Source organism: Tenrec ecaudatus, chromosome 9 (assembly GCF_050624435.1).
Source record: "Tenrec ecaudatus isolate mTenEca1 chromosome 9, mTenEca1.hap1, whole genome shotgun sequence".
In the NCBI taxonomy this organism is placed as follows: domain Eukaryota; kingdom Metazoa; phylum Chordata; class Mammalia; order Afrosoricida; family Tenrecidae; genus Tenrec; species Tenrec ecaudatus.
The window spans coordinates 158,801,106-159,087,407 of NC_134538.1; the positions used below are offsets into that span (position 1 = coordinate 158,801,106).

General features: G+C 48.7%; 8 protein-coding genes and 1 pseudogene across 8 annotated transcripts; 2 read left to right on the forward strand and 7 right to left on the reverse strand.

Moving 5' to 3' along the window:
• Nucleotides 1–8,504: 8,504 nt before the first annotated feature.
• Nucleotides 8,505–79,198, forward strand: MGAM (maltase-glucoamylase). Its single transcript, XM_075557417.1, has 47 exons — nt 8,505–8,622; nt 10,938–11,038; nt 17,079–17,199; nt 18,581–18,690; nt 19,856–20,007; nt 20,915–21,086; nt 23,399–23,498; nt 25,909–26,021; nt 26,328–26,453; nt 28,052–28,183; nt 28,330–28,446; nt 29,718–29,831; nt 32,097–32,181; nt 35,484–35,601; nt 36,873–37,044; nt 39,176–39,292; nt 41,042–41,196; nt 42,898–42,982; nt 43,613–43,669; nt 44,205–44,329; nt 52,021–52,109; nt 53,365–53,414; nt 54,195–54,362; nt 55,990–56,145; nt 56,799–56,999; nt 58,902–59,056; nt 60,290–60,458; nt 60,667–60,763; nt 61,570–61,682; nt 63,056–63,181; nt 65,465–65,593; nt 65,889–65,999; nt 66,177–66,239; nt 68,190–68,324; nt 69,119–69,206; nt 69,760–69,898; nt 70,917–71,050; nt 71,173–71,207; nt 71,301–71,417; nt 71,776–71,924; nt 73,034–73,118; nt 73,985–74,041; nt 76,058–76,182; nt 76,437–76,525; nt 76,946–76,995; nt 77,555–77,728; nt 79,121–79,198. The coding sequence occupies exons 1-47, from the start codon at nt 8,505–8,507 to the stop codon at nt 79,196–79,198; spliced, it is 5,472 nt and encodes a 1,823-aa protein (XP_075413532.1).
• Nucleotides 79,199–97,086: 17,888 nt separating this feature from the next.
• MGAM2 (maltase-glucoamylase 2 (putative)) lies at nt 97,087–193,715 on the forward strand. Its single transcript, XM_075557418.1, has 49 exons — nt 97,087–97,192; nt 98,260–98,264; nt 100,877–100,951; nt 119,962–120,085; nt 120,182–120,291; nt 120,576–120,730; nt 121,936–122,107; nt 126,297–126,393; nt 127,736–127,848; nt 129,435–129,560; nt 132,033–132,164; nt 132,261–132,359; nt 137,048–137,161; nt 138,023–138,107; nt 139,618–139,735; nt 145,047–145,218; nt 145,738–145,854; nt 146,590–146,744; nt 146,854–146,938; nt 147,683–147,739; nt 148,430–148,554; nt 149,604–149,692; nt 151,295–151,344; nt 152,077–152,250; nt 153,620–153,775; nt 154,741–154,995; nt 155,890–156,044; nt 157,970–158,138; nt 159,139–159,235; nt 159,731–159,843; nt 160,433–160,558; nt 163,105–163,233; nt 164,548–164,655; nt 166,803–166,865; nt 167,841–167,975; nt 170,547–170,631; nt 172,268–172,406; nt 173,270–173,403; nt 173,600–173,634; nt 173,727–173,843; nt 174,741–174,889; nt 174,991–175,075; nt 175,924–175,980; nt 176,127–176,251; nt 179,812–179,900; nt 181,868–181,917; nt 183,690–183,857; nt 185,090–185,446; nt 193,653–193,715. Exons 1-49 carry the CDS (start codon nt 97,087–97,089, stop codon nt 193,713–193,715), a joined length of 5,814 nt encoding a protein of 1,937 aa, XP_075413533.1.
• A 206-nt stretch (nt 193,716–193,921) lies between these two features.
• On the reverse strand, nt 193,922–201,961 carry LOC142456225 (putative DBH-like monooxygenase protein 2). Its single transcript, XM_075557419.1, has 13 exons — nt 201,668–201,961; nt 200,683–200,829; nt 199,997–200,158; nt 199,704–199,787; nt 198,777–198,944; nt 198,538–198,640; nt 197,987–198,153; nt 197,676–197,767; nt 197,351–197,447; nt 197,113–197,172; nt 195,168–195,298; nt 194,379–194,493; nt 193,922–194,164 (listed from the first exon to the last, which is right to left on the reverse strand). Exons 1-13 carry the CDS (start codon nt 201,959–201,961, stop codon nt 193,922–193,924), a joined length of 1,863 nt encoding a protein of 620 aa, XP_075413534.1.
• Nucleotides 201,962–205,314: 3,353 nt separating this feature from the next.
• On the reverse strand, nt 205,315–213,086 carry PRSS58 (serine protease 58). Its single transcript, XM_075557420.1, has 5 exons — nt 213,044–213,086; nt 208,495–208,636; nt 207,919–208,175; nt 205,567–205,706; nt 205,315–205,464 (listed from the first exon to the last, which is right to left on the reverse strand). The coding sequence occupies exons 1-5, from the start codon at nt 213,084–213,086 to the stop codon at nt 205,315–205,317; spliced, it is 732 nt and encodes a 243-aa protein (XP_075413535.1).
• Nucleotides 213,087–218,677: 5,591 nt separating this feature from the next.
• LOC142456227 (putative inactive serine protease 58) lies at nt 218,678–222,509 on the reverse strand. Its single transcript, XM_075557421.1, has 4 exons — nt 222,349–222,509; nt 220,615–220,865; nt 219,932–220,071; nt 218,678–218,827 (listed from the first exon to the last, which is right to left on the reverse strand). Exons 1-4 carry the CDS (start codon nt 222,507–222,509, stop codon nt 218,678–218,680), a joined length of 702 nt encoding a protein of 233 aa, XP_075413536.1.
• Nucleotides 222,510–228,389: 5,880 nt separating this feature from the next.
• On the reverse strand, nt 228,390–232,683 carry LOC142456608 (trypsin-like). The gene is made up of 5 exons (XM_075557760.1): nt 232,644–232,683; nt 230,754–230,913; nt 230,142–230,395; nt 228,963–229,099; nt 228,390–228,539 (listed from the first exon to the last, which is right to left on the reverse strand). The coding sequence occupies exons 1-5, from the start codon at nt 232,681–232,683 to the stop codon at nt 228,390–228,392; spliced, it is 741 nt and encodes a 246-aa protein (XP_075413875.1).
• Nucleotides 232,684–254,115: 21,432 nt separating this feature from the next.
• LOC142456610 (trypsin-like) lies at nt 254,116–259,534 on the reverse strand. Its single transcript, XM_075557761.1, has 5 exons — nt 259,495–259,534; nt 257,677–257,836; nt 256,728–256,981; nt 254,738–254,874; nt 254,116–254,265 (listed from the first exon to the last, which is right to left on the reverse strand). Exons 1-5 carry the CDS (start codon nt 259,532–259,534, stop codon nt 254,116–254,118), a joined length of 741 nt encoding a protein of 246 aa, XP_075413876.1.
• On the reverse strand, nt 255,211–255,883 carry LOC142456609 (deoxyuridine 5'-triphosphate nucleotidohydrolase, mitochondrial pseudogene; annotated as a pseudogene).
• A 2,838-nt stretch (nt 259,535–262,372) lies between the features above and the next one.
• On the reverse strand, nt 262,373–267,249 carry LOC142456611 (trypsin-like). Its single transcript, XM_075557762.1, has 5 exons — nt 267,210–267,249; nt 265,465–265,624; nt 264,854–265,107; nt 262,946–263,082; nt 262,373–262,522 (listed from the first exon to the last, which is right to left on the reverse strand). Exons 1-5 carry the CDS (start codon nt 267,247–267,249, stop codon nt 262,373–262,375), a joined length of 741 nt encoding a protein of 246 aa, XP_075413877.1.
• Between the last annotated feature and the right edge of the window lie 19,053 nt (nt 267,250–286,302).

Here is a 286,302-nt window from a genome sequence, read left to right on the forward strand (position 1 = left end):
CAGTATCTTCCACCAAGTCAGGTGTCCTACAGCATATTCTTCGAGTCTTCCCTTGTCCTGGAAGATCCTTATCTCCCATCTATCTTAATGGATAATTTGGCAGGGTAAAGGATTCTGGGGGAGGCATTTTTTTCTTTCAGCTTTTGTAAGATGTTGTTCTACCCTCTCCTCCTCTTCATGGTATCTGTTGATATATCTGAGCATACTCTTACCTGCACTCCTTTGTATATGACTGTCTTCCTTTCTCTTGCTGCTCTTACATTTTTCTCTTTTTCCTCGAAGTTGTATATTTTTACTATTATATATCTTGGTGAGTTCTTCTTGGGGTCTAGTCTAGTTAGTATCCTTTCTGCTTCCTGTATGAGCTCCTGGTTCTCACTCATTAATGTGGGAAGGTTTGCTTCCAGAAATTCCTGTGATATCTTGGCTGTTGACTTGTGTGGTGTGTCCTGCTCTGGTAGACCAACTATTCGAATATTTTCCCTCTTCATAGCATCTGTCATAGATCTCAGGTTATCTTCTGCTTCTTTAATTTTCCTGTCTGTCTTTCCTGCTTGCTTAGGTCTGTTTGAGTGTCTTCGCGATCACTGATATGGTTCTCTGCCCCCTCAAGCCTAATTGTAAATTTTGTATCCTTGTGCATGGCTTCTGCTACCTTTTCCATTAGCACCTGTATTTCCCTTTGGTGTGTGACTTCATCCCTGTATTATAGATTTGATCTCCTCGATTGTGGACTTCATCTCCTCTATCATTGCATCCTTATTCTGCATTGCTTCCCTCAGATCCTTTATTCCTCCGAGCAGACTTCTGAAGATTTCCTTCGGTGACAGATCTATGTCTGATTTGTCTATGAGAGTCATTAATTTTGCTACTGTGTTTTGTCTGTTTTTGTTTTGTTGGGAGTGAAGGGGTCTTCTAATTTTTCCTCGATCCTTTCGTAAGGCCCCTATTTCTGGAAGACCCGGATGCCCTAGGTCCTTCTCTGTGTTACTGTAAAAGATGCCTTCAGGGGGCTCTCTCTGACCTACTATAGAGGTGGGTCAGACTGCCGTGTAGGCAGAGTTCCTCGATGATTCAGTGGCCAACTGTGGTGAGACGTTTCAGTGACTGGAGTGGGGGGATGGAGTTTCAATGAATACCCCTAGGCTGCTTTGACCAGTCTGTCAGGGCACACTTCACAGTCTTTTTTCTTGTTTAATTAAAACAAACAAAATTTTTTTAAAATAGAAAGAAAAAAGGGAAACCAAAAAAGAAGAGACAAAAGAAATAATAACAATAATAATGAAAAAGGAAAAAGATAAAAAAGAGAGAAAAGAAAAAAAAACTAAAAAATACCCACCCCACCCTTTCCCTCCAATTTCTAGAGCTGCCTAATAGAAGGCGAATGTGGGGAAAGCTTCTTTGCTGCCACGGAAGTGGTGCTGATCTAGGGCTCCAGAGCCAGGCTATGAGAGGGGAATGAATGCTCTTCAGATGGAGCATGCACGCCCTAGTTCCTGCAGGCCTGTAGAGTTAAGTCTGTAGGCAGAGGCTACACCCGAGCAGCGAGCCTCCTGCACTAGCCTGAAAGCGCTGGGGCTCTAAGGGATGCTGTAGGAGATCCCGGGCAGAGGCGCCCGCCTCCTATCCGGGAAGGAATGGGCTGGGGCAGGTAGGCTTAGCGCTCAGATCCGCTGGTCCTGGGTTCCCCGCAGGGTACTGTTGTGGCATGTGTCAGCCTCAATTGGCCCAGAGGAAATGCAGGGACATGGGTAGAAGTGGGAAGTGCCCAGAGCTGGTGGCTGAGAGTGCACTGCAGTGCGGCCTCCCAGGCAGGGAGCAGGAGTGGGAGCGAAGCTGGCGGGAGCCGGCCGGAAAACGTGGGCCGGAAAACGTGGGTGCCGTGGCGAGGTCCCAGACAGCAAAGGGGGTGGATTGTCCCCAGTGCAGGTCACCCAGCCAGGCACTGGTAGATGGCAGGTCAATTACGGGTGCCCTGGGTGAATGGAGTGAGGGACACGAGCCCAAGGGCGGAAGGCTGCCATGTGGGGGATAGGGGAACTGTGGGAAAGGGAAACTTCTCTCCTACTGGGGTTCCACGAGTGGGCAGCTGCTGTAGGGGGTGTTGCTATGGCTGCGCATGTCTCAGCAGAGCAGCCAAGCAACTCCAGGTGCGGAGGCCAGCCTGGGGGTGGAGTGGGTCTAGCCCTGATCGGGGCAGCGGTGGTGGCACGTGCTGGGGTGGCTCAGCCTGATGAGCCGAGATGCCCCACGAATTGGATCCTGGATCACTGAGGCCCCGGCTCAGGACAGATGCGTGGGGTGGGGGTGGGGTGCTGTCCCAGGGGGATCTCTCACTCACCAGAGTCCTTCCACTCGGCTACCTGGACACTAAACCTGCCTTGTTCGAAAGAGCCCTCATAATGCACAGAACGCCTGGTCGCCATCTTGACCGTTTCCCCGCCACTCTCAGTTCTAAGGAGCGTTATGGCTGCACTTTTCCCAAGATGGATTTATTTATTCTTCTGGGAGCCTGTTTTTCACCAACACCCAAATTCAGTGGCACCAATTCTCCTTTGCTTTTCTCTAGTCGCTGTCCTCCCTTCACATGCAGGTGAGGCGGTGGGAAAGGCCATGGCCTGGGTCAGGTACACCTTCTTCCTGAAGGAGATATCTTTGCTTTCTGCCGCTTTACAGGGATCTTTTGCAGAATATTTGCACGATGCAGTACATCATTTGCGTTTGCAGCTACGGAAACAGAGGGTCTTGTTTTGGTTGGGACGGCCTGAGGTACAAGCACAGGCCTTCTAAGAATGTCTGCATAGGCCTGCCCTCAGTCTTTGGATGGGGAGAGAGGAAACTCCTAATCGGGACCTAGCACAGAAGAGGCATCTTTTGGAGAAGGGAGGGGCTGAGGAGCAATGAATGTGTGTTACAGATCTTCTGATTCCACCGCTTTAATTTATCAGACAGGAGACTGGGGTCCAGAAAATTCAAGTTCCTGTCCCCCAGAGGAGCTGGCTAGTTACTCTCAGAAGGGAGAATAATAAAATCAAGAGCTCTTGATTCCCAAGACCAGAGCAGCCCCTGCGCCACCAGAAGAGGACACTGGTTTCATTTTCTCTTTAGACTAAAAGTGGTACAGATTCTATGCCTCTAGGAGAAACCCTCCCCTCCTTCTGGGGTACGTATTCCTTGTGAAAATTGCACTTTTTCTAGGAGGTTCTCCCTTTCTGAGTGGCATGTTTGTGTATCATAATTTGGCCATTTATAGCTCCTCACACTGCTGAAGAAGTGGTCTGCTTGTACCCCTAGACGTACATTCTTCCAAATAATGTGGAAGAATGGGTAAGGTCATGAAGACATCCCAAAGGCAGATGTTGGGGCCATGAGTTGTCCCTTATGCATGGTATGTCTTGGAAAAGTAAACACTGCCTAAAAGAAATGGTTGGAATATGGTAGAAGTATCCACAGGATATGTTTCAGTTAATGTTTGAGAGATGATGTAAGAATGTTCGCCTAAACAGAATAAGGTTTTTCATTCATGGCAGCGGTAGGGTCACAAGGCAAAAGGGCGATTGAAGGGAAGCCCTGGGAATCAGGTAAATGGAATGATGAGTGTTCATGTCACATGTGAGGGATGAGAGGGAAGACACAATTCAGTCCAGTACCCAAATGATCCCAGGCAAAGGACACAGAGCAAGATGTCCAGAAAGGACTGTAGGCTAGAAACCGGCCCTCACTTCTCTCTGTGTGGGGGATGGATACTTTGGTAGATGGATAAGAAAACTCCTTCAACATGGTTGAAGACTGGGGTCCTTCCCAGAGGTTCCAATAGAGCTTGGGGACAGGGACAGACCCTATGGTCCCTGCTCAAGCAGTTGTCTGTCCTTCTTCCCTTCAGTCCTTATCTCTTGCCCATCAATCACAGGCCCCGCCCTTTGATATGTGACATTTTACTTCCTTTTCAAAAACTCTTTATTGTGAATCCGGAGGAGGTTTGCAGAGCAGACTATTTTACCTGCCGTACTTCCCATCCACTCTGTTTCTGCCCATCCATCGCAGCCCTCAATGGACTGTCCTTATCCCGCTGGCATTTAATGTCTTTGTTTGAACATTTCCTATGTCCCTGCACTCCAGCTCCATGCATGGACAGACTCCCCATCTGAGTGTCAGGGCCAGCATGTGCCCATCCCTGCGTCTGAGCAGTGAATTCATCTCTTGGTGGGGTTCCCCTTAAGCAGACACTGGAGCAGGGCGTGTGTGCCTTCTCCTTCCCCGCAGGCGAGAAGGCACCCCAGAGCCTCATGAATGGTGGCTTTGGGAAGCATAAAGGATGATGATATGGATTTTGGAATCTGTGATCTCTAAGAGCCACATTTTAGCTTAACATATTAGCTATGTACCTTGGCCTCCGGCCAAGATGAGCTTCATATGTTTGGCTTCAGTGTTCTCTGATTCGGGACCACACAGGCTTCCTGATGTGCTGGAGAGATACCGTGATTAACTTGGCAGAGACGCAGGACTGAGAGGCACGAGACTCCTTTAGGTTCACAGAGGAGGTTGTCCAGTTGGGAATTCCATGGTGGGAGGACTTGAAAGTCAGAGGAAACTAAACAGAGGCTATTCCTCTCGAATGCAGCTTGCCACACATAGTTGGTAGGCTCCCAACCCTTTATACCCTGGAATATGACCCTTCACGTACAATGTGATGGAGGAGACACTGGTAGAAAGAAGCCACCAGGGGTTCAAGACAGGAATAGGTTGACGCCCATAGCTCGAGACTGAGGCTGTGGTGGGTTCTTCCAGAATGTACCATTCATGTGGTACCCACCAAATTCACCCAGATGGGTACACTAGACAGGGAGGACAGCCTTCCCCTAGTTGCACAATTTGAGCAAGGCACATACCCTACAGCATTTTATGCTGTTGTTCCACCCGATCAGTTGGTTCTGTCTGACAGTGACCCTATGCTGACAGGAGACAGCACTTGGCCCCACACGGTCCTCACAGTGGTTGTTCTGCGTGTGCTCATTGTTGCAGGCCCCGTGCCGATCCACCTTGTGGACGGTCTTCCTCCTCGTGGCTGTCCTACGTTTTCTGATTCAATAGGCGTGGAAGGGGAACGTCTTATTTGAATTTCATTACAAAAGATTCTAATGATGACGTTCAGTCCTGCTGAGGAGGGCTAGGTCTTGCTGCCGCTGCTGGGTTGTCCTCCACGGGAGGACTGGTCCGTCATCCCATGTGGAGTGTAAGATGCGGGGGCAGCTTACCCAGCAGCAGAAAGCATCAAGTGAGAGTTTTATTCAAGCATCCAACCACTTCACAAAGGGATGAAGCAGGTCCCTTCTCCAGGTGAGGACACCTTAGGGATAGATACGCTATGTTTTGCCTTTTAGAGGGAAGAGGCTCTCTCCCTCTTGAGTTGAGAGAAGACTCTGTCTAGGGGAACATTTCTTGTTTTTAAAGACACATCCAAAGGGGTGGGGCCTGCAGCTCTGTCAATGGTCAAGCCACTTTCTAATTAGTTGTCAAGTTCATCCCTGGGTCTCCTGTAGGTTTCTTTCTAATGTATCTCAGGATTACAGTTCTGTGTCAGGATGACTCCAGTTCCACCTTAAGATGAACGTTTCCCAGGCCAGAACTCTGGACCGGATGTCTCAGGGTAAGAGCTCACCTCCCAGCCTGACCCCAGGGTGAGGCATTGACCAGGGTTGGTACGTTAGGATCTGTGTTCCTTCCTGGAGCAGACAAAATGCTCACTCCCTTCGGCCATTCATGTTCATTCTTAGCAAACAGAAGGCTTATTCCCTTAGCAAACAGAAGTCCCTAGCCTGTCCCTGTCACTAATTCCTAGCGTATGCTTGGTACCTAGAGGACGCAAATGGTTGTGCTTAATTGCTAACCTAAAAGTTTGCAATTTGATCCCACCCAGTGGGACCACAGAAGAAAGCTTTGGTAGGCTGCTTCTGTTAAGGTGTTGGCCAATGAAACTCCATGGGGGGATTCTAATCTGTAACCATGAGTCCGAAGCCACTTGATGGCAACTGCCAAGAATCGGTAAAGCCTAAACATAATGCCTTTGGGTCCGTTCCATCTCATAACAACCGGGGTGCTGTCTGCACACTGCAATCGCAATCCCTCACAGTCTATTTGGGGACCCCCAAGATCACCATTGGCTAAGACGACCCTTAAGATTTTATCAGCTTTCGAATTCTGTTACGTTTTCTCATTCTGGTTATGGGCTGTAAGTCGTATGGTTCCTAGAAAGGACCTGGGCTCCTTAGAGAAATGGCTGATTCCAGACCCGGGAAAGAAACGTATGAGATGAGCCTGGGCCATCATGTTAGCAAGGGCACCATCAAAGAGGATTATGGTAGAGCCAACTGGACTCTGGAACCAACTTGAAGAGGCTCTGCAGGCCAACAATGGGGCCACAGGGAAATTAATAGCCAAATGAATAACTACAATGGATGAATGCAGTGAGATTGTGTTTGAATCCATGAGTTCATGCAGATTTTGAACAAAAAAAACCTCAGGGATCCTCTTTAGCAAATTCTAGGGGAGCCAGCCTTTCACGTGTAAATCAGTAGACAGAGGAAGGGGCGCCCGGGTGGGCAATGGTTAAGTGCTCAGCTGCTGATGTCAGTGTTTGTGATCTGAACCCACCAGTTGCTCTGTTGGAGAAAAGTCCCAATGATCAAGTCCTATAAAAATCACCTCCCCTAGGAATCCCTACCAGGCAGCTCCACTATCACATGGGTCGCGATAAATTACAAATGAACTCAATGACATCCTAACCACAGCAGCCAATCAAAAAAAAGAGTCAAGTATGGATCCTACCTTTCCCAGATGAGCCTAATAATGGATGAAGGGAGATTTCTCTCCATAGGATTTTCCCAGCTAATGAATGAGTAAAGAATGATGAAACCAGACTATCACTATCTCAAACCTTGGTTTAATAATGGGTGTGGCCATTTGCTCCCCAATGGCTATTGACATCCCACGAAGGGAGCAATGGCTACACCCATTATTACATCAAGTTTTGAGGCAGTGATATTCTGATTTTATCATTCTTTACTCGCGTTGCACCGTCCATGCAGCATTCTTGTCAGAAAAATCAAACCTGAGACCCATCAAGCCTCTGGATCTCACACTTAATGTACAGGAAGTAATACAAGAGTGGGAAGACAAGTGCAGTTACAATCAACAAAATCCATACAGTGGGGAAATCTGCAGAACGGCGTCTACTGGCTTCACAAGTCATCGGCAGCACAGTGCAAGGGTAAATCTTACTTCAATGTTTCCTGGACTGGAACAAAGAGTGAAAGGTTATGAAACAGTACAGGGACTGGTAGCATGCACTAGATATTGGATGTCACGAGGCACTTATTGCTAATGTATTAGGTGTGTTGGTAGTCTTTGGAGTACTTTATTGGGGTTAGGTGCAGTGTATAAATCAAATTAATGACTCGTTCAGCATCTTACACACAGATTGCTTCATGCCGTTGGTTGTCATATTCACAAAGTGTCAGAACTGTTATTTCCATCTTGGGTTCTCTGTTCCATTTGCTCAGTGTTCTTGCTCCTTCCCACCTTCTTAGCTTTGCTTTTGAGTAAATGTTGCCCTTTAGGGTGCACGTGGTCGAATACGCTGAGAAACACGTTCCTCTCAGATGGCATTGTCCACCTGATGGGCCAGTCTATCCAGTGGCCCAAAGGTGACTTTAGTAGCTTTGGTTTTGTGTTAGGAGGATATCTAGGGGCCATAGTCTCAGGGGTCCCAACAGTTTCTATCAGACCAGTTAAATCTTTTTTTTAATAATTAATTTGAATTCTATTCTACACTTTTCTCTGATTCTATCTGGCACCGTCTATTGTGATTCCAGTGAGGCCGGCTAGTGGTGGTAGCTGGGCACCACCTAGTTCTTCTGGTTTCCTTTGGACTGATGATCATGCAATTACGGGTGTGTGTGCGAACTTACTTTGCTCTTGAAAAGTCTACTGAAGTATTTTCAGAGTGAGAGATATAAGATTTACTTCAAAATAATCTAGGGGGTTGTTGGTTGTGGTTAGGTGCTATTGACTTGGTTCTAACTGATAGCAACCATATGGGGGTCAAACTCAAAACTCAGATTCACTGCCTCTGGGCTGATCAGGACTCATTGCAACCTTAGGGCAGGGTAGAATTACTCTGTGGGTTTCTGAGACTGCAACTGCTCATGGGAGTAGAAAGCCTCAGCTCTCTCCTATAGAGTGACTGGTGCTTTCGAACTGCTGATCTTGAGGTTAACAGTCCCACTCATACCCCACACCAGGGGACAGGGCAGCTAAAACAAGAGTGGCCATGAGTTAAGGATGTTTTGGCCTAGGCGAGGGCTACACAGAGGAGTGTGTGGTTAGACTCTTCTTTCTACTTGCATACACATGTGAGATTTCCCATGACGTATTCTACTGGCCTTAGCTGAGTATTAAATAAAGCCCCAACTCTAAAACTGACCTTCTCTTTCTCTTTTTAATAGATGGCAAGAAAGAAGTTTACCAAGCTGGAGATTCTTCTCAGTGTTCTTTTGTTGGTCATGTTCATCATCTGCATTCCTCTGATTGTTCTTTTAGCCCAAAAGTCTTCAGAGTCGAAAGGTAAGAAAGAGCTTATCCGAAACAAGCCCTCAGTCATGGTAACGAAGTCATCCTTCTACAGTCATTGCCTGTGGGCGAGCTTGCACCTGGGTATGGGGTTGTGTATTGTATATGTATGAGTGCCCAGAGAACTCGCTGCCATCCAGTTGATTCCAGCTCACAGGGCTCCTCTAGGACAGAGCAGGACTGCTTTGCAGGGTTCGGAGGGTGAGAATCTTTATGGAAGTCGACTGCCTTATCTTTCTCCTGTGGGGAGGCCAGTGTGTTCACACTATTGAACTTTGTGGAAGCAGCTCAATGCGTAACCCATTGTGCTGCCTGGGGGCCTTTGTGTGTGGGTGGAACCTCTTTAAATGGCGGGGACTCTACCACCCTTCACTGCATGCAGTTCCGAGACTTTCATGTCCAAATTCTACTGCCACAGGGCAGGACTCCACATGCGCGCGTGAAATCTATTGGCTAAATTTTGCTGAATAGTCCTAATTCTATTAAGAGTGATACAGTGCCTTTCTATGAAAGCAGGCCTATGAGACCCAAAGAGGAAAGCCGAGCCGCACAGACCCAAACCCACTGCCAGGGTGCTGACTCTGACTCTTGGTGGCCCTGAGTGGGCAGAGTGCTGCCCTTTGATTTTCCGAGACTGGAACTCTTTATGAGAGGCTGCTGTCTCCTCTTTCATCTTCAGATCAGCCCAAGGGTTCGAACTGCTGGCCTTGCAGTCAGCGATCTAGCACGTAACACCCTATGCGCTACCAGTCAAATTAGAACACAATTCATTAGTCTTCTAGGCCGCAGCGTGGTCCTTTAAAACAACACAGAACCTGACAAAACTCGACTGCATTTGACCAAAAGTTTACGAAACCTCTTCTAGTCAAGAAGGCCTTTGGACTGTTCAGAGTCGGAGCTGGGTCCTTCCCCGGCTCAGCGGCCCGCTTCCTGGGACCTGAAGGCTGAGAGGTGGATAGAAGCAAAGACATCCAGTCCTGCCCCCCTCGGCCGCTCTCAGCCACAGCAACACCAGCTTTTCATGAGAAATGAGACTCAATTACCTGGAGGGCTGTTCAGCTCCTGACATTCTTCCACTTTAAAGATGAAACTGATGGCCCTCGGCAGGAAGTGGAGCAAGGGGGCGGGTGCTCAGTTAACCCGCCCCCCTTGACTTGGGAACCATCCTTGTGCAAATGGAGACCATCAGGAGCCCATGCTTTGTCTCATCACCATTGTCTAGTCCTTCTAGCGGGCCTTCAGATGATCCCACTCCTTACTTGACATTGTCATGAATGTGCCTTTCAGAGGACGTGGACATCGGAAATCTGAGAGCAGAGCTCTCGCATCCTCCTGGCCCATTTCTAGATGGGACGCTTTGGAGCTTTAAGGGACTTTAGTGTTATTTTGCTGAAAGCAAATCTAATGTGAATCCCAAACATTCATGTGTAATCTTTTATTGTTCAGTCCTGGCAAAGGACACTTTCTGGATTTGGGTGATAGCTTTTACGGAAAGACGGGCCTGCCGCAGGTGGCGGTGGAGGGAGCGCTGTGACTGAGGCAGAGGAGGTGAGCGACGAGAGTCAGGCGGTTAAGTGCAGGGGTGCTGGGTGCCAAACGTGTACTGTGGCAGCTTGCCAGGACTGGAAGCATAGGACTCGAGCAACATTTGATGTGTGGGTTTTTTTTTTTGTAAAGGACAGAGAGAAAGCATGTTACACTTTTGGGGCATACAGACACTTGGCTTTTCCCACTGAGAGACAAAAGCAACCTCTAAACCCCCAAAAACCAAACACAGTGCCACAGAGTTGAGCCGGCCCACAGTGGCCCTGTAGGACAGGGTAGAGCTGTCCCTGTGGGCTTCCGAGACTGTAACTCCTTATGGGGGTAGAAAGTGCCACCTGTATCCAGTAAGCAGCTACAGATGCAACCCAAATAAATGATGTAGTTATGCCCCAATATCTAAAACAAACACACGTACACACACACACATTTGCCTTGGCCATTGGGCCGTAGTCTGTGGGCCCTGGACCCGAGGAGGGACACTTGACTCACACCTACTGGTAGAGTCCAACATTCTTCTCTTGTGGGCACTGTCTCCTAGGAGTCAAAGGGGGTAGAACAGGCTGGTCCAGGCATGCACAGAGGCAAATCCAGCTGCAAGAACAAACCGAGATCTCCTGAACGGAACAAGTCCACTTGATGACACCGGTGTGCAGCTGCCTCCACAGTGGAACTGATGTCCTTGGGCGAGTCTAGAGCTCTGGGTTATGACATGCCTGCCGGGTCTGCACTGTCTGATGGCCATTTTATGTTTGCTTCTGTGACAGCCCCAGATCCTGGATCCAGCGTCCCCCCTGACTCTGCAGCGTGCCCCGTGATAAAAGAATCAGAACGGATCAACTGTATCCCTGACCAGACACCAACGAAGGTTTGCCATGCGCATCTGCTGTGTGTTTAGCAGTCGGTGCTCTCGGGCAGCGTTTCTCTACTCGTAATGCCTGCAGAGTTGGCACTGCAGCCAGCGGTGGCTCTGGCGAGGGCCTCCATCATGTGTGTAGGGCTGTGGCTTAGGGATCATAAGACCCGGACATTCCCCTGGGTTCCGGGGTGAAGCCACCTAGTTGAGTATGAATTTCAAGTAAGCAGTGAGTATGATTTTAGCGCAAGGATGACTCGTGAAACCGTTGAGACTTACTGTGTTGGAGGAAGTCAGTCAGAGGCTCCCTAGAAGCGAGGATGGTGAGACTGTTTTATGTACTTTGGACCCGTTACCAAGAGGAACCAGTCCCGGGAGAAGGATCTCCTACGTAGCAGAGGAGCAGCAGAAAGAGGAAGGCCCTCAATGGGATGAACTCCAGTAACTGCAACAATGGTCTCAAGCACAGCGGTGGTTGTGGGGCCAGTGTAGGGCCGGGCGGGGTTGACAGCTGTGGTCCCTGGATGGCGATGAGTCAGAACCGTCTCGATGGCACCGAACCAAAACAACAATGATGCCCACGAGTGTCCGATCTGACCTGGCCACCCTTCCCAGTTAGAGTTCTCACTGTCTCTACCACCGCTGCCCTTTCTTGCCCCCTCTCTTTGTTTTTCTCGCAACTTTCTAAGGTCCCAAAGGTTATCGAGACTCTACAATAAAAAGGATGGAAAACATGATTTGAAATAAGGACAGAGTCTCCGGTGCTGGGCAATGGAAGGGAGAAGGAGACTAGCTGCAGATTAGAGATAGCACCGATGGGCAGCACTTCTGCTTGCTGGGACTTCTGTTTCCTGACCACCATAACAGTCCAGTGGGGACAGCTGAATACAGGGTGCATGGTCCACACGGCAGGCATGGCTCACTTTCAGATAAACATCTGAATGGAAAGCAAAACATGACTTTCTGAGGGCAGTCCCCTGGCTCTGATCAGCGGGCTCAGGGTGAGGCTGGTACCTGCTGTTCCATGTCTTTCTCTCCCTCTTTTTAGACAAATTTATTGGGGGCTCTTATAGCTCTTATCACAATTCATTCATCCATCCATTGTGTCAAGCACATTTGTACATATGTTGTCATCAGTTTCCAAACATTTTCCTTCTACTTGAGCCCTTGGTATCAGCTCATTCCTCCTCCCCTCCTCTCCTTCCCTCATGAACCCTTGATAATTTATACATTTTTCCCATGTCTTACATTGACCCCTGTCTCCCTTCACCTACTTTTCTGTTGTTTGTCCCCCTGGGAGGGATTATATGTAGATTATTGTGATCAGTTCCCTCTTTCTCCCCCCACTTCCAGCTCTTATTGGTACCAATGTACATGCTCTGGTCTAGCCAGATTTGTAAGGTAGAATTGGGGCCATGATAGTGGTGGTGGGCGGGGGGCGGGGGGAGAGGGAGGTGTTAAAGAACTAGAGCAGTGGTTCTCAACCTGTTGGTCACGACCCCTTTGAGGGTCGAATAACTCTTTCACAGGGCTTGCTCGATTAATAACAGTAGCAAAACTGTAGGGATGAAGTAGCAACAAAATTAGTTTTATGGGTTGGGGTCACCACAATATGAGAAACGGTATTAAAGGGTTGATCTATATTAAAAGGTCGCAGCATTAGGAAAGTTGAGAACCTCTGAACTAGAGGAAAGTTGTATGTTTCATCAGTGCTGTACTGCATTCTGACTGGCTTATCTATTCCTTGTGACTCTTTTGTGAGGGGATGTTCAATTGTCTACAGATGGGCTTTGTGTCTCCACTCCACCTTCCCCCTCATTCACATTGATATAATTTTTTGTTCTGGGTCTTTGATGACTGATACCTGATCCCATCGACTACTCATGATCACACAGGCTATTGTGCCTCTTCCATGTGGGCTTTGTTGCTTCTCAGCTAGATGGCTGATTGTTTATCTTCAAGCCTTTAAGACCCCAGATACTATATCTTTGGATAGCCAGGCACCACCAGCTTGCTTCACTACATTTGCTTATGCACCCATTTTATCTTCAGTGATCGTGTCAGGAAGGTGAGCATCACAGAATTCTGGGTTATTAGAACAAAGTGTTCTTGCGTTGAGGAAGTACTTGAGTAGAGACCCAATGTCCATCTGCTACCTTAATACTTAACATATAAATATATGTACATAGGTCTATTTCTCTATCATTATATAAAAACATATTTACATATATACATGCCTATATTTAGACCTCTATAAATGTTCTCTGCCTCCTAGTTCTTTCCTCTATCCATTTGCTTTCCACTTGTCCCACTATCATGTTCAACCTTCATTCGGGGTTCAGTAATTCTTCTTGGCTACATTGAACTTGATCAAGCCCCACCAGGCATCCTATGCCCTCCTCACCATTGACTTTAGATCACTTGTTGCTCCCGTGCCTCTGGGTTTTTTGGCATCCTCCTTCCATTTCCCCCCACCTCCCTCTCTCCAGTGTCTCTCAGGAACCATTGATTATGTTGTTTTCTCCTACAAATTGTTTATCCTGCCTATCTTGTCTAGATAGACCATCTCTCTCTCTTAATCTCAGTAATCTGGAACTCCCACAGATGTTCCTGAGAGTTGGAGTGCTGATATATCTCAGTGTTCTCAGTAACAATATTTTTCCTGGTTCCTGTTAGATACTAAATCTTGCTCAGTGAATTATCCTTCCTGGGGGTGGAGTAGGGTGATGGGAAGGTAACCATATAGAAGGAAGAACATCAGATGCACTATCTTGGATGTTTCTCATAGGCAAAGGTACAAATGAGTAAATGAACATAAAAATGAATGAGACATGAAATGCCCACCAACTCCCAGTTTCCTTTCTGCCTGAGGCCTAAAGGCGAATTCAGAGAATTTGAATAATGTGGACTGCCTCAAAGGAAAAGAAAGGAAACCAGGTTATTTATTGAACTACCATATTGATAACACTGGGTTTTGACTCAATGGGAGTGAGTTTGGTGTTTATTAAGAGTATTCCTAATGAAAACACGGAGGCAGCAATGATAGCTGAAGCTCACCATGAATCAATAAGTGCTGGGGAGAGTAGGCAGGCTGGGGATGACTTAGTCTTCTTGGTGGATGACTGAGTAGCTCGTTGCCTGCCACAAACTCCTGCAAACCTAGAGCACTAGATATCCTATCTAGTTGTGCCTAGACTGGACCACAGCTTCCCGATCCTAATTATGTAGTGGTCCCCTGCCATCCAGTGTGATCGTTAACTTTATATGTCAACTTGGCAAGATCATGCATGAGTCTCAGAGGTTGTCTGGCAGTGTGTAATGATGTAGCCATCCCCTATGATATCTGATATAATCAACTCCAAGATGAGATCTGCTATAAGAAGTCAGTCAGTTAAAAAAGCATGCCTAGATGTTGTGGAAAAGCTCTCTGCTGGCATTTTTCTCAGTCTGGATCTTATTACCCGACTTCTGACTCAAACCAGCAGCCTACTGTATTGACTGCCAACCGTGGGATTCACCAGCCTCCATAGCTGTGAGCCCACCATAGGACTTGCATAGGGATTACCAGACCCTGCAGCTATGTGAGGCAGGAGACATCTCCAGGACAATCTCTGGACATGGGGTTCGCCAGCCTTTACGGCCACATGAGCCATTTCTTTGAGATAAAATTATATATCCTCCCAGTGCTATTAAGTCATAGCGGGGGCCCAGAATCCTAGGTGCTGATCCTGGTTTGGCTTCTGAAGGACTCTGACTTGGAGAGGCCATCGGGAAACATTTCTTTGCAGATTCTCAACTTCCTTATCTATGAATGAGGCAGTGGACCCAGATGCATTTGCCAATTGAGATGCGGCCGCTGAACACGTTTCAGGCACAAGCAGTTAGAAATGCCTTGAAATTGTGCAGATTAGTGCTCTCCAAGGTCCCACCACATATTCTCTGAATCCTGACTGCCATCCGATTTTGAGGACAAGAGGCCAGGGTCATAGTCTGCAGAGGTGACCCACACCCACTGCTGGTCAGCCAATTCTGGCTCCTAACCACCCTGTAGAGCAGAGTGGAACTGCTGCATAGGGTTTCTCTATGGAAGCAGACTGTTACGCCGCATCAGTCTCCTGCAGCGCGGTGGCAGGGCTAACTACCAGTCATTGGTTAGCAACAGGGCACTTAACCATGGTGCCACCAGGACTCCCATAGAAACCTGGTGTGCAGCCATGACATGCTGGTCCAGAAGTGGTTGCTGACAGCGTCCACCTTGAGATAGAAGGAAGCAGCCAATGTCACTTCCGGACACCAACTCAAGATGCGCACCCCACGAAATAGTCTACGACCCATGTCACTGAGATGCGAGTGACCTCACTCATCACTTCCTTCCTCCGTTCATTCGACTTGATGCACAATGGAAATAGCTAGGGGGCGTTTCCGTGACTAGAAGTGATTTGAAATTCCTGCCTCATCAAGTGCTTTCCATCCTGAAGCTGTTGGAAAATGGGACAGGTTTCCCCCAGTCCAGTCCTTTCCCTGGAATCAAGGCTTCCTGGCCCTGCTGTTTTAGCCATGGCTGCAGGTTCCTCTGACAGTTTAGAAGATGAAAGCCACACCCCTGGCCTCAAATGGACACAGAGAAGCTGGATACTGGCTTACCCACTTCCCTTGCTTATCTTGCCGGGCCTTATCTGCACCAAGCAAGTCTCTCAGTGTCATTTTTTTTCAATGGCGTCTGTTCGCTTTCGGTCTCTGTGTCATATTTTGGCGATTCTTGCAATACTTGTGTTTTTCATCGTGCTCCATAGTGTACAGATGAATTCACCACTCGCTGGGAAGCAAAGCAAACAAAACACCAGTGTGGCTCATGTTACTGCAATCTCTGCTTTCTTGCTGCCGTCCCAAACTGGAACCCGAGATGCCTCCGCGATCTGCCTATGCTTTAAAGGTGTATTCGTGTCTGTATCTGCCATCTAGTTGCCTGAACAAACGCATCCCACACTGTCGGATCCCCTGCAGCTCTGGGCTGGAGCTGCTCAGAGAGGAAACAGGTGTTCAGTGGTGGTGATCTGTGGGGTCTCCAGGAAGTGCCTTCTGGAACTGCATCTCGAGGCTGCTCACCCTAGTGTCTCTTCATCTGGAAGCCCTGTGGAATTGTGCTTGCTTCACGTCAAAGCACACACACGGGCCTGCACTGACACACACGTGGGGCACCGTTTAGTTGGTTTGTCTCCTGCACAAGGTTAATGTTTTCTTGAAGACTCCCCCCCTTTTATTACATTGATTATAAAGTTGAAGAGACTTTAAGTGGCCCTTTAACTCATTCCCTTGTCTTTGATTGATACATTGTTAAAAATGCTAGTCTGGAATTTTTTAAAGTGAAAACTCCAACATCCTTTGTTTGATTCAAATATGGAATCCCTGGATGGGTCTGCAAGCATATAAGCCCCATTCTCCTCCCCTTTTTTAGTTTGTTCAATTTTCACTTTAACTAGTAAAATTTTATTTAAGAACCATTTAGATGGGTTGGTTTAATGGCAATTAATGCACATGATTTTTTCCCCCGACTTTAATCCTAAACAAGGATTAAAATCCAGTTGGGTGTCAAGGAAAGATTGCTTTTTGCTGTAGTGAGAATGGAGATTGCATTTTCTATGTATGTCTTTATGATGCATAAACAAATTTAGTTTGGTTTTAAAGCTTTCCAATAAAGTTGATTGCCATTTTGATTTTAAGCCAATGTCCACATAAGTGAAGCCGCGCCCTGCAGGTTGGAGTGTAGACTAGAACTGTGAGCTAGGTGTTCGTGCATCAGCTTGAGGGTGGTGGCAGGGGGGGGCTGTGGACAACCTGCTCCGAAGGGAGGTGGTGGGAAGGACACTGGCTCAAGGAATTGGGATGAAGGGTCTGCCACTGAGTGGAGTGAAGTTCAGTTTCTCTAACCCTCCACATCCTAAGCTGGCCCATGAGCTCTAGGGAATGAAACGAGAGCTCAGATGAGACATGTTGGGCTTCCGTGGTCTGCAATAGATGGGGTTCTTTTGACAATTTCTCTCCTCGGTCTCAGACGCTGTGTGACCAGCGAGGCTGCTGCTGGGAGACTCAGGGAAGCTTCAGCGCGCCCAGGTGCTACTACTCCAAGAGTTACGGCTATCAAGCGGAGGGGAGCGTGACCAACACGCCGGCAGGTAAGGCTGCAGGAAGGTTCAGGATGCAGGAGCCAGTGGGCTTGCGCCTCCAGCGAGAGAGGAGTGCTGCTCAGCCCGGCCGCTCTGTGGTGGGTGCAGGTGAGAGGCGGGCATGGTCGGAAGCCGGGTCCAGCAAGAGTGGACTCTGGCTCTGCCACAGCTTGTCTCTGCTCCAGGCTTTGCCTACCAGCTTCAGGACCTCGGGCCATTCATTGACCCGAACTCCTTTGTTCCACCTTGATCAGGATGGTTCTGAAGGCAGGCAACCCCGCCCACTCCTGTTTCTGACTCTGTTGCTGTTGTGTTGAGCGGGCTGTGAGGCCCTCTGGCAGAGCAGAACCACGCCCTGGGGGCTTCTCAGCCAGAGCGCCATGGGAGCAGGTCAGCGGGCCTCTTCCATGGGACCCCTGGGTGGGTTCTGCCACCTCTGCGTCAGTAGTCCCTCATCCACTGTTGACACCACCTGTAGCTGTTGGGTGGGTGCCATAGAGGAGGCTCCGACTCATAGGGACTTTACGTCAACAGAATGGAATCGTGTCAGGTCCTGCACCACCCTCACAAGTGGTGTCCTCGCGGAGCCTTCTGCTGTACCCCCTGGGACAAGCCGTCTTGTTGAAGGCCTATCTGTATTGCTGCTCCTACGTCACCAAGCATGATGTCCTTCTCCAGGGACTGCTCTCTCTCGATTGTATGTCCAAAGCAGGGATCTCAATCGAAAGCAATTTTCACCATCAGGATGCACTTCAACTCTATCAACATATTATGGCATCGACCTACCCGTGAACAGGGTACCCCTGTCTTCCCCCTCACCCTGAAATGCAGGGAATGATAATGGACATCCTGAGGAATGCCAGGAGGTTACCATGTAGGGCGTTCTTAGCATGAGAGAAGAGGTGTCTCCCATGCTCCCAGTGGCTCTTGGCTCAATGAACTCTACCGCCTTGAGGTCTCCAAGTGCACCTGATTTAGGGTGAACTAGTGACTTGGTATCAAGGTCTAGGAACCCCTGTCCCATCCCAGGAAGACAGCTGAGAAGGAAAAGTATGAATTGAGACCCCGAGGGTGTGGCTCACAGGGGTCTGGCTCACACAGAAGGCTGAGGGGGTGAGGGGGGTTCCGGGCTGGTCCTTGTGGGAATTTTTCAATCCGATTTCGTACAAGAGACACTTGGGTTTTCAGATAAGCTGAGGCCACCCTCTAGCCGGTGGTCTGGTTCCAGGTGGGCTGTGTGGCCAGCAGAGTGTGCATCTATCCCTTCCCTTTCTGGAAAAAAAAGCAAGGCTTTTCCCAGCCCCCTTCACCAGAACGCGTCGTTTTCCCATGGCGATTGTCTGCAAACCTGCAGAGCCCGTTATGGAAATTCCCCTCTCTCGTGGGTTAGGGTTCACAGCTCAGCTGAGGAAGTTGCCCTCACCATCCGCATTCGGAAGCAGTGTCCAGAACGTCCTCCTCACAGCGGAATACCAGACCTCCAACCGATTCCACTTTAAGGTGGGTTTCCCATTTTTTAAGAATCTCTCTGGGGCATTCGTGTGCTGTGCCTGGAGGCTGCAGTTCCCTCAGAACAGAGATGTTTGCAAAGGGAGATGGCTATTTCTTTATTTTGGGACTGCTAACTTCAAGGTTGGACCCCTGGTGGGGTAGTGGGTCTGCTTTGGGCTGCTAGCCTCAAGGTTGGCAGTTTGAAATTACCAGTTGCTACATGAGAGAAAGAGGCTTTCTACTCCTGTCAATCAAGTTACAATCTCGAAAACCCACAGGGATAGCTATTTCTCCTATAGGTTTTCCATGCGTTTTCATCAACTTGATGATAGCGCATGAGTATGACTACAAGGCCAGAGCTTCGAATCCCCCAGCCCCTCTGCAGGAGAAAGAGGTAGGTCTTTGCTCCTGTACAGATTAACAGCCTCAGAAATCCTATATAGGGTCGCTCTGGGTTCAAACCCACTCATAGCAGTGGGTTTGGATTTTGTACCTTTTATTCATATTCAGTGCCCCTGCCCATTCTTCAGTGAGATAAGTACCAAAGCATCTATTATATAGAGTTAATTTGTGAGCTTTGATGTGGATGTGTTTGCCATTGATACCATGTGAAATGTTGAGGTGGGAAGTAACAACTTAGCATCAACCCCAAACCCAGCTCAGTGCCATCGAGTCAATTCTGACTCATAACGACCCTGTAGGGCAGGGTAGAGCTGCCCCTGCGAGTTTCCAAGATTATACCTCTGTATGGGAGTAGGAAATTCCAGCTTTCTCCCACAGAGGGGTTCAAACTGCTGGCCTTGTGGGTTGTAGTCCCAACGAGTAACGACTACACGACTTCAGCTCCTTACTTACCACCGCTTTGAGAATTCTAGGGGTGGCCTGCCTTTTCAGAGTTGCAGCGTGTATTCCTGTGTAAAGACTGGTTTTGCCCAACCAGTGGCTTGTGTGGTGTACAAAGTCACAGTGTTGGGTCATTGTGAGTCACTTGGATTGGCTGGTGTGAATGGTATCGTGTTGTTGGATGAGGGCTAGCTGTTTGAATGGGGTGGTACGTAGTGCCACAGCAGCATTGGTTTGTATGCGAGTTCCTAGACCACAGGTGCTGGGCGACAATGGTGTGGGTGGGAGCCGTGTCCCCTTTGGCTCTAGCCTCCATCTTCTTTCTGGGCAGTTAACTGACAGGGACAAGAGTAGGTACCAAGTGCCCCATGAGCACGTGAAACCCTTCGAAGGGAATGCTGCTTCATCCTTGACCTACCGAGCAGAGGTCTCCACACAGCCCTTCAGCATCAAGGTGATCCGGCTGAGCAACAACCGAATTCTGTAAGTTTGGGGTTGTGCCTGGGACCCAGATGGGAGGGGCAAAGGGCTCTCTCAATAGCAATCCTGAGAATGAGTCTGGGACCTGGCTGGGAACAGGTGGGATGGGTACATGCGTTTATCAACAGCAATCTTGAGATGAGCCTGTGGCCCAGGCGAGAAGATTTGAGGGCACTTGAAACAGCAATCTTAAGGATGAGCCTGAGGCCCGAGTGGGACCAAGGTGGGAGGGGTACAGGGGCCTTTCAGCATCAATCCTTTTCTCACCTCTCTTGCTTCCAACTTCCTTCCTGTTACTTCTTTCCATTTGCTCATGTTTTTACGTGTTCACTTTTCCATTCCCCTCACCACCTCTCCACGGGAAATAGTTATTGAACAAATGGCCCTGAAGCACTGACTTGGTCACATGGCATCATGTCTGGTGACCACTCTAATGCCTTTGTCACCTATCTCCTTGGGAGAAAGTTGAAGCCATCGGCTCCCACAGGATTTACCAGCCCAGAAACCCATCTAGGGTTGGTGTGCGCTAGAATGGACCAACTGGGTTGGATTTTTGGGAGTCTTGGGGAGTCACTGGGGTTTCTGGGTGCTCAGCTGCTTACCAAAAGGCTGGGGTTTCCGGTCTACCCAGGAGTACCCCCTTGGGAAGGCTCAGTGATCTACTTCTCTTGACAGATCTAGGGAGTGCAATCTTACATTGTCACATAGGAGGCTGCCAGGAGCTAGGGCCTCTCAGAGGCACCTGGTTTGGGTTTTGATGCTGAGCCATCCGTGTAAAGAACACTGCTCAGAGCAGTTGTGTTTTCTTCACCCAATGTGCCCACCTGTGTCCCTATTGCCCATCCATGTCCCTAATGTCCACCCATGTCCTTAATGCCCACCCATGATCCTATTGCCAACCGGTGTCCAGGTTTGACTCCAGCATCGGGCCCCTCATCTTCGATGACCAGTTCCTGCAGCTCTCCATCCGCTTGCCCAGTGCCAACGTGTACGGGCTGGGGGAGCAGGTGCACCAGCAGTACCGCCACAACATGAACTGGAAGACCTGGCCCATCTTTACCAGGGACACAGCTCCCAATGGGGTGAGCTCTTGGGGGGCACCCACCACCATGGTCTTGTCTTGGGGGGTTGTCTCCCATGGTTCAGAGGGAAGCTGCAGGTTCAGGCTGCTGGACTTGAGTTCTAGCTCTGCGACTTAGGAGTCTATGAGGCTCAATTAGAAACCGGGCCCCAGGGCAATGTGGACGGATCCCTGATAGTGTAGTGGATGACGAGACAGACTGCGAACCACAGGGTCACCAATTCGGACCCACTAGTTGTTTCACAGGAGAAAGATGAGGCTGTCTTCCTGTGAAGGTCTACAGCCTCAGGAACTCACAAGGGGTGCTCGGCTCTGCTCTGTAGGCTCGCTCTGTGTCAGAATCAACTCAATGCTCATTAGTGAGACCTGTGCCGTGAAGGAGAAAGTCGGTGCTGTCTGCTCCTGGGGTGATCCAGTCTCAGAAGTCCTCTGTGGGGGTTGCTGTGTCCAAATGGACACAATGGCAGCGGGCGTGGCTGATGCTCTGGTTACTCTTCAGTTGCAGGACTGTGGTGAGGTGCAGACCAATTGCCAACGTGTCCAGGAAGCAGGAGAGTGTTGATCTCCACACTCTGCTCTGCCCACTCCTGTCCTTTCCCGGTTTCAGGCGGGTGCTTCGAAACCACCAATGCACCAGGGTGGGGGGCATCGTGGGTTAGGTGTGGGGTGATCCCCGTGAAGGGGTGCGTCACACCCAGCAGCTGCTGCTCCGCAGAGCAAAGACGAGGGAGGCTGTGTGCGCCCGCGAAGATTTACAGTCTGGGAGACCCCCGTGCAGAGTTGCTGTCAACTCGACGGCACTGCGTTTGGTCAACCAAGTAGGATAGAGTCTCGGGCTGTGCTCGCCCTGTCTTGTGTGAATAATGTTTTGGCTGGTGCAAGAAAAGAGAGATATTTTTTCTGTTTCTTTTTGTTTGCTGTCGGCGTTGAGTGCTCAAAGCAGAGGGATTTTGTAGGCTTCAACAATCTCCAAACTCGCTGTAGTTGAGTTGATTCTGACCCATAGCGACCATACAGGATAGAGCAGAATGGCCCTGCGGGTTTCCAAGCCTGTCAATCAGGTGTTTCCCAAACTGCTCCCTCAAGGCCACTGGCAAGATCCAAACTCCCTGCCATGGGGCTGATTCTGACCCATGGTGACCCTAGAGGACAGAGCAGAACGGCCCCTGCGGGTTTCCAGTCTGCATGCAAGCTTCATGCAGGGGCATCCCTGGACAGGCAGACGTAGCCGCCGGATCTGCTGAGGGAAGGACAAGACTCCCCGAGCAAGTTGTGGGATCGTATGTCTCCACTCCCTGAAAGGGGCCAGAGGGGAAGACGGACAAGCATGGTGAACTCCAGGTGAAAGACTACAGCACTGAGGCCCAGGGAAGTCCTGTAGATCGTCGGATTAGGACGTCTGTAACGTAACAGAGCTGGGAGAGCGGCCCTGGTCATCGGGCTTAGAACCCAGACCCCCTTTCATACCAGCCGGCCAGGAAGAAACCACAGGAGGTGTTGTTCAGAACGACTCAGCTGGGAAAGGCGGAGGGAGCCCAGACCCTGGGCTTGGGCACCTCCGAGTCAGAGGTTCAGGCTGTCAGCCCCCACCTCCGTCCACCGAGTTAGGATCAGCAACTGAGATCGAGCTGCATGCATTTCATGTGCACGCCAGCTTCCGAGACGCACTGCCCTAGAGAAGTGGGTTTCAAGTGTGCCCCCACTGGGGATGCAGTCACTTAGATACTCGCTGCCTGCTCCATCCCACTCCTGGAAATCCTGTTTCAATTGGACTCCAAGGCCAGAGATTTGAAAGCACAGCAGCTCTGCAGGGAAAGATGGAGCTTCCTACTTCCAAAGCAGTCACAGTCTCAGAACCCCCGGGCTGCTCTGCCTGGTCCTGAGGGAGGGTCGCTGGGAATTGGAATTGACTTGATGGCAGTGAGTTTGCATTTTTTTTTGTTTTTTGGTGGTGGGGGGGGGGGTTATAGAGGATTAATTCAGGTTAAGACAAGACTCTTAGAGAGGGGCATTTTGGGAGCACAAATTCAGAATTCTCACCCTCCTGCCTCTGACAGTATCACTACCTCTTGTATTTCTGCTAGCTGTGTGGCCACAGCTGGCTCATTCCATAAGAAAGCCCTAGTTCCCTTGTTAACATCAACCCCAAAGATAGTCATGTTACTTTAGGTTCAAGTGTATCCATTCTGATTATGAGTCCCCTGTTCATTGAGTCACGAATGCTAATTAATTGCCCAATTAGGACATTTCCAGCAATGCAGGGTTGAGACAGTTATGTTGTAACTCTTTGGTGTTTTCATCATCTTTCTGCAGGACGGAACGAACCTGTATGGGGCCCAGACTTTCTTCCTGTGCCTGGAAGATGCTAGTGGCCTGTCGTTCGGGGTGTTTCTGATGAACAGCAATGCCATGGGTAAAGGACCAGAGACCTTTGTGTAGCAAAGCACAGGCCTGGCCTTAGGGCCACCTGGGACAGTGCGGTGGTGATGGGAGTGGGAGCTGCCACAGCCGAGGGCTGGCGCTGCTTCCGATCCGTTCTGTCTCTACTCTGTTACCTGATGACCTGTGGAAGCCCTGAGTCGGGATTCGTTCCTGGTTTATTATCTTCCGAAATCCAGCAGCTGCTGCTGGGCAGGTGTCGATTGTAGAGTGGGGGCAGCCAGTGTGCTGCTCTGGTCTCCTCTGGGACGGTTTCCACCCACTCGTTCTTCTCCCTTCTCAGTCTGCTATCCAGTGAGCAAATGCATGCATGCAAGCACACCCCCACGTGAGCGTGCACACGCATGCACCCAAACGCAGCAGCACACATGCACACACATGCACATAAATGCACCTGCACACACGTACACACATGCACTCACATGAGTTCACATAAATGCATGCAAAACACATACCTAATACATACATGTGCACACACATGCACACACCCCAACTGTTGCTGAGTTGCCTCTGGCCCATGGTCTCCCTGGAGCTGTCTCTGTAGGGTTCTCCATGGTGAACTTCTCAGATGTATATTGTCATCTTTTAGAGGGCCCTCTGGGTGAACTTGCACCTCCAACCTTCTGCTTAGCAGCCTAGCACTTCAATGTCCCCCAGGGGCACCTTCCTTGTACAGGGAAGGACATACATCCAGGCGGGAAAAAGCCAATTGCTCTGGCCTAACAGTGAGAGTAGCCAGGGTTAAGCCGAAGCCACAACTGGGAGAGAACCTTTATTAGGACTCGATGCTCCAAAGGCAATGGGGCCAAATGTAAAGGCAATGGGTCACCCAGGACACGGTCAGTCTGCTTCTGACCAAAGAGCACAGCATCATGGTGTTCGAACAGCAGTCGGTTTCTCATTTCTGATCAGTCCTTCTACACATGTTCTCGGCTTGGCATCAGCACCTACAGATCTCAGTGGCAAGGAGAGAGAGAGGTGGAGGTGATGGTGGTGATGGCGGTAGTGAAGCGAGGCAGCAGTAAAGGTAGAGAAAGGCAGAGAGGTCGAGAGAAAGAGGGATCAGAATTTCTCAGGGTTCACTGTGGGCCTATGCTTTTGGGTACCTTTTCCTCTCCACTGGGATCTATTGGACCACAACAGGTGAGTGCTGTCAGAGAACAAACTCCCTCTTCCTCGCAGTTGGAGGAGATTAGGAGCCCAGCGGGCACAAGGGTTACACATCAGGTCCACGGTTCGAAGCCACCAGCAGCTCCACAGGAGAGAGACTGGGCTTTCCACTCCCATCAACAGTGACAGTCCAGAAACCCACAGGAGCAGCTGGCAGGGAGTGCTCAGAAAGAACAGCGCACAGTGGGACGCAGACAGTGTGCTTCAGATCGACAGTGAGATGAAGGCAGACACACCCTAGTGTACACACGAGCCGGTCCCTAGTGCTACCTTTTCATCCCATGTTGTGCAAGCATGAGTCTGTGGTGGAAATTTAGATGAACAATACAGGCTCTTTCAGCACCCTTGTTGGGATGATCTTAAAGAACCAGCTTTCCCGCAGTTATTTCCAAGTTACTACTCTCTCACTGCCGTTGAGTCTATTCCAGCTCATAGCAACCAAACCAGGGTTTCTGAGGTGGTGCATCTGCACAGGAGCAGAGAGCCTCATCTTTCTCCCACAGAGCGGCTGCTAGGCTTGAACTGTTAACTTTGGGCTTACTCATCAAGGCCACCAGGTTCTGTTGCTAACTCCCAGGAGGCAGAGTAGACTGAGGCATGCAAGGATTGCCTGGTGCAGATGGGTGATGGGGACACACAAGAACACATGCTCAGGCTGGATAGGAATGCCCCAGAATCTGGTTCCTCTTGAGAGTTGTTCTTGTGACCAAGGAGTATGGTTCAGTAGGCCTTGTAGATTCTTCTACAAGGAAACCCATACAATTGGGACACCTCTCCCCCCACTCCCCCCGAGTGTGGAGGCATATTGAGATATTCAATGCATGCTATCATCCCCGATGTTGTTGAATATGACTCTTGAGTGGCATGGGATTCATGTGTCTTGTGGGGCTATGTGCCTGCAGATACACAGGGTGTGGGTAGAGTGGGGCCAGCATGTTCTGGGCTGTGGACATGGTTGGTGGTTGATTTGTTAACAGAGTCTGCATCTGGGCACACAGAGCTAACACGCTCTAGTTGTACATTACTGAAGTATATCATGGACTCCTGGGTGCCACGTTGGTGGCCCATGGCTATCAGAGTCCGCCACATGAAACCCCAAACACCAGGACCGCTTTATTAGTGTCCACGCGGTGATGGCCTTCCAGCCTCGATGCTTGTACTGGTTTCTCCATCATGTAGTCTAACGCTGGCTGTCTTCCTTTGAATCCTCCAAGATGTCATCCTCCAGCCTGCCCCTGCAGTCACCTACCGCACCATCGGGGGGATTCTCGACTTCTACGTGTTCTTGGGCAACACTCCCGAGCAAGTTGTTCAAGAGTATCTAGAGGTAAACACATGGGCTCATGCTCACCACCCAGGAAACCCCAATCGCTCAGAGTTCATCTCACGTAGGTTGGTGACTCCCGCAACTTGTGGTCGGGGTCTTGTGCCACTCGACGTGGGGAAGCTGCTTCATGGCACTTGCATGTTACATGTGTGAGAGGATCCAGAGGGGCTAGCACCGGGCCCTGTGCCCACCTGTGGTTTCCAAGGGGAAGAAAGGCTCTGTGGTGCAAACCCACAACCAATGCTCAGGGAAAGTTGTATTTAAAACCCAGTATCTGCTAACTCTCATTTCATGTTTTTTTTTCAGCTGATTGGTCGGCCGGTCCTGCCCTCGTACTGGGCTCTTGGGTTTCAGCTCAGTCGGTATGACTATGGGACCCTGGACAACATGAAGAAAGTAGTGGAGCGGAACCGGGCAGCCGGGCTCCCTTATGTGAGTTGTAGTCACCTGCCATCAAGTAGGCGCTGAGCACATGTGACCCCTGGGTGGCAGAGCACGTGTTCCCGCCCCTCTGTGGTGACCCCTGGCACTGTCAGCAGTAGAAGACTAGACCCCTCTTCCTAGTCTACCTTAGTCTGGAAGCTCCGCTGAGACCTGCCCATCCAGCATCATGGTAACGCCGAGCCTCCACCCACAGGATGGCAAACTGACAAGGCGTGGAATGCAAGTCAGACTTTGAGAAAAGAGCAAGAGCAAACATACGAACAGCTCCTGTGCTTTTGTCCCTGCGGGGTTGTTGTGGTTGTTGTTGTTGTGTGTATGTGAGAGAGATTTTATATTTCAGAAAACTAGACATTTTGGTTGGACCAGCCATTTCTCCCAGGAGCAGTGGTTCGTCTTATTGAGAAACAGCCTCTGCTGCGGTTGTTAGGTGCCACTGAGTTGGTTCAGACTCCTAGTGTCCTTATACACAACACAACGAGCCACCGCCTGGTCCCTTGGCTTCCTCCCAATGGTTCGAGCCATCTCTTCAGAGGCCTTCCTCTTTTTGGCCGCCCCACCACTCCTTGACGAAGCATCACGTCCATCATCACATGAGTATTAGGAGTGTCATCACACTCACCCACGGTCATCGAGTTGGTTCTGACTCACAGTGACCCTCTAGGGAGGCAGTGACCCGCCTCTGTGGCTGTCTGAGATGGTCGCTCTCTATGGGTACAAGTCTCGTCTCCCACAGGGGGACTGGTCATTTCACATGACGGCCCTTGGGGATGGCAGCCCAACCCAAACCCACGCGGCCACCAGGGCTCCTCCCTCATCAGAGGCTGTGCAGACGGCAGAGTGACTGCTCGGTTTGAACCACCAACCCTGTGGTTCAGGGCCCAGCGTTTACCCAACAGGGTCACCTGGTCTCCCTGAAACCCCATGGGGCGGCTGTGTGGTGCGACATAGACCTACTTCCTGCTCCTTCAGGGTGGTTTTGATGAGCCATAGTGGGCGATGGACGCAAGAGATGTTGATGTAAAACAGCCCGGGAGCTGGACAGCTTCTTCTCAAGTGTTCTGGGGGACAAGTGACAGGGGTGCCTTGTGAAGGGGGCCATTTAGAGGGGCCCTGTAGCCTGCGAGCTCAGCTGAACATGGGGTTCTAATTCTGCCAAGTCAGTGTGTGTGTGTGTGTGTGTGTGTGTGTGTGTGTAGGGGGATGGGACCATGAGGTTGTATGAGAGATGCAAATGGAAAAGGCCCCAGAGTTTCTGGAAGTGTTCCCCTCCCTCTCCCCTACCCTGCCCTCTTGGAGAGGGATGGTTTAATTCTGGGGTTTGCTCTTCCCTTCAGTGAAACCAGGCAGAATGACACCAAGAATTCCACTGTGGGGTGGAAGGCAAGGAGTCAGAGTAGAACTGGGCTCCAGGGTTCTGTGTGGGTGACTGCTCAGTAGACCTTCAGACCTTTTCCCCCGTGGGACCTCCATGTGGACTTGAACCTCCACAATTTCACTGAGTAGCTGAGCACATGGCCCACTGGGAACACTAAAGATGACAGATGGACAGACCTGTCTGACCTTGTGGCTACTGTCTGTTCCTGCAGGACGTGCAGCATGCTGATATTGATTACATGGACCGGAGGAGGGACTTCACCTATGACCCAGTCAACTACAAAGGCTTCCCTGAGTTTGCTAAGGAGCTACACAGGAATGATCAGAAGTTGGTCATCATTGTGGTAGGTGACCCCTCTCCTCCCCACCTCCCAGAATCAGACACTTCTTTGTTATTACACCCACCTTCTCTCCCCCACATCCCAATCCCCAACCTTCCTTCTGGGCCTCTAGCTTAAAGCTAGCTGCTGCTTTGTGTTTCCCCACTCAGGACCCAGCCATCGCCAACAACTCTTCCACCAGCAACCCCTACGAAACCTATGCCAGAGGCTCGGCTATGAAGATCTGGGTGAATACTTCGGATGGAGTGACTCCGCTCATTGGGGAGGTAATTTAATGCGCCAGTGGAGGGACTGTGGGAGAGAGAGAGAGAGAGAGAGAGAGAGAGAGAGAGAGAGAGAGAGAGAGAGAGAGAGAAAGAGACTCTGCTTCACTTGTCCAGATGTCTTGTATACGTTGTTGCTATTACAAGCCATTGAGCTGGTGTCAACTTCTGGTGACCTCATGCAGAACAGAACTGTGTGTGGTCCTCATGTCCTTGCGCCCATGGTTCCAGCCCCTGTGTCGATCCCGCTCAGTGAGGGTCCCTGTGTTTCACTGGCTCTCTGCTTGTCTGTGGTGGGAGACACTCACCCTTCCGTGCTCAATTCTCTGCCGACCACACACCTTTCATGTGCAAATCCCTTTGCACAGCAGCCACTTCCACACCACCCAGTTACTCCTGACTGTGTCCATCTTCTGACCACACCCCCCCCCACGGACACTACTCTTGAATGGCCCCCGTCCAGTGACTTACTAATGGGAAAATCCAATGGCAAGGTTTTAATCTTTGTGCTGCCACACTGGATGTGTTTGACCACTTCTCCCATCTTTGTTTGTCACTGTTTTCCATGAAAGTATGATCTGCTGGTCCCCATCTACTGCTTCAGACAGCCCCCTCTAAGTGCCTGGGGCTGGTGAGGAGTTGGAAAGGAAAGACGTAGAGAGAGTCCCAGAGGTGTAGGGCTCACCTGGTGATAGGCAAGCCCGACTTGTAACGACCAGCTGGAAGTGATGCGGTGCTCCCCACCTTGAAGGAGACTGGTCAGTAGGGCATTATGCATTGGCTGTTAGCCACAAAGTCAGATGTCCAAACCCACTGTCTGCTCTGTAGGAGAAGATGAAGCTTTCTGCGCCTGTAAAGATCTTAGGAACCCTAAGGAGCTGCTCTTCTCTGCCCTTTAGGGTCACCGTGACCCTTGGCTATTCCTAGAATCAAGGCTAGAGAAAGCAGGAGGGAAAGATGAACCAGAGTTGAGGTCTGCCAGGTTAGACACTCCCTCTATCTACGGACGTTCTCATTCAGGACTAAGATTTAAATCAATCAAACAAACAAACAAGCAAATACAATACATTTTTCCCCAAGCTACCACCTGTCTTTCCTGAAGCTTACTCTCAGCTTTCAGAAAGCCCAGCATTCCTCTTGGAAGAAGAGTTCTATTCTTGGGCACCTCTGCTAATGTGGTTGTGGTAGGGACTATAATTTGCTACGTTGTCGATTTTACCCTACCTTCAGTTCATGTACTCTTATCGGCTGGTGCTTTCTCTTCCCTCCTTCAGGTCTGGCCAGGGAGAACTGTATTTCCTGATTACACCAATCCCCAATGTGCTGTCTGGTGGACGAAGGAATTTGAGCTTTTCCACAATCAAGTGGAGTTTGATGGAATATGGATTGTGAGTTTTTATTAATATTTATTTTGTTATTGTTGATAACATACACAGAAAAACATGTACCGGTTCAACACTTCTACAGGTACAAGGTGACAGGGTGGTATGTGACCTGGACTACAGCCTTTGAATTTCCATCCGTTCTCATCTGCTTCCTCTGCATAGTTCCTCCCTGGTTAATGCAAACTTAATGGTCTCTGAATTCCCTGTCAAACCTTCTGTGTTGGATTGTCAATAGAAGATGGTGAATTCTCAATTGGCTTCTTCATCTACTTTGTGCATATCCATCCTTTGGAGTCGTGGAACATAGGTTGAGACCAGAAAGTCAAGGGGGAGGGAATACAATAAGGCTTAGGTTTCTCTCTCTTATTTTTCAAACAGTCTTAACAAAACATGTAGCTCTGGATCAACGTCCGACTATGAGCTCGTATTAGAGTGGAGGGGACCTCAGAGAGGTGTGAGGATGGCTTCCTTCCTTTCTCTGAGTCCAGCCTTTCTGCTACAAATGATGAGCCGACATCCCGATGGGTTGTCACAAACGAGGCCACATACCCGCCCCACTCTCAAATCCATGCGCTGTCCAGTTGGTAGGTCAGGAACCTGGCATTGGAACAAGTTGGACCACAGGTCAGACTGGTGTGTCTATGTGCATGAAAGGCCTGAAACTGAAAGATGGAGAAATACCTCCCGTGACATCAAACAAAAACACGGGCAGCAGCCGGTGTCCACCAGAATATATGGTGCTGTGTGGCGAAATTTTCCTACTTACATGAGAACGGTAGTGAATTCCAACAACACAGAATGCTACCAAGATTGAAGCAAAGTTCCTCTAAAATGTCATCAACCAAAGTCATTCATCATATATCAGAGCGTTGTATGTGTCTTCCAGACTCACGGTTGTTACTGCTATGTTGCACATGCTCTCCCATGTGGGTGTAGGTATTTGAGTATATTTATGTATGAGTATATGTATGTATACATATTTGAATAGCAAGGGAAACCTAAGATTCTGTAGTGAATGTGTAGAAAATAAGTATATACCATATATGCTCGTGTACAAGCCGAGTTTTCCACCACACTTTTTATACTGAAAAAGCCCCTCTTGTCTCACACTCGGGTGAGGGTCCCACTTATCTGTTCTCCAGGGCTGTCTGGGTGTTGTTTGATCTCTCCCGCTCATCTGCGGGCACCTGCTGCTTCTGTGCATGGTCCGCTGACTGCTGATATCACCGCTTTTATTTTCTCCTGCACTCCCAGAGCCTCTGTGTTGTCCGTGCTGTACTGGACAAGAACCTGCCCGCTTCTGGGTGCTGGTCCCTGGGGCGCACCGCATCCTTGTCAGAGGAATATCAGATGCAGCTGCTCTCCTCCCGCTCTTCTCCTGGGTTCTGACCAATGACGTAGCCTTCACAGTCTTACCTGTGCCTGGTCACGCCCCTTGCTCCGCCCAAGCATTGCTGAATACAAGTACCGGCATATCTCTGGTCTTGGAGATATAGTACATTTATTTACAGTATTTAACATGCTATATTTTATTTTTTATTTTCTTATTAATCCCTATCGGGACACAGTGTTGAATATGCTTGCGTAGAGCAGCCTGTGCTAGGGCTCATTATATGCACACTGTGTTGTGTATGCACCGTGTTACTGCGTGTGTTGCATTAGCACTTCCCGTACAGATGCGGTGATGCTGTGTGTGCAGTAACACAGTGCGCACACAACGCAGCGTGTACATTATGAGCCCTAACACAGGCTGCACTCTGCAAACCGACATGTCGTCCCATTCTGGAATATCATCAGCCTGCGTGAGGCCTCAAACTGTACAAGCTGCCTTGTGTCCATGTGGTCAGGCAGTGTATGGAGTAATGAAGCGCATGCAGTAACACAGGGTGTATAGTTATTGTTGACACCATGTTGTTTTTGTTGACCTCTTTTCCACTTACAGAGCTAGTTTGCTGTTTTTCTTTGAAATAAATGTTCAAAAACATTTAACCCACTGATGCCTTAATTGATGTAATTTTATTGGTATCTATTTTTATTTTGAAATTTACCAGTAGCTGCCACATTTCCCGCCCTAGGCTTATACTCCAGTCAGCAAGTTTCCCCAGTTTTTTGTGGTGAAATTAGGTGCCTATTTGGGTCGGCTGATACTCGAGTGCAGAAGGTAATCTGGAATGCCATCTCTGGTTGCTGAGAAGCCAACACTTAGCAGCAGGCGACGCAGTGGGCGTGCCAGTGTTTCTCAGGCGTTTCTCGTCTCCTGTTTTGTAGGACATGAATGAAGTGGCCAGCTTCGTTGATGGTTCCATTTCAGGATGTTCCAGGAACAATCTGAATAACCCCCCGTTCACTCCCCGTGAGTCTTGGGGTGACAGTCCCGGGGGAAGTGGCGATGTGTGTTGTACATTTTCGGTTCGTGAAGATGGACTCGGGTAGGCTGAAGCGAGGTTGTAGGGAAGTGTGCAGAGGGGGAGGAAACCCGCAACACCCCTGGGATAGAAAGCCAAAAGGGACCGTCATACCCCCACCCTCACCCTGCAGCTCCACGGAAGGAACACACAGGCTTCGCTGCAGACACCTGAGATGGGTGGTCAGCTGATCATGCTTGTGCCAGCACTGAGCATGTCGGCTGAGCATTTTCCAGGAGAGAGATCAGCATCCAGGTCTGGGCTGCAGGGGAGGGCCAAGCCCACACCGTCCCTCCTCCACGGGAGAAAATGAATGACGCGGGAGCACAGGCCCAGGAGTTCAGTGGCAGGGCAGCCAGCACTGGGATCATGAGCTTTGGTTGAACTTTGATCAACTGATCAAAGCTACCTCCCAGGGCGTGGATCTGGACTTGGGCCCTCTTTATCGTAGGGCGAGAGCTACAGGCCCACAGCCAAATGGTTTATTGGCTGAGAGAGGAATGGAGCTTCTAGGTGACAGCATGTTAGGGAAGACTCCCATTCTGGGCTGCAAACGGCTTCTAACAGAGAGGCTGGATGCCTGGCCCACCCAGAGGTGCCCTAGACGAAAGGACTCCTCGCACAACCTGGAGCAGTGTGGGAGCGAGGGGGTGGGGCTATGGGAGCAGCAATGACATACATGGGGACCAGGACCAGCTATGGCAGTGTCCCGGCTGGCCAAACAGGCCAAGCACTACAACAGCATGGCGACACGGCCTCAGCCATAAAGGTGGTGACAGCTCCATGAGCCTCTCTCTAGCAAAGACCGGAGTCTCCTTGCTGTGGCTACAAGAATGCAGTTGGTGCCAGGCGCTCTTCCCGCAGGGTCATCGGCAGCACTGAGCCCCAAACAATGGCTGATGGAAAGGGGAAGCAGTAGAAGTAGGTGCAGGCTGAGCGGGAGACGATTGAGAAATAGCCAGGGACTGTCTGTAAGGGTGTCCTGGCTCTGCTGGACAAATTCCTCCTCTAAACGGCGCTGGTGTTCAGTACGAGAGCAAGGTGTTTGACCTGAAGATGACAGGTGAGGGCTACCTCCAGTAGGAGAGGTCGCTTCGGGGAAGAAGAGAAACAATGTGAGCAGAGGTATTTTCAGGGAAGGCGGCTTCTGGGGCTGCCTTTGAAATCAGCAAAGAGCCCATGCAGCCTGCACATCCCCGCTGGCTGGGCCTGGCCCTCCGCTTCTCTGTTCCCCTATGAGATGAGATCCAGCACGCACCTGAGCAGGCTGCCTCCTAGCCAAACACGCCTCTGATGACACCGTGGCCGAACTGCACATGCGCAACATGGATTCCTAGACGGACTCCCCACTCATTAGGCAGTGGCTGTGAGACAACCCCACTCCCTGGACCGGGAGCAGCAGGACAAGGATGTGGGCGATGGCAATTGAAGATCCCTCAGGTCCCTGGCTCTTTCTTCACCCACCACCCCGTCGTCACCCAGTCACGAGCACTCAGTATCTAGTGCCAACCCATCTGTATCAGCTGCATAGCCACTCGGGTCTGCTGTCCAGGTTCTTGGGGAGCAGTGTCAGACAACCCTTCACAGGCATTGCTGGATGGATGGTGGAAGCTTTGAGGCCTCAGGAGCTCAGTTGTTTTTGTGGGGGCAGGGGAGGCTTGGTTGTGCAGACAAGCTCATTCTGAAAGAGGCCTTTCCCTATGCCACAGATCAGAAAATCCTGGCAAAGGGAATGTGGAAGTTTAGAAAGGCAAATTGCCAACACAGGCCATAAGTGATGCATAATTGACTCATTCCAACAAGCTGATAGTGTTGTGTGAAGCACTACATCCTGCCCCTTCTTTCTTCAGCTAATGGAAAACTGTTAAGGCAGCGGTTCTCAACCTGTGGGTCACGGCCCCTTTGGGGGTCAAATGACCTTTTCACAGGGCTTGCCCAATTCATAACAGTAGCAAAATTACAGTGATGAAGTAGCAACAAAATAATGTTATGGCTGGGAGGTCAGTACAACCTGAGGAACTGTATTCAGGGTCTTGGCATTAAGAAGGTTGAGAACCGCTGGGTTAAGGGAAGCTGATAACAAATTGAGAACTGGCTCCTTCCCAGCAGCTTTGTAATAAGCTGTTTGAGTGAAGTTTCAGTAGAGCCTTGGTTTGCCTCTTTAAATTATATGTGCAAACCCTTTGTAACGCAATGCCTCTGACGTGTTGATAGTTGTAAGGTTTTTTTTTTCTTTTTCGGTGAGGGTTGTGCTTGTTTAAAAATCATGGATTTATTTTCTGTAACTCTGCAGCTATTGTCCCTGCACATCCTGACAGTGCCACACGCGCTAACCCATGCCGGTCAACACGCGTGACTAGGAAAGTCCATAGAATTTAGACTTCTAGGTTAAATGTTTTGGAATCCAGTGGGTACATAAAATGCTGCTTTGGGGATAGAAGACGAAGGAGGAGGAGGAGGAGGAGGAGGAGAAGGAAAAGGGAGTATTGATCTCACAAATCAGCTATTAACAGCTCAAAGAAGCCCAGTTCTAGTCTCACATGGACACAGCTGCCAGGAGTCGGGACCGACTCCGTGGCCAATGGGTTTGTATACTTGGCTGGTCTGTTTGGATGAGAGGACCGGCAATCATGGGCAGGTGACCAGAATCCAGGGTTGAGGGGTATGAGTGGCAACTAAACAGTTCAGATTTCACACTTTTGGTCATAGAAGCTACCTGCATTTTAAGGTACTGAGCTCAAATTATTTTGGAGAAATTAGAAGATAGGCCAGAAGTAAACAAGCCACTGGGAAACTCTGGTGAGAATTAGATTAAAAAAAAAGGTCCCAATGGAGTTTTGAGCAGGACAGAGTGGGGCTTTGGGAGTGGACAAGAACAGATGAAGCAAAGGGGAATTCTGATGTTATTCTTTCTGAGACATGGTCAGGGATGTGGTGGGAACAGGCATACATTTATGTTTTCTTCCAGTCCTTGATGACGTAACCTAGCTCAGTCAGCTTCTGCCTTGAGTCTAAGTAGATTCTTTTGGCTCCCCATTCCCAATTCTAGTCCCAGGCAGGAGAGGGCATGGGGCCAGCACAATCCATTTGTAATAGGAGAATAGGAGAAATGAAATATAGTGAGAATGTAGCAAGATGAATGCAGGCTGGCCATGACCCATGCTGGCCCATGTATAGCTCCATGCGAGTTCTGCGATGGCCAAGGGGAGGGTGTCCTCGCTTCTTGCTGACACCCCCTCTCTTGCTCTAGGTATCCTGGATGGGTACCTGTACCGCATGACCCTCTGCATGGACGCTGTGCAAGAGTGGGGCAAGCAATATGACGTCCACAGCCTGTACGGCTACTCGATGGCGATCGCTACCAATGAGTGAGTCCAACTTGCTGCAGACTGAGTGCACGGTCCAGTGACCCAGCCTCCTAGGTGTCAGGTGACCCATGCACATACATATTTTTTAATCTGTAAGAAAAATGTGACCGCTCTTAATGAATGAATAGAGAAACCACCTGGAACTTGGAAAGATGGAATCCAATTAGAACTGCTGAATGTACACAAGGAAGGAAAGAAAGGGTGGATGGGTGGATGGATGGATGGGTGGGTGGGTGGGTGGGTGGATGGATGGATGGGTGGGTGGGTGGGTGGGTGGATGGATGGATGGGTGGGTGGGTAGATAGATGGTGGGTGGGTGGATGGATGTTACAAAGGCTGGGAGAAATAAGAGTGAAGTAACATGTCCAAGCTAAAAGAGCTAATAAATAACAAAATCAAATTCCAAGTTCACTTTTCATGAATTCCTAGTCCAGGGCTTTCTCCTTTGACACCTTTATAGACAGGAGTACACAGGAGGTACGACTCAGCCCCCATGTGGTTGGTGGTGGTAGCTGCTTGCTCAGCATCCTTCTACTGAGCTCGTCTGCCTTTCTGTACATTCATATTCTGTACCGAGGAGAAGACACTGAACATCCTGTACTCAGAACACACACACACACACACACACACACGCACGGTCATGGGAGTAAAGTTGTCGGAGACATCCTATACCCAACTTATTCAAATATATGTGTATCTATAGACTCTCAATTAAAAGAATATAAACGGAACATTTATTTGAGTGAAAAATGCACACACACAATTTTTAAATGTGTTTCCTGATGACGAAATGATTACCAAAGGATTTCCAACTCGAAAGGAGTTTGGCTTCCTATAGGCTGTTCATAGACCCACTTTTGTGAAGTCACAGAATACATGTAAATGTATTTCTTCAATGAACTTTAGATACCTCTACTTTCTAGGCGTTTCAAGGCAGCTTGTGAAATTCTTGGATTTTATGGGGTCAATGGTATCCATAAATGACCTCAAAACAAAACACAAACATACTGCCATCGAGTCAGAGGGTCAATCTTTGTGGTATCAGACAGTCTCATCTTTCACCCACCAAGGGGCTAGTGGGTCCAAGTGCCGCCCTTGCAGTTAACCCAGGGCTGCTTCTCATTTCGCCTCGTAGCCACGCCCACTCTATGGAGAGCGAGCTTAAGAGAAGAGCGGCTGCCGACTTTTCCCGTCCTTAGTAGCGAGGCTGAACTTCCTGGGGCCAGACGAGCTGGGTCACACATGGACTCACCAATTCTTTCTGCTTCTAGAGCTGTCAAGAGCCTCTTCCCCAATAAGAGGAGCTTTATCATTACCCGCTCCACTTTTGCTGGCTCTGGGAAGTTTGCTGCCCATTGGCTGGGGGACAACGCAGCCACCTGGGAGGACCTTCGGTGGTCCATCCCCGGCATGCTTGAGTTCAACCTCTTCGGTATCCCCATGGTAAGTGTCCAGCCCCAGTCCTCCTGTGAATCTCTATATCCTTTGGAACCTCCACTCTAGAATGTTCCAAACTGTGACTCTCAGCTCCCTTGTGAATCTCCACTCCCTTGCTCACCGAGACCCAGAGTGTTGAGTACTTCATCCCCCCGAAGTTCTGGGGAGCAAGGGTTTCATCTTCATCCACGGGCTCTGCTATGGCCACATGGTTTCCTTACAAAGACGAGGCTGCCTCGAAGAATTATCTCTGGGACAGTTATCTTTGAGAAAAAGAAATCCCAAATTTTAAGAGTGTTCTTGACACGTAATTCACACATCACACAATTCAATAGTTTAAACATGTTAAAAAGAGTTGTGTAATCAGCACCGAAATAAATTTTAGAACATTTTCTTCTTTCTTGTATTGTTATCATCCACCTCCACCTACCACCTCCTCTGCCATAAATCTAAGAAATGATGAATCCAGGTACACTCCTTAGCCTGTATTTCATATAAAGATAAACATGCCAAACCAAACCAAACCAAACAAAAAAACCGTACAAACAACAACAGAATAAAATAGAGGAAAATCCACAATCGCAAAGAAAGCAGAAAATAATATAAGCTAGAACAATTTAAGCTGGGTCTAAAGGGAGAACAAATGAGAAGGTGTTAAATTTGAACCTACCTGCATCTCCTGTCCACTTTCCAATACACCCTATGCGCTCACATGGAGGGGTCCTTACTGAAACAGAGCATCTATGCAGACAAGTGCATGCCTTGCTGCATGAGTAGCTGACAGACTTCACGAGATGAACTTGTCACCTGTGAATCCAACGCCCAGATGAGTTGGAAGAGCATCACCCAGGTGCTTTGAGGGTCGTTGAGTTAAATCCAGCACATACAAAGGGGCTTCACAAATTTGGTGGAAGAATGGAATCGGAAGATAATATAACTTTTTGAAGGCCCCATCTGAATTCCTTGGTCCTGTCCTGTGTGCTGGGCCCTGAGCCAGACCTGATGCTGAAGGCAGGGGCACGCACATTCTCTTTCCTTAAGAGCTTGCAGTTTATGGGGACGAGATAGACATGGAATAGCTACATCAAATGATCAAAGAACACCGCAAGCTAAGGTGCAGGTGCTAACTAGGATGCATGCTTTAATGCTGAGGGGGTTCTGAGAGAGGGACTCACTAACGAGGAAATGACACAGGGCAGAGGATCAGGACAGAGCCAAGAGGACTTAGTGGGAAAGATGATGCTCGAGTTTGCTTTGAGAAGTGGGTATGTTTCATCAACTGGTTGGGGAGAAGGTAGTTTTAAGACTGAGAGCTCCCCAGAAGTAAAAGCAGTAGGGCTATGTTAATTGTATTTTTAGAGAAAGGTGTGTAGATATCCCTGGGAGGTTGGGTGGAAAGGATGTTAGAAAGTTGGGTTGGGGCCATGCTATGAAGAGCCAGTAGGATAAACAGCAGGGAGAATCTGAGAGGTTTCCAGTAGGTAACTCATGGATAAGAGTCTGGCTTCCTCTAGAGCAGTGGTTCTCAATCTTCCTACTGCTGCAGCCCTTTAATACAGCTCCCTATGTTGTGGTGACCCCCAACCATAACATTATTTTCATTGTTGCTTCATCACCGATATTTTGCTACTGTTATGAATCAGGAGACCCCTGTGAAAGGGTTATTTGACCCCCAAAGGGGTCGCAACCCACATGTTGAGAACCGCTGATCTAGAGGGGACCTGGGGTCACAGCGGGTCAAGTGTCAGCAGGCGGTTCAAACCCACCAGTCACTCCCAGGGACAGAGATGAGAGATCTTACTACCGTCAAGATTTAGTCTTAGAAAGGCCAGGTAGCAGTTCTGCTCTGTCCTGCAGAGTCCCTGTGAGTCAGACTCAACTTGACGGTAGTGTTTGTTTTTTAACTGAACACACATGAGGAAGCCTAAGAGTACTCTGAGCCGTGGGCCAGCAAGGGTGGACATGGTACTAGCCTGCCCAGTAAGAGCCCCAGGGGCCAGAGTGGGCAGGCCCCGGTGTGTATACTACAGGTGGGTACGGACATCTGCTGTTATGTGGCGGGACCTCTGCTGGGAGGTCCCTGGTGGTGGGACACGGAGGTGGTGGAATAGGGTGGCCCACAGTGTGTGTCCTCCAGGTGGGCGCGGACATCTGCGGCTTTTCTCTAAACGTGACTGAGGAGCTGTGCAGAAGGTGGATGCAGCTGGGGGCTTTCTATCCATTCGCCCGGAATCACAATGGCCAAGGCTACAAGGTGAGGCTCTGAGGAGATGTGGCCCACAGAGACGTGGTGTACTTTAGCACGGCGTCTGTCTGTGTCCCCACCAGGGACCCAGTGGAGTGATCACCGACAGTGTGCCAACCTCATGCTCATCTGCTGACTCGCTGGTAGCTGCCCAGGTCTGGCAGGTGGTGTGTCCTTAAATGCCCTACTGCCCACCAGGGACAAGGTGCCCTTGAGTCAGCTCTGCCCCAGGCACCTCCACATGTGTCAGAGAGGAAGTGTGTCCCACAGGGATTCCAAGGGTTGACTGCTTTGGAAATTGATAACCAGGCCTTTTTTCTGAGATGCCTCTGGACAGACTCCCACCTCTGGTTTGTAGCTGCGTGAGTACATTGAGGGCATGCTCTCTCTCTGCTGTTGGTGTCTCCCAGGGGCTCCCACCAACCTCTGTGCACTTCATCTGCGGCACCCAGCCTGTCAAGGAAATCGGACATGTCCAGATGACTCTGGTTTCCCGAGAACAATCCGAGAGCTAACGGGATGGAGCGCGTGCTGTGCGTTCTGACCTCCCTGTCACACTCACAACCCCGTGCGGAGCGGGAGTTCCCGGATCCTCAGGGAGGAGACTGGCTCTTTCTAGAAGTGCTTTATGGCACACTGGGTGAAGGAGGGGTCCCAGCGGAGACTGGTTTTCTATCCAACCACACTTTGCTCCGTGTCGTTGATTGTCCTTCCCTCAATGCCACTTCGCTCGTCCCACCTCCTCACCGAGGCTCCTGGTTCTGGTCCTCCTTCTTCCCCAACCTTCTGAACTCTGTCTCTGGGCAAACGCAGTGCACTGGACCTCAAGTGGTTGCTGACGCTGAGGTGTGCGTGCCCCCATGGTGTAATTGTTCTCCTTACAGTTCAGTCCAGCCCAGGCCGTGTTTCCTTAGGTTGTGTCGGGGTGTGGGTCCCCCAACAGTCAAATGTGTCCTTAGGAGTGACTTTGTGATTATGAAAAAGAATACAGATAGATAGGGGAACAGGGGGACACAGGGGTTATTTGTCCCTATGTCAGGACCAAGAGAGTGAGTGTATTTTTTAATGGGTATGTATAATGGGGCTTATAGATCTTTCAAAAGGCATACATATCATACAGTGAACATATTGCATAACCAATGGGTAATATCATAAGCAGGTAGCATAACGAATAGGCAATGACATGACTCAGCGTTTTGATCTAGTGCTATTTGACCTTGGATGCCCCTGAGTCCTCTTCAAGGGAGCAACCTATGATCGATCTGTAGCAGAAAGAGATGGCAGATGAGGATTTGTTACGTTTTACAGTGGGTTGGGCGATAAAACCACACTGCTCTTATCTACAGATAACTTTCAGGCGTAGTCAACAGCCAGATGCAGGAATGATTCATCTTTTATGGTCGGTCCTCTATGACAATTCCTTTATGGGGGGTTGTTGGAGGGATTGTGCTCTACCATGCAGCTATGTGTTAAGAGTTATTTATATCTCATAAGCTGGAGAGTCGGCTTTCCAGACCTGCATAGAGGATTTAGCTGCACGACGTTGTCAATTCACCACAGTGCTGCGCATAAGGTTGCTATGGGTCGGAACTGACTTGATGGCACCTAGCAATGAGAGCAGTAACTTCACTGGGCTGGAAATGGAGCCATGGGTTCCCTTCCAGACCCTCAGGGTAACGGCCGGGAATGGGGTCTGGAGTCCTGCCAGTCTTCCTTGATGCCAGAGCCGGGCACAAATGTCACCCTGTGTGTTTGCAGGACCAGGACCCGGCCTCCTTTGGTGCTGACTCCCTGCTGCTGAACTCCTCCCGGCATTACCTGAACATCCGCTACACCCTGCTGCCCTACCTGTACACGCTTTTCTACCGTGCCCACACCCGAGGAGACACGGTGGCCCGGCCCCTGCTGCATGAGTGAGTCCCCCGTCAGGTGACATCTGAGCAAAGACTAAACCCACTTGAGCAGGGCCTTGAATTTTGCAAACGGAAACGATCCTAACCAGCTACTCTCAGGTGACCCTGAGGCAGGTGACCCCCGTATGTCAGAGGAGAACTGGAGCTTCCAGAACTGGGTTTTAAAAGTAAGTTGCGGGGCCTTTCTTCCGAGGCCCCTCTGGTGGTCCACCAAGCTGCTGAGCTTGTTAATTGCCCCACCTGGGGGGCTCCTACCCTGAATCACCCAGTTGGCATTTGCAGGGGGACTGCTGTCTGGAAGCTGAACAGTGGGTACAGGCGGGTTGCATGGCCTGAGCCCTGGTGGGAGGTGCCCTGGCCTCAAGTGCCTGGCCTCAAAGACTCAAGGGCCGGTCATGTTTGGCCATCACCTCCTGGTGCACCTGTGGCAGCTTACTTACCTTCTCTGGTCCCCCACATCCTCCACCACAGTTTACAGGATGAGGAAGGTCTCATCCTTCTCGATGTGCTGGGAGTTCAGGCCGATTTCCAGGTTCTGGGAAAGCGCCCTGGTGGCTCAGTGGGTTGTGCATTTAGCTGCAGTCATGAGGTCAGCGGTTCCAACCCCCCGGTCTATCCATGGGAGGAAGATGAGGTTGTCTGATAGCCTAAGTTTCTACCACAGAGGCAGTTTGGCCATGCCCTATTATTGGAACTGACCTGAAGGCAGTGGCTCATCGAATTGATTTATTTAATATAGTTTTATTGGCATGTAATTCCCATATCACACAATCTAATTGTCCAATCATTAAGAGGGGCTGTACAATCATCACCACAATCAGTGTTAGAACATTTTTTTGTTTGTTAGACTCACTGTTACTAGCTCCCCATTTTCCCCGACCTCCCCTGTCCACCCCCTACCCAAGAAATCCTTCATCCAGCTACTGTCTCCTTTGCTTGTTTGTTCTTCGCTGGAATGGACTTGGTGACAGGGAGTGTATTTATAAGTCAGGACCAATTCAACAGCCATCCTCTTTTTTTGTTTTTTTTAATCCCACTGAGTCAGAGCCAACTCAACGACAGTGGGTTTGAGGACCGGCCGTCAGCACACAAAAATATGGACGGGGTTTCAAAAAGCTCATGGGAAACCTCCGAAATTCCACTTCTCCCTGCAGGATTAGTTCCCCCTTCTAGACTAAGATTTCCAGAGCCTTGGACTCCCTTTTGCCCGCAGCGGGCCACTCTCGCTCGTGTCTGAAAGAGACAGCGTCTCTGGCTGTCCTGCTCGGAATGCGGTCCACTCCCCTCCGGCGTCAGCTCGCCGGCCCTCTGTGCATCTTCCCGCTGTTGTCTAGTTTCTTGTTTGTCTAAGACTGTGCAGGTTGCTGTTAGAGGGCAGGTGTCCTAGATGACCCGAGCGGGCGACTTGAATTATCTGCTGTTCAGGATCGTCAGAGCAGTGGCCTTCTTGCTCCTAAGGCAGCTGAGGTTCTAAGTTGGATGCCGTTGCCCCTTCTCTTAAAGGGAGATAGGCCAGATGCACCCAGAGCTGGGACCTCCCAGAGCAGGGTGGGATGTCCTTCCCAGGAGGACAGGGGAGGGGCTGGCACAGTGTGGAGAAGGGTCAGGTGTAGGGTCAGGGAGGGCACAAGTGGTGGACAGGCCTGGGGCTAGCGGCTGGGGCCTGGCCCACACCTGAGCGGCTGTCTCTGTGGTCAACAGGTTCTACAGCGACAGCAACACCTGGGATGTGTACCGGCAGTTTCTGTGGGGGCCCGGCCTCCTCATCACCCCGGTTCTGGAGCAGGCAAGTCTCCCCGGGAGTTAGTCCTGTTCTATGTGTTTCCCCCTGGCCCTTGAGATCATTCTCCCTCACCGACTCCCTCTCCCAACACTGGCCACTCCCCCAGGGTGGGGCCTGCGGGCTGAGACCCTCCTGCCTGCCTGCTGGCACACACGTCCTTCTCCAGGACCCTGCTTCACAGGACCAGCCAGCTAGGGTACCTGCAGGCAGTGGTCTGCTTCTGCCCATCCCTTTTCTCTGGCTTGGGGACACAGAGACCATTCAAGAAGTGGTAACTGCCCTCTCGTTGAGACCCAGGTGGATCCCACTGTGCCCATTCCACCCCATGCCAACCAGGGGCCATCTGATCTAGCGCCCGATGGACCCACCGAGACCTAGGAAAAAGGGGCAGTGATCTGTCAACATGGGGTGCACCACAACCTCCCTTTATGGGTCACCTGCTGGAAGAGTCCATGTGGCCACCCTCGCCAACTCACCTTGATTGTGTGTCTGATTCCTAAAGAAAGGCACAGAGTTGGAAGTCAGAGAAAAAAAAGAGTCCCGCCCTTGGGGCACCTGGGAGGATGCCCGGGGAGGGCCGGGGTCTCCCTTTGTCCTGCGCAGAGCCTCACAGACAGCTCCTCTTCTCTCCAGGGTGCCCTACAAACGCAGGCATACTTGCCCGACGCCGTCTGGTACGACTACGAGACCGTGAGTAGCTGTACCCTCGTAGAGCATCTTGTTTCTGGGCCTCCTCTCCTGCCCTTGAGCAGCTCCAACTCACAGCGACCCTATAGCACAGGGCAGAACTGCCCCTGTGGGTTTCTGAGACCTGGCTCTTTATGGGAATAGAAAGCCTCGCCCTTTTCCATGAGGAGCAGTTGGTGGTTTTGAACCGTTGACTGTGTGGTCGGTTCCATGCACTGGAAAATCAACATCCCGCAGGGTTTCCCGGCCTGGAACCCACCATCTCCCTAAGACATGGAGCCTGCTCTGTGCTCACACTGAGGCACAGCTGGGGTCCGTGGAGTGGGGCGGCGCGGGGTGATGACAGGCAGGTACAAGGGGGACAGGGCCCTTCCCTTGTCCAGGATTCTCTGTTCACGTGTGACCGAGGCAGACTCTGCTGTGCCAGCCTCACCCTTTGTGCTGTGTGGCACCTGTCAGGCTGTGGGCACGTGGGGTCATGGGCCACTGTGAGGCATGTGTGCTGACCCCCCATGTCTGTGCTCTGCCTGGCACTCAGGGGGCACGGGAGACGCGGAGGAAGCAGCAGGTCGTCATGGAGCTGCCTGGAGACAAACTCGGGCTTCACCTGCGTGGAGGCTTCATCTTCCCCACACAGCAAGCCAGCACCACCACTTCAGCCAGGTACTGCCCTCCAGCCCCGGTGCTGGGGCCAGCGGGCCCTAGGGGTGGGGGGGATCTGCTACTGTGTGTGGGGGGGGGAGGAGTGGGGGGTGTCACATTGTCCCTCGGGTTTCCTGAAGCCCCTTTGAGGACGCAGCTGACTTTCAGGTACAGACTCAATGGCAGTAGTTTGGTTTGGGGTTGTGGTGGTCCTGAAGTTCACCCCCAAACGCTCTGCCTGCCAGGGTGGTCGGCTGTCCTGGTCTGCCACCACAGTCCCCGCTTAGGGCTCAGACTCCCATGTGCTGGGAAATCACTCAGCCCCTCAAACCAGGCCACTGGCCTCGCACCCTGCTCAGACTGGTCCACCCAGCCATAATACTGATAATTCACCCATCCGCATTTCTAGACAGTGGGATCCATGCCCACCCCTGTGATTGAGCAGCTCACCCCTTTACTCCTGGGTGAATTTCTGGAGTCCCAACCAGGTTCAAATCTTCACCACCATCCCCCTTTCTCCTTTGATTCTGGCATTCTAGCTCCTTGCTCCCCTCCTCCCCTCCCACCCACATCTGGGAGCTTCTGAAAGGATTTACTGCATTTCTCCCTGACACCTGGAAGCTTTGGAGACTGGAGGAGAGGTCCTGGGGGAGAGGTCCTGGGGGAGAGGTCCTGGGGGAGAGGTCCTGGGGGAGAGGGCCTGGGGTGGGTGGGTGCGTGCTGCTCATATTTTCCTTAGACCCTTCTTTACCACCTGAATTCTCCCATCGTAGGAGCCCTGGCGGCATAGTGGTTAGGTCAGCACTGCAAGGTCAGCAGTTCAAAACCACCAGCTGCCCGGTGGGGGAAAGAGGAGGCTTTCTACTCCTGTGAAGAGTTACAGACTCTGAAAATCACCGGGCCAGTTCTACCCTGTCCTCAAGGGTCGCTCTGAGTTGGACTCTACCCGAGGGCAGCGAGAGTGGTTTTGGCAGATGGTTCGTGGTGCTGGTGGGCCCCAAACCCACTGGCATGGAGTCGTGTCTGATGCACAGTGATCTCCGAAGGGCTTCCGAGGCTGTAGGTCTTTATGGGAGTGACGTGCATCTCCCTCCTAAGGAATGGCTGGTGGGTTTGAACTGCTGACTATGACCATGTGCTTAGCCGTCACCTTATGTGTCTAGTCCAATGCCAGCCGGCATCTTTGTCTGTGGTGGACCTGCTGCAGGCTCTGTGGCACATCTCTTCCTACAATGAGCATCTCACCCCGTGATTCACTGCTTGAAGTCCCACCAGCTTCCAAACTCACTGCCATTGAGTCCATTCTAACACACAGTGCCCCTACTGGACCAGGGAGAATGGTGCCCACGGGGTCCTGAGACTGTCACTCTTTATGGGCATAGAGAGCCTCATCTTTCCACCATCAAGCAGCTGGTGGTTTCGAACCACTCATCTTGCAGTCAGCAGCCCAATGTGGGACCACCATGCCACTAGGGCTCCTCTTTAAGCCCAAAGTCTTGACTCAATCGTGTGTGCAGATCCAACTGCACCCTCTCTGCCCGGTCCTCTGCCACACCTCCATGGCCAGCCACACCCCAAACAGTCTTCATTGGACAACCTGGCCATCTGCACCCGCGGCCCCTCCCAACACTCTTCAACGGGCGCCCCCTCCCTCTGCTGCCCTCCCCCTTTAGTTTATTGTCCTTCTTTATTTCTGTGCCTTGACAGTGTCTATAGCAAAGACACACCATGAAATCAATCTCCGCTGCGGCGTCCAGGGTGCTGATGGGCCACGGTCCCCATTGATGACGTTATTCAAGTCCTGCGACTGTTCCTTCCCTCCTTTCCGCGTCACCTCCGGAAACCCAAACCCACTGCCCTCAGTTTGTCATCTCACCCTTAGTGCTCCCATTGTCTGAGTTTGATTGTATAGACCTTCTCCCAGGGGATGAGGCTCAAGGCAGCCGCACTTTCCTCCATAAGTGATGCAATTATTCGCGTTAAAGAAGACCCGGAGGATATATCTGATTTTAACTGTGAGGTTTAAAGATGATCCCCTGCTGCACTTCGCGCTGGTCTGGATTCCACTGAAGTCGTGGTCCACGACTCTCTCTCTCTCTCTCTCTCTCTCTCTCTCTCTCTCTCTCTCTCTCTCTCTCTCTCTCTCTCTCTCTCTCTCTCTCTCTCTCTCTCTCTCTCTCTCTCTCTCTCTCTCGGTCAGCATGGGTGTGTAGCCTCTGTAATCAGAGCTTCCAGTCCTGGTGGCTGGCACCTTCCACTTCTGGTCTCACGCCTTGGGAGGCAGTTGTTCACAGAGGCAGCGAGCCACACATCTCATAGTCTCCTGATTCTTGCCTCCTCCCTCCTCTTCCTCCTCCTGCTGAGGCCTGGCCTTTCCTCAATGGGTTTCAGATCAAGCCCAGATTTCACCATTAAGAACCTTCCCCAAAGCCTCCAGCAGAGGGCGTGTTGCCACTGCTAACCTTCTGGTAATTTTGTATCCAGCTGGTCTCCCCACATTCTCAGGCTGCCAGCAGCAGGTACTTAGGACTGCTTGCTCATTCATTCATTAATTCATTCATCCATTTAAACCATTTTATTGGGGGCTCTTACCGCTCTTACAATTCGTACATGCATCCATTGTGTTAAGCACATTTGTACATGTTTCCATCGTCGTTTTCTTTCTACTTGAGCCCTTGGTATCAGCTCCTCATTCCCCTCCTTTCCCACCCTCCCTCCCTCATGAACCCTTGATAATTTACATATTTTTTCATGTTTTATACCAACCACTGTCTCCCTTCACCCACTTTTCTGTTGTCCATCCCCTTGGGATGGGGTATATGTAGATCATTGTGATCCTCCCCCCATTTTCCCTCCACCTTCCCCTTCTCCTGGTATCACTACTCTCATTATTGGTCCTGAGGACTTTATCTGTCCTGGATTCTCTGTGTTTCCAGCTCTTATCTGTACCTGTGTACATGCTCTGGTCTAGCCGGATTTGTAAGGTAGAATTAGGGTCATGATAGTGGAGGGGGGGTGCAGGCGGGGTGGGAGGAAGCATTAAAGAAATAGAGCAGCAGTTCTCAACCTGTGGGTCATGACCCCTTTGGAGGTTGAATACCCTTTCGCAGGGGTCGCCTGATTCATAACAGGAGCAAAATTATAGTTATGAAGTGGCAATGAAAATAATTTTACGGTTGGGGGCGTCTCCACAGTATGAGGAACTGTATTCAAGGGTTGTGGCATGAGGAAGGTTGAGAACCACTGCATTGGAGGAAAGTTGTATGTTTCATCGGTGCTATACTGCATCCTGACTGGCTCATCTCTTCCTTGTGACCCTTCTGTAAGGGGATGTCCAATTGTCTACAGATGGGCTTTGGGTCTCCACTACCCCCTCCCCCTCATTCACATTGATGTAATTTTTTTGTTCTGTGTCTTTGATGCCTGATACCTGATCCCATTGACACCTCATGATCACACAGGCTGGTGTGCTTCTTCTATGTGAGCTTTGTTGCTTCTCAGCTAGATGGCTGCTTGTTCATCTTCAAGCCTTTAAGACCCCAGGCACTACTATATCTTTTGATAGACAGGCATCATCATCTTTCTTCACCACATTTGCTTATGTACCCATTTTGTTTTTGGTGATCATGTTGGGAAGGTGAGCTTCGCGAATGTCAGATTATTAGAACAAAGTGTTCTTGTGTTGAGGGAGTACTTGAATTGAGGTCCAATGTTCATCTGCTACCTAAGCACTAAACCTATAAATATAATCTATAAATTATATAGATCTATTTAGATCTATTTCCCCATCTTCATATATAAATATATTTACATATGTACATGCCTATATTTAAACCTCTATAAATGCCCTTTGCCTCCTAGTTCTTTCCTCTATTTCCTTTTACTTTTCTCTTTTCCCACTATCATGTTCAGCCTTCATTTGGGTTTCAGTAATTCCTCTTGGTGAATTGCCTTTGATCAAGCCTCACCAGGCATCCTACACCCTCCTTGCCATCGATTTTGGATCAGTTGTTATTCCCTTGTCCCTGGGTTGGCTGACATCCCCCTTCCTTTCCCCTGCCTGCCCCTTTCCTGTGTTCTTCCGGAACTGTCGGTCCTGTTGTTTCTCCTCCAGACTGTTTATCTAGACACGCAGAGACATTAATAAGCACAAAAACAAGACAGCACAAAACAAGACAATAAAAGAAAACAAAAAACAAAACGACAATGACACACAAAACAGAAAAGCCTATAAATAGTTCCAGGTCTGTTTGTTGACTCTTAGGAGTGCTTTCCGGTCAGATCTGATGGGGTTCCATGCCCTGCCTCAAAGTCTGTTTTTGGTATCCCTCTAGGGGACTTCCTTCCTTTACTCCCTTGCCGCTCTGTTGCACACCCTTAGGGTTTTACCCTGGTGCGGTGAGGTCATTTATTAATGTACATCGTGTCTCAGTAGTAGGTATACCACACAGTGTTGTAGTGTGTCACTTGCTGAGTGTTATGGTTCTCGTGCCAGCCCTCACAGACCAAAAAGATTGGACTGATGGAGATACTGATAATAATGGTCAATCCATCTTGTCCATGACTGCCCTCCTTTTCCCTGCCCCTGCACTTTACCAAGCATGGAGTCCTTCTCCAGAGGCTGGATTCCATGTCTAAAGAATGCGAGATGGATCTTGCCATCCTTTCTTTAAATATAGACGTTTTATCCTACCACATCCTGTCCTCTCCTCTCCTCTCCTCTCCTCTTCTCTCTCCTCTCCTCTCCCCTCCCCTCCCCTCCCCTCCTCTCCCCTCCTCTCCTCTCCTCCCTCTCCTCTCCTCTCCTCTTCTCCCTTCCTCTCCTCTCCTCTCCTCACCTCTCCTCTCCTCTCCTCCCTCTCCTCTCCTCTCCTCTCCTCTCCCCTCCCCTCCTCTCCTCCCTCTCCTCTCCTCTTCTCTCCTCCCTCTCCTCTCCTCTCCTCTCCTCCCTCTCCTCTCCTCCCTCTCCTCTCCTCTCCTCTTCTCTCCTCTCCTCTTCCTCTCCTCCCTCTCCTCTCCTCTTCTCCCCTCCTCTCCCCTCCTCTCCTCACCTCTCCTCTCCTCCCTCTCCTCTCCTCTTCTCTCCTCCCCCTCCTCTCCTCTCCTCTCCTCTTCTCTCCTCTCCTCTTCCTCTCCTCCCTCTCCTCTCCTCTCCTCTCCTCCCTCTTCTCTCCTCCCTCTCCTCTCCTCCCTCTCCTCTCCTCTCCTCTCCTCTCTTCTCCTCTTCTCTCCTCTTCCTCTCCTCCCTCTCCTCTCCTCTCCTCTTCCTCTCCTCCCTCTCCTCTCCTCTTCTCCCCTCCTCTCCTCTCCTCTCCTCACCTCTCCTCTCCTCCCTCTCCTCTCCTCTCCTCTCCCCTCCCCTCCTCTCCTCCCTCTCCTCTCCTCTTCTCTCCTCCCCCTCCTCTCCTCTCCTCTCCTCTTCTCTCCTCTCCTCTTCCTCTCCTCCCTCTCCTCTCCTCTCCTCTCCTCTCCTCCCTCTCCTCTCCTCTTCTCTCCTCCCCCTCCTCTCCTCTCCTCTCCTCTTCCTCTCCTCCCTCTCCTCTCCTCTCCTCTTCCTCTCCTCCCTCTCCTCTCCTCTTCTCCCCTCCTCTCCTCTCCTCTCCTCTCCTCACCTCTCCTCTCCTCTCCTCCCTCTCCTCTCCTCTCCTCTCCCCTCCCCTCCTCTCCTCCCTCTCCTCTCCTCTCCTCTCCCCTCCCCTCCTCTCCTCCCTCTCCTCTCCTCTTCTCTCCTCCCCCTCCTCTCCTCTCCTCTCCTCTTCTCTCCTCTCCTCTTCCTCTCCTCCCTCTCCTCTCCTCTCCTCTCCTCCCTCTCCTCTCCTCTCCTCCCTCTCCTCTCCTCCCTCTCCTCTCCTCTCCTCTCCTCTCCTCCCTCTCCTCTCCTCTCCTCCCTCTCCTCTCCTCCCTCTCCTTTCCTCTCCTCTCCTCTCCTCTTCCTCTCCTCCCTCTCCTCTCCTCTCCTCTCCTCTTCCTCTCCTCCCTCTCCTCTCCTCTTCTCTCCTCCCTCTCCTCTCCTCTCCTCTCCTCTCCTCTCTTCCCTCTCCTCTCCTCTCCTCCCTCTCCTCTCCTCTCCTCCCTCTCCTCTCCTCTCCTCTCCCCTCCCCTCCCCTCCCCTCCCCTCCTCTCCTCTCCTCTCCTCTCCTCTCCTCTCCTCTCCTCTCCTCTCCTCTCCCCTCCTAGCATCACACCATCGCCCTCTCTGTTCTCTGGCTAAGGGACTTAAACATAAGGACACTGGTGTGGACAGCGCAGGGCTGGCCAGGGTTTCCTCCTCTTGCACGCTCAGTGGCTATGAGTCAGAGCTGACTCCCCGGCTCACAACGACAACTGTGAGGCTGACCATTATGCCAGATGGTGAGTTTAATCTCCAGACGTGAAGGATGGCTGAGGACTGGACCTCAGGTTCCACCACAGAGGCTGCTTTTGTGGAACTGAGTCTCCAGGCCTTTCTTTCAAGGCACCTTAGGGTGGACTCGGCCCTCTGACTGGCCACTGTTGGCTAGTGCTGCCCTGCCAGGGGCTCCCTCATGGTGGGAGCCCATCTTCTGGCTTGTGCCCATGCCACTTCTGCTATTGCGGTCTCTTGGTTTGCCCTTTATTTTCTGACATGACGAGCCACGTGTAGAGAGGGATTCTGTGTTGGGGCGTGTCTAGGATCAAGTGGTGTTTTGGTGGGTGAGTCCTCTGGTTGACCTAGCTGCTGGACCCTTCACCTTGGGGGTCACTGGCCACCCTCTGCTCCATGATTTGGCTGAGTTGTCAAATCGCCCTTATAATTGTCTTGTCCGTCAGGGTTGTGGAGGCTGGGGGTGGAAGTGTGGGGTGACTGGTTCACCTTTAAGGCTCCAGGAGTCCCTAGCAGACAGATGGGCATTAGGGCTGGTGGTAAAGGAAGTGGGTGATTTTGTTGAAGGCTGAGTCTGGCTTGTTGGGCACTGGCTTGCTGAGTCTGGCTGGGGGGGGGGGGGTGAGTGCTGACCCTGAGAGTCTATGGCAGGGGCAGGTAATGTGCTGAAGGTAATGTGCTGAAGTGGGGACAGGGCATTGTCATGAGTGTCAGTTGGGGTCCCCCAGGCGTTAGACATCAATAGCAGTGAAGTGGGGGAGGGCAGTTTCTTACCCCCGACTCATGCCTTTCACCATGTCTGCACCTGGCCATCTCTCAGAGGGAGCTTGTAGTGTTTCCTGTTCGTGGTTCCAGAGCAAGTCATCCGGAAGTTCTCATTTCCCTGGCAAACAAATGAGTAACTCATCAGAGACAAAGAGTTACCACATAGGGTCATCCCCAATTGTAGTGCCTGACTGTTTTCTGCATCAAGTTGGTTCCCAGGCAAGGAAGACACCACACACTTCCCCCTTCTCTCTCTCTCTCTCTCTCTCTCTCTCTCTCTCTCTCTCTCTCTCTCTCTCTCTCTCACACACACACACACACACACACACACACACACACACACACACACCTACTTCACCCACAGGTAGCGACTCTGCTCAGGGCCAGAGACACCAGCCGGGCCTCCTGTCCCCACTCTTTCTGGGTACCCACAGCCTCATCGCCCCGCCTTTGGTAGCCCCTGCTGTGGCATGATCAAGACCAGAGAAGGGCTCTCTGGCCATCCCGCCTCAGGGAACTTAGCCCTTCTTTGGGGACTCAGTGCACGCACTCCCAGCAGTGAGCCGCACGCTCCCGGCTCACATGGCGAACCTCTTCCTTACAGTCGGCGGAACCCGCTTGGCCTGATCATCGCCCTTAATGACAAACAAGAAGCCAAAGGGGAGCTTTTCTGGGATGACGGGGAGACCACAGGTGAGCACCTCTACGATCGCCTGACCGCCGTGGTCCCTGGTCCCTTCACACCTGCAGTGGTGGTTCTTGTTTCTGGTAGGGGGACCTCTGAACCCAAACCCAAACCCACTGCCATCAAGTCGACTCATAGCGACCCTGTAGGACAGAGTCGAACTGCTTTTGTGGGTTCCCCAGATTGTCACTCTTAGGGGAGTAGAATGCCCCATCTTTCTCACATATGGAGGAAAAAGATACCCTTAGAATTCCACCACCCACCAGCATTATACATAAGGTGCCATTGTCTTGTCAATGGGCACCGGAAGCAACGTTGGCAGAGCCATCCCTGCAATTGAACGCACGCCTCTCTCTAAACGCACTCAGAAGGAGTGAAAGATCTCTCCTGCCAGCGTGGTGGGGAGCGCCCCGCTGCTGTTGCCAACTGAGGCCGTGCTCCCACACGCCGACTTCACGTACAACGGAAGGAAACGTGGCCCCTTCCCCATGGCCTTCGTCCTCACTGCTGTGCTGGAGGTCCTGCTTGCTTTCACTGCCCCTCCCCTTGGCTAGGTCCTCTCACCCACAGCGTGGGTCCACGCACCTCAGTCCTCAAAGTCATGCCCTGCTTTTCAGCGTGTGCAAGTGGTCTTGTGCAGCAGCTTGGCCCAAGGCGCTGCACTGTTTGCTCTCTTGGCGGCTGCTTCCATGAGCATGGGGTGTGGCTGCTAGCACCTGAGCACCTGTCTTCTCTCATCTCCGACTTACTGGTCCAGTGGGGCGGGGTCTGGTCCTCTGTACATCGAGTCGTAACCTGCCCGTCTGCAGGTTGCAATCCTGGGCCTTCCCCAGCAAGTGCTCCTTTCCAGCCCACAGGGACCGGGTGTTCTTTCCTGCTGTCCTTCGTAGGGTCGCCACGAGTCGGAAAGACCCAACCCACCGACAGCAACCATAGTCCTGTAACTGAAGGATGCATCTGGCTGTGCTTTCTCATGCCTGACCCCCCACCGCCACCCCCCGCCACATTCCCATTAAACTAGCAAGTCCTGTGCTTTGGAACTTTGCTTGAGGCACGTTCCTGGGAAGCTTTTGGAAGGGACCCTTTCCAAGGCTATTGTAGAAAGCACAGGAACAACTGGTGACTTGACCTTGGAGACTGACCATCATGACCTCATTCCCAAGATGTGGCTCTTGTTGGGATGGGGAAGGAAAACGAAAATGCTCCCCCGCCCCCTCTCACCCCACATAGGGGGCATCTAACTGGTCTTCCTCTCACTTTCAGATACAGTGACCAGTAACAAGTACCTCTTCTGTGAGTTCTCCGTTGCCCAGGTGAGGAGCCACATTCTCTGACTCTACAATGTGGGCTTTCATCTGACTAGGTGTTTAAGTGGGCTGGCCAGTTAGAGGGTGGCTTCCCATGCATTCGCCTGTTTATTTACTGAAAACAGTGCTACTGGGACCTGACCCAAATAGTATCCCATTCAGTGGTTCAGTCATGCCAAGAATCACTGTACAGTTCTGACCACAATGGATGTCAGAACAGTTTCATCTGCAGCTTTTGGATACAGGTGGCACGTATCAATCCACGACTTAAGTTCTGATCATTGAACCACCTACTTGGCAAAATGAGGGCATGATGTGGATAAATCAAAGTTAGTGCTGCTAAGTGCACTTTATAAACATCTCTCTCTGAGAGCATGGGTGTAAGCATGTGCTCCTGATTTAAGACATATCTATTGTGTAGGGAGTTATAAAGTGTGAGTATGCTTGCATCCCTTGAGCATAGGAATATTTTAGCAGAGATAGTTAAGAAAGAGGCATTTGGAGTAGCTAGGATATATAGTTAGGGTGAATAATTCTCAAGTCTATCTAGCTTGAGAATATGTAGGTGGGTATTTTGTCTGAGATAGAGACTGAGGAGACTTGATGATCTGTAGTTGATTATTTGGTCAGCGATAGGTATTGGGGAGACTTGGTCTGTGGTTGAATGTTTGGTCTGGGGTAGTATTTGGTCCACCTGAAGATCTGTAGTCGGGTATGTGGTCTGTGATAGGTACTTGGGCCACTGGGGAAATTGACCTGTAGCCCTTTTGTGTATTTGTCTTGCAGAACCAGTTGGCTGTGAAGATTGTGCAGTCAAACTACAAAGACCCCAATAATTTAGCATTTAAGGAGATTAAAATCCTTGGGACCAGGGAACCTACCAACATTGTGGTGAAACAGAACAACATCCCAACTCAGACTTCTCCTAAAGTCACCTATGACCCTGTTCTCCAGGTAAAATTCCCAGTTTGGGGAGCTCTGTCTGGAATTCTTGGTAGCTCCAAGGGTTCCTTCTCCCAAGTTACAGGGGCCCTGAAAGGACCAGAACCCCACTGTGATGGGAAGTCTGAGGGGTGGGAAAGAAGCTTGGAGGAGGGACCACAGCTAGGATGAATTAGGAGGGGTGGAAGAAGCCCTGTGGCTTCGTGGTTACATGCTGGGCTGCGAGACCCACAAGGTCACCCATTTGAACCACCGGTTTCTCTGAGTGAGAAAGACTGGCTTCCTGCTCATGTAAAGTTACAGCCTTGAAAACCCACAGGGGCAGTTCCACCCTGTTCTCTAGGGTCCCTGTGAGTGCACATCAACTTGATGGCAGTGAGTGAGTGAGTGAGTGAGTGAGTATGTGGGAAACCCACAGGAGCAGTTCTACTTCCACCCTGTCCTGTGGGGTTGCTGTGAGTTGGCATTGACTCGATGGCAGTGAGTTTTGAGGGCGAGGCCTGGAGTAAGGTCAAGCGGCCCTTACACTTTCCCTCCATCGCTGCCCCTCAGACCTCTTTCCCTGACAAGAAATCGCTGTGATGGAGACAAGGGAGCACAGTGACCATGCAGGGAACAGCAGTGTGGACAAAGAGCTTCTCCAGGATGCTGGCTGGTGCTAGAAAATTCAAAATGGGAGGTGGAAGGAAGCTCAGTGAATGAAGAGCTTAACGTGAAGTTGTAGTTATTCACTCCTGTGAGATAGACTTTCGTGTCAATGTGTACATTGTAAAGACATGTTTTAATAGAATTTTATAGCCACAGCTCATGGTTACTGCTTTGGTTGAGTCAGTGTCATTGAGCCCATTCTGACTTGTGGAGACCCTGTAAGCCAGAGTAGATCTGCCCCTGGGGATCCCTAACCTGGCAGATTTACTGAAGCAGGCAACCTTGCCCTCCATCGGAGCAGCTGATGGGTTCGAACTGCTGACCTTTGGGTTGGTTAGAGGAGCCCAGGTACCAGAGGCTGCTCTGGGGGAAGCCAGGGTCACTGAAAGGGTGGACGCTCTGGTCCATCAAGGAGAAAAGCCTGGTGTTCTACTTTCCCAAAGATAAGTCATTGAGGACCCTTGGGAATCAACCAGGCAGCAACTAGGTCTTCCCAGTAGGTGCCTGAAGGAGACAGCCACACTTGAGTGAGTTCTCAAAGGGTCCGGTGAGAATTTCCTTGGGAAATCATGAAAGACTAGTGCCACATTTTAAACTCTTTACCCCTCCTTCCTCCCAACGCAAAGAATACTCTAAAGGAACATTGGTTTTGAGTCCCTCGAGGCTGTCAGAATGCCCCTTCGATGCCCTGTAAGTTAAAGAGCACAGGACTCTTTGGGGAAGAGTTAGAGAGATGGACCCACCAAGATGGGGGCTCTATCAGGAAGCAACAGCGTCATGTCTAGACTCTTTTTGTCCAAGAGAGGCCTCTATGAAGTTGTTGTAGTGATACTTTTCACCCAAATGATTGCCTTGTCTTCGTGGATTTCTTCTTTGGCACTTGGATTGTTGAGAGTCAGGCCGGTATCTATTTCCTGTCTTACAAACATCAACAGCTCTTGTCAGACCTTGGCTGGAGGGTCACTGTCCTTGTCCCTCCCCATCCTGACAGGTTGCCACCATCACGGAGCTTGCCCTTGTTCTGGGAGAAGCGTACACCGTGGAGTGGGACGTGAAGCATATAAATGACTTAGAGAAAATCAACTGCTACCCGGATGAGCACGGCGTTTCTGCAGAAAACTGTGTAGCCCGTGGCTGTGTCTGGCAGGTAAGCCCGAGAAAGTCGCCCCAAGGAGGCCACCTTAGAAATAGGATGTGGAGGGGGGCATTGGGCTCCTCAGGTGGCCCTCTTGGACATCAATTCATCTGCAGGGTTCAGGAGCCTCACAAAGGCAGCCCCAACTGCTGTGGACCTGTAGCGGGCTAGTACCCTCCAGGGACACTGGGCTTTATCTGGACATGCAGAATGGGTGGGGACACAGGAGTGGGTGGTTTTGCAAAGAGTTGTCCAAGCAAACCAGGAATGCCAAGTGTCGTATGTTGAGAGAAGGATGGGGCTTCCTGCTCCCATAAAGATGTGCAGACTCCACAGCCTATCTCAGGTCCGACCTGGGTTTGGTTGGGGTTTATGTCATCATCCTGCTGGAGAAAGAAGAGGCCATCTGCTTCATTAAAGAGTTGCAGTCTTGGAAACCCTGAGGGACAGTCCCACTCTGTCCTCCAGGGTCACTATGAGTTTGAATTCACTCCTCGTCAGGGGGAAGGCGAGGGGTTTGGGTTTGCCTTGAGTTAGGCCACGGCTAGTTGGTATATAAACCCATGAGGGTGGGTAGGTGGGTTGACATTCTGCCTCCCATTGAATTGCCTTCCTCCCGGTGATCCTTGCACCATGCTCAGCTGTGACTTGGCCTTCTGACCTAGGAGTCTACCACGACTGGAGTCCCCTTCTGCTATTTTGTCAACGAGCTGTACTCTGTCAGTAACATTCAGTACGGTGCTTTCGGGGCCACTGCCGACATCTCCTTGAAGGACGCTACCCATGCCAATGCCTTTCCTTCCACCCCCGTGGCCTCCCTCCGCCTGGCCGTCACCTACCACAAGAATGACATGCTGCAGTTCAAGGTAAGCTCAGTGGGTGTGGTTGTTGTCATGGTTAGCTACTGTCAAGCCGGTTCTGACCCCTCGTCACCCGTGCACGGCAGAATGAAAGACCACTTGATCCTGCCCCACCCTCCCAGCTTTCCCATTTGCCTGCCCTCTGCTGCTGACACTGCGTCTATCCATCTCAAAGGCTTCTTCTTTTTCACCTCTCCTTTCCCAAGCGAGGTGTCCCTTTCCAGGGACTGATCTCCACAGACAACACGTCCACAGTACATGCGACAAAGCCATCCTTGCTTCTAAAGGGTGTCTGGCTGTACTTTTTCCAAGACAGATCCAGCTGTTCTTCGGGCGGCTTCTGGAACCTTCCATGTTTTTCCAGTAGCACCATCATTTGAATGCACCACCTCATCTTTGGTCCTTCATAGTCAGTGTCCAGCTTTCACACACGTATGAGGCCACTGAAAATGCCACGGACTGCACCTTAGTGCAGCGGTGCTCAACCTTCCCAATGCCACGACCCTTTCATACAGTTCCTCATGTGGTGGTGACCCTCAACCATCAAATTATTTTTGTTGTTACTTCATCACTGTCATTTTGCTACTGTGATGAATCATCATGTAAATATCTGCTATGCAGGATATGTTTTCTTTGTTAAAAATTGAACATAATTAAACATAACTGAAGCATAGTGATTCATCACAAAACAATATGCAAGTATATATTGTAAACTACTTATGTGTTTGCCGATGGTCTTAGGCAACCCTGTGAAAAGTCGTTGAATCCCCAAAGGGATCACGACCCGCAGCGTGAGAACCGCTGCCTTAGTGCGTATACCAAACCCCAGTAAGTGTCCACCAGGCACTAACAGTGGGTCCACCAACTACCAGCTGCAGGTGTACTGAGTACCCATGAAGGGGGTAGCAAGTAATGGCAGTGGGTCCACCAAGTACTGTCCAGGACACTTTCAACTCCATTTGCACTTTGTCGGGAGCCAAGCTTGCTGCTGCTGCTGTGGGTTGCCAAGTGGACTCTAACCTAGGGGCCCCCTGGGGTCCTCCAAGCTTTACAGAAGCAGTGGCAGGTCTCGCTCCCCTCAAGCAGCTGATAGGTTCGAAGGACCCAACTTCGGGTTTGCAGCTGACTGCATCGCCACTGGCCCCAGGAGGGCTCGGTCCGAGGAGTGTGGCGGTGATGTAAAGGAGGCTTGTCCCGGCTGCTGCCACCCACGGGAGCCGAGTGCTCTCCGACCTCGTCTGCTGCAGGCCTGGTTCTCTTGCTCTCTGTGCTCAACAGAGCAGGCGCCTGGCACCCTCCATGGCTTGAAGCGAACCAACCTGGTTGGGTGTCCAGTCTTCACCCTCTGGGGTGCACCTGCGTCCCTCTGCCGACGGTTCCGTAGCTCTTTCCACAATATCTGCCTCTTGGTCTTGTGCTTTCTCCCCCTGGCGTGAGTTCAGCCCTTTTTCCTTGAACACTTAAGGATTCATCCAGCTTCTTCTCCATGACAGTGCCCAAGCCCCCAGCTCCCTGCCTGCCTTCCACGTGCTCGGTGTCAGCACCCACTGGCCAGGCAACCCTGGAGAGCTGCCTGTGTGGGTTTCCAAGATTGTAAACCAGTACAGGAGAAGCAGGTGGCCTTTTTCTCCAGAGCATTGACTGGTGGTTTTGAACCACCAACCTTGCAGTTAGCAACCCAACATGAAGCCCACCATGGCAACAGGGCTCTGTCCACCAGCAAACTCCGATGAGATGCATCTGACTTTGCCTTTTGCAGACCAACACGTGGACACAATTAAGCCCGCGGGTGCTGAATGCCAATGGGTGTCCAGTGTGCTTACCTCTGATGACCTCAAAACCACCACGTTCTGCTCAGGGTGCGGGATGCAAGAGGCTGGTTCTAACCTCTCTTGTCCCCGGCCCTAGATTTATGACCCCAACAACCGACGTTATGAAGTCCCAGTGCCTCTCAACATACCTGCCTCGCCGTCCAGCACCCCCGGGGACCAGCTGTATGACGTCCGCATTAAGGAGAACCCCTTTGGGATTGAAATCACCCGGAAGAGCACCGGCAACATCATGTGAGTGACTCCTGTCCATTTGGGAATAGATGGCCCCCCGGAGGTGCCCGGCTCGAGCCAGGCCCCTACCCATTTCCACATACATCCACCGCTCCTGCTTTCTTCCGGGAAATCTTGAGCACCGTGGGAAGCAGGGCGGAGGCCGTGGCATGGGCCCTACCCTTCATCAGGCACATCCTCCAGGCACCACAGTTGCAGACAGAAGAGGATGAAGCCTCTATTCTCCTGACAAGAGATGACAATAAATAACACAAGCCAGGAAGTGTCGAGAGTGATGTCTGCCAAGTAGGGCAAAGAGCAGGGCACTGGGGGCTTTGGAGGGAGGCGACGGCTTTTGATACGGAGCGCCATGATGCAGTGGGTTAGGCAGTGGGCTGCAGACAGAAAGGTCAGCAGTTCAAACACGCCAGCCACCTGGGAGAGAAAGAGGCCGTGCTCTTTGTCCATACAGAGGTACGGTCCAGGAAGCCCTGCGGGGCAGTGCGACTCCCGCAGGATGATGCTAAGTCAGATTGACTGGAGGGCAGTGGCTTGGGGACTGCTTCTGATGCTGTGGCCAGTCATGCTCTCTCCAAGGAGCGGACTTTGGAAATAGGACCTAGGTGATGGAAGGAGGTCCCTATGTGGATATGGGGGCTGGGGGTGGGGGAGAGTATTCAGATGGTGGAGCAGGCGAGAGTCCATGACACTGGGGAACAGGAGGTGGGTGGAGCAGGGCCGCCAGTGACGGGGCGGTGCTGGGAGATGAAGCTGGGTGTTAGGCCTGCTCCAGGCCAGAGGTGGCCTCGAAAGCTCCATGGGATGTGGGATGGAGACGTTCCTGGAGAGCTGCAAACAGAGGAAGGAGAGGACATCGGTGTCCTTGCTGCCGAGCCCTTTCTGCAGAGCCGACCCGCGCTCCATGGCATCCTCGTAGCTGTGAGCTCACAGGGCCGAGACATCTCTGCGTGGGTGTGAACTCTCAGCCTGTTGGCTAGGTGTCCATATAGTGCTGGCCCTGGATGCTGTGGGGATGGAGAGAGGAGGTGAGGGCTGGCATGGAGGGATTCTATGATGGAGAAAACTGGAAGGAGGTGGTGATAGGAACAGAGTCAAAGGAGAGTTGGCCTGGCATCCTTAGCAAGGGGTATCGACGGCGGTTTTCATCAGAGGGAGCATGTTCTGGGGAGGGTGAATCAAGAGCCTTGCCATCCCTGAGTGATGTCCTCCCCCAATCTACCCTCTGTGTTGCAGCTGGGACTCGCAGCTCCTTGGCTTCACCTTCAATGACATGTTCATCCGCATCTCCACTCGCCTGCCCTCCCCGTACCTCTATGGCTTCGGGGAGAATGAGCACCAGTTCTTTTTGAGAGAACTCAACTGGCACACGTGGGGCATGTTCTCCCGAGACCAGCCCCCGGGGGTAAGGGCTCCCTGCTCGGTGCACTTCCTGGGCTCACTGTGAATGGCCACCACATTCTGTCTTTAGAAAAGCGGCTCGATTCCCACGTGCCACTCTTTCTCCTGGATTTCATGGGTGCCCTGGAGAGGGCGGGTCTCATCTCAACGGTGACTTTCTGTTGAGTTCGTCCATTAACCTCCCACCGCTTCTCCTCCCGTGGCTCCCCCAGTACAAGAAGAACTCTTACGGCGTACACCCCTACTACATGGCATTGGAGGCGGATGACAGTGCCCACGGCGTGCTCCTGCTCAACAGCAATGCCATGGGTGAGACTGGGCACCCGTCTGGCTCTTCTGTCCGTGGGTAACATTGGAGGTGGTGGCCGAGTTGTCTAGGCAGTCATGTAAATTTAAAGTTATTATCGGATGGATTGTGAAGTCGTTTTGTGTGTGCGTGTGCTGCTGTTGGTTTTGCTTTTATTTTCTCGGTCCTTTCTGGTTAGTTGAGTCGTAAAAAGAATGAACCCCATTCTCGTTTGACAAACATCACTTATGGAGGAATGAGGCTGCCCAGCAAGGCTCACACATTTTCCCTGGACGTCGGCCCGTTTGCATAGTCTGCGGTAGTGCGGCAATGGCCCCGGGCACTCGCCATGGGGCTCAGTGTGGGGAAAATGTGTCTGGAATAGAGAAAAGGCTCTAAATCCAGGAGTGGGAGAGACGGTGCCTGGAAGAGCGGGTGACATCAAAGGCGGTGTACAGCTGAGTTTTGAGAATTGTGTTCATGTCACTGAGGGTGCTGGGGGAAGGGTGCTTGGGAGCTCTCGGGACTTACGGGGTATCTTCTCGTGAGTCTTAAATGAAACATCATAATAACACCTAAAGGTAGAGTGGAGCAATGAGCCATGTAATGACGCAATCCAGCGCACCGAAGGAGAAAGAAAGAAAGGCAGCGTGTGAGAGCCTGCAGACGCTCACTTACCATCAGCAACTCTGTGAGGGGCTAGTGCACACTGCCTCCTCCAGTTCCCTACTGTGGGGGCCCCCGGGAGACAAGCGGGAGAAGGTGTAAAGCCCAGGGACAGGGCCTCATCCTGGAGGCCTCCTGCATGGTTGGTGTTCTCTGTTTGCAGATGTGACGTTCCAGCCCTTGCCAGCCTTGACATACCGTACCATCGGAGGGATTCTGGACTTTTATGTGGTCCTGGGACCCACTCCAGAGCTTGTCACTCAGCAGTACACAGAGGTGGGTGAGGATGTGATTGGTACCAAGTATTTATCCAGCACACCTTAGGCACATTTATCTTATAGCTCTTACATGGTCACTAGAAGTGTTGGTTTTTCTTGGGGACCGAGAGATGAGAGAACAATGGGCAGTGAATACGTCCTAACACCATTAGGCTGGTAGCCTCTCTAAGCATTGCAGAACCATGGACGTAGTAGTGGTGGTGATGGTGTTGATGATGGTGTCAGTGGTGACTGTGATAGTAATGGTGCTGGGTTGGTGGTGGTGGTGGTGGAGGTGGAGCTAGAAGCAGTAGGAGTGACGGTAATGGTGGTGGTAGTGAAGTGGTGGTCATGGTGATGGTGGCGGTACTGATGGTGCTGTAATGGTGATGGTGTTAGTAATAGTGATCGTGTCAGTGGTTGTGGAGGTGGAGGTGCAAGTGGTGGTGATTGTAGAGGAGGTGGTGGAGGAAGTGGTAGTGGTTTTGGTGATGGTGGTGATAGTGGTAATGGTGGTGGTGGGTGGTAATAAGGAGATGGTGGTGGTGGTGGGTGGTGATATGGAGATGGTGGTGGTGGTGGTGGTGGTGGTGATATGGTGGTGGTGGTGGTGGTGGGTGGTAATAAGGAGATGGTGGTGGTGGTGGGTGGTGATATGGTGGTGGTGGTGGTGGGTGGTAGTTGTGGTAGAGTTGGTGGTGGAGATGGTGGTGGGAACAGTAGTGACAGTGGTGGTGGTGACGATGGCACTAATGGTAGTGGTGGTGATGGTGGTTGCGATGGTGGTGGACGTGTACATGGGGAAGATTGTGGCGGAGATGGAGATGAAAGTGATGCTGGTGATAGGGGTGGCAGTAGAGTGCTGGTGGTGAAGATGATGGTGTAATCCCCACGAGGTGAGAAAGGGGAGGTGGTGACTGTTATGGGAGTACCGGGCTCTTAAACAATACCTACTGCATGCCAGGTACTGTACACCCTTTAGCTCATGCAGCCCTCACAAAACGCTACGAGGAAGGTCACGATTAATTGCCCCAATTTACAGGTAAAGAAACTGAGGCACAAAGAACTTGCTTATATTTTGTTCACAGTCACACAGCTAGCTTGGACAGGAGACTATATGTTCACTAACCCAGCCTTTCCCTCCAGTGCCTCTGCTGTTGATCAGGTAGCTCAGCTGTCACTAAGATGGGAATCGGGTCCAGGCTTTTGAGAGAGAGACTGAGAGAGAGCATCTCTGGGGCTTCCCAGTGCCTGGGCACCCCCTCGGTTTCTCTTTCACCTTGAATTTGTGGTTGTCTCACTCAGGGCACTGGGGCCCCTTCTGCATACCTCAGGGACGTGTTCGATCTGCCCGCTCCTTCCTGAGCACTGACCTTTCTGTCTGCTCTCTAGCTGATCGGCCGGCCTGTGATGGTGCCTTACTGGTCCTTGGGGTTTCAGCTGTGTCGCTATGGATACACAAATGACTCAGAGATTGCCAGCCTCTACGACGCAATGGTGGCCGCCCAGATCCCCTACGTAAGTCCCCGTCCATGGGTGCCTGCCTGGGATCTCATCTCGTGACTAATCATCCCTGTGTCTGGCTTCATTCATTTGGCTGGGTGGGTGCGTTTCTCGGTCTGGCTTGGTGGGGTTCTACACAGTTACAAGGTTGCAGGGGGGAACCCACTGGCTGCTCAGTGGGGGGAAGACGTGGTGATGTGTGCTTGTCAGGATCACGGCCTAGGAAGCATTCGGGGGCGGTTCCACTCTGTCCCATGGCATGACTGGGGCTGCCTGTTTTGGGATAAAGCTACCAAGTGTTTTCTCGTGTGAAATCCTGCCGAGCCCTGTGACACAGTGGGGTCGTTGTGCCCCCACTGGATAGGGAGAGAAGCCCAGAGTCACCGGGACTTGTTGGAGGAGGACTGCTATGGGCTCCATCTCTCTAGAGCTCTTGCTGCCAGTTCCTTCTTTTTCTCCACTTCTCTTTCTCTTATGTGACTTCAGAGCAGTCAGACGCATGCTCCGTCCACGTGGAAAAATGAACCCCCAAGGAGTAGTTTTTGTTTAATCAAAAAACAACCACATGTAGCCACACCAACCTAAGTGTCAGCATAAGCCAAACCCCAACACTTCTCAAACCCAGCTCACCCTGTCTCTGCAGCCATTCTGGGACTGGCTTCCAAAGGGACACACCCAGAAGCATCCCCTCTCTTCCTTGGAGAACAAGGGGGCTCCCAAGAGCGGGAAACTGATCCCGCAAGCCAGGCTCATATTAAAGTTCACTCCATTTACTTTCCTATTGTGCACCAGCACTGAGATGGATGGCAGGTTACACCTGCAGAGTCTCATGCCCACAGTTCAGAGTGGTGTCATAGATTACACATTGGACCGATAACCGCAAGGTCAGTAGTTCGAAACTGCCAGCTGTTCTGTGGGACAAAGATGAGGCTTTCTACCCCTGCAAAGAGTTAGGTCTTGGAATCTGAAGGGCAGCTCTTCCCTGTCTCACAGGGTCGCCATGAGTTGGAATCAACTTAATGGCTGCGAGTTTATTTGCTTTTTTTTACTAACCAAAAGGTTGTTGGTTTGAATCAACACAGCGGAAGAGAGTGGCGCTCTGTCTCTGAAAGTCACAGTCAGGCTGTCCAGCCCATGGAGCCCCGCTCTCCTCTGATTCACGAGGGAGCTAAGATTCCGAACTCACTCACAGGCAGCAAGGGGGTTGGTGTCTGACAGCATCCAACACTGGATTTCCTCAAAAACCTACGGGTTCTACCGCCGGTCAAGTGTCCACGGTTTCACTGCCCTGGTTGTCTTTGTCCCAGGTGGTTGACACACACTGTCTCTCCGAACGCGGGCCACTAGGGCCAAGACCAACCTCTGGGGAGGGTGGGGGAAGGGTAACAGCAACCAGCCTATGTATGTCCTGTACATTCAAAAACCTGTGTTCACCGAGCGCCTCCATTTGTCCTCACAACACCCCTACTAAGGGACATTTTCCTCCCTCCCTGCTTTCTCTCTTTCTTTTACCAAAAATCATTTTATTGGGGGCTTGTACACTCTTATCACATTCCATCCATCCATCCATCCATCCATCCATCCATGGTGTCAAGCACATTTGTAGATTTGCTGCCATCATCATTCTCAAATGTTTTCTTTCTACTTGAGCCCTTGCTATCAGCTTCTCATTTCCCCCCACCCTCCCTTCTTCATGAACCCATGATAATTTATAAATAACCATTATTTTTTCATGTCTCACACTGTCTGATGTCTCCCTTCACCCACTTTTCTGTTGCCCATCCCCCAGGGAGGGGGTTATATGTAGATCATTGTGATTGGTTCTCCCTTTCTCCCCCACTTTCCCCCTATCTTCCTGATATCGCTACTCTCATTATTGGACCTGAGGGGTTGATCTGTCCTGTATTCCCTGTGTTTCCAGCTCTTACCTGTACCAGTGTGCATGCTCTGGTCTAGCTGGATTTGTAAGGTAGAATTGGGATCATGATAAAGGGGTGGAGAGGGGGGAGAAAGCATTAAAGAACTAGAGGAAAGTTGTATGTTTCATCGGTGTTATACTGCACCCTGGCTGGCTCATCTCCTCGTTGCTTTCTGCTCATCTAGTTTTTACTATTTTATGACCACAAGTTCCCAAGGGAGGCGAATTTCCCGGGACCTGAGAGCTAGCAAATGGCAGAGCGGGGACTTGCAGGAGTTAGGATGAAAACCGGATTCTCCTCTGGTGGCAGTAGGTGGCCGCTCCGGGAAGCCGTGACTCCTGGGACCGCAGCCACCCACCCGCGCCCTGTGTTCTCCCAGGACGTGCAGTACTCTGACATCGACTACATGGAGCGCCAGCTGGACTTCACCCTCAGCCCCAAGTTTGCTGGCTTTCCTGCTCTGATCACACGCATGAAGAAGGAGGGGATGCATGTCATCCTTATTCTGGTGAGTCCTCTGCAAGTGTGTGGGTCCCCCATGAAGGGGACGGGTGGGCCATCTCTTCCTGGTCACCCTCCTTGTGTGTGTGATGTCTGTTTGGGGAGACAGCTTCCTCGTGTGCTTGGTCCTGGTGCAAGTGGGGAGGCAGCAGTTAAATGAGAGAACCGTGTCACTCGACACCTGCCAACATCCCACTGCGCAGCTGGGAGCCCGGGTCTTCTCTCTGGCGGCACTCGCCTGGTACCTGGGACCTCATGCTGCTCGGGGTGGGCTTCCCCACCTGACCTCTGGCTCATCTCAGGACCCAGCCATTTCTGGCAACGAGACCCAGGACTACCCTGCATTCACACGGGGCGTGGCAGAAGACGTCTTCATCAAGGAGCCCAACGGTGGCGACATTGTCTGGGGAAAGGTACGACTCCTGGGCATCCACTGCCCCAGCGTGATAACAGTGGGGTTCACCCACAGGGTTACCTCCGGGCTTTCGAGGTTCTTGGGAAATACTACGTAATTGATAGCTGCTGTCCTTGCATAGACATCACCCAATGCACAGAGCATGAGCACTGCCCTTTCCTGTTTCTCCTTACAGGTCTGGCCCGATCTCCCAGGGGTTGTGATTAACAGCTCTCTAGACTGGGACACCCAAGTGGAGGTAAGAGTCTTGGGGGTGTCGGGTGCTGCTGAAGCTGCTGGAAAGGTTGGGGTATCAACACAGAGAGCCCATCTCATGTGTCCTTTCATATGAAATCCAGTTGCAGGCAACCAGCATCTGGCTCCTGATTGGGAGGCAGGTCCCGTTGCCTCATTCCTTTCAACCATAGGGTCTATCATCCAGCCCTTTATGCGTTCTCATTTTCACCACACTCTACTAAGCAAGCTGTCCTTCTTGGACTCGTTCCTCTTGATAACACCTCCAAAGGACACAAGACAGAGTCTCGCCGTCCTCATTGCTGATTCTACCAATGGTACTCTTGCCCTCCCTCCGTGGTTTACTTCCACACCCCCAGATGTGGCTCAATCATTTCTAGGGGATCAATATCCTCCTCTTCTGGATCATCAGGCCATATGTTCCCATCCCATGTTTCAGGGCCCCAGCTTTTTCCCATCAATGCCCTCACTTTAGTATCAGACACTGCCTAGAGCTGCAATTCAGCTGATGATGTCATTCAGCCACTTGCATTTTGAGACTCTGGACCTGGTTCTCAGCAATGCCAGCTCTATTACTAGACAGAAGGCTCTTCTTTGTAGCACAGGTGGAAGCTTTTACGTCCATTATTTGGCACTTGAGGTGTGCTTCTGAGGCTCTGAAACCATCCCCCTCCTTAATCACAGTTTCCATTGCAAGAAGGACCAGCCAACCAGCCTCCCTATACTTGTCATCCCGACAAAACTGCTTTGAAATATCAAACATACGATCACCCAGAGCCTCTATTTCATCTCTCGGTGGTGCTACTGTGGATATTAACGTTGCAACTTCACCTCATGGATTAGCAAGAGGCAGACTTCTCCATGCCTCCAGGCCTTGAACTAGCATTATCAGCGCTGTTAAGGCTAATCAAGCTCGAGAGCCAATTTAAGAAGCCCGTCTTTATGATTTTATTTCTCTAGAACCACTCCTGGTACCAATTATTTTGGACAGGGTTCTCTAGTGAAACAAAACCAGGGCACTAATGATTTTACACATATTTATATACATAGATAAAATATAAAAAATAAACAATTAGTCTATAGAGCAGTACAAATGGCTCAGTGCAACTCACTTCCATGAGACAGCTAATAAACTGGGAGTCCTTCAAGTCTTGAGGGCCGCCGGGTACAAGTCAGCTGAGTCCTCTGTAGGGCAATTCAGGCAACCCAACCACAGGCAGCATGCAGCAAGGCAGGTCACCAACAGTCAGCCAGATGACAGGGTCCAACAGTGCCCAGCTCAAATGATGTATATACCAGTAGCATGGCGAACCAGGTCTTGAAAGAACCTCAAACCATAGTGACACAGTCCACAGGTTAGGTGTCCCACAGGTAGTGTAGCTTGAAAATCGAGGCAGAGAACAAGCTAAGGCAGCCACACACTGATTCAATCATCAAAGAGCAAGAGACAAGAAAGGCAAGGCTAGCCAAGCCATTTATCTCTCAGCTCTTCAATTAATCCCACATATGTTCATTGGCCATGTTGGCACAATAAACCTATCACAGCCCTGGAGGTTATCTGGGTTGTTCCATCCCATGCCTACCTTTCAAGCCTGGTACCCTGGCCCCTGGCATGGCCCCTGTGTGGTGCTTAAGAAAGTAAGGGCAGACCAAGAGTTGGGGGGCAGGCGTCTGGTCTGTGGGACAGAGGTGGGAGTGGGGGTTGTTGCCAGTCATGTGGACAAGAGGACAGCATTCTGGGTGCTCCTGAAGCTGTGCAGGTGTGTGATGGATGCCACCTTCTTGTCCACACATGCAGGACATTTCCTTGAAGCCAGCAGATAAGCTTTAGCTGTGCCTGGATGCCCTGGCACGATGGCACACAGGCTTCCTGCAGCCTGAGGTCTCTGGAAATGCCTGCACGGTGTCTCATGTGTTCATGTGGGACAAATGAATTCTCTGTCTGTCCTCACAGCTGTACCGAGCTTATGTGGCCTTTCCAGACTTTTTCCGAAATTCAACTATCACATGGTGGAAGAGGGAATTGAGAGAACTGTACACCAACCCCCGGGATCCGGACAAAAGCTTGAAATATGACGGCATGTGGATTGTAGGTGGTGGTGGTGGGTGCAGTTTATGTATGTGTGCAGTGTCTGTGTGTGTCCATGTGATGGTCACTGCCTATCTTTGTGCACCTGTGTGGTGCACCTGTGTGGTGTGCCTGCGTGTGGCCCATGTGGTGTCTGTGTATGTGTCTCTGAGTGGTATATGTGGTGTGTATGTGTGTGTGGTTCATGTGGTGTGTGTTATGGATGTTCTTGTGTGGATGGGCATTATCTAGTGTTGCACATCTCTGTGTGTGCATGCACATTCAGTGTGTGTGTGATATGTATCTGAGGCATGTAGGAGGTGTGCATCTGCTCTGTGTAGATGGGCTTGTGGATGTCTGTTATCTATCGTAGTGTATGTCTATCTGAGGTGTATGTGTGCATGTGATGTGTAGGCAGTGTATGTGTGGTGTGTATCTGGGATGTGCATGAAGTGTGTGAAGTGTGTGCAGTGTTTGTGTGAGGTATGCATGAGGTGTGTGTGGTGTGTACATGTGTGACCATTCTAAAGTGTGTGTCTCCTGACCTTTGGTCAGGGGGATAACTTTTATCCTCAGAAGTCTTTGGGCACAGCAGCCGTACTTCCTGCAGTGGGGAGTGGAGCAGCCTGGCACTCCCTGCCTATAGCCATGCCCTCTGCCCCCCACCCCCTCAGTCTGAGGTGACCTTTGCTCTCTGGGGTTAATGAGTCTCTGAACAACTGATTGCTAGGGGCCATGGTGCTCACTTCTCCTTGCCTGGATCTGGCTGCAGGTGGGCACTGACTATCAAGGTCTCTCTGTGTTCACATTTCTAGGACATGAATGAGCCCGCGAGCTTTGTGAATGGTGCTGTCCCCCCAGGCTGCAAGGATTCCATCCTCAATCACCCACCCTACATGCCAGGTGAGGACCACACACAGCCCCTGCATGGGGCATCCAGAGCTCCTGTGTTAGCCCAGGGGCTGGTTGGTTGTGCCCCGACTTCTCAGGCTCAAACCCAAGTGCCTGGGGGACCTTAGACAAAGGCCGGCTCCTCCCTGACCCACTTAGTGTGCGGGACTCTTTGGGGTCACTAGGCGAATTTCTGGAATCCGCTGAAAATCACTTTGCTGCAGTACCGTTCCCAGTGCCTCCCAAGCTGGGTTCTAAGGAGTGTGTGGGTGGACCATGGCATCTCTCAGGAGTGCCCGGGCCACAGTGGGTGGGGAATCAAGGCTTTCTCTTACCGTGAGCCCGAGGGACTTTGCCCTAATACTGTCATATCAGGGAAATTATTCTGTGAATTATCTGGCCTTCAGCAAAACACCCCATGTGGTCCAGGTCTCACAGTAGCCAATGGGCATCATTTCATGTATGAGTCATGATCAACAAGAGGGACACCAGGTGGGATGCTCCCTCCCACCCCATCCCCCTTTCCGGAGAAGCCTGTTCTAATGGGGCTTGCTCTTTCCCTCAGTTCTGGAGTCCAGGGACAGGGGCCTGAGCAGCAAGACCCTGTGCATGGAGGGCGAGCAGGTGCTGGCTGACGGCTCCGTGGTGCGGCACTATGACGTCCACAGCCTGTACGGCTGGGCCCAGACCAGGCCCACCTACGAGTGAGTCTCAGCTCCCCACAAGCAACCCACCTGGAGTGGAGAGCCCCAGGACTGGAGTGCTGAGCCACAATCTTCTCGTCCCCATCATCCATGGGTCCTTGTGAAGGGTCATTGTCACCACTGCTGTCGGAGGCCCCTTGTGTAGCCCTTGGGCAGTCCGTCTCACCCAAGGGGCTCAGATGCCCACAGCACTTCTCATTCATTAAGCAAACACACGGAGGGTGTGGAGCCAGCCTCTGCGTCTGCCGTCAGAGCACAGCTTCCATGCCGAAGCCTCCAGCCGGTGGCTGAGCAGACAGAGCAGACACGGAGTCCCGTCTCCTGGGGGATCAAGTGCCAGGGCGTGACTGTCACTCCCAGGGCTGGACCCCACCCTCCTGGACTTTAGAACTGGACCCTCCCTATCGGGATCCTATTTTGCTTGTCATTCTTGTTTGATAGTCGACCGGGTTTCCCTTGAATGAACACTCCCCACTGCGTGATGTGTGTGTGGGGTGGGGGGGGGGAGATTACAATTATCCAAAGGAAAATCTCCCTCCAACACATAGAAGAAAGTATGGCCAAGCAGTAGTGACAGTCAAATTGCTCCTGACTATTTCAGGGGGGGCAGGGAGCTGGCTCTTGGTGTATGTTGCCCACAAGTCCGCTCTGACTCATGTTGTTGACCATACGCTTTGCAGAACTGCCCCAGAGTTTGTGGTGGTTTTGCTTGTTTTTCCTTCCATGGACTTGCTGAATGGCTTCCAACTGCCATTCATCCGCATAGCAGGGAATCGCAGATCACTGGTGCCCCGCCCCCCAGGCTCTTCCACGGTGACGTTCTCTGTGAAGCACCGTGGAAAGCCCAGGGTGTGCTACCATCCCACCGCCTCCCCGACGTCCCCCCAAGTTCCATTCAGCTCCCGACAGGCAGACAGGAAGCTCCTTGTTCTCATTCCCGAGTCTGGAGTTCTGTGAGCAGCTCGGTGGTGCTTCCTCCCTGTCACTGTCCCTACTCATGTCTTGTCCCTCCACCCAGAGGTGTGCAGGAGGTGACAGGAGAGCGAGGTATCGTCGTCACACGCTCCACCTTCCCCTCCTCGGGCCGCTGGGGAGGACACTGGCTGGGAGACAACACAGCCGCGTGGAACCAGCTGAGGAAATCCATCATTGGTGAGGGATGCTGCCCAGTGGGTACCAGGATGAATGAGGCGGGACCTCGGGGGAAGGTGGGTGGTGGGTGAGGGAGGAGAAGGTGGGCCAAGGGTCTTGACAGATGCTGGTTCTCATTGCAGGCATGATGGAGTTCAGCCTCTTTGGCATCTCCTATGTAAGTTTCCCTTGCGTCACTCCTGATCCCCAAGCAGGCGGCAACATCTTCTGGTGGTCACTGCAAGCACCTTTGTGTGGTTCCTTCTTGTAGACGGGAGCAGACATCTGCGGCTTCTTCAACGATGCAGAATATGAGATGTGTGTCCGCTGGATGCAGCTCGGGGCCTTCTACCCCTACGCCAGGAACCACAACACCATCGGGACCAGAGTGAGACAGTCACCCGCAACTCAGACCTTCTGTTACTTACAATATCCTCCAGGGCTGAGCTGCAGGGTTTCCAGGGGGACATCCTCAACATCACCACACCCCTACATCTCCATGAACCACACCCCTAGAGTCCCCTGAAGGAGTCTTCCTCTTTAGGCAGAGTTAGACCAAGCATTCTAAAAACATCTTCCTGGGGAGAGCAAGCCCTTTGGGGACTTTAGGAATGCTCTCTGAGAATCATTACAACCATTTCTGGTTTAGCTCTGCCCGGTCTTTAGTGGGACAAGGTCTTAGTGCCCTTCCTCAGGCCCTTGAAGTTTGCCAGGCAAATCATGAATTACTCTTCTTTCCCCTTTAGAGACAAGACCCCGTGTCCTGGAATTCCACCTTTGAAGACATATCCAGGAACGTCCTTCAGATCAGATACACCCTGCTGCCCTACCTCTACACGCTGATGCACAAGGCCCACGCCGAGGGCAGCACCGTGGTCCGGCCCCTCTTGCACGAGTACGTGTCCCACCGAGTCCCCAACTCCTTATGAATCATTCACTCCAGGTGGTCCTGCTGACCGATGGCTTCTCTGTTCTAAATGGTCCTGCTGATCAGTGGCTATGGTGACAGTTCTTCATCACATTAGTATTTCGGACTGCCTCCTGGTGTCAGCCCTCTACGGCATCCATAAAACCAAACTCATGGCCATCGATTGATGGTCCTAGCGACTCTGTAGGGCAGGGTAGAACTGCTTCTGTGGGTTTCCGAGACTAACTCCATAGGACTGTAACTGTCAGCCTCTGGGCCATAGACCTTCTGTCCTGACTCCTTGGACACACTGGTGACAGGATAATTCATCTCGATTTGCTTATGCAAACCTCTGTGTGTCTGTGGTCAATGTCTGGTCACCTCAGCTTGGACCCACATGGGCCCAGCTGGGGCAAGGAGTGGAAGGAGGAAGGCCATTCTTGCGCGCCGCGTATCCCTTGGGTAAGCAACAGACGCTTTGTAGGCGGGAACCGTTTCCGGAGGTTGGAGAATCTGACCTCGTGTCCATACACCAGAGCTTCTGCAGCGAAGCACCGCACCTCAGATGGCTTGTCGGAACAGGAATAGACAGCACCCCCATCCTGGAGGGCGAGGGGGAGATGAGGCTGATGGCCGTGCGGGTTTCTGCCGGGGCTGTGCCTCTCTCAATTCTGGTGCTGGCCGGCCGGCACTCCGTAGTCTCCCCTGCTTTGTGGACCACTCTTCTTTCCGTCTCTATCTTCACACGGCTCCACTTCCCCGTGTCCCTCTGTGTGTCTTTCTCCTCCTCATTCATAATGAGAGCACTCAAATGGGTTCAGGGCCCACCCAGACCTGGAAGATCTCATGTGAACTTACTCACCTCTGCAAAGACCTACCTTCAACAAGCTTTCCCATGGGGCATAAAATTCAGCCCAAAACAGGAACGTAGAAAGGGGGCCGTGTGCTCCTGACTAGGCTATACTGAGGGGAAGCAGGCAGGGCAAGACACAAAGCAGGCTGGCTTTCTGACCTGACCCCAAGCTGAGTCACTCTCCATGGCTTGGCCCTGTCTTGTTACGAGGTCCGACTTGTCTTACTTTGTTTCTCTTTTCCAGGTTTGTGTCCGATAAGAATACCCGGGATATAGACACCCAGTTCCTGCTGGGCCCTGCCTTCCTGGTCAGCCCTGTTCTGGAGCCTGTGAGTGGATCCTCAGAGGCCCTGCTAGGCAGCAGGGGGAAGGGTTGGGCCAGGAGAAGGGGCTGCTCTCAGCCAGGAGATGAATTTCCTGATTCACCCTCTGCTTCTTCCTCTCCTCTGGGCTGAAAGTTACTGCCCCTGCCTCCTGGGGGTTCAGCTCTCTCCCCTCATTAAACTTCGCAGTCACTCTGGTCATAGGGCAGTCCAGAAGGAACCAGCTCTGGGGGTGCACTCCGAGATATGGCCACGTCTCCATCCACTGCAGTGAGGATGGAGCATCCAGCAGAGGTGGTAGCCTGTCCATCACAACCCTCTATGGGTGATAAAAACAAGTCATTGTTTACAGCCTCAGTTTCACCACAAATCCTTCCACTTGAAAGGAGGTCTCTGCCCGCCCCCCCACCCCAAAGTGTGGGGTGGGTGGGTGAAGAGAGGCCTCTGCTTATTCTTTTGTTGGGGATGACGTCTCTGATTACAATGTCCGCTGACTGTCTCTGACCCAAATCTTGTCACCTGCTTTATATTTGCTGCCGTGCGGATCCTGAAGCACCTGCAGCCTGCTCTCCTGCTGTGGGCCCAGCCATCTCAGCCCAGCCCTTTGGGAGAGCACAGGGGGGTCACAAGCCCATGGGGGCTCTTCAGCCAAAGTTCTGGCCTGCAGAGGATCTTAAGGAAGGAAGCCATCAGCTTTGGGCAGGCAACTCTACCCTGTTTGAGGAGGGGTTGAGGAAGGAAAGCTTCTAGAGAGGGGAGGAAAGTGGGCCCAAGGTCACATTTACTCTGCTCCCATGCAGAGTGGCTCCTGGGACCTAGAAGACAGAATGGCTGTTTTCAGCTTCACTGTGTGTGCTTGTGTTTAATTTTAGAATGCCAGGAGCGTCTCTGCCTACTTCCCCAGAGCCCGCTGGTACGACTACTACACGGTACGCTGTCAGCTGGTGGACCCAGCCCGGGCGTGGGTGGAGGACACAGACACACGTCAGGTCCAACGCTCCTCTCTCGGGCTTGCTGCGACATCGCCCAATCGGCGGTCTTCTGGGCCCGACTCCTCAGGGCCTTCTTCCCTCCCTGTCTTCATCTTCATCGTTTCTCACGGTGGTGGTTGAGTGCTGTTGAGTTGGCTTCTACTCACAGGACCCGAGGCAGCGCTGCCGGGCAGAGCATTGTCCAGTCCTGTAACAGCCTCACACAAAGGCGCACACGCTCGGTTGCGAAGCGAAAGGCCGGCGGTTCAAGTCTACTCGGAGGCACCTTAAAGCAAGGCCTGGCTGCCTCCATCTGAGAGCTCAGCTCGTGAAGGCCTTAGGGGACCCAGTAGTGCTCTGGCACCCACGGGGCCCAGGGCTTGGGATGGATTGTCTGGCCACCAGTCCTTGATTTTCTGAGTTGTGTGTTTGTCGCAGGAAGCAGGACCTGCCCTGGGGAATGAACGTGCTTCCCCGGCACTCTTTCTTCTACCACCTTCTGTCCTGTGCTCTAAGCTCTCTACTGGGTGAATCTGCGGAAATCAAACAAACAGGACCAGGAAGCAGGGAACAGGAGTCGTCATCTTCCAATGGTGCCACTTTGTCACCTGGGGATGTTAGGTCTCTCGTGGGAGAAATACCTCGACCCTTGACTTCATGTGACAAAGAATTCACACTGAAGCCTGGTTTGTGATCCAAGTGAGTTTCATAAAGGCTAGAAGCAGCTTCACGCATTACAGTAAACGGAACACAAGCTAGAGAGAGAGTTCGCAGCATAGCCGCACTCGGGGCTCAGCTGCTGGGAGAGAGCGTAGTCGCAGAGGTTCTGGCTTTTTCAGGCCCCCGTTGGGAGGCATGGTTGATACCGGTCAACTCCACTGGCTGAATGAAGCCCACCTGGCCCAGATGGGGCCCTTCCCAGGTTTGCCGTCTTCCTGTCTCAAAGAGCTGAATGTGGGCAGCCCTCCAGCCTAAGCAGCTTCTGGCTTCCTGTAATGGGCGAGGGAGGCTTTGGCATGAGGAGGGACGGCCCCGCATTCTGCTTCTAACAATCTAACAGAGACATTTGGATCTGCCTGGAGAGACAGTGGTCACAAGAGGGCTTGAAGAGGAGCAAGAGGCATCTAGCAGGGAGGACGCTGCCACTATGGGATGTTGTTAAACATCCCACAACACACAGGATATTGGTTCACCACAAGTCATGGTCCACCCTGAAGTGTCCGAGGTGCTCAGGTGCATGAGAGCTCTCTCTTCATGAGGAACCATGGATAGGCTGTGCTGGGGTGTGGAAGCACCCCCGCCCAGCTGTAGAGGCAAGACAGTGATGTAGACCTGAAAGTTGATAGAGGAAGCTGAAGATAAGGATTTGTAGAGTAATTGAGTCCAGCATCTGCATTTTCTGTGAAGTTGTACAGTCGCTGGCTAGGTGAGCCAATGAAGGTGATGGGGCCAAGGTGGGCTCTTGGTGCAACGGAGAGTGGAGAAGACTCATGTTGGAGGTGGTGGTATTAATAAAGGTGAAGGGCATTGTCCAGTCTTCTCTGGTAGTGCGTGGGGACACAGCCATGATGTGGACCGTGGGTGGGTAGGACCCACTCACTGGCCTCGTGTACCAACTGCTATCACAAGGCCCAGAGGCAATGGGTCCTAGAAGGATGTTGTGGTGGCAGGGGATGTCACCTGGCCTTTGGGTGAACATGGAGGAGTATCATAATGGCATTGTGCTAGATAGGCTTGGGCGGGCAGCAAGACAAGAATAGGAACATGGGGTGCGGGGATGTGTCATTTGGTGTGGGCATGGTTATATGTGTGCATGTTTGTGTGCATGTGTATATGTCTGTGCACATGTGGTGTGTCCTTGTGTGCGAGAATATGCATGTAAGATGTGTGCTGTATCTTTGCCCATATATCTTTGCACACACCTGCATCTGTGTTCTCTCCCCTCCATCACCTGCCACCTTCTTCTGGCCCCAGGGTGTGGACATTAACGCGAGGGGAGTGTTGAAGGTACTGCCGGCCCCCCTGGACCACATTAATCTCCATGTGCGTGGGGGCTACATCCTGCCCTGGCAAGAGCCCGCCCAGAACACCTTCTTGAGGTAGGACAGGGATGGGCTGCCGCTTCCTCAATACCAGTTCACTCAGAGCCCCCATGAGGCAGAGACCCTCTGACCCACGGCAACCTCATTATACATGGGCAGGTGGTGGGGTGGTGGTGGTGTTATATTTCAGTTTGACTCCCAGGACCCGGTCTGTCTTCACACATGAAGAACTGCCTTTAGCTCCCTTGCTCCCTGACATGGTTTGTGCTTGTGGCCCTGCTTTGTCTCATGTTGCTCCCACCTCACTGCAGCCGCCAGAAGTTCATGGGCATCAAGGTGGCCTTGGATGAGAATGGTGCCGCGGAGGGCTGCCTCTTCTGGGACGATGGCATCGGCATTGGTGAGTAGGTTTCCTGGGCTCACACCAAGATCTGAGTGTGCTTCCTATACCCTTCCCATTAGCTGCGTCAGTGTGTGCCCTCTATTGTGGAAGGTCTCTCGGCTTCCTGACACTGATGGTTGGTTCTGGATGGCTCACCACTGGCCGCTGGTCTGGTGTGCTCCCGTGGACCACTACAGTCAGGTGATCTGTGGTCAATGCACATTCGTTTAAACCATTTTGTGTAAACTAAGTCCTGAGGAGGAGGTTTCAGAGCCTGTTCAGGTCACCTAGAGGAAATTTAAATTACCAAAGGGAACTCTGCAAAGAAGACCAGCAAAATGCAAACAACACCACCCCCCCCCTACTCTTTTGACCACCACGAGACCAATGGAATTCCGTAGCAGAGCCCCAGATCACACCTACATACTTTGTTTTCAGATACCTATGAGAAAGGACTCTATTACTTGGCCAACTTCTCAGCCAGCCAGGTGAGTGTGCAGCAAACACAGGGGGTCCACTGGCTAAGCCCCAGGCTGGCTATCATTAGGGCATGAAGTACCACCCAGGATCCCTTACTCACTCACCTTGGAAATTCCCAACCCTCCTCCCTTCAGGCTTTCTGGTGGACATTCAGTAGGCTCCCGGGAAGTTTTCTGTGATTAACCCATTCCTGTCTTATCGGTAGCTTTTCCAGTGCACCACTGCACCAAAGAACAGACTGTCTGCCAGCCCTGATTCCTGCATTGTGCAGGCATGACCTCATGTGGTATGATTTTCCTACATGGAGAACATACACTTCCGGAGACTCTTTGTCTCCTACAGAGTCCGGGGGCAATGCTGGAGACCCTGTGATGCTTAGGTGCTGGGTGGTGGACAACGGGGGAGAGAGCCAAGATTATGCCGCCCCCACCCAGAGGCATAGGACTATGACTCCAAAGTTATTTCACTGCATGATTACCTGTTGGTCTAAAAATACATTGGAAAAAGTTTGGCCTAATGTTGCTTTCTGTCGTCCTCCTCTGGTTTCTTTTGTCCTTGTTTTGACAGAACACCATCCAGAGTCGCATCGTCCACAATAACTATGCCACATCAGCAAATGCTTTGAAACTGGGATATGCTGAGGTCTGGGGGCTGGGCAGTCTTCCCACCATCACCAGCGTCCACGTCTCTCTGGGTGACAAAGACGTCACACCGAAGTTCACCTACAACTCAACAGCACAGGTTGGTGACCCGTGAGAATGCTGGGTGGTATTTCCCAGCCCAGAGATGCCTGGGTTGTGCTCATCTACTTCCCTCCCACATGGTAGTCCTTCCTGAAAGTCCCTTTGTGAAGCTCGTTGTCTCATGGGTCCATGGTCTCTCATAACTGGGCGATAGAGAAAGGATGGGATTTGCTCATTTTACTGGGAATCAAAATTAATGCTCATGGAAACAGCAGCCAAGAAATCAAATGATACATTACATTTGGACAAACCTACTGCCAAAGTCTTCAAAGCCACAATGTTTTGAATTGCCCCCATGGAAGCGAAAGATGGGCAATGGACAAGGAAGACCTGAGAAGGCCATTCACCTGTGAGTTATGGTGTTGGCAAAGAATATTGAGTAGACCGTGCACTGGCAGAAGAATGAACTCACCTGTCCTGGGAGGAGTACAGCCAGAATGCTCCCTAGAAGTGAGGGTGGTGAGACTTCATCCCACACCCTTCGGACATGTTGTCAGGAGAGACTAGTCCCTGGAGAAGGACACCATGCTTGGTAAAGAAAAAGAGCCTCAACGAGATGGATGGACACAATGGCTGCAACAACGGGCTCAAGCCCCTCAACAGGACAGTTCCGGGCAGTGTTTTCTTCTGTGAGACATGGAATTAGGATGAGTCCGAAACAACCCCGATACCTTAGCAACAACAACACCCAATTGGAATCGCGGGTCCGGACCGATGCTTTCCGATTTGTTGTCTTGTGAAGCGGTGCCAGGTTCTACTTTGACTTGTAATCTCTGACTTGCAAAGAGAATTCGCAAATTGTTTGTACTGCCATATTTCCCCAAATCTAAAACATTATCAGTTCAAAGATGCTCCAGGGCATCACAGGCCACAAAGACACAAAAGAAGTCTGACAAAACTAGCATCAAAGGCTTCCTGTGACTTATGCCTTCTAATGCAAACTGATAGCTTTATTTAGTTATTTATTAAATCAAATTTAGGAGACTATATATGTATTAATAAATCATTTTATTGGGGGCTTTTACAGCTCTTATAACAACACATACATCAATGGTATCCAGCACATGAAACTGACAGCTTTCTACAAATTCGTTAGTTGTAGCTTTTATTATTTCAATGTTGGGCATATAAAAAATGACACAAAGTGTTATAAAAATGACACAAATTGTTATTTGCAGTTGTTTCTAATCATCTATTGCTAATTGCCTGCATTTGCTAGTACTTCGAGGCTTGTTATCTTTTCACCATTCCTGAGCAATCCACCTGGCCACGAGAAGGGGATTGTGGAGCAAAGGGTTCTTTCTATAGAGCCTTGGCTTGTGCCTGACTTTTGAGTGCAAGAAAGCATCACACACCGAATGTCCCCATACTTTTCCTTGTGTCCCCACAGGTGCTAACCGTGAACATGACCAGCAATGATGTCAACCTCCATCAGTTCGTGTCGTTGACCTGGACAGTCACTCTGTGAACATACAGAGCAGGCGGCTGACTCGGCAATCGACAACTCTGAAGTCACCTAGGCTCCATGTTCATAAAATGATCGATCATCTTGCCAATTAGTTCATGTCCCTTTTGGGTAGATGATGTCGTTGATTTTAATATGTGTTCTATCTGGGAATCCCAAGGATTTACCCCTAGTCCTGCAGAGAGGGCAGTTGGGGTGCTGGTTGGGGGGTGGGGTGGGGTAGAAAATATCTAGGCTCTGTGTGATTCATATGGTATTTTGGCTGACTGTCCACCGTCTGCAGAAGAGACCCCGAGTCCATGATGAAGAGTGCGTATGTGTGTACATTTGGGGGATAGGTCTCAGCTTCTGGCTGAACGCACGTGGGATGCCCTTGCACAATGTGATTGATACCATTGGCTTTATGGAATTGTACAAGTAGAAAGTGTGAAGCTGGCAAATATTGAGATACCTGTATTTTTGCAACGCACAAAGGGGGAAAAAAAGCCACCTTGCCAGTTCCTTTCCAGGTTGTGGAGCTCGCCAGCACCTCAAGAAAGCACCCAGGGAGGAAACCTGGCTCACTGGTGGCAGGGAGAGGGGAACACGATTTTGGAAGCACAATGTAAAGTTAAGAAAAAGCCAACTCCAAGTAAGCTAAGCAGGAGAGGTCAGAGGGGAACTGAGGGCGAGGAACGTGGTTGTGACTTAGAGGGGGCAGGCATCATGTGGGAATCTCAGTGTTAGTGGTCTTGTGGAGAGGGGGACGGGAGAGCTTCGGTCCTTGAGAGGGAGATGAGATGGGGGTTCATGCCCGCTTATGATGCGGGCAGATGGTGGGGAAGTGGGTAAACAGGCAGAGCTGGAGGGAGGAGCTAGAATGTCAATGGTTATTTATTTTGACAAGGGTGTGCTTTGAAATGTCGAAGTCCTGTTTCTCTGCCCCATGACTCATGTATACCAAACCGCAGTTCAGCCAAATCCATGACGTTTATGCATCAGAGACAAACACAATGAGTGCATTTTCTAGAGGTGCTGAGAGGTGTGCTACTTTCACCATTGGAGAGCTCATTCACTTCGAGGGGAAGGCTTCTTCGTGTGAGCTGTGTTTCTGGGTCTCCGTAGCATCAGAATTCTGGAAGTCGGATACACCACTGGAATGGGGGCACCTGTGATTACCCACTCTTTGTCCTAATCCTCTGGCTTAGGTTTTCTCCCAGCTGTGAGCTTGTGGGCAACGGTACTTGGTAAAAGGGAGATGATGTCAAAGAGGCCAGGAAGGAAAACAATGTTTGGAAACAGCAATTGTACAATACTGCTTGATGTGAATGAACTATGTAATAACAAATATGAACTCCTAATTAATAACACATTTTTAAAAAGTCATCATAGCTGCTTCTATATTCCTTAAGTATCAACCTGGGGGGAAAGTAGAAGGTGTGACACAAAAAATGGTTACATTTTTGGACAAGGAGATTATATGCAAACGCTGAGTGAGGATATTTATTTTTAGCATTACATGGTGTGTTAGGCTGGGTTGACTAGAGAAACAAATTCAGTGACACTCATATATGTGTAAGAAAGAGCTTTATATCAAGAAGTTATTGAATATCAAGAAAACATCCCAGCCCATTTCAAAGCAAGTTCATAAGTCCAATACCAGTCCACAAATCCCTCTTCAGACTCACGGAGCTACACACAATGATGGAGAATGCAGGAAGATCACAGGCCAGTGGTTGCAGACTCTTGTGGATACAATGACGGTGGTATCACAAGACTCTGGCAGATCTCTGCTGCATGACTTGCCAACAGGCAGGTGAAGCAGAGAGAGAGGGGGTGGGGGTGGGGCTGGTCTCCAGCAAGCCATTTATCTCCAAATGAGGTCATCAAGCTATGACCCAATTGACAGGCTAAACTCCATCCCTACACTTCATTTATCAAGTTGACATGAAATTATGAGGGAAGGAATGTGCTTGAGATTGACATGTTTCCTTCATCCTGCCTTTTATTTATTTATTTTTGATATCAGGACGCAGCCAGCTCCACATGGATATATAGACCTGGGGTCTAGAGTTAAAGACCCTAAAGTCTCTGAGGAAGAGGTCGCTGGAGGACATGGGTGTGGGGCTCCCCTAGTTTCCCTCTTCAGAGGAGACCTGCCTATCTCTGGTATAGAATCCCCACTTTGCCTGGTGCCTTATGTCCATGGGTCAGGGCATTTTATACTGTCCAGATGCAATCATTTGGAACCAAAGAGTTGGCTAAGTTTCTGTGTTGGTCTGGGTTCTCTAGAAAAGCAAAACCAGTGATACATAAGAAATAACTTACATGTTTATGTAAAGGAAATGGCTCCTAGTGGGTCACTCCAGTCCAGTTGAAGTCCATGGGTCAGCTGCTAAGCTTGAGGTTTGTCCTGATCTATACAGCTTCCAGGGTTGATGAACAAGGAAACAGGACGACAAATCAGACGCAAGCAGTCCACAGACTGGTAGAGGCCAGTTAGGCTCATAGCTGTAGAGCAGAATGAATCCAAGGCTCACAGACAATATGGCAGATGGCTGCAAGCTCCTAGGGCTGACAGACAATATGGCAGGTGGTTGGCTCAAGTCCAAAGAACTGGAGGTCAAAGAAACAGATGCAGGATCCAGGCCAGCAAGACCAGCCAAGGATTCCTACCAAGTCTGCTTAAACAGGAACAGACCACACCCTGGAGGGAACTTCCTTTCAATTGTACGTCCCCGACTCTCCCCACCATGATTAGGCTGCTCGTGCTGATTGCACCGTAGAGCTGACTACACCATGTTAGATCACATCATGGGAGAGGCCTCAGCTGCCAAGCTACTGAGACCCATGGCCCAACCAAGTTGACACAAAACCTATCAAGAGTTTCTAAATTTCTTTGGGATTATTTTTCCCCATCTGCAAAATGGCAGGTGCTTGGCAAGACCTAGGATTCTTGAAGTGTGAAGTGTCCCAAGCCTTGAGGTTATTTCTCACCCACTGAAGTGGGAAAGGGCCTGGTGGGGGGGGGCTCCAAGCGCTCATCCCAGCTTCCTTCATTCACCCATTCGCATCTGGAGACTACAGTTGGGAAATGGAATATCTACATACATATTTTGTTTGGAAAATACAGTTATTTTTCATATGTTATATATATGGACATAAAATTGGTTTGTCGTTTTTACCCTGAAGGAGCGGTATAGTTTAACTTTTGATTTAAATTGCAGTGTGATAAGTATCAATAGATATGTCCTCCTAAATGAAAGCTCCTGGGATCCTCCATGATATTTGGGGGGAGGGGCAGATCAATATGCCAACCTGATAGTCCTCTAACATGTTGGTTCCAGGGCCTTTACGCTTTCAAGATCTGTCTTAAAAGAAATACAACCAGGAGGCTACTTAGAGAAGAGGATGGCAAGATGTCGGCTTGCTTACTTTGACACATCACGAGGAAAGACTGGTTGTGTGGAAGGAACAAAAAAATGAGAGGGTCAGGAAAAATGAGGGAAAGCCTCCAAGGGACAGACTGAGGATGGTGCAGGACCCGACGATGGTTCTGTTCCACGCAGCGTCACCACGAGTCAGCTCGATGACAACTAGCAGCACCTGCACAGATAAGGTTCAGTGGTGCTTAGCCGATCACACCGGAGTCCCACCAATACTCCTTGTTGTGGCAGCAAGGTGTCCTGGTGATGCTTGCTGTAGGTTAGGCTTTGGTCCACATGGTAAGTGGTTCAAACCCATTCCACAGGAGAGTTATTAGTTTGTCTGCTCATATAGAGATATATATAGTCTCAAAAATTCTATATAGGGTCGCTATACATTCAGAATCAGTTCAGTGGCAATGGGTCTGGTTTTTTGGTTTTCAGTACAGCTGCCATTGAGAGCCTTGTAGCTGGCTTGGAGGGCAGTGCTCAAAGTGAAGGGTTATGCATATCTTGGAATGCTGACCCGGTGAGTCCACTTTCTTTATTCGCTTTATGAGCTCTGCTAATAGCTAGGTTCACCGTGCCTTCTTGTTCGCTAGCAATTGGTAGTCATTGGGGCATGAGTTGCCTCTGGCCTTCAAGATGCCTCCTTCAGTGACTCGTGGGCCAACACCAGTGTGTGATAAACTGTCTTCCACTCGACAGTTAGAAGACAATACGGCCATAAATCAGCCAATTCCTGTGAGCTCGGAAGCAGGTTATCTCTGGGGTTGACATGTGAATGTTGCCACCAACGAGCGTGGGAGCTGAGGAGTTAAGAGTCGAGGATCACACAAGGAATAGAAAGATCTTGTATAACAATAAATCTCCATTCCTGATCCTTGGCCAGGACGTTTCCCCAAATGAAATGAGATCCAGGTCCATTTCCCCTCCAATAAAGGCCTTCTTGTAACAGGGAAAACAATACAGTGGATATGTCATTCCGGGAGTTCATACGGGAGAAACCAAGCTTCCGTGTGTGCGTGTGTGAGTGTGTGCATGTCCCCCGCCCCCACTCTGCTTGCCCCCCACAGAGGCCTTGGGGGAAGCACAGAGAGCGTCTGCAGACCCTGGACTCTCACGGTTCTCAGGTGCCGTCAGAAGAACCTAGTTTATCCTCAGGCACTGCTGGTGGGAGTGTAAGATGGTGCGGTTGCTTTGAAAGCAATTGGTCAGTGACTTAAAATGTTAGAGAGCATTACAGAACGAAACCTAGCGATTCCACGCCAAAGTAGATGTGAAGGGGGCTTCAGAAAGTTTGTGGGGAAATGGAATCAAAACCTGATGGAACTTTCCCATCAACTCTTTGAAGCCCCTCCGTAGGCAAGATGGTTGGAAAAATACATCCACATCGAGACTCTCATGTGCAGGTCCGTGGTAGCGCTCATCATAGCCCCAGGTGGAAACAACTCAACTGTCTATGACGAGATGGAAAACAACATGCGCTGGAGTCAAAAGGGGTGAGGTCCTAATACCTGCCACCACATGGCTGGACCTCGGACACGTGATGAGTGGAAGAAGCCAGACCCTGAAGCCCTGTCTTTTATGACATCATTCAGTTGGTCCCAGAGGGATTGATACCGCCCCCGGGGGTGCTGGGATGATCCCGCGGAGCTGCAGAAGCAGATACATGCACTGTGCCCTGGGTTAAGGGCTATGGGAAACGGTTTTCATTTCTAGGGGTGTGATGAGTAATTTTTTATTTTCTGAAAGGAGGGTAGTAGGATAAGTAAGTTTGGGAATCTAAGATTTATATGAAACCACGAACAAGGGAAGACCGCAGAAGGACTGATGCATTTGAATGGCAGTGTTGGCAAAGAATGCTGAAAGGACCATGAACTTCCAGAAGAACAAACAAATCTGTCTTGGGAAAAGTACAGCCAGAATGGTCCTCAGCTTCATTTCATGTACTCTGGAGACATTTTCAGGAGAGGCCAGTCCCTGGAAGAGGACATTATGGTTGGTAAAGTAGAGGGCTCGTGAAAAAGTGGAAGGCTCTCAAAGAGACACACTGGCACAGCGGTTGCAACAATGGCTTCAAGCATAGCAACTGTGAGGCTGGCATATGCCTGGGCAGTGTAGCCTTCCTTTGCACATGGGGTCACTATGAAAGCACCTAACAACAACAACAACAATGTAAACAACAAGAAAGAGGAGGCAGAAAGCAGATCCAGGCACTGAGAGAAGGGCAAAGAGACTAACAAATACAAGGGTTTTTTGGTACGTGGGTGATGAAATGTCCTGAAATTAAACGTTGGTTGCACATTTTGGGAATATACTAAAGCCACTTACTTGTATATTCTCAATAGGTTAATTTCAAGATCTATGAAATATATCTTAAAAAGTATGGAAAGAATACGCAGAGTCATTGTACCAAAGAGAACCAGTCAACATCCAATCATTTCAAACGGTAGCGTATGATGAAGGACCGATGATACTGAAGGACGAAGTCCAAGCTACCCTGGAGGCTTTGTGAAAAAGGAGGTCCCAGGAATGAGTTGATGGAACACTAAGTGAAATGTTTCAACAAGCTGATGAAACCCTGGAAGTACCCACTTGTCTGTGACAAGAAATTTGGAAGCATGCTAGCTAACTAACGAACTAGAAGAGAGCTATATGTGCACCCATTCCAAAGAAAAGCAACACAGGAGCATGCACAAATTATAGAACAATACCATTGGTCTCTCATGTAAGTGAAACTTGACTGAAGACTACCCAACAATGGTTGTAGTACACTGACAGGCCAGATCCACTGACGTGCAACCAAGGCTATCCCTGCTGATGTCAGGTGGATCATGGCTCCAAGCAGACAATACCAGAAACATGTTTAATTGTGTGTTATTGACTATGTAAACGCATTCGACTGTGTGGGTTATAACAAACCATAGATAGCCTTGAGAATGGGGATTCCAGAACACGTCATGGTGCTCCTGTGGAACCAATATGGGGATCAAGATGGAATTGTGTGAACAGAACAAGAGAATACTGCATGGTTCAAAATCAGGAAAGTTGTGTGTCAGGGTTGTATCTGTTCACCTGCTTATTCAATCTGTATTCTCAGCACATAGTCCTAGAAAGTGCATTACTTAAAGAAGAATGGGGATCAGAACTGGGGGAAGGCTTCGTAACAGCCTGTGATAGGCCAATGACACAATCTTGCTGGCTGAAAATGAGGAGGACTTGAAGCACCCGCTGAAGATCAAGGATTGATCAGCCTTCAGTATGGATTGCAACACAATGTAAAGAAAACAAAAATCCTCACAACTGGACCAATAGGTAACATCACGATAAATGGAGAAAAGGTGTAGCTGTCAAGGATTTCATCTTGCTTGGATCCACAATCCACACTCATGGAATCAGCCATCAATAGATCTAATGATTCATTACATCGGGTAAATCTACTTGCCCAAGGTCTCCTGAACACGCGGAAGAACAGGTTGTTATTTATTAAGGTACCTGAACCAAACGATGGCATTTTCAATAGCCTCGTATGCACGTGAAAGGTGGACACCGAATAAGGAAGACCAAAGGAGAATCAATGGACGCGTATGATGGCGCAGGTGAAGAAATGGAATGTACCATGGACGTCAGAAGAAACAGCTCAGTGTGCCTCAGAAGAAACACACCCAGAAAGCTTCCCAGAAATGAGAAGAGTGAGGCTTCCTCTCTTGTACTTTCGGCGTTTTGTCAGGACGGACCAGTCCCGGGAGACAACATCGTCGTTGGTAAAATGGAAGGGCTGTGAAAAAAAGAGGAGGGCCAGTGGCTGGAACAATGGGCTCAAACCGAAGAACACTTGTGAGGGTGGCCCGGATGGGGGGTGTTTCTTTCTGTCGTACATTTGGTCTCTGCGAGTCAAAGCTGACCTGAAGGCACCTAACAACAACAACAACAACAAACAGAAGCCACTCTCCGGGGGCATACGGACGTGCTTCCGTTTCCTCTGTTCGGTTGAACGGCCCTTAGCAAATATGCTTTTTTTTTTTTTTTTAACAAAGGAAGGTTTGTGGCCGCCCTGAAATTGTTCAGGTTAAAATGTGCCATCCGTCCAACAGCTTGTGCTGACCTCGTGTGTCTCTGTCACATTTTAGTCGTTCTCACAAGGTTCCAAACATTTCATCATGTTGTTGCACTCTTACCGGACTACGTGTTGCGTAAACATAAGTTGTGTGCACTGGGAAGCAAGCAAACAAAAAATCGGCTTGCTTGAGATTATCTAGAACCAACCCACACTATCTCCAAGGTGTTCCTGTACATGGGATGGAGTATTATTCAGCCATGAAAAGGGAATGGCGTCCTGAAATGGGCTATCCCTTGGATGAACCCTGAAAATATTATGTGGTTGAAAGGGCTTGACACCAAGGGACACATTCCTTAAGGAGAAAAGAAACATCTTAAAGATCTTAGTAATGTCCAGAAACTATGGGGTGGGACGTCCTGTCTGCTGATGGGGAACACTCACATTATTCTGTAGGACACTCCAGCACCTGTAGGGGGTAGCCTTCACCCCAATAAAGGGGCCTTTCTCCTGCTTCCTCTGGACCCAGATACTTCCCCATCCTCCTGAGGCCCACATGACCCCAGGTCCCTTTCTCTACCTCCTCCGGATTTAGACCACATGTAGGCAAAGTTGGTGTAGTGGTTAACCACTGGGCTGCTGACCGCAAAGTCAGCAGTTCAAAGCCACCAGTTGCTCTGCAAGAGAAAAATGGAATTCCCCACTCCTGTAAAAAGTTACAGTCTCGGAAACTCACTGGGCCTGCCTACCCTGCCCTATAGGTTCACTATGAGTTGGCATCATGACAGTGTTTTCTTGGGTGGGGGGAAGGGGGGATAGGTGCATCTGGTGGGTGGAGTCCCAGCACCTGCCTCTACCTTTGCCAATGAGAGGTCATGAATAAGAATTTGAGCCTCTTCCTGGGAAAGCAAACACATCAGGGTGGGAAGTTGTTCCTTAAGTCTAAGGGGCACTTTGGTGAGGTGCTGTGCCACCAGAAAGCAAGACCGCTGCCCTCGTGTTGCCTCTCTTGTTAGGACCATGCCAGTGACCAACAGCAGGGGAGGCCCGTGTGTTTAGGATGACAGGCAGGGAAGGCTTACCTGAACGATGCAGAGCGGAGTCATCCCCACGGAACTCTCGGGAACGAAAGGTAGCCAGGCAGAGCAGGATGAACCAAGAGTTATTCCTTCTTTCATTTATACACTCAGCAAACACCCTATGGGTTAGGACATCTAGCTAGGAGACCGACAGACACGCTGAGGGTGAGGCCACAGGTAGGTGGTAGGAACCCAGCTGCCGCTCCACAGGAGGAAGAGAAGGCTGTCTGCCCCCATTCAAATGACCCTCTCAGAAGCCAGCCCAGATTAGACTTCACTGTAGTGGGAAGGTGCCCTAGTGACACAGAGATTAAGCGCTACCTAATGACACAGAGACTGGTGGTTTCGATGCACCGGCTGCCCCTCGGAAGAAAGGTGTGCACCTCTGCTCCCCTGAGGAGCACAGCCTCATGAGTGCTCAGGGCAGCTCTATGGCTGTTCAGGGCTGCTGGGAGGGGCGGGTGGTTTGACGGCTAGGGGTTGGGTTTGGTTTGAGAGATGCACCTTGGGCAAAGGGCAAAGGACAGGGGAGACCCGGGAGCAAGACGAACCAGACCCCAGCTTCCCAGCTCGTTCAGCTCAATGGGCGGACAGGGAAAGCTAATCCAGTGGGGTGAGCAGGGTAACTGGATAAGATCAGGAACTGAGCCAACAGATAATGATTAGAGAGCCCCTCCTTCGCCTTTGACTAACAAATAGAGCTTCCTTCAGGGCCCCTTTATGGTCTGCTGGGAACCTCATTCCTGCCCTCCAATGGCCACCAACTTCACAGGGCAATAAATCACACTCCCCTTGCCGGGGAGGGCTGCCTGAGCCACTAGCCACCTTGCTCAGTGTTCTGTGCGGTCACAGAGGGACAGACTCAGGCACGAGGAGGATATTGCTATGAGGTGGTGAGTGCTTCTCCGGCCAGGTTCTGCTCGGTCCCAGCCAGGTCCCCCGTCCCCTGCTCTGCCAGGGGTCTGGACAGCTCATCCTTCTTTGCATTGCTGCTTCTTCCCTCCCCAGAGACGCCAGGAGGGGTCCAGAGAGGGCATGGTCTCTGCAGAGAGGGGAGGGGTGTGTATGACTGATGTGAACAGTCTCTAAAACAGGGAGCAGATAGATCCATGGATCCTTCTAGAGACCAGGCGAAGGTGCTGTGGATTTCTAAGAAGCTGAAGGCATCCCAACTTGAGCCAGAGGGGCTTTCTCAGTGGGGAGGACCTCTGCCCTCCCTGCCCTGTCTGGCAGAGAGGAGCCCCTACAATTGGGAAATGCTCAGGTTGTTCCTAGTGTCCCTGAGTTCCCTGTGCTGAGCGTGCTGCCCCTCCGGGAGACCAGAAGGTATGTGACAGGTGCCCACTTCTGGTCCGCAGAGGCTGGGCGACTGGGGGTTGGGGACTGGCTGTGAGAGAAACAGTGGTGATGGACAATGTGCTTGCCATGCTCCTGGGAGCCCTGGGCATGCAATGATGAAGCACTGGGCTGCTCCCACCAAGAGGCCAGTGGTTCAAACCTGCCAGCTGCTCCATGGGAGAAGGTGTTGACTGTCAGCAGCCATAAAAGTGACAGCTTTGGAAATTCTGTAGGGCGCTTCAATTCTGTACAGCAGGCTCTCTCTGAGTCGGCTGGGGGCTTGCTTTGTGCTGCAGGGTCTCTCTGAGTCAGCCAGGGGCTGCTGTGGTGTAAGGTGCTTTGTGAGGGAGAGACAAAGAGGGATACTGCAGGTGTCTCCAGATCCCTCAGTCTGGTCCTGCCACCCGAACTCCCACCCTCAGGGATGTGGCGGTTCAGGGAGAGAGCCCCAGAGTGCCAGCTCTCGACCCAGGGTTCTGTTCCGCTCTACCGCTGAACCGGGCTGAGCATTCCGTAAGACGTGTCTATAAAACAGGGCTCTTCTTGGGGATGTGGTTTCCCTCCCAGGTTAAAAAAAAATAATGTCCTTGGTGAGGGAGTGACGATGGGTGCTCGGCGGTGCACGGAGACTGGAAACACCGGAAGAGCCACTTTGAAAGGATGCATTCTCTGGATGGTGGGCTGGGTTGTGGCTAGGCGCCATCAAGTCGGCTCCGACCCATAGCGATCCTGTTCACCACAGAAGGAAACACTGTCGGTCCCCGCGCCAGCCTCACGATTGCTCCTATGCCTGAGCCCATTGGTGAAGCCCCAGTATCACAGTGAGTGAGAGCTCATTAGACAAACAAGCCATTGTAACCAGTTTTAGCTGGAAAGCAAAAAGCAGTTCAAGGGTATTAGTGATTCATAGGAGGGCTAGCACCCGGACCGGTTACTTACGAGATAATACATATCTTATGGGGATTAGAGTGCAGCTTTTGGATAATGTCCACTGGAGGGGAACCACTTATCAGGTTGAGGTGAACAGGAAAGGCCAGGCAATATGCCCTGATTCCTACCCTGAACCCCACTTTCACTGGGGGACAAGTTCTTCATGTCACCTGGCAGGTCACTGTAAGCTCTCTCTCCTCACCTCATTTCAATGCCTCGATGTTTCTGAATCAGCTGTCATGTGACTCCGGGCAGGGAGCTTGGGAGGGGGCTGGTGGGAATGGTCAACTGCTGGGCTCCTAACTGCAGGGTTTGGGGTTGGGACCCTTCCGGCGGCATTTTTGGAGAAAGATCTGCAGCAGCAGCAGCCCCTGGAAACCCCACAGAACACAATCCTAGTGAGTCACGCACGGGGGTGCTAAGATATTGGAAGTGGCTTATGGCGATGGGTTGGTTTCATTTGCTCCATTTATTGTACATTGACCTTTGGGCAATCTTCAAGCAAATATTAATGGCACACAATGCCGAAATGTTTGCAGTCGTAGAACTCGCCTTGACTGGGATGAAGGGAGCAGTCCACAGGGAAGCAGAAAGTGAAAATAGGTAGGTAGGTAGGTAGGTAGGTAGGTAGGTAGGTAGGTAGGTAAGTAGGTGGGTAAGTAGGTAGGTAGGTAGGTAGGTAGGTAGGTAGAGAGAGAGAGAGAGAGAGAGAGAGAGAGAGAGAGAGAGAGAGAGAGAGAGAGAGAGAGAGAGAGAGAGAGATGCTTTGCTCCTATGGATTAATCGAGGTTTCTATTGAGAGCAAATGGTTATCAAGGGCTCCTTCCTCCCAAGCAGGGAGCCCAGTCTTTCTTCGTTGTCTTTTCTAAGTCTGGAAGTTACACTGAAGCCTGTTCACTCTGGGTGACCTGCTGGCATTTGAAACACCATGACACAGCTACCACAGCTACCAGGCACACTGTACAAGCCAGCACATTAGGACAAACTGACAGACACATGGTGGTGGTTCGAGGTGATAGTGATGGGTTGGAATGGACTCCATGGCCCCTAACGACATTGAGCGGATGGCAGTGAGTTTGGTTTGGTTGGGTTAGTGGATCTGCAGGCTGCACACGGCTGCAGTGCAGGGGAGAGGGGAGGTTGAGTAGGTGGACCTAGGTAGTGCCTTGAGGAGCTCAGATGACCCACTAAGGGGTCTATGATTTACCTGGAGAGCCATGAAGACTTGAATGCAGCAAAAGGAGAATGCCCCACTTGTGCTGCAGGAAGGTCAGGCCAATAGGCCATGGCCGTGTGGTGACTGGGTTTCAGGAGCAGGAGCCAGAGATCAGGAGCCAGGTAGGAGTCTGTCCTCAAGACTGGAGGGCATGACGACTGAACCAAAGCATTTCCCACAGGGTGGGGAAGAAGGAGCAGATCTGAGGGATCGTGTGAGAAGTCACCAAGAGAGGGGTGGGGGTAGGGGGCTGACAAAGGGCGTGGGGAAGTGGAGTGAAAAGGCCACGGCACTTTCCCATGAGCTTTTACATTTGTTTTCCAAACTCCTTGGCCACTGTACACCCATGTCCAAAGCAACCTTCTTCATGCTGGTCAAGGGTGGCAATAGCATGATAGCATTCATGCCCATCCACAGATGATTGGATAAACAAAATGCAGTCCATACAGACGGACAGTTGGGGTTCCCACGGCGCAGAGTTTGATTCATGGCAGTCCCACAAGTGTCAGAGAGGAGTCATGCTCTGTGGGGGAGGGGGTTCTCACAGATGTGCAGGCGTAGCTTGCCAGGAGCATCTCCGGAAACACCTCAGGGTGGACTCAAACTGTCGAAGGCATTCAGCTTTTCTGGCAGACGCTTCAGCTACCTACCGTGCCACCCAGGCGCTCCAGCGACGTGTGGCAGGGGCTTTTTCAGCCGTGGAAGAGAAAAAACGATGCCCTGAGAATAGCAAGGAAGGGTGTTCTGATGCAGAGATGTCACACGAGCTGTGACCTGAGTGGACGTTGAAAGCATCCTCTGAGGGAAGTAGGTTTGACACGAAGGACACATATTGTATGGACAAGGCAAATCCAGAGAGGCAGAAGTCATGTGACGGGGAATCAGGGACTGTTGGAGGGAGCCATTGTTTAATGTGCAACGTGTTTGAGGCGGGGAGTGAATGTTTGGAAACAGATGGGGCGATGGTGGTACACCACTTTGAGTGTAACTGTTGCCTCCGAATTGTTGGATTTGTTGAGTCTCTGGGCTATCTGAATGAGACATCGTATAGTTGGATCTATGAATCTCAATCTCAAAGCTGGATATGCAGACTGGGTTGTCTTCAGATGTTACATAAAATTTTCTGAGTTGCTGGGATTCCTGAAAATGTGTGGGCACACTTTTTGTTTTTAAACTTTCTATGGTGAATGGGCCAGAGGCTTTACAGGGTAAATAATCAATTTTACACTCTTTCATTCATGTGCATTCTGTTTTACCTCATGCATTTCAAGCCTCTTAAGGGAGGGTCACCCATCTCACCTCCTCCCTGTGTTTTCTGGTCTCCATCCCTCTTCTGTTCCTAGCCCTTCTGAACTTTGCCCTTGGGTAAAGTGATCCCAAATGGTAGATTATTCTAAGGCGTGCAAGATCAATAGTGGTATTATTTCCCTAATAGGCATACCTGTTGTTTGGATGCAAATTGAACCACAGGGATGAGTTCATTTGCATAGCAGAAGGGTGACTTCACCCCTAGTTTTAGACTGTGCACTCATCTCTATCTGGGAGTCAAGCCTAGACTCCTTCATGGTTTTCATGTGCCATCTTCCTCCCACCCTATGATGGCGCTTCTAATGGGATCCCTTTCAGAACAGCGAAGTGGGAGCAAGGCACCATCTAGTTCTTCCGGTCTCTGGACTTGCAGACTGACACACACGTGGTCCATTAGTCCACTGGGCTCATTGTTTCCAAGTGTCTTGAACTTTCATCACTCTTCTTTCTTCTTGGCAGAAAGAGGCCAACACCTTAGATGGTATTGCATGACCTTAGATGGTCACTCATGATTTGTAAGTCCCCAGTCACTACTCACCAAAATAAGATGTAGAACATGTCTTTGTGGATTACATCATGCCACTTGAATTAGTGCGCCATGAGAATCTGGCCCTGAGCCCCCAGGCCCAAAGACTCATTCTTCCAATGAGCCTGGTTATGTCCAGTGTCCATAACTTGATCCCCTGTATGCTCCACCACCTCCCTGGATATGGTTACAGCACAAGTAAACACCCATGTACAATCGTCTCTGCGAGGATGAAAGCACGGGGCTTGCCAACACTTAATCCTAAGTAGGGAACGGTAAGGGAAATGGAAAAGGAACCAGGAAAACCAAGTTGGAGTGGCACCAAGGAATCCAGAGGTGGGGTGTTTCAGGAGGAGGGAGTGGTTGGTGGAGCTACATGATTAAATCAGTGCTCAGTGTCTTTGGCAGCTAAGTCGGGTTGACCTTGGTAAGTTTCCGTGGAATGGAAAAACCAAAGCCTTGCCAGTCATAGGTAAGGAAGTTAACCCAGCGTGGGTTACTCTCTTGGAAGGTTAGCTATGGAAGGAAAAAAGAAAGTTGTAATGGTTCCTAGAGAGGAATACGGAATCATCGATAGAGTTTATGGTGAGGGAGGTGCATTTGTGAGGGAAAAGGACAACTTCGGAGAAAAAACAGATTCATTACTTTCCAGTCAATCCCAATTCATTGTGACCCCAAAGGACCGGGTAGAACTGCCCCTGTGGGTTTCCAAGACTGTGATCCATTATGGGAGCAGAAAGCCTTGTTTTTCTCCTGTGGAGAGGCTGGTGGTTTGGAACTGTTGACCATGTTTGTGGCTAACAACCCAGTGTGTAACCCACTATACTACCAGGGAGGTCGTTAATCCAACGAAGAGGTGAGAATTGGTGGAATGTGACTTTTGAGAAATTCAAAGCCTACCAGGGGTAGAAAATAGATGTCAGGGTTAGATTTGGAAAAGAAGGTGGTGGAAGCAGTCTCTTCTCTTGAGCCTATAGGCAAGACCCAAGGAGAAATGATGCCTTCGAATGATAGAATTGGCAAGAATACTAAATATACATGGACTGCCAGAGGGATACACACATCTGTCTGAGAGGAGGTACAATTAGGATGTTCTTTCGAAGTGAAGATGGCAAGATTTTGTCTTGTCTACTTCAGACATGTCATCAGGAAAGACCAGTCACTAGGAAAGGACATCATGTTTGGCAAAGAACCGTGTCCGTGAAAATGAAGGAGCCCATCAACCAGAACAATGGTCACGGTTGCTACAGCCATGAGCTGAAACATAGCAGCAAATGTGAGAAGAACACAGAGCCAGACGACATTCATTCAGCATGGGTCAGAGCCACCTGGGCACCAACCACCACCACCACCACCACCAGATGGCAGTTGTGTAGAATTTCTATAGCCATGCATAGACAGTTCTGTAGGAAGTCTTGGGCTCCGAATCGGGGTAAGGAAAACGTGATTGTCTCTGTGAGATGATACTGGCTGCTGGTGAGAGAGGAGTCCATGGGAGAATCTCCATCTTGAAAAGAAGAGCCAGTGTTTGAGACATCTGGCATGACCAGTGACAGGGTTTGGCAAGATTGTCAGTCAGCATTCAGATTCAGAGTCCCAGTGACACCTGTGTCAGGCAAGGTGCAGAGATAAAGATACCTGGCCAATTTCTGGATTGATCTAGGGAGGTGGTTTAATTATAAGGGTTCAATGGGCAGAGACGGGTGCAAGGTAGGTGACAGCAATGACTGGGGAGTTGGTTAAGCAGTTCTTGTAGCCATTGAGGAGTTGGTAACCTGGGTATTAAAATGAGGAGGAACTAAGAGATCTCTTTTAAATTAAAATATATGGAAATATAATAATACATCACATATCTTAAGAGAATTAGAGCAAAACATTTGACTAACCAAAGCTAAAGGAGAGTCCCTTGATATAGCTAGGTTGAAAATAAAGGATAGTTATTAGACCCCCAACTTCAACCCTAAGACCCCATTTCACTTCCTAAATTACTTTTAGCAAATTATCTGTAGATTTTTACTCCTCACTCCCATGACAATATTTAAGGTACTTCTTTTTTTTTTTTCACATGTTAACTACTTCAACCAAAAGCAGAAGCTATGCACTTCAATGAAAACGCTTGTAGACAATGGTCCCAGCCTTGGGCAGGGAAGCAGCAAGTGACAAGGAATTGCCATTGAATTTTAGGGGGACCATGGGATTGCAAGGCCCAGACAAGAGGTCTGATTAACCTTTTACTTGGAGCAGAAAAGTGAGAGTACATCCAGAAATAAATCTGACCGTATTTTATAGACAAGAGGATATACCAAACCCACTTGATTCTGATGACACTATATAGGGTTTCCAACTATCTCAACCTTTTTGGAAGCTGACAGCCTCCTCTTTGCCCCATGGATTGGTTGGTGAATTTGAACCACTGACCTTGGGGTTAACAGCCTGATGCTTACCGGACAGAGTCATGAGAGCCCCTTGAAAAAAATATATGAGGATTTTGAAAAGTTTGTGGAAGAATGGAATGAAAAGAGAACGAACATTTCCTCTCTCTCATAGACATCCAAATAGAGATGATGCCCGCTTGTTAGTAAGAAAGTGGAAACAAGAATTAGGAATAAGGAAGCTTTATTTATTCTTAATTCAGGACACCCTTCAATTCGCCAAATGTTTTAAAACCTGCCTCTGTACATTGTCTTCAGGGTCACTATGGGTGACTACATTTATACAATTTGTTGCCTGGGACTGTTAGGAAAAATATCACATTTAACCAATAATAGAAATTGACATTTATTTCATGTATGATTTCCAATTGGGGTAACATTTCAATAAACAACAACAACCAATAACATTGTCATCGAGTGAATTCCAATTGGCAGCAGCCCTATGAGGCCTGAGAAGAGCTGCTCTGTAAGGTTCTCAAGGCAGCAGATTAACACTTCTTTATGCCGTGGAGAAGTTGGTGGGACTGAACCACGAGCCATTTGATTAGAAGTCAAATGGACAAAAATGTCACAAGGAAGAAGTATTCTTTACGGATTTTTATACTCCGCTTGATTGCTAGTAAAACAATTGTGGTTATTAAGGTTGTGCACAACCTTGGATCACACAGCAATCAAAAGAATTATGATTCACCTGTGATGATAGTGTAGGAGTTTCTTTTGAAACCAGACATCAATAGTTCTTTTGAAAGCAACGCTCTCTTTTCTAACTTATCTAGTCCACTGCTTAATAAAAGGTGACTTAGAACACTAGTCTTCTCAAGGCTTATGCGCCAAAGATCAGCTCAGCATGATGATAGCATGGGTGGGTCACTTCCACCTCCATGGATACCAGAGACTTAGATTTTACAAGAACAAAAACTCTGTTTCTGAGAACATATGAGTAAGAGTATGAAGGGGACTCTGCTGGTGTACCACCCGATCCTTAAACGTATCAGTGACCCTGAAGCAGTCAACCCCCTCCGCATTATGCAAGGGAAACTAGAAAAAGAGACCTGGATTCTGGTTTCTCTACTTTCTTCTTTCCAGAATCTCCCTTTCTTCCTCGTTTGCAGGGGGGTGTGGCGATCAGTGTGGAAAGCAGGCATCTAAAGGGCATTGTGAACCATCTAAAGCCTTTATCTTCCGCATTCACTCTGGTCCACCCAACCCTCCCCCCAGCTCCTCATGTCTGGTATAGTTTTCCACAAGCACCCCTTTATGTGACAAAGGCAAAAGCTCTTGAGGTGTTGGAGGAGCAGAGTTCGTTGAGACACTGTGATAAGTGGCAATAAATGCTATCTGAATTAGATAAAGAGAAATGCTGAGGCAACAAGAGAGACTTGGGGTGAGGGGAGAGGAGGGAGGGTGAGACATAGAGTAAACCACTGGGAGGTTTAGATATGTTGAGTGCACAAACCTAATTCACAAGTAAGACAGAGTGGGATGCTGACAAACAAGTTGTTTTGTAGATCCACTCATTGTAATCTCCATGCCGAGCGACTCTTGGAAGAGAGGGGGCTTTGTCATTTATTTTAATCCAGGCATCTGTGTCCTTCTAGATGGCCAGGAAGCTCAGCGTGTTGGAAGTCCTCCTGATCATCTTCTTCATAATTGTATTATCTGTAGATATCCTTCTACTGATGCTTGTATTGGAGAAAGACCAAGGTAAGATAAATACTAATGGCTGCCCCAGGGAAGAGTTGGCAATGGAAGCCCTCTCATTGGACTTTTCACCCGTCAGCACTGCAGTAGTCACAATCCATACCTGCGACTAATTTTAAGTCTCTAACTGAAATGGGAGTTGCTAACAAGCAAGACCTTGATTGTTAGTGATATGCAAGATTTCCAGAGTCCAACTTCACACCATTCTAACAGGATGCAGAATTAAACTCACCAGGATGCCTGTCCTTCAACCCAGAGTCTTGAGGGGACTGGCGCCTCCAAGGATGGAGACCATGAAGACAACAGTGTCCAGTTCTATTAGTTTCTGGAAGGAGACATTAGGTTCCAAGGACGTTGAGAGCTAATTTGTTTGGCTGTGATGTGAGTTACGCTCAGCCTCCAGTTTTGAGCTGGGTTGAAATCGCGATGATTTCCTTCACAGAAGCTTTGGAACTGCTAGCTTGCTCTGGAAGAAACAGACAGCTGCATGCCCTCTCCTATGTGCACACACTCTACCCTAAACAATCCAAGAACACGTCTGAAATAAAAAATCTCTGTTTATTTCAGACAGGGGCTGGGATTCTGGCCTTTGCTCTATAAGATAAAGTCTGACGCAAAAATCAAACTTAAGCCTTGGGTGCTAAGGAAGCATACTAGGGCCAACACCTTAACAAATTCCGTTTTTGCTTCACCACCCTCTACAGTAAGCATGGAGACACCTGCTGTGGACAACTGTGGCATTGGAAGATGCTTGGAAAACCATTGGTCCAAACCATTCTTTTACCTTGTAGAGGCTTGTAGGGGTACTGGGTGCATGATATCAATGCTACTGTATACGAAGAAGTTGTTCCTGTCATTTGACCTAGAATGACATCTTCTTACCTGCACGGATCCTAAACCAGGCTCTGATTCATCTAGAGCGGTTCTACTTTTAATCATTTTACAAGTTGGACCCTATCAAGTGCTTTGAAGACATGTTTGCATGGGTTGAAAGGAACGGTTAAGACAACAAATTTCTAGTACACACATACACACACACACACACAATTGTAAAGACACACAGATAGCAGAGACCGTTTTGAAAGGGGTTCTCTGAATGGGGATAAAACATGAAAGGGAACCCATTTGCCTGCTTCTAATGTTGCTCAGGGCTTTTAGTACCATATCTAAGAAGGTATCACCGAACGCAAGGTCACAAAGATTCTTCTGTTTTACAGTTTGAACTCTTACATCAGGAGACTTCCAAACATTTGTGGAAAATGGAATTAAAAATGAATGGAAAATGTCCATACACCGTTTGCTGCCCCGTGATATTCAGGGCTCTGCTCCGTATTGAGTGTGTTACTATGTATGCTGCCCTTCCTTTGCGTGTGGACATTCGATTGTCCCACGTGCATCTTCTTTATTCCATCCCTTCGCTCTCAACAACTTGAAAGGGAGGCTGTGTAGATATTATGGGCCCCATTTCAAGTCTAGACATTCACTCAACATTGTCTTTTCATATTTTTTGCATTTATCATCTTTTTAACCTCGCCCCATATAAAAGTAGAGTTTCTCAGCGTAAAAACCTGTGTCTCAAAAGGCACAACCAAGGGAGTGAAAAGATGTCTCAGGAGAATGTATTTGCCAATCATGTATTCGATAAGGGTGTGGCAACAGGATATATAGAGAAATCTGATAATTCAACCATCAAAGGACAAACAACCCGATTACAAGGTGGACATAGGGCTCAAAGAGATATTACTCCAAACATATGCAAACGGTCAGTAAGCACATGAAGAGTCTACATCATCGCCCACTGGAAAACAGCAATGAGACAGACAATATCAGTTATTAAGGATGTGGATAAGCTAGCCTCTTGCATCACTGTAGAATGGCGAAAACACTTTGACAGAAGTATGGTGGGTCCTCTACGAGCCAAAGATAACATCAACTAGATAGAATCAACTATGACTTGGAAGGTACGAATTGAAAACGTCCATTCGCACAAAGCTATTGCACCATGATGGGGAAAAATGGGAATTAGCCCCCGGCATCCACCTGCTGATGAATGGAGAAGCCCAGTGTTGCCTATTCATACAGTACACTGACACTCAGCCATAAGTAGGAAAGGCATCCTAATGTATGTGTGCTGCAGCACGGGTGCACCTTAAACACAATGCGCTAAATGAAAGACATCAACCACCGAAGACCATGAATTATGTGCTTCCATTTAGCCGAGATGTGTAAAAAATGCTGTTTCATAGAGACAGAATGGAGATTCATGGATTTCATGGGCCAAGAGCAGGCAAGGGGAGCAGGGATGTCCCACTCTGGGCTGTCATTGTTGTTGTTAGGCGCTTTCAGGCTGACCCTGACTTGGAGCGACCTGATATACACCAGACGGAGACACCAGCAGGAGGGGAGGACAAACCTCTCTGGAGGGGCGATCGAGTCAGGATGCCTGGTGCTGCTGAAGGGCTCCCTCCTGTTTAAGGCCAACTTGGTCTGGTGTGTCTTAAGACTCTGTTTTGCTTGCTCTTATTTTTCCCTAGCACCAGTTAAGCTTTGTATAAACTTACGCAGCTAAGGAGCAGTTTCCCTATGCTCAAAAATTTGTGTGGAAAATGGACTTAAAAAACAATGGAAGGCCAGCAGAATTAACTCCTTGTGCAAGAGCTCCTCAGGAAACTATTTTGCTCTAACCAGTTATCTTAACAATCTGCCCGGGGTGAGGGTGAGCGTGCGGTGGGGAATCTATTTTGTAATCCCTAGGCTCAAACTCACGTCCCCTAACCAGTTGGAGGAACTTCGCATTTCAAAAGAATTCAAGTTAAAGTTTTTCTGACCTAAAACCAGTACATTCACCATCACCGCCAACAGTGAAGGGCTGTGCCCACACTCCTTAGGTCACATCAGCCCTGTAAGACGCTTTAGCTAGGCACAGCCTCCTTTTATCAAGTAAATATGCTATGACCAAGTTGTAACCCACCTGGGAAAAACTCAGGTTTGCCTTCCCGAGCCGCTGACTCAGGAATACCCCGCTTGGTGATATTCTAGATTTTCAGCTACCAAGGGGGTAATTTCCTTCAGCTTTCTGGGTCTCCTTCAAGAAGAATTCCACCACCCTTCCTCCATGTTGATGTGTGGGATCTCACTCCCTCTGCGAAATGGAATTTATTCTCTTCCTGACTTGCGCTGCCTCTTTACTTTCAATAAATCTCTTCATTTTCTTGTAAACGGAGTCTCGGTTGTACATGATACCACCAGTGGGTGGGGAGTTTCTTTGATGGGGGTGAGGTCTGGGTGGATTTTGGGGAGATTTGATAGCCATGATGGTTGTCCAACTTGTAAATGTCACTAAAAACGAACAAAACCTACAAAAGGACCACATTGGATTCTATACGTTGAGACTTGTCCACGGGGAAAAACAGACTTGGTCAAAGGGTCAAATATACTTTTACCATGAGGAATTTTCAGAGCCAATCGTTGTCTCTCCATAAAGCAAGTGAACAATGAGCAGGTGGGTCTAACCCTTGGAGAAGGGTCACACCGGGCACGTGACTGCGTGCTCCCACTGCAGTCGTTGCTTGATTTCTGATGTCCTTTTACCTTGGGGAACAGCCTGATAGTTTGCTGATGGCAGTGCCAACTTTCCTGTTGGTTACGTTGCCCACGTTCACATCGGTCTTTTCTTCCTCCACAGAGTCCTTTGTGGCAGAGTGCCCGGCAATCCCTGAGTCGGAGAGGATAGACTGTGCTCCTGGCCAGGCAGTGACACAGGTCAGAGAACTAGTCTTCCTGCCCTTGGCCTGTTCACCGAGATCCGTCTGCGGGGAGGGGAGAGAAGGAGGGTGGTGATGGAGCGTTTGGGGTCTTTTCTTTCAGCCTTGTTGAAAGAAGCAGTGACATGAATGGCAGTGGGAGAGAGAGGGGAAGATGGAGCTCTCAGATGACCTGTGGGCTCTTGGGGAGGGCGAGGCGCTCCAGGTGTGGTGCAGTTGTCATAGGTGCGGTTCTGAGCAGAGTCATAAAGGGTTAAATGTGTGTGGGCTAGATGGTGTACTCCTTGAGGATAGGGAATGAGTGGCTGAGCCACTTGTAGAACTGAAGCGGCTTGTTCTATTATTTATATTGACATTTATATTATATTGCTGCTGTGTTTGTGACTTGATTCTGATTCTTAGGAACCTCACAGGACAGTGTAGAGCCATGTCCTGGTTCCCTGGAGGGCTGGAATCATTGCTGCTAGATGTCTTTGGATCTGTTTTGACTCACAGCCACCCTGGGTACAGCAGAACGAAACACCACCTGCCACTGCACCATCCACACACCTGTTCCTATGTTTGAGTCCATCAGTGAAGCCACTGTGTCCACCTACCTTCTCTAGGCCCTTCCTCTTTTCCACTGCTTCTCTGCTTCACTAGACCCAATGTCATTCTGCAGGGACTGGCCTCTCCTGATGGCACTGCCAAAGTAAGCGAGATGAAGTCTCTCCATCGTTGTTTCCAAGGAGCATTCTGACTGTACTTCTTCCAGGACATGTTTGTTCTTTTGGCGGTCCCTGGTCAAAATTCTTCCTCAGCACGTGCGATCTTTAGGATACCAAATCATTATGTATCTTCTACTGTGGAACTGTTGACAAACTCACGCCATTGAGTCAATTCTGACTCATAGTGACCCCTCTGTGGAGTTGCTGTGGGTTTGAACTGCCCACCTTTCAGTTAGCACCCAGTCCATTAACATTGTGCCTCTTACACACGCTTATCTTTTGTCTGTGCTTTTGTACATTCACATAAGCTCAGGTACCACTGACATCAGTGGAAATCTGTCTAAACAGAGACTTTTCTATTTTACCCATGTGCATGAGTCACTGTGCTAAATCATTGCTTACCAGTTCATGTACTTGAAGGTCTAGATAAAATTTTTGGGAGACACTACGTTCAATGAGAACCACCGTGTATGAAGTGACAGGTCCCTGTGGGCAAGGAGTCAGAACTGAAAAAGAGGAGTTATATGCAATGGTCATTCGAGGTGATGGCATGTCAAGTTTAGCTCTTTGCGTCCCCAAAAGATGTAGCAAGGAAATGTCAGATGTGGAAAGTCGAGAGACTAAAGAAGGACGATGGTGAGAGTTGTTCTCACACAAATGCAGATTCTGAACACCTGTCAGTTGATAGAGATGCATGAGAAGCCATGACAGTCTCATCCACCACCCATGATATGAATGGAATAAGTTCAGAATTTTCAAGAATAACGGCAGTATTTGTATTTGTCACTTGATAAATTGGATAATTACGTGATGTGATTTTTAAGCCATCATTTTTAATTTTCTAAAATGTTTATTTTAAGATCGTTTTATTGGGGGCTCTTACAATTCATACATCAAGTGTATCAAGCATATTTGCATATATGTTGCCATCATTATTTTCTACACATTTACTTTCTATTTGAGCCCTTGGTATCAGCTCCTCTTTTTACCCTCCCTTCCCACCCTGAACCCTCCGGACCCCTTGAAAATGATAACTTATTATTATTATTATATCTTACACTGTTTGCTGTCTCCTGTTACCCTTACCCCAAGGTTTCTTCCCCCCTCCACTCCCCACCTTCCCTCTGGTATCTCCCCACATTCCTGCTATCGCCATTCCCATTTCTGTTCCTGAGGGATTTATCTGACCTGTATCCCATGTGTTGTGAACTCTTATCTGTACCTGTGCACATGCTGGGGTCATGATAGCAGGGATGAGGAAACTTCAAGGAACCAGAGGAACATTGTGTGTTTCCTGGTTGCTGTACTTCACCCTGGTTGACACATCCCTTCTTTGTGACCCTTTTGTGAAGGGATGTCCCATTGACTACAGATGGGTTTTGGGTCTCTGCTCAGGTCCCTCTCGCTCTCAGCAATATGCTTTTTGTTTCTTTGTTTACTTGGGGTCTTCTGATGCCTTTTACTTGATCCTGGCGACACCTGATGTTCTCACAGGCTGATGTGCTTCTTCCATGTGGGCCTGTTTCTTCTCTGCTAGATGGCCACAGATTTAACTTCAACCATTTAAGACCCCAGATGCTATATCTTTTGATAGCAGGGCACCCTCAACTTTCTTCACCACATTTGCTTGTGCACCCATTTTGTCTTCAGCGATTGTGCCAGGAGGGTGAGCATCACAGAATGCCAGGTTGTTAGAACAAAGTGTTCTTGCATTGAGGGAGGTCTTGAGCAGATGCCCAAAGTCCATCCACTCTCTCAATGTGTTTCCATATAAATATATGTACATAGGTCAATACCTCTATTTTTCTGAATTAAAAGGTTTATTTATATGAGCACACACCTATGTTTATAACTCTATCGATAGCTTTCTTTTCTAGAACTTTCCTCTGTTTCCTTTTACCTCCTCCTGTTCCACCATCATGCTTGCCCTTATTCTGCCTCTTAGTAATTCCTCTCAGCTACATTGATGTTGCTCCAACACCCTCAGGATTTCTACGTCCTCCTCGTTGATTTTAATTCTCTAGTTGTTCCCATGTCTGTGGCGTTTGCTCACTGTTCCCTTCCTCTGCATCCTCCTTCTCCTAAATCCCTCTGGAATCATTGGTACCATTGCTTTCTCCTCCAGCTTGCTTCCCATGCCTATCTTATGTAGGTAGGCAAATCAACAATAACATAAACATTACAAGAAGAAAACAAAAATTGAATAAAAAGAGGGATATATATATCCCTCTTGTATATATATATATATATATATATATTGTATATACAACAAAAAACTCCAAAGCATATATAATTCCAGGTCTGTCTGTTGATCGTTATGACTGTCTCCCCACTGATCCTGGGGGGTTCCAGGAACTGCCCCTCCTAGCCTGAAGTCTATTTTGGGGGCTCCTCAGGGACATTGCGGCTTGGCTTGGCTTCCATTGCTGATCTGTTATGTTCCTTTCTTGGTTCCTCCTCTGTCGGGGGTTCAGACTGGACTCACGCCCCACTGTGTATCCTCTGTATTGTCCTCTGTCATGGTATGCTCCAGCAGGGAATATCATGTTTGAGCTGTTGTTGACCCTACAGTCTTCTAAGTCCCTTGGTAGCTTCCTTTAAGGACATCATCCTTAGGGCTTGGTGTGCCTGTGTGGGGTTGAGAGCCTCACTCTCTCTTTTACCTTCTTGGTTTGCTTTGGTGTGGGGGTAAACTAAGAACTGTATGGTTTGAAGCAAGATGTTCTAAAGATACTCTTCTGTGATTATTTTGCTGCTGAATTATGCATCTGGTTATATCTGTTAAAATCTGTCAGGTTACTTTGGGCCGCTACTCACGTACTCCCTCAATGCAAGAGCACTTTGTTCTAATAACTTGGCATTCCATGAAGCTCACCTTCCAGTCATAATCACCGAAGACAAAATGGGTGCATAAGAAAATGTGGTGAAGAAAGTTGATGGTGCCCGGCTATCAAAAGATATAGAGTCTGGGGTCTTAACGGCTTTAAGTTAAACAAGTGGCCATCTAGCTGAGAAGCAACAAAGCCCACATGGAAGAAGTACACCAGTCTAAGTGATCATGGGGTTTTGATAGGATCAGCTATTAAAGACCCAAAACAAAAAAAAAAATCACAGCATTGTGAATGCAGGGAAGTACGGAGTGGAAACTCAAAGCCCATCTGTAGGCAATTGGATATCCCCTTACAGAAGGATCGCCAGGAGGAGACAAGCTAGTCAGGGTGCAGTATAGCACCGATGAAACATACAACTTTCCTTCTAGTTCTTTAATGCTTCCTGCCCCTGCCCCCACTATCATGACTCCAATTCTACCTTAGCAATCGGCTAGATCAGTACATATGCACAGGTACATATAAGAGCTGGAAACACAGGGAACCCAGGACAGATACACCCCTCAGGACTAATACAGAGAGTATCTATACCAGGAGGGTATGGGGAAGATGGCGGGGAGAAAGGGGAAACTGATCACAATGATCTATATATAATCACCCCCCCAGAGGGAGGACAACAGAAAAGCGGATGAAGGGAGACATCGGTCAGTGTTAAGATATGAAAAAAAATTATAAATTAGCAAAAGTTCGTGATGGAGGGAGGGGACAAATGAGAAGTTGATACCAAAGGCTCAAGTAGAAAGAAAATGTTTTGAAAATGATGATGGCAACAAATGTACAAATGTTCTTGACACATGGATGACTGGATGCATTGTGATAAGAGTTGTATGAACTCTCAATAAAATGATTTTAAAAAAAGAAAGAGAAAACAAGAAGAAATTATGTAAGGTTAAACTTATTGAGAACACAGTGCATGTGAAACTTCTATCTAGGATTACCTTTCCCTCTGTAGGTAGGAACTGGCCCTTATCCACATTCTTGACTTGCCCATAGTGTGCCCAAACCAAACCAAATCAATTGTCTTGGAGTCCATCCCCCAAACACAGCAAAAAGCCAACTCACTGTCACCGAGTCAACTCTGATGCATCGTGACCCTATAGGACAGTTCAAGGGTCCCTGTAGGCTTCCAAAATTGTAACCTTTTACAGGAGTAGAAAACCTGATCTTTCTCTGTGGAGAAACTGGTGGCTTTGAAGTGCTCCTAGCAGCCACAGCATAACTACCACGTCACCAGGAGTCAATCCCAACTCACAATTGAAGTAGAATTATTCTCCTGTGTTTTGGAGAGGAACCGTGTTGCAGGGGCTTTTCAATGGCTGTGAGTTTTCTTCTCAAATGTGTGCCTCTGTAGGATCCTCAATGTTCATGCAGGGAATGGCAATTCCCCCCTCACTCTCATTTCCATGATGGAATGTGGAAGCATCGCACAGCACAATTTACCATGAAGACAGGATAACTGTACTCTCTGAAGCTGTCTGTGGCCATAGACCCAAATCGCACTCACTATCACAACTTTCCCAGAAGAAACCTTTCTTAGGAGGCATTGACTGACACCTCTGTTTCTCTAAGAGCCTAAGATGCATATTGTGTGAGTCAGACACTCAACTACACAACCAGATGACACTCTTCCCTCCTGGAATTTCTCTCACGTTGTTATCAGCCTACATTCAAAGGAAGAGCTTTTCAAAACAACACTAGACACCCTGTTGTATTAATTGCAAAGGCACCGTGGAGGCGATTATTTAAAAAAAATCTTCATTTGGGAGGTGTGAAGGTATGTATTCTTCAGGAAGAGTAAGTAATTATATTTTATGAACACTGTGGACCAAGTATTGTGTAGAATTCCAAAGACTTTAATTACGCCACTTATTCTTGTATTGTACTCTTTGGTTTGCTTGGCAATGCTTTCTTATATATATATTTAAGAACGTGTGTCCTTTGGTGATACAGATAATAGCTATTCATGATGGAAACATCGTGTATCTGGCTGGTGGAATATTTTGTAAGACATTCTGAACTGTCCTTTATCTTTGTTTGTGGATTCTATAATCTTGTTGTAGTTTTAAAACCTTATACAGTGAAGACTAACTGCCTCTTTCTTTAATGTGTCTGGCTTCTCTTTGAATCTTAGAAAGACTCTTAGATACATTCTAAAGCTTGTACTGCTAGCCTGGCTTCATTTCATCCCTTTTAAATGCTTGATCTACACTGATGCATTTTGAGGCAAATAACAGCAAGGAGCCATGGTGGCGCGGTGGGTTACTTGTTGGGCTGATAACCATAAAGTCAGCAGTTTGAAACCACTAGCTGTTCTGTGGGAGAAGGACGAGGCCTTCTACTCCCATAAAGCGGACAGTGTAAGACACCAAATAACAACAATAATAAATAATTGTTCCAGGATTCACAAGGGTGGGAGTGTGGGGAAGGAAGGGGGGAAAGGAGGAGCTGCTACCAAGGGCTCAAGTAGAAAGAAAATGTTTTGGAAATTGGTGGCAACATATGTACAAGTGTGCTTAATACAATTGAATGATGACTTGTCAGCAGATTTATAAGGGCTCTCCAATAAAACGATTAATAAAAAATAAAAATTAAATTAGAGAGTAAAAAGTAATACCAATTTCTATTTAAATATGGGAATTCTATGAAAACCATGGAGCTCTTTTGAATGTTATTCTCCAATGTATTTTATACCCATTATATGCATGTGCACCTATTTACATGAGTGCACGATTTGTGAAAAATAATGTGTTTCTATATGATGATTGTTGCAGGATAAAATATATTAAAACTTTTTTTGTTGCTTAGAACAGAGCTTGACCCTTAGCAATCTTTGACAACTATGTGATCTCTTAAAAATCCCTTTGGATCTTCTGGGTTGAAGGTGGTATGAGACCATTTTGCCGATGAGGAGAACTGGGCTTCACAGAAGACAGGGCACAGAGCTCCTGGGAAAGGGCTTTTGCAGGTTGGATTGTGTGCCAGCTTTCTCTGAGATGGATATCAGTGTGAAGGAAGCAGGGTGTGTGTGTGTGTGTGTATGGGAGGTGCAGGGTGACCACTCTCTGGATCTGCAGATGTGTCGGGGGTCACAATAAAGGAAACAGTGTTGGGCTGAAGGAGAAGTTAAACTGTGAAGCAGTCACAAGAAAGTCTTGAGCTAATCTTATGGGGAGCATAGTGGTGTAGAGGTATTGTTTTAAGTAAGGCAAGTCAACCACAAAGGATAACTATTGTATAATCTCATTCATACGAAATATCTAGAATAGGTAAATGTAAGATTGTTGGCTTTGGGGGACCAAAGACAAGGGAAAAGTGAAAGTCATAATTTAAGAAGCAGTATGTTTCTGTTTTTGATGATGGAAGATTTGGCAAGGGATATTGGTAATGGCTGCATAGTATGATTAACATAATTGATGTCTAAATTGTATATATAAACATTAACTTGGGAAATGTTGTGTTATATATATTTTTTGCAACAACTTTTGAAAACGTGTTTTTGTGGAATAAATTATGCCCCTTTAAAAAAAAGAGCTACAGCCTTAGAAACCCATGGAGCAGTTCTCCTCTGCCCTATAGGATCGCTATGAGTCAGAATTGACTCGATGGCAGAGAATTTTGAATTAGTGACAAATTAATCTAGCATTTTTTTCAGATAGAACATTATTTATCTCAATCCTACTCGTGAAAATAGACCAACAAAAGTAACACATAAAGACATAAATGTATCATTCTTCTATTACCTTGAAATACCAACTATACTTAGGTAGGGTTTTGAACGTCCTGTTTCATTTTGTTTTCTCAGAACTCGATTATTTGTAATTAATCTAAAGTTGACTTATGAGTAAGGTGTGAGGTTGGAGCCCAGACACATATTTCCATCACGAGCTTCCATCATGACTATTGAAATAGCATCTCTCCCCTTCTGTACCTTGTCTATAAATAAGATATCTTTGTATGCGTAGAAATGTTACTCTACTCTATTTTATACCACTATCTACTATCCCTTCTTTTTGCAATATCACACTGCTTTAATTATGATAGCTTTATAATTGGTCTTGTATATGTATAGTCTTATATGTTTCCCAAATCATTCTTAATCTTCTCCATTTTGACCAATCTTATAATCATGGGCCTTCAGATTTGGTTATATGTTTTAGAATCAGTTTGTTAATTGTACAAAACTTTGTGGATACTTATAGTTTTTGGGGTTTTTTTCTGGGTGGGGAGTTGGCTGGCATCTTTTCAAGATGGAATCTTCTGAGCCATAACCATTCTGAGTTTCTCCACTGGTTGAATTTTTTTTTTATTTAGAAATTTTTGTTTTAGGTATTTTGCATATTTTTCACTAGATTTATTCTTATCTATTTGATGTCTTGGTACCATTTAAATAGTAATCTTTACATTTTTCTGTTTATTTATTGGTGGTCGCTAGATTTAAAATTGATGTTTGGATATTGACTTTCTTACCAGTAATCTTCTATAAATATGTTACCAGCAAATGATGACATTTTAATTTTTTTCCCCACTTTTGTCCTTGTCCTTTTTCCGCCATTGTCTTGTAACAGTGGCTTTAGATTTCCCGTTCTTTCAAAAATTTCAATGTCAATTTGAGATATTTGACCTAAAAAGCAATATGCAGCTATGACAGGCTTCCCTCAACTTCACTGCCTTGGTCAATGCCCACTTACAGCGATCCTATAGGACAGGGCAGAACTGCCCCCTGTGAGTTTCTGAGCCCGTAACTCTTCACGAGAGTAGAAAGCCCCATCTTTCTTTCATGGTGCAATTGGTGATTTTGAACTGCTGACCTGTGGTTAGCAGTCTAACACAGCCACGCTGCCATCATGGCACCCTGTGAAAGGCTTAGGGGGATGGAAATTTCTGGAGAATTGATCTTAACTGAACATAAGAAATAATTCTGCTGAGAAATATTAACTGTAACAGTGTTAGTTCCTGTTTGGCAGCTGCGGAGAGCCGGGGGCGGGGGGAGGGGGGAGGTGACTACTCACCCACAGAATGATTCTACTGGAGAAACTGAGCATTGATCAGGAATTGGACTCTTTGAGTCTAATTTTACATCCATCTTAAACTCTTGGATTCTACTTGTCAATAATTTCTAGAAACATCTATTTGGAAGATAGTGGAAAAGTGCTGGGAGAAGTTTGCGTTGAGCAAAGAATGGAGTCAGGGGCTGGTTGTGAGCCCATGTCATCTTCGGGGCTTCGGTGTGTGGGCTGCGGGACATCCTGGTGACGGTGAACAGATGAACCTCCCTGGAAGGAAGTGATGTGGCTTTGAAGGAGCAGGAAGGGCTATGCCTCCAAGGCTTGACCTTTGGCATCTGGGATGCTGGGAATGGCTTAAAACTGAAGGGGGAGGGGGGCAGGGGAGAAGGCAGGTAGCATGCAAAAATGGACAGACTGGGTTTACTTGGCCAGACTGAGTTTCTTGTCTGAGTGCTTGTTTCATAGAGGGCTGCAGACTTTGGAACAATTTATGGCCCCGATACTGGCCTTGGGGACTTGGCAGACCATAGTTTCAGAGTGATCAGAGATACTGCGTGCCTGCCTCAGACTTAGGACACCTGGAATCCAGACACTGTTTATCCACCTTGGAAGCTGCTCTCGCCAGCTGGAGAACACGTGGCAGGAATGCGTTTGCAGCACGACTGCTCTGCGCGCAACAGGCCTGGAACGTTGGTTTACGATGCATCCACGGAGTGGCTTCTGGGAGCAATTGCAGCAGATGGTGGCATCTGGGGTGTCTTGTTGTTCTGTGGCCCTCATGACGGGCTCAAGCATAACAATTGTGAGGATGGCGCAGGAGCAGGCAGTGTTTCATTCTGCTGTAGAGCATCCTTGTGTGTTGGAACCAACTGGAAGGCAGTGTTTCATTCTGTTGTAGAGCGTCCTTGTGTGTTGGAACCAACTGGAAAGCAGTGTTTCATTCTGCTGTAGAGCGTCCTTGTGTGTTGGAACCAACTGGAAGGCAGTGTTTCATTCTGCTGTAGAGAGGGTCCTTGTGTGTTGGAACCAACTGGAAGGCAGTGTTTCATTCTGCTGTAGAGAGGGCCCTTGTGTGTTGGAACCAACTGGAAGGCAGTGTTTCATTCTGCTGTAGAGAGGGTCCTTGTGTGTTGGAACCAACTGGAAGGCAGTGTTTCATTCTGCTGTAGAGAGGGTCCTTGTGTGTTGGAACCAACTGGAAGGCAGTGTTTCATTCTGCTGTAGAGAGGGTCCTTGTGTGTTGGAACCAACTAGAAGGCAGTGTTTCATTCTGCTGTAGAGAGGGTCCTTGTGTGTTGGAACCAACTGGAAGGCAGTGTTTCATTCTGCTGTAGAGAGGGTCCTTGTGTGTTGGAACCAACTGGAAGGCAGTGTTTCATTCTGCTGTAGAGAGGGTCCTTGTGTGTTGGAACCACCCCTACAGTGACATGGCTTTTCCAAATGAGCAGGGACGTGAAATCATCTTTATGTTCCCATACAACCTGTCCTGACCATGTTGTGGGTTCACATAATGACAGTCACTTTAATGTCTGGAAATGTAGAAGAGTCTTTATTCGGTTATAACCAGACTGAGAGAATCTAAAAGCGACTCCTTGATTGCAGTCCTGAGTGGACATTTCTGTTCATTTTTAAAGGCAAAAAAACCCACTTATCATCGGTCTAGGACGTACACAAGCGTGGACAGAGGCAGAAAGCAAAATTAATGTTATTTTTCTTTAGAGTTAGTGAGCATTACAGGATATCGCATTGCTGTAACTTCCTGGTTAATAAAATAGTATAGTGATATCCTGGTTATAACGTCGAAAGGAACCATATTATTAATTACAGTGACCTGATCTTGAGAACAGGAGAGCACACTCTAAAATCAGTCACAAGTGGGGCTTTCCGAGATGGGGGGGGGGGGGAGGCAGGTCATCCGGCGGTCAACAGGATGGCCTTAGAGTGGTCAGTGCTAGTCCGTCTCAAGCACATTCCTTCATCAGGAATGATTCAGACATGAGATTTTGTGCAAGCTATTTGAGTGTTTCCTCTCAACCTCCAGATCCCTCCCCAAGAATCAAACAGCCCGGTAGGCGCTCTACTCTGGGCTTGCCTGTCTGTTTGCTTCCATATGCACCGGCCTGTGCATATGCACATATTGTCCCTGTTTATTTTGTTTAAAAACAGGTTTAACTTTTCTGTGCACATTGTTTGACTATATATGGAGACAGTGTAGTTTATATAGAGAGAGGCCATTTGATTTTGCCAGATCATTGTTTTCTATGAAAAAGATATTGCTTCTGTTCCGATGCTCATGCCGTGTTCTTTTGTTGATGATGTGGTTTATACTGACAATGAAAACCAAACCCACTGCTTTCAGGCAGACTCAGATTCACAATGAGACTCCAAGACAGAGCAGGACTGTCATGTTAGGTTTGGGGGCTGTGGATCTTTACAGAATCAGACTGTCTCTTCTTTTTTCCCCTGGGAGTAGCTGGTGGGCTTAAACTGCGGACCGTTTATTTACCAGCAGAGCTTTTAAACCATTCTACCATTAGGACTCCTTGTACGGTGAAAGGTTTCCTAATTTTTTTTTATCATTTTAGCTCTCACTTGGAAAGCCCCACCTGGGTGTTACACGTGAACTCATTCAGTACATGAATGAGTGCACATTCCAATGTTGGCTAAGATTTTGTCCATTCAACCTTTAGAAATTAAGGTGGCTTTGTCTCCGGTGTCTGACCTTTGACAGTCTACTTAAAGAAACAAAAAAATTGGCACAGTGCGTTAGGCATTGGTCTGCTTAACCACGACTCAAACCAATACCAAACTTACTGCCCGGAGTCAGCCCTGACTCATGGTGACCCGATAGAACAGGGTAGAATTGTCCTTGGGCTTCCAAGACTGTAACAGTTTTATTGGCACATAATTCAAGGTTCAATCATTCAATCATATTGAGGAGAATTGTACGATCATTACTACATACATTTTAGAGCATTCCACTCACACGCCCCGGTGGTTAAATCTCCTTTAAAATGAGTTGTTCAATCCCAATCTATTCTACTCTTCCCGTCCCCATCCTGTCTTCATTGTTCATCCCCCCCAAATCCCCTTTCCTTCCCTTTCACCCACCCTAACCCCTGCATGCCCTATAACACATTGTATCAGTTATTGTCAGTATGCAGCCATGCATTTACAGCTGGGAAACCCAACAGAAAACTATAAAAAACAAAATCGCACTAAGGTGGTAAGGATACAATCATAATAGTATAAAGGCAAAAATGCAAATAATACATCAGAAAGAAAAGATCCCCATCAACATTCAAAACCCCAGGGAAGAAAGTTCTGCCACGGAACCAGTAAGAGATACTTGCACCCAGAAACAAATTCAGGTCATATCTACAGGGAGGTCATCTGGCCAAGTATTGAGTTCTACCTGACATAATCAGGATTACACTGGTCTCTGCCGAATGGTAAGGCTGTTTGAGACTTGCCTGTGGCTAGAGCAGATCTGCCAGAAGCTCGGTCTGACCAGATCCTCTGCAGATGGGTTGGATTCTAGGCTCCCACTGTCCTCCATAGCCCTCCACAAATAGGGTACTCATATTTTAGCTCTGATGATTTTTCTCTTCACCATATTCGAATGTTATAATTGGCATCTTTGGATCACCCAAGCTGGTGTGCTTCTTCTGTGTGGACTTAGAGACTGTAACTCCTTAGGGGAGTAGAAAGCCCGTCTTTCTCCCGAGAAGATGGCTGGTAGTTTTGAACTGCTCACCATTTGGCTAGCAGATCAACTCATACCCATCATGCCACCAGGGGTCCCACAACTGGCTGCTTCCAAACCACCGGCCACTCCTCAGGAGAAGGACGAGGCTGGCTGCTCCCATACAGGTTTCCAGCCTGGGAAATTGGAAGGAGCGGTTCTTCTCTGCCCTGTAAGGTTGCTATGAGGTGGAATCCACTTGGTGGCAGCAGGTTTCTATATGTGCCTTTTAAATGAAGTCAGCCTAGACATTTTGCTCGTTTATTTGGGCTCTCCGAGGCTTCCTTATTATGATTGCTCTAGGATCATAAAATACACAGGAAAGTTCCAACCCTTGTCTATGTTCTGAAAATTCTACAAACGAGGATGCCATTCTGGTTCTTGAAGATAAGGCCCAGTGTCATCATTCTGACTGCATCTCAAAGTTCTCCAGTGGCTACTGATCGTTTCAGGGTTTCATCTCTTCTGAGCCAATACCGATATCTTCGTTTTGTACTGGGTAAAGAGTCAATGGACTCAGGGTTTCACATTCATTTTTAAGTGTCTGTGGAAACAACTCTTCCACTTTTCCGTGTATGTCGAAAGCGATCTTCTATGTCTGCTTTTGTTCCTGCTCTTGTCTGTCTCCTCCTCCTCTTGTCAACTAGCACTTGATACAGTGTTTCTAGTTCCTTGATTGTTATGATGATTATTATTTGATAGTGATGTTCTGCCTCAGCTACCCAGCTCAGGGACTGCTATAGGTCTTCATCTGTTTTTGAGCACCCCATCACCAGCAACTAGTGCCACGATCATCATAATAAACAAACAAAAAAGAGGAAAAGGTCCATGAATTGACTTTAACGCAGCGGACAGAGAGGGCCTGCCCCACTGGGTCTTCAGGGCTATAAGCTTTACGGAATCAGATGGCCACCTCTCTCCCGTGGAGCTGGCAGATTCAAGCCACTGACCTTTCAACAAGCAGCTGAGCTCTCTTTACCCACTGACCACTGTGCCAACATGGCTCCTTGGACTATACCAGGAGCCTCATCACTATTTTGACTTGATGAATATAGATATTTGCTTCTTATCTTTCATTAGTTGCTACTTTTCATCATTTTTTTCATGTACTTTTTTTGTGAGTTTATTTTGTTCTTTTCTAGTGTCTTGAATTTTATAATTAAAATGAGAACAAACAAATCAAGTCCTTAAGTCTGATATTAGCCCATATGTCCTATACCAGTCTGTAACTTCCTCTTCAGTCTCACACAACACATGCAATGATGTACAGGAAGATCACAGGTCAGTGGGTGGAAAGTCTTTTGGCTCCAGTGGCAGTGGAAGCATCTCAGTCCTGGTGTGGGTCTCCTCGTGGCTCCTCCAGCTCTAAGGCCCTGTCTGCCATCAGCATAGCTCCATGTGGCTTGTCAAAGGAATGTGTCACAGGGAGGTGTACCAGAGTTTCCAGAATCCTCAGGAGAAGGTTGTCCCCACACATAGGCTTCATTGGCTATGGCCTGATTGACAGGCTAGACTGTACCCCTTCGCAAGTTTACACCAGATCATGTAACCACCACACAAACGAACACATAAAAAACAAAATCCTCCAACTCCACAAACACAGCCTTTGAGTAAATTCTGACTCCTCGTAGCCTTTAGGAAAGAGAACTGGTCTCTGAGACTGTGAACCACGATGGGAGTGGACAGCCAGCCTCCTCTTTCTCCCCAGGGACAGTTGGGGGTCTAAACAGATCACCTTGTAGTCAGCAGCCCAATGCCCAGCCCTCAGTGCTCCTGGGGATCCTTGAATTGAATACTTAATTCATTCCATTGCGTGTCCTCCCTTGGGATTCGTGGTTGAACGTTGCAATTTGAATCCGGTGGTATCAGTCATCTTTCCTCTCACACATTCCATTGCTTTATCTTTGGGGATAATCCTACACTTGATTGGGAAAATCAAACACATTTTTGGTCCTGCTACTTCTCTCTTTGCATGTTTCCATTTCATGACTCAGTCCAGAAAGCAAGGCCTTTTAGATCTCTTTGTTCAAAATCTTAACTTTTGATTTTTCTCATGGCATTTCCTTTTATGGAAACAATGGTTTTGTGCCGTTTCTGAAGATAATATTCATGTTTGTCTTGGGTTCTCGCCATGTTTTGTCTTCCCCCCCCTTTTTTTTCTTTTCTTTTCTTTCTTTCTTTCTTTATTTTTAAACATTTTATTAAGGACTCATACAACTCTTATCACAATCCATACATATACATACATCAATTGTATAAAGCACATCTGCACATTCCCTGCCCCAATCATTCTTGAAGCATTTGCTCTCCACTTAAGCCCTTTGCATCAGGTTCTCTTTTTTTTCCCCCTCCCTCCCCGCTCCCCCCTCCCTCATGTGCCCTTGGCAATTTATACATTGTTATTTTGTCATATCTTGCCCTGTCTTTTAACTGTTCCCACCAACTTATTTCTTCTGTTGGCTACGTTTGATGCCTTTCGGTCAGGGCGGGTCTCTGGAAAGGGTTTGGGGTTCTTTACCTCCATCTTGGATTTAAGTGCTATTTGAATACGATAAGGCTGCCTGTTCTTTTTAAGTCGGCTACACTGGGTATTTACAGGCGAAGCAAGTGTTTTGAGAATGATGATGGAAGCAAATGTACCGGAGTGCTTGACACAATGGATACGAGCGTTATCCATTGAGTGGTACGAGCCCCCAATACAATGATTTAATGAAAAAAGAGAGCGTGAAGGACCGTGGGTGGGAATAGAGGCACCTGTCTTTGGAGAGGGAGGGCCCTGGCCCTGCTTGTCTTTAGCTGGGCCATTAGCAGCGTCTTGGCCGTCAGCACTTCTCAAGAGCTAAGTAGCAGTCACAAACAGCTTGAGGTTGGCCAGATGAATGCTCATAGCTCACCTTCCCAGTGAACCACCCCAAGCTATGACCCAGGCTCTTCTCTGGTTCTTCTACACACCAGCCCTGGGATGCGGATGCTAGTATTCTCTTCCTGTGTTTTAGGCTGTGGACATATTATTTCCCTGAGATAGAGTCTATTTTCTCTCACTCAGACATTGCCTAACAGATCTGGCTGAGTGATCGTCAATTAATATGGGACTTATGCCATAATTCCTTATGTGATATACTATAATCCTGGTTATATTGCAGCCTGTGGTTGGAGTCCAATTTTGGAGGACATTCTCTACTCCACTAATGGGCAGAAGTAGGGTGGGAATAAGACCCCACCTTAGTAGAGGGTGTGAGTCAAGCCACACTCTTTTTTTCCTTGGGGGTATCTTTTACTTTACCTTAGTAGAGGGTGTGACTTTTCCATTGATTATATATATATATATATATATATATATATAAATAACCATACTAGAAGCAAGAAGAGCCTGCATTGACGTTTGTACATTTTTAATGTCAGCTTCTGGACCCTGCACTTGGCTGATGTGGCAGTTATATAATCTGTCAATTTGTGAAGGGGTGGAGTCTAGCCTGTCAAGCAGGTCCCAGTTTGATGACATAATTTGGAGATGAGATGGAGATAATTAGCTCACTGGAGGCCAGGCACACTGTCTCTCTCCCTGTGAGACATTCCTGTTGACAAGCCACATGGAGCTGTGCTGATGACAGCCAGAGCCTTGGATCTGGAGGAGCCACGTGGAGACCCACGCCAGCATTAAGATGCTTCCACTGCCATTGGATCCACAAGACTTTCCACCCACTGGCCTGTGATCTTCCTGTACTCAGTGTCATTGTAGGTGTTGCGTGAGTCTGAAGAGGAATTTACAAACTGGTATTGGACAGATGGGCTAATATTGGACTTATGGACTTGATCTGGACTGGGCTGGGATGTTTTCTTTTTTTAAACATTTTATTAGGGGCTCATACAACTTTTATCACAATCCATGCATATACATACATCAATTGTATAAAGCACATCTGTACATTCTTTTCCCTAATCATTTTCTTTTCTTCTTTTTTTTTTTTTTTACATTTTATTAGGGGGTCATACAACTCTTATCACAATCCACATATATACATACATCAATTGTATAAAGCACATCCGTACATTCTTTCTTAACATACAATTACTCTTTTATATAAAGCTCGTTCGTATACACATATGAATCTGTTTCTCTAGTCAAGCCAAGCTTCTGCTTGACCTTTGGATTTTGAACTGAACAGCACCCCCAACCTGTGAGACATTTCTGCAAATTTTCCTGAGTTTACATTGGACGTTGCAGTAAATTGACGAACCCAGGAACAAGAAGGCATATACTCAAGGAAATAAGATATTTGGGACATCTTTAATCTCTACCTCCTCGGGATTAGTCTGGCATTAATTCTTCTAAAAGAAAAAATTACCACGTTGGGTTTCCATCTGGCATTCTTTCTGCTTCTTTTGAATGAATTTCCAATTTTTTTCTCAGTGACAGAAATGTCAAATTACACAGATTTAGTTGGGAGAAGAGGATACTTGTAATCATTCCTGCCTATGATCCAATCTGCCACTTATTTCATTTCTCTTAACTGAATAATTTTTATACCAGTTAATTTCATGACGTTTTCAGAATCTTTAGAACATATATTTTATCATCTGGTAATAAAATTCTCCACACATCAAACCATTCCAAGAAGTCACACACCATTGTCATTTATTTTTACTTTATAGATAGTGTGCATTTTTGGTCACCCTCTCTCCTAAAGAAAACCAAAATCCTCACAACTAGACTCATGGAAAAAAATCAAGATAAACACAGAAAAGATAGGAGTAGTCAAGGGTTTTTTATGTGGATCCATGACCAAGGTTCCTGGAAGTACCAGCCAAGAGACCTGTGAGTGTGTTGCATCGGGAACATCTGCCGCACAAGGTCTCTCTAAAGCACTGAAGAGAAAGGGTGTCATCTGGAGGACCAAGGTGCTCCTGAGCAAAACTGTTCATGTCAATCTTCTCATATGCGTGTGGAAGCTGGAAGATGCATAAAGAAGACCACAGGAGAATCGATACATTTGAATTACAGTGCCGGGGAGGAATATCGAATATACATGGATTGACAAAAGAACAAACAAATCTGTCTGGAAAGAAATATAGGCAGAAAGTGCCTAGAAGTGAGAATGGTAGGACTTTGTCTCAGGTGCTTCGGCCATGTTGTCAGGAGAGAGCAGTCTTAGAGAAGGACAGTACACTTGGTGAAGTAGCAAAAAGAGTGAGAAAGAGCACGACCCTCATGAGGCAGATTGACACAGGGATTGCAACAATGGACTCAAACATAAGAACCACTGGGAGACCGCCCTGGGACCGGGCGGTGTTTCGTTCTATTGTATATGGGGTCACTATGCGTTCTAATCAACTCGGTGGATTTTAATTTTGGAATAACATGTGAATAAGGAGCTCTAGTGGCTTGCTGCTTGAACACGCAACCACTAACTGAAAGGATGGCTGGTCCAGTCCCGCCACCCCTTCCCCCCTTCCCAATGGCCCTATGGGACACAGGACCTGGTGATCTGCTTCCATCAAGGTTGAGAGCCTTAGAACCCCCAAGGCGGGAGTTCTCCTGTGTTAGGCTCTGATAGTGTGGTGGTGGGTTCCCAGTTAGGCTACCAATTGCAAGGTCAGCAGTTGGGCACCCCATGATGCCCTGTGGGAGAAAGATGAGGCTTTCTACTTCTGTAAAAATCCAGTCCCAGAAACCAGAAGGGGCAATTCTACCCTGTCCTGTAAGGTCTCTATGAGTTGGAATTGACCTGATGGCAGTGAGTCTTATTTTTTTCTGTGATTTAAACTTGACCCATCCACATATCACAGTGACTCGTGACGTGGAACATGTTTCCGAGGGTTCGTTTGCATCTATGTTTCTTCGGCGGGGTACCTCTTCAGATCTGTTACCCACTTTGTAAGCTGGTAGTTTGGTTGCATTCCAAGAGGTTGTTTTAGGTGGTATATTTTGGATACATATCCTGTACAGGTGCATGATTGATGAGATTCTATACTCACTTGTGACTCGTCTTTTCCTTCTCTTAAAATTTCTCTTATTTTACAAAAATACAAACAAAGAGAAAATATATTTTCTCTTTGCTGTGTTGTTAGAAACACCATGAGTCTGGTGTGGGATGAAGTATAATGTCCTTGGCCAGGTACTGAGGTCATGGATGGCCCAAGCACCCTGTCTGTCTCTCTGGACATGCCAGTCCTCCTCAATGCCCTTGGCTCACTGAGCTGGGGGTTTCCAGAGCATGGCATGGATGTTCCTTGCATGGCTGCATCTTTGCCTGAGTATCCCCTTGCCCTCACCTTTATCTGCCCAACCCTCTCAGGGCTCTCGGGTGGGGGGGCATCTTCTGTTTCACTGGGAGCTCTTCTACCCACCCCAGCCTGCCCCACGGGGCACCATGTCGCTGTGTTCACCCTGTTACACGGCTCATCTCTGTACTGTGGCTGCGTGCTCATGATCCAGATTTGCTAAAAGACTTTGAATGGGTGGCGCTCTTCTTTGCATGACCAGTCCTTTGCCTGGAAAATAATTTTAAAAACCTCTATTGGACAACTGGTTACACGTGTGTAGAAACAAAGAACCAATACATGGCCAATCTTACACCCCTCTTGAAATGAGAAAGGCTGTGAAGAAAGACATTCTGTCCTTCCCTAATTTTCCACGGTGTTTTTGTTTTGTCTTGTCATAGGAGGTCTGTAGCTGGAGTATGCGGTGCTGCTGGAATCCTGTGGCAAATACCAAAGTCCCCTGGTGTTTCTTCCCCAAGAACTGGGGCTACAGAGTCCACAATGGCCCCACCAACACCAGCAAGGGTGAGCGCCGAGGCTGTGGTGTGGCCCCAGGAAACAACTCACTATGGCCAAGAAACTAATAGCAGCTCTTCCCCCCACCACCCACTCCCTCCTTAGGGTTTACTGCCCTGTTGCAGAGACTCCAGTCCCCAACGCTGTTCGGAAACGATGTTCCCAACACTGTCTTCACGGCCGAGTATCAGACATCCAATCGCTTCCATTTCAAGGTCGGTCTGGTCGCTACCCCTGTGCACGGCTGTGAAGACAACAGAGCCTCCCCTGGGTTCAGGTCTCTCTCCTGCAGACCTAGGGGTGGGGTGGGGGTGACAAGGGACAGGACTCAGCACTTCTGCTCAGGAATCTCCGACTCCATCCTTGGTTGACTGTGATTTGATGGGGGATGCATGATTAGCTCATTTCTGCTCACAACTCGGGATCCACCAGACTAGAATTAGAGGCTGTTCTTTGGGGCTATCTGGTTTTGTCTGGAATTGTCCCCTCTCTTTTTCAGATTACTGATTCCAGTAACAAGCGATACGAAGTCCCACATAAAAATATCAATTCACTGGCTCAGACGGCTAACATCTCCAGTTTCAGCTACCACATCGCAGTTGTGAACGAACCCTTCAGCGTCAAAATAACGAGGACAAGCAACGGAAAAGTCTTGTGAGGTTCCCTTTATGCATCTTTGAATATAAAAATAAGCCCCCCAATTGAAAAAAATTGCTCTCAAGTGGGTCCGAACTCACAGTGACAGCAGAGGACAGAGTAGAAGTGTGCTGTGGGGCTCCCAGGCTGCCCTCCTTGTGGAGACAGACAGACTGCCGCACGTTCCTCCCACAGCGTGGCGGGTGGGCTCCCTGGCGACCTTTCAGTGAGCAGCTCCATGCCCAACCACCACACCTCCAGGGTGCCTTGTGTCTGGGCAAGCACAGTGCCAATCTCTCTAATTCTAAATTCCTGGCGGTGGACAGTGAGGTTTAAGCATGACTCAGGGGAAATATTTGGACCTCAGAACCATGGCACAGTTCTTACGGCTGACCTGTCAGCACTACAGTACAAAGACTCTCCCCATCTAATGTGTGAGTTTGCTGCGTTGTTCAGATGTGCTTCTGGTTCGCATACATCACAGACAGGGATTCTGCTAATCCAAAGTAATAGTTGCAATGGGACTCACTTTCATGGGTTCTAACTCCCAACGATCATTTCCAGAGAAACTTCTCATCAAATACTCAACAAGATTTTGAGCCTAAATCACAAATCACCCTGGAGAAAATACAAGTCTGACTGTCAATTTAACCTGTCTTCAGATCCTGGGCTAGAAAATCATCAATTGAGTGATGATATTAGGCAAGATTCCCAGCCTCCCTGTTACCTGGCCCAGCCTCCCTGTTACCTGGCCCATAGAGAGGGGATCATGATGTGTACCTCAGAGACGATTCATTAGTCCCTGTTGCGGTTGACTAATTTTGAGCGGATGATATCCCTAGGGTGCAGAGTAGAACTGATCCATCGGGTTTTCAAGATGTGATCTTTCTGATGGCAATCACCAGGTTCGCCTTCTGAAGTTCCCCCAAAGACATCACATCTCTAAGGCATGCAAAGCAGTGTCTGCCAAGCAGTGGATGTACAGGGAATGGAACCTCATGCTTACACTCTTATCCCAAATCATCCCCCTTGAGTTTCTGGTACCCAGTCCTTGCAGTGTCCCCCCCCCACCCAGAATTCAGGAATCAGAGTTAACTTTCAGGACCTCAGAGGCCGCCCGAGAGCTGATGGGAACACCTGGAACATGTGGCCTCTGAGTGTAGGTGGAAAGGTGCAACTTGGCAGAAAGCGCCATTGGCTGACTCTCTCTTCCCGTGGTGCAGGTTGGACTCGAGCATTGGTCCCCTCCAGTTTGCCCAGCAGTACCTTCAGCTGTCTTTCCGCCTGCCCAGTATGAACGTGTACGGGCTGGGGGAACATGTGCACCAGCAGTACCGCCATGACATGAACTGGAAGACCTGGCCCATTTTCACTCGGGATGCCGCCCCCGTAGAGGTGAGGCTCCCTTTCCAATCCTTGCTCCTCAGGATCAGGAGTACCTTCCTTCATTTCCAGAAAGTTCTGTCTAGAGGACATGCTGCTATATGATACTGTGCCCAAATCTAAATCTGCTTGAATTGAAAAGTACTTGTTCTTGAGGTCTATAAACATACAATAACAAATAACGTCCGTCGAAAATAGGACTTTTAAGGGAACATGTTGTTGTTAGTGCTGTTCGTTTGGACTCACAGTGACCCAATGTCCATCATGTGAAAGCACCACCCAATCATGCATCCTCCTCACAATCTGCTGCATCCATTGTGTCAATCCATCTCATTGAGAGTTTTCCTCTTCTCTGCACTCCAAGCATGGCGTCTTTCTCGGGGAACTGGTCCCTTTTGGTAACATGTCCAGAGTACATGTGTTGCAGGTTCAAATAAATGACCGCCACTATAATGTCTTGCTAATTTAGAAGAGCCTTTATTTTTTCTAATCAAGCTGTTAGAATCTAAAAGCGATTCTTTGACTGCAGTCCCGAGTGGACATTTCAGTCCATATTAAAAGGCAAAAACTCATTTATCATTTGTCTAGGACTTAAGCAAGCAGTAGCAGAAGCAGAAAGCAAAAATAATGTTCTCATTCTTCAGTTAATGACCATTACAGGGTGCGGCATTGATAAAAAACATCCTGTATAATAAAATAAAAATAGTAATATCCTGGTTACAACATCACAAGGAACAATATTATTAATTACAATATTCTGATCTGGAGAACTTAAGAATACATTCTAAATTCAATCACTAGTGGGCCTTTCCAAGATGAGAGGGGGAAGGAGGCAAGTCATTCAGCAGTCAACAGGATGGTGTTGCAAGGGCTAGTGCTAGTCTGTCTCAAATGAGATGAAGTGTCTTCAACCTTGCTTCTAAGGAGCATTCTGGCTGTACTTCTTCCAAGACAGATTTGTCTGTTCCTCTCATGGCCCATGTGTAATTAGTGGTTTTTGTCAACATCACCCTGTTAAGCCATAGATTATTCTTCTTTCTTATTTGACATTCAGTTTTTTCATGCATATGAGGGGATTGAAAATACCATGTTTCACGTTAGGTGCCCCTTAGTCTTCGGTGTCACATCGTTTCTTCTGAATATGGTGTAAGGTTCTATGCAGCAGATCTGACCAATGCACATGACGTTTGATTTTCTCATGGCTGCTTTCACAGACACTAAGTAGTTTCTTTCTTTTTACTTTTTAATCCAGCATAGGCAGTACTCATGAAAAACACAATCGAAATATAGTTCAAGACCCTCCCCTCACTGACATTGAGTTAATTCTGACTACATATATGCATACATACACACACACACACACACACACACACACGCACACACACAAAGCGATACACTCCCCAAACTGGAATTGCACTGGGCAGAGCAGAGCTTCCTCAGTATGCATTTTTCCCTGTTGGGCAAGCATTGAACAACTCGCTCCGAGTTAGTGCACCCAGTGGCATTGCCTTGGAAGGTTCTCTTTGGTCGGTGAATTTTTTTGTAAAAGCAGTTTTGTTCAAACATCTCCTTTCTGTGATGGCTGGTTTAAGAGAACAGTGTGTGGCTATGAAACTGTTTCCTGCTCTGGAAAAATGCCGTAGAAACTGTTGTGATGTTCAACACAGATGACAAGGACAGCGCTATGGGAAATACTCAAGTGTATGAGTGGTTTTCTCCTTTCATAAAAGGTGAAATGTCGATTGACGACAAACCTCATTCTGGATGTTTGCTAACTTCCCAAATGGATGAAAATGTTGACTCATAGCTCATTTGGAGTTTGTTCCACCAGGCCAGACTGTTAATCAAGCTTTCTATTTATGGGTTCTGAAAAGATTGCATTAGAGCGTGTGCCAAAAAAGGCCTGATTTGTGGCAGATTGGAGACTGGTTTTGCCACCACGACAATGTATTGCTCACACAGCCATCTCAGTGAGCCAGTTTTTGGCAAAAAACCATCATGCCTCTATTGCTCCACGCACCTTATTCACCTGACCTTGCTCCGTGCAACTTCTTTTTGTTTCCACGAATGAAGAGGGACATGAAAGGACACTGATTTGGTGATGTAGGAGAGGTGGAAAAAAAAATAGGGAGGTGCTGTCAGCCATCCAGATGAGTTTGAAAACTGTTTCCTAGGATAGAATCGCAGATTTGACCAATGTATTAAGTGTAATAGAGAGTACTTTGAAGGTGATAAAGCTGTTTTCTCAGAAACCCTCCTGACACAATTGCTGAAGACAAATGTGTGCATAAACAAGTGTGTTGAAGAAAGCTGATGGTGCCAAGCTAGCAAAAGATATAGCGTCTGGGGTCTTAAAGGCTTGAAGGTAAACAAGCAGTCATCTAGCTCAGAAGCAACAAAGTCCATATGGAAGAAGCACATCAGCCTGTGTGATTATGAGGTATCGATGAACTCAGGTATCAGGCATCAAAGAACAAAAAATCATATCATTGTGAATGACAGGGAGTGCATATTTGGGACCCAAAGCCCATCTGTAGGCAACTGGACATCCTCTTACAAAAGGGTCTCAGGGAGGCGATGAGCCAGTCAGGGTGCAGTGTAGCAATGATGAAACATACAATTTTCCTCTAGTTCTTAAGTGTTTCCTCCCCCCACCTCACGCCCATTATCATGATCCCAATTCTACCTTACAAATTGGGCTAGACAAGAGGATGTACCCTGGTAGAGATAGGAATTGGAAACACAGGGAATCCAGGGCAAATGATCCCTTCAGGACCAGTGGTGTGAGTGTCAATACAGGGAGGGTGGGTTGGAAAGGGGGAACCGATTACAAGGATCTACATATAACTCCATCTCTGGGGGATGGACAACAGAAAAGTGGGTGAAGGGAGATGTTGGGCAGTGTAAGATATGACATAATAATAATTTATAAATTATCAAGGGTTCATGAGGGAGTGGGGAGGGAGGAGGAAAATGAGGAGCTGATACCAAGGGCTCAAGTAGAAAGAAAATGTTTAGAGAATAATGATGGCAACAAACGTGCTTGACACAATGGATGGATGGATGGATTGTGGTAAGAGCTGTATGAGCCTCCAATGAAATGATTTAGCAAAAATGATAGCCAAGTGATTGTACAACTCATTTTAAAGGCAATTTAACCATTTGGGGTATTCTTAAATTGTTATGGTAATTATTGTATTATTTTTCTTGATATGATTAAACTATTGAATTGTATGCCATGTAAATTATATGTCACTAAAACTGTTAATAAAAAATACATAGCTTTTAACAAAAGTCCAGTTTGTGGGGGGTACCCCTCGTACATATCCAAACTCACTGCCTTTGAGTCTATGCCAACTCACAGTGACCTATGGGACACGCTTGAACTGCCTCTGTGGGTTTCTGAGACTGTAACTCTGTTTCTATTTTAATAATTATATTGGAGGCTCATACAATTCTTATCACAATCCATATATACATCCATCGTGTCAAGCACGTTGTATATTTGCTGCCATCATCATTCTCAAAACATTTGCTTTCTATGGGAGCCCTTGGTATCAGCTCCTCATTTGAGGGTGGGGGAAGGAAGGAGGGGGAAGCAAAAATGAGACTGTAGCTCTTAATGGAGTAGAAAGCCCCATTATCTTCTTGCTTAGAGGCTGGTGTTCTCAAACTGCTGACCTTGAAGTTAGTAATCCGACCTGTAACCACTGTGCCACCACCTTCAACTCTATGCTCTGTGGATGCAGAGATACTAATTTCAAGGGAAGGAAGGGTCCCACCTGGAGACACAACCCTGATTCCATTGAACTGGAAGTTGATCATCACAACCAGCCACTCTGGGATCTTCATGCCCCTGTATGGAAAGGAAAGGCTTGCTGCGTTGACTGATGTGATTGATCCTGATTACCGGAGAAAATTGGATTGATATTGTATAATGCAAGTAAAGAAGATGTCTGGAACATAAGAGAGTCCCTAGTACTGTCATGCCCTGTGATTAAAGTCAATGGGAAATTACCAGCCCCATTCCGACATGCCCACCAGTAGTCAGGAAACACAGTCATAACCATAAGTCATCCATCCTGCTCTGGATAAACCGGTATGCTGCTGAAGTACAGAGTGCACTCAGGTTTTAAATTTTATTTTAGAATGAATTAAAAAATTAAAAATAATACTCATATATCTCCCTTTTTGCTTACAGGGCATTAATCTATACGGGGCTCACACATTCTTCTTATGCCTTGAAGACACCAGTGGATCCTCGTTTGGGGTGTTCCTGTTGAACAGCAACGCCATGGGTAGGAAGCATCTTTTTATCTTGTCGGGATTTGGGATGCTGCTTTTACAAAAATGTTTTACAAAACTGGTGCGATAACAACTGTTTAACAGAAAGTATATCAGACCTACAACACTTTTATAGAAACTGCAACTTCTAAGTAGGCAAACCTTTCTATAAACTCAGTTCATATTTTTATGACAAATTGCTCCAGAATTGATGTTTTCCATAATGTTCCTTGGATAATAGAATCTCCCATTGACTGAGATTCTAGCAGTAGCTAAGGGGTTCTGCTATTATGCCACACTCTGTATTTGCAGGCAAAAAGGCTGTGCTTTGTGAGCGCTGGTCACATCACCTTTTTCTCCACGCCAGTATCTTTTCCCTCTGGTTTCTGAATTAATGGGGCTCAAGCAACCCATTGATCTGCGATCTGCATGGTCAGCAATTGGAAACCACCAGCAGTGCCCTGGGAGAAAGACTTGGCTTTCTACTCCCGTAAACAGTTTCAGCCTCAGACCCCCACAGGGGGCCACTATACGTCAACACTGACTCAATGGCAGTGAGTTTGGTTTTTGGTTTAAGCAATCCTGATGGATTAGGTAATGGGGTGTAAGGTCAGTGGTTAAAACTCATCCCCTGCTCCAGAGGAGGAAGGCGAGGCTCTCTGTTCCCATAAAGAAATACACAGGGACAAGTCTTACAGGGTCACTTTGCATGGGAATTGACTTGATGACAGTGGGTTTGTTGGTTTGTTTGTTTTTGCAAAGGAATCTGGCTCTTGCATGTAGTTTGCTGCTAACTAGCTGCTAATGTACAGGTTGTCCGATGCTACACAGTGGTTCCACTGAAAAGGAGTCTAGAAATCTGCTTCCAGCAAGGACAGCCAAGAACATTCCACAGAGCACTTCTGCTCTGCAGCATGGTGTGTGTGTGTGTGTGTGTGTGTGTGTGTGTGTGTGTGACCGTGAGTCACATCATTCAATGGCAATGTTGGTTGATTTCTCCCTGAGGAGTCATGGACAAGTGGTCAATAAGACTTGTAGAAACCTTTTCTTGAAACCATCAGCAAGTCCCAGAAGTTAAGATATTTATACAGCCAGGTTAAAACAGAACTCATTCTATATCTTAAAAACAAAACTAAAAAACCTAAAAATACAAAGCAAGACCACCCTCTGTCCTGATAGTGTTTTATTCTTTCAATATTTGCTAAACTTCAAGGAACCCCGAAGGAAAGCACCATCGGTAATGTCTATGCCTTTTGAAATGAGGCTAAAATTCTGAATTTTACACAGTTCTTCACACTCTAGAGAAGAATCTATTTCAACCACCAGGTTCTAGTAACTCCCTTTGCTTCTCTTTAGAGGTCACCCTTCAGCCTGCTCCAGCAATCACCTACCGCACAACTGGGGGCATCCTTGACTTTTATGTACTCCTGGGAAGCACGCCAGAGCAGGTTGTTCAGGAATACCTGGAGGTATGGGTTTCTGAAGCTGGTCATTGTGTGCTCTTCCATCTCACACCCTCAGTGTAATTGAGTGGGTCTCTCATTAACTGTATATTGATTTTGATGGGTGAACATCGACTACAACAGAGGCACAGTACACCGTTTTGGAAATCCACAAGCAAGACTGATTCTGATGCTATCTCCCTTTCAAGGGGCTCAGGGTGCATCTAGGTGTGACCACACATCACAGAGACCCAAGGACATGAATCAGACATATTTGCCCACTCACCCAGCAAATAAAAATTCAGTATAGTGGAGCATGGAAAAGGAGCTGTGCTTATTTTAGAAAATTGATTTCCCATGTATTTTTATTTTATTTAAGCAATGATAACAGGAAGAAACTTCAGATAACATGTTGTCCACAGCTACAGATCAGAAAATTCATGTAGAACTGCTCTCCGGGAAATAACCACAGAAGGGTGGCTTTCACAAATGGAAATTTATTCTCTCACAATTTAGGAGGTTAGAAGCTCAAATCCAGGACACCAGCTGTAGTGGAAGATGGCCATCAATCTTTCCCGGGGTCTAGGAGTTTCTCAGCACAGGGAGCCCTGGTCCAAAAGATTCTCTCTATTCCTTTCTTGGTGGCTAAAAGGTCCCTTTGGTCTCTTCTTATTTTTAAATTCTCTGATATGTCTCAAAAGAGATTTAGCATACAGTCTAATCCTGCAGATTGGATGATACCTTATTAACATAACTGCCACTAATTCTGTCTCATTAACATTACAGAGGTTAGGATTTACAACACATAGGTTATTGACATCAGATCACAAATGGGAGATTATTACATAATACTGTGGATATTGGTGTAGGCAATTTGATACATATATTTTTTGGGAAAAGGAAGACAATAAATCCATAATCGGAAGTATACAGAGTATACTTAGTATAATCGGAAGCACTTCTTAATAAAAGCATCAGTGAGTAACAAATAACTGGTGGAGGAGTCTGAGGCATGAGAGAAAAACGTTTCCTTTAGAGTTGTGGTTTAAGGAACCAGAAACAATGGATTTTGAACAAACCTCTCTATTTCTTCATCCATCTCACCTCTAATCCCGTCATCCCTTATATTTCCATCCCTAAACATACCACTCTCTGAAACGTACTAGAGATTGACTTACCTCCTCAGAGTTTTGTGCACTCCTCACAAGGATTCAAGCTCCACTGGGCAGAACTATGTTTGCTTTGTCTGCACTCTCTCCCCAGTGCGCAGGGCAGCCCCTGTCGCATCATGAGTGCACTCAGGACATGCTTAGTGAATGAGCGGATGCCATTGCTTTTCCCCAAAGGTGACCTTGCAACCCAAGACATTATTTGAAATGTCCACATTTTCTGACGTGGCAGTCATTGGGGATGCCGTTAGGTAGCCAGTAGGGGCATGAACTGTGGCATTTCACAGTTTATTTTAGGAGATTGTTCTTGGCTCTGACATGATCAGTATTGGGACTTTCCAGAAATGATATGGAACCAGTTTTTCCAGGGTTGCGTGTGAGGCTGATTCTACTCACAGAGAGTGCTTATTCTGAGTGTGAACTCCTCTCTATTGATCGTTCCAGCTGGTTGGGAAACCATTCTTGCCGCCCTACTGGAGTCTTGGGTTCCAGCTGAGCCGCAGGAATTATGGGGGCACCAGAGGATTGACAGAGGTTGTGAATCGAAACCGTGCAGCTCAGATCCCGTATGTAAGTCGAGACTGCTCCTGTTCTACATTGGGCATTGTTTGGGGTCTTTCAAATTTTGCATTAAATGTATTTTATGAGGAAAAAACTCTATGTGTGGATCAACTGAATAACAGTCCATGATACATGTGGTCTGAAGTGTGCCTCTTCCATTACCACTGCACCCTGCAGAGAGTTTCGATTATGGAGTCCGAGGGTCCTGGTTTTGAATTCTACTTTTGCCTCCTCTTAGCTGTAGGCAGCATTGGGTGAGTTCATTAACCTCTCTGAGTCTTGGGTTACTCCTTGTAAGATAAGCCTTCCTGCAGAAGGCTGGCAGTGAGATATGTTTTATGCCACTCATATTAAGCACCTGGCACAGAGGAGAATTCCACAAATGCCAGCTATGAATATGTAAGAGGAAGGTGCCCCTGAGCTGACCTTTAACAAGGAAGAGCTAGCAAGTGGAGACAAAGAAGAGCTGCAGCATCACTTTCTCACGGTGCCCCCGGCACCTCTCCCAGATCTAGCAGACTCTTGTTTATGAAAGCCCTGTAGGTACACAATATTGACGATGTGCAATGAAAACCAACAAGTCAGGAGACAGGGACCAGTTGGACTCATATCACAGTTGGGCATGCTCGGAGATGGATGGCAAAGGGTTCATGATGTTGTTAAAACAAGGTACCGTATATACTTGAGTATAAGCCGACCTGAGTATCAGTCGAGACACCAAATTTTACCACAAAAACGGCATTAAAAATGTTCTGAAAAACTCGGCTTATACACAGTATGGATGATAGCTTGCAGTAGCTCCTTGGGACTTTGGAGCAAGCATGCCTATTTTTAAAAAATAGCTTTTTTAGCATGTCCTTCACATAACATACAATCTAATCCTTCAGTCATACTCAGAAGATTTGTCCAATTATCCATATAATCAATTTTGGAACATTTCCTTCTCGTGCTCATTGTGGCTAGAACCTTATCCCCACCACCACCCCATCCTCCAATCTCATGCCCCTTGTGTGGGGCTGGCAGCTGAAGAAGGTTGCAAAGATGGACTTGACTTGGGCTAGATTCCAGAGGCCTGCCTTTGCCACCCCATCTCAGAGAAGCCATGTGGGCAGGCGGCAGGATGGACATTTCCTGGGAGAACAGATAGACCTCCTCAGTAGGACTTGAGTGTTCAGCAGAACTTGATCATGAGCTCCCCTTTGCTGCTCCCTTATCTGCTCGCTGCAGACACCCAATTACAGGTGTTTTGGAATGCCTTTGTTGTTGCCACTTGGAGCCCCGATAGCATGGTGGGTTATGAGTTAGGCTAACCGCAAGGTCAGAAGTTTGAATCCACCAGGCGTGTCTCAAGAGAAAGAAGAGGGGGTCTACTCCAGTAACAAGGGCAGTTCCACTCCATTCTATAGGGTCACTATGAGTCAGAATTGACTCCAAGGCAGTGAGTTCGGTTTTGTTTGGTTATTGCCACACCTTGATTCTTGGACCTGTTGTTTGCTGCCATTTCACTGTCAAGAGAGTGAAGAGGTTGGCAGTGAGGGACCAAACCAAAGTCACAGGGCTGCTCTAGGGGAGGGAGCAGATTCATATGTGGTCCTTTAACTCAATGGGTTCCAGTCTAACTGCCGGTTCTCGGGGGAAGGGCTTCTTGAGGTAATCCTACTGAGGAAATAAATGAGCTCTCCCTTCCATCCTGTGGCTGTTCAGGACACCTGATCCCAAATTGCTGCCCAGTGTCACATTCACATGCTCCTTCTGACTCATGGCCACCCTAGGGGACTGAGTAGAGCTGCCCATAGGTTTACAAGACTGTCATCTTCAAAAAATCATATATATATATACATCGAGAGAGAGATTTATATCAAGAAAATGGCATAACGTGTAGAAGAGGGTAAGTCCAGTCTGGTTCAAGCATAGGGGTCAGACATTAAGCAGGAGGCTTTCAGACTCAAACAGCTGTAGAGACTGACAAACCAGGAAGCAGCAAGATAACCCAGGACATAGGAAGATCATAGGCTGGTGGATGCAGAGCGGATGAATCCAAGGTCAGAGGTTACAGGGCCAGTCAGATGGCAGGCTGCTGAGGGTCCCCAGGGTCAATAACAGTTTGGAGGGCTATAGAGCCCAGATGCCAAATCCTGACCAGTAAGAAGTGAAAAAGGGCTTCACAGGCTCTCCTATGTCCTAATGAGTCCACACCCCAGAGGAGTCATCATGTCGCAGATCTCATTATGGAATTGGGTTGAGTACGCCGTGTAAGGTAATATCACGGGGGATTACTAGACCCTAACTGCCAAACAGCTAAGAGTTCTGGTTGAGCCAAGTGGATACAATCTTAGCTATCACACTAGGTCACATGTTAATTCTGCATAATTTTTGGAGGGAGAGTGTAACTTCAGTCTTAATGACCGTTGACCAGTTTTCTTTCCACATGGTGACATAATGACCTCCCCCAGTTTCTGATCAGTCTGTGCTGTCTTTCAGGATGTGCAGTACTCTGACATAGACTACATGGATGAAAACAAGGATTTCACTTACGACAACAGGACTTACTCTGATCTTCCAGAGCTTGTCAATGAGCTGCACCGCAATGGACAGAAATACATCATCATGATGGTACATGCATGCAGATGCTCACGTTGTGGCCTTGGCTTTCCATCCAGAGCACAAGCAAGTTGCAAAATTAATCTTTATATTATCTTTATTTATTAGAATCCTGGCATCCCCAACACCTCTGGCTATCAGCCCTATGAGGATGGAAGAAAAAGGAGGATATGGGTCCTTGGGAACAATGGTCCTGCTATTGGGAAGGTAATGTCTCAAGACAACTAATTGGGGAGACTTAAATTTTTGGAATAAAGATGAGGGATGGCAGGCGACATGCTGCTCTTTTCATGGCTTGGATATGTTTTGTTTTCTTAGTGATTAGTTTTAAACAAGTAGATGCAACACCAGCAAAACCAAATGCAGGGTCATTCTGACGTCTATGAGCCTTTGCAGGCACGGCAGCACTACCCCGCAGGGTCCTCAGGGCCGTGCATCCTTAGGGAGCACACTGCCTCACTGTCCTCCTTTGGAGTGGCTGCGGAGGTCCAACCAACAGCCTTCCAGTTAGCAGCCAACTGCTCCACCGGGGTGCCATCGGGACACCCGAGAAGTAAAATGATTGCAATGATTGACGTATTGAAGGATTTGAGGCTAGCTCCTGACCATCTGATAGAAATGTAATCTAGTTTTAAGAAATTTAATGATACTTCAAACCCTCCTACCTCTCCAATTCTCTTTCTTAAGACTCCACCCCAACCAAGTAGCAAGGTGCTCCTGGGCATATGTGAAAATGATCTATCTTAGCCAGTGGGGGTTCAAGGTAAATCTGGTGTGTTAGGGCTCAGTCTTGATGCTGGTGGCAGTTTCACGCATGGGGACGGGCTGGTGAGGAGTTTATTTTGGTGACGGCTGTTTGGAGAGCATTTTGACTGTGACCACACAAGAAGTTTTCTATTGCAGTTATGTGGTAGATCCCACCCTACGTGACTGGATGGCATGCAATGGACTGAAACAGGGTGTTGTTGATATTTAAAAACAAAACTCACTGCCATCGAGTCATTTCTGAATCACTGAGAACCAACAGGAGAGGGCAGAAATGCCCCAGTGGGTTTCTGAGACTGTAAATCTTCACAGAAGTGAAAAAGCTCACCTCCTGCCCTCGAACAGGCTGCTGGCTTCCAAGTTCACAGCCCAACCCGTAACCCACTACAATTCCAACACAAGGAAAAACAAACACACTGCCATTAAGTTGATGCTGGCTCCTGGTGGCCCTAGAGGACATCCTGTGTAGAAACGCCCCTGTGAATTTCTGAGACTGTAACTCTTTTCAGGAGTAGAAAGCCTCATCTTTCTCTCCTGAGTTCCAAGTGGTTTCGAACTGCTGACATGGCATTAGCAGCTCCAGTGTGTAAGCACTATGCTAGCAGGGCTCCTCTGTATAACGCAGGGGCTGCACATTATAGCAAGACTTGAATTGGATGGTTGCCTCCATTGACTGATCTGTCAGCAGATGTACTGGTAGCAGTCCTGGTAATTGGAGTGGCATGTGTGGGCCTGCCCTAGGGAAACCGTTGCTGCATGGCCTGCCTCATTACTGTTGGTGCCTTTTCATCTAAACCAAAGGACCAAAAGTCCAGTCCATTTGAGGTGAGGATTCAAAGTTCCCTTCATGAGTTTTAAGAAGCCTATAGGTATTTATATTTATCATACACACACACACCTGAGGGGGCCTCCAGAGCTCACCAAAAACAACTACTACTTTTTAATTCCATGAGTTTTTTGAAGTCCCCTTGAATATATACAATATATATTTATTTTCATATTTATTTGAGGTTTGCATTTGTCTTATATTGATGTTTGCTTTTATTTTGCTAGCTCCTTTATGATATTTTCTCTTTCCATTTAGAGTACCATTATACGTATGTGTATATGTGTATACATTTTATATGAATGTTGGCAGTTACATTTTATTCATACTTTTTTCATATTTGCATTTTCTATTATAGTCATATTTAATTTGCTTACATTTATTTTATATTTATAATGTATTTATATTTACTTCAATCTTGTTTATTTCATTTACATTTTATTTTATTCTTCCACTTATAGTCATATTTATTATGAAATGTATTTATATTGATGTACCTTTTACATATTTATAGTACATGATATGTTATATTTGTTTTTATATTTATTTACAGTAAGATTAAAATTTAATTTACATTTTATGTGTTATTTTATGTTTATGTTAGCGTTGTATTTTATTTGCATACAGGTTTATATATAATTCAACATTTTAAATGTTTCTATTTATTTTTTATTTATGATAATGATCATATAGTCTTAATTTTCATTTTATATTTACATTGAATTTATATATTTTTATATTTGCCATACATGTACCTTTAATTTGTATTTGTATTAATTTTGTTTCTAGTTAGGTTTATGTGCATCTGTTATTACACTTAATTGATTCTATATATACTTATATTACCACTGTATCATATAATATCACTCACTGTCATTGAGTCCATCCCGACTCGTAGCAGTGCTGCAGGGCAGACGAGACCCGCCCCTGTGGGTTCCCAGGACTGTGACTCTTTACAGGAGCAGAAAGCCTCATCTTTCTCCTTCAGAGCCGCTGGTGGTTTCAAACCGCTGCCTTGTGGCTGACAGCTCAACACATAACCCACTACACCACCAGTACAATATAATATTATGTATTATAAAACATTATCAATTTTATACAATATAATTATTTATATGGTTATATCTTATTGACTATATTTATATTTTTATTAATGTATTTATTTTAGGTATATGTTATGCTTGTGTTCATTTTTGTTACACTTACATTTGTATTTATTTTCATCAATTACCCTTTGTATATTTTTAATATACAATGTTCAGTTTAAAGTTTAATTTCTAGTACTATTTTATTCCCGGATGTTTATATCTATTTTAAGTGCATATTTGATATTTTTATTTTTAAGGGATCTGTTCTCTTGATTGAGACCTAGAATAACTTTAAGATAGGGCTTTCCCCCACATTAAATAAATAAATAAACAACAGGTTACACCTCCTCCCTCCCACCTCTGTGGCACTTGTCAAAGAAAACCAGTTGGAAGCCAGCTGACAAACAGGGTAGAAACTGGGATAATATACTTTTGGGACGCAGCTGCCCCTCCTCTTCCATCTAGAATACAAGGAAGTGGGTGCAGCCCTCAGGTTGCAAACATGCTGGGACGCACACAGGCCACCTACCTGGAAACAGGTTCCGGGCCTGCAGTTTGGAGTCCTGGCGCAGTTCCAAGAGGGACTTCCGGAGCCTGCGTGGGAGGAGCTACAAGAAACGCTGCAGCCCCGCCTTTAAAAAGACAGCCTTGTCTCCAAGTGGCCAGGCAGGTGGATGGGGGCTTCCTGGGGCTGCCCTTCTTATGCCCACTTCTCGGCAAAGAAGGCCAGAGTTTCCTGCAGTTTCACTCTTCCTCCAGAAAGTAGGAGCCATGAAGTTGCCTGGCAGCTCCATCCAGAGACTGGCGCTCCCAGCACAGTGGCTGCAGCAAGGGGTCAAATAGCCGCTGCGAGGATCCACTGTGCTCGGTCCCCGTGAGTCAGACTGAGTCCACGCACCTAACATGCGGTCTACATTCATTTTCCTGACTCACTGAACGTATATTCCACTTGATGTCACTTTGAATTTACATTTGCTTTCATTTTAATTGGCCTATTCATTTTTATTTTAGACTTATGTTTATGTCTTTACACATTTTAATATTAATATCAAAGACATACAAATTAAATAGAAACATCAAAATTAAAATATATAAATTAAAAGGGATTTACATGAAACATTAATATAATGCTAGAGTATGTATTGAAAAAATATAAGAATGAATAAAACATAAATATAGAGGAAATATAAATAGAAGCTAGCATAAATGAAGTATAGGTATGCATGTAGTTGTGTTTGCTTAATGTTGTTTCATCATGTTTATATTTGTTGTAGTCTTTTTGTTTTATTCATATTTATTTTGTCTGATTATTTTATATTTATGCTTATATATAATTTATATTTGCATTTAATTTATATTTATGTATGTTATTCACAATTATAATTATTTAAACTAACATTTGATTTAACTATATTTTGTTTATATTATGTTTACTTTCTTTTAAACTTACATTTAAATTTAACTTACATTTATTCACAATGTGGCTTGAAAGTAATGTTTTCATCCAATGAAAATCAGCAAGTCTTTGGGGGAAATGAGGAAGAATGTGTGCACAAAAACAGGGACCCTATTAATTTAATATTAGTAGTTAAAATATTCAGTAATTAAAAAACAAACAAGCAAATCTCAATTCACTGCCATCGAGTCGATGCCTACTCATAGCAGACCTAAACTCAGTAGTTTGAAACCACCAGCCAGTTCAGTGGGAGAAAGATAAGGCTTGGCTCTTGATTCCCATAAAGATTTACAGTCTCAAAAACCCACAGGAGCAGTTCGACCCTGTCCCACAGGGTCGTCATGACTCAGTAATTTCTCACTTCACTCGCATCTAGTCAGGACTTATAGTAATTCAAGCAGTTTCTTTCGAAATATCCAATATCCTCTCATTGAAATTTCTGATCGTTTGAATGATTTTTCCAATTATTCTGAATATGTTCATCCCCCTCGCTCCCCATAGGAAAGGGCATTTTAGGGCTTTTCGTCGATCTAGCTCACAGCTTTTCCTTCTCCTTTTGCTTCATTTACATCTATTTCATTGTTTCGGTTTTGTTGGGAGTCCCAAATCTCCACCCTCGTGAGATAAATGACACGAGAGTCTCACAGTAGGAATGGCAGCCAGTCAGAATGGGTGGAATCAACTCCACAGAAGATTTCAACAGCGAGGGACTCAAGGTGCCTCAGGCACAGCAATGGCCACAACCCCATTTGTCTTTTAGGGGTACCCCGGGTCGACTGTCTTTCCTGACTTCAGTGACCCAGCCAGCTCTTTGTGGTGGACCCAGCAGTTCAATGAATTCCATAAAACTCTGGAGTTTGATGGCGTGTGGATTGTAAGTTCTCTCTCCAGGGCCACATTTCCTTTGGGAAACCCCTAGATGATTTTTTGACCCTAGTGGGTAATAAATGAGATTGCTATTTTATTTAATAGTATCACACCGTGGTGTACAAGTCTTTTTATTTCATTCTCAGTCTAAGTGCAATGAGGTAGGCACCACAGAAACCTAGTTTCCGGAACGATCACCCACTAGCGACTAGTGGGCGCATTTGCTTTCTCCTTCCCTCCCCAGATGGCCCTTCACCTTAATATCACGGCCTCAGTAAATGCTGCAGCTGTGATGATCTGTACCCTTTTCTGATGACTAACATTGAGGTTAATCATTACAGGATAATTCAGTTAGGCCCTCATGAGTTCTTAAGGGATAGCAGGCGAGATTGCTATGAAATTTGAGAGATTAATATTGTCCGTTAGTAGGATTTGCAGTGTTCTTTTTCAACAAGTAAAAAAGTAATTTTATCTCAAGTACACATTCTTTATGTTCCTCCTGAGCAGAATAAAAGAGATATGCAATTACAAAATGGAGGACATTACCCTCTCTTAGATTTTTTTTTAAACAACACCGAAAGAATCCAAGAAACATGGTTATTTTCACTGGATAAGAGGTCTACCATTGCAATTTTTTTAACTAACTTCTGAAAATTAATTTATAAGATAGAGCCAATACCATCAAGAGCAGGGAGGGACCTTAGGAACAATCGCATCTATAAAAATGAAACAGAAGCCAGAAAATATGAGGTAGATTACACCTACGGTCTCAAGCCCAGCTCATGGGAGATGTCACACATCATGGTTTAGCAACATATTCCTGCACAGCTGCCCATCGGTAACCTTCTGCATGTTTGTGCCTCTGAAGGAAATGGATGAAGTCTCTAACCTTCTCCAAGGCAGCGATGCCGGATGTGAATCCAACAGCTTGAACTACCCTCCCTTCATGCCTCGTAAGTCTTTGTGTATGTGAGATGATGGAGACATTCAAGGTGTCTGAAACAGCCTCCGCAAGACTCAGTGTGGCCAACAGCAAGGCTATGTCCCGTCCAAGAGACTCCCAAGCACCCTGTCCACTCCCTGACTGCACTCCCTAATTCATGGTTGGCCTCTGGTCCTCCTTGCGCTGCCATAACCCAAGGAGAGGCAGGGATGAAGGTTAGGAGCCCACACCTTCCTTGACTGTACTTCCTGCCTGGCTTCCCCGAGTCTCCCACCTTGTTCCCGTCCTCCCAATACCACACACCTGGTTCCATGTCAAACTGCAGGGCACTGTCAGAACACCCCACGGTGCAAACCACCATTCATCGAAGTTACTTTAAAATCGAAGTTACTTTAACACCCCATGGTGCAAACCACCTTTCATCGAAGTTACTTTTATTTATTTGTTTGCATCAGCAAAGTGTGATGCTTCCTCTACCTTTAAGTCTTTCCTGTCTTATAGGGTCCGCATTTCCAGTTGACATCGACTTCCAGATCCCTGATGTTGAAAGAATGTAGGGGAGGAGCATATGGAGAGGTTAGGGACCCTCTGTGGAAGCAGACAGAGCCCGTCTCAATGAATTAACGCGATGAAAGCTAATGTGTGTGCTCACATTTCCCTTTAGTTAGAGCTAGGTGCCTCCCATCCATGTGCTGACTCAGGGATCCCGTAACTTCCACTTTCTCATTTTCCCATCTCATAGTCCCTTCTTCCCAACATCATGGGCAAAGGGGAGGAGGGGAGAGGGGTTGGGGGGCAGCATGGAAGTGGGGTGCATCTCATTTGCTCACATGTCTTTGTGTAGAGCAGAGTCCCGTGGCCTCAGCTTAACTTCAAAGGAAGGTGGGAAACAGGATCTTCTATTCAGTCTACCCAGTCCTCGTCACTTTCATCTGGTTTGTCCACTTTACGTGACCGCTTTGGATCAAAGTTCAGCTGTTTTGGTCACTGAAAGGGTGAAGGACTTTTGGGGGGTAATTCTTGACTTGGAACCATTTACCTGCTTGCAAAGTAAACTCTCTGTCTCCCTAATCTATCCTTTGTCCTTCTCAGCGCACACTGCATTTCTCCCATCTTTAAATTCTGCGTCAGTCTCTCATGGCTTTCCTTAATCTTTTCATCCGATTCTCAGAAAAGATGCAATTCCCTCCCCCCACCGCCCCCCCCAATGGTAATATCATGCCTGTACTTTGTGTAGAAACACATCCCAAGCTGTGTGTATATTTTATCTCAGCTGGACTGCCTACTGCTCTGAGCATCTTCCTAAACATGCACAGCCCCCTCTCCCCACCATTCTTTGGGAGAAAGGGGAAGGCTGGGTACTTTTAGTGGCCCCAGATAGGAAGCGGACTTTATGAACAATGCTTGGCCTGGAAGAGAGGCGTGTGGAGGTACAGTATCCAGTAGGTCAATGCGCTGGGCGCTGCTTTGCTGAAATGGGCAGCTACGTGCAGTGGCTCACTGCTGGGTCTTCTCCACAGGCGTTTTGGACCGACTGCTCTTCGAGAGAACGCTTTGCATGGACACCGAGTTTTTCAACGGCCTCCACTATGACACCCACAGCTTGTACGGCTACTCCATGGCGCAGGTCACAGACGCGTGAGCACGGGGTTGCTTCTCTGATTCCAGGTGGGGGAGTTGGGTGTCGGAGGGCATCTCTTCTCTTCCATAAGTGTATTTTAAAGATAGTTTCCGTGGCTACCAGGATGTAGAAACGCTGGTTTTATAGGAGTCTTGAGGGAGGGTCCTCTCAAACAATTCCTGAGTTTCTGAGCAGAAGTCTTCTTGCCAGAAACACGTGCCAGTGTTTCAAGGGGGCTAAAAATGAACTAAATCACACTCCAGTGCCGTCGGCTGAGCAGACTCACAGTGACCCCTCAGGTCAGGCAGAACTGCCCCTGGAGTTTTCAAGGCTGAGCCCCTTTCCGAAGCAGATGGCCACCTCTTTCTCCCACGGAGCACCTTCACAAGCTTGGCACTTACCAGACACCAAACACCAACTGTGCCGTGAGCTGATTCTGACTCACGGCATCCTCGTGGGCACCTACGGGGATCTGTTGCTCCATCGGCTTTTCAATGGCGGATGTGGCAACAGTCAATTTCCTGCCCTTTTGGCTGAGGAGATGCTGGTGGAGTTGAACCTCCCACCTTCTGTGCTAGGGATCCGCACCACCCTGGGACTCCCCCGACACTCATAGGCAAGAGTGCGTGAGCCGCTACCAGCCCAGCCGGCCTGGCTCCCGTTACTAAACATGGTGCGCGCCCCACACGCGGATGGTCAGACATGGCAACGACAATCTCCAGCACCCAGGTGAATGGGGCACAGGACACACCCGACATTATTCAGTTGTGATCTGATATGCAAGGGCTGTCCTGTGCTTATCTGGGAACTCTGCACCACAACCTTCTATATTTCCTCCCTTCTGCCCTCCACCTCCCCCCTCAAACTCTCCTCTGCCCTACCTCCCACTCACCCCCACATATGCACCATACACTCAGACACCACACATATACACAGACCACACCCACACCCTTACGTACACGTGCCACACATCACACAGCACATATTCACACACTAGCACACACACACCATACACTGTCACACCACACACGCACCACACATATACAATGATCACACATGCATCCACTCACACATCACACATATACACAGATCACACACACACACCATACACTGTCGCATCACACACTTCACATATACACAGACCACACATCACACACCACCTGTCCACATACTGACACTCACAGCACACACACATCCTATACGCTCACATCACACATTTATACACACAGACCCCATCCATATCACAGTCCCTCACACACTCAAACCACACACATACTGTAACGCACTTCACATACACCACCCTCTAACACATACACTCACTGTCCGCTTGCATACATGTGCATACATTAGCTCACACACATGCAGTCACATGCACTCACAAACACACAACTCTTCCACACATATTAACATACATGTTTACACATATGTGTGCATACCACATAAACACACATGCACACACTCAGCCCCCCACAAGCACCACATAAACGCATTTTGAACATCCAGCAAGGAGATGGATGCTGTCTGTCTTTTCCAACCTTGCTGCGTGGAATTTGCTCATGACTGATAGGAGAGACAGCATTTCCAGCTCAGCTTCTTCTGGCAGGAAGAAGGGAAGCTAGGCTAAGTTTAAGAGTTTAGTTTTAGACTTGGAATGCCGGCGGCAGAATTGAAGCATCAGAAGACGTATTGCGACCTTCCTTTCTCAGGGCTCAGGAAAAGACATGGCAGCCATTTCTGTCCTGTGTGCTTTGTGTTAGTGTCTCGAACCCCATGGTGGGCCACAGAGGCAGGAGGTTGCAGGGTACTACGGGATGGCCCCGTTTCGTTGGGCGCCAGAGACTCCCCTTGACTCTGTTCTGTAGTCGTAGGAAGCTCGCTGTCCTAGGGCCCCCACTCTCCCCATCTGTCCTTCCTCAGCCTCTGAATTGGAACACTCTACTCTCTCACGATAGATAAGCTTCAGCACCCCAACCTCGAGCGCCTCCTCCTTTCATTCTGGCCGACACAGAGGTGTTGTTAGGTTACTGTTAGAGTCTGTTTTGACTCATAGTGAGGTTCTGTCATCTGCACGTCGCAGATCAATAAGCGCCCTCGACTCCTGATACCACGTCCTTCTGCACGTCGTCCAGCTTCTCAGATTATTTGCTCAGGACAGTTTGAGAAAGCATGGTGAAAGCTTATTACCCCGATGCATACCTTTCTGATTTGAAGTAATGTAATCCCTCTTTCTGTTCAAATGACTGTCTCTTGGTCTGAGGACAGGTTCGTTCCCTCTGAGCTCAGTGAAGCGTTTCAGAATGCCCATTCTCCTCAATGTCATCCACTGCTTATCATGACTCGTGCCGTCAGATGACTTTGCAGAGTCGAGAAAACCTCTTTCTAGTATTCTCTGCTTTGAACCAAGATCGCCTGACCCCGGCAGTGCGATCCATCATGCCACGATCTCCTCCCAATTCTGCCTGGATTTCTGGCGGCTCCCCGCCCACCGCCAGATTGCTGCAAAATGTTTTGAATTATTTTCAGCAAATTCTACCTGCAGGTGATATTAAAGATATTGCTTAATAATGTCCACATTTTATTGGACCACCTTTATTTGGAGCAGGCACAGATATGGTTGGCCGGGGAGCCATCTTCCAAATTTCTAGGCGTAGGTGAGTGCCTGCTTCCAGCGCTTCTTCATCTCGTTGCAGCATCTCATTTGGCATTCCGTCAATTCCCGGAGCCTTGCTGTTTTGCAAATACCTTCCATTCAGCTTGAATTTTTTTACCCTAAGTACCATTAGTTCTTGATCACCCTAAGTACCATTAGTTCTTGATCAAATGCTGTCTCTTGAAATGATTGATTATTGACCAATTCTTTTTGGTTCAATGACTCTATGCATTGCTTCCATCTTCTATTGACACTTCCAACCTCATTCAATACTTTGTCCAAAAAAGTCTTCAATATTGAATCTGCAGGTGTGTTAGGTCGAGTTGTCTAGAGAAACAAATCAGGGACACTCATCTGTGTACAAGAAAGGACTTTATATCAAGAAGCAATTTTATCTCCAGAGTTGGCTCCCAGCCCAGCCCAATTCAAGTCCATAGGTCCCATGGTAGCCTGGGCCCTCTTCACAGTCACATGGCTGTAGGCCAACGATGCCACACGTGAAGCAGGAAGCAGGGAGCTCACATGCCAGGGAGCGCAGCGTCACATGGATAGATACGAAGTCAGTGAAAGCATGGTAGGGCTCCGACAGCTCTCAGGCCCACATGGGGCCACCCTGGAGGCAGACAGAGTCCCCGTGAAGTTCCAGTGAGGAGAACGGTAAAGTAGTAGGGAGGAATTGTCTACATTGGATCCTGCTCTTATGAAAAGGACCACATCCCCAAGGAAGGGTCATCAAGCTTCCTCTTGACAGACAGGTTGAGCTCCTCCCCAGCCAGGAGTGTCTCCTTGACTAAGCTCTAACTACCATAAGCCCTGGATTTTTCCCTTCAATTCTTTCAACTTGAGATATGCTTGTGTGTTCTTCCTCTTTGTCTTTTTTAACTCCATGTCTTTGCTCATTTTAATACAATACTTTCCTTTGTCATCTTGAGTTGTCCTTTGGAACTTTTAGTCAGATCTTTTACCCCATCGTCTCTCTCTCACGAGTAGGTCGCATAATATATGCAATACAGCTTTTAGTTGTATAAAATGTATCAGAAATCATCCTTTGAGAAAAGAGCATTTGCAGTGAATGGAATTTTGCTCAGACTAAGATTTTCTGACATTGATAACGGCTCAGGGCAAGTTCTGGACTCCAGGGGAGCACAATTGTCGGGGCAGATCACAGTGACCCCTTCCTCCTCGGTAAGCAAGGGCTGGTGCTGTGATAGCCTATGGGCATTGTGGTGTAGAAACAAGGGGCACTGGAAAACTGTCCAGTGGGGGAGATGACCCCAATGGTCACAGACAGTCACAATGTAGTACCAACCAGAGGGCCAAACTACAACCAAGTTCAATAAAATGGACAATACCTGATAAAGACTCCAGGAGCCTAGAGACATATATGGGAATGTCAAGGTGTGTGCTGTTTTATGAGTTCCACAACCTTTTTAAAAGAGGGAAGGAGGTACTTGGAAACATTAAGCCTAATTCTGTGATACTCACCTGCCTGACACGATCGCTGAAGACAAAATGAGTACATAAGCTAATGTGGTGAAGAAAGCTGAAGGTTCCCAGCTATTAGAAGATATAGCATCTGGAGTCTTAAAGGCTTGAAGTTAAACAAGGGGCCATCTAGCAGGAAAGCAACAAGCTCACATGGAAGAAGTTTGTGTGATCACAAGGTGCTGACAGGATCAGGTATCAGGCATCAGGAGACCCAAAATAAACAATCATATCGATGTGAGTGAGGGGCATCATAGCGGAGACCCAAAGCTCATCTCTAGACAATTGGACATCCCCTCACAAAAGGGTCACAAGGTAGGAACAAGTCAGCCAGAGTACAGTATAGCATGGACGAAACACACAACATTCCTCTAGTTCTTTGATGCTTCCTGTCCCCCACTATCATGACCCAGGTCTACCTTAAATATCTGGCTAGAACAGAGCATGTACATTGGTAGAAGTACGAGTTCTTGAGACATGGAATCTAGGACAGATAAACCCCTCAAGAACAGTAATGGGAGTAGCGCTACCATGAGGGCAAGGGGAAAATGGGGAGAAAGGGAGAACTGATTGCAATGATCAATTTATAACTGTGCCCCACCGCCCCCCAGGGGGAAGAACAACAGAAAGTTGAATGAAGGAAGACAGCAAACAGTGCAAGATCTGAAAATAACAATTAGTTATAATTTATCAAGGGTTCACGAGGCCAGGAGGGTGGGGGAGGGAGGGAAAAAAGAGGAGCTGATACCAAGGATTCAAGTAGAAAGAAACTGCTTTGAAAATGGTAATGGCAACATATCCACAAATATGCTTGACACAACGGATGGATGGCTGGATGGGTGGATGGATGGATGGATGGATGGATGGATGGATGGATGGATGGATGGGTGGGTGGATGGATGGATGGATGGATGGGTGGATGGATGGATGGGTGGATGGATGGGTGGGTGGATGGATGGATGGATGGATGGGTGGATGGATGGATGGGTGGATGGATGGATGGATGGATGGATGGATGGATGGATGGATGGATGGATGGATGGGTGGATGGATGAAATGGTTAAAATGCTTAAAAAAGAAAAGAAAAGACCGGGCCTGTTGGCACACTTGGATGCCCACTGCTGCCTTACAGACAAGGTGAGATCCGGACATTCACAGTTCATTGCCCACCCCATCACGGTCTTCCTTTTCAGGGCCATGAAGGCTGTCTTCGCCAATGAGAGGAGCCCCATCCTATCCCGCTCCACTTTCGCTGGCTCTGGCAAGTTTGCTGCTCATTGGCTGGGGGACAATGCAGCTACCTGGAACGACCTCCGGTGGTCCATCCCCAGCATCCTTGAGTTCAATCTGTTTGGTATCCCCATGGTAAGCCTCACTTCCAACCTAGGAAGTCTGGACCTTGGCATTCTTTCCTTGAGGATGTCTTGTAGCTAAGGAGTAGGTGTTGCCCCATGATTTATAATGGAAAAGCCAATGTGTGTCAGTTGGCTGAGCGGCCTTCTGAAACAGGGATGGTCAACTTTGTCATTGGGTTGGCATCCATGGACTCTCCAGGATTAGAGAGGAGGCATCGGGAGTGGAATGTATTCGTGCCACAGGCAATGAAATGGGTAGGGAAGGACAATGAGTGGGTAGGGAAGTGTAAAACCAGGAACTGACTGGGAAGAAGCTCCCTTGATACAAGGACTACTGGTTTCACTCTGCTTCAGTGTTCCCTCCTCAGTCCATTCTGTGGTGCACGCTTGCTCGTTTCCCTGGTTTTAGCTAACCAGGTGGGTGGGCATGTCTCTCTTTGGTAAACGGGCGTCATGTCTCTCTTCGATAGGCACAGTTAATGCCTTTGCCTCCCTCTCTGTCCACTGTGTATGTGCAATAACTCTCCAGGTAGGCGCCAACATCTGTGGTTACCAAGGAAACACCACCGAGGACCTCTGCAGAAGGTGGATGCAACTCGGAGCTTTTTACCCACTGTCCAGGAACCACAATGGGCCTGGCTTCAGGGTAAGAGACCCCCAACAAGGACTGGGAACTGCCTGAACCATCTAATCTACATGTTCTCAAAGACGAGTTGAGGAAAATCCTAGAGGTTGTTTCTAATTAAGGAACAGGACAGGTAAATATTAGATAACTGGCAAGAAGCAGTGTAGGAAAGTGGCAGTGTAGGATGGGTGAGTTTATACTGAATTTTGTTGTTTTCATTTTTGTTATTGTTGTTGTTGAAAACTCCACCCTTTCTTTGCCCTTCTCCCTCCTTATTTTACCTTTCCCTGCCTCTTACTTCTTCGTATTCTTCTCCTTCTTCTTTGTCTTTTCTTCTCCTCCTCCTCCTCTTCCTCCTCTTTCTTCTTCACTCTGCTTCTCCTTCCCCTGCCTTCCTCTTGTTATCATTGTTCACAAGGGGAGTATTTTTAGAAGTCTCTAGCTACAAAATAGACCGGAGGGAATAAGAGTGGAGATTGGAGCCCCACCCTCCACGGTCCTTTCATCTCCATCAAAACCCTGTGGGGCTTCTTTGACACCCTGGCTCTCTCATCGGGTGACCTCACAAGACTTGAGTCCAATTTAAACTCCTCCATCTGCTTGCAACCTCATGGTCTACAGTGTTATTTCCTTTTCTGTAAAATACAGGGATAGGTGTTTCTGGAATTGCCTTGGCCTTCTCTAAGAGTCTCTGATCAGGGGATAACTTTTAAACAAAAGTGGAAATGCCCAGTGAATGATGGTCTTTCCCCCTAGGACCAGGATCCGGCCTCCTTTGGTGCTGACTCCCTGCTGCTGAACTCCTCCCGGCATTACCTGAACATCCGCTACACCCTGCTGCCCTACCTGTACACGCTTTTCTACCACGCCCACACCCGAGGAGACACGGTGGCCCGGCCCCTGCTGCACGAGTGAGTCCCCTGACCCCCTGGAGCCTAATTTCACTCTACAAGCGTTCAACAGTGCCCTGAGCGTGTGGTAGCTTCAACAGGCTCCCTGAGCTCTCCTCTCCTTTCCCAGGTTCTACCAGGACCCCGCCACCTGGGATGTGCAGCAGCAGTTCCTATGGGGACCCGCCCTCCTCATCACACCCGTTTTACACGCAGTAGGTTGACAGTCCAGACCACGGGAGGGGATCACACACACACACACACACACACACACACACACACACGGCCCTAAGGCTGAGCAACCATGCCTGCATCTAAACATCACTGGGAGAGGGAGCACCCACATTCAGAAATAGGGGGATATGTCTGTCTTGGTTCCTTAGTAACATCAGGAGTGTAATTTCCCTTTTGAGAAAACCACCTTAAAAAATCCATGTCCCTAGGCTGTGGCATTTCCGTGGGCTTTTACAGTTTGGGTATGTGGACCATCTCTGTGTTTCTCTTTGTCTGGAGACTGGGTTGGGAAGGCGAGGAGAGGAGCAGGGAGGGAGAGGGGGGCACTGGGCAAGGAGAGATGTTCTCCTGGAGTCCAGGTGTGATCACAAGTGTCCTACTCAAGCCTGGCCTATTGCAGAGGGGGTGAGGAATTCTGGGGGAGAAGACATGGTGGAGTATCCTGGTATTTGAACACCATCTGATGGCAGGTTGGTTCTCTTGGTCAGTACAGAGCCTGCTGGCAGGCTCACCTGCTGGGGCTCACCATCTTCCCCTACTTGTGAGATTCACAGAAGCCTCAGGGGAAAAGACACTTGTTTTTCTAAATAGAGGTTTGGAAGAGCTACTCAGAGTCTCAGAGTCTGTGTTTCCATCTGTAGACTGGGTGGTCCCATCACCTCCAAGACTGCCTACAGCAGAGGAGGTGTTGTTCTTGTTTGAACAAGCTCTTGTTGTTTCCCTAGGATTCGGACCAAGTGAGTGCCTACATCCCCGATGCCATCTGGTATGACCACGAGACGGTGAGTGAGGAGCCTCTGTGGGCTAGGGACCTGTCCCTGGCAAAGGGAGGTGCTGATGGTGCGGCCACGGGGTCCTGGGGTCAGAGGAGAGCATGGGGTTTATACTTTGTTCACTGGGGCCACTTTGCTGCAAGAAAAAGCCTTTCCAAAATGTAGCATGACAACACGTGAATTGCTGCAGTAGGTGCATGGAAATATTTACAGCCTCCCTCTGGCCACCAGGCAGCGGTTGTAACTCGCCCTGACCTTTGGCTGAAATCACTTGGGGGAGAAAAACCCAACGATGAGACACTAAACCAAAAGACCCACAGCCACGGAGTCGATTCTAACTCCTAGACACCCTGTGTGGGGTGTCCGAGGCTGTAACTATTTCTGGGAGCAGACAGCCTCGGCTTTCTTCCGGGGAATGGCTGCTGGGCTTGAACTGCCAACCTCGAGGGTAGCAGTCCGACATTGACCCCACAGTGCCATATGCCACATCGTGGTATAAAATAAAGAAATGGGTGGTTTGGATTCCACCTTTGCTCAAAACTACCCACATGCCTTTAGAGGTCCCTTTGCTTTGACAGCATCCGTTTTCTCTTCTTTAAAATGAGCTAACTAAAGAAGATGACCCCTAAACCCTCCACTTGCCCCCACCTCCAAGCCTGAAGAGCCTGCCGCTTGATCTGTTTGCTTTTTGTTGCTCAGGGAGTGGCCATCCCGTGGAGGAAACAATGGGTACAGATGGCCTTCCCCAAAGACCGCCTAGGGCTTTTTCTTCGAGGGGGCTACATAGTCCCTACCCAGATGCCAAGCGTGACCACAGAGGCAAGGTATGCTCCACTCGGTTCTAGGCAAGGAATCTTCAAAAGCTCCCGTAGGTGGGCAGGCACTGTGGGAGGGTGGCCAGGGAGTGGGGGGGTGGGTGAACAAAGGGAAAATGTCTCGGCTGTCATCACACCCTCTGTCCAAGCTGGTCCAGGATGGACATCTCAGGCAACACTTGGCAGGCACACAAGTAGCTTCTCCTTTGTCGTGCCTCCACAGTCTTTTGGCGGTCGTTGCTAGGAACAGCGGAAAGAATCCGTCATGAGGACCCCTCTAGGGTGGGAGATGGTTGTCTGCTGGATTCCTGAGGCATTGGAATCCACATCAAGTTAAACTGGAGATTGCTGTGATTGCAAATCGTGCAGACGCGGTCGGTCTGAGTAGAAGCGCTCTAAAGCGTTTCCTCGGCTGAAGTCTTTATGGGAGCTGGCCACCAGGCCTTTCCTCCGACTGGTGACAAGGTTCCCAGGGGCAATCTTTAACTTAGCAGCAGGGCTGTGTGGCCATCGGGGCCACCAGGGCACCTTAAGATCTCAGCTAAGACTCTCAATCGGAGATAAGGCTCTTCATATGAGACTCACCACAGTGTGGAGGTTAAGTACATCAACTCTGGGTACTGTCTGGGGTCAAGGCCCTGCTCTGCTGGTTGGTACTGGGAGTGTGGCCTGGGGCTACTTCTCTGTGCTTTTGACTCCCTGGTAAACTGGGGGTGATATAGTTCTACTCTTCAGGGTTATGACACGCATCAGCTGAGTTAAAATATATAGAGCATGCATTATAGTGCAATATTGGCAACCATTATAATTCATCATTAGTATCGTCACAAAACCTGCTTTCAGCAGGCTCTGCTTCCTTCCACCATGCCACATGCCACTCACTCTGACCCTCTACCCCTGCCTGCCCACACTCGGGTTCCATCTTTCCACAAAACATCAAAATCTACTCTGCTTCTGGGACAGACCCTGGGTTAACTCTTCCTGGGTCATGGAGTTGGTGGTGAGACACAGCTCCACTTGCTCTTCAACCCCTGCAATGAAGACCGGCTCTTTTCCAGTCGGAAGAACTCCCTGGGCCTGCTCGTCGCCTTGGATCACAGGAGAGAAGCACAAGGGGTGCTGTACTGGGATGACGGCGTGTCCACAGGTAAGACCGCCTTGTGGGCCCTCACTGCGCTTCCCGGGGATGATGTCAGCCATCGTGGGCTGCCCAGGACGGCACTGACACTGGTCGTCTTATTACTCACCTCTCTAGCCTAGGGTCACTAGGTCAAAGAGCATTCCAGGAGCGGTTAGGTCGTGTTAGCCAAACACGATGCATTAAAATATGCTTCAAAATGCATCTTGACACTGCCCCTACACGGCCTCAGACGTAGCAAGATTTGGTTTGATGCTTCATTTTGCTGACTGTCATTGTTCATGTCAAATGGCACGTACTGCTAATGCTGTTGCTAGGTGCCCGTGACTCGGCCCCGGCCCATAGCGACCCCGTGCACCCCAGAAGGAAACACTGCCCAGTCCTGCACCATCCTCACAATGGTTCCTATGCCCGGGCCCATTGATGCGCCACTATGTCCATCCAGCTCACCCAGGGACTCCCTCTTTTTTGTTGGCTTTCCACTATACCAAACATGGCCTCCTTCTCCAGGGGCAGGTGTCTCCTGACAATATGTCCAAAGTCTGTACAACGAGGTCTCGCCATTGCCATCCTTGTCCCTAAGGAGCACCCTGGCCTTACGTCTTCCCAGACAGATCGGTTTGTCTTTGGCAGTCCATGGTGCTTTCCTGATGCTTCTCCAGCACCACAATTCAAAGGCATCGATTCTTCTGCGGTCTTCCTTGTTATTCAATGTCCAACTTCCATGTGCCTGTGATGCAATGGAGAATTCCATTGCTTGGGTCAGGCACACGTTAGTTCTCAAAAGTAACATCCTTGCTGTTCAATACTCTAGAGAGGTCTCGGGCACCAGATTGACCCAATGCAATATGGCTTTTATATCTTGACTGCTGCTTCCATGGGCATTGAATTTGGATCCAAGTAAGACAAAATCATTGACAATTTCAACCTGATCTGCTTTGATCATGATGTGACCAATTTCTCCAGTTGTGAGGATTTTTCCCTTCCTTATATAGCTACCTACTTCCTACTTCCTTACTGCTAAAATGTGTGTTGTTTTAAAAAAAAAGTACTGTGTTGGTTTTTATTCAGGCAGAAATATCTAAAGTGTGGTCTGTGGTTTTATCTATTGGCTAAGTGAAGTCCTCAGGTGACATGAAAGAGTTAACACTGCTGACCTAAAACTTGGGGATTCGAGTTCGCCTGGGGGTATCTTGGGAGAAAGGACTGGCAAGCTGCTTCTCAGGATCTTCTATGCTGCCACAGGTTGAGTCACTGTGTGTTAGCGTGGACTCGGCCGTGATTGGCGTGAGTGTTTCATTGCTTTGTTTTTCTGGCTTATTTTCTCTTACGTGCTGCTGACATAAAGATGACTAGCACAGAAATGAGTCTTCTGAGATCCCACAGGAGAGAAGGGATATACAAGTAGATAGCTACGCTGCCGGCCAAACTGTGCTCTGTGCCAGGCAGATGCCACCACAGCCCATCCTGCAAGTACCGAGAAGGCACTGTGGGTTGAGGTATTTCAGGAGATGGCATTTGGGAACAGTGTGGGGACTATGGCGTTACAAGTGAAGAGTGAGCCCTCGCTCCTCAGCATCCCTGCTAATGCCCCCCCCCTTTTCTTTGTAGATTCTGTGACCAATGAAAAGTACCTCCTGTACCACTTCTCTGTGGCTGCCGTAAGTACAGCATGTGAGGATCCCGCAGGCTGCATGGGCCTGTGAGAATGCGGCTCGTGGAGGACTGGACTCATGGGCTAGGAAGGGCATTTGCTAGACATTGATACAGTTCAGCCTCCGCTGAGTTTATTCTGATTCCTAACCAGCAACTCATTCAATGCACTCTGTCTGAGGACAAAGCTAATCACATCCCTGGGCAGTGCTCTGAGAGAGTTCAGTGGTAACTCAAACCAAGTGGGGACCCTGCAAATGGAGTTGGGCTTTCACTGTCATCCACAGCCTTCTGCAAACCAGGTGCTCAGAATTAAAGGTCTAATGCAATTCCTTCCTCTGATCTTGGATTTTATGTTCTATAATCCTTGGATCACACATGCATCTTCTGTGTGAACTTAGTTGACACTTCGTATATATGGCTGCTTGTTTTGGGACAAACTTTTAAGATCCCGGACACTATGGCAATAAGACTGTTTAAAAATATATAAGCCTGCATTCTACAAGGACTGTTAAAAAATATATAAGCCTGCATTCTGCAAGGAACTAGTTTCCTAGGGGCCAGGGGTGAGGGGCACACAACCTTTGAGTTTTAAATGTAGCACCCTGGCATGCAAGACAAGCTACCCAGCTCCAGGGGGGCAAGTGTGAGAGGGATCTGTGCAGAGGTGGCAAGGTCACTCAGGTTTCTGCTTTCTAAATGGACTTTTCATTTCACTGTCCCCACCCCATTCTCTCCAGAACCGGCTGCAGGCAAAGATCATAAAGAATAATTATTCAGACCCCAATGACCTCCAGTTTACAGAGATCAGGATCTTGGGAATGGACAAGGAGCCCACTAACCTTACAATCACTGTTGACAGCATTCCCGCCCTGTGTTCCAACTGTTCAAACATCTACAATGCTTCCACGAAGGTGAGTGAGTGCTCTGTCTGGAAGGGCGGTGTGGGCAGTCGTGGCCTGGGCCTCGGCCAGCCACCTTTCACTGGCCCTTTGGATGGAGACAGTGGACAGCCAGAATTCACCACTGTCTAGGAGGAACAGACCTGCTTCTGATGGGCCTCGGGCTGCGGTTGTGCCCGCCTGCTGCAGAGGACAGTGGAGGGGACTCCTGGGAGAAGGCACCCTCTCTTGAGCAAGTTTGAAACCAGACTGCCTCATCTTTTTCCCACGGAGAGGCTAGTGGGTTTGAACTGCCACCTTTTGAGTTCACGGTCACCACCACCACCACCACACAATGCCACGGGGCTTTAATAGCATGTGCTTGTTGTTAGGTGCCCTCAAGTGGGTACCAGCTCCTAACAAACCTGCTGTATAACAGGAGACACTGCCCAGCCCTGCACTATCCTTACCACTGTACCAAACACGATGTCTTCTCCAGGGACTGGTCTCTCCTGACCACATATCCGAAGTATGTGAGATGAAGTCTCGCCCTCCTCACCTCTAAGGAGAATTCTGGCTGTACATCTTCCAAGACAGACTTGTTTGCTGTTTTGTTAGGCTGTGATATTTCAATATTCCTCACCAGCACCATCCGTTGACTGCATTGATTCTTCCTGGTCTTCTTGATTTGATGCCCAACTTTCCCATGGCTGAAGGTTCACAGGAAGCTGAAAACTACCAGGAAAGCGATGGACTGTCCTTCAAAGGCAGTCTGCCGTGTGGACGAGAGGACACACACATGGACGTGGTCCCCAGAGCGGGGCCAGTGGGCTGAGCAAGGTTGTCACTAAGTCCTATGAAATCTAAGTCCTCAACCGTGAGATCTCGGGCAAGACACGCCTTCTCCCTGTAGCTCAGTTTCCTGTCGGCGAAGTGGATGCTGTGCAGCAGCTGCAGCCCAGGTGCTCCTTTAGGATGAGAGCAGGTGATGTGTGTACAGTGGCTGTGGGAACACTCGGCCCACTAAGGGTAGTCGGATTATCAGAGGCCACCCCTGTGATCACCACCACTCTTACCGTGTATGCGTACCATACCTTGTGGCTGGCACACCAGCAACCACAGCTCAACCCTGAGACCTGCACTTGTCACCCGATGGACGCTCTCCCCACCACGTCTCCCGTTGACTTCCCCAAGGGTTGCACGAGGTCCTTCCTCAACACCCTTCATTCTCCTGGGGAGGAAGCCGAAGCCCCAGAGCAGAAAATGCCAGCTCCCTGATGTCCCAGGCATGGTGGCCCGAGGAGGGACAGCTCTCCCAGTCCTGCCCTGCAGACCAACAGGGACATGACCCATGGCTCTGACCCTCCAAGTGCGTCACCACCCCTCTGTCCTCTCTCCCCAGGTGGTGACCATCACTGGCATCCGGGAGCTGGCCCTAGGACAGGAGTTCTCCGTTGAGTGGACGCTTCTGGTCAGTGACCTGGAGAAGTTCGACTGCTACCCGGAGGACGAGGCCGTGTCGGAGCAGCTCTGCGTGCAGCGCGGGTGCCTGTGGGAGGTGACTGTGCGCCCAGGGCACCGTGCTGGGCGGGAGGGTACAGCCGTCCCCAGGCTCATGGGCACCTACTCTGGTAGGAGTGGGTGTGCTGCTCCCACCCCAGGGGGCACCCAGAGCACACATGTCCGTCTCTGGTGGCCGATGTGGTCGCTCTCTGGGAAGAAAACCACACTTGTCAATAGAGTCCCAGAAACCTCCAAACACGGCACTGTGCTGCCTCGCTCTCCGACAGCCACACACTGAAGGCCCCTTTCATGTATCTAAGGAACCATGCGTTATAAGCACTGGGCTGTCTCTCAACCCCACCAGAGCTCTGGAAGATGGAAATATGAGGCCATCTACTCCCCCTCGTGATGATGGCCCCTGGGACCCATGGAGCCTGTTCTGCCTTATCCTCTAGGGTGGCTCTGACTTGGAATCTCCTGGGTGTCAGTGGGTTTGGGTTTGGGGGATTTCCTTGTTTATCATTCCTTTAGTTTTTTAATATTGCGCTTGAAGTGACAGTTTGCAGAGCCAACTGGGTTTCCATTCAACCCCTCCTCACACAGTGTGTGCGTTGTGTCCTGTTCTGCTGTCCCCCCACCCCATGTCACAGCACCCTCCCCACCTGCTCCCACATTCCTTGTTGCCTGTCATCCTGCTTGGTGACCCCTTCCTGCCTTCGAGCTGTCTCCCAGGACAGATGCTGCCCTTCACCTGGCGGGGTGGCTGCTCCCTAGCATCAGTGCTCACCCTGCACCCATGTGTGCTGACACTGAATGCTAAGCCCCAGGAGAGAGTTCCACAAAGCCCCCCGGGTGACAAGGTCACCCTCTCTGGAGCAGGATCCCACCCAGAGTCCCATTCCCAGATCTATTCTTGATGGCCTCTCACCAGGACAGGAGACCCGGGTGTGTCCTTTCCAGAGGGACCCTGGAAACCATCTGCTTTGCAAATGAGAGTGTGACTGGACCCCTTGTTTCTAGATCCCGACTGCCCCCGGAGTCCCCCCCTGTTTCTACGACACCATCCCCCGCTATGCAGCCAGCAACATCCAGTACCTGCCCACCGGCATCACCCTGGACCTCAACCTCCTGCCAGACTTCTGGGGGTCCTCAGCGACAGTGGGCACGCCGCGCTCACCCTGGAACCCTACCCCTGCGGCTGACCCCTTCTCCTCCAGGGCCACCACCCTGCGTCTGAGTGTGGTCTACCACTCTGAGACCATGCTGCAGTTCAAGGTAATGGCCACTGACCGAGGAGGGGCAGGGTGGGGAGGGAGCCGATCGCAGAGCCGACACCACCGCGCTGTGCACAGAATTGCCAGGAGATTGCTCCTGACACAGGCATCCCTAGGGCAGCGTCCTGAGTCCTGGGATAACCTCGGGGCAGAGGCTTGCAGTCACCCAGTGGTGCTGCTGCTTGAACTGGCGCAGCTGCTCAGGCAGTCGCAGTGTGTGGAGACCTGGAGGGCCCAGGGGCAGCCTAGGGCCTAGGAGGGCCAAGGGTCACATACATAGTACACATGCTTATACACGCACCACACACAGTCACAGGTACATACCTGATCACCCACTCATAAAACACACTCACGCAAGTACTCCCTCATACGCAAACATACAAATCCACCGTCATGCATTCATGCATGTGCCCACACATACATACATGCACACTCAAACACGCATGTACTCGTACATGCACACACATCAGCGTGCACCTGTTCAACCATCACACATACACATAAACATACCACACACATGCTCACTCATATACTCAGACAAACTCATAACACACACGCACACACATACTCACACACGCTCATGTCCACATACACACTCACACACATACACAAGCCATAGTCCACACAACCACAGGTACACACTCACACACATTTACACGCACACCTCTCTCCCTCTCCATCCATAGCGTCTCCATTGGGAGCCCACCCCGCCCTCTCCAGCTTTGAGTGGGTGTCACAGGGGCCTCAGTTGGGTGACCCTGTCTCCGTTTTCTGAGGGGTCCTGCCTCACGAGGTGGTCCCAGCTGGCCAGGAGCCCTGGGGACCAGGTGGTGTGGTCAGGCATGGTGGGCTTCAGGTCTGAGGTCCTTCAGAAAGCATCCTTCTCGCTCTGCAGATCTTCAATTCCGCCAGCAGAAGGTATGAGGTCCCCGTGCCCCTGAACATCCCACCCACTCCAGACGGCTCCCCCGAGAAACGCCTGTATGAGGTCAGCATCCAGACCAGCCCCTTCGGGGTCCAGATTCGCCGGCGCAGTTCCCAGGATGTGATGTAAGCGGTGCTTGGGGGTGGGTGAGGAGCTGGGGTTCATGTCCATGTTCAGTTGACATACAGGGAACGTAGTCTTCTTTCCAGATAATGGGAGGGGGTTGATTCCAGGACCCCAACAGATACCCCAATCCACTGATGCTCAAGGGACAGCTATAAGATGGCATAGTGTTTGCATATAGCCTACGCACATCCTCCCACAGACTGCAAATCCTCCCTGACTCCTTCTCATTCTGAGCATGATGCAAATGCCTGAAAAGGATTGCTCGAGCCACTTAATCACCTTTTTCCTCCATTATTTATTTTTGAAAAAAGCCATGTTATTGGGGCTCTTATAGCTCTTATCACAATCCATACATGCATCCATGTGTCAAGTACATTGGTACGTATGTTGCCATCATCATTTTCAAAACATTTTCTTTCTACTTGAGCCCTTGGTATCAACTCATTTTACCCCTCCCCCACCTTCTCTCCCTTTCTCCCTCCTTCATGAACCCTTGACAATTTATAAATTTTTATTTTTTAATGTCTTACACCCACTGCTGTCTTCCTTCACCCACCTTTCTGTTGTCTGCCCCCTGGGAGGGGGTTATATGTAGATCATTGTGATTGGTTCCCCCTTTTTCCCCCCTCCAATATTTTTGACCCTTGATTGGTTAAATCCCTGGACGTGGAACCCACAGATATGGAGGGCCGGCCATGCCTCCATTTCTCCACACTTGGGTGAGTAGTTAATTTCCTAATCAACATCGAGTCAACATGGAAAAGCAGTCAACCAACGGGTTCATGATGAGGGATGGGGCATTTGATTTCAGAGGAAGGGCACTAGACCTCCTGGTTGTCCTGTTTATTAAGCGGGGTACAGAGAAATCTGCTGACTATGTGCCACAAATGACTCAGGGGACCCATCACTTCCGTGCTTTGGCTCACAAAGGAGCCACGAGGGAAGAGAGGCAGGCATGTCTGGGACCGCTGCAGACTTAGAATCTCTCACCACGCTGAGTTTCTCGTCCCTGGTCCTGCTGGGTGAAGGGCAGTCCTGATCTGGAGCTGGACTTCCTGCCCACTAGAAGCTGTCGAATGTGGGTGTATCAGGGTCTTCCTGGGATGACATGTGGCCACATGTCTGAGTTTCCCTCTGTCAGAAGCTCTCTGACCAACCCAGAACAGCTGCTGTAAGAGCTTCCCATGCTTTACTGGAAATGTTGCTGAAACTGGGTTGTTGTTTTTTTCCAAATTAAAAAATTTTCATTGTTTTCCCAAAGAGACATTCCCCACCCCCCTTATACACATTCATCATGCACTGTAACCAAAGAAAGTAGTGTGCATGAAATAAGAGAAAATAAATGAACAATCCATACGTAGGTAAGGAGGCCCTGGTCTAGAGCGCATCTGAGTCCAGGCAATCTAAGGAGGCTCGAGAGTTTTGTTCATAAGAACGCCGGCTAGCTAGGGTGTCCGCAAGGTCGCTGGTTGGTCTGTAGGTCAGGGTTGAGTACTGGAAACATTTCTGTGTGTGGTTTTCCCTTAGCCTCCCCTCTCTCATTTTCCTGGACAGGACAGCTCTGCCTATCACTAGACAAAGATGGCTGGGCCCTCACTACCTGATTTTTCTGCCCGGTCAGGCTGCGTGCCCAGCATAGGACACTAGAGATGAGTAGATGAATCAGCAGTTGGGGCTTCCCCCTAGGAGTCCAGGGTCCAGAAAGACTCTTTCTGCCGAGTGCAGGGAAGAAGAGCAGACCCAGAGTCTTGACGCTCATCGAGTTCCTGGCTCTTGGGAGGACCTGACCCCGCTCACAGGTCTTACATCTAGGCATGCAGCTAGGTGTGGCCCAGGCGGATCACCAGTCAGTGACAGAGCCTGGACCCCATCGTGGTGTGTCCCTGTGTGCCCAGATTTCCTCAGCCTGGCCCTTGTGTTGCAGCTGGGACTCGCAGCTCCCTGGCTTCACCTTCAACGACATGTTCCTGTCCATCTCCACCCGCCTGCCCTCCCAGCACCTCTACGGCTTCGGGGAGACCGGGCACAAGACCTTCAGGAGAAACATGACATGGCACACGTGGGGCATGTTTGCTCAGGACGAGCCTCCTGGGGTAAGGACCCAATTACCACCATACCTGTTGCTGCCCATTCAGTGCCAACCCACAGTGACCCTGCAGGGCAGAGTCGAACTGCCCCAGAGGCTTTCCAAGGCTGGTGTCTTCTGAGAGGCAGGCGTCCTCATCCTTCTCCTGTGAGGCCCTTGGTGGGTTTGAACCAACAACCTTTTGAGTAGCAACTGAGTGTCCAATCGTGGTGCCAACAAGAGCAGAAAAGCTAACCCAGCCGTTTGACTCGCAGCTGCCCTGAAGGAGATAGGAGACTGATGCGCAGGGCTTCCAAGCCCGCCATCTTCATGCAAGCAGTCAGTCTTATCTCTCCCTCCTGGAGTGATAAGGACAGATAAACAAGCTGTCCCCTCTCTATCCCTCCATGGTCATCTTTGAGCCCCTTTATGGCTCCCTATGCCCTGAGGCAATGGTGAAGGTCTCAGAAAGGACACGAGTGCAGCAGTGTCCCCCAGCTGTCCATGGGAGAAAGACAAGACTGCTCCGTGGAGAGGTCAGCCCTGGAGACCCTATGGGAGAATTCTACTCTGGTCTCTGGGGTCCTGACGCATCAGAATTGCCTTGAGGGTAACAGGCTTGTAATTCATGGAACTTCACCTTCTACTGATACTTCCGAAGGTGGGGCCATGCGTTGGTCTCTAAAAGACTTCTGAGCTTTCCACCCCACGGATTGCGTGTTATCTGCATCCTACAAACGTGTGTGTAATGCATTCTCCCTGTCCAGTCCATTGCTAAGTGCTTTGTTCTGAATTTGGGACACTGTCATTGCTCAGGGATCCTGATTGGTTGCAGTGCCGTCAGCGCTGTGACAGATCGTGTGATCATCACTGAGGACTCATTCCTCGGGATGGGAGGGAGCAGCTGAGGACATGGCCTTGAGCGGAGTCTCTAATGCAGAGTGGGAGCTTGCTCTCTGGGCTGGATGTGGCCTTGCTCAGATTCTTTCTTCCAAAGGGCCCACCTTCTCCCTCCATGCCTCCCCCAGTTCAAGAAGAACTCCTATGGTGTGCACCCCTACCACATGGCGCTGGAGGCGGATGGCAGTGCCCACGGCGTGCTCCTGCTCAACAGCAATGCCATGGGTGAGACTGGGCGCCCGCCCCAGCCCCTCGTCAACAGCTGTGCCCATCCCATTGGGATCTGAGACAGCAACACACAGGGGGACATCCAGGTCAAGGAGCACAGGACAAATAAAAATACTTTCCGGTCACCCAGGAAAACCCAGACGTGCTTAGTTCTACCGTCACACGAGTCGGCGTGGACCTGATGAGAAGGATTTGATTTGGTTTCGCTGTAGGCCAGGAGTGAGGGGACAATGTGGACGAAACACGGTTCCTGCTCTTGTGTGGTTTTGTGTGGCCGTGAGCTTGCGGGTCCTTTCACAGAGAGGCATGCAACATGTACTCTTGGGGTGCCTGCCCAGCCAGCATTGGTCATCCCCCCGGGTGGAAGACGCTCCACAGAGCGCGCATTGGAGGAGGGAGAGAGAGCAGCTGGGCACATTTGAAGGCAGGGTCTCCAGCTGGCGGCGGCGTAACCGCTCTGTTGACATTCCCAACTCCTATCTCTTCTTACAGATGTGACGCTCCAGCCCACCCCGGCCCTGACATACCGCACCACAGGAGGGATTTTTGACTTCTATGTGTTTTTGGGGCCAACCCCTGAACTTGTCACTCAGCAGTACACCGAGGTTGGCAGCCACTCTCCCCCCTGGTGAATCACCACGTGCATACTGGTCAGCACTGTCGTCTTAGGATTGGGCGAGACCTCCCAACATCCCCACCATGTTATAACGTTCCTGAAGCCAAGCCAGATCAGACTTAAGCAGACAGAAAGGCGCATTAGCGAATCCTCCACGTTGCTATTGCTAGACACCAGCAAGTCCGTTCTGATTCATAGGAACCCTACATGCCACCGAGCTCAGCACTACCAGTCATGTGCTACCCTCCCCACTGTGGCTGGGGGTGAACCCAGTGCTGCAGCCATAGCATCAGCGTAGTGCATCGAAGGTCTTCCTCCTTTCTGATGATCTGTCCAGACCCCTCTCTTGACTATTTGCTAAGTACCCTTCCTAAGAATCTCGATTCAAAGGTAACCACCGAGGTCTCTGGTCTCCTAGAACGGAAGTTCCATTGCTGATGCAAGATGGCTGTCATTCTGAACCTTGAAGGCCATTCTGCCTTTACTTGACCTTATTGTTCTTGAGTGAATGCTCATTGAGCATACTCCCTAGAAATGCACCAGATGGTAACTGGATCCGTGTTTCTCTTCATTTCCAGCTGGTTGGCCGGCCAGTGATGACTCCATACTGGGCCTTGGGATTCCAACTGGGACGCTATGGGTACCAGAATGATTCCGAGATCGCCAGCTTGTATGCTGCGATGACGGCAGCCCAGATTCCCTACGTACGAAACCCCCCATCCACCTGTGATCTGTGGTATAATGAGTTACGGGGTGGGTGGCCAGCTACCGATGAGAAACATGTTCATAGCGATTACAGATGTGACTGCATTTCAGTAAGAGAAGAAAATGTAGAGATAGCCCTGTGCAGAGCATGCTGCTTTGAACATTTATTCCCGCTCCCTCTTTAACGTGAAGGTTAGAGGCAGCATAACGTGCCCCTTTCAGCTGGCCGTGCTGGGAAAAGTGGGACTGGGGCCTTCCCGTCTCTTGTTGGGAGTCTCCTACAGGAGCCATGGATGGGCTTAGCCCACCGCTCTGAGCTTCTAAGAAAGAACCATAGTCCCTTTGTGGCAAGGATGGCAAAGTGCTTGGCCACAAACAGAAAGGTCAGTGGTGAAAGGTCGGTGGTTTGAATCAAGCCAAAGACGCCTTGGAAGAAAGGTTTGACTGTTGTCAGCTTCCAAGAGGTCACGGCCATGGAACCCTGTGGAGCAGTTCTGCCCTGTGACACCTGGGGTCGCCATGAGTGAGAATAGACTCAATGACCAGGGCACTGTCGCTGTTCTTGGAGATGGTGATGTCAAGTGACAACGTGAAAACACAAGCCTTCACTTTCTCTAAGACATGCATAAATCATAGGACACATATCCTGCAAGGATGTCATGGCTCCCAGTTAACATATATCCTACAATGAAGTCATGGCTCCCAATAAACATGCATCCTACTATGATGTCATGGCTCCCAGTTAACACGTGTCCTACAGTGATGTCATGGCTCCCAGTTAACACGTGTCCTACAGTGATGTCATGGCTTCCAGTTAACACATATCCTGCACTGATGACATGGCTCCCCATTTAGCCACATGAGTCACCTAACTGCCACCAGCCGTAGAGACCAACGGGTGGGGTTCTCTTTCCCCTGGCATCCTGCATTCCTCACTGCCCTGTTCCCTTCTCTGCTTGGAAGATGAGACTGAAATGGCATCTTTCATCCAAGATAGCTGACACAAACATCCAGATTCAAGTTGCTATGTGCCACAATCTTACTAGAAACTATCAGATGTTCTTATTAAACCCAAACAAACAAATGAACAAAAGCCCACTTGCCATGGTGTTGATCCGGACTCACAACTATGCTAAGGGGCAGAGGAGAACCGCCCCATGGGTTTTCTGGGACTCTAAATATTTACAGGAGTCGGTGGCCCCATGGTTCTCCTGGGGAGTGGCCACTGGATTTGAACTCCCGACCTTAATGTTGTGAGCCCAGTGCTTGGCCCACCACACCATTGGGATCCTTATGAAATAGGCATTGAAAGAGACAAGAACATGAAAAATAAATAAATCTACCCTACCAGAATGACCCACATTAAAATGTCCATGCATCATTTTTCTCGGCTTTGCCTTACACACGGGTCTCCTCACCTCCACACAAGTTCTTACCTGGAGTCTTAGTGACAATGCCACCCAGGAAGCATCCTTTTCTCACCTGCATGTTGATTTCTTTTGGCATCAATCGGCATCATGGGCCGAGTTAAGCTCATGTGGAGCCCAGATTAGTCCAGGCCGACCTCAGAAACGCTGTGGGGTTGGCTTTGGTTCCCCACAATAAAACAAATACAGCAATAAAGCGAGTCACAATGGTTTGGTGTCCCCATGCATAGAAAGGCTATGCTCACGCTGAGCTATAATAGATTAGAGGGGCCCTGGTGGTGTCGTGGTGACATGTTTGGCTTCAATCTGCAAGGCCAGCGGGTCAAAACTACCAGCCCCTCGGTGGGAGAAAGATGAGACTTTCTACCCCTACAAAGGTCTACAGTCTCTGAAACTCAGAGGGCGGTTCTGTTCGATCCCATAGGGTCGCCATGAGTACGAATCAACTTGATGGCAGTGCGCTTGGTTTGGGTTTGGGGAGTCTGTGAAGTGCGTGATAGCGTGGTGACAAAGTTGGAAAGGTGGTGGGAATGGCCTCAACGGGACACAGACACAGTGAGAGCGATCTGATGGGTAAATGGATCTGGTGGGTTTGCTTATCGAAGGGGGGCTGCAAACCATCAATCACAAATCGAAACGTGCTGTATCTGTGAAGTGCGGCTGAAGCAGGAGGTGAGGCACAGTGAGGAGAGGTGCAGACACCGTGGCCCTCACCTCCAGGACCACCACCTCTCAGGAGGATGGCAGAGGTACACACACTCCAGAGAGGAGCAGCGTCTTGCCGTGCTAAACACAAACACGCAGGCAGGCCACCGTAGGCACAGACCCAGAAGCGCCACTGTTTCTCCTTCTCAGACGTCCGGCTCTCTGCCCCTATTGAATCAGGCTCCGGGAGCCTGGGTTTGATGAGCAGAGATGAACATGAAGGCAGGGAGAGAATGGCATTGGGGGACAGCAGAGAAGAAAGGTGAGCTGCATGCTGGCATCAGAAGAATAGAGGCCAGTGCAGGAGGTGAAGAGGAACCAGTGTGAGGTGCCAGGGGCTGGCAAGGAGTCCTGGTGCCCCGGGCAGGGTGCAGGGGCTCCGTGGTCCTGAGCACTGGTTCTCCCTCCTGCAGGACGTGCAGCATCTGGACATGGACTACATGGACCGGAAGCTGGACTTCACCCTCAGCCCCAGGTTCAAAGGCCTCAGCCAGCTGGTTGACCGGATGAAGAGAGATGGCATGAGGTTTATCGCCACTCTGGTGGGTGTCTGGACAGGTTGGGTTCTGTGCTGTTTCTCCAGGACAGTTCCCCCAATTATGTCACCATGGGAGGCCAGGTGGGGCCTTTTTTTTTTTAAACACCCTGTGGTTCTATGTGGGAGAAAGATGGGGTTATGGTCTTAGAAACTCATGGGCAGTTCTACCCTGTCCTGTACAGTTGCTGTGTTAGCCTGGCTTGACTAGAGAAACGAATCCAGAGATACTGTGTAAGAGAGAACTTTATATCAAAGAGAAATTTTACATTAAGAAAACCTCCTAGTCAAGTCCAGATCAAGTCTATAAATCCGATATTAGTCCATATGTCAATACTGGTCCATAAATTCCTCTTTAGGCTCATGCAACACATGCAATGATGTCGAATGCAGGAAGATCATAGGTCAGTGGGTGGAAAGTCTTGTGGATTCAGTGACATAGGGCTGGGTCTCCATGTGGCTCCTCCAGCTCCAGGGCTCTGGCTACATCAGTGTAGCTCCATGTGGCTTCTTGACAGGAATGCCTCCCAGGGAGAGGAGGCAGAGGGAATGTCTCTGTCCTCCAGGGAAGAAGACAGGAATTCCCAGAAGCTTCAGGAGAAGGCCATGCCCATATGAGAGCCTCATTAGCTATGGCCTGTTTGATAGGCTAGATTCCATCCCTTTATCCTTAATAGTCTCAAGTTGACACCAGATTATGTAACTACTGCAGTCTCACTACAAGTCGGCATGGGCTTGATGGCAGTGAGAGAGGGATGCTTTCCTTGGAGCCCCTCCTCCCGCTGGGTGAAGTGGGTAAGTGCTTCGCTTACTCACTCCCTGCCATCGAGTCCACACTGACTCACAGCGACCCTGTAGGACAAGATAGGACTGGCCCATAGATTTCCGAAACTGTCACTCTTTATAGGAGTAGAAAACCCCCTCTTTATCCTGAGAAGTAGCTGGTGCATTTGAACCGTGGACCTTGGGGATCATAGCCCAACGTGTCACCACTACACCACCAGGGCTCCCTAGCTAATTTAGAGGTTGGTGATTTGAACCTTCCGGCTGCTCCATGGGAGAAGGCCGTGGCCATCTGCTTCCAAAAGAGGAGCATCCTGAGAGACCTGTGGGTACATTCCACTCTGTCCTTGGGCCACCCAGAGTCAGCACTGACAGACTCCACAGTGGTGGGTGGTGGTAATCTGGTGAGGTGACACAGCAGGGGATGTTGGTGAGCCCCGGTCTTTGGTGTTGAGGCACCTCGTCTGCTTGGAGTCAGGAAAGGACATTTCTAGGAGATATGCATCCACTCTTGCTGTTTTAAATCCCTTCCCCACAGGACCCCGCCATTTCTGGCAATGAGACTGGATACCTCCCCTTCTCCAGGGGCCAAGCCAGTGACGTGTTCATCAAATGGCCCGGCAGCAAGGACATCGTCTGGGGGAAGGTAAGGTACCTGTGACTAATCATTGTCATAGTTGTCCTGATTGAAAGGTGCTCCCCAGACATCCCTGAAATTAATAGGTGATAACCGAGGAGGAGAATGAATTTGAGGCTAATGAGCTCAGAGACACTGGGCCCACTAAGGAGAGAGGCCCAGTCCTCCAAACCAGCATCTGCCTGGAAATGTCTGCTCTGTCCCCATCACCGTGCCCCCGCCATGTACTTCACACACAAGGAAACATCTCCAAGGGACACTGGCCCCCACGCTCCAGATGTGCTTGATCAGCCTGAATCTGGGGTCCCTGGGGGCAGCACAAGCTATCTGCTTTCGGCTGCTAACCTGAAGGTTGACAGCCAAGCCCACCGAGTAGCAACTTGGGAGAAACCTTGGCAATCCACTCCCATGAAGATTGCAGCCAGGCTAATCTGTGGGATGGACCAGGTCTACTGAGATACACACAGGGTCCTCGTGGGTTGAGATTGGCCCAACAGCAGCGGTCAACAGCAAACTGGATCAGCCAATGTCTCCTCCGTGAAGGAGCCTCCGTTCTCATGCTCGTGGTTCTGTGGTGCTGTAGCTGGACGCCTGCCTCCAGAGGAGAGGGCATGGGCTTTGTCCTCTTGACATGAGACACCCCGCTCGGTTTCCGGTTGCTCGGGCTGGGGTGCCTGAATGCTGCTTTGTCAGCTCAGCTGAACAATACCCGCACTTCCAGAACTAACCTAGACTTTACACAGTAAGCACCCAAGGATGAACCTGGCTATCCCTCTGCCTGTTTGTGTCATAACCCTCAGGAGACGCAGCGTGCCCCCAAGCACTTACTGACTGTGGTGGGCAAGGTTCTCTAGAGAAGCAGCACCACTGATGCATATATGCCCATGTCTGTAGAAAGAAAGGGTGAGTCCAGTCTGGTTCAAGCCCATGGTCAGATGCAAGCTGGAAAGCTCTTCCTGACTTGTGTAGCTACAGAAGCTGAGGGACAGGAAGCAGGGAGATGAAGCAGAAAGACCACAGACTGATGGGGCTGAGCTGCATGAATCTGAGATCGATCGAATGAATCCAAGGTTGGCGGTGTGCTGCGGCTCCTGGGATTATCAAGCAGTATGGCAGGAGGCCCATGGGCCAGATGCAGAACACGGATTCAGTGGTGGAAGTGAGCTAGCTTCCACGCGTGGTCAGTTTATACTAAGAGTAGGTCCCACCTGAATGAAGCCTCCCTTCATCCTATCAAGATTGCAACACGATGAAGGGGCGGGTACCCTGCTCTCCTCACAACTGCTCAGCTGCTTCCAAGAGGATCCCATCATGGAGTTGGTCACACAATGTTAGATCGCAACATGGTTGGGGGGAGGGGATCCTGTCCCACCCACATTGCCATAACACCTAACCGTCACACCGACCGGCTAAAACTCTTACAAGGATAAGTGCTTGGTGATCGGATTGCCAGGAGAATCAATTACCAAATGGATGAGGGGCCTTCAAAAAGGTCACAGACAATGGAATAAAAAGATATGTGGCTAATATAAACGGCTAATAAGATTCTTCTAGCTGTAGCCAAGATGGGTGACTCTACTATGGATTTTATAAGGTTTTATAGACTGGGGACCCACACCCTGAACCCATTGCCATTGAGTTGATTCTAACTTGTAATGACTCCATGTAGGGCTTCTAAATCAGTCAGTCTTTACAGGAGCATGCAGCCTCTCACTTGCTCTCACAGATGGTGGGTTTGAACGGCCAATCTTTAGCATGTGGACTAGGGAACCCCAAAAGTTGATGATGCAGCATAGAACCACTGAGCTGTGGCTTGATGAACTGGGCCTGGACCTCGGCTCGTTTTGATAAAGCCACGCTCCACACTTGTCGACCGTGCAGGGGGGGTTGTGGTAGGGTCTGTGTTCTCCCAGCACGAAGGTGAGCCATCGTTTCTAAGATGGCAGTCCAGGGGATCTGTTACGAGTGGATTAATCTGATGACTAAATTAGCAAATGAGATTTGAGGAATGTATGGAGTAAAAGCCAGCCACGGCCCCCTCACAAGCCTTCACTTTTATCTTTCTGGTTTAACAGCCAAGACCCACAGGTGTTTCCTGGACTTGCAGACTCTGGGTGGCCCCTAAAGCTCCTTCAATACATCATCTTTCTCTCTAGGCCTGGCCAGACCTGCCTAACGTCCTTGTGGATGAGTCCCTCGACCAGGAGACTCAGGTGAAGGTATGCTTGTACACTTGGCCCTGCCATCTGGCTCCTTGGGCACTGCATCCCGATACCAGGTACCTTTGACCCGACCATGCAGGCATTTTAAGGAGGGGGAGACTCGGCAGAGAAAGGCAGTCAGATAATAAACACAACCAACAAGCCAAAGGAAAATGACGGGCAGGAAGTGGCAAGGGGAAACCCCGCATCCGGACTGCCTTGAAGGGATGTGATTTGCTAGAAGCTCTGGGTGCTTGAAAAGAGAGTGAACCAAAGTTCTCGTAACCTCCAGCACAATGGTTCTATTATGAACAGACTGGGTTCTGATGAAGGGTCAGCCCAGAACAGCAAATGCAAGCCCTGGGCCTCCGCCCTGGCTGGTGCTGCCAGCGTTCCTGGCATCTGTGCCCTGCATCCCGCGGCGAATTCGCCCCTGGACAACGGAGCCTCCATGTTTGTCTGGTGTAGCCATCTCTCGGAGTCCCTTGTTTAGATTTCCGTGTGCACCAGTCTGAAAATAAATTTCACACGAACTTCTTTTAGGATGGTAGCGGGGAACCTTTTTTCTGCCAAGGACCATTTGGGGATTCAGAACATGACTCTTGAGTCAGACGGATCAGCCATTGAATTAATCTCTATGAAGAGTTACAGACTTGGAAGCCCACAGGGGGTGTTCACAGGGTCCCTGTGAATCAGCATGGACTGACGCCAGTGAGATGGTTTGTACAATGTGATGGCAGGGACTGCTCCTCTTTGGTGAGGCAGTGTAATGTCATTGATGATAGTGATGATGTGTGGGCCCGACATTCCCCACCCCTGATCTAAGAAAAGAAAGAACTGGATCTGCCCCTTGGAGTCTGTAGGACTGGCACTTCAGTGGATGCGAGGCTTGGTTAGAGACTGAGGGGCTGTGCTCCGCCCAGGCGCCTGCCCAGCTACCCTGGCTGCCCAGGACCCCCTCTTGACTCTTGACTGAGTGCCCAACTCCTCCAGCTGTACAGGGCCCACGTGGCGTTCCCCGACTTCTTCCGGAACAGCACGGCTGGGTGGTGGAAGAGGGAGATCCAAGAGCTCTATGCCAACCCCCGGGAAGCTGAGAAGAGCCTGCGGTTCGATGGGCTGTGGCTGGTGAGTGCACTGGGCTCGCACCATTGCTGTGGGGATGTCGGGCGCCATCCAGAGTCCGGCAGAGCAGCAGGCAGGCCTGAGGGACTCCAGATACCTGAAGGGCCAGGTGATGGCCATGGGCCCGGTACCCTTGGCAGTTGAAATCCATGGAGAATGCTGCTGGAACAAGGGCAGGGGAGGCCCCAACAAGGTGGTACCTCCCACAGGCCACGCCAACGCAGAGCCCATGGGAAATGGGAGAAGCCTGAGAACATCTGTTCCCTTGGGGAGCCAGGAAGCACTGTGTGCCCAGCGGCCCCAGCACAGGACCTCCTGAGCACTTAGGGGTGCTGTCCAAAGACTCCCCTAAAGCAAACCCGCTTCCCAGCCCATTCTGACTCAGAGTGCCCCTGTGGCACAGGGTGCAAGTGCCCCCTTGGCCTCCGCAGGCGTCTTTTTTACTGCCAGGAGCTCTGGGAGCTCAGCAGTTAGGTGCTCAGCCACTGACTGGTTCAAACCCCCCAACCAGCCCCACGGGAGAAAGCAGTGGCTCTCCTGCGTCCTTCAAGGTGGGCGGGCTCAGATCCCCTGAACCCCATGCGGGTCCATTGCCACCGGGCCTGTAGGACGTGGTGGCCACCCTGGAGGGCAGCACGAAGCTGCTGCAGGAGGGTGAGGAGGATGCCTCCTTTCTCCTGCACAGAGGTGGGTGGCTCTGAATCACTGTCCTGTCAGTTAGCAGTCCGACGCTTAACCGATTGGGACACCATGCTCTTCCCGCAAGATCTATGTTTATTCTTGATGCATGAAACATAGATTCCACACAGAATACATGGAATTCATTAAGCCAACGAAGGGTGAATTTACATCAAGTTGAAGTGACATCGTTTGAAATACAAATATGCAGATTTTATCACCGAAACAAATCTCCATTGTGCTTCTGTGCCCAGAACGTTAAACAAACCTAGAAATTTTAAAACCTGTTTTACTGACAGAATTTCCATATCGTATAACTCCAGAGTTCAGTCATATTTTAAAGAGGTGTACAGTCATCACAATTAGTTTAGAACATTTCCTTCTTTCCTGTTCTCATCGCTGTTACTAACTCCCTGTTTCCCCGCAACCTTGCCACATCCCCAAGGAATCATAAGCCCATTACCTCACCTGGATTTCATATGTGGAAAAACACAAAATAAAATAAAAACATACCAACTACAATAACAAGATAAAGCGGTGAAAGCACTCAATCAGAAAGAAAGCAGAGAACATTGCAAACTGAAACAATGTTCACCTGCATTAGAAGGGAATCCGGAACTTTTTACCATCTCCATTAGGAAGAAAACAAAATAAAAACTCAGGAAAAAATGAAACTGTAAGGTGATTGGCTGCTGACACAGCCAGGACTTTTTATACTGAGGCCCGTACAGCATCGGAACCACCAGCCGGCTCCGCAGGACACAGAGGGGGCTCTCTACGCCCCCAAAGAGCTGCCGTCTTCGAAACCCACCGGGGCAGTTCCACCCTGTCCTGTAGGGTGGCTGTGTGCCGGCATCCACTCGCTGGCAGTGAGTCTGGTTTGCGTATTGTTTTATTTGTTCACAGCATCGTAGCAAGGGGAGCCATGTCTGGCAAGAGGTGACGGAGCTGTGTCTCCCTCTGTGCGGCCGCCAGCTTGTCCAGTCGTGGTACTGAGTGCTAAGGGGTGGCTGGGTTGGCGGGGGACACAAAACTGCAGATCCAGCTGAAAGACAGCCACCTAGATTTCTTGCGCTTTGCTTTCCCGGTGCTCGGCAGACACTGCATTTCTGTTGTTGCTGTCGACCTTCAGCTTATAAGACGACAATGACGACGAAAAGTGCACAATTAATTCCTGTGCTCGAGTCACCTGGGACGCAGCGTCACTCAATGGCCGTTCTCAGGATACGTCACAGGAAGTCGGGACGGGCTTCCTGCGGGGGTGGGGGTGGGGCACAAAGCAGAAGTCTTCCAGCATCCAGGTCCCCATAATGGCCACATTCCTGCCGCCAACATAAATAATTTTCACGAGCCTCATATTGCCAAGGTAGGGAGAGCCAACTCCAGCTCCCCAGACACTGCGGGTCAGAGCAGCGCGGGCTGCTGGGCTTAGTGCCTGCTCCAGGTCAGACCCCCGGCCTTTCCTCTGAGACGTCTCTCACACAACAACAACAAAAGCTTTAGGGTCAATCAAGTCAGTTCTGACTCAGAGTGGCCCTATAAGACAGGGTAGAACTTCTGTGGGTTTCCAAGCCGGTGCCACCCAATGGGAGTGGAACGCCTAGTCTTTCTCCTGAGGAGCGGCTGATGGTTTCGAACTGCCAGCTTAGCAAGTTAGCAGCCCAATTTGTAAACCATTCAAACCTCTACCTTTGGTGAGCCGCCAGGCATGTGAACTGTTTGCATCTAGAGCCTTGTGGGACCCCGTGCTTTCTCAGAGCCCATTTGGGGCGAAGCCTGGGGCTGGGGAGAGTTAACAGCCCCAGCTGGATAAGCCTTTCCCATCATCCAGCGTCCCGGGAAGCAGAGACCAGGTGGCCCTGGTGTCATAGATGTGTCCTTACCGACTCATTCCAGGGCATGAATGAGCCATCGAACTTTGTCAATGGATCTGTCAGCGGCTGCCGGGATGACACACTGAATAAGCCTCCCTATATGCCAGGTAAGTGCATGTTGCTGTATCCAGTCCACAGCCCTGCCCTCAGGCTGGCACAATGCCACCGTACCCAGCTGCCGCCCTGCCCCCAATCCTGAAGGCTTCTTCTTCCTGTCAAAGTTCAAGCTAATTAGTGGTACAGACAGAAGTCATACTTGCAAACCTGGGATAAAAATCCGGTAGATGATCCTGAGTAAGCGTCCAGAAGTTCATTACTACGTCACCACAGGTGTAAAGGCTTGATATGGTATGGACGGAGCCAAGCAAAGTCCCTGGTCCCTGTCCAGGATCCGGCACATTTCTGGAAGGATACCCTTGGCTGCACCGTGGTGCACACAGAAGCAGGGGCTCAGGTGGGCAGCCTCCTCGGTACAGTGCAGAGACTCAGCAGGAAGTGACCCACTGCCCCAGAGCACAGCCTGGTCATTTGTAGAGCGATCTATAATCCAAGCACCTTAGTATTTATATCACTACTTCACTACCTATTGCTCACTCGTCCATGGACTGATTGATTGTCTTCCTCTCCTAACTTAGCATTTCATGTGTCAGGTGAGGAGCAAATGATTGACAAAGCCTTATTCCCTTGAGAACACTGCCATCTAGTGACAGGGAGAGATGGGACCCGGAGGGAGCCCTAGGGGGTTGCAACCCAGACTGGGTGATGGCAATGGTGGAGGTGGTGGTTGGATGATGGTGGTGGTGATGATAGTGGTGGTGGAGAAGGTGGTGGGAATGGTGTGGATGGTGGTGATGGTGGTGTGGATGGTGATGATGGTGCAGGTGATAGGGATGGTGATAATACTAGTGGGGATGTTAGTGGTGGTGGCAGTCGATGGTGGTGGTGGTGCTGGTAGGGAGGGTGAGGGTGGGGGTGGAGGTGGGGGTGGTGGAGATGGAAGGGAGGGTGGTGGTGGTGGTGGGGATGGTAGGGAGGATGAGGGTGGTGGTGGGGTGGAGATGGTAGGGAGGGTGAGGGTGGTGGGGGTGGTGGAGATGGTAGGGAGGATGAGGGTGGTGGTGGGGTGGAGATGGTAGGGAGGGTGAGGGTGGTGGTGTGGTGGAGATGGTAGGGAGGGTGAGGGTGGTGGTGGGGTGGAGATGGTAGGGAGGGTGAGGGTGGTGGGGGTGGTGGAGATGGTAGGGAGGATGAGGGTGGTGGTGGGGTGGAGATGGTAGGGAGGGTGAGGGTGGTGGTGTGGTGGAGATGGTAGGGAGGGTGAGGGTGGTGGCGGGGGGTGGAAATGGTAGGAAGGGTGAGGGTGGTGGCGGGGGGTGGAGATGGTAGGGAGGGTGAGGGTGGTGGTGGGGGTGGTGGAGATGCTTCAGTTGATTCTAACTCATGGTGACCCACATGTGTCAGAGTAGAACTTCAAGTCACCAGGTCCTTCTTCTGAAGCAGCTCTCGGTGGGTTAGAATCCCCAGCTTTTGGCCCAGCCGTTGAGAACTAACCATTGTCACTGCCCAGGGAGAAAACGCAGGGCATTTCTCCGAGCTCCTTGCCCTTGTCAGTGATGACATCACCGAGCGTGAGCTGAGGGCACTCGAGGTCCTTGAAGTTGTCCCTGCCTTGGCAACAGGGCGGCTGACCCAAAAGGACAGGAGGGGTGAGCGGCGTTGGAAATAACTGGGTTCTCCTTGCAGCTCTGGAGTCCAGGGGCAGGGGCCTGAGCAGCAAGACCCTGTGCATGGAGAGCGAGCAGGTGCTGATTGACGGCTCCGTGGTGCGGCACTATGACGTCCACAGCCTGTACGGCTGGGCCCAGACCAGGCCCACCTATGAGTGAGTCTCAGCTCCCCACAAGGAGCCCACCTGGACTGAGGGTGCTCTTTTAGTTGGTAGCAAACAGACTCGGGGTACAGGTGGCCTTCTGCAGAGCAGAGACACTGTCTGACCCTAAATCCTGGCTCCAGCTCTCTCTCTTTGCTACATTCTCCACCTTCTGAGCCTTGGTTGCCTGGTAGTTCAGGGCAGGCAGGCTGTGAGGCAGCACCTGGGGAGGTGGCCTAGATGGGACTGGGGTGGGGGTGCAGAGCAGAAGGTCCCTGTCCTACCTCCACCCTTCCTGTGACCTCCACACAAACCTGCACCAGACCCACGGCCATCAAGCTGATTCCAGCTCCCTGTGGCCCTGGAGGACAGGGTCTACCTGCCCCTGTGGGCTTCTGAGACCGCAACTCCTTATGGGATCAGGTAGCCTCATCTTTCTCATGCAGAGCAGCTGGTGGGTTTGAACCACTGACCTTGTGATTAGCAGCTCTGCCCTTAATTCTTACCCCAGTGTCCACTGCCTCTTAGTCATTGCTAATTCACAGAGACCCTACACAGTGTTTTCACGGCTGAAAAGCTTTATGGGAGCCGTCAGCCTCATCCAGTGGGTTTGAGCTGCCGACCTTGTGGTTCACAGCCCAACACCTGACCCACGGTGCTACCAGGGCTTTGGGCACCTCCATGGAGACAACCAGCCAATGCAGTGCATTCACTAGAAGGCATCCCTGCTGCGTCCTCCTGGAAGCCGCTGGACTCTTTGCCAATGACCAACTCTCTCGGGGCAGAAAGCTTGGTACTCCTTTGCTCAGGCTGTAGCTGCTGTCCAGGTCACATCCTCAAGCCCATGTCACCTCACTTTTTGTCCCTCCCCGCAGAGCTGTGCAGGAGGTGACAGGACAGCGTGGCGTCATTCTCTCCCGCTCCACCTTCCCCTCCTCGGGCCACTGGGGAGGACATGGGCTGGGAGAGAACACGGCTGCGTGGGACCAGCTGAAGACCTCCATCGTCGGTGAGGGGCCATCCCCGGGGTCTGGGCATGGCAGCTGGAGGGTGAGGTGAAGGCCACATGGCCGAGACCCCCAAGGGGTAGGTGCTGGTCTGCACCCAACCTAGATATGTTTGCGAGACATGGTGAGGTGCGTGGCACCCTGTCCCCCCACCCCGACTCCTGCTCAGTCCAGCCCGGCGGTGTCTTCTTGTTGCAGGCATGATGGAGTTCAGCCTCTTTGGGATCCCCTATGTAAGTGGCCCCGCGCCCTTCTCATCACACCGCCAGCCCTGGGGCCACAGCCTGCAGAGCCCCACCTCACGTCTCCAACTGTGCCCCCTCAGACAGGGGCAGACATCTGCGGCTTCTCTGGAGACGCCGAGTACGAGATGTGTGTCCGCTGGATGCAGCTGGGGGCCTTCTACCCCTTCGCCAGGAACCACAACACCATGGGGACCAGGGTGAGACGGATGGACAGCCACACCCCAAGTCAAGACCCCCGCTTCGCACGGTTCCCATTGGAGCGCAGTCTAGGGGCTTCAGGGAAAGCGAGCACAGTACAGAGTTCCCACGGGGCAGCCCAGCCCACGGGGCTCTCCTGCTGCTCGCATCTTCCGCTCCTGTGCTCCCTGTGCCTGTCTATGACCGAGGATGAGCCGAGACTGGTGCACTGTCATTCACGCAGGTCCACAGCGATGCTGTCCACTCCTGTGGGCTTTGTCAGACACATCACCTCCGGGGCCAACCCTGACCATGTCACGCAGGATGGTTCCGCCACCCTAGTCCTTCAAACTCTAACTCACCAGGACCCCCATTCTGTGGCAAACCCAAAGAACTGGAGCTGTGTGGGGTGTTCTGAACCACAATCTGGGGGACCGGGGCTGAGGAGGACAGAGATTTGTACAATTATCCATCTGTCTGACATGGAAGAAACTCTCTTTCCTTGAAAGACATTTTATCAGTATTTTGCTCAAAATCACCCAAGAGATGTCTGTACTGTGCAGAACCCTGTCGACACACACACGTGCATGCAGGCATAAACACAAACATGCACGCACACACCCATGCATGCACTGGGCGCACACCCGTGTACATGTATGCACACACATGCATGAGCACACGCATGCATAAGCACGCGCATGCACACTCATGCTAGTGCTGCTAGACTGTGCAGAGACGTAGCGGTGGGGACCAGAGGCGGCACAGCTTTAGGTGCTGCCGTTGGTAAATCGTGAGGTGAGAGAAGTTGGATTACCAGTAAGGGCAGGAGTGAGGCAGGGCCCAGTATAGGGTGGGGGGTGTCGAATGGCCCCACTGGAGAGAGGGAAGGGGGGCTATGAGTATCCTTTATCCTTTAGAGACAGGACCCCGTGTCCTGGAATTCCACCTTTGAGGACATATCCAGGCAGGTCCTGCAGACCAGGTACACCCTGCTGCCCTACCTCTACACGCTGATGCACAAGGCCCACACCGAGGGGAGCACCGTGGTCCGGCCCCTTCTCCACGAGTGAGTCTCCCCTCTCCCCACATCACAGGGCTGGGCAGGGGTGTGTGGCAGCCCTCCCCAACAGGTGTGCCGGCAGCGGGCTTTTTCCTGTGTCATTTTAGGTTTCCAGAGGATGAAGTTACCTGGAACATCGACAGCCAATTCATGCTGGGCCCCGCCGTGCTGATCAGCCCTGTGCTGGAACCTGTGAGTGTCCCTTGGCTGCCAGAAGCCGGCCAACCCCAGCCCCCAGGAGTGCAGGCAGAGGACCACCCAGGCCACCTGCCCCAGCTCCCTGTTCCCATTGGCCATGGCTGTTGAGTTGATGCCAACTCCTGGTGGCCTCATGTGTGATGAGATAGAATTGAGCTCTGTGCTGGATTCTTGGCTGTGGTCATGACACAAACCCATTGCCAGCCCTTTCTTCTGTTAGGCTCCTGGATGGGTTTGAACCACCAACCTTTAAATCACCACTGGAGGCACCAGCTGGTTCTTTCCAGCTCCCTGCTCTCAGGAAAATAATGCCCGGGCCTTTGAGGGAGAACTGCGCTTCCCCACAGCCTCCAGTCAGGACACACTTGCCGCCTGTCCCTTTGTGGATTTCTTAGAGTCTTATCACCTTGCGCCCTCAACAAGGTTGAGTTTCGTTTTGTTTTTCATCATTTTTCTGTGCGTTGGAAGAGAGTGTCCCAGAAGACAGAGGATCCCAAACGCTTGAAAACCAAAACAATAAAATCAACCTCGCGGCCATGGAATCCACTCTGACTCATGGCGGCCCCATAGGGCAGGCTTAGAACCCCCCTGCGGGTATCTGAGACGGCACCTCTGTCAGCCTCGCCTCTAGCTTCTGGAGGAGCTGGGGGTTTCCAACTGCTGACCTTGAGGTTAATCCCCGAAGTGCAAAACAGTAAGATCCCAGGGCTCCTTCAAATTCTTGAAGTCGGTGATAAAAATTCCATTTTTATTTCATGTCTACTGCAAAAGGTCTTACATTAAAGAAAAAAACCAATTTCCTTCGGGCGTAGTCCTCACGTGTTGTGGATTTTGCATTCCAGGGTGCCTTCCTGGTGATGGCTTACTTCCCCAGGGCCCGGTGGTATGACCACAGCACGGTAAGACACGCCCCCCTTCCCACTTTGTGGGCAAATCGGCTGGTCCTGGGAGGCTGAGGAGGTGGTGAGGAACCCCATGCCCACAGTCCAACCCTCTCGGTCACTGCAGGACATGCTCATTTCCTCTTCTTATCACTCCCTCCTAGGGGGGGCTCGAGAACTCGATAGGTGGGTGGAAGAACCTGTCCGCTCCCTTGGACCACATCAACCTTCACATCAGAGGAGGCTGCATCCTGCCCTGGCAAGAGCCTGCCCAGAACACTCAACGCAGGTGAGTATGACCGATCTGATTCCAGTCACATCGGCATCGTGTGAATCCTGGGTGATGTTGCACACTTGGTGCTGATCAAAAGAGTGGCGGGAGGTTACGTCCACCAGAGGTGCCTCCGCAGAAAGTCTGTGGGATCTCCCTAAAACAGAAACGCCCCTGTATTAGGTCAGGTTGACCAGAGAAAGAAATCCAAGGACACTCATATATGTATACGAAAGAGCTTTATATCAAGAAGTAGTTATCTATCAAGAAAACATCCCAGACAAGTCCCTAAGTCCAATACTAGGCCATAAGTCTGATATTAGCCCACAAATCCCTCTTCAGACTCACGCAGCCACATGCAATGATGCAGAATGAAGGGAGATCGCCAGCCGGTGGGGGCAGAGTCATGTGGATCCAATGGTGGTGACTCTGGCTGCTCTCCAAGTGACTTGACAGCAGGAAGGTGAAGGAAGAGAAGCAGCAGGAAGGGGCAGGTTCCCAGGACCCTCCTTATGAGGAGGTCACACCAAGGAGGCACCATCTGGCTGTGTGTTGATTAAGCCAACACAAAACTATGTAACTACCGCAGTCGTTGAAAACAATACGGAGCACAGATCTTCCCTGATCCATGTGGGTGGCCAAGAACCCAAATCAACTCAATGGCAGCATGGGTGGTGGAACTGAGCAGAGGTAGCCGAAGAGGTGGTTGCTCCAGCTGTGCTGGCACTATGTGGACACATCAGCCAACGTCTGGAGGAACTCCATGGCTTTGTTCCATGGGTGTCCTTGGAGTAGGGCCTAAGGAAGACATCCTTGAAGTCAGTCTTGGGAAGATCTTTACCCCTAAAGCTGTGTCTATCACCTGGTGGAAAAACCTACCCGAGAACAGCATTGTGCACCATTTCCCATGTGGTTAATAGAAATATTGAAACTTTTAATGAAGTGCACATTAAGAACATGACATGCAGTTGACACCATCTTGCTTGCTGAAAGCCAAGAGAATTTGCTGCTGCTGATTAGTAGGGATTGCTAGTGGACCAATAGACAGCATGAGAAATGGAGAAGAGATAGAAGATGTTTTATGATTTTGTGTTGCCTGGATACCAATGAATGCCAGAGGAAGTATCCATCAAGAGCTCAGGCAACAGGATGCACCGGGCAGACATGTAGCACAAAGACCTCTTTAAGAGTGTGGAGGAGCCAGGGTGTCACTTTGACCACGGCCGTGTACCTGGTACGTTCAATCTCCTCATATGCATGTGGACATTGGGCATTGAGGAAGAAAGACCAACGAAGAATCAGTGCGTGTGAATTATGGTGCTAGCAAAGAATATTGAAAGTCCCATGGACTGTCAAAGGAACTTGGGTGAAGTATGGCCAGAATGCTCCTAGGAAGCAAGGATGGTGAGACTCGTTTCAGTACTTTGGACAAGTTGTCAGGAGTGATCGGTCCTTGGAAGAGGCCCCCATGCTCAGGAAATACAGTGTCAGTGACACAGAAGACTTTCTGTAGGATGGATCAACACAGTGGTGGCAGCAATGGGCTTGAGCACAAGACCAATTGTGAGGCTGGGCGGACTGGGCAGGGTTTCCGTCTGTTGTTTGTAGGGTTGCCATCACCAGGGACTGATTCAGTGGCACCTGAAACAGTAACACGCTTGTAACCTTTGGTGGCTGCCCAAGGACTGAATGCTCATTCTAAGCTCTACTTTGGTCAACCTCTAACACTAGTGTGAGCACACTCACACAACCATGATCACAATCACACATAAGAAGACACAAAGCAGAATATGCCATGCCAAGAGGGAGACACACAAGAGGACAATCATGATTTCGAAGGGGAGAAGGAAAGCTCGGTCCAGGAGTGTAAAGTCCGGTCCATTGGAAAGAGGATGCTGAGCCTGTTCTGAATCAAGACGAGGGTCTGAATGTGTGAAGAGGGGGCAGAGGTGCTGGAAGGATCAAGTCATTGGAGGGAGGCAAAATTGGGCTCAGGGAAGAGCAAGGCATTCTGTTCAAGGTGGTGTGTGGGGTTAAACATTGGGCTACTAACCAAAAGATCCATCATCCAGACCCACCGGCAGCTCAGTGGGAGGAAGATGAGGTATTCTGTTTACAGAAAGATGCCCACCTTGGAAACCCCACGGGTTAGTTCTGCCATGTCCTGCAGGGTCAGTCTGAGGTGGGATTAATTCGACAGGGGTTGTTGTGAGGTGCTATTGATCAATTTCAACTCACAGTTCCTCAATGTCCAACAGAAGGAAGCACTGTCTGGTCCTGCTTCGTCCTCACAATTGTTCCTGTGTTTTAGCCCATGGTCGTAGCCACTGGGTCAGGCCATCTCATCAAGGTCCATCCGATTTTCACTACCCCTCCTCCATGTTACCAAGCATGCTGTCCTTCTCCAGGGACTGGGCTCTCCTGACAACATGTCCAAAGTATGTGAGATGACGTCTCACCATCCTTGCCTCTAAGGAGCGCTCTCTGGTTGTACTTCCTCCAAGACAGATCTGTCTGTTTGTTTAGCACTCCAGGGTGCCTTTGATATTCTTCACCAATCCTGCAATTCAAAGGCCTCAATTCTTTAGTCTTCTTTCGTCAATGTCTACCTTACACATGTGTCTGAAGCAGTTGAGAACGCCATGGTTTGTGATGGCTCGTGTGATGCTGGAAGCTCCTTCAGATGCCTGCATAGTCACCCAACATGAACAGCTTTCAGCGCAGCTTCCAGACTAAGAACAGACTACGAAGGAGAAGGAATGGGCTTTCCACCTAAGAGGAATTAGCTGCTGCAAACCTTGTCGGTAGCATCAACAAGGGAGGGTGAGTGGCAAGAGCAGGATTCGACTGAACCATAAAGAAGGAAAGAAAACCCACTGCCGGCAAGTGGGTTCTGACTCACAGCCGCCCCAAAGGACAGAGAGGGACCGTTCCTTAGGGTTTGGGAGACAGAACATCTTTCTGGGAACAGACAGCCTCATTTTTCTCCCATGGAGCAGCTGCTGGGTTTGAACCACCGACCTTTCTGTTAGCCACCCAATGCTTAGCTCAGAGCGTCATCATGTCTCCTGTGATAGATAAGGGCAGGGGCTGGGGGGGGCAGGGGAGTCACAAACACAGAGGTCAGGAAGGTTGGGGTAAGGTCATGGAGGCTGGTGAAGGGTGGTAAGGATCTGGGATATTTTTGTGTCAACCTGGGAGTGGCGGTTGGCAGAGTTGCCTAACTGTGGAATCCACGTGACAACCTGTTGGGAGTGGGTGTGGACAAGGGAGCTTTGAGAAGTTTGTGGGAAGACTCCGTTATGTCTTAATGCCATTCTCCCACTACTTTTCGGAAGTCTCCCTTGTGTATGTACCTATATAATCTTGAGTTTTGAAAGGTGAAACTGTACCAAATCTTTCATCAAATGCTCATAATTTTTCTCATTGATATCTAAGTGTCTTGAGTTTCATCTCATTTTACCTGTTTAGGGAAGTTTATGCCCATTCGGTGCATTCTAGAAATAGGTAAGTGACGTTTTCTGCAGAAACCTACACCCTACGGTGTAGAGAAAAACAGCCTTCTCTTTTTCTGACAGTCGACAGAATTTCATGGGACTGACGGTCGCCTTGGACAGCGAGGGGAAAGCTCAGGGCCAGCTGTTCTGGGATGATGGGCAGAGCATCGGTGAGTTCTGGACAAGGTTCCGGCATCCCAGCCAGGAATGCCACCTGATTCCCTTTCTGCTACTGTTAGCAAGGAGTTCTATCGGTGAAATTGTTCCAAAGCCATCCTCCCTCTGTGTGTGTGTGTGTGTGTGTGTGTGTGTGTGTGTGTGTGTGTGTACAAAGCAAAAACCCCACTGCAATCGAGTTCTGACCCAGTCATAGGACCCTAAGCAGTTACAAGCCTGGTGGGTTTGAATCACAGACGTGGAAGTCAGCAATCAGCAGACTGTGTATGCGTATACATTGATATCCACATAACACAGAAGATCGAGGATTTCAGCTTTCAGTGTGGAGTATAATTCAATGGAAAGGAAACAAATGAATCCTCACAACTGAACCAAAAGATAACACCACGATACACAGAGAAAGGGGTGATGTTGTCAGGGATTTTGCTTTGCCTGAATCAATCAAATCAAATCCACCAACGGACTCACTGTCTGGGGTCAGTCTGCTGTGCAAGCCCCCTTTCAAGTGTTGCAAAGCAAGGAGGCTGCTTTGAAGATTAAGGTGCGCCTGACCCAAGCCACGCTCTTCCGAGTGGCTTCAACGTTGGACACTGAATGAGGATGAATAGAAAAGAATGGGTGCATTTGAACTGGGGTGCTGGTAAAGAATACCGAAAGTACCGTGGGGGCCTCAAGAAGAGCAAATTCGTCGCGGAAGAAGTACAGCCAGATGTCTTCCCAAAGGAAAAGATGGCGAGGTTCTGTCTCATGGACTTTGGACATGTTGCCAGGTGGGACCAGTCCCCGGCGAAGGACATCATGCTTGGTAAAGCAGAAGAGCAGCAAGAAAGGAGACGACTCTGGACAAGAAGGGTGGACACAGTGGCCGCCAGCAGGTGCTCAGACCTACGAACTGCGGTGAGGAGCGTACTGTGTGCACAGGGTCCCATGAGTTGGAGCTGATCGATGGCAGGGAGAGCATGCACACAGACCTGGGGATCTAGGTCTCACACGGCCTCGAGTGCAGTGGTTGAAGCTTTACTCTGCTAACTGAAGTCCTGGCTAGTTTGAAGCCGCCCCTGTGGCTTCCGGAGGAAGCAGGTGCCGTCTGTGTCTGTTGAACACCCCGTGGGGCAGCTCGACTCGGTCTGCCAGGTGGACGTGACTTGGAATCAACTGGACAGCAGTGGTTTGCTTTAGTTCTTCGTTTGCCTGGTGGCACAGGCAGTCCGGGATTTTTCATTCAGGGACATAAATGATGGTCCCCATCAGCCTGCCCACTCGAATACCAAACGCAGACACTCCACGTTCATTTACTGGATGGGTGCGGTTCCACTGTGATCCATCACAACTGTACCCCATATGGTCTCTTTTTATAGAAAGACTTTTCAAGACAGAAAGTTAAAAAAAATTAATTAAACCCCCTTTGATTTCTTCTGCTGTATTATGTTTGCTTTCATATGAACCAAGAAGATGCTTTAAGTTGGTATCGTCTTGGGAAACTGACTATTTTATTGTTGAACTCAGTTCATGCCCCACCCCCACCCCCAGCACACGCTAAGGAAGGTGTGTTTGTGCTGTGGCCCACTCATGACCAGCGCCCTGCTGACGCTCATCGCACAAATGCGCTGCACTGGTTATATGTTGTAATGTACACGCATCACATATAGGCCACACCGCGCACTGACCACACACACCACACTGCACACTCCCCAGACCCTGCCTTGTGATGACCACTGTGCCCTGGCCTCCCACACCGAGTGTCTGGAAAGGCCGTTTCTGATGCTCTTGTGCTGCAGCTCCCTGACCCTCGCCTCAGAACCCCGCCCACTTACCAAGCCCCACCCTCAGTCTTGGCTGTGCCTTCCCTCAGCTTGTCGTCAGGGCCCCTCCGACGGGAACTGTGGTGTCCTGCTGTATTTCCGAGAGTGGTCAAGACAGACAGCAACAGTGAATGCTCTTGTTCCTTTTCCGCCTGCAGGTACCTATGAGAGTGGAAACTATTTCCTGGCACGCTTCACATCCGCTCAGGTGAGGCTGTCCCACTGCAGGTTAGATGCACTTGCTTCCCCGGTGAGTGGAAGATGGCGGTGGTTCTGGTGGCATGCCTTTCCCGTGGATTCTGGCTCCTGGTGAGGAGACCCCCAGAGATGGAGAGGAACTCCCCCAGGGGGTGCCCTAGCCTGTGATCTGTATGGGGGGCATCTCACCAAGTCTTTCTCCCCTGGAGCCACTGGGCAGGTTTGAACTGCCAACCTTTTAGTGAGTGGCCACGAGCTTCACCACTGTGCCATCTTCGGGCTCCTAAGCTACAGGTTCAAACCAAACTCACTGCCATCGCGCCAATTCTGACTCAGCGTAGCCTCGTTGGACACAGTAGGACTGACTGCCCCTTGCGTGTCCTTCTTTATGAAAGTGGGCGGCCTCATCTTTCTCCTGTGCAGTGGTTGGTGGGTTCAGATCGACTGGTCGGGGTTCGGGAAGCAGCACCCACTGCCTCACCACGGCTCTGAGTTTAACCATGATCAGTGAGCCATGTAACTATGATCACCACATGTCAGCAGGAGGCCTCTGCTGCTGCTAAGGGTCCCTTGGTGTCACAGCTGTTAAAGCACTCAGCGGCTAACCAATAGGTGGGCAGTTTGAGCCTCCCACGCCTGCTGCTCTTCAGGAGAAAGGTGTGTCCGTGTGTATCCATTGAACACAGGCAGACTGGGAAGGCCCATGGGGCAGTGCCGTGTCATCCTGCAGGGTTGCCATGAGTCAGGATCAGATGGACAAAGCTGGATGGATGGGTTGGCAGGACCTCCATGCTTCACTGATGTCACCCAGATCTGTATTTAAGCAGCTAGAAATGTGCTTTCTTGTACCCCCCTCCCTGGGTCCCCCTCTGAACCCCCCACCCCCTGCCAAATCATGTGATATGCTTAAGGACCAGATCTCCCCAACATGACTGCTCCTCAGCCTCTGGAGTTCGTGCTACATCCTTCTCGCCTGGGGCTACCTTTCTTGGGGCACTCAGAACACACATGCCCTGTGGCCGTTCTGTGGGCCTTCATCAGGGGCCCCCACCTGATGGATCCCTCCTAGTTCAACCCTTGTATGGAGGAGCCCGATGGTGCCGTAGTTACACACGTGGCCGCGAACTGTAAGGTCAGCTGTTGGACACTCCCCCACACCCCCCCTACCCAGCTGTTCCACAGGAGACAGAGGTGGGAGCCTGCTTCTGTAAGACAACAGCTGTGGGAGCCCCAAGGGGCCAATCCACTCTGTGCAGTAGGCCCGCTGTGTGTCAGAGTCCACTTGAGAGACAGCTAGGGGCCTGTCTGCTTATTGCTACTTCAGCCATTCATGCTTTAAACCAATGCTGGTGTTTGTCAAGAACGGCAGGAGTCTCCGCATCTTTGGGTGTCCTGCATCAAGTCTCGAGGGTCTACACACATGGGCTCCTCCGGATATTCAAACACTTGTCCTTTAGCCACGTCATCTCCCAGACCCTCTGTTTCCTGGCCAATCAAAGGGAGGGCGGGGTGGAGGGCAGGCTCAATGCCTTCCTTTCGAAACCCTGTACAAATCAGCAACGACGTAGGTGAGTGAGTGACATAAAGTTGGTTCATGCATGTGTTTCCTTCATCGTCAGATTGATTGAAGACATCCTCAGGAGGTATGTCTTCATGACATGTCCGTCCAATGCCCACAGATCAGTACAGCGGAAGTAGTTGAGCCTTCTTAGCATTTTTAATGTAGGCATGTCTGGTTAACACATGCCCAGTGTATTTTTTTTCTTTAAAATTGTTTTTCAGGATACCTTGCAGATCCAGACCATACACAATAAGTATCTGAGTGACTTCCGTCCACTGAAGGTTGGCTACATTAAGATTTGGGGGCTGAAGCCTGAGTCCGTGATTGAAGTCAAGGTCACCCATGCCAATGAGCCATTCATGGTAACGAACTTCACGAGTGACAATCAGGTGTGTCCCTCAGGAGGAAGGAATCTGACTCTAATGCAAAACTAGAGTTCCTTTTTCAATCATCAGCATCTCTCCTTACACTGGAGACGTTCTTGATAGATGCCACAGGTATGTCCCTGCAAAGTCGGGAGTGCCAAGTCACCATGGCAAAGGGCACAACCTTCTTGGTCTTCCACTAAGTGACCTGGAGACCAGTCATCAATATTCGGATGAGGTTCACTCAGGTGTTCTCCAAAGGAAATGTTGTAGTCTTGTAGGCAGCCAGAGATGATTACATCTACTGCACAAGCTAAGACAAGGCACAAGTGGTCCGCCGACTCCCTACAGGTAGCCTTCTCCTTAGTCAAGCTGGTGGCTAAGACTGGAGAATTGTTGTCTGGAGGAACCTGTTGTAATCACCAGATGAGCATGTCCCACCCACGATGTGAACTCTCCAAAGCTAAGTGGCAAAGCAAACCCTCCTAGTGGGTCTGCAGTCAGGGACCTCACCCCAATTCTGACTCATAGGCCCTGGAACAAGACAAATAGAATCGACACACCAGTGTTTGGTAACCTGATCAGGAACCAGCAGATGGACCATCAAGAGAAATGAGCCCCACTGTAGGGCACGGGACCCATTAGATTAGAGAGTTGGTTCCGGTGACCCAAATAGAGGTTCAGAAAACTGAAAGTGGGCAGCCACGGCACATTTCTGAAAAGGAACCCAGTGGGTCGTGCTACTCTTTGGAATTTTGAAAAACAAATAAGCCCTGTCTCTGGAGTCTCCTTTGTTTCTTAACTTTCAAACCGTTGCCCTGGACTCCTGGGCTCAAAAGCACCAGATTCCAGCAATTGTTTCTACTTGACTTGCAAACACTTCCACTGGGGACACGTAAGATGCGTGACATGGGACCCAGTGAGCTCATGCCACCAGCCTCCCTCAGGGAGGCTACAATCCAACTGTAGAGGAGAGAGGGTTTTGTCAACAGCAGTTGACAGAAAGCTGTCAGACTTGTCAGCATTGCTGTTTGGATGGAATGGAGTGGAAAGAGATTCGCAGTGTGGGGGGAGTCAAACAGTTGATCAGAATCAAGGCGCCTTAAGAGGAATGTTGACGTCCATTGGTGGCTATCCTGGAGAAGGATGGACCCACCATTTCACACTGAGTTGCAACGTGAGATGAGTTAAAGATGTGTGTACGTGCTAAAATGCTGTGTGTGGGTTTTTTTTTTAATTCTCTTCTTTTTTGGCAGACCCTAACTATTCAGTTGACTGACAAGGTTATTCACCTGGAAAAGTTGACTGTAGTGACCTGGACTCATGATCACCTTGCAGTTACTACGCCGGCCTTGACAAGCACCTTCCCAACGAGCTCTCATTCCTCTCCGTCTACCGCTACGATGACCTCGTCTGAGGCTGTTAGCTCTGGTTCCACGGGTCCACCTGATATTACGAGGACTGTGACTACCGTGGCTACGCCTTTCCTTCCTCCCCTGACAAGTGCTACGGCCACGAGCACGAGCAACACGGTGCCTGATGTCACTAGTCCTTTCCCTACAAGCACAACCATTAATCTTCCCACTACTCCCTCCCCAACAGGTCCTCCTCAAGTTAGTACTAGTGTGACCACTAGCACTACCCATGTCCCTACAAATGCTACCGCTGCCAGCACGGATGCTGCTGCTTCCAGCACAGCCCCTCCACTCTGGACAAGTACTCCTGACATTGGTACTAACATAACTGTTCAGACTACACCCCCTCCTTTCCCTACAAATACTACTGATACTAGTGCTAATGCTACTGCTTCCAGTACAGCCCTTCCACTCTGGACAAGTACTCCTGACGTTGGTACTAACATAACTGTTCAGACTACACCTCCTTTCCCTACAAATACTACTGATACTAGTGCTAATGCTACTATTTCCAATACAGCCCCTCCACTCTGGACAAGTACTCCTGACGTTGGTACTAACATAACTGTTCAGACTACACCCTCTCCTTTCCCTACAAATACTACTGATACTAGTGCTAATGCTACTGCTTCCAGTACAGCCCCTCCACTCTGGACAAGTACTCCTGACGTTGGTACTAACATAACTGTTCAGACTACACCTCCTTTCCCTACAAATACTACTGATACTAGTGCTAATGCTACTATTTCCAATACAGCCCCTCCACTCTGGACAAGTACTCCTGACGTTGGTACTAACATAACTGTTCAGACTACACCCTCTCCTTTCCCTACAAATACTACTGATACTAGTGCTAATGCTACTGCTTCCAGTACAGCCCCTCCACTCTGGACAAGTACTCCTGACGTTGGTACTAACATAACTGTTCAGACTACACCTCCTTTCCCTACAAATACTACTGATACTAGTGCTAATGCTACTATTTCCAATACAGCCCCTCCACTCTGGACAAGTACTTCTGACATTGGTACTAACATAACTGTTCAGACTACACCCTCTCCTTTCCCTACAAATACTACTGATACTAGTGCTAATGCTACTGCTTCCAGTACAGCCCTTCCACTCTGGACAAGTACTCCTGACATTGGTACTAACATAACTGTTCAGACTACACCCCCTCCTTTCCCTACAAATACTACTGATGGAAGCACGAATGCTACTGCTTCCAGTACAGCCCCTCCACTCTGGACAAGTACTCCTGACATTGGTACTAACATAACTGTTCAGACTACACCCCCTCCTTTCCCTACAAATACTACTGATACTAGTGCTAATGCTACTATTTCCAATACAGCCCTTCCACTCTGGACAAGTACTCCTGACATTGGTACTAACATAACTGTTCAGACTACACCCCCTCCTTTCCCTACAAATACTACTGATACTAGTGCTAATGCTACTATTTCCAATACAGCCCTTCCACTCTGGACAAGTACTCCTGACGTTGGTACTAACGTAACTGTTCAGACTACACCTCCTCCTTTCCCTACAAATACTACCGATACAAGCGCTAATGTTACTATTTCCAACACAGCCCCTCCACTCTGGACAAGTACTCCTGATGTTGATACTAACATAACTGTTCTGACTACACCTACCCTTTCCCCTACAAATACTACTGATACAATCGCGAATGCTACTCTCTCCAATACAGCCCCTCCATTCCTGACAAGTACTGCTGGTGCTGGCACTAGTATGCCTGTCCTGGTCACACATACTGCCTCTTCTGCAGTTACTACTGATGCCAGTGCCAACACTGCTGTTTCCACTGCAAACATTCCTCCTTTGGTAAACACTACAGGTGTTACCACCAACACTACTGTTTCTAATGCAACGTCTCCTTCTCCCTCAAGGACTATTGATGCTAGTACTAATACAGCCACTTCTACTACAGCTCCTCCACCGACGGGAACTCCTGATGCTAACGCGAATACTGCTTCTAATACAACTGCCATTTCCCCTACAAATACTACTGAGGGTAGCCCTAGTCCCACTGTCCTGATTTAACCACTCCCTCTCAAACATATCCTCATGCTGACACCTCCTCCCCAGAATGTGCGCTTCAAAGCTCCTTCTTGCTCTGCAAGGCCTGACGCTGTGAACCCTAATGTGACTTCAGAGATCCCTTCTGCAATAGCCGGGGTTGCTGTCTCCGTTACAGACCCTCTTTTCTCTCCAATGCCTGCTGCTATTGCACTAGGAGTAACTACAGTGACGACTACTAATCCTACAGATAGCCTGCTAGCGCTAACAATACCCCCTTTTCTTTCGTTACTCGTTTGTGTACAAGAACAGGCATTGCTTCCACTAGTCGTACTGCTGCTATTGTGACTGCTCTTTCTTCTCCAAGCACTGGTGCCGGGAGTACACGTATCACTGTTCCTATCATAGCTCCTGCTTCTACTCCTGGCCCAGTCCTCTGCCGACTCGCAGATGCCATAGTTCTGTGTTGGTTGGTCCTGTTTCCAGCAAGTAACACACTGGCTGACTACTGCTGTGAGTGCTGATGTTGTTGCGCCTATTAACGCAGTCGCCCCCAGTGCGGCATTCCGGACACACTCGGGACCATGATAAAAGATGCTGCAGCTGCTGCCGCCGACACCGTGACAACTCCACACAAGTCCAGCTCCAAGAGTTATTTTCACAGATGGAATTCCTGCATTTCCCATGGGAGGCATTTGAAACGCAATGCCCGCCCACAGATGATCAAGCCGCTCTGGAAGACCCTCCGTGGGTCACTAGTTCCCATTCTACTGCTAAGGTGACCCAGGCGTCACATCACACAGCAGCCACTTCCCACGGCAAACACGCAGCTGCAGTGGACAATGGGTTCAATGGTGGTGAAGCCAAACCAACTGCCGTTGAGTTGATCCCGGTGCATGGACACGCTCCTGGGCAGAGCAGAGTGTCCCTTGGGGTTTCTGAGTCTGTAGGTCTTTCTGGAATCAGGCGCAGCGTCACCGGTGGGTTTGAACTGCCATCCTTGGGCAGCCTATCATTCGGGTCGCGGCATCAAAGAGGAATGATACACACCCGTGCTTCCGGAGACACGGGTGCAGCCACGGTCATCTCCACGGTTCCTGTGACTGTAGCCGCTACTGCTGTGGAAGCTACCACCCAGGGCATTTCCATGTCACTTCCTCAAGGGAGCCCTGGCACCACCATCACAAACGGGACATCTGCCACCGTACTTGCTAGATGCATCACCACTGCCTCCCATCCAATAGTCCCCTCCATGCTTTAAACACCGCCTCCGCAGGCAGTGGAGACCCCACTACACCAGCAGCCCGATGGAAGCCTAAGGGAAGGACCCCCTGCTGTGGCCGGCATTGCAAACTCTCCCCCTGCAGGCCGCCCAGCTACTGCTGCTGTGCACAGACTCTCCGCAGAAGACCTGGGGCTTCATTCCCCTCCTGTCACCCACCAGCTGTGCTGCTGGCATTCAGCTGCCTAGACTTTCAGCTTCCTCTCATCTCCTCATCTTCATTCCTCACTCACCTTGACCCTGTGTCTTAGCTCCTCCACCGCCCATGGATAGACTCCCTCCCACCATCTCTGCTAGCCAGCTGGCTGCTCTGGAATTTCCTCCTAGGACAATATCTGTCTCAAAGTACAGTGCGGAGACCTGTGGGGGCCCTGAGACTGTTTTTAGGGTACAGAGTGTCAAACCTACCATGATGATGGGCATCGGCTTTGAGTCCTGGTGACCACATGGGCAGCAGGAGGAGATGCCCCAACCTGCACCATCCGCACCCCTGTTTGTGGGTTTGAGCTCCTTGTTGCAGCCCCTTTGTGACTCCGCCCCTTTGCGACTCCGCCCCCTTGTGACTCCGCCCTTTGTGACGTCAAGAGGATGCTAGGTGGCTCTTGGCTTTTCTCGTGCTCCTCTTTCCCGAGCATTTCGCGGGACACCATGATGGGACTCGTCGCAATAGATGAAAACAGAAACCGACACCAGAATCCAGCTGCCCAGTTCAGGCATTAAACAAATTTACAAAAATGCAAACCGTGCTAGTCTATCACACGATGCCCTTCTTCTCACTGACTTTTTAAGAAACAGTTCCTTTTCATAAAATTGTATTATTTATGTGAACCTAGAGTGGCTTTATTATTATTTTTAATGAATTATTAAGTAAATATTATCAATGATTCCATTCTCGTGTCAGATGCTGTAACTACTCATCCCCACTGGCATTCTGCTGATTCTGACTCACAACAACCATGGTGAGGATTTCTGAGGCTGTCAATCTTCAAGGGACCAGACAGCCTCATCTTTCTCCCTTGGAGCAGCTGGTGGATTTGAACCACTGACCTTGTGGCTAGCAGCCCAGCGCTTCTCTCACAGCATCCACCAGGGCTCCTTATGAAGAGAGATGAGCCACATAAACTCGGCACTTCAAGTGTTAAGAGATCTTGAGACCAAAGCATTAGAAGTTCTCCCCCCAAGACAAAAATCGAGTCTGTGGTCATTGAGTCGATTCCAATTCAGATCCTGTGTCCTGAAAAGAGTGGAGCTCTGTAGGTTTTCTTACTGCTGTCTTCACATAAGCGCGTCCCTAGACTTTTGCTCCATGGTGTCATTGGGGGGGGGGGCGGGTTGTTGAACTACCAACCTTTTAGTGAGTGGCTGAGACAAACCATTTGTGCCTCAGGGCAGCAGGGTCTTGGTGCCGTGTTTCAGCGCTGATCGAGTGGATATTGGACTTTGCAGTCAGTAGTTCCCCTCCAGCTTCTGTGGCATAAGTAGCCATTTCTGCATGAGTGTCTGCACCTGCCGCCTGCACCTCTGACAGCCTCTCACCTGCCACCATGGATGGTTGTTCTCAGAATCCACAGCTGGTTTCACCTGCCTGCTGAAATCATCCCATAGAGCAAGCTGAACAAAGTCGCTAGGCCTTAGGCCAGAGTATATGTGGCTCTTAAATAGACCTTCTGACTCCAAGAAACAAAATCCATAATCCTGAACTGTACCAGTGGACGTAGTCATAGATACCCTCACTGGTGTCTTTCTGGAGGGACCCCAAGTGCCCTTGGCCTGGGGCCACCTCATACTGCGATAAGACCACGTGTTCTGTAGCCTAACTCCCATGACGCACCAGCCCACCACACAAGGGCAGATGAGGGGACCAAAGGCTCCAATGGAGTTTTGGAAAATAGGATGCCCTTGCTCAAATCACCACCATTCTGTAGCTACCGAATTTCAACCCCTTTATTCACAAAAATGGACCATAATTGAATGTACTCAAAACACAAAACAATAAAACAACAACTCATTACCATCGAGTCAATGCCTACACATAGCAACCTTATAGGATAGGGTAGAACTTCCTTGTGAATTTCCAAGACTGTAATTCTCTGTGGGAGTAGAAAGCCCCATCGTTCTCCCTCAGAGATGCTGGTGGGTTTTGAACTGCTGACCCTGTGGTTAGTTGCCCAATTCATAACCACTGTGCCACCAGGGATCCTATTGAAGGTACAGGATTGGGAAAGGCAACAGGTAAACAGGTACTGTCTTAAGCACCCTGGACTTTGGTTTAATATTTGCAGAAATTGCTAATTGAAACTCTTAATTGATACAGAACGTGTGGTCTAGAACCCATTTCAGAGAATCTGAGGGCATCATCAGCAGGTATAGTCGACCAGAGGGACATTCTGTGAGACCAGCATGTGGTCCGTGGCTCAAACAATTCAGGAAAGCCCATGCCAGTCCTGAGGAGCATGCCCAGCTGGTGTGTTCCTTTCACGCAGGGTAAAGCCCCAGACCCTCCCCTGTCTTGATAGGACAGCACTTGGGGGACAGCGAGCATGGGTGTGGGGACAGGAACTCTTCCCTTTGGGCCACATGAAGACGCTGGGTCTTTTAGACATCTAAGAGGAGCCATCAGACGGAGAACAGCATGCACATATGAGATGGTGTTTGGTGAGAGTTCTGCCGACAGGTAAATTTAGAATGGGCGTCATGTAGATCACATTTGAGCTATGGGCTTGGTTAGGTTCATTTGGGAGGAGATACACATGATTGTCCACACATTGGGGTAGGGAAGGGGGTGAGGTCAGGGAGCGGAGGTACCCGGCATTTGATGTCTAGCAGAAGCAGGAAGATGCCTGGAAGGGATGTGCCAAATGGTGTGCATTAGACTGGTGACTTCCACATTGGTTGTCTGAACCACCCCAAGGCTCCACGCAAGAAAGGCCTGGAGAGCTAAGACAAAGGGGAAGGAACCCCTGTGAAGCAGTTCTGCCCGGTAACCCGGGGGCCTTTTTGAGTCTGGGACAGCTTGATGGCTGCGTGCACACACCACGGAGAGGCAGAGGATCAGAAATGAGTGCTGAGCTTGAGTGAGTGTGTCTGAGTGCGGTGTACCAAGGGGGGAGATCCAGGAGCCTCCTCCACCCCCATCCTCCCTGACAGCTCCGTGCCTCGGCGTGGCATGTGACCTCTACCCTGGCGAAGGAAGTAGACGGACAAAAGCCGCTGCTCTTCTTGTTCAGTGGCCCCACCTTGGATTTGGAATGGACCCCTTGGAGAGTGTCATGGTCCAGCGACGCCTGCCTGCTCCCCCTCAGAATGCTGATTCCCTGTCTGGTAGGTTGAGGGCCCCTGGGCTAACGACAGCGAGCGGCTCTCCCGCTCTCTCTCAGTTCATGAAGGGAAGTAGGAATCAGGGTTTGAGATCTTGTCACTGAGCAGCGAAAGGAACCTCCAGCCCAGTGTGATGAGGGCTCACAAAATGGCCATGGCCCACACTTCACCTTCCGCGGCAGGTGGACCTCATGGGCCTGGAGATGAGCTGCCGGGTAGAAGTGAACATGGGTGCTGGAGGGCTTGGAGTGCCCAGTCATCCTGATCGAACCCGACTCTCCTTTCGCCATCCCACACTACACCTGCCATTTGCTCATGGAATGTTTTCTGAGATAGGAGGAGGAGCTGGGGCTCACCTGGTCCTCCCACTTCCCTCATTGGCCTCAATGCCCGCTGCCCCCGAGCCCCACATCCACTTGCACTTGATTTCTTTCCAGGCTTATTTTAATGCGTCCCAGCCCGCCTCATCCATCTACTGACTTTGGCTCCATGAGGCCCTCTGCTCCCCACTTTGGAGGACTATCTGTGGGGGTATTGGGAGGAGACGGGGGTCTGGTGGAAGGTATACCCACACGTGCTCCCTTCCCCTTCACCAATCCAATGTTTTACGGCTCAAAGGCTATGGCAGCCCCGAGTTCAACCAGTCTAAGGGGGCCATTTTTCCAACAGCCGGGGCTCACTCCATGTCTCTGTAAGCATTCGTGCCATTCTCCCCATTCTCCCCATGTCCCGGGGACCGGGCTACAGCTTGGGTTTCTAACCACCAGGTCAGCAGTTCAAACCCACCAGTGATTTCATGGGAGCAAGATGAGGCTCCTAGAAGAATTTACAGCCCCAGAGACCCTAGGGAGCAACCCTGTGGAGTTGCAAGGAGTCAAAATCAACCTGATGACAGTGAATGTTTGTTCGTTGGTTTATTGCTCACTCAATAGACTACCAACCCCCGCCCCCCGACAAAATCTGCCATCAAGTCAATGCTGACTCATAGCGACCCCCTATGGGTTTCTGAAGCTGTAAGTGTGTAAGGCACCTAGAAAGCCTAGTCTTTCTCCTGAGCAGCTGCTGGAGGTTCCCAACTGCCGACCATGAGGATCGCAGCCTGACACATTCCCACGCCACCACCAGGGCTCCACAAAGAGTACAGTGAGCAGAACTTTCATAGGCACGTGGGACAAACGAGGGGTGTGTGGTATTGGATTCCTTGCAGTGGTCTGGAAGCGGACCTGCCACAGCCCTCAGGCACACTTGAATCTGAACTGTGCAGAGGCCTGGGTGCGTGTCGTGCGTGCTTCCTGTGACTCTAGTCAGTAGAAACTGGTGCCCTTGCTGAGCTGAAGGACAGAGAGTTTGGAAGGAATGGCACTGGGAGAAGCCCCGCCTCCTAAATTGTCCTTCCCCAACGAGTCCTCTTCTCCCTTTGACTCTCAACGGGGTGAAGGTGAGCCTTTCTTTCACGCCATTTGTCTCTGGCTGCCCTCCGTTCCCGCGATTCTTCCTCTCACTTCCGTGGATCCGAGCCCACACCTGCAACCACCCCCCCATGGGCTGGGCGCCCCGAGGGCCCAGGCTCACCCCAACACCTGCCACTGTTTCCCAGTACCCAGCAGAATGTCTCAGTCCTAAAACGGGGAGCATTTTCTCATGTCGGATTCCTGGGCCGTTACCCCTTCCTTGGCCTGAGACTCTCTCTTCTCCCCGCCCCTCAAGGGGTCCCTGTTTTTATCACACCCGGTTCTCTGCACCGGTTTCTTATCACACCAGGAAGGCGTCTCGGCAGTCATCCGCCCGTGGTCCCTCTTGCATGCCCAGAAGTACAGAGAGTGAATCCTCATTTACGCTCCGCATTTAATGTGAGGGTCCACCGGGGGCAAGGGGAAAAGGGAATGGCAGGCTCCAGGGTCTCTCAGAGCTGTAGTAGGGTCGCTGAAGCCAGCTGGGCTGAAGGGCATGGGGAGTACAGGGCGAGGGTCTGTGTCTGCCAGGAGGGGAGGGGTGGGGAGGGAAGCCTGGTATGTGAAAGAGGACTGGGGTCAGTCCCTAGCCTGCAGGCTGGCAAAGAGCCACGAGAGGGCTCCCTGTGCAAACAGGAGGGTAGCCAGGGACAGGTCCCTGGGGGAGGCGGTGCTGGCACTGGAGAGGGCCAGGGGGGTGGCCCTGAAGCCCGCAGGGGTCTTATCCAGTGCCTCCACCTTGCCTCCAGTGGACTCCAGGCAGGGGCCCCGCGGAGTGGGCACGATGTCGGGGATCAGGCCTGTGGTGTTCTCCACCACCTCCTGCCAGGGCAAAGACACGGCTGAGAGTAGTGGTGTCCCCCCCACCCCCCACCCACACACCATTCCTTTCCTGAGACAGGAACCCCTGAGTCGCACCTAGAACTCAGGGCAGCAACGGTGTCCTGGGCATCTTCAGCGCCACTCCCCTACAACCTCTGCTCTTCACCCCTTACCTCTCGTGTCCCTCACTGCCCACCCGTCCGGGGACACTCACATCAATGGTCTTGATGACCACAATCTGCTGGGCCTCCTTGCAGGCTGTCTCAGCCTTCTTAATGTTCTCTGGGGTCCACTCGATGTTGTTCATCGCCATCATGCCCTCCATGGGGCTGCCCGGGGCAGAGGGGGGTGGAGGGGAGGGGAAGGATAGACTGTGGTTCAAGGTCCACTCAGCTCCATAGGACAAACCACCCTCGATTTTGTTAACATCACTTCCCTGTCAGCAGATGCCGTGAGATAAGCCTCACGATGTCCTGCGACCAGTGCAGTGAGTGGGACAGGGAGGGAATGAAACAATCGTGAAGGAGAGGTTCTTCTGACCAAATCTGGGGGACACTGGGGAGCCAGGTGGGCTGGTGGTTGGCTTTGGGAACCTTTCGGTGCACTGAAATTGTGTGTGTGAGATGAGCCGGCTCTGCCCCCATGAGCATGTAGTTTAGGAAGCAGGTTCTGGGAGAAGATCCACAGCTTCATGCCCAATAACCACTGCTTAGGGGGAATCAGCATATGCGAGAGGCAGACAGCACCGAGGGTAATAGATGACCTGGCTTCTGAGGGGCCAGTGCTTATCTGCTTCTCTGAGTTCCCATTCTGACTGGGAGAACCCGCCTGGCTCAGTGGAGATAGTCGGAGCACAGGGTGGGGTGATGAGGATGGATGCATCCAGCAGCCCTTGGGGTAGCCAAGGGTGGGGGGACCATGGGAAGCTCTCTTATTTCTCCTCCCCGATCCACCCCAGGCCCCTCCTTGCATGCCCAAGGGACCGTGTCTCCAGGTGACGCACTCAGATGCTTCCTCCCCCATCGCATGGGCCACGGAGATGATGTCGGGGTACCCCATGCAGCTGGAGATGTTGTTCCGGGGGTAGTAGAACAAGAAGATGAGGCACATCTCATTGATGGTGCTGGGACCCCCCTGGGGGATGGAAAGGACAGACAGACTGACATGGTGCAGGGAGAGTGGGCAGACAGTATGCAGGTGTGGCAGACCTGCCCGCCATGCTGCTCCATGAGGGTCCCTTGCATGCTCCATGCCTTGTCCTCTGCATGGCCATTACCGCGGCTCTGACTCCACAGACACGGGCCACCAGCTCCTCTCGTTTGCCCTCTGAGTTCCCCAGAGCTGCCAGACTGCTTTGCTTACAATGCAGCTTAGGTCTCATCATCTACCAAGCCAGAAACCCACCGCCCCTGGTACCCAATAGCCATTGAGTCATAGTTTTTGTAACTCTATACATGTATGCACACACATACGTGTATACACAGGGAACCCTTGTGGCATAGTGGTTATATGTTACGGGTTGGGCTACGATCCTCAGCAGTTCCGAACCACTAGCCGCTCCAAGGGAGAAAGATGGCGCTTTCTACTTCCATAAAGAGTGACAGTCCCGGAAACTCACAGGGGCCTTTCTACCCTGTCCTGTAAGGTTGCCATGAGTCAGCATTGACTCAATGGCAGTGACTTTGGTTTGGGTTTGGTCTATGCCATGACCCTTTAATAGTTTCTCATGTTGTGGTGACCCACCCAACCATAAAATTACTTTTGTTGCTACTTCATAACTGTAATTTTGCTACTGTTATGAATCGGATGACCCCTTTGAAAGGGTCATTTGACCCCACAGGGGTCTTGATCCACAGGTTGAGAACCGCTGGTCTAATAAGTCCCCAAACCATTCATTCGTTTGCCTTGGAAAATGTTTTAGAGCAACAGAGTTAGACACCAACAGTGCAGTTGGTGAAGCCCCAGGTGGCCAACTCTAAGACCGTGGTGCCAACTAATTAGTTCATCCTTGGGAGAAAGGTGAGGCTGTCTGGTCCCATCAAGGTTTAGTCCCAGAAATCCCCAGAAGGAGCCCTGTTCTCTTCTGTAGAGTCGCTATGAGTTTGAACCAGCTCGATGGCAGGGGGTTAGGTCCGGGAGCTATGGATGTCACAGGATCCCCTCTGCTTCATCCAACTCCTCCCCACCCCATCCCCCTCCTTGCCTTCTTTCTGACTTGTTTCCTATTCCTTAACGCCCCACAGGGATGCTGTTCTCCCTCCATACCTCCTGCCATCCTAGTTCTCTCCTCCTCTGGAGTCCCCAGCTCCACGTGTCTAAAAGCAAGACCCGCTGAAATGGGGCACAGATTTAGACTCTGTGGTAGGACCCTGAGGTTCACCCATGACTCTGACCTCCTTTCTTTGTCCACGGACACATCGCTTCCGAACTTTGGAATGATCATCTGCTTGGCAGTTTTTCCTCCCGCCACAAGCTCTTTGGGACTACACCAACCACCCCCAAAGCACAGAATGGGCGGGGTTCCTGGAGAACCGCAGTCATGCTCTGGGGTGGCTGCCACAAGTCAGACTCGGGCCTACAGGCTTTGCATAGACAACGAGCAATACCCCCAATGAACAAGGAAACAACCACAATGAGGTAGAAGGCACCTAACAGCTGGGTTGACATTCACACCTAGGTCCTGAGGTCCAGGCTCATGCTTTGTTTCTAGAACACTCTGCCTCCTACGGTTCCATGAGCCATTCACAAAGGAAGTATGGGCGGACTCCCTGCACCTACCCCAGATGCCCAGAGGGGAGGGGGCACCGGGAACCCCATAGGAAAGGGAGGGCCTTTGGAGGACCAGAGAGGCTTCTTGGTGGCCCAGGAACCCTTAGATCCACCACGGGACCTGGGGGTTCTACTGGGGATGGTGTCATGGTGACCACCATGGGGAGGTGGTCACTTACAAAGGTCAAGGTGTCTCGGTCCAGCGTCTGGTAGTGACACTCCACCAGCAAGTCGTCTCCCTGTTGCGGTGAAACAGGTAGGCTGTTCAAGACGTAGGGATGTCCTTGACAAGAATGAGCTCTGACACGCCTCCTCACTTTTAGCCACGCCTCCCCCATCTCAACCACAACTGCCTCCACCCCACCCCGCTTTAGCCACGCCTCCGCTGCAGCCCCGCCTCCACAACGCAGCTCGCACCGCCTTGATCACCGCGCGCTTGGGTAAATCCCGAGTCTCCTGTAGATTGAAGTCGTAAGAATCATCTTTGCAGATGGTTTTGATCTGCTTTCCATTTCTGCAAGGAGCAGAGGGGAAGAAACAGGAGGATGGGGGCGTGGCTGCTAATAAAGATGGGATGAGCGGGTCATTCTGGGGGTGCAGTTCTGTCCCGTGGCCCTCTCCACCTGCCACCTGCAGTCCTGTCATGGAGTTAGCCGCCCCCCCCCCCCGCGCCCCAACACATACTCTCACAGGGGCAGGCGATACCAGCCTAAATGTTAACAGCCAGAAGGCTGGCCCTTACCTGTACTGCACGGCCTTCAGGGCCCGGCCCGCCAGGTGGGTATGCAGCAGGTAGCCAAACACTTGGATATCAGGCACCGGGGTCCCATTGATCTGTGACGCAGAGGCAGCACAGGTCTGCACCTGCTCCCAGCCCCCCGCCCCATCTCCCACCCCAGGTACAGGACTCCTTCCTCTGAGGATGCTGACCCTCACTCCTGGATTCTCCCTGCTCCCCAAAGTCCCCTAGCGCCACACTGTGGTCATTTTCCGCACCTGGGCTCAGCAGAGGAACTAGGCCAGCTCTGTGCGGCTGCCCGTCCCTGCCCTCACCTCCTCGAACTTCTCAGACTTGCACAGCCCATAGGACAGGTAGGACTCGGCACCCGGGGGGATGAAGTGGATGGGGAAGGTGAAGAAGCCCAGCTGCAGCACACCCATGTCATATTTGCGCAGCCGAGGGCTATAGTACACGCGGATCCCGGACGAGTCGTAGATGCCTAGTGTGGACCAAGGTATCACCAGGGTGCTGGGGGGAGGGGAGCAGGAGGAGGGTCGGGAGTGTTAGGAGAGGCCCAGGACAGCTTGGGGAGACCCAGAGGTGGGGTGAAGCCTAAGGGTGTGGGTGGGCCCTGGCGGCAGAGGAGGCCGGAACTACTGGACTAGGTCCAGGACAACCAAGGGAGGTCCAGGGGTGCGGGGAGGATCAGCGGTGGGGGAAGGACTAGGGTGGGGAAAGACCAGGGGTGGGAGACTCAGGGGTAGGGGTAGGCCCAGGATGGCTAGGTGGGGAGGGCAACAGCGGGAAGGGGGTTCCTACAAACGCACAGACTCCCTTCCCAATCACCCAACCCTCCCGCACCTGCCGGGACAGAGCCCCTCACCCCGGAGGTTGTGGAAATTGCTGTAGTGAACCTCCAGCCGGATCCATTGGGGATCCAGGGGGGTCCCGATGGAGATCCCCACGTCATCTGGGAACTGGTAGCTCTGTTAGAGGCAGAGAGGTGCCAGGGCAGCAGAGGCCTGGGAGGGCAGGGACCAGCACCTGCCCTCCATCCGCCCAGCCATCCTTCGGCGGCCTGCAGCAGGTACCCGCACCCCTGCACCTGCACCCCTGACTCACAGTGCCGCCGACGGCCCAGCCCACGATGACCTGGGAGCAGAGCGAGAAGGCCGGGTCGGCCCCGTAGCAGTCGCTGATGCCGGTGGGGAGGGTGCTGGCATTGCCACAGGCATATACCAGAATGTGGTGCACCATGGTCTCGTTGTGGTAGGTGAGCTTGGGCTCAAACTGGGGAGAGGGGCAGGCACTGGGTCTGGGTCTCAGTACCTACCTCTGTCTCACCCCAGGTCACCACTGCCTCTTCTCCGTTCCCCTGTCCCGCTCACCGACCCCCACTCCATCACCCATCACTCCAGCCAGGGCCTCTGACTGCTCTACAGGCCCCTCCTGAGCTCACAGGTCTCTGACCAGCCCCATCTGCTGGCATGTTTGATCTTTTTCACTACTGGCTTCATTACTTCCCAGCTTGAAATGAAAGCTGGTTGGGTTTTCTTTCTAAAGAAATTGACTCTACCCCCCCCACCCCCCCTCCCCCCGCCCAGGGGTGTCACTCTTTCCAAGATCACCTGTCACCCTGGAGCCTCAGAAGAGAGTCCTGCTGGTGGAAAGTAGCATAGAGCACAGGTCTCCTCCGACCAGCGTGGCTTCCCACCGTGAACACCTGCCTGTTGTTCGTCTGCTCCAAGCAGAAGCAGGCTGTCTCACTTTTCTCCTTTGGTGGGACTGGTGGTTTCCAACCATTGACTTTTCAGTGAGAAGCTGAGCACTTAGCTATCGCACCACCAGGATTCCTTCATCACATGCTGCGAGCGCCTATTTGATGCTCTCAAACTTGTCACTACGGACACCCCCAGACCAGCCAGGCCCCTTTATCTGACCGGTTACTCCCCCACGGCTTCCTCCGCAGCCCTGCCTGTTGCCATCCCCTCAGCGGGGGACCCCTGCTCTGCACCTCCTCTCTGACATGGCTCCATCCAGTGCCCACACCTTGTGAATCTGGTGCTTCTTGCTCACGATGGGCAGAGGGAGGAAGGTGCAGGCATAGGTGGTGTCGTCTTCTGGAACGAGGAACTGGGGAAGGAGCAAGGTGGAACCAGGGTGGGGGTGGGGAGCAGGGGGAGGGGTTGCCAGAGAAGGGGCTCCCTTTAGGGCTGGTGTTCAGGGCCTGAGCATAGTGAGTCACCCCAAGCCAGGAACACTGGGAAGTTCCAGTGTGGGTGCAAGAAGAGGAGGTATCCCTGAATGGGTTGCTAGGAGGGGACCGGGGAGCCCCATCCTACGTCAACGATCTCCAGGTCATGGATAATGGTGTCCTCTGGGACTTCAAGGTCGTCGGGGTGGACCATTTGCAGCAGGAAGATGGACTTGACAAAGGTGTGCTCTGGAGATAACGTCAGCGTGTCGTCCTGGCCGTACGCAGCCAGTACCCGCACTGTGTCCACCTGGGGTGTTGGGATGGTGAGGGCTGCTGTAGCCGTGAATAGCATGCTGCACCCGTACAGCACCCCACCACCACCGCCAGGCCATCTGCTCACATCTGCACTGTGTGGTAGAGGGGCCTCAGAGGTACATAAGGACACCTTGCGTCTGGTCTCTGAGGCCAACCTGATGGCAAGGAGGCCCAGTGTCCTCTGCATACCTGTGCATACCTGTGATCCCATGTGATAAAGGAAAGGGTGGGGCTGAAGTCTCACAGCCTAACACCCAAGTCTGATGAGCCAGGCAAGGCTGTCATGGGGTGTCATGACAGAGGTGTCATGGGGAAGGGTGCGGTGGATATGGAGTCAGGGGTGTCTACCATGTTGAGAACCCCTGGACTCTCTGAGAAGGCATTTGGTGGCAGTGCTGGGGAAGACAGAGAGGAGTGGGAGTCCCTGGGATGGGCTCTAGCTGCCTGAGATCCAAGTGATCTCACTCCCAGAAGAAAGCCCCCTGGGCTTACATGCCGTCCTCAGCCCCGTTTTACCGTGATGTCCTGGTCATGAGGGTCGCAGGAGCGGAAGGGCCTTGAGTAGCGCATGGTGGTGTAGACAGCATCTTCTGTGAGCCCCTGCAGCTCCGCATCCTGGCTCCCGTCCTCCTTCAGGGTGTACTCATCTACCAGGTGCTGGTCCTAACATCCAGGAAGGCCATGGGGTAAGGGCCAGGCACCCAGTGGTCCTGCTTTTGGGTGGTGGGCATCAGTGCCCCCTGTGTGCTAATGTAGCAGAACCTCAGCCTTCCTTGTTCTAACAGGTCCATCAAGGGCAGATTCTCAGGGATAGACAGACCATGTTAGATGGAGTCCCACCAGCCAACTGGATTGACTCCTCCCATTTCTGTAAACCCTGACTTTTCACAGGACTTCCCCTTCAAAGCACCCCTGTCCTCTGATCTGCCACCTTTTAAGGTGACTCTCGCCATGAATCACTGGGCAGTCCATTGGTGGGTACTTCCCTACATGCCCGAGGGCGAGGAGAGTCATGGCGAGCTAGAATGGGTGCTTTGTGAAAGGGATGAGGTGCTCCTTGTATGTGCAAGCAGGGTGTTGATAATGCACCTCCTGACACTGCTGGATGGTGACGCAGAGACACCACACAGTCACAAGCTCTTCTTCTTCTTACTGTGAGACTACTTCATGCTGTCCAGAGACATGGCCAGCTTAGCGGAGATAGGGCAAAGACAGTCTTCAACAGCTTTGGCACTTCCTAAGCAACCTCTGGAAAGTGGACCATTAGTAAGGATAGGGTGCAGGACTATCTGAGCCCAATGGCTCTGCTCTCGTAGCAGCCTGGGACACCGAAGCTGACTTAGGCTGAAGCTCTACCACGAAGGGACCTTTGTTGATGGAAGAGATTGGCAGTTGGGCAGGTATCCTGGGAGGATGTCTGGGCATGTTTGGAGAGCATGGACCACAGAGTGCTCCTCTGCTCAGGACCCTAACCCTGGGAAGGCATCACCTGCAGACTCACCGAGAAGTAGACATTTCCGTTGGGCAAGACCCCGCCGACCACCAGATCACCTCCCACGTTGGTGTAGCGATTCGTCACGCCCAGGCCCACCCAGCCAGTGGTGCGGACCTTCAGCTCAAATGTGATGACCTCGGCCTCATAGTCAAAGTCCCAGCGCAGGAACATGACATTGGATGGGTCTAGGAATCTGGAATAGCGCAGGCGAGACCTGGGGCCCAGGCGGCTGCCTTTGGCGTGGGCGACCAAGGCCAAGGCCAAGAGCAGGAGCAGTCGGAAGAGAAGAACATGGGCCATGGCTCCCAAGACCCTGGGGTGACTCTCCTGCAGGTAGACCTGGAGGCCCCAGACTTATATGTGCCTCTACTGGGCCAGGCCCAGGCCCCTGGGAGGGCGGGCCAGGCACTTCTGAGCCGATTATCTTCTGGGTCCAGGTGGTGCCTCTTACACAATGCTAGAGGTGAGATGGGGGTGTCTAGAGGACACCAGACAGGCAGCTCTGGTTGGCTGGTTCCATCCCAGTCCCTGCCAACATCCTGCTCATGGGACCACGCCAAGTCAAGGGGCTGCAGTTTCCCCTTCCCTCCTTTGCGAATCCTGTACCAAAAGTATCATTTCTAGACCCTCTGTAGGTGGTATTTGTTCCCCAACCCCGGTTCTCAAGGGCACTTCTCTGTGTCCCTGGAAATACTCTAGCAGGGCCAGGTGGCCCCAGCCTTCCAGACGCCCAGGCCAGGCAGGGAGAGCATGATCCCCATCACTCAGAGCCCTTGCTGCTAATCCCGGGAAGGACACTTAGAGGTGGCCAGTGGAGGACATGTAATCAGCTTTCTGAGGGCCGAGCCAGGGCTAGCTCTCGGTTCCTGCACACCTCTGGGGAGGGTGGGGACTTGCAGGGGGCTGCATGCATTCATCTCGGGGGTGCTTTGCACTGCATGGTTCTCTGTTCAGCTGCCTTTCAGCAGAGCCAGCTCCCCCACCCAGGAACATTCAGGCATGGTGGGCACTTCAGAGCCAGGGGCCATGTTGGCTCCTGAGAGTCCAGAGGAAATCTCGGTGGACTTGATGACTCAAAGTCCCCAGGCCAATAGTTTGTAGAGGGGTCAACGGAAGCATCAAGGAACAGGGTCAGACCACTTAGTGGTCAGGGGCAGAGCCACAGCAAGGACGCAGGGCCTGACCAGGTCAGCAGTTGGGCCTTTTTCCCCTTTGGTCACAGAGTCCAGGAGGTGCCCCCAAGCTCCCAGGCTTGTCACCTCAGCTCATCCAAGGAGGAGAAGAGTCCTGCCCAGGTCTAGTCTCAATCTAACCGATTTCTTCCTCCATCTGCACTCCTTCTGGCCACACCTGACCAGGAGAGACATGTTGCTCCTACACAGACACTGAGCCAGGACCTGTATCCTGAGAACCCTGGGAGCAGGAGGTGTGTAGAGGCAACCTGGGGTCAGGGGTGAGAGGGGAGCACCTGTGGGTATGACTCTCAGTCTCCTCTGACTTCTGATTTCCCCTGACCCCAAACCCCAGGGCTGTTTGTTGCTGCTGAGAGCACTGGGGGTAGGTGGGGGTGAGGATGGGAGTGGGGGCAGCAGAGTGTGCTGGGAGAGCCAGGGAGGGACTCCAGAGGGGAGAGGCTTACCAGGGCCAGGTAAGGGGAGCTTGGGGACCTGGACACCTGACCTTGAGGGGCAGAAGGGACAACAGGAGACGTTCTGATCCCAATCTCAGCTGGGGATTACATGGGGGAGGTCAGGCGGAGACAGGATGGCGGCCCTGTAACCTGAGCTCAATCAGGGTCCCTTGGCCTGTGGGCTCCCTCAGGGAAGGGGCAGTGCCCACAGCCTGGGCCAGGACGGCAGGCCCCACCCCCTCCCCCCAATCTTCCTAGGTCTCCTGCATTCACCTGCCTCCTCTGCCTCTTTCCTTGCCCTCTCCTGGCCTTGACCTTCCCAGACTAGTCTCCAGTGTCAGTCTCTCATCAGCTCTCTGGGGCAGGGAGCCTCTATCTTGAGCCTATGCCCGTTTGCCTCCTATTCAGTGCTCGTGACTTTGCTAACATCTTCTAGAACACTGCCTTTTAGAGTGATGTTGCTGGAGGGAGGGGTGCACCCTGGTGATGGGAAACCTTGGAGGTACACACACGCACACAGACACACCCTGAGCCAGAAGTCAGGCCCTTAGGATGCCTTAGGCGGGGGCTCTCCAGGAAGAACCACTGGTCCATCCACTGCGACGATGTTCTCATGTCACTAGTTGGCTGTGACGCTGTGGCCAGTCCAGGGCCTGAAAGGGGCTGCTGGGACACTAAGCCCCTCTATGTCTCCACATTGCTGTTGTCTGCAATGTGTTGCAGTTGGAGAGGTGGCAGCGACTGTGTCTGTAAATGTGATTTTCCAGCTCATTGGTTTCTCAAGTTTCTGAAAACCCGGGACTCTGATCCGTGATAAGGGAGCCCTGGTGCCATAGTTGGCTACCAATTGAGCTTATAACCACAAGGTCAGCAGTTTGAACCTGCCAGTTGCTTCTCAGGTGAAAGGTGGGGTTGTCTGCTCCTGTAATGCTGGATGGAGGTGACCCTATTTTGCCCTGTAAGGTCACCATGAGTGCATGAGTTCGGTTGTTTGGAATCATCAATGGGTAAGTGTTATGAGAACGCTGGCTTTTCATCTCTGTTGGTCACTAAGCAGCTCTCACTGAGCCCTGCTTACTTTGCCCAGTTGTGTTCATGGAGCCTTCCCAGTGGACAGCTACTCCCCCTGAGAGCTCCTATGGGGCTCTCCACTCTGGCCCCCTCAACCTAGATGAAGGAGCAGAAGCCCAAGCACACACAATTGGCAGCGTCAGCATCTTGAGTATCCCCCCTCCCCCTCCTGGTGCCTTTGCCTCTGAAGCTGATGGAACCAGGTGTCTGTCCAACCTGCAAGTCTCCCCTGGTCTTGCTACTAAGCTATTTGAATCCCTCAAAAAGATTTGAGATGCTTGGATTGAGAATCACCATATGGCAAGAAGACCTCACCTAGGTGCCCTGTCTGTTCAGCCACTGAGCCCTAAGCCCTAGTCCACTTCTGCCTTAATCTCTGGTAGAACAAGTTCCGACCCAGAATCCTGCCAAAGGAATGGGTGCAATCTCTGCCTGGTGCTGGGAGTCACCTGGGCGAGGACACACCAGGGCGATCACCAACCCCAAGCAATCTCCCTTCGCCATTCTTCTCCGCCACTCCCCCACAGTCACCCTCTGCCCACTGTTACTGGTAAGTGCCAGAAAGTTTGTTCCGACCCCATGTACAACAGAGGGAAACACTGCCCAGTCCTGCGCTACCCTCACACCCACGAGGCCCTGTGAAAGGCGCCAACAGCCCCGGGTGTCTAGTTGGGTGTCAGCGTTAGGGCTTTCTCACCAAGTTGCTTTCAATGACCAATATTTCCAAGGGAACACAATCCCCACTGCATAAACTTTGACTCTCTAGGGGCATGGAGTTTTATCTCTTTATCTAAAGAGCAAAAGAAGGGGCCAGGGACCATCCTAATGCAGGTCCATACATGTCAGAGCTCAGTCATCTGTACTGGGAAGCAGGGGCCAGACACCCAAGGAATCTATTTAGACTAATTTCTGGCCAGGCTGTGTCACATGACCCTGGCTCCTGCCTTTGAGCTCAGTTCTTTTGGATTACATCTTTAATCCAGGACATGTAGCTGAAGATTCTGGTGTAGATGCTGACATCTGCTCTCAGCACACAGCCGTCCGTCAAGGCCAGGATTCCATGGAGCGTCCCATTGCACACAGCTAGGGCAGCGGTAACTTCCTGCAAGGAAGAAGACACCAGGTTATCCTCCGGCAGGACAAAAGGTATGGGGGGTGGGGGTGGGCAGGTTCCAGAGGACACTCAGGTCTGGAATGTTACTACCTTGCATGCTTGCCTCCTGCCAGGTACAATGCCCAGGCACACCATGCTGTCTCGGATGTGGTAGGCCCTGTAGGCTTCCTGGCACTCAGCTTTGGGGACCACTGAGACCTTCACCATCTGCATTGAGTCTGGGTCTTTGGCTACAGGATAAAGAGACATCAAAGCAGTACTCCTTGAGTTCTCTTCAGAGGGAGCCGTCAATCGTCATTGTTCCTTTCCTATGTTTTTCTTCCTCTGGAAGAGGAGAAGAGATCAAGCCATTGAGAGATGTGCAGCTAGGAGCCAGAGGAGTTAGGAGATCACCAGATGAATGATGCGAAGTAGATCTCCAGATGGACACAGAGGAGCAGAAGGTCCTCAGATGGATGCAGAGGGAGATCACCAGATGAACAGGCAGGAGCAGAGGGTCATTCAATGAACAAGTTCTTGTTACACTAGCTTCTGAGGAAAGCTCTATGCCAATAGTAAACACCCCTCCAATGAGTCGCCTAAAAATATTCCCAGAATTTGAACAATTAAAGCGCCCTTTGAGATGGAATTTTTAAAATTTGATTGGATTTAGAGCTCTCTAACCGATGTCTACAGCCAGAACACTCCCTAAAGGCAAAGATGGCAAGACTTTGCCTCATTTTGTTTGGGCATATTTCTGGAGAGACCAGTGCCTGAAAAGGGACATCACGCTTGGTTAAGTCAAGGAGCAGAGAAAGACCCTCCTCCAGGTGGGTGGACAGGGCGGCTGCAGCGTGGACCTGTGCGGGACAAGAATTGTGAAGGCGGTGTAGGATGGAACGCTACACATGGCGTTGCAAGGAGACAATGACTCAGTGCCATCTCACGGCCAAAGAGAAACAAATCAAGCTGACCCGTAAAGGACAATTTCTACTTTATGATATTTTCAGGAAAATGTACTCCATGTCTTGAGGGCATTTACTGACGGGCATTAAAACAGGTTTGTGTGACAGCAGCATCCACGGGATCCAGGGAAGGTCACAGTAAATGTGCCGAAAGGGACATGGTGGAGGCCCCTGTTTATAATGTGAGGCAACAACACAGTGCAGATGAAACATACTCAAACAAGCTGACTCTTGGAGAAAACCAGCGCAGTCATTGTCCATAAGTGACTGTGAAGTGGTGCTAAACCCCACTTCCTGCACTGACTGCTACCGCGGTGAATAGCTGCAGACAGTTGATTAGCGTTTGGGTGAACACTTTGCGATGGGTGAGCAGGCAGATTCACAAAACTCCAACAGAAGACTGTCTTCATGTGCTCAACTTTTTTGTTCAAGGAATCTGCTCTATGAGTGTAAGAAGAAATCGGACATAAGAGAACATCTAGAGCAGGAGCTTCCCATATGGGGAGAACACTGCCAATGAGATTTGGGTTTTATTTTTAAGTGAGGGGCAGTCTTGGGTCCATTTTCTGAGGAAATGAGTGGATGTGTAGAATGTATCGATCCAAAATGCTTCTTTCTGAAATACGGAGCCCTAGTGCCCTAAGGGTTATGCATTAGCCCGCTAACCACAGAGTGAGCAGTTCGAAACCACCAGCTGCTTCATGGGAGAGACTAGGCTTTCTGCTCCCGTAAAAAGGTGTTATGGTGGCAGAAACCCACAGGGCAGTTGCATCCTGTCCTGGGGGGTCGCTGTGAGTCGGAACCAACTGGATGGCAGTGAGTTCTTTCAGACATATTTCCCTTGAACTTTGAACTCTCTCTATCACGGTCTTGCATAAGGAAAATCTGAGTGAGCACATTATTACGTTTGTGTCTCTTTTGTGTTTAGTGCACAAATGCTTATTTTGCGGTGTTCCAATGCCTTGTGCTGCTTTATTGCCTAAAATAGTTTGGACAGATTTGATGTGAACGTTGCGTCTGATTTTTGTGTTAGGTCCGAATGGAAGGAACCTGCTTTAATACATAGATTGGGGCTAGAATACTAACCATCTCTTTTCACTGACCCCATATCTCCTGTGTAGGATAGCAAATGGGAAAGAGAGAAAGAGGGAAAGGCTGCGGGTCTCCCTCAGTGATGGCAAGGGACAAGCACAAGAGGCTATAAGAGAGCCACACAAGGTAGAATTGCACAAGCTGAGAGGACCCAAAATCTCAGTGACATCCAGTCCTTCTAACTTACAGCAACCCTTTTGGACAGAGCAGAACTCTCCCTGCGGGTTTCCAAGATTATAAATCTTCATGGAAGTAGACAGCCTCATCTTTCTTTCTCAGAGTGACTGGTGGATTTGAACCTCTGATCTTGCAGTTAGCAGCTCAATGTTTAGCCCATGCCAGGCGGGCTCCTCTAAGCATGTCTACTTCTCAGGAAAGAAGGAGGTTCTACCTCGTTGGCACTTACAGGTAAAGCACAGGTTATAGGACCAGGTGGAGACAGTGCATATGGTACTTTCAGGGACATCCTGGTGAGGCAGGCTGACCAGCTGCACATGGGCATTGAGTTGAATCTCCCTTCTCAGCTTGATTAGCATGAGGTCATTCTCGATGGACGTGATGGTGAAGTGTGGGTGGTCGATCATCTTCACATAGCCAATCACTTGAGCATGGATTTCCCGGTGGTCTGCTGGGTTTGTAGCTCCCAAGACCACCTTCAGGTTCCTGAAACAATAGGGGTGGGTGTTCATGAGAGGATTTAACACAGATGGCTTACCCGCCCTTACGGGACTTTCTCAGCTCCTCCCCTGGATTACCACACCTCTTCAAAGGGCCCCCCTAATTTTGCTCTACTACATCCCAGACAAGGTTCTGTGTCCAAACTCACCTCAACTCACTGCCTTTGAGTTGATTCTAAATCATAAAGACCCTGTAGGACAGGATAGATCTTCCCCTGTGGGGTCCAATGCATAACCCACTATGCCTCCAGGGACCAACCTAGGAATCCCCAAAGTAGGGTGGCTGTGGGGAGACCATGACTCACGGAAGGTTGCAGTGGGCTGATGTAATGACCCAGAGTGGGTGGATTAGAGCTCCTGTACAGGGCAGGTAATCTGACTTCAGGTAGACCAAGTAGGGAGGAGGGACTTGTGCATTCTGGTATCGTAGACTGAACACCGAAGCAACTGGGAAGAAAGGCAGATGCGAGAAAAAATGAGAATTTCTCTCCCTCCCCGCCCCCATCCCTCCCGGAAACCAATGAAGAGCTAAACACTTTATCAAGGGATCATGGGGGAGGGCGGGAATGAGCTGATACCAAGGGCTCATGTGGAAAGAAAATATTTTGAAAATGAAGATGGCAATATATGTACAAATGCACTTGACACAATGGATGGATGTATGGATTGTGATGAGAGCTGTTAAGAGCCCCCAGTAAAATGATCTACAAAAAAAAAAGCCAAGTACATTTTTTGTGTGTATGGACACCAGGTTTGCCCTCCTGTGTCTCCATTGATGTTATCTGTAAACTCAATAATAAACAGGCTTAATTTTCTCTCAAAGAAGAAGAAATATATAATAGAAACCTATCTCCTTGAAGAGATAGAAAGCATTTTCCTTTTTAATTGTCAGCAAAGATATTTCAGTCTTCAATCCTAGACTTCTTAAACTTGCCTTCCCTCTTCCCTGCCCAACTCAGAGGGTATGGTACTAAGTCAGCTCACGGAGACCTCAACCATTTCTCCCAACAACCCTGTGAGCAGGAAAGATGAGGTTTATCTTCATTTTATACATCAAGTAACTGAAATGGAGAAACATGAATGTGAAGGTAACAGCGTTACCAGTAAACCTCAGGCTGTCTGGCATAAGACTCCAAAGGATTTACACATTTATATGTATATTTAACATTTTCTACAGTGAGTAGAAATTACTCATTTATAGGGAGGACATTACTTCTCTTTATTTTTATGTTTTCATTTATTATGTTGCTCTCGAGGGCAGCACATCAGAGACCGATGCAGTAACTCAGTCATTCTCACCTTCCTTTACGGAGCGGTTCCTTCCCCATGAACATCACCTCACGGCCCCTTAAGGTTCCATTCAAACCTCTCCAGGGACTGCTGTGGGTTTAATCCCACAAAGAGGGCGTAGCAGTTAAACGTTGACGTTCTTTACTAGTTAAACTGTGCTACTGTTTGGCTTAAGAAGACTTCAGGGGAGATTTTTGGCTTAAAGTTTCAAATGATCTCAAAGAAATGGCCACAGCCGTTCACCCAGCCTTCATGCCTCCAGAAGTCTTGAGTTTATGATCATTTGAAATTCTGTTCTTCACCCAACCCCCCCTTTTGATGAGAACTCCTCTATAGAATTCCTGATAAAAAATGTTCAGTGATGGTCACAGGGCACCCTCTAGTTCTTTGGTCTCATGATAAAGGAGGTAGTCGTTTGTGGGGCAGTTTAGCTGCACATTTTATATCTTCTTATTCCTAACTATCCATTGTCCTCTGTTGCTCTGGGTGAATCGATATCAACTCTGGTGCCGTAGATGACCACTTGTAAGTTTTAAGATCCTGAGCTCCCTGCAATGGACTAGGAGGCAGAACAAGAATTAAGTGTGCTGCTAGAACAATTGACTGGGATGTTCCATGAAGCCATGCCTCAAACCCTCCAAACCAAGCAACCTAATCTTATTAGGTGCTTGGCTGTTTATCAACAACCCCAGCAGCTACTCGTTGGTGGCTGCTCTTGTTGCCATTGTACAGATATCGACCACACAGCTTTTGTGAATTCAAACTTTGTACAGATGCACAACTACTTGACAGCAATCAACTGGGCATTCCTTGCTGATCAGGTACAGATGCTTAGAAAATATAAGTATTGTGACTCAGGTATTTAAAAAAAAGAAATAATAAAGAAATTGAGGATGAGTTTCATCAAGGTAGTGAACTTTCATGAATGTATTCTTCACCCCACTCAACTTTTCCCTCTGCCCTCCAGTGAACTACTTCTCATTCTTCCAGGCTCAGCCCAGGTCTGCCCCATCTCTGGCCACAACGGCACAGCAACAGTTTCTCTCCAGCCCCTCTCCTGTCCCTCTCCACTGGCTCTTCCACAGCTCCCATTGGCCTCTCTTTTATTTCTCACAAAGCCTTTGAAGCTGACATCAAGGAGTTCAAGGGGAAGGAGAATGTTCTAAAACTGATTGTGGTAGCAGTTGTACAACAATAGTTGATGTGATTGAATGCTGGAATGACATGATATCTGCATGAGCTCCCAATAAAATGGTTTTGGGGAATTAAAAAAACTATACCCAGAGGAAGGGACGGTATTACAAGTTAAATTCAAAACACTTGAGTTTTATAAGACTGCACATGACAGTGAATGCCCCAAACCCATGTGCAGGTCCCCGTTCAGATTAAGCCCCTGGTGCATCCCCTCTGACTATGGCTCAGACCCAGGAAAGGCCTTGTTGCCAGACAGAGTACATGGCAAGGTGGATGGCTGCAATTTTAATGAGGTAAAAAAGGTGACACCTTGTCTCTGATCTCCCTCTTGACCCAATGAATACTAGCTCTAGGATTTGTTTATTTAAAGTTTTAAAGTTTTCTGCTTTGTTATCGTTTTGGGGTGTTTCTTTGTTTCATTGTGTCCTTGTTTGTTTGACCATTTGTTTGTTTTCTGTCTGATTTTGGATGGTTCTCTGTACATGAAGCCCAGATTAGGAAAACCTACAGAGGCAACAACTGGGTTAACAGATTCAAAGGTACAGGACCAGGGAGGCTGACAGGGAAGGGGGAGCTGGCAGCAAGGAGGACAGATGTTGTGGACTTGATTGTGGTAATGGCGGCACAACTCTTATGAACGTGGTTGAACTAGTGAAAGGTCTGATGTGTGAACTGTATGTCAGTGAAATGGTAAAAAACAAACAAACTAGTATTTGGAAAAAGAACCTTAGGTTTACTTTTGGACCCTAGGGCTGGCTATGTGGCCATCAGGATTTCTGGCCACTGAAGCAAAAGTGGTACATTTAGGGCATATGGCACTATGGCCCTCGAGCTAGGATGGGAGGTGAAGGAATCTAAGTGGCAGTACCAGAGAGACCAAGTAACAAGGTCTGAGAGAGGGAGAAAAGCAGACATTCATCAGCAAATGATCACCCAACTTGCTGTAAACCTTGCTCTAGATGGCACAGTGAACAAAGTAGAGAGCGCCGCCTGACGCGACACATCCCAAGGAGCGCAAATACTGAAGGATCATCACAACACGTACGTAGCAGGATGCCCAGGCTGGCAGGCAGTGGGTGCGATGGGAAGAGGTATCAGGAAGAGAGAGAGGTATGTGTACACACACGTACACGTGAATGACTGTGATGCGTGCATGTGTGTGCATTGGACGTCTGCTTAGAGTGAAACAGGGGACCGCTGCAAGGTTTTGTGTAAAGGGGAATGAGAATTTCCTGAAATAAAAGCATACTCGCTGCTATCAAATTGATGCTGACTCATAGAGACGATACGGGACTGGGTAGTACTGCCCCTGTGGGTTTCGGAGACTGTGACTCTTTAAGGGATTAGAAAGCCCTGTCTTTCTCCCCTGGAGAAGCTGGTCATTTTGAACGGCTGACCCTGCAGTTAGCAGCCCAACTTGAAACCACCACGCCACCAGGGCTCCCACATAGAAGTGCAGGATATAGCATATAGAAGTGATGGGCATGGAACAGAGTCTCCCAAAGAGGCGAGACTGCCTCTAGCATACAGTGCTGGAACGATCCAGAAGGAGGCTGCCCAAACACACACACACACACACACACACACACAATGCCTACAATTTATCCAGGCTGATTGGCTATAGTATAAAAAAATTAATTGACAGGGGTTGATGAGTAATTATTTTTCTGGAATAGGGGTAGTAGGCCACATAATTTTGGGTACTTTTGGTGTAAGTTATAGAAGTAAAAGGCCTGTCGAGAAAACAATCGAACTCTCCAGGCAAGAGGTGGTGGCTTAGACCCTAAAAAGCAATTGGGGAAGGATCCCTGGTGGTGAAGTAGTTGGCAGCTAACTGAAAGGCTGGCGGTTTGAATCTACCAGCCACTTTCAGGAGAAAGACGACAGCCTACTTCCATAATCTTGGAAAAGCCTAGGGGGCAGCTCTACTGTATCTTGAGACGTCTACAGATCAGAATGGCTTTGATGGCAATAGACACACACTGGGGATGGTGAGGATTATTTGGATTTGGGGTACGTCTAGAAGAAAGTGCCAAGATTGCCCAAACACATAGAATGTAGGGTATCATTTCTGCCCGAGATCCTAGACCTTGCTTGCCTTGGAGGTCAATGTCTTTGAAATCTTGCTGCCAATCCCTGTGCCCAGTGTTCATGCTTTCTCCTCCCCAAGTACTGGTCTTTCTTTAGATAGGTCTAGGACCAGGTGTAAGAAGTAAACCTGATAGGGATATCCAGTGGAGATAAGAAGGAGAGTCAGTACTCTACCTAAAGTTTAGAACTTTTTTTTTTTGAACCTGTTTTTGCTAATGCCTCTTACTTCCCCCAAGATTCCTCTTTCATAGGTAGAACGAGGAATGCACGGGCACTCACCTAGCAGGTTCAAAAGAGCCAAGAGAAGGGTGAACTTCATCATAGTGTCCAACGTCTTTCAAGAAATAAGACTCAGCCGAAGTGTCCAGAGTCAGAATGGAGACAGTGGAGAAAAAAACATTGAGTAAGAAGAGGTCCTGGTGTCAATAGGAAGTAGCTTCTAAATCTTCTTACCGGAGGACAGAATTTCTGAAGATATGTCCATCAGGTGAGCAGGAATGGTACCAGGTTGTGCAAGGGGCCAGAAATGACTTTTTCTGACCTGGAAAGAATGTTTCTGAAAGCTGGAGTGTTACCCTCCTTCAAGGAAGAAAGTACTTAATCTGTAAAACGTGGATGCTCATTGTGTCTCCACAACTCTCTCCTGTCTGGCCTCTTTGTAAAACTCTGAAGCCAGAGCCCAGACCTTATGTAGGATGCTGGCCCCTCCCGTCTGTGTGATGCTCATCCTCATTTATGTGACATTGACACTTACCTCCACTTCCCAGTCCTCTGCTTGGCATGAGGTCCTCTCATTAAACCAAATAACCAACCAACTAACCCACCTACCTACCCACCCACTCAACCAACCAAAAAACAAACAAACTTAACAACCAACCCAGTCTGCCAACCAACCAGCCAACTAATGAACCAATCAACCAACCCACCTAATGTGTACTCAGTGTTTAGTGTTGCAAGACCTCAATTTAAGAACTAGTCAAGGTATTTATAGAGTGTTTGGGATCTTAATAGGCAATTAAGATATAGAGCCATTACCAGTTAAAAGTCAAGGCAGAGTTTTAATGGTGTGTCTTGAGTCAGCATAGTGCCTCAAAAAGGTGTGTCCAGTTGGGGTTCGATCAAGTGCAATGCAGCTGAGAGGAAGTACAGAGAGCTGAATGAAGGTTGAACAAGATAGTGGGACAAGAGCAAAGTAAAAGGAAATAGAGGAAAGAATTAGGAGGCAAAAGACATTTATAGAGGTATAAACATAGGCATATACATATGTATACATATTAACATATAATGATAGGGATATAGGTCTATGTACATATATTGATAGGTTATGTATTAAGGTAGCATACAGACATTGGGCCTCTACTTAAGTACTCCCTCAATGCAAGAACACTTTGTTCTACTAACCTGGCATTCTCTGATGCTCACTTTCCTGACATGATCGCTGAAGATAAAATAGGTACATAAGAAAATGTGGTGAAGAAAGCTGATGGTGCTTGGCTATTGCAAGATATAGCATCTGGGGTCTTAAAAGCTTGAAGTTAAACACGCATCCATCTAGCAGGGAAGCAACAAAGCCCACCTGGAAGCAGCACACCAACCAGTGTGATCATGGGGTGTAGATGGGATCAAGTATCAGGCTACCGAAGCTCCCAAACAAACAACCAGTTAGATGCAAATGAGGGTGGTCAGAACAAAGACCCAAAGCCCATTTGTAGACAATTGGACATCCCCTCACAGAAGGGTCACAAGAAAGGGACAAGCCAATCAGGGTGCAGTGTTATAGCACCAATGAAACACATAACGTTTTTCTAGTTCTTTAATACTCCCTCCCACCCCACTATCATGACCCCAGTTCTACCTTACAAATCAGGCTAGACTATAGCATGTACACTGGTACAGACAAGGGCTCTGGACAGACAGAATCCAGGACAGATAAAACCCTGAGCACCAATAATGAGAGTAGCGATACCATGAAGGTAGGGGAAAGGTGGGGGAAAGAGGGAGAAAATGGGAATAGATCGCGATGATTGTGTGGGTGGGGGGAGATGAACAACAGAAATGTAGGTGAAGGGAGACATCAGATGGTATGAAATATGAAAGCAACAATTATTTATAAATCATCAAGGGTTCACAAAGGTGGGAGAGTTGGGAAAGAAAGGGGTTAAAAAGAAGAGTTGATACCAAGGGCTCAAGTAGAAAGGAAATGCTTGGAAATTTTGATGGCAACTTACGTACAAATGTGTTTGATACAATTGATGTATAGATTGTTATAAGAGCTGTAGAGCCCCCAATAAAATGATTTATTAAAAGAAAAAAGAAAGGTGTGCGCAGTGATCTGAATCTTAGAGGATGGAAGGACAATCGTCACAGAGAGAAGAGGGGACGTGATTGCAGGAGGAGGAGAGACTTGGGGAAGGTGCTTTCTAGCTTCTTAGGGGAATGGTAAAAAAATAGCACAGACTGAGTGGCTTCAAAGAGCAGAGATCTTATTTTATCTCCATTCTGGGGCTGAAAGTATATACACCAGTGTCCTTTCTGTGGCCTCCTAGCTTCTGGCGGCTGCTCCACCTTTGGGCTTCATTCTATTTAGATTCAGCTATCACTGTTGTCACGTGGTATCTCCAAGTCCGTTTTCCCTTGTATAGCAGACTCAGAAGGATTAAGGCCCACTCTACTCTGCTATGACTTATTAACTCAACTAATCACTTCTGACAACACAAAGCCAAGTAAACCATTCTCCACACAAGGTCACAGTCACAGGCACCAGGGATTCAGATTTCAACACATCCTTTAGGGGACACAACTCATTCCATAACAGACATGTCGTTTGAGGATGTTTTTAGACTGAGCTTAAAGGCAGAACAGAGGGGGAGATGTTTAAAAGGTCGAACAGAGAGGAAAGGATCTGTTGTGCTTGAAAGCTCTTAGTGTTAGGTGAGACTGAGTACGCGTGGCAGGGATGAGCCATGAACAGAAATGAGGGCTCCCTTTGCGTCTGGATGACACAAGAGCAGGCAAGTGAAGAAGCAGACTGTTTGAAGGTGGAAGTGGCAGAAGAAAAGACTGACTTGGAGCTTGTCCATCTAGCTTTATTTTCTAGGTAAATGGAGAGGCAAAGCCAGGCTCTGAAGGAAGGCAGGCCTGTGCATGGAGAGGGTGATGTGGGCTAGGAACGACCTGCCCCACTAGGCTGATGACTTAACTGAGATCCTCTGAGAATCTTAGTGTCACCACTATATGGTGTTTGTGCAGCCATCCTCACAGCTGGGTACAGAAGGAATCGGGGAAGGTGAGTTGTAGAATTGGTTCAGGGCTTCAATTTTCAATGCAGGTACAAGGAAAGGAAAAGGTGGGGTGCAGAGGTCCGGGTCCTTGGGTGTTGATCAGCACGTTAGATGAAGGTGGCAGAGTTCTAGCTTAGATGCGGGCACTGCAAAGCAAACCATCTTGATACTAGCCGTGCCCCTCCCTCGTTCCTCATGCCCATGCTGTCTAGGAAGTAGGTGGTCTGTCTCCACTGGATGGACTGAGGACAGCAGAAGCATTGGCTTTGGGGAAGAGCCGAGGCTCAGGTGACCCAGATGCCTCTAGGACACAGGTCTCCTAGAGAAGGGAGAAAGTCTAGGGGGGCATGTACAAGACTCCGTGAATCATGCGTAGAGGGGATTGAGCTGGCAGGGCGAGAGCACTGGGCAGGTGCACAAAAGCCAGAAGCAGAAGCAGGGAGAGAAATACAGGAATGTGGCTGTTAGAGAAGGCAAGAAAGCAGAATTATCGTGTAGTTTGGATTGGGCCAAGAGTACAAGACAAAGAAACAAAACAAAACAAAACAAAACAACAAAGCCCCAAACCTACTGGCATCAGAACTTCAACTCCTGGGGACTCTGTGTGTCCGAATACAGCTGCGGCCCCACGGCTGCCATCTTCCGGAAGCAGACCGCCAGGCTTTTCTTTCAGGGTGGCTCTGGGAGGACTCAAACTGCCAACCTGTGGGTCCGTATTGGACATTTCACCACTGAGAGAGCAGCAAGGAGGAAGTGTGTGTTTCAGAACAAGCCTTAGGGCTGGCTCCGCTGTTCACTTTGGTGGGGAGTGACAATACCATTCCCGGGAGAGATCAGTGTCCAGGAACCCTTCTGTGGCTCTGAGTGTCTGCAGGGATGTGGGTCTGACCCTTCCTGGTGGAATCCCATTGTGCTTTACTTATGACATAATTTTCATCCTCTTCTCACTCTCCCTCTGTCACCTCTTCAACAGACCACCTCATCTCACACCGTTTCTCCACTGTGTCACCTCGGACTCTCCTGTTGCTCTCTGGCCCCATACATTGGGTTCAGCAGATCCCCCCCTGACTCTCTCTGCTTAGCTAGCTAGCCACTGGACCTAGGGTGCCATGCATTTCTGACCCACATGCCATTGTGGGAGGCAGACAGAGCCCTCTCCAGAGATCCATGTCTTTGTCTCCAGCAGTCTGCTAGAAATGACCACGTGCATGTCCCTCAGGTCCCCAAACCTGACTGTACTCCCATTCCTTGCAATGAAGCACTGGTCCTCCTTGGGTTGTCATTAAAAACCACTAACTACCCTGAGCGAAAGCAGATGCCTGAAAGATACTCCAGGCTCCATCTGTTTCTCCTTTTTTAATTGCTTTAAAATTTTACTATATAGATTTATTCGTCTTATTATTTTTTAATCATTTTATTGGGAGCTTGTACAACTCTTATCAGAATCCACACATACATACATTGTGTCATACACATTTGTATATTTGTTGCCATCATCATTCTCAAAACATTTGCTTTCTACTTGAGTTGTTGGTATCACCTCATTTTTTCTTCCCCCTCCCTCATGAACCCTTATTAATTTATAAATTATTTTTTTCATGCCTTGCACTGACTGATGTCTCCTTTCATCCACTTTTCTGTTGTCCATCTTCCAGGGAGGGGATAATATGTAGATCCTTGTGATCACGTTCCTTAACCCAAACCAACCAATTGCCTTCCAGGACCACTGCGACACATGATGGCTCCACGTGCTCAACAGACGTGTCAACAGCGGGTCTTCCAGGAGCAGACAGGCAGGTCTGTCTTCCAAGCCACCTCTGGGTATACTTAAACCTCCAAATTATTCAGTGAGCAGCCAATCCCACCTATCCTTTGTGTCACCCAATGATTTCTCCTCTACTCTTAAGCATGACTTCCCAGGGAGGACATCCAGTGGTCTTGTCATAGATGTAGCGATGACCCTTGTGGTGAAGTGGTGACAGTTCTCAGCTGCTCCTGCAGAGAAAGTGAAGCAGGCTGATCCTGTACAGATCTATAACTTGGAAACTCTGTGAGACAGTTACTTCTACCCTGTTCTACAGAACTGTGAGGAGTTAGCATGGATTTGAGGGCAGTGGGTTGTTTTACTTAATGCTCACCAGGAATCATTTTAATTTCTTTATGGAGAAGGGTAGACTCTTTAGCGTCAAAGTCTTGCCTACCTGTATTGGATCATCTTTAACCATACTCTCTCTCTTCCTTGACCCATCATTTATTTTCTATCCCATGCTGTTCATTAGTCACTCGATGCCCATCTCTACTCTGGCACTTGTCACCAGTGCTGCCATTGACTCACCAGTGACTGAGACCATGACTTATTTTACTCATGCATACCCAGCGCATGTGATTCCCACAAAAGAGCTGGTGGTGCAGTAGCTTCTCAATGAAGGGGGGCTATTGCTTGATTCCCCCATCGTTCTCTCCAAGAGAAGGTTCCTGACATCAAGAGTCATGGCACACATTCTTAGAGATTTTTTATTGTGATTTCATGTTTACTCTCTGGACTCTGCTCAACAACACGAAAGACGAAGAGGGTTGGGCTCCTTACAGACACACGAGGAGCCTGCACGCAGGGCTGCAGGGAGGAGGGGCGTCACTGGGTGTCAATGATTTTCATGATCCATCTTGCATACGGATGAATTTCTGTGAAGAAGGCTTCATTGCCCTGGGTGATGCTGCCTTTGGCCCAGGACAGGATCCCATGCAGTCGCCCATTGCAGATGGCAGGAGCTGCTGGAACTTCCTGCCAGAGAGAAAGCCAGAGGTCATGGGGCTCTGTTGGTGGGGACTGTACGTGAAACCCTAGAAGTGGCTTATGCATTAGCAGAGGACCCTCTTCTTGAGAGGTGGCAACCTGTCTTCATGCCTCATTGGGTCTAACCATGACTAACACAGCTTTGACTCAACCTGAGTACGAGGAGGAAGAGAAAGAACATGAGCCCAGCTAAGTCCCTCTCACCCCGAAAGAGGCTCAATCATCAACTGCTCACTCTTTGGATGAGTGTGTTGTAGACTACATTGCGTCCCCCAAGAGATATGCTGCAAATAGGCAGTGGGGAAGTGCTCAGCTGCTAGCCTGAAGGCCAGAGTCTTGAACTTACTGGTTACCCCTTATTCCTATGGATAGAAACTCATTTGTGTATTGGGTTCTTGTGATACTAATGAGAGATCTGTGCAGTGTGTGTTGTAAGGCAACCATCTGTGAGTCATAAAGGCACTGGTTTGGCACGCATAAACCAACAGAGTTGGGGAAAGCAGATGCCCGACCAAGAAAAAAAATCACCAAGGAATGGAGAAGCCAATGGTGTCAGTAAACAGGCACATACCTCTAGAGCTGATAGAGGTCAACCCTAGAGCTAGTGCCCTGAATTCAGATTTCCAGTCTCCTCAACTGTGAGAAAATAATCATGTTTGTGAAAATCAGCCACTGGTGCTACCCTGTTTCCCTGAAAGTAAGACATACCCAGAAAATAAGACCTACTTACAGTTTTGCTCTCGCTGAAATATAAGGCAACCCCTGAAAATAAGATCTCCCTGATAATAAGGCCTCCCCCCCCCCAAGCTACCGTAATGCTGGACTCTGGACCTTAGCGGTGGGCGCCGTCAGAGCAGACAGAAAGTGCAAGGTCTCTTTTAATAAAACAATAAATGTGTACTGTATTCTTACTCATAGAAAAATAAGACATCCCCTGAAAATAAGACCTAGCGCATCGTTGGGAGTAAAAATTAATGTGACACGGTCTTATTTTTGGGGAAACAGGGTATTTCTGTTGGAGCTATTCCTAGTAACTAAGCCAAAGGTCATTTCCTGTGAACCCTCTGCTCCTCTTGCCACCATCTTGTGTACCTTGACCTTAGTTGATTCCTTCTGGGGCCTTCCCACACACATGATGTTCTTTCTGTTCTCCTGCATGAGCGTCTCCTGGCACTCTTGGAAAGGCAGGGAGTACTGGTGGATCCATGTCAGGATGTCTGCATCACCACTGGCTATGGAGAGAAGACAGGTGAGGTGCACCACACCACCCTGCTTCCCACGTCTTCTGAAGGACCATCCCCCGGACTGACGAACCATCCCAGAGAGCGGTCAGTGTGGTTGAACCCTCTGGCCCAGAATATTTTCTGGATACAGCAGCCACTGCCTGTTGCATCTTCTTATTTGGTGTTGTGTTTGGTAACGTGTCACCTGGATAAGGAATTCAGGTGCTGCAGAGCTTAAGCACACTCAGCTGCTAACCCGATGGGCAGAAGGTTTGCGCCCACTACCTGCCCCAGCGGAACAAGTCGAGGCAGTCACTGTGGAAAATACAACAGGCTCAGAAATTTCACAGGGCAGCTCTACGCTGTCCTACAGGGTCACTGTGAGTAAGAAGCAGCTGGTGGACACTGGCTTGGGGTCCCAGGACTGCCCTCTTGGTTGCAGGGCTGGTGGTGACTGCTTTGAGTTGGAGGACAGGTCCCATGAAAGCAATGTCTTCAAAGAGTTCCCACCTCCTGCCCCCTCGGGCCCCAGCCCACAGAGTCAGGACATACCGCTTGTGTGGTCATTCCAGGTCCAGGTGGGGATGAAACAGGACTCATTGAACGTCAAGGGCTCCAAGGAGATGGCAATGGTTCCCACATGGCGGTTGATGGAGGCAGGTTTCGAGAGCTTGACCAGCATCAGGTTATGGCTCAGGGAGGATGGGTGGAACTTGGGGTGAGGCACGGTTAACGAGTGATCCCGTCTTTGCTCGCTCCTGGTCAGTATGTTGGGCTGATAAACCCCCAGTCTGATTTTCTTGCTTTGGGAGGAAGAGGGCAGGGTGATGGGAGAGAACAGGGACACAGTATGTCAGAACTGTTGGAAACACCCCACGCCACCTTCTCCAGCTACCCGTCTCTCAGACCGTAGAATCCAAGTGATCTGTCTCTGTGTGCGAAGCAAGAGCAACCATAATTTACAGGATGATTGCATGAGAGGAAGTGCATGCAAAAACCCGACATGTCCAATTGTCTCCTGCTGACCCCCACATCAGAGAGAGATTGAAGTGTTAAACCCCCCAGATCCTGTGAGTCTGACATGATTTGGGAAAAGGGTCTTGGGGATGTCATCAGTTAATATGAAGGCATGCTGGAGAGGGGTGGGTTCTAGTCCTTTCTGAGTTGAGTTCTTATAAGAGAGAAGAGACGCAGAAGCAGGCGGCGAGGGGAGATGCAACTGCGAGCCAAGAAGCACCAGGGGCCACCGGGAACCAAGAGGAACAAGGGAAGGACTGACTTTCAGAAGAGTAGACAGAGAGCAGGGACCTAGCTAACACCCCAACAGAGGACTTTGAGCCCCCAGCGCGGTGAGAGAAATTGTTTGTGGCACTTTGTTTTAGCAGTCCCTTGCCACCAAGCCAGGCCCCAGCCACACAGCGTAATACTGTCTCACACACAATGGAGACACTGGCGTTTTCTGCTTCCTGCATGATGAGGCTCTGCAAGGCTCCTCAAGCTCATCATTGAGGCAGCCCATTGATGCCCACCTGGAGGCCCCTCCTCTTCTTCACCCCTCTCTGCTCTATCCAGCGTGGTGTCTGTCCTCCAGAAACGGACCCCTGATGCCATGCCCCCATGCCTGTAGCAAAGTCTTGCTGCCCTCGCATCTCAGGAGCATTCTGTCTGTACTTCTTCCTGACAGCTGACAATCCTTTTTATTTTGTTTTATGGCCATTTATCTCCCGCGGCTTATTTCCTCTCCAATATAAGCTCCACGAAGGAGGGAAAACTTCTGCCTGTCTGGTTCCCTCGTGGTTTTCTGAATGCGCTCCATCGACTGGTCCTTGGTCGTCAGTAAATGTCCGTTGAAGGATTGGATGGGATTCTCCTGACACTGTCCTAGTGATCACAGCCCTAACCTCAAAGATGTGTGACCTCCTCTACTGGGGAGAAGATCCTCTTTCTCCCTGGGGGTTCTTATCCCCTTGTGGTTCCCAGTTAGTCCTGTCGGGAAGGCAGGACAGCCAAGCTGTACATGCAGTGAATGTTCTCCCGTGGTGAAGAGCGAAACCAACGTCACGTGCATTCTGTGCAGAAATTGTTGGAGGGGAATGTAAACCTTGGTCCCAAGCACAATAAAATCTCTATCTGTGCTTGTAATGGGGTCTGGGGATGCATCCCTCTCCCCATCAGTGTCTGCGTTTATAGTAACAGCCTGCGGGATGGTTTGCCAGACCCACAGCTATTGGAGCAGAACCCCTCCCCCACCGCCCCCCACAGGACCCTGAGCAGAAAACTACTTACGGAAAAGGACAGTGAGCTGCTGTCAGCACCCACTCTGGGTGGATGAGAGTCCCCACACAGGGCTCAGGGCTGGACTTCAGGTAGGCTAAATAAGGAATGGTGAAATCTTCTGGCAATTTTAAGTCCTCTTGAAAATTGGAAGCCAGAACTGCTACTGACATCACAGGTAGGTGGACGGAGTCACAAACAGAGAGAAACAGCAAAGTTGAGAGGTTAGAATAGGCTGGGGCAGGTTTTCCCAGACTTCCACTCTGCTTTCAGTCAGTTAGAAAAGATTAAAACACAATTGGTTGGTTGGTGTGATTTAAGGTCTTCAAAATTAATACCAAGCTCTTGAATTTATATATTTTTCTTTCTTTAATTTGTTTTCTAATAGTTAAAATTATAACCCATGGGAATCACAGACATCATAGGAAACAGCCCTGTGCCTTCATGCGACTTATGACTCATAGTGGCCCCTCAGTGCAGAGTAGAATTGTTCTAGAATGTTCTTGGCTGTGATCTTACAGGGAGATGATGGCCAGGTCTCGGTATACTGGAAACACCAACCTTTCAGATAGCAGTCAAGTGCTTAATGTCTACACCACCAAGACTCCTTCTCGAGCTACCTACCTTACGGAAATCGACACAATGTCTCCCTGTTTGAGATGGGAGTATACTGAAGCTCTAAGTCACTACCTCATAGTCACTACCTCAGCTCACGACAATACTGGGCATGCTCATCATGCATGAGTGCTTTCATGTTATGGCGGTCTTGGGTTAACTTTTCCAAGTGTGAGGGTCCTAGGTACAAAATAAAATAAAATACTGCCTAACTCTGGCAGTGACAGCAGACCAGAGCACTGAGGCTTCTTGACCCCATGCCCATACCTGCCTCCTTCCAGCGCCAGGGCCCTAATGCCCATGTGCCCATGGAAAAGACAGTGGGAACTGAGGAAGCCACACACTCAGGAGCTGAGAGGGCTTTGGGGAGCTGAGACAGGGCCCCGCTGTGATCCACTATTGGTTATTAAAATCGATTCATTTGTTCCTGATTTCTGTAAACATGGAGCAAGCACAACATTGTGCCCGTTCTGCAGTCTCTGTGTGTGCAGTTCAGGGAAGCCAATAAAATCCGTCCCCAAGCCCCTTTGGAAAAAGGCCATTCTCCTAAATGAAACCTCAGCACGTTATCTCCTTAAACCAGTCAACTCTTTGTTCTTGTTTAAAGTGGACTTCAGCTTGTAAGGTGCCCTCCACTCCCTCTATCCGTGGCTTCCATCCCACCACATACAAGACCTCACTCACCAACCACACCCAGGAGAGCAAACACCAGGCGACACATCATAGCCGTGGTGGCCACCAGGAACACAGAAACGGGCCCAGTGTGACTTGTGCCGCTGTCCGTCCAGGTGTGCCTCTAGGAATAGCTAAGGAGGAGCACTGGCTGGGGACCGGGGAAGGGGAAGCAAGGACCTGATCTTTCTCTAGTCTGTATGGAGGGCCAGGGGTATCAGCCCCTCTGGGTGAAAGAGAGGGAGACAGACCTCAGACACACTATGGCTCCCCTTTGTGGTCTGAACAGGACCCCGGAGTCTGTATGTGTCAGGGACACTGCCCTCCCCTCTCTGTGACACAGTCTTGCTGGCCCCCTCCTCCCTTTGTGACTGTGGTCCCTCCTGTCATCTAACTGCCCCTGCCCCCTCAGAGTCCCTCTGTGGCTGGCAGACCCACATGGCACTGAGCTGTGAAGTATAGTTAATCCAAAGGGGCTTCAGAAAGCTGGTGGGAAAGTGGACTTAAATCTTAGTAGAATCGTGTGGTACCAAACACCTTAGCATAATCAACCATTTGAGATCAAGGCAGGATTTAGCCCGGGTTCAAAAGGTCGGGAAAGAAGGAGGAATGGAAACAGGAAGCACACGGAGGCAGCGGGATCAGGGGTTGAGGGGATGGCCATCATTGCTATGAAACAACACGTGTTGATTTGTTGGATGACAAACATGATCTGCTCTCTAAGTCTCTTGAAGTCTTTAAAAATATTTTTTAAATGCCAATTGACAAAGCATAGTTCCTCCAAACAATTTTCTACATCCTAGTAGGCTGTGGTATTAGACATTTAAGAGCAGCCATCTGAGGTGCATCTATTGGTCTCTCTCCATCCAAAGGAATGAAGAGTGATAAAAATCAAAAGACATGGATGGATGGATAGATGGATGGATGGATGGATGGATGGTGATGAGTTGTTTGAACCCCCCCAAGAAAGTGACTTGAAAAATATATTAATAAAGGTGCTATGCACAAAATTTTCAAAACACACCTGGAAATGCATAGTCCACTGAACTAATAGACCAGAAAATGAAGTTATATGGCAATGCAGCGGGGAGGGTCCTGCTGGCCTAGGTCTCCCATTCTGTGCGAGCTTCCTATGGGAATGCCATCTTGTTTAGGAAAGGAAGGTTGAGCCCTTTGATGGGGCAGTTGGGTGCATAGAAAGGAGCAGGGTTCAGGGGCTTACAGGGAGAGATTCTGGAAGGTCCGCACCACCTTTGCACTTCATAGGTGATGGAGCGGTGCAGGGGAGTGAGAGGGAGCCCTTCAGACATCAGGACAGGCTAGCCCATTATTATTTAATAATATTTTTAAATTACAGAAACAGGGTCATGAAAACAGTGAAAGCCCCCTTGATCAATAAGGACAAACCTACTCATCAGCTGTCACATGATATGGCTTGTTTTCTATTCGAAGCACACGGTTCTCTGTTATCAGTCTTGTGGTTAGAAGTGAGACTTGTTTGATACTACTGTTTTAGGCTGGGTTGACTAGAGAAACAAATCCAGTGACATTCATATATGTATGTGTAAGAAAGAGCTTTATATCAAGAAGTAATTATATATCGGGAAAATATCCCAGCCCAGTCCAACTCAAGTCCATAGGTCCGATACGAGGGCACACATAAGTCCCTCTTCAGAGTCACGCAGTCACAAGCAATGATGCAGAATGCATATCAACAGGCCGGTGGGTGCAAAGTCATATGGATCCAGTGGCGGTGGACACATCTCCAGGGCTCTAGCAGCAAACAGGGTCAGGCAGCAGGAAGGTGAAGGCACAGAGAGAAGGGGAGGTTCCCAGGACCCTCATATGAGAAGACCACACCCACAAGGAAGCGCCATCAGGCTGTGACCTGATTGACAGGCTAAACTCCGCCTGTACACTTTTATATATCTTCAAGTTGACATGAAAGTATGTAACGATCACACGTGTGCTCTTTTACTGGGCTCCACGGCAGGTACCTAAGAAGGTCCAGTCTAACAAGGTCTCAGCAGCAAACTAAAAAACTAGGAGCAGTACAAATGGGAACAAACCAAAACTAACCTGAACTAATAAATCTCACTGCCTTAGAGTCGCTTCTGACTCACGGTGACCCGGTAGGAGAGAGGAGAACTGTCCCGGTGGGTTTCTGAGACTGTAACTCTTCAAAGGAGTGGAAATTCTTCTCTTTTCCCCTCAAGCACTCACCTAGCTGGTGTCTAATGAATTCCCATTCGTGGGGACCCAACACGATGCAGAGCAGAATTTGTGATCCACTGGGTTTTGGCTGTGGTCTGAGAGCAGATTGACAACTTTCTGAACAGTCTCAGCAAGGACTCAAATGGTTGGCTGAGTATTTAACCATCTGCACTACCCAGGGACTCCTGTAAGGAGACCATAGAAATAGGAGATGCTAATTAAAAATTCTTTGAGAAGTTGCTCAATGGATGTGGCCTTAATTAGCTGCATGAAGTGACTAAATTATTTAAGCGATATTGTAGGTGAGTTGTACGTGTAAACACAGTGTCCAGGCAGGGTACTGTTAGAAGATACATGCAACCAAAAAGATAATTTTGATTAAGGGATTTGTGTCGCTGGGTGAGAAGAAGAGATCAATGGGCAGAGAAGTGAATCAGCTGATTCGTTTTGTGGGTGTTGGGGATCCATGTAAAACTAGAGCGAGAGAAGCATTGTGGGAAACTGCTGTTCCCTGAGAGAGGAGCCCTGCAGGCACTGCCAGGTAATCGTTGCCACGCTGATGTCAAAATCGGTTGTTCAAACCCACCAGCTGCTCCAAGAACAAAGTTGAGACTCTCTGTTCTCATAAAGCCTTGGGAATGTACATGGGCAATAGGAGCCAGAATCAATTCAATGGCAGCAACTATGTCCAAAGAGGTACGAAAATCCCACAGCTTACAGTGGACAGAAGTAGACAGTGATTAGACTATGCTCTGGTAGCATACGTTGGGCTTCTAACCACAAGGTCAGCAGTTTGAAATCACCAGCTGATGCTCAGGAGAAAGATGAGGTTTTCTACTCCTGTAAAAAATCGCAGCCTTGGAAACTCATAGAGCCTGCTCTACTCTGTCCCATAGGGTTGCTATGAGTAAGAATTCACTCAAAGACAGTGAGAAATAAATACTCGTGAGGTTAAAGTCTTTAATTGTGCTCATGTGGAACCTCTACCAAGGTCGAAAGGCAGCCATTCTAAAAAAAACAGGGGACACTAACTACATGGTTTAAAATCAAGAAAGGTGTCCACCTGACTTATATTCTTTTATAATACTTATTTGATGTGTGTCATGAGCAAGTAATCAGAGAGTTGAACAATCTGAAGAAGAACGTGGTATCAGAATTGGAAGAAGGTGCACCAAACACCTGTGATATGCAGACTTTGCTTACCGAAAGGGAAGAAGACTTAAAGCACTTGCTTTGATGAAGATCAAAGGCTAAAAGACTACAGCCTTCAGTGTGGATGATTCCCTCGCCTAAAGAAAATGAAAATCCACGCACCCGGATAATGAAATCCACCAATAAGGAACTTTATGACAAATGAAGAAGAAATCACCCAAGATTTCAGTTTACTTGGATATATAGTTAACACCAATGAAGTGGTCAAGAAATCTGCTGCAAAGACCTTTTTCAAGTGTAAAAAGAAGAGATGTCACTTTGAAGATAGAGGCGTGCCTGACTCAAGCCAAGATTATGTTTCATCGTTTTGCATACTTGTGGAGGCTGGACAATGAGGGCAGAAGAGGAACCAAGAAAGGAGGCTCTAAACTAGGATATTGCTGAAGAACATTGAGGATACCAACGACTACCAGAGAAGGGACAAAACTGTGCTGGAAAAAATACCGTCAGAATATTCCATAAGCATAAGAATGGTGAAACATTATGTCAGGCAGTTTGGACGCACCAACAGGAAGAATCCGTCCTACAGAAGGTCACCGTTCTTGTTAAAGTAGGGTGTCCATGAAAACAGAGAGATACCCTCAGCAAGATGGACTGATGCACTGACTGCAACATTGGGCTAAAACATAGCAAGAATGGTGAAGATTTCATAGGGCAACTTTTGTTTTTTCCCCGTTACTCATGATGTCATAAATGGAAATCCACGCGCATGAATCCATTAAAGCCAACTGGCCAGCACACAAGAACAAGAGCTGCAATTATCGTCCTTTGGGAAGTGTTCTCCTTTGTTTTGTAAATGAAGCCGTATTCTTGCATGGTGTAGCTTAATTCTTTGAGATGTAAAAGGGGCAGAGGAAGAAATCAGAGCCTGGGGACTTCTGATGCGCTGCCACAGAAACTCACCAAGGACCCGAGGAAGAGGGTGAAAAGGGAAACATATTGCCCCGTAGTGAACGGAGGGTCTTCCCATAGAGGGGGCACTCTGAATTTGAACTTCTAGCTTCCTAAACTGTGACAGAATAAATTCTGGTCAAATCCACCCACTTGTGATATTTCTGTTACAGTAGCACTAGGACACTAGGAGAGTGGGTGATTAGAAAATTTCTATTATTTGATTGAATGAATGATGGAATAGTCTTCAAGTTAATAGAGTGTTTTAGCTTCTTAATTATCAGTCATCGTAAGAGAACATTCATAATTTCAATCAAGGACCACTCATAGGCAGACATGTAGTCATGATGCAATGTTTAATTTAGAGGCTATTTTCAGGCATGGGAGGAGGTGAGGTTGACTAGTAGGGGATGGGTGGTGGTGAGGTTCAGGTGGGCATGAGGGGGAGTCTAGTTGGCAGCGATGGTCTGCTGAATCCAGTCCACGTAGTTGCAGACCTTGGTGTAGACGCCGGGTTTGCCCTTCAGAGCACAGCCATAGCCCCAGGACACGATGCCCTGGAGCTCTCCATTGCAGACCACGGGGCCACCAGAGTCACCCTGAGCAAGAGGGAAGACACAGTCAGCATTCTCACATGGGCGCACATGGGAGGATGTCTCAGGACAGCTCTCTATTACCCTGGGCCATCTCCTTGGCTGCCATCTTCAATGAAGCACCATCTCTTCCCCTGGAAATCCAGCCTTTATTTCCTTTGCTCTATCAGTATCCCTCCTCCTCCCCACTGCTAGCTCCATCTTTTTCCCACAGTAAGAGCTGTGTGAGGTCAAGAAATGACTGGGGCAATTCAATATCTCCCAACAAAACCTCCTCCATCCTCAAGAATTCCCTTCTCCAATGGACTCCTGGGTGTCTTTCAGGATAATGTCCTGAAAGCCTCATGATCAATCCCCATGTTACAGAAAGGGACCTATGAACAGAGTGAGACAGAGCTGGGTGTGGAGAAGGAGGACTGGGAAACCAACCTGGCAGGAGTCCTTGCCACCCTCCAGGAAGCCCAGACAGAGCATGTTGCTGGTGATCTGGCCGGGGTAGGCTTGGCGGCAGGCAGTGTCGGAGAGGATGGGGGCATTCAGACACTGCAGCAGTTCGGGATAGTTGTCTATGGGACACAAGAGGGGAACAAGAAGGCGATTATCCACACGATGCCTGGAATTCTCTTCTTAATGTTTCTCACTCTTTCTCTCGACATGCCCATGGCTACTAATTTGGGAACTTGGCACTGTTCTGAGAGATTCTAACCAGCAAACTGTTCTCTGACCAGACCCTCAGAGAGCATAGGCTGTAAGTCTAGACATTTTCTTCTCATGTTGGCCTGGACTACAGGCAGACTGAGTGCCCTAACCTTGGTTCTGTTGACTTTGCCAGTTTCCAATTCTGATCACATGAGTTTTTTTTTAATTTGTTGTTATTTTGGTGAAACTTACCCATCAAATTGGCTTTCTATTCAACAATATGCACACATTTTGCTTCACGCCATGTGTTGCAAACCCCAACCCCTTCCCTGGCTCTTCTGTTTGCCGGTATCTTTCCATGTCCCTTCCTGCCTTCTGAGCTTTATCTCTGGGCCAACAGTGTCCTGGAGTCAGGTGTGGTTGATTGTTATAGTGAGCGCAGACTTCCCTGTTGTCATGGTTCACCTTAGAGACCTGAATGCTGTTGGGCTAAAGTTGAGCCAGTGGGCTGAAGTCAATCCTGAGTGGGGGCTGTCTCAGGGTCATAGTCTTGGGGTTCCACTCATCTCTACCAGGTCAGAAAACTTAGTACTTTTTATTATTTTGAGTTTCCTCCCATATTGTTCTCTCATTATCTAGGTCGCTCTGTTGCAATTCCTTTCAGCATAAACTTCAGTGGTAGCCATTGGCAGTGCCTAATCAAAGACATGGAAACTGATGTTCATATAGTCTATTGGGTCCTATACACTCACTGCTTCCTTGTCTCTTTCATTCTATTTGTGCTGTCTCTTCTGCACGGCTCCAGAGAAAGGGTCACTCTCATGTTGACTAATCTCTTTTAAGAGACCATATGGCCCAAATTGTCCTCTCAGACACTTGTCCTGGGTGGCATCTTGGACTAAGTGACCTTCAGCATGCCTGCCCCTCTAGGGCTCTCAGTCTGTGGACTCAAGTTCAAGGGACACTTACAGCCATTGCTCTCGGTGTTGCCCCAGCCAGAGATGAGGCACTGGGTGCCAGCAGGAGCACAGGATCTTGGCAGAGCGATGGAGGACACGCGGGAACTGATGGTAGCGGGGGAGCTCAGTTTGATCAGCATGATGTCATTGTCGATGTTGGCTGAATTGTACTTGGGATGGCGGATGATCTTGGCAGCATTGATGAACTGCTCATTGCCCTCCAGGACCTCAATGTTGTGTTCTCCCAGACGCACCTGGATCCGGCTGAATTAAAGGATTAACAGTTCCCCAAGTGTCCGACTTGAGCACACACCCCCATGCTCCCCAGGCTCTGTAATGACTAGAACTACTTTGTGATTCATGTCCCCAAGATCCTTTGTGCTCACCTACTTCAAAAGACCCATCATTTGGGAGGACATCAAGGAAACCCCAGCAGGCCTGCTCCATGCAGAGTCCTGCTCTCCCCTCTCCACCCAATATCTTACAACTCCTAGAGAAATAGCAGAGCTCTTCCTAGCTCCACTCTTCACCTCTCAAGCCTGGCTCTGTAGGGCTCCCTGGCTTTGGCATGACTGAGGGAGTGTGGATCTTCAAACACAATGATGTGGGTGTTGATACTTACGACTTGTAGCAGTGAGCTGCGGACACCACCCACTGGTCGCTGATGAGGGACCCACCGCAGAAATGGTAGCCTGCATTCAGGGACACCTGGTAGGGTACAGAGTTCTCCCGGCAGGTGTAGCCCCCGACGATCTTGTCATCATCGTCCGTGGAGAAAGCCACTGGCAGAGAGAAGGCAGAGAACTGCCTGTGAGCTGACTCTTCTTGGAATCCTCCCCTGGGATGTGCTCGCAGAGCGGGCAGACAGGACCACACAGGCTTTCGTGTCCCACAGACTCAGGAAATGGTGCTCTTCAGGTAACATGTCCCCAAAGTGCATTATTCCATGTCCTCAAACATGGCCTACTTATGCCATTCTGAAATAAGTATTTCATATTCCATTTGTGTTTCAAATTTGGACAATAGTTTGTTCTTTATACTTGTACTGCACACGCACACACACTCATAGATCAGGCATTTCTTATGCAGGAAATGTCCTTAACACCCTAAAACATTTTTTCAAAAAATGAGGAGCTGATACCAAGAGGGCTCAAGTAGAAAGCAAAAATTTTGAAAATGATGATGGCAACAAATGTACAAATGTGCTTGACACAATGGATGCATGTGTGTATTGTGATAAGAGCTGTATGAGCCCCCAATAAAATGATTTTTAAAAAACACATTTTTCCAAGAGCACTGCTCTGCAGCCATACAAATAGCTCTTCAATAAAGCTTTGCAGCAATTCTGGGGCATTTGTTTTTTGGGGGTTGATATATGACAATCCCAAAAGTTAAGGAGAAGGAAGCACTTAGCAAATACCTGAACCTGCTCAGGCTTGGAGAGAAAAAGGAGTGTGTTGATCCAAATATCTCTCCTTTTTTTTTTTAGCACAAAAGTGTCAAAATGTCACTTCACAAAATATTTTAAGGTAGTTTTTCCTCAACTTCTCTGTATGCCTGTTATCCTCACAATATTTATCAATGAATTCACCCTGTAAAGATTAGCTTGATAATTTAGCAAAATTTTCTGTGACTCCAAAGGTCTGTGATTATTTATACAAATCCAACTGTTCCAGTATTTGTTATAGGAGCCCCTTCAGCATAGTGCTTACGAGTTGTGCTGCTAACAGTAAGGTCAGCAGTGTGAAACCACCAGCTGATCGGCAGGCGAATGACGGTGCTTTCTACTCTGGGAAGGAGTTACAGTCCGGGGAAATAGCAGGTGCATTTTTACCCCGTCCAATATGGTCACACAGCATTGACTTGATGGCAGTGAGTGATTTCAAATATTATTTTAAAACTTGGGGAAGAGATTCCCTAGATCTCCAGTCAGATGTACTGCAATAAAACCTTTCCAAAATGGGAAGGTGTAAGGTTCTGTCCCAACAGTAAAAATTCCACTATCTAAAAGTGAAATCGTCTTTTCTCTAATTTCTTTCATGATTGAAACATGCATTATCTTATACAACAATGGGCTCAAACATAAAAATTATTCTGACGATGGTGCAGGACTGTGCTGTGTTTCCTCCTGTTGGGCATAAGGTAGCTATGAATCGGATGCCAATCGATGGTAGCAAACATCAACATGTCCAATAGACCTCACTGGAGAAGATGATATAAATGCAAGTTCATAGCTTCTAGCTACGAGAAATACTGTATATCTGCCTTAGGAGCTCCCTCTACTCTTGACCTTTACGGACGGTCTCGGTTCGCGAAATTCCTAGATTCTTCAAGGAACACAAACAGTATCTCAATTACTGATGGAGTCTTGAAACTCAACAAGTATAGTTTCATGTCTAACAGCATGTTAAGGTTCTTGACTATAGAGATAAGTTTAATAATCATTGCTGTCTTGCAGAACACAAAGTGAAACACGTGATAGACACCCCCTGATTCAGTGTAAGAGACTCACCAGCAGCTCCCAGGAGAGCGAGGAAGATGAAGGCCTTCATGGTTGCTCACTGGATCAGGGCTGGGGAACAGGATGAAGGAGGCTCCTCTGCTGCTATTTATACCTCCAGATCGGCCACCAGCACTCACGGTCACGGGTGCCAGAAACATGCAGAAATTCACAGATCCAAATTTAGAATCCAGCCTGTTCCAGGTGGAGAATCGTTCAGTGTCAAGCCCTGTAATGATCAACTCCTGTGCCCTTTTCTGGAAGGTCATGAGAATGGAAGCAATGGGTCCACCTGGCAGGAGTGTTTGCCCTCAAGAGGAAAGCGAGCTGCAGACAGGTCCAAGGACATGGCCACAGGTGTCCCGACTCCCATACACAAATCTTAGGGACTTGGTTTTCCTGGCTGTGAACTTTGATCTGAAGCATTATCTCAAACTCTGTAGTCTTTGGGCTTAATTAATATTTTAATACTTTATCTGGTGGTAACCCAGGCCTTGTGTAGACATGTGACCTTTTATTATCAATAGGAACAATTATTTCCCCTGAGAAAAGTAAAAATGTTTTCTGACCTTGACCAGCATCAGGCTGTGGTTCAGAGAAAGAGCATGGAGCTCTTGGGGAGGTGTGGTCAGAAGGTGATCCTGTCTTGTTCTTTTCCTCCTAAGGATCCCCAGTTGGATTTTCCCTTAGACCTTTAAACCAAGAAACCCCATGGGTATCCGTCAAGTAATAATCACCCTAATATACAGGATTTCTGTATGAGAGGCAATTCGTGAAGAAAAAAATTAAAAGCCTAACATGCCTTGTGCTTCCCAAGAAAGAGGGGTTGGAGTCCTTCTTCTTAGACCCTGTGAAGCGGGCATTGCTTGGGAATAGGGTTTAGAAGAGGGTGTCAGTTACCGTGAGGTCATGCTGGAGTGGTTTGGGTTCTAATCCCCTCCGAGTGGATCCTTATAAGATACAAGACAGAGGCAGAGGGAAGATGCCAGACAAGGAAGCACATTGTGGTCACGCTGCAGCTGCAAGAGGAGGGGGCATCGGAAACCAAGAGAAATAGGAAGGTCTTCCTTTAGAGTGGAGAGAGAGAGAGAGAGCCTAACACCCTGCTGTAGAACTTCTAACTTCTAGAGCTGTGGGAGAATGTGTCCTTGTTCCTTGAAGCCTCCTGGTGCGTGGTACTGAGGTGTAGCTGTCTTAGAACATGATCTGTTTTCTCCATGACAGAACCAAAAGAACAAAAGCCAAAGCGAGGAATGCTGGGCTCTGCACCATCCTCACATTTAGGAGTCCATTGTTGCAGCCACTGTGTCCATCCATCTCCTGGACATCTTTCTTTTTTATCCTCTGACTCTGCTTTACTAATGTGAAGTCCTACTCCAAGACCTCATCCCCTCTTGAGGTGAAGTCTCATCATCTTTGCTTTTAAAGAGCATTCTGGCCATACTCCGTCCAAAATAGATCTGTCCATTCTCTAAAATCCCACGGTCCATTCAATATCCTTTCCCAGCATAATAATTCAAATGCATCTGTTATCTTTCAGTCATCCTTCTTCATTGTCCAGCTTTCAGATGCATTTGAGATTATTAAGAACACACGACTGCATCTTAGTCCTCAGTATGTCAACTTTGCTTTTTCGATATTAAGTGGGGTCTTCTGCAGTACATTTGGCAGATGCAATAATACAGCATTTGATTTCTTATTATTTTTTAAATCATTTTATTGGGGGCTCGAACAACTCTTATCACCATCTATACATACATACATGCATACATGCATACATACATACATACATACATACATACATTTGTTGCCCTCCTCATTCTCAAAACATTTGCTTTCCACTTGAGCCCTTGGAATCAGCTCCTCATTTTCCCCCTTCTTCCATGCTCCCCACTCCCTCATGAACACTTGATCATTTATAAATTATTATTATTATTACTATTTTGTCATATCTTACACTGTTGACTTCTCCCTTCACCCACTTTACTGTTGTCTTTCCTCCAGGGAGAAGGTTAAATGTAGATCCTTGTAACCGGTTCCCCCTTTCTACCCCACTTTCCCTCCAACCTGGTGTCGCCACTCTCACCACTGGTTCTGAAGGGATCATCTATCCTGGATTCCCTGTGTTTCCAGTTCCTATCTGTACCAGTTCACATCCTATGGTCTAGCCAGGTTTGTAAGGAAGAATTGGAATCATGATAGGAGGTGGGGGTGGGGGAGGAAGCATTTAAGAACTAGAGGAAAGTTGTGTGTTTCATTGATGCTACACTGCACCCTGAGTGACTCATCTCCTCCCCTCTACCCCTCTGCAAAGGGATGTCCAGTTGCCTACAGATGGGCCTTGGGGCTCCACCCCGCACTCCCCCTCATTCATGATGATATGATCTTTTTTTATTTGGTGCTTGATACCTGATCCCTTCGACACCTTATGATGACACAGACTGGTGTGCTTCTTCCATGTGGGCTTTGTTGCTTCTGGGCGAGATGGCCACTTGCAGTGTTTGATTTCTTAGTGGTTGCTTCCATGGCTGTTGATAGTAGATCCCAGCAGATGAAATCTTTGACAAACTCCAATCTTTTCCCCATTTATCATGATACTTCTTACTAGTCTCCTTGCAAGAGCTTTTATTTCATTGTGTTGAGCAGTAATCCCTACTGAAGGCTGTGGTCATCTACCTTCATCAGTAAATGCCTTACAGTAAACACATTGGGTCATTTGCATTCACGGTCTTTCTGTAATCCTGATGCCTCATTCTTCACATGATCTAATTTCTCATATGATTTCTTCAGTATACGAATCCAATGGTGAAAGGACACAGTTCTTATGCACATCTTCCCTGTTTCTAAGCAATGCAGTTCCCTCTGGTTCTGGTCTACGGGCTCACAGACCATGAGTCCATTCCAACCCACAGTGATTCAATAGGACAGGGTAGACTGTCCCTGTGCATTTTCAAGACTTGCAACTCTTCACAGGAGTAAAAAGCCTCATCTACCTCCTGAGGAGTGCCTGGTAGATTCGAACTCCTGACCTTGCAATTAGCAGATACCCAACAGGTCGCCCATGTGCCACCAGGGCTCCACACAGGGTCCTCTTATGCACAATTAAATATTCTGGAGTTTTGTTTCTTAGCAATGTCATCCATAATTTATTATAATCCACAAAATTGAATACCTTTGCATAGTCAATAAAATACAGGTATTCTCTACTTTCATCTAATATCCATCTGGCATCAGCACTGATATCCCTTGTTCCATGTTCTTTTCTGAATCCACCTCGACTTTCATACAGTTCCCTATCAATGTACTGCTGTCACCATTTTCAAATTATCTTCAGCAAAACTTTACATTCATATGATATTAATATTGCTTGATAGTGTCTACATTCTGTTAGACCACCTTGCAACGGACACAAATAGGGATGTCTTCCAGTCAGTTGCTCTGGTAGCTCTCTCCAAAGTTCTTGGCACAGACTAGAGAACACTCTCAGCACTGCATCCACTTGTTGAATATTAACTCTCTATTGATGTAGCAGCTGTTCTATCAATTCCTGAACATTTGTTTTTCCCAATGCTTCCAGCAGTCTCATTTTCTTCCCTCAATACCATCCATCAGTCTTGATAACATGCTATCTCCTGAAAGGGTCAAATGTTAACCAATTCTTTGGGGTAGGGTGGTTCTACGTGCTTCTTCTGTTTCCTCTTGAAGCTCTTCCCATGTCTTTCAATATTTTGCCTATGGAATCCTTCAATATTTAATTCTTGCATTTGTTGGTTGCCTGTCTACTCCTTTCATGTCCTCTGTCCACTTCTTAATTGGATCATTTTATTTTTTGTTGTTGAGGTGTTGAAGTTTCCTATACATTTCAGAGATTAATCTTTTGTTTGTATGTTGTTGCTCAAGATTTCTCCCAGTCTGTAGGTGCTCATTTTGCTCTTTTGGTGAAGACGTTTGGTGCACCCCCAAACCCCTAAACTCATTGCCATCAAGTCTCTCCCGACTCATAGAGAGCTGTCCCTGTGGGGTTCTAAGACTGTACTATTTATGGGAGTAGAAAGTCTCACTATTTCCCCCTCGAAGTGGTTAGCCGTTTGGAACTGTGGGTCCTGGGGTTTGCAGCCTAATGTGCAAGCACTAAGCCACCAGGGTTTATTTTGATGTACAGAAATGTTAAAGTTTTAGGAGGTCCAAGTTGTCTAGTTTATCTTCCACCATTTATAAGTTTTTATATATGTTTGATAGTGTATTTATGCTATATAGCATGGTCCCCAGATTTGTTCATAGTTTTTCTTTAATGCTCATTATAGCTCTCGGGTTTGAATTTAGGTCTTTTATCCATCTTGAGTTAGTTTTCATACATCATGTGATATAAGAATTCTTATCTAATTTTCTACATAGGGATATCCAGTATTACCAAGATCTTTCATTAAAGAGATTTCACCTTCTCCTTTTAATGGGTTTTGACATTTTGTTAAAGATCGATAAATCCATAAAGAAGGGATTTACTTCTGGGTTCTCAATTCTGTACATTAATCTATGTATCTGCCATTGTACCAATGCAGACTGCTTTGACTACTGTGGCTGTATAGTAATATTTGAGATCAAGGAGTGTAAGACCTCTTGCTTTGTTGGGTTTTTTTTCATAGTGCTTTAATTATCCAGGATCATTTGGCGTTCTAGAAAAATGTGGTGGTTAGTTTTTCCATCTCTTTAAAAAAAGATGATGGGATTTGGATTGGGAATAGATATTTCCAAACACTTTGGATAGTGTTGACATGTTCATACCGCTAAGGCCTCCTATCCATGAGCATGGTATATTCTTCCATTTGTGTAAGTGTCTTTTGATTTCTTATAGTAGTTGCATACAGTTTTCCTTGTACAGGTATTTTGTGTCTGGTTAGATTTATTTCTGCATATTTCACGTTTCAGACGTCTATTGTAAATGGTATTGGTTTCTGGATTTCCTATTCAGAGTTTCTTTGTTAACGTAAAAAAATTTGACTGAATTTTTGTTGTTTTTATGCTGATCTTGTACCATGACATTTTGATGAATCTTTGAACTAGTTCTAGTCATTTTCTTGCTGAATCTTTGGGATTTTCTATGTATAAGATCCTATCATTTGCCAATAGAGACATTCTTTCCTCTGTGGCATTTTGGATGCTTTTACTTCCCTTTCTTGTCATGTAACTCTAGTAAGGTTTTCATTGCAATATTGAAGGACAGTGATAATAATGGGCACCCTTGTCTGGTTTCTGTTCAGAAGGACAACATTTTTAGTGTCTCTTCACTGACAGTAATGTTAGCAGTTGGTTTTGTGTATATGCTCTTACTTATGTTGAAGATTTTATTTTTCTGTTCATAGTTTGATGGAAATCAATATCAGGAATGGTATTGGATTTTGACAAATGTCTGTTCTGTATCAATTGAAATGATTATGTGGTTCTTGTTCTCTGTTTGATTTGTGTGGTTAATTACATTGTTTGCCTTTCTAACATTGAACCATCGCTGGAAACCTGGTATGAATTCCACTTGATTTTGGTGTATTCTGTTTGTGATATATCATTGGGTTCTTTTAGCTAAAATATTGTTGAGAATTTCTGTGTCTATGTTCATGAGGGATACTGGTCTTTCTTGGTTTTGGTATCATAGTTGTGCTTGATTGATAAAATGAGCACTCCTTTTCTATTTGGGGGAATAATTTGCATAGAATTAATGTCAGCTTTTCTCTCAGTGGTTTGTTAAAATTGCCCATGAAGCTGTCGGAGCCGAGAGTTTTGGGGTAGGGAGTATATTTGCAGAAATCTGTATGTTTCTTCTGGGTTTTTAATTGTTGGCTTCAGTTTGTTGCTGTTTTCCCTAGAGTGTTTTGTTATCGTACTTTGGATATCCCCCGGTTCTCTAGTGGCCATGCCTGGATAAGATCTCATTTATGTCATTTTCATCTTCTCTTCATTTCCTTTTATTGAATTTGTCTGTGGTTTGTTAATTTTCTTAATCCTTTCAAAGAACTCACTTCTAGATGTATTGATCCTTCCTATTGTTTTCCTGCTTTCATTTAGTTCTTCTTGGATCTTTATCATTTCCTTTCTTCAAAAGACTCTAGGCTTCCTTTGTCCTTCTAATTGTCGGGAATTTCAGGTTAAGGGGCGTCCTTTTATTCTTTTTATTACTATAAACCGTTACCTTGCACTGCTTTAGTTGTGGGCCCAAGATTATGATATGCTGTGTTTCCTCTCTTATGTGACTCAAATAATCCTTATTCCATTTTTATTTCTTTCATTTACCTCTTTTATTTATATTAACTATTGACTTTTAATCAGCGTGTAACTCACTTTCCATGTTTATTTTCCTCTTAATTTTCTTATTGTTGTTATCTAATTTTGTAGCACTGTGATCTCAGAAGACTTTGTAGTATTTAATGTTAAATTGGTTGAGGCTTGCTTTGTGGTCTAACTTATAATCTATTCTGGAGAACATTCTATGCACACTGGAAACTATTTATATTATGTTGTTGTGGGGCACTCACTCTTTTCGCTCTTCTTTCAATGTACGTGAGTGTTTAATCTTTAATAGGTCCCATTCATCTGTTTGATCTTCCACAGAGTGTATTTTGTTTGTTAATTTTGACAGCCCATGTATTCCATGCACTACAGCTCCTAGCTTTGTCCCAGTGTTCTTGTTGATGATCCTTATAGTTTTGTGTTTTACATTTAGGCCTTTGAACCACCTTGAGTTTGTTTTTGTGCATGACGTGAGATATTGTTCTTGTTTCATTGTTCTGCAAGTGGATATCCAGCTTTTGCAACACCACTTATTGAATAGGGCATCTGCTTCCTAGCTAATGTTTTTTTGAGCCTTTGTCAAAAATCAACTGTCTGTATGCAGATGCTTTAATTTTGGGATTTTCTATCCTGATCCATTGGTCCATGTAGCTATCCTTATACCACTACCAGGCTGTTCTGACAAATGTAGCTGTGTATCAGGTTTTGAGGTCAGGTAGTGCAAGACCACCTCCTTTTTTTCTTTTGACTTTTGATGGGTTCTCACCTATCCTGAGCTTCTTCGTTTTCCATATAAAGTTGGTAGTCACTTTTTCCATTTCTTTGAAGAATGATGCTGAGACTTGAATTAGGATTGCATTGCATCTGTACAGTGCTTTAGGTTATATTGACATTTTCACAAGTGTGTGTCTTATAACCCATGAAACTGGATGTTCCTCCATTTGTGTAGAAACCTTCTGATTTCTTGTAGCAATGTTCTGTCGCTTTCTTCATAAAGGTTGTTAGCTTTTGGGGTTAGGTTTATTCCTAAGTATTTCAGCTTCTGGGTGGCTATTGTGAATGACATTGTTTCCTTGATGTCTTTTTCAGTATTCCCATCACTGGAATATAGGAATCCAATTGATTCCAGCTTGTTAGTCTTGTATCCTCCCACATAGCATAGCTCCACGTGGCTAGTCAGCAGGAAGATAAAGCAGAGAGGGTCTCCCACTTCCAGGCAGGAATACCGGTGTTCCCATAATCCTCGGGAAAAGGTCATGCCCACACAGAGGCTTCATTAACTATGAACTGATTGACAAGCTAGACTTCACCCCTTCACAAATTGACAGGAGATTGTGTAACTGCCACATAGATCTTGGTTGAAAACAGAGAATACAAGAAAGATGTGTGCTTATATTTTGGACTGTGCAAAGGTATTCAATTTTATGAATCATAACAAATTATGGATAGCATTGAGAGCAGGATTTCCAGAGCACTTAATTATGCCCATGAGGAACCTGTACATACATTAAGCAGCATTTTATCAAACAGAACAAAGAGATAGTGTATGTTTCAAGATTAGGAAATTTTTATAAGTGTTATCTTCCATCGTACTTATTCAGTCTGTATACTGTGCAAATAATCCACGAATTTGGAATATATGAAGAAAAGCATGACATCAGGATTGAAGGAAGACACATTAGTGAAGAGGATTTGAAGTACTTACTGATGAAGATTTTAAAAAACTACATTCTTTTCAATATGAAGTACCGCTCCCACATCAAGAAAACAGAAATCCTCACAATTGGATCAATAAGCAACATCATGATAAATGGAGAAAACGTAAACATTGTCAAGGATTTTATTTCACTTGTTCTACAATCAACGCCCAGGTGCACAGTAGTGAGGCTTTGGGAAATTTTACTGCAAATAATCTCTTTAAAGTGTTCAAAAGCATGTAGGAACTAAAGGAAAATTATATGTTTCATCATTGCTACTCTGCACCCTGACTGTCTCGTCTCCTTCCCAAGACCCTTCTATAAGGGGCTGTCCAGTTGCCTACAGGTGGGCTTTGGGTTGCCACTCTGCACTCCCCCTCTCATTCACAATGAAATTATCTTTTGTTCTTTGATGCCTGATACCTGATCCCTTTGACACCTCATGGATACACAGGCTGCTGTGCTTCTTCCATGTAGGTTTTGTTGCATCTGAGCTAGATAGCCACTTGTTTATCAGTCCCCACCCCCCAAATTTTCATGATCCCAATTCTACTTTAAAAATTCAGCTAGACCCGAGGATGTACACTGGTACAGATAGGAACTGGAAACACAGTGAATCCAGGACAGATGAACCCCTCAGGACCAGTGCTGAGAGTGGAGCTACCAGGAGGGTGGAGGGAAGGTGGGGTGGAAAGGGGAAACCCATTACAAGAATTTACATATGACCCCCTCCCTGGGGGACGGACAACAGAAAAGTGGTTGAAGGGAGATGTCAGACGTTGTAAGATATGACAAAATAATAATAATTTATAAATTATCAATGGTTCATAAGGGAGGGGGAATGGGGAGGAAGGGGGAAAATGAGGAGCCGTTGTCAAGAGCTCAAGTAGAAAACAAATGTTTTGAGAATGAGAATGGCAACAAATGTACTTCACACAATTGGTGGATATATAGATTGTGATAACAGTTGTATGAGCCCCAATAAAATGATTTTTTTAAGTGTTCAAAAGCAAAAAATGTCACTTTGCAGACTAAAGTGGGCTTAAGGCAATGGCTGGTATTTTCTAATGTTAACTGAATGCAAAACATGGAAACTGAAGAAGGAAGACCAAAGAACAATGGATGTTTTGAATTATGGCTTTGGGAAGAGTGTGTAGAAAACCACAGGCATCCAGAAGAATAAACACATATGTGTTGGAAGAGGTACAACCAGAATGCTCTTTTGACATGAGAGTGGCAAGACTTTGTGTCACCTAATTTGGACATGTCATCAAGAAGGACCGTCTAGTCCCTGGAGAAGGATATCATAGTTGGTAAAGTCGAGGGTTCGATCAAAAGATTCAGACCGTCAAAGAGATGGATTGTCACAGTGCCTTCAGCAACAGGTTCAATCACAAGAATGGCTTGTGAAAATGGCACAGAATCAGGCAGTATTTTGTTCTGTTCGACATGAGATCCCTGTGAGCTGGGGCTGACTTGACACAACCTAACAACAATAAAACTGGACAGAGAGACACACATACAGACATGCGCACTCATGGGCTTTAAAAAGTTTGTGGACAATGTGTGTGTGTGTGCATGTGTGCATGTGTGATTTTCCCTCAGCTGCCCTCTCTGAATTGTGCATAACAGAGACCATACTCAAAACATCCCTATTTTTAAAAATTTAGAAAAATGAAATTAAAATAAGGGGCTGCTGACTGACATTTTAGCAATACAATGAATCACATAAGGTGATTAGTTGCTGGTTTCTGTTCATCTGGTGTAAATGACAATGTTAAGTAGCCGTTAAAATTTTAAATACGGACATCCGGGAAGATGGCGATGGAATGACACATACCAGCAGGACTCCGCAGAATCCAGCCTAGGAGAGTTGCTTAGAGGGAACTTAACACAGCTGGATCGCAGGTGGCACATCATAAAGATAAGTAGAAACAGACCCATGGGTCTTTGAGTGGCTGGGGGCTTTTGTCTTACTTCAGTGGAAGTCGGCTGGGACTTGACCTTGGTCCTGCCACTGTCTCTGCTGGAGCCTGGACCATTTGAAGCCCATAGGGGGGCTTGGTCTCAACACAGCCACAGTTTGCCTCCACTTGCCTTAGGACAGGGACAGGACCCTTGAAGCTCCACGGCTGGGATTGGGGTTCAGCTACATTGTTGCTTCTGTTTATATCTCTGCTCTCTGTCCCCCCACAGTCTTTGAGGGATGCGCAGGGGATTTTTCTCGGCTCAGCTGTGGCTTTCCACTGCTGCTACCTCGGGGCAGGGACTAAGCCCTTGCAGCTCCATGGGTGGGGAGTGGGACTCAGCTACATAGTGCCTTATGTTTCCCTCTCTTCCCTATATTCCCGGACAGTCTGAAGTCTTACTTTTCAATTTTTTCCACCTCTTTGTCTCTTTCCTGTTCTCAAACACACTCCACTGCTGACCTCCAGACCACTCCCTTTAGCCTAGGGCATTTACGCCTGTACCACACACAGCTAGGTGAGCCCTGCTTTCCCTCTAGGGTATACTCTGCCCAACTTCTCACTGGGGAATTCCTGCCTGTGTACCTTGGGACATAAGACAGCTCGGCCAACACTCATCAACATTCCAAGATGTTGCAGGAACCTCTGCCCAACCTCCGCAACACCAAAACAGGCAACCCACCAGCCTTCTGGGCCACTCACCTGATAGGGAAGCTACAGGAGGATAAAGTGGTAGGTTAACCCCATAGTAAAGTTAGCTGTAGGCAGTTCAAAGAAGCATTCCTATATGTCTCCCAGAGAGAGCCAGTGCTCTTCCACTCCCTGGAAAATGGCACCTGGCTCCTCTAAAACAACACAACACAACAGGCATCAGCCCCAACGACCTCAAAGAAAAGACAGGAGAAACAAAGGCAATAGCAGAAGATGTCCCGAACATAACATTACGTAGAAGAAGCAGACATTGAGCTGCCACAGATAGAAATTTTCAGAATGCTGCTTGAAGTCATACAGGATATGAGGGAAACAATACAGAAAAAGGATGAAATGACAAAGGAGACAAAAAGCCAAATACCAAAGGGAAAACAGGGGCTTTGGGAGGAGATAACGAAAACAGTAGCAGAAACACGGAGCTTGAGAATCGACCGGAGGAATCAGAGAACCACATCAGTGACTTGGAAGACAGCCAAGCAGACTTTAACAAACGTGAACAAAAATCTAATAACATCAACAGAGAAGCTGAAGAAAACCTAAGAGCTATGTCTGGTGCTATGAAGCAGAACAACATTAGAATTATTGGCTTACCAGAGGGAGACACACAAAGAATTCATCTGCAACAATAGTGAGAGAATTCTTGGAGGAAAACTTCCCCAGCTTAACGAATGAAAACCAGGCAATCATTCAGAAGGCTGAAAGAACACCAACTAGACTTAAACCCAAGAAGAAGTCACCAAGGCACATAATACTTAAACTACCCACCTTTTAGGAAAAGGGGAAAATCTTGAGAGCAGCTAGGGAAAAACAAGCAATCACATATAAAGGTTCGTAAATAAAAATATACTCTGACCTATCAGCAGAAACAATGAAGAAGAGAGAGAGTGGAGTAACATATTCCAGAAACTGAAGGAAAAACAACGCAACCCAAGAATACTCTACCTAGCCAAATTATCGATCAAGATAGAAGGAGAAGTAAGAGTCTTCCAAGACAAGGAAAAACTCAAAGAATGCATTAAAAGAAACCCAGCCCTACAAAAGATCCTTGCCAACCCAGTATGAGCAGAAGAACAACACTCACCAAACATACATAAGAGACTGCCACATAGAACAACCTCACCCAGAGGGCAACAAAGAGAAAACAGACCCCAAGATATTAATGACTTAAGGATGGAAAGAAGTCAAGAATGATACACACACATGCACAACACACTAATGAGAAAGGAATGTAGGAAAACTCCCAACACAAAAGGTTTAAGATGACATCACAGATTCCACAGATGGAGATAATAACCCTTAATATCAATGGCCTGAACTCAGGCATTAAAAGACTGAGGCTAGCAGACTGGTTTAGAGAACAAAAGCCATCAATCTGCTGCCTACAGAAGACACATCTCAAGGCTAAAGACAAAAATAGGCTGAGAATCAAAGGCTGAAGAAAGTCATACCAAGCAAACAGCAATAACAAAAAATCAGGGGTGGCAATCCTGATCTCAGAAACAATTGAACACAAAGTGCAAACCATAAAAAGAGATAAGGGGGGGTCACTATATAATGCTCAAGGGAATGGTAGACAAAGAACCACTAAGCATTGTAAACATATTCCCTGAATGAGAGACCCGCTGAATACTACAGCCAAACACTCCAAAAGATTGAAAAAGAAATCACAACCTCAACAATTATGCTGGGTGACTTCAACACATCACTCTCTGAGAAATATAGATCACAGGGAAAGAAACTCAACATGGAGGCTAGAGATTTAAACACCACAATTAGACAATTTGACTCGATAGATATTTACAGAGCTTTTCATTACAGTGCTTTCAACTCCACATGGCACATATTCAAAGATACACACATGCTGGGGCATAAGGCGAATCTACATAAATTTAAGCACATTGAAATCATACAGACCTCTCTCTCTTACCACTATGCAATAGGTCTGGAAATCAACAAAAGGAAGATAAAGAAAATGAGAGCAAACAATGGGAGGATGAATAACTCTCTACTGCAAAAAGAGTGCATACTGGTGCAGATTAGAGACGAAATTAGGAAATTTCTAGAAACCAATGAGAATGAGCACATGACATACCAAAATTTATGGGACACAGCAAAGGGAGTCATTAAAGGAAATTTCATAGCAATACATGCACAACCGAGAAAGAAAGAGAGACTCATGATTGATATGCTGGCACAAAATTTACAACTAGAGCAGAGTCAGCAGGACAATCCTACTAATAGCAAAAGAAAAGAAATTATAAAAATCAAGGCTGAGATTCAGGAGAGGGAAAATAAGAAAACTATGGAAAAATTAATACTGCTAAAAGTTGGTTCTTTGAAGGGATAAATAGAATCATTAGACCACTGAAAACTTAACCAAAGAAAGGAATGAACAAATTTTAATCGCAAAAATAAAGTGTGAAAGAGGGGACATTACAACAGACTCTAATGAAATCAAAAGGATAGTTACACAGTATGACAAAAGATTGTACTCCAATGAATTGAACAGTTTGGAAGACATGGACAAGTTATTAGAAAAACAATCCCTCCCTAGATTATCCTTGGTAGACGTCAAGCATCTCAACAGACCCATAGCAATAGAAAAAATAGACAAGGTTATAAATGGATTGCCAACAAAAATTCCCCTGGACCAGATGGCTTCACTGGAGAATTCTACCAAGCATTTAGGGAAGAACTAACACCAATCCTACACAAACTCTTCCAGAACATAGAAAAAGATGGCAAACTCCTTCTATGAAGCTAGTATAACTCTGATACCAAAACCAGGCAAGGATCCCACAAGAACTGCAGACAAATATCCCTAATGAACATTGATACAAAAATCCTTAACAAAATACTAGCCAATAGAATACAAAAGTATATAAAACACATAATTCACCATGACCAAGTGGGATTCATATCAAGGATCCAGGGCTGGTTCAACATATGAAAGACCATTAGTATTATTCGTCACATTGACTTGAAAAACTCTATGAGCCACATGATAATATTGATAAATTCAGAAAAAGCATTTGACAACATCCAACATCAATTCCAGTGTAAGACACTTGAGAAGATAGGAATGGAAGGAAATTTCCTCAATACAATACAAGCTATATATGAAAAACCAACAGCCAGCATGGTAGTCTATGGAGAAGACTAACACAATCCCACTGAAAAAGGGGACCAGACAAGGATGCCCCTTGTCCCCACTCTTATTTAATATCATGCTGGAGGTTTTAGCTAACAGCACAAGGCAAAGAAAAGACATCAAAGGTATTCATCTGGGGAAGGAAGAGGTGAAACTATCGTTATTTGTAGATGATATGATTTTATATATGGAAAATCCCAAAAGTTCCACAAGGGGATTACTGGAATCAATAGAGGAGTTTGGCAGAGTGGCAGGATACAAGATCAACAAACAGAAGTCCATTGGACTGTTATACATACTGGATAAGACCACAGAAGAGGAGATCAAAAAGGTGGTATCCTTCACAATAGCCAAACACAAATGGAAATATCTAGGGATATACCTGACTAAAAGAACAGAAGATCTATACGGGGAACGTTACAGAACACTATTACAAGAAACCAAGAGCGACCTCAACAAATGGAAGAATGTCCCATGCTCCTGGATTGTAAGACTCAAGATAGTAAAGATGTCAGTTCTGCCTAAGGCACTATATAAGTTTAATGCAATCCCGATACAATTACCATCATCTTTCTTTAAAGAAATGGAAAAACTGATTACCAACTTCGTATGGAGAGGGAAGAAACCCAGAATTAGCAGAGAACTCCTCAAGATGAAGGACACAGTGGGAGGGTTTGCTTTACCTGACTTTAGCACATATTATACAGTCACAGTTGTCAAAACCGCATGATACTCAGACCAATGGAAAAGAACTGAAAAACCAGAAATAAAATTATCAGCATACAGACAACTGATCTTTGATAAGGGCCCCAAAAATATCCAATGGGAAGCAGATGCCCTCTTTAACAAGTGGTGCTGGACAAAATGGATATTTACCTGCAGAAAAATGCAGCAAGACCCTTATCTCACTCCATGCACAAGAATAAACTCAAGGTGGATCACAGACCTTGAAGTTAAACCCCAACTATTAGGGCCATCGATGAGGGAATTGGGACAAACTTGAGAACTTTGGCACAGGGAATACACAGGCTATCAGAAATAAGGAAGGACACAAACACAGAGGAGGCACAAATTGACAAATGGGATATACTGAAGATAAAACACCTGTGTACATTGAAAGAATTCATCAAGAGAGTCCACAGACTAGGAAAACATCTTTAGCAATGACACATCAGACAAAGGTTTTACTACTAAAATCTATAATAATCTGCTTGCTTTCAAAAAGAAAAAACTTGAGAGGTGGGCAAAGGATTGGAACAGATGTTTCACAGGGGCCGAAATCCAAATGGCCTACAAACATATGAGAAAATGTTCCTGATCTTTAGCCATAAGAGAAATGCCTCAAAGGTATCCCAATTAAAAAAATCAGAAAGCAACAAGTTTTGGAGTGGCTGTGGGGAGATAAGAACTCTCATCCAGTGCTGGTGGACTTGTAAGTATGTATGACCACTATGGAAATTGATCTGGTGTTATGTAAAACAGATAGATATTGAGTTCCCATAGGACCCACCAATCTCCCTACTGGGCATATACCCAGAGGAGGCAAGAAACGCCAGACATCTGTGCTCCAATGTTCATTGCGGCACAGTTAACAATTGCAAGGAGTTGAAAGCAACCCAAATTTCTATCAACTGACGATTGAATTAAAAAACTGTGGTATATACATAAACAATGGAGTACTACGCATCGCTAAAAAGCAGTGATGAACGTATGAAGCACATTGCTGCGTGGGAAGAACTGGAGGAAATCATGCTAAGCGAAGTAAGTCAGGCACAAAAGGACAAGTACAACATGAGCCCGCTGAGGTAAATATTTTTAAAAATGCAAAAGGGGCATAAGGAAAAAGCTTCTGCATACAAACATTCTTGGGGTTAGGAGTGTGTAGTATGGCAGGGACCAGATCAAATGCAGGGATGCACATGGTAGACAACTGGGGAGAGGTTGGGAGAGGGAAAAAATGATGAAAATTAGGAAGAAATTGGTAGGGGGGGATGGGGTGCTTAACCCACCCAAGGGGAGGGTATTGTTTATATCTCCACATGGAAAGAGGAACTGGACTTCAACCCAGTGCCCCAAGGTGTGAATGCAACATTCCAGCGTGGAGTAGGGAACCAGTAGAAAGTTCTGGGGGGCTGGTCCCAGTCCCAAATACTAAGTGGATTCCTGCCCTGTGGGAAACAAAAGGATTTCTCCCAAGCTGTCTCCCCCAAATATATGCCAAACGTAACTGCTTGAGAATGACTATACAATTGGAGGTCATCAGGAGTAGACCAGGGGTCATTCTCCCTAAGGGTTATCAGCCATCTATAGCAAGCAGTCACCACTGTTTATCCCTTAACAAGTAGGGCCCACTCCCTTAAGATAAGGATAATAGATGTCTGTTTCCTTGTAGGAGACCCCAGAGAGGTAAAACCTGCCCAAGGATGACCAAGGTTAGGCTGCCATCCTGACTCTAGGATACGCCCATCTTGTCACATGTATACCCCCAATCCCTCCTCATCCTATTGCGTGTATGTCCCTAGACCACTCCCCCTCATTACTGTATTACCTATAGCACAACTCCTTCCTGTGATGTATGTCCTCACCTGTAATTAGGGGGCTTGTAGGTCCCCAGAGAAGATAAAAGCCTGGTCTAGCATTAAATCTTTCTCCCTCCATGTGGACCACCAAGTTGGGCTGAGGTGAGCATACTACCATGAATTGTGTCTGACTCCATTTATTTAAATATTTCTCTTCTATCTCTCATGCTCTCTATAACTTTACTATGATCTTTACTTATTATCACTGTACAATTGTGCCTACTGGACCCGTAATGATGTGTTAGGGGCTGACTTCCCTTGACACTGCCCCTCCCCTGAAGAATTTATTTAAAATGACTGCATTGAATCCGCAGCTCCGGGAAAGGGACATAACTGAGTGGAGCACAAGGGAGCAGATGAAGGGGGAGTAGGATAGAGTGGAGCACATCCTGGCTCACCAAGCCTTGAGGACGATAAACCCAATTAGAGCAGCCAGTCCACAGAGAAGATCGCATGGCCAGGCCCAATATGAGATATGATGCCCTCACTGGCCCATGGCCCTGCGGGTGATAGCACCCGAGACACAGTGTGGGATTTGCACCCGATCTGATAACGCCACACCGAGGCAAAGCACGGGGGGGAGTGCAGTGGAACAACAAGGGGATGGAGTAGCAAGATCCCCAGGGAATGCTGGAAGTGGACTTTGGGGCTAGAGTGTGGTGCCCCAACAGACTGGACTGGAAAACACTCCTAAAGGCCAACAAACGATCCTTGAACTAACTACAAGCTTTTCTTTCTTGTGTTTTGATTTGTTCTTTGTCAGTGGTTTGTTGTTGTTTTGTTGTATATTGTTGCTTGGTTTTGCTCTGTCTTGTTTTTGTGCATGTTATCATCTCCGCAGGTCTGTCTAAATAAGAGGCTGGATGAACAATCTGGAGGAGAAAACAATGAGACCAACAGTTTCAGGGGGACATGGGATAGGGGAAGGTGGGGGCAAAGGAAGTGGTGTTAACAAACCCAGGGAAAGTGGAACAACAAGTGATCCAAATTGGTGGTGAGTTGGGTGTGGGAGGCCTGGTAGGGCATGATCAAGGGTAATGTAACCAAGAGGAATTGCTGAAACCCAGGTGGGGACTGAGCATGGTAGTGGGACAGGAGGAAATTCAAGGGAAACAGAGGAAAGAGCTGGGAAGCAAAGGGTATTTATATAGGTCTAGATAAAGACATGTACATACGCAAACATATTTATATATGAGGATGGGGAAATAGATCTATGTGCCTATATTTATAGGTTTAGTATTAAGGTAGCAGAAGGACATTGGGTCTCCACTCAAGCACTCCCTCAATGCAAGAATACTTTCTTCTATTAAATTGGCATTCTATGATGCTCACCTTCCCAACACAACTGATGAAGACAAAGCGGGTGAATAAGCAAATGTGGCAAAGAAAGCTGATGGTACCCAGGTATCAAAAGGTATAGTGTCTGGGATCTTAAAAGCTTAAAGGTAAACAAGCGGCCATCTAGCTCAGAAGCAACAAAGCCCACATGGAAGAAGCACACCAGCCTGTGCTATCACAAGGTGTCAAAGGCATCAGGTATAAGGCATCATCAGAACAAAAAAAATCTTACCATAGTGAATGGGTGGGGGGGGGGGTAGTGCAGAGTGGAGACCCAAAGCTCATTTGTCTGCCACTGGAGATCCCCTTGCAGAGGGGTCTAGGGGAGGAGATGAGTCAGTCACGGTGTGATGTAGATATGATGAAAAATACAACTTTTCCTCTAGTTCCTAAATGCTTCCTCCCACCACACACTATCGTGATCTGAATTCTACTTTGAAAATCTGTATAGACCAGAGGATGTACACTGGTACAGATAGGAACTGGGAACAGGGGATCCAGGGTGAATGATTCCTTCAAACCAGTGGCGTGAGTGGCAATACTAGGAGCTTAGAGAGAGTGGGTTGGAAAGAGGGAACCAATTACAAAGATCTACATGTGGCCTTCTCCTCCCTGGGGTATGGACAACAGAAAATTGGATGAAGGGAGACGTCAGACAGGGAAAGATGTGACAAAATAATAATTTATAAATTATCAAGGCTTCATGAGGGATGGGGAGCAGGAAGGGAGGGGAAAAATGAGAACCTGATGCCAGGGGCTTAAATGGAGAGCAAATGTTTTGAGAACGATGAGGGAAATGAATGTACAAATGTGCTTCACGCAATTGATGTATGTATGGATTGTGATAAGAGTTGTATGAGCCCCTAATAAAATGAATAAAAAATAAAATTTTAAACACTAATTAAATTTTAAGTGTCAAATATTCTCTTCTAAGAATCAGGGAAGGTCTTGGTGTCCATGACTAAGGTTCAACATTAGCCAGAGCCTGAGTAGGAGATGGTGCCCAGCTGCTGCGACTGATCATTCTAAACACCGCCACACCAGATGGATTCTGATGAACAAGGAACCATGTATTACAGAATTTCAAACTCTCAAGAAGTCCATCCATAGTGCTCCTATTGAAGGACTCCCTAAACCACTGCCTGAGATAAGTTCTAAACCCTGAACTGAAACTGCCACTGTCCCTTTTAGGAAAACTGGTAGGCTGGCTCATCAAGTGACACATTACACTCTTTGCATACCGTGTGCTTTTAAAAGTCATCTACTTAAGAACAAATAGTGAATACTCACTCTAAGGTGTGGATTGGGGCGTCCAGAGGACAGTGAGACCAGGGGTAACAGTGAGATTAGGTTAATGGGAGAGACGCAACTAGAATGAGCATAGTAACCATATTGACAATGTGAAGAATACAATCAAATGTGGGTGCAGATTAGGTGAGAACTCATTCTACTGTGCACACTTCCACCCAAAACACAATAAAGCATTTTAATATTAATTTAAGCCACACACAAACATAAACACAATTTGATCAGAACTAAGACAGTGGAGAGGGGAGAGAGATCAACTGTGTTTTTGCATTTAACACACAGCTCTAAGGCTCAGGAGAGGAGTCAGAGATGCTCCCTTCAGAGTGACAAGAGAGCAGAGGCTTGTACATGGGTGCCTACAACTCCCTCACAAGATATTCACCTTTCCATTGTCCTCCAACTCTCAAAAATGTCCACTCTCTAAATCTGCATCACCTTCTCTATGCTCAGATCTACTATATACGTTCTCTTGTTCCATACCCATGTGCCCAGCTGTCCCCAGGAAGAAGAATCGCTGTCCACCATTTCAATGGACGACGCTGGAATCAGCTGCAGGAACTTCTACTGAAAACCCTGCTCTGGGAGATGCAGGGAACATGGCTGGGTGGAGAGGGAGGGCTCGGAGAAGCTGGGACAGGGTCTCTGCAGTGCCCAAGTCAGAGGAGCAGCAGAGAGCTAAGGACGCTTCTGCAGCTAAGGTTTTCACCGTTGCATGGCATACACTGCTCTGGCAGACACACCTGTCTTTCTTACACCTTAGCTCAATTCATAGTCAGGGTTGGATTTGGGAGTAGAGGTGGTAGGAGGGTGGCACAGGTTTTCCCCAGAGCACGCTTTAGTCATCAAATCCCAGTTGGAAAGAAGAAAGGTCTTATAGGAACACGGAGTTAAGTGGAGACTTGGAAATGTAAGGAAACCTATGATACGCACCCTTTTTCCATCTAGAGTTTCCCCTGTCACCCAGTTTGGGAAAGGTGAGAGGCGAGACGAAAGGGAGAAGGAAAGCTTATTGTATGGTGGAGTGGTAAGAAAACGTTGGGAAGGGAAAGTGGGTTGCCATCAGCATTCCAGGGAGAACACCTGAAAGCTTTGGGAAGTTGATTTTTAACATTCTGCATTTTTAACTCTATCAGTTACTTTAAAATGTGACGGTAACATTGATCACTTTATATCCAAATTATCCCCGAGAGTCTGCCATATATTAGTGCTATGGATTAAATTGTGACACCCCCACCCTCCTTCCCGCCCTGCCGCCAATATGTATCGTAAATCCTACCTCTTATTCTGGTGGGTTCCTTTGAGGACTAAGGTGTGCTTGACCAAAAACCATTATCTTTTCATCCGTATTGCAAATATACAAAAGCTTCGCAATGGATAAGCAAGGCAGGAAGAAAATTGATGCCTTTGAATTTGGGGTCTTGGGAAAGAATAGTGAGCAGACGGCCAACGAACTAACAAACCTGCCTTAGAAGTGCAGCCAGAATGCACCTCAGAAAGTGGAGATGATTAAACGTCATCACACGTGCTTCGGCATGTTATCAAGAGAGACCCGCTCCTGGGGAAGCACATCATGTTTGGCGAGATGAAAGGTCAGCATCGGCGAGGGAGCAGAGGCTATGGAATAAACGAGAAAGACCTGCAACAAGATGAGCGGACACACAGATGGACAATGGACTGGAATAGTGCAGGGACTGTGAGAATCCATGTTTTCTTCTGTTGAACTTCGAATCAACATGAGTGAGAACTAGCAGTAAAACACTGATGGCAGCATGCCAGCTGTCCATGATTTCACTTTGGAAGGCTTTTCTTTATGTTGTCAATGAGGCGTTGTTGAGATAGAGTGGGGCTTGTGCCCATCTCTTTGGAGATATAGAAAGAGCAGCTTAAGGACTCAGAGAGGGGGAAGATAGATGCGTTGCCACACAAAAGTCACCATGGAGTCAAGGGAGAAGATGGAAAAACACAGAGCAGCGACCGAGGGAGGAGAGAGAGAAAGTGCCTTTCCTCAGAGCAAGGGTCCTGCAGATAGACTCAAAGTCTCCTAAACTGTGAGAACATACAGTGTGGTTCTGGAAGGCATCCACTTGTGATGTTTCTGTCATAGGGCACTGGATCCCTAAGTCAGTGGGTGGAATTGTCTAATCCTTCGATTGAAAGAATTAGTCAATCTTAAAATTATCTCTTAATATTGTTATTTTAAAGTTTATGTGTATTTTCTTAATGACTAGCTCGGTAAGAAGGTACACATAGATTTTACCATCGAATGTGCTCACACACAATTCATAGTGTTCATCCCGAGGGAAAATTCATAATACCAAACAAGGACTACCCATAGAAATGCGTATAGGCACGAAGGGATGTTTAATTTAGATGCCATTTCCAGGCATGGAAGGAGGTGAGGTTGACTAGTAGGGGATGGGTGGTGGAGAGGTCCATGTGGGCATGAGGGGGTGTCTAGTTGGCAGCGATGGTCTGCTGAATCCAGTCCACGTAGTTGCAGACCTTGGTGTAGATGCCGGGTTTGCCCTTCTTAGCACAGCCATAGCCCCAGGACACGATGCCCTGGAGCTCTCCATTGCAGACCACGGGGCCACCAATGTCCTTCTGAACAACAGGGAAGAGATAGTCAGGACTCTCACATGGGTGCACATGGGAGGATGGCTCAGGACAGCTCTCTGTTACCCTGGGCCATCTCCTTGGCTGCCATCTTCAATAAAGCACGTCTCTTCCCCTGGAAATCCAGTCTTTATTTTATTTTCTTTATCCATAACTCCTCCGCCTCTCCAACTGCTAGCTCCATCTTTTTCCCACAGTAGCATTTGTGTGAAACCAAGAAAAGTGAGGACTGGGGAGATTCAATATCTCCAAACAAACCCTCCTCCTTCCTCAAGGATTCCCTTTCCCAGTGGACTCCTGGGTATCTTTAGGGATAGTGGTTATCCAAACAAAAGGGAAAACCTATCCTTCACCCCACACTGTCCCCTAGGCTCATGATCAAGCCCTGTGTTCCAGAAAAAGAGAACTATGAATTATGAGCAGCAAGCTGGGTGTGGAGAAGGAGGGCTGGGAAACCAACCTGGCAGGAGTCCTTGCCACCCTCCAGGAAGCCCACACAGAACATGTTGTAGGTGATCTCGCCTGGGTAGGCTTTGTGGCAGACAGAGTCGGGGAGGATGGGGGCATTCAGACACTGCAGCAGCTCAGGGTACTTGTCTATTGGACATAGGAGGGAAAACAGAAGGAGATTAGGGAATTCTCTTCCCAGTAGCTCTCCCACTCTGTCTCTCAGCACGCCCATGGCTTCTAGCTTGGGAACTTGACACTGTTCTGAGAGACTCTAACCAGCAAATTGTTCTTGGACAGGCCCCTCAGCAAAGAACATGCAGTAAGTCTGGCAGTTTCCTCTTCAAGCTGGTCAAATCTCCTAGCTTCTTTTCTTTTTTTATTTTTATTTCGTGAATGAGATCTATGTATTTTTTTCTTATTTGTAAACGAGGTAAACATTTTCGCAGAATGAACCCAAAACAACTTATTACATCAAGCGACCACAGCACAGATGGCCCAGGACGGTCAAACAGAAAAACACTGAAGTCCCTGTGGTCCCAACAAAGCGTTTCCAAAGGCATTAGTTAGCACTGCAGCACGGAAGTGCAAAACCACGTGAGTGAAAACTCTTTATTTTACAAAGGGATAGAAAATACTAACAGAAGGTGCATTTCCAATTCTTGGCCTAAGTCTTAGTTCTTTCCAGTGGAGCCAAAGCCCCCTGAGCCCCTTTCAGTGTCATCCAAAGCTTGAACTTCCTCTAGTTCTGGATAAAAAATCCGCTCACAAATGAGCTGTGCAATTCGATCACCCTTTTTGACTTCAAATTTTTCTTTGCCAAAATTAAACAGAATGACACCAACATTTCCTCTATAATCTTCATCTATGAGACCAGCTCCTACATCTATGAAGTGTTTTGCAGCCAAGCCAGAACGTGGAGCTACTCTTCCATAACAGCCAGAAGGCACAGCGATCTGCATGTCCGTCTTCACCAAGGCTTTCTCCATGGGTGGGACTGTATAGTCATAGGCACTGTACAAGTCGTAGCCCGCCGCCCGCGCGGGCCCCCAGGTCGGGGCTGTGGCGTGCTCCCAGAGGTTGGCAAAGCGGAGCCGCAGGGCGCCCTCCTCCGTAGGCCAGGCCCGCTTGCTGGGAGAGTGGCTTCGGAGCAGGGCATGGCAGCGCGACGAGGGGCGGAGAGCGGTAGTGCACTGGGACCATAGCTTCTTTTCTGTTTGCTTTTCCAGTTCCCAATTCCCCCAGCCTCACTAATCATACTTGCTAGCTTTACTGTGTGTGTGTTTTTAAAAATAATTATTATTTCATGGAAACTTACCGATTAAATTGGCTTTCCATTCAACAATGTGCACACTTTTTGTTTCAATCCCCACACCTGCTCCCTGGATCTTCTGTTTGCCGATATTCTCTCCTTCCCCTTCCCGCCTTCTGAGCTTTCTCCCTGGGCCAACACTGTCCTGTAGTCGGGCGTGGTTGATTGTTCTAGCGCGCGCAGACTTCCCTGGTGCCGTGGTTCACCGTGGAGGCCTGAATACTGTTGGGCTGAAGTTGAGCCAGTGGGCTGAAGTCAATGCTGGTTGGGGGGCATCTAAGGGCCAGTCTCTCAGGCGGTTCCCTGGTCTCTATCAGATCAGTAAGCCTGTTTGTTCTTTTAAAAAATTATTTTGAGCTTCCATTTATATATTCCTCCCATTCTATCTCAGACATCCTCTTGTCATTTCCTTCAGCTTGAACTGCAGTGGTAGCAATCACAGTACCTAATCGAAGACATGGAAGCTGATATTCACATGGTCTGTTGAGTCCTATGAACTCCTTGCTCCCTGTGTCTTGTCCATGACCCCAGAGAAAGGGTCACTCTCATATTGACTCATCTTCTAAGAGATGAAATGCCCCAAATTGTCCTCTGGGACACTTGTCCTTAGTGGCAGTTTGGTCTTATGACGTTCACCATGCCTACCCCTACAGGACTCTCAGACTGGCAATCACATTCCAGGGACACTTACAGCCATCGGTCACGGTGTTGCCCCAGCCAGAGATGAGGCACTGGGTGCCAGCAAGAGAACAGCATGTTGGCAGAGCGATGGAGGACACACGGGAACTGATGGTCGCCGGCGAGCTCAGTTTAATTAGCATGATGTCATTGTCGACATTGGCTGGGTTGTACTCAGGGTGGCGGATGATCTTGGCTGCGTTAAAGAACTGCTCGTTGCCCTCAAGGACGTTGATGTTGTATTCGCCCAGACGCACCTGGAGCTGGCTGAGTTAAAGGAATATCATTTCTCCAAGTGTCTGACTCGGCACCCCTCCACTCCCCAACTATCTCAGTCATGAACACAAGCACAGACGTAGGTGATTGTGCCCTCAAGGTGCACCTATGGGACACAGAGGGGTTAGATAAGTGTCACCCTAACCCACACTCACAACCCTCCATCTCATTAGACTAGACAGGTAGACAGGTGTCGGAATAGCATTCAAATGACCTCAGTAAATGAGTGTGAGAGGCAAGAGCATTGACGGCTGACTATCAGCTACTTTTCTCCTCTGTTGCATTACCGAGGATGGGGGAGATGAGGCAGGAGTCAGAGATGGGGCAGGTCTGAAGTGGATGCAGTGGGCCCTCCTAGGTTTTAATGTTATCCTGGAAATGTCATGCACTTGATTACTTTCCCATGCCATCCTTATAGGGCTGGCTATAATGACTAAGACTACTTTATGATTCGTGGCCCCAAGTTCCTTCAAGGGATTCACCCCTCTATGCCCCCTTTACTTCCAGAGAATGGCCCCTCACGGTGGGGAAGTCCCCCATACACCTTAAAACTCCTGGGAAAATAGTGGGGTTCTTAGAAGCTTCATTCTTCACCTCTCAAGCCTGATACTATAGGGCACCCTGGCTTTGGCATGACTGAGGGTGTGTTGATCTTTAAACAGAGGGATCTGGGGGTTGATACTTACGACCTGTAGCATTGGGCTGCAGACACCACCCACTGGTCATTGAGGAGGGAGCCGCCACATATAAGGCGGCTTGAGTTCAGGTACACCTGGTAGGGTGCAGAATTCTCCGGGCAGGTGTAGCCCCCGATGATCTTGTCATCACCACCGGTGGAGAAAGCAGCTGGCAGAGAGAAGGTCGGGCACTGTCCATGAGCTGATCCTTCTTAGAATCCTCCACCGTGATGGTCTTACAGGGCAATTGGATGGGAGCAGACAGGCCCTCATGTCCCCCAGAACCAGGGAAAGGTGATCTTCAGGAAATATGTTCCCCAAACTATGATTCCGTGCCCTCAACACATGCCCTACTTATGCCATTCTGACCTACGTATTTCACATCCCATTCATGTTTAAAATGTGGAAAATGGGTTGTTCTTTACTTGGACACACACACACACACACACACACACACACACACACACACAGAGAGAGAGAGAGAGAGAGAGAGAGAGAGATCAGGGATCCCTTATGCGGTAAGTGTCCTTAACACCATAGTGCTGCTATTACAAAGTCCTACTCGGCAGCCACACAGATAGCTCTTCAAGAAAACTTTGTAGCAATCCTGGGGTATTTGTTTTGGGGTTTTGATATGTGACACCCCCCAAGAGATAAAGAGAAGGAAGATCTTAGAAACTACATGGAATGCTCTGGTTTGGAGGAAAGGGGAGTTGTGTTCATCCAAATTTCTCTTCTTTTTAGCTAAACATTTTACAACTCTACAAAACATTATCAGGTGGTTTTCCTCAATGCCCCCATATTCCTATAATCATCACAATAGTTGTGAATGGATTCCTATAATCTTTACATTAGTTACAAATAGTTGGGAGGCTTCATGAAGCCTCATGGAGGTTAGCTTGTCAATTTAGCAGATTTTCTGAGACTCCAGAACTCTCTGATTATTTATATAAATCTAAACTGGTCAAGGATTTATCCTAGGAACCCTGGTGGGATATTGGTTATGGGTTGACCTGCTAATGGCCAGGTCAGCAGTTTGAACCGACCAGCGGCTCAGTGGGAGAAAGGCAGAGTTTTCTATTCCTACGAAGAGTTACACTCTGGGAAATTCACCGGGGCAATTCTATGCTGGTCCATAGGGTCACGATGAGTTGGCATCCACTCTATGGCAGTGAGTGATTTCAAATATTGAAAATGAATTGAAGGAGGACTTTCTCTAGGTCTCCAGTCAGATGTACTGAAATTATACCTTCCCCCATATGGGAAGATGTACGGTTCTGTTCTCACAGTAAACTTCCCACAGTCTAAAATGAAAGTACCCAATTCTCTATTTACTTTCATGATTGAAAAATGCATAACTTTACACCAAAAAATGAGCTCGACCATAGAATAATAGTGAGGATGCTGCAGAGCTGTGCCGAGATTCCTTCTGCTTGGCACATGGTCACAGTGAGTCAGACCAGACTCGATGGCACCAGACATCAACACATCCAATCGACCTCACTGCTGAAGATGTTATAAATGCAAGCTTCTAGCTTCTCGCTATGAGAAATAAGATTTTTCTGCCTCACTAGCTCCCTCTATTCTAGACCTTTGCAGAGAGTCTTGGTCTCCGACACGCCTAGATTCTTCAAGGAGCATAAATTATGTCTCAATTACTGATGCACAGGTAAGATTTAAGAACTAGTTTTATGCGTTCTACACTGTTGTTGCAGTATGCTATCATTCTTTACTGCAGACAATAAGTTTAATCATCATTGCTGTCTTGTAGAACACAAAATTAAACACAGGTGATAGGCACCCCCTGATTCAGTGTAAGAGACTCACCAGCAGCTCCCAGGAGAGCGAGGAAGATGAAGGCCTTCATGGCTGCTCACTGGATCAGGGCTGGGGAACAGGATGAAGGAGGCTCCTCTGCTGCTATTTATACCTCCAGATCGGCCACCAGCACTCACAGTCACGGGTGCCAGAAACATGCAGAAACTCACAGATCCAAATTTAGAATCCAGCTTGTTCCAGGTGGAGAATCGTTCAGTATCAATCCTTGTAATGATCAACTCCTGTGCCCTTTTCTGGAAGGTCATGAGAATGGAAGCAATGGGTCCACCTGGCAGGAGCTGTTGTCCACAAGAACCAGGGGGTGGAGTCACGTACCAGCAAAATCGTTAGTATTTGGCTATCTTGGCCATGAAATTTGATCTGAAGCATTATCTAGAACCCTGTAGTCTTGGTGCTTAATCAATACCTTAATATTTTATATTTTATATTATGGTAAACTCGAGCCTTGTATAACCATGTTGCCTTTCATTATCAATAGGAACAAATTGTTGTCCTGAACAAAGAGAAAAAGAAAAAATGTTTTCTGACCTTGATCAGCACCAGGCTGATTCAGAGAAGGTGCATGGTACTCGGGGTGAGTAATGAGCAGTGAGTGGTCCTGTCTCTACTCTTTCTTTGTCAGATTGCTGGAGTGATAGATTGTCAGATTTTCTTGCTTTGGGAAAAAAGTGTAGTGGTAGGGTGGGGGTAGTATCAGAATTCTTATAACTTTAGTGACCTTCTCTAGTGATCTGCTTGTAAATCTTATATATGAGAAACCAAGTGATCTGCCCTATTAAGTAATACAAACACTAATATATAGGATTCTGTATGAGAGGCAATTCATATTTTAAAAATAACCTAACACACTATTAAATTGTACCTCCCCCCAAAAAGGATTTGGGGCCCTACTCCTTAGGCCCTGTAAAGCTGACATTGTTTGGGAATAGGGTGTTGTTGGGTTTGGTTTTTTTTAAGCAAAAGGAAAGAAATTTATTGGAGCCCATACGGGACACACCTAGAGGGTTCCAGCATCCCCTACTGTGTAGGCATGCCCTGGCAAAGAGTCACACCATTCACTGTATCCCCACATCCCAGAAGGACTCCCCTTGAGCCTAACCTGAAAGCCCCAGGGCTAGCTTTGAGTGGGTGGGAATAGGGTTTTAAAGAGGGTGTCAATTACCGTGAGGTCATGATGGAGTGGCTTGGGTCCTAATCCCCTCTGAGTGGATCCTTATAAGATACAAGACAGAGGCAGAGGGAAGATGCCAGGTGAGGACAAAGAAGTACATTGTGGTCATGCTGCAGCTCCAAGAGGAGGGGGAGTCGGAAACCAGGAAAAACAGGAAGATCTTCCTTTAGAGTGGAGAGACAGAGAGAGAGAAGAGAGACAGAGAGAGGAGAGAGAGAGAGAGAGAGAGAGAGAGAGAGAGAGAGAGAGAGAGAGAGAGAGAGAGCCTAACACCCTGCTGCAGAGTTTCTAACCTCCAGAGCTGTGAGAATACATTCTCCTTACTTAAAGTTACCCAATTTGCGTAACTCTGTTAAGCCAGTCTTGGGACACTATGTCGGAACCGGACCACACGACATTTTCTCATCCACTACAGAGATGTGGGAATTTGCAAGGGAAATGCCACCTTGTCCAGAGTTTCCTTGCCTTCCTGTTTTCTACATGCCAAAGCCATAAAACGCACTCAGTGCCAGGGAGTCAATGCCCACTCAGAGCGACCGTAGAGGATGGACCCCTGTGAGTTTGCCGGACTAGATAGTTCCATCTTTCTCCTACAAGAGCAGCTGGTGGCTTTGAAGCGCTGCTTTTCAATACATTTGGTCATCACCACACCAGCAGGGCTCCGATTTCTATTCCCACTCCTGTATGCTATGGCTCTGCCTGACTCCTCGCCCTCATCTGTGAGCACCACCCTACTTGTGATATTCGCTCAACTCAGGTTGCCAAAGTTCTGAACATCTTTACTACGTCGGAGGCTCAACATATGCTATCCCTTTTCCGGGAATAGTCACCTTCCTCGGGATGCTTACCTGCCACCGGTTGGCATCTACTTTTCAGAGGCCCTGACCCACCTTTCCAAGTGGAGTAAACATTGGCTTGAATTCCTACATTTTATAGCTTGTTGCTGTTGTCAGGGGCTGTCCAGTCACGTCAGACTGTTAGTCTCCCAACCTGCTGTAACCAAGCAATCCCTCCCATTGAGGTCTTCTTGTTTATTCTCTGACTCTCTGCTTTACTTAGGGAGGACCAATGGATATTTTTGAATTATGGTTTTTGGGAAGAGTATGAAGAAAACCACAGGCATCCAGAAGAATAAACACATCTGCGTTGGAAGAAGTACAACCAAAATGCTCTTTTGACATGAGAGTGGCAAGACTTTGTCTCACCTAATTTGGACATGTCATCAAGAAGGACCGTGTAGTCCCTGGAGAAGGATATCATAGTTGGTAAAGTCGAGGGTTCGATCAAAAGATTCAGACCGTCAAAGAGATGGATTGGCACAGTGGCTTCAGCAACAGGCTCAATCCCAAGAATGGTTTGTGAAAATGGCGCAGAACCAGGCAGTGTTTTGTTCTGTTCCACATGAGATCACTGTGAGCTGGAGCTGACTTGACACAACCTAACAACAAACTGGACAGAGAGACACACATACAGACATGCACACACACGGGCTTTAAAAAAGTTTGTGGAGTATGTGTGTGTGTGTGTGTGATTTCTGGTGCCCTTGGTGGATTGTGCAAAGCAGAGCCCACTCACGTGCACACAGGTAGTCATGATGGAAAGTTTAATTTAGATGCTATTTTCAGGCATGGGAGTAGGTGAGGTTGACTAGTAGGGGATGGGTGGTGGAGAGGTTCAGGTGGTCATGAGGGGCGTCTAGTTGGCAGCAATGGTCTGCTGAATCCAGTCCACGTAGTTGCAGACCTTGGTGTAGACGCCGGGTTTGCCCTTCAGAGCACAGCCATAGCCCCAGGACACGATGCCCTGGAGCTCTCCATTGCAGACCACGGGGCCACCAGAGTCACCCTGAGCAAGAGGGAAGACACAGTCAGCATTCTCACATGGGCGTACATGGGAGGATGTCTCAGCACAGCTCTCTTTTACCCTGGTCCATCTCCTTGGCTGCCATCTTCAATGAAGCACCATCTCTTCCCCTGGAAATCCAGCCTTTATTTCCTTTGCTCTATCAGTATCCCTCCTCCTCCCCACTGCTAGCTCCATCTTTTTCCCACAGTAACAGCTGTGTTAGGTCAAGAAATAACTGGGGCAATTCAATATCTCCCAACAAAACCTCCTCCATCCTCAAGAATTCCCTTCCCCAATGGACTCCTGGGTGTCTTTCAAGATAATGTCCTGAAAGCCTCATGATCAATCCCCATGTTACAGAAAGGGACCTATGAACAGAGTGAGACAGAGCTGGGTGTGGAGAAGGAGGGCCGGGAAACCAACCTGGCAGGAGTCCTTGCCACCCTCCAGGAAGCCCAGGCAGAGCATGTTGCTGGTGATCTGGCCGGGGTAGGCTTGGCGGCAGGCAGTGTCGGAGAGGATGGGGGCGTTCAGACACTGCAGCAGTTCGGGGTAGTTGTCTATGGGACACAAGCGGGGAACGAGAAGGCGATTATTCATACAATGCCTGGAATTTCCTTCCTAATGTTTCTCACACTCTTTCAGCTTCCTCATGGCTTTTAGTTAGGTAGAAGAACACTCTTCTGGAAGATTCTAACCAGCAAAGTGTTCCCTCTCTGACACGAGCATGATATTCTCCAACCAAGTCCACAAATCCCAAGCACAATGACACGGGGTTGAGTCTGGCTCACAGCGATCTTGCCTAGGGTTTGTGAGGATGGACCTCTTTATGGAAGAAGATGATGCCCTCTTCCTCTGGCAGAGCTACTTCTGGGTATGGACCACTGACCCTGTGGTTCACTGACCAAATTTAAAAAAATCATTTTATTAAGGGCTCATACAACTCTTATCACAATCCGTGCATACATCTATTATGTATAGCACATTTGTACATTCATTGCCCTTATTATTTTCAAAACATTTGCTCTCCACCTAAGCCCCGGCATCAGCTCCTCATTTTTGCCCCTCACTAAATTTTAAAAAAGCAACTTTTATTGGGAGCTCGTACATCTCTTGTCACAATCCACACATTCCTCCTATGTGTCAAGCACATTTGCACATATTCCGCCATCATCATCGTCAAAGCATTCGCTTCCCAATGGAGCCACTGATGTCAGCACCCCATTTGTGCCCCCTCCCTCCCTGCCTGCCCACCCTCACGAACACTTGATAAGTTATAGATTATTGTCATATCTTACATCATTCTCCGTCAACCCTCACTCACTTTTCCATTATTCATCCCCCTGGGAGAGGGGTCTAGGTTGATCCTTGTGACCCATTTCCCCTTTCTCTCCCCCTTCCCACCCTCCCCTAACCCTCCTGGTGTCTACTCTCATTGTTGACCCTGAGGGGTTTATCTATCATGGATTCCCTGTGTTTGGGCTCTTATCTTAGCAGTGTGCATACTCTGGTCTGATCAGATGTGTAAGGTAGAATTGAGGTCATGATAGTGGGGTGAAGGAAGCACCAAAGAACTAGAGGAAAATTGTGTGCTTCATTAGTGCTACACTGCACCCTGACTGGCTCATCTCTTCCCTTTGACCCCTCTGTGAGGGGATGTCCAATTGTCTACAGATGTGCATTGGATCTCCACTCCATGCCCCACTCCTCATTCGCCTTGGGTATGGTTTTATTCTGGGTCTTAGATGCCTGATACCAGACCCCATGGACACCTCATGATCACACAGGCTGTTGTGCTTCTTCCATGTGAGCTTTGCTGCTTCTGAGCTAGATGGTCACTTATTTATCTTCAAGCCTTTAAGACCCCAGATGCTAAATCTTTTGATAGCTGTGCACCATCAACTTTCTTCACCACATTTGCTTATGCACCCGCTTTGTCTTCAAGAAACCTGCACCGACTGAATTTACAGAATAGCACCACCAGGGCTCCAGTGGTGGAGGGTATTCACCTCCAGTGGGCAGCACCCTACCCTCTAGGCTGTTCACTACTCAGTTACCAGTTCTTTCAGCCTCTTAATCACCCCTCAGTTGAATACCAAAGTATCTTTATCAGGTTTCCATTTTTTTCTGGGTGTTTTGTGTGACTCCATCAAGGGATCTTACTTATGTTGATTAATAGATTCTATTTTGATTAATATCTTCTAAGACTCTGATTGCCCTCAAATTGTCCTGTACACCTTCTCCTCAGTTGTAGCTTGGTCTAAGTGACCTTCAGCATGTCTGCCTCTCTAGGGCTCTCAGTCTGTGGACTCAAGTTCCAGGGACACTTACAGCCATTGCTCTCGGTGTTGCCCCAGCCAGAGATGAGGCACTGGGTGCCAGCGGGAGCACAGGATCTTGGCAGAGCGATGGAGGACACGCGGGAACTGATGGTAGCGGGGGAGCTCAGTTTGATCAGCATGATGTCATTGTCGATGTTGGCTGAATTGTACTTGGGATGGCGGATGATCTTGGCAGCATTGATGAACTGCTCGTTGCCCTCAAGGACCTCAATGTTGTGTTCTCCCAGACGCACCTGGATCCGGCTGAATTAAAGGATTAACAGTTCCCCAAGTGTCCGACTTGAGCACACACCCCCATGCTCCCCAGGCTCTGTAATGACTAGAACTACTTTGTGATTCATGTCCCCAAGATCCTTTGTGCTCGCCTACTTCAAGAGACCCATCATTTGGGAGGACATCAAGGAAACCCCAGCAGGCCTGCTCCATGGAGAGTCCTGCCCTCCTCTCTGCACCCAATACCTTACAACGCCTAGAGAAATAGCAGAGCTCTTCCTAGCTCCACCCTTCACCTCTCAAGCCTGCTCTGTAGGGCTCCCTGGCTTTGGCATGACTGAGGGAGTGTGGATCTTCAAACACAATGATGTGGGTGTTGATACTTACGACTTGTAGCAGTGAGCTGCGGACACCACCCACTGGTCGCTGATGAGGGACCCACCGCAGAAATGGTAGCCTGCATTCAGGGACACCTGGTAGGGTACAGAGTTCTCCCGGCAGGTGTAGCCCCCGACGATCTTGTCATCATCGTCCGTGGAGAAAGCCACTGGCAGAGAGAAGGCAGAGAACTACCCGTGAGCTGACTCTTCTTGGAATCCTCCGCCATGATGCATTCTTGTAGAGCAATCAGACAGGAGCAGGCATGCTCTTGTGTCCCAGAGACCCAGGAAACAATGGCCTTCAGGCAATATGTCCACAAAATGCATTACTCTGTCTTTCACGCACGCCCTACTAATGTCATTCTAAGTATTTCATTTCCAACCTCTGCTTCACATTTGGAGAATAGCTTCTTCTTTATGGTTTTACTGCATACTCACATTAATGGATCAGTGACCCCTTACATGTAAAGTGTCTTAATGCAGGTATAAAGCATATTTTTCCCCACACTACCCTGCACAACAAATGTGTCCAAATGAAGCCTTGCCTTATCCGGGAGTGTGTTTACTTTTGGTGGATGGGATATGATATCCCCAAGTGGCGATGGAGAAAAGCACTTTAAAAACTACCCGAGAATGTATTTTTTCTGAAGTTCTTCTTTTTTAGGCCTCAAAATGCCACAATATCATTTCTAAAAACATATTAGGACCCTAGCCCCCATGTTTCTCCTTATCTCAATTATCTTAAATAATGCTTATCAATGAATTTAGGTATATGCAGAGCAGCCCATTAACTTATCGAAATTTCCTACAACCGCAAAAGTTGATGATTATTTATATGAGCCCTCCTGCTCAAATATTTAGAAATCATTTTAAGGAGGAGGTTTCCAGGTGTCTAGGGGAAATTCCCAGATGTAGTGAAAGTGTAGCTTCTCAGCGATAGGGGAGATGTTGTATTCCATTTTCTGGGCATAAATTTTAGTAGTCTAAAATAAAAATATTCATTTATCTGTTGTTGTTTTCTTTTCACATATAACAACTCATACATAAAGACTTCACCCGCACGGCGTTATTAACACTACCCCATATACAGCCTTCACTTGTGAGAAATAAAATGTCTCCGTCTCTCAGATTCCTTGGCTGTTCCGCCTCACAGAATCTTGAGCTCTGTCATTCAGAGACTCCTTAAGTAGCACAAAATTCACATGGGTACGCATTCAAATACCAACTGAAAAGTTGATGGTTCAATCCACCTATAGGTGACTTGAGAGTCTTGTTGATCCACTACTTAACACTCAGCTGTTGGAAACCCAGGGTAAAGAACGTCCACACTGACACAACCGGGTGTGCCATGAGACGGGGTTGGTTCAAAGGCACTCTTTTAAAGCCAACACTAAATCCTCAAGAAGGTCAAGGCAGGATAGAGTAAGGGTAGAAGCATCAAAGAGGTAGGACTTGCTCTGAACTTGAAATAACACGTACAGCTCTGAAGAAGGAGAGGCAGAGACAGTACACACCCTGGTCACTCTGCTCACCATGGCCTTCAGCCCTCATACCCAACACTGAGTGGGGATGAAGAATTTGTATGCTTTGCATTGCCTAGCGCTTGCTTTTACGACATACTAGGAGTCTTGAGACTAAGTTTAATATTCACTGTTGCAGAACACAAAGTGAAACATGTGATAGACACCCGTGATAGACACCCGTGATAGACACCTGTGATAAACACCCCCTGATTCAGTGTAAGAGACTCACCAGCAGCTCCCAGGAGAGCGAGGAAGATGAAGGCCTTCATGGTTGCTCACTGGATCAGGGCTGGGGAACAGGATGAAGGAGGCTCCTCTGCTGCTATTTATACCTCCAGATCGGCCACCAGCACTCACGGTCACGGGTGCCAGAAACATGCAGAAGCTCACAGATCCAAATTTAGAATCCAGCCTGTTCCAGGTGGAGAATCGTTCAGTATCAATCCCTGTAATGATCAACTCCTGTGCCCTTTTCTGGAAGGTCATGAGAATGGAAGCAATGGGTCCACCTGGCGGGAGCGTTTGCCCTCAAGAGGAAAGCGAGCTGCAGTCAGGTGCCAGGACACAGCCACAGGTGTCCTGACTCCCAGCCCAAAATCTTAGGGACTTGGTTTTCCTGGCTGTGAACTTTGATCTGAAGCATTATCTCAAACTCTGTAGTCTTGGTGCTTAATTAATACAGTTCTTTTGACACTTTTAATACTTTATCTTGTGGTAATTCAGGTAAAGTTGTGCAAACTTACCATCACTTATAACAACAACTTGTCCTCCAGAAAAAAAGGAAATATATTCTGATTTGAAACAATGATGTAGCAAAAGAGGACGATTTAGCCATCCTTCCAATGACCCTGCAAACTTGTTGCCATTGAGTCACCTTCAACGTATGGCGACCTTGTGTGTGTCCTTCTAACACTATTCAACAGAATTTTCAATGGATGACTGGTTAGAAACAGATCTCCAGAATCTTCTTCAAGATGTCTCTGGGTGGGTTTGAACCATCAACCTTTTGGCTAGTAGCCCAGCAAATATGCATTTTTGACACAAATGTACTATGACAACCTTATATGACACCAACTATTATCCTTATTTTACCCATGTTAAAAGTGTGCTAGAGAGAAGTACAAAGGACCTAGCCAAACTGTCACAGGAACTGTGTGTGGGAGGTTGGGGGTTTCAACATAGGACATCTGGCTTCAGTGTCCACGCTCCTAACAGTGTGCATTACTGCCTTAGCTATTCACCTGGTAATCGTGGTAACAGAGATTCCTTAAGCAAAGACAGTTATATATGAACCAGAAAGCCTCTTTCTACATCAGCCACGGTACTAAATGATTTACACAAACCATTGCACCTTCAAAATCCTCTAAGTGGTGTGATTTCATTTCTCTACTCTATCAGGCATGGGGAGGGTAAGTCTTAGAGAAGTTAGGAGTTTGGGTGACGGTTCCATAAATGCCAAGTGGTCAATGCAGGGTTCAGACACATGCATCATCTGGGAAAGAATACGAACTCTGCTAAGCAAAGGCTGCTTCCAAATGGCACATAGCCTCCTGGGCATTACAAGGAATGGGATCCTGAAGACGAAATTGTCAGGATTCAAGGATATGAGAGCTAGATCCAAGATGGAAGACTAGGCAGGTATACTATCCAGACCCTCTACAACAAAAACTCAAGAAACCTAGTGGACCAGATGCAGACACGGTGACTCTCCTGGAACCCAGTACTTCAAAGGCAAGCATAAAGAAGTAGATTAAACACAGGGATGACAGGAAGAGGGTGGCTGAAAGCAGCAGCTATGGAGACACAAAGAGCAGTAGACTGTCATCCAGCAATGTGGGGCCACATTGCATTAGTACAAGGAGGGCTGGAACCAGAGCAGGAATTCGATGACAGACTCTAATTTCCTACAGCTTTACTGGAATCCATATCAGTGGCTGGATACGAGAGAGGTATGATGTCCCCTCTTCCACTACCCAATCTCCCAGTGGCTAGATAAAAGCACCCCCTCATTGGGGAGCAAGTTAAACTCTGCCAGGCTCCACGCATTGCTGTATGGCTTCTTTTTCTCTTCTTTGTTCTTCCCTTAACCTTCTTTGCTTTCTTCTTCTTTCTTTAAACTCTCCCCACACTGTCCATTTAAATCCTGTAGAATGGACATCCTGCTCCTTTCATCTCCTTGATTAGTGCCATCTGTCCACTCCCCTGTCCCTCAATGAGCCACGTTTGGTGGCCAGCACATTTGCTAGTACTTGGATGGTGTTGCTGCTGCTGCTACAAATCTTGCTTGTCTTTCTTCTTAGTGCGTCCCACATCCACATGCCTCCTTTGTATCTTTTGGTTTTTATGTCTTAGACCCACTTTTTTTGTTTGTTTGCTTCTGACTCCGTGGAGCAGGTTCCCAAGGCCTCCACCTTCAGTGACCAACACTGGCCCCTCCACCCTTCCCTGGATGGCACTATGCACTTCCTCCACAACTGTATGTGCCAGCTCTCATTGAACCAACAATGGACTCTCTCCTTTCTTTCTATTTCCTCATTTTTCTTTCTCTTCCTTCTTAGGCTTTCCCTCTTAACCCCTCATTTCACTCACCCCACCTCACCCCCCACCATTTTGTTTGGTAATTACTTTTGCTTCTTCTTGCTGCCTACCCATATTTTTTCCCAGCAGCCAGGCACCCGTAAACCTACCCAGACAGACATACCACACCTGCCATACCCAGTGGGTGAATGTTACCACCAACTCCAGCACCACAGGATGGATGCCATCAGTCAAGTTTCAAGAGGGTACAGAATTTGTAAGAAAGCATAGTCCATTCCATGATGCTCACCATCCTGACACAATCGCAGAAGACAAAGCGGTTGCATAAGCAACTGTGGTGAAGAAAGCTGATGGAGCCCAGCTATCAAAAGATATAGCATCTAGGGTCATAAAAATTTGAAGGTAAACAAGCGGCCATCTAGCTTAGAAACTACAAAATCTACATGGAAGAAGCACACTAACCTGTGTGATCACGAAGTGTCGAAGGGATCAGGCATCAAAGAACAAAAAATCATTTAATTGTGTGCTCACCTCCCAGATATGATCACTAAAGACAGAGGGGTGCATAAGCAAATGTGGTGAAGAAAGTTGATGGAGCCCAGCTATCAAAAGATATAGCGTCTAGGGTCTTAAAGGCTTGAAGGTAAACAAGCGGCCATCTATCTCAGAAGCAACAAAGCCCACATGGAAGAAGCACACCAGCCTGTGTGATCACGAGGTGTCAAAGGGATCAGGTATCAGGAATCAAAGAACAAAAAAATCATATCATTGTGAATGAGGGGGCGTGTGGAGTTGGAACCTAAAGCCCATCTGTAGGCAGCTGGACATCCCCTTATGGAAGGGTCACAGAGAGGAGACAAGCCAGTCAGGGTGCAGTGTAGCAACGATGAAACAACGCAACTTTCCTCTAGTGCTTAAATGCTTCCTTCCCACCAACTATCATGATCCCAATTCTACCTTACAAATCTGGGTAGACCAGAGGATGTACACTGGTACAGATAGGAACTGGAAACACAGGGAATCCAAGACGGATGATCCCTTCAGGACCAGTGGTGAGAGTGGCAATACCGGGAGGGTGGAGGGAGGGAGGGATAGATAGGGAGAACCAATTATAAGGATCTACATATAACCTCCTCCATGGGGGATGGGCAACGGAGGAGTGAGTGAGGGGAGACATCAGACAGTGTAAGATATGACAAAATAATAATTTATAAATTATCAAGGTTCATGAGAGAGGGAGGTGTGGGGAGGGAGGGGGAAGTGAGGAGCTGATGCCAGGGGCTTATGTGGAAAGCAAATGTTTTGAGAATGGTGAGCGTAACGAATGTACAAGTGTGCTTTATACAATTGATGTATGCATGGATTGTGATAAGAGTTGTATGAGCCCCTAATAAAATGATTTTTTAAAGTATTTAGAAATGATGACAGCATATATACAAATACGCTTGATATCATTGATGTATGGATTGTTATAAGAGCTGTAAGAGCCCCCAATAAAATGATCTTTAATAATAATAAAAACAAAGAAAAGAAAGCATGGTTCGGCAATGTATATTGTCTATAAGAGAAACACTTCACACAGTGACAGAAATAAGTGAAAAATAAAAGGATAAAAGAAAATAGCAAGAAAGTGGCAACCAAAGTGAGCATAATGATTCTGAATAAAATAGACTGTAAAGCAAGCTCCAGCAAAGGAGGCCCAGAAGGGCATTTTATAACGAATCAAAGGTACTCCAATAAGAAGACATGCCATGGATATCTGTGAACCCTATGAAAGATCTGAAAACCACATACAGCGAGCTTTCACAGGCGTGAAAGGGAAATAGATCTCTCTGCAATAATAGTCAGAGTTTAATATACCATTTTGATGAAAAACAGAACTAGAAAGAAACTCAAAATAGATAACAGACAATTTAAACAACCCACTCAACTAGACCTCATAGACATGTATAGAACACTCCACCCAATGACAGAAGCTATTTGTTCTTTTCCCATGCACATAGAATAGTCTCCATAAGAGACCACATGTTCAAACTTGAGGTTAGCAGCCCCACTATTAACCCACTACAACACCAAGGCTCATAGAAACCTCACATTGTGTTTCTGAGACTGTAAATCTTTACAAGATTAGACAGTCTCCTCTTTCATCATGGGAGTGGCAAGTGGGTTTGAACCCTTGATCTTGAGGTTAGCAGCCTAATGCTTTCCCCATTGCACCATAGAAGGTCAAATATCCAATTTGCAGGTGATTTAGAGCTGAGAGGAACCCTGGAGCTACAACTGACTAGACCAAGACACAAAAGAAATTATTCTTCAGGTAAAAAGCTGGCCGGCTGTGCTAGCAGCTAGCCAAGGCTCTGCAGTGCTAACACAGACGCAGTGTTGGCTCAGGATGCAGAACGCACCTCTTCTGGTTGTTCAGAGACCAGCAAGGTCTGCTGCAGAGTCACTGGGATGTGGCCTACAGTTCAAAAAATGAAATCATTCAGGACCAGTGGTGTGAGTGGCGATACTGGGAGGGTAGAGGGAGGCTGGGTTAGAAAGAGTGAACCGATTACAAGGATCTACATGTGACTTCCTCCCTGGGGGACGGACAACAGAAAAGTGGGTGAAGGGAGACATGAGACAGGGCAAGATATGACAAAATAATAATTTATAAATTATCAAGGGTTCATGAGGGAGGGAGGAGCCGGGAGGGAGGGGGAAATGAGGACCTGATGTGGGGGGGCTTAAGTGGCACAGAGCAAATGTTTTGAGAATGATAAGGGCAATGAATGTACAAATGTGCTTTACACAATTGATGTATGTATGGATTGTGGTAAGAGTTGTATGAACCCCTAATAAAACAATATTAAAAAATCATTAATTGTGAATTAATACATATTCATGTCATTCCATAGTTCAATCGTGTCAAGTAGAATTGTACAATTGCTACCACGATCACTTTCCAAACATTCTTTTGCTTCCTGGACTCCTTAGCATTGTCTTCCTTTCACTCCCCACTACCACTGTACCACGCCCCCCAAAACCTTTACTCTACTTTCGGTCCCTAGAGGTTCACCAGTCCTGAGTTTCATAACCCGACACACAGAGAAACATGATAACACAACTTCAAGAGTGTGACCTCCAGTGACATAACACCACTGAGGTACACCCTGATATGAACAAACAAAAACAAACCCAAAATATAGAACACGTTGAACACAGGTCCGTTCCAGCTCGCATCGGAGTCGGGAATCAACTGCCAAAGCTTTAACTGTTCGATTCTGATTTATGCCTTTGGTCTTCTATACTCATCTCGCCAAGACACTGTGTTAGGAACCACTGTCCTCCCATCCCTCAGTGGTGGAGAGAGGGAGTTCACCGCAGGCTTGTTTCCTCTGGAGTTCCCACAAATGAATCTTGGGCTTCCAATGTCATCCACAACCTTCTGCAGACTGGATTCTCACAATTTAGGCTCTGAGACCAATCCCTTCTTCACCTTTGGATTATATGACTTACAACACTTTGGTGATTGATGATGGTGTGCTTCTTCCATGAGGAGTTAGTTGACATCTCACGTAGATGGCTGCTTGTTTGGAGACAAGCTTTTAAGACTTCACATGCTGTTTTGTCTGATAGCCGGGCACCATCTATTTCCCTCACCACATTTTCCTATGCACTCATATTTTCTGTGTTCTTTTCCTGAGGATGCGTATCAAGCAGGGCCACGGTGTAAGAACTAATTATTCTTAAGATGGAGCTAGGATTTAGTGTGGGCCCCAAACCCATTCCTGGATCTATGTTTTTTTTAATTATTATTCATTGGGAGTGAATACATATGTCATACCATTCCATAAATCAATCACACCCTTGACACTTTTTCACTGTTTCGTGTCAACTCAGTTCTCAGGGGCACTCCATCCTCAGTAAGCTGGTGTTTTCCTGTCCTGATATTTGTGTCAATATCCACTTAGTGTTTGTGGTAGTTATATAACCTATTGCCAACTTGAGATGATTAATCAGGGGTCCTCAAACTTTTTAAACAGGGTAACAGTTCACTGTCCCTCAGACCCATTGGAGGGCCGGACTATAGTTTAAAAAAAAAGCTATGAACAAATTCTTATGCACACTGCACATCTTATTTTGAAGTTAAAAAACAAACGGGCCAAAAAACACCCACCAGTCCAGATAAATGTCCTCGGTGGGCCGCATGTGTCCCACGGCCCTTAGTTTGAGGACACTTGCCATTAATAGTGAAGGGGTGGAGTTTAGCCTGTCAATCAGGTTGCAGCTTGATGACCTCATTTGGAGGTGCTAAGGAGATAAATAGCTCGCTGGAGGCGGGATAGACAGATGCTCCCTGTGAGACATTCCTGTTGACAAGACCCATGGAGGTGAAGAAGCCACATGGAGACCCCTGCCAGCGCAGAGATACTCCCACCGCCACTGGATCCACAAGACTCTCCACCCACTGGCCTGTGATCTTCCTGCATTCAGCATCATTGCATGTGTTATGTGAGCCTGTAGAGGAATTTATAGACTGGTATCAGACATATGGGCTAATATCGAACTTAGGAACTTGATCTGTACTGGGCTAGGATATTTTCTTAATGTACAATTACTATTTGATATAAAACTCTCTCTTCCACACATTAACTGCCTCTGGATTTGTTTCTCTAGTCAACCCAGACTGACACAGTGTCCCAATTCCTACGAGACAGTGTTCATTCTTATTCCTGGTATTCCCTAAACCCGGGTTGGAGTCCCTGCGTGACACAAACAGTGGACATGACTGGCTGCTAAGGGAAAGGGCAGAGCTCAAGTTCACCCAGGGCCACTTTGGAAGAGAGGCCTGGCAGCACGCCCTGAACCCTGGAAACCTTCTGGACCACAGCTCCACTCAGACACACATGTGTCCTCGGGGGTCAGGACCAACTCCACTGGCCAACCCAAGTCAATACCCTCTGTCTGGGTCAGGACAGCTCCATCCTGGGCCTACAGCTCTTCTGATGAAGACTCCCCTGTTGGCCCATCTGCCTGCCCTACCTGCTTCCTCCTGCCCATGTCTGGGCCCACGTGGTACAGAATATTCTACTGTTACCAGTTACAGTCACCATACATCAAACAGCTTTGGCCCCAACAGGGAAGCGTCTACCTGGTGAGAGGGGCAGGGAGTCTGCTGCTTTGCGATGGCGACAGAGGCTGAGTCCCAAAAGGGACCTCTTTGTTTCTTTTCTTCTTTCCCTCCCTTCCCCGTCCCTCCCTTCCTCTTTCCATTCATTCATCCATTTGATTATTTAATCATTTTATTGACATATAATTCACATAGGCAATCAAACAATTCAATCAAGAAGAGTCATACGATCAATTTCAGAACATTTTCTCCCTTCTCTTATTGTTATTAGTGCTATAGATTTAGCTATCCTGGATTTCAGAAAATCATATGAAACAAAAACAAGGACTAACAAAAACCCTGAAACAAGAGCAGAACGGAGAAAAAAAGCAAAAAATATTAAAAATGGAGACAACTCTAAAATCAGTCCCAAGGGAGATCAAATGATCAGGTGTTCCATTTTAACCTGACAACGTCATCCATAATGTCACAATGCTCTCTGTCCGACAGTATGGCTTCTAACGGCCCTCCATGGTGATCAGGGGATTTCCCGGAGCCAAGAGACCTCAGCTCAGTGTCCTCCAGGTTCACTGTCCGACTCGCAGGTGAAAGGTGTAGGAATGGGGCTAGGAATACTCTAGGAATGGTTGTTAGTACGAGCCTGCCTGTCCAGGGTTCGCTGTTCTTTGGAACTCCTGGGGCAAGGTGGTTTGCCAGGCCTGCTCAGTTAAAGGGCACCTGACTCTACCTGCCGATTTGTTGGGGTGGAAGATTGTCAACCACACACATGAGAAGTTGATGGAGACATCAGATTGTAAAGATGATGCAAGCCAAAAAAAACAAACAAACATGTAAATGAAAAGAGAGAAATCCCCACGAAGATCTGGACATTCCCCTCAAGCATCTGGAGTGACTTCACAGAGCTCAGGGACAGGGCTGGGATCTGATGGACCAATGTATGCTCCCACAAAATAGATGCTGCGGCTCGAACCCCCTGAAACAGCACCCTGCTGATGTTTTATTTCGCCATCCTGATGTGGTCAGACCACTGGAGGGCGGGGCCTGTACCAGAACTGTCCTGAGTGGTGAAAAGGCAGAAGAGGGACGCGCAGGGCGGAATGGAAGACAGAAGCATCCACAAGGTGTCTGGAAGCTACTAGAAGGTGAACAAACCAGGAAAACCTTCCTTCCTCTAGAGCCCTGTTCCGAGACAGCACACCTCTGTTCTCTAAAGCCGCCTCTTCGATATTTGTGTCACGACAGTTCCAGGTAACGAGGACCAAGAAGCGCCAGCGAGGGAGGAGTGTACACATGGCTGTGGTGACAGTGACTTCCCAGCACGGAGATGCTCCTGCAGGAGGCGAGGCAGATGTGGGGTCTTCCCCCACGTGCAAGGGCAGGTGTTGTTGCCCACTTGGTTGTGTCCACGCGAATCACTGTACACGTGTGATTGTCCACGTAAACAGTGTCTGTTGGTGTCGGAGGGCACTACAAAGCACTCACCTACCGCCAGGGTTCGAAACTTGGTACCGCCCCGACATCCTGATGGAGCAAGACCAGGTCTGAGGAGGCAGAGCGCCTCGGGGTGGGGGCAGTGTCTCTCTGGCCGTGGTTCTCCCACCCCCAGGGGCGGTGTGTCATGGGAGGAGGTGGGAGTTGGGAGCATTGGTTTATGGCAGGGCCCTGAAATCCTTGCAGGGATTCTGATGGGCAGTCTTGGTTCTCATGGAGGGAGACATCCAGGAGACCTGCACCCCACTGAAGGATGGGGACGCACCCCCGAGCGTGTGTGTTCTGTTCAGGTAGAGATTTTCCTGCACATCCCGAAGGGAGGTAGAGAGTCGCGGTGGGTTCTAAACCAGGGCCTGGGCCCTGGAAGGAGTGGGGAGCCCCAGCTGTTGACCACGAGGGTCTCTTAGACTTCCTTGCCGTGGTTGCAGGATTTGGTGCAGACACCTGGCCTGTCTTTCTGGGCACAGCTATCCCCCAGGAGATGATGCCCTGAATCACCCTGTTGTAGACTATGCCTCAACCCCAGAGTCCCCTAGTGAGAAGGTCAGAGGCTCCAAGCAGAGGGGCCCCCAGATGGGGCAGGACTCCCACTGGACAGGCATCCTTGCTGCCTGAAAGAGGTCCTCAGCTAAGCTGGCCTCCACTAGGCTTGGCAGAGTCCTCTGAGGACTGGCAGGCCTCTGGCACTGCAGGGAGTGGGTGAGCTCTGCTCTGATCGCTCCCTCTTCCGTGTTCAGCAAGGGGGCCCACTCCTGAAACCAAGAGCACGGCGAAGGTTCTTCACCTCCGACCTTGAGTAACCCCCACCCACAGACATAGGCTTGCTTCTTCCAGGTGTCCACAGCCCTCTCTCACCCTGCCCCAAGGCCACCAGGCCCCCAGGAGGCAGCAGCAAGCCGGCCGCCATGCAGCCAGGCCTGTGCAGTCCTGGTGCCCTCCTGTGTGTCAGAGGGCATCTGTGCCTCACAGTGATTTCAGGGTCTGGTTTTCCTGAAGCTGAGAGGCAGGTGTTCTTCTGAGGTGCTTCTCTGTTGATGATCAGTGACTCAGACCTTTCCCCAGAGCTGGCACGCACAGAGACAACTGTCCCCTGAGTTCAGATTCCTGTCCCTTCAAACGGTCAGAGAACAAATCTCTGTTGGTTGAAGGCTTCCCCTGTGGCATCTCTGTGGCAGTAGCTCTGGGAATAGAAGACCCACACCTTGGGAAACTGACAGCCACACAATTCCACAGAGCAAGAAGCATTGGGATCAGGGCCAGAACCCAGTCTGTTCTCCTGACCACCGCCGGTCCCCCCTCCGCACCAGCTCCTGTCCCAATAGTTAGGTTCATTTTGCAGGTGAGCACAGTGAGAAGGGCACACCTGAACTTCCCCGACTGACACATTAACTGCTTCGGAGTCTCTATCCGAAGTGAAAGCACTCATTGATTCCCAAAGAAGAGGAAGAAAAATGGCCTCTTGCTTGTCACCTATTCCTAGATGGCAAAAGGATCCTTGGAGTGGTCGGATATGGAGAGCTCCTTGTTTACAGGGAGCAAGGAAGGAGGGGCAGGGAGAGGGGAGGACAGAGCCTGTTAGGAGGGAGCCCCGGATCTGAGCTGTCATCAGCTGCCGTCACAATGACTCCGGGTACAACAGAACCAGACCCCGTCATGTCTGGCGCCATCTTCACAGCCGGTGCCCATTGGTTCAGTCCATCTTCTGGAGGGTCGTCCTCTCTTTTGAGGACTCTGTTTTACCAAGCCTGAGGTCCTCCAGGGGCCTGCCCCTCTTGATAACAGGCTCAAATTATAGGAGAAGCATACTGGTTGAACTTCTTCCAGGACACGTTTGTTCATACCCCCCCTCCTGACCCCACCCCCAGGAGTCTGTGGTCTATTCAATGTATATAACCCAATTGTGGAAATCCATACATGAACATTGATTTTCCATGACTCCCTTCTACACTGGCGATTAAAGTCTCAACCCATGACTTTGTGGCTTGTTAAATAGCACACAGTGATTTTTTTTTCCAGCTGAATCACATTGGCACGGACTCTGTCACACCCTCTGGAATATTCACACACACAAAGAGCAAAGATATGCATCTTGTTGTGGACAACTGAGGACTGGGAAGAGAACGTATGTGGTCAACTTCTTTATTCTCATAATTAAGAAGCCTGGAAGTTCTTCACATTTGTGAGTTGGAGATGAGTCAGTCACATGGTCCTACTTAGAAATCATCCCCGCCACATCCTCCCATTATAGTGCTACCTTAATGATACCTCTAACAAGCACAGAGCAGACATGTCGCCATTGCTCTCCCCACTCAGGGGACAGTCACTCCCCTACCTGCCCCCAGCACTGGTGCTAGGTCACTTCCTCAAGGAGCTCAGGGACCTCTAGGGTTAAGATACTGCCCACCTTGTTGCATAGGTAGGCATCTGTGGTTGGGAGCGGGGCTTGCATGCCCTGAGACTGTATAAGTTGGTGAAAAGATACGTTCTCTCTCCCCACCACTCAGACCTGGTTCCGATGTCACGGAGAAGGTGAGCACCCGAAAACTTTTGTCTGTCTCTACATTTGTTCAATTCCGCAACCATCCCTCAGGACCCGTCCGGATGTGGGCTGGCTCCCACATCTTTCGGTTTTTCATTATTGTTTCAAATGCTGAGAAGAGAGCATCTGGCGGTGATACAGGGTCCTGAGATCCTTGAAGGCGGATGGGTGGTGAGCAGTGTGTTTGCTCAGCTGGGTAGCTTGGAAGGCGCCCCAATTCACGTTCAAGGGAAGGAATGTGAGAAGCGCTGCATGGGCTACCGGACCAGCCAAGGGCGTGGACCCCTCAGGTGCTGTGCCAGGAGTGGCAGGTGAAGAGGGCGGTGCTAGGAAGGAGAAGGGAGAGTGTGATTAAGATACAGCCTGTGGGCGAATGAAGGCCAAGTCATGAGGTGGGACAAATGCACACACAGTGTTAGCGCCATCGGATGGGTGGGGGAAAGGGGATCCTGGAGCGTTCAGGACCAAGACATTGGCCACAATTCCAGGAGGACAGACTGAAAAGAAAGAGAGGAATGTGGATGGCTCTGGGACGTCCAAGTATGTCAAACACCTGGGAACGCAAAGAACCAATCCTTTGTCCTTGAGTTGATTCCAACTCATGGTGACCCCTGTGGGTCAGAGCAGAAGTGGGCTGGGTGGGGTTTTCTGGAAGATGTGACACAATGGGCTGCTAACTACCAGGTCAGAAGTTCAAAACCACCAGTTAACTCTGCAGGAGAAAGACAAGACATTCTACTCTTGTAAAGAGTTACAGTGTCAGAATCTCCTGGGGGTTGTTCTACCCTGGCCCAGAGGGTCACTCTGTGTGGGAGTCGATTGGAAGTCAGTGAGTTTCTGAGCGAGTGACCTTTCAGAAGCAGACTGCTGGCTTGTTCCCTAAGGTATATCTGGGTACGTTTGCATGTGGGAATCTCTGGCACTGCCGGAGACGAGTACAGAGCAGACATCCAGGGCGGTTCCTGAGACACCTCCCATGATCACCACCTGTTCTGTTGCTTCTATGCACCTTTGAGTTGGCGCCATCAAGCTGGTTCGTCTTGGCCCACTATGTCTTTGCGTCCCTTGAAATGTCCTTGTTTGTAATACTGTACAGGGTGGCATCGTAGAGTTCGACTTTGGGCTTTATTTTAATCTATCTTACCATTTCTGTTTTTCACCAGAAGCTTAAGGTCGAAGACAACTTGTTAACTTCTTCCTGACATGGCCCTAAATCCTTCGGCCTCAGTCACTTCCATGCTGCTTCGGTGCACCTGTTGCTAGGCACTGCAGCTCTGTTTTCTATGACGATGGGGGAGGCAGTGGGAACCGTAAAGATATTTGTAGCCAATGTATGCGTAGATTTATCTCCCCATGTATACATTTCTGTATCCATTTTTCTCTTCTTGCATCTCCCCCTGGCATTCTGGAGTGATTTTTCTTATTGAAAGTCCGGCCCAATGGTTTGGTTTCTAAATAAATGTTTCTTTTTTCAGCGTGTAAAGCATTTTAGTCTGTATCAGAAAATTTGGAAATTTTGAGCCAGAGGGCTGGTATTTTCTTGTTTACTTTTGCTTCCCTCAGTATATCTAGAGGGCCTGCTTCTAATAAATGCTTATTGAATACATAAATGAATTAACAAATGAGTTAAAGAGATTTAAAAAAAACTGCTTCTTTTTCTTTTCTATTTTTTTCACTTGTCCTGTCCAATATCTCCCTTCACCCACTTTTCTGTTGTCCATCCCTCATGGAGGAGGAGGCCACAGGCAGATCCTTGTAATCAGTTCCCCCTTTCCAACCCACCCTCCTTCCACCCTTCCAGTATCTCCACTCACACCACTGGTCCTGAAGGGATCATCCGCCCTGGATTCCGTGTGTTTCCAGTTCCTATCTGTACCAGTGTACATCCTCTGGTCTAGTCAGACTTTCAAGGTAGAATTGGGATCACGATAGTGTGTGTGTGGGGGGGGGGGGGAGGAAGCATTTAGGAACTAGAGGAAAGTTGTATGTTTCATCGTTGCTACATTGCACCCTGACTGGCTCATCTCCTCCCCAAGACCCTTCTGTAAAGGGATGTCCAGTGGCCTACAAATGGGATTTGGGTCTCCACTCTGCACTCCCCCTCATTCACTATGATAAGATTTTTTTCTTGATGATTCCTGATACCTGATCCCTTCGACACCTCATGATCACACAGGCTGGTGTGCTTTTCCCGTGTGGGCTTTGTTGCTTCTGAGCTAGATGGCCGCTTGTTTACCTTCAAGCCTTTAAGACCCCAGAGGCTATATCTTTTGATAGCAGGGCACCATCAGCTTTCTTTGCCATCTTTGCTTATTTACCTGCTTTGTCTTCAGTGGTTGTGTAGGGAAGTAAATGTTTTCTCTCAATTTGCTTTTAAAGCAAATTTGACCAGTAGAAACTAATTCATACATACGCCCACCATTTCTCAAATTTCATTACTGCATATCTAGGCAAATAACCTGTGCCTTTAGTCTTCGTCTCCTCCCCTGAGGAGGTCAACCCCATGACTTTAACTCTATCACTGCTAACTTAACCATGAGGGCTTGTTCTGTGGGAGTCCTGCAAGAAGGGAATAAAGCAGCAGTCAACTAATTCATTCCTGCAAGGCGTGGGCTTGTAAATGCTTCAGGTTTTGCAGACCACGGAAACTCTCCTGCAATGACCCTGCTCTGCCACTGGACCATGGAAGCATCCACAACCAACACGGGAGCCTGCAGGCATGGGACTTGGCAACCCTGAGAATGCAGTCACGTGTAGCATAACACCTGTTTCTGCAAAGCCCATGGTCCCCACCCTGAAAAGCCTATTATATTACAATTCAAGGTACAGATAATGGTTCCTGAAAGCAGATGGGCAGTGCTTTGCAATATGCATCAAGAAATGTGATGATTGTGCTGATGTGAAAGATGCTTGGGCGCATCTGGATGTGTTTCCCCAATGTTCTCCATCCACACACGAGTCTGGATTTGAGTAGTGTATGCTAAGATGATCATGTGACCAACCGATTTTACATACAGACTGTACCCAAGTGTCATGACTTATGTACAAATTCAACTTCATGGTAGACTGTGTGCCATCGAGTCAGTTCTGACTCAGCACACACCACTCAGTCCTGCACATCCTCACAATATTTGTTTGAGCCCACTGTGACAGTCACTGGCTCCATCCATCCGGTTCTTCCTCTTTTTTCACTGCTCCTCTACTTTAAAAAGCATGATGTCCTTCTCCAGGGACAGTCTCTCCTGCTAACATGCTCACGGTATGTGAGAATCCCTCATGCTCATTTCTAAGGAGAAGTTGAGCTGTACTTCTTCCAAGATAGATGTGGTTGTTCTTCTGGAGGCCCATGGTTCTTTCGGTTCCTTAATTCAAATGCATTGATTCTTCTTTGGTCTTTCAGTTAGCTGTAAGCTCCACTGTACTTGGACCAGCCAATAAGGAAGACTGAAAGATTTAGGAATGTAGTCTGTTAATAATCCAGAGTCTGACTAGGGATTCCTAGGCTAAAATTGCCCTCTAGCTGTCCTATAATGAATTTTATGACTTCCAGAAAGCCACGATGGAAATCATTGCATTTCTGCAATATCGCTCTTGGAACAATTCATTTTCATGGTTCGGCTCACCTGTGTAAGTGGGCTTTTAATAGTTCCCATTCCATTCGACGATTCCTTCATCAATTCGACAAGCCTGTATTGCATCCCAAGATTTTCTTGTTAAGCATAGGGGTTTGGAGACTCCAAGACCCCAGCTGAGGAAACTCCTCAAGGGAGGTCTAGCCTTCTGCTGGTTTAGAACTACAGGCTTGAAGGTGTGTCTCAGAACCAGCTGCCATGGAAACAGGTACAGCTCACTTCTAAGCAGACCCACATGGGAGCTCCCTGCCCTGCCCTGTGGAGCCCGTTCACAGGACCAATGCAATCTGGTCCTATCTGAATCTTTTAGAATCCGCCAGGGCTTCAAACCAGTTCAGCCCAGTTCAGGCACAGGCAATGAAGGGCCATCTGAACAAGACCCAAACATTGAATCTTACAGGGAATTTGAAAGATAGCTGGAATAGGGAACAGGACACATTGTTGATTCTTTGCTGGAAGCTTGATCTCCCTCTTGCAGAAGAAGGGCAGTGTACATGTTGCTTAATAACCAAGTGTCTCGCCCTGGGATCTTGAGCACAATCCAGAGCAGCGGAGCCCTAGCTCAAAGATGGTGGCACCCCACTCAAAGATGGCCACTCCCTGCTCAAACATGGTGGTGCCCCCCCTCGTAAGTGACACCTCCTTGCTCAAACATGCTGAGCCCCCACCCCCAGCATAGCTTCTCTCTCTTCCAACATGACGGTGCCCCACAGAAACATGATAGTTTACTTCTCACACATGGTGACATCCTTGTCAAACCATGACATCTCTCTGCTCAAGTATGGTAGCATCCCATTCAAAAATGGCTGCTCCCTGCTCAAGCATGGCCGCCAGGGCCCTACTCAAAGATGGCCTCTTCCCACTCAAACATGGCGGCACCCGACTCAAACACGGCAGCAAGCCAGGTCACATTGAATGAGTGTCATTGCCCTACAGTCCTCCCAACACCCCAGTCTCCCACCTCCGGCTCCTGGAAGTTTCATAGAGCCTCTCCCAGAACTCCCACTCCAGGCCTTCCTTCCACCTGTAACTTTTCCCATTCTGGGTACATTCCCGAATCTCTCTGGCTGCCAGCGAGTCAACGCTGACTGGCAGCAACACTTGTGGGTTTCTGAGACTGTAGCCGTTTATGGGAGTAGAAATCCCAGTCTCCTTCCCTCAGAGCTGCTCGTGGTTTTGAACTGCCGACGACCATGCCAATTGCAACATAACCCATAGGCCTCTATTTTGTGGCCATGACAAAAGTGGTTTAAGGGTGGGGAGGGGGGCAGGGGGCTCTGTAAACCTGATGTCTGTAACCTGGGGCCAGCCTGTGGTCATGTGCCCCTGAGACCCCCAGAGGGAGCCCCTGAGACTTGTGAGAAGGAGGAGGCCCTGGGGAGGGAGGGACTGGCCCAGGGCTGGGAGGTGCCTAGTCTTCAGGCTTGCTCTTTCTTCAGCTGGACAGACACTAAAACCCCACAGACCCTTAGATGGCTGTCCCCTGAACCCTGTGTACTCTCTTCTAATCTTCAGGCCCAGTTTCTGAGTGGACAAGTACCCCTGAGCTGGGGCTGAGCCTGTGCCCCTTGGTCTCCTTGGCACCCACTGAGGGCACTTCCCCTGTGATGGTCATGGCGTCCATGTGGAGAAACCCCCTGTCCCAGGGCTGGCCCTGCCAGAGCGTCCCCTGGGCCCTGCTAGGCAGCAGAAAGCCACCAGCCTGGGGAAGAGGCTTGTTGCCATTGTCATCATTGTGCACAACTGGTCCCTCCCGCTCACTGATCCGGTGACACACAACTTCCCCGAGGGTTTCTCAGAGGGAATCTCTTTCCTCCCCTTGTGCATTGGGCCACTGTGAGCCAGAACCAACTTCCACGGCAGTCTCGAGGGACCAGAAGGCCGGGACTTCCTCCGACAGAGCCCCTGGGGGACAGCCCCTGGGGCCTTTCCGTCAGCCTCAGAGTACTTAACTGTTGGGTCACCAGGTCTCCTTGTGGAGGACAATTGTGTGTCCTGTTGTTCTGACATACTGCCTTATATGACACAGGGGGACTGCGCATGGGGATTCCGGGGCTGTAATCTTTATGGGAGCAGATGGCCAGGCCTTGCCCCCTCGGAGCCTGAAGAAGTCTCTGGGTCTTTACTTCTCTGAATCCTGGTGGGTCAACCCTTTGGCCTTCCTGTAGGCAGCTAAGCTTGGCGGCTGCCAGAGGGGGGTGGTGCAATGCAGGAAGAGGAAGGAGACAGGGGCCCTCCTTGCAGGGGGTGCTTAGGGGCAGTTGGTGGGTGGATCTCCTGGAGGCCTGCCCTCTGCCCTCAGTATCACTGCCTGGTGGACCCTGAGAGGTGCTGGGTGCCACACAGGCCTGGGAAGGGTGAGGACAGGTGAGCCCCTGAGAGCCAGAAGACGCAGCCTGAGCAGGGAGACCCCACCTGCACCATTCAGGTCACCATGGACTGTGGACCCCTCTGCTGGGTGACCCTCTGCCTCCTGGGGGCAGGTGAGTGAAGCCTGGGCTCAGGCGGACACCCCGACCTGGGGGTTCTCGCTCTGGCCACAGAACTGCCTGACAAGATCCCCTCTCCTCAGCCTTTGTCCACTCTCCTGCCCCACAGGCTCCACAGATACTGGGGTGACCCAGACCCCCAGGCACCTGGTCTCCGGCGTGGGGAGCAGTAGGTCTCTCCATTGCACACAGAGTCTGGGACACAACGCCATGTACTGGTACCGGCAGGCCCCTGGGGAGGGCCCAAAGCTCATGTTCATCTACAACTACAAGGAGCTCACTGACAACGAGACTATCCCCAGCCGCTTCTCCCCCAAATGCAAGGACAGCACTCAGCTGTCCCTCCACGTGAACACGCTGGAGCTGGGTGACTCGGCAGTGTACCTGTGTGCTAGCAGCCAAGACACAGCCCTGCAGAGATACCGCCGGCCCGTACACAAACCATCCCCGTGCCCCGCCTCCCCAGGAAGCTGAGGAGGCTGCCGGGGGGACCCCCACTTCCTTCTCCAAGGAGTCTGTAGACATTTCAGCCGCAGCGTGGCCCCGCTAACCTTCACACTACCTCCACTGAGCGGGACAGTGGTGCCCATAGCCTGTGGTCTGGCTGGGAGGTTGACAAGCACGCTGCCTGAAGATGGACAGTCTCTGGTAACCGGTGGGTAAAGCTTGATAGTCTGCCTTACTGGTGGCTACTAAGTACCTGCTAGAAACCCTCCCCCTGCCCCTCCAGCCACCAGCCACTTTGAACTGGAAACATCTGCAGACTCCTGTCCATCTTGCTTCTCCCCTGGACTTGGCCCACCCCAGCCCCAAAGCTGCCCAGACCCTACCACCTGCCCCTCTGCCCCTTGGCTCCCACAAATGGAGCTGTTTGGTTCTGTCCGTGGGAACCCCGGACCCCTCCCAGTCTCCCGGGGCTTGCTCTCTGGGCTGCCCCTGCCTCAGTCCAGGCTCCCATGACTGCCTGTCGCCCAGCGATAATACTCTGCCCCTGATGGAGCGGCTCCTGATTTCCACCTCCCCACCCCCATGGTCACCCAGAGTATAAGATAAACAAGCCCCAGCCCACAGTGGTCGAGTCAGTCTGAATCCTGGCCACCTCAAGGGTCTGTGTGGAGCTGCTCCGAGGGTTTCCCGGGGCTGACCTGGGGGAAATGATTGTGAGGGCTACTGACCTTCTGGAAGCTGATTGCTATGTCTGTCTTGCATGGTACCACCAAGTCAGGCTGGGTCACCCACCTTTGGGTTAACTGCAGGGCGCAAGGCCTTTACACCACCCAGCCTCCTGATGTCCCACTCCAAGGCTGTGTCTTCGGCCACATAGCCAGATGCCCTCGAACTGGGGGCTCCCCAGGCAGGGACCCGGCTGACACTGCTGAGTAGGCCTGGGCCTCTGCCGGAGGTTGCACACGTCCCAGGCATGGCCATGGTTCTGCGGGCACCGTGACGCCTGTCTTTCTCCTGCACAGGGTGTCTGCCGAGCCCAGCCTCTCCTATGTCTCGGGCCAGAGGCCAGG

Coding starts and splice junctions, on each gene's coding strand:
- MGAM (XM_075557417.1), top strand. CDS start 8,505: ATGGCAAGAAAGAAGTTTACCAAGCTGGAGATTCTTCTCAGTGTTCTT. Junction 21,087..23,398: donor GGGACACAGCTCCCAATGGG/GTGAGCTCTTGG, acceptor ATCTTTCTGCAG/GACGGAACGAACCTGTATGG. Junction 60,459..60,666: donor CCCGAGACCAGCCCCCGGGG/GTAAGGGCTCCC, acceptor TGGCTCCCCCAG/TACAAGAAGAACTCTTACGG.
- LOC142456225 (XM_075557419.1), bottom strand. CDS start 201,961: ATGGCCCATGTTCTTCTCTTCCGACTGCTCCTGCTCTTGGCCTTGGCC. Junction 200,830..201,667: donor ACGGAAATGTCTACTTCTCG/GTGAGTCTGCAG, acceptor CCTGGATGTTAG/GACCAGCACCTGGTAGATGA. Junction 197,448..197,675: donor CTGAAGGCCGTGCAGTACAG/GTAAGGGCCAGC, acceptor TGCTCCTTGCAG/AAATGGAAAGCAGATCAAAA.
- LOC142456611 (XM_075557762.1), bottom strand. CDS start 267,249: ATGAAGGCCTTCATCTTCCTCGCTCTCCTGGGAGCTGCTG. Junction 265,108..265,464: donor GCAGCTCACTGCTACAAGTC/GTAAGTATCAAC, acceptor CCTTTAATTCAG/CCGGATCCAGGTGCGTCTGG. Junction 262,523..262,945: donor GTGGCAAGGACTCCTGCCAG/GTTGGTTTCCCG, acceptor CCTCTTGCTCAG/GGTGACTCTGGTGGCCCCGT.
- MGAM2 (XM_075557418.1), top strand. CDS start 97,087: ATGGCCAGGAAGCTCAGCGTGTTGGAAGTCCTCCTGATCATCTTCTTC. Junction 129,561..132,032: donor GTGCAGCTCAGATCCCGTAT/GTAAGTCGAGAC, acceptor GCTGTCTTTCAG/GATGTGCAGTACTCTGACAT. Junction 152,251..153,619: donor TCTACAATGCTTCCACGAAG/GTGAGTGAGTGC, acceptor CTCTCTCCCCAG/GTGGTGACCATCACTGGCAT.
- LOC142456608 (XM_075557760.1), bottom strand. CDS start 232,683: ATGAAGGCCTTCATCTTCCTCGCTCTCCTGGGAGCTGCTG. Junction 230,396..230,753: donor GCAGCTCACTGCTACAAGTC/GTAAGTATCAAC, acceptor CCTTTAATTCAG/CCGGATCCAGGTGCGTCTGG. Junction 229,100..230,141: donor CAACACCGAGAGCAATGGCT/GTAAGTGTCCCT, acceptor TGTGTCCCATAG/ACAACTATCCCGAACTGCTG.
- PRSS58 (XM_075557420.1), bottom strand. CDS start 213,086: ATGATGAAGTTCACCCTTCTCTTGGCTCTTTTGAACCTGCTAG. Junction 208,637..213,043: donor GGCTCTTTTGAACCTGCTAG/GTGAGTGCCCGT, acceptor CTTTCTTCCCAG/TTGCTTCGGTGTTCAGTCTA. Junction 208,176..208,494: donor TCAGCCCACTGCAACCTTCC/GTGAGTCATGGT, acceptor CTATTGTTTCAG/GAACCTGAAGGTGGTCTTGG.
- LOC142456227 (XM_075557421.1), bottom strand. CDS start 222,509: ATGTCAGTAGCAGTTCTGGCTTCCAATTTTCAAGAGGACTTAAAATTG. Junction 220,866..222,348: donor GCAGCTCACTGTCCTTTTCC/GTAAGTAGTTTT, acceptor TTCCTCCCAAAG/CAAGAAAATCAGACTGGGGG. Junction 220,072..220,614: donor CTGGAATGACCACACAAGCG/GTATGTCCTGAC, acceptor TTCTCTCCATAG/CCAGTGGTGATGCAGACATC.
- LOC142456610 (XM_075557761.1), bottom strand. CDS start 259,534: ATGAAGGCCTTCATCTTCCTCGCTCTCCTGGGAGCTGCTG. Junction 257,837..259,494: donor CGCTCTCCTGGGAGCTGCTG/GTGAGTCTCTTA, acceptor TCTCTCTGCCAG/CTGCTTTCTCCACCGGTGGT. Junction 254,266..254,737: donor GTGGCAAGGACTCCTGCCAG/GTTGGTTTCCCA, acceptor CCTGTTGTTCAG/AAGGACATTGGTGGCCCCGT.